Raw genomic sequence first — 288,358 nt, 5'->3', positions numbered from 1 at the left:
TAGATGAATATTACATAATTACTAAATTGAAACTATGTTCTACATCTTAAAATGACTGTAGGAATTTCTATTATGTGGAAGTAACCATGGGCCCTGCCTAAATTGATATCCAGGATCAAAGGAGAAACAACTGACCTTCACTAAATAAGCATCAAGGGATAAAAGATGGCTCGTGAGTCATACTTGTCTAACATGAGAGTTATACAAATGCATACAGGCATAGCTTAGGGGTATTGCCAATATGGGTCTAGACAATTGCAATAAAGCAAATACTGCAACAAAACAAGTCGCATAAGTTTTGGGCCCAGTGCATATAAAAGTTATGTTTACACTCTACTGTAGCCTATTATGTGTGCAATAGCACTATGTCTAAAAAAATGTAAATATCTTTATTGCTAAAAAGTGTCAAAGATCATCTGAGCTTTTGGCAAGTTGTAATATTTTTTGCTGGTGGAGGATCTTGCCTCAATTTTGATGGCTGCTGAGTTATCAAGGTGGTGGTTGCTGAAGATTGGGATGGCTGTAGCAATTTCTTAAAATAAGACAATGAAGTCCTTCACATCAACTGAGTCTTCCTTTCACTAAAGATTTATCCGTAACAGGCAGTGCTGTTCAATAGCATTTTACCCACAATACAATTTCTTTCAAATTGGAGTCAATCTTCTCAAACCATGTTCCTGTTTTATCAACTTGGTAGATGGGATACTCCATTTTTTTTTGTTGTGATTCCCACAATGTTCATAGTGTCATCACCAGGAGTAGATTCTATCTCAAGAAACCATTTTCTTTGCTCATCCATAAGAAGAAACTCCTTATCCATTCAAGTTTTATCATGAGATTGCAGCAATTCGGACCCATTTTTAGGTTCCACTTCTAATTCTAGTTCCATTGCTATTTCCACCCAATCTTCAGTTACTTCCTCCACTGAAAGCTTGAATGCCTCAAAGTCATCCATGAGGGTTGGAATCCACTTATTTCAAACCCTGTTAGTGTTGATATTTTGACCTCCTTCATGAATCACGAATGTTCTTAATGGCGTCTAGAACGGTGAATCCTTTTCAGATTTTCAATTTTCTTTGCCCAGATCTATCAGTGGAATAATTATGGCAGCTACAGCCTTATAAAATGTGTATATAGAATAATAAGACATGAAAGTTGAATTATTCCTTGATACATGAACTGCAGAATGGATGTTGTGTTAGCAGTCATGAAAACGACATTATTCTTTTTGTACACCTCAAGTAGAGCTCTTGAGTGAGTATGTGCATTATTGTCAATGAACATCTTGAAGGGAATCTCTTTTTTTTTTTCTCTGAGCAGTGGTTTTCAACAGTGGTCTTAAAATATTTGGTAAGCCATGCTGTAAACAGATATTCTGTCATCCAGGCTTTACTGTTTCATTTATGGAGCACAGATAGAGTAGAATTAGCATAATTTTAAGAGCTCCAGGATTTTTGGAACAGCAAATGAGCATTGGCTTCAACTTAAGGTCACCAGCTACATTAGCCCTTAACAAGAGGGTTGGTCTGTCCTTTGAAGCTTTGAAGCCAGGCGTTGACTTCTCTGTGGCTTTTAAAGTCCTAGATGACACCTTCTTTCAACAGAAGGTTGTTTCATCTACATTAAAAACTGTCGTTTATGTCCACCTTCATCAGTAATGTTAGCTAGATCTTCTGGATAACGTGCCATGGTGGCTCCATGAGTACTTGCCGCTTCACCTCGCACTTTGACGTTTCGAAGACGGCTTCTTTCCTTAAAGCTCATAAAGCAACCTCTACTAGCTTCAAACTTTTCTTGTGTACCTTCCTCACCTCTTCCAGCCTTCACAGAGTAGAAGAAAGTTAGGGCCTTGCTCTAGATTAGGCTTTGGCTTAAGGAAATGTTGTGGCTGCTTTGATCTGCTATCTGGACCACTAGAATCTTCTCCACACCAACAGTAATGCTGTTCTGCTTTCTTATCATTTATGTGTTCACTGGAGTAATCAATTTCCTTCAAGAACTTTTCCTTTGCATTCGCAGCTTGGATAACTGTTTGGCCTAAGAGGCCTAGCTTTTGGTCTATCCCAGCTTTCTCCATGCCTTCCTCACTGTGTAATCATTTCTACTTTTCAGTTTAAAGTGAGAGATGTGCGACTCTGCCTTTCACTTCAGCACTTAGAGATTTGTGTAGGGTTAAGTGACTTAATTTCAATATTACTGTGTCTCAGGGAATAGAGAGGCCCAAGGAGGACAGGGAGAGCGATGAGAATGGCAGGGCAGGTAAACAGAGACAACATTTATTGACTAAGTTTGGAATCTTTGTGGGCATGGTTCATGGTGCCCCCAAATAATTACAATAATAACATTAACTATCACTGATCACAGATCATCATAACAGATATAATAATAGTGAAAATGTTTGAAATACTATGAGAACTACCAAATGTGACACAGAGACATGAAAAATGGTGTTGGAGAAAGGGTGCCAATAGACTTGCTTGATGCAGGCCTGCTACAAATTTTCAATTTGTAAAAAGCACAGTATCTGTGAACTGCAATAAATCAAAGCACAATAAAGAGGTATGCCTGTGTATGAAAGCATAAACACACATACACACGTGGATTGAAATTACAGTTCTCAACACGTGCTCAGTAGATGCTCACTGGCATCTACTCTAAGAACAGCAGTAATCTTGACTGACTTTTCTAAGAGCCAGGATGACGTTACAAGGAACAAGTAAATTGACACCTAGATAATATTCAATAAATCTTCTTAGAATAGCATGTCATTATATTAATTGTGCTTATTTGGTCAGTTACTTCATTATTCAGAGTAATTAACAGATAAATCTTAACTGACAAAAGACATATCTTAAATCTCAGTAGCTTAACCAGTAAATGTTTATTTCCTATCACCTCTCTATCTGATTCTAGCGGAGAGGGCTCCTTCATCTGAAACCCATAGCCTCCATGAGACTGAGGCAAGATCCCCCTGGGCAGAGCCCAGCCATGTGGCCCCAACCAGGGGGCTGAGGAACTCAAAGGAGTGCACAGTGTTTGGAGAGCACTTGCTTTCTCTGCCACAGTGATTCACCATATGCTCATCAATATCGATCGACCAACTATTATGTAAATTGGATGCTTTTTGGTAGAAAAAATCACAAACATTAGAATCAGACATATCTAGTTATGATTCCCTACCACTTGCTAGATATTAATAATTAGCAAGTTTCTACAACTTTCTGAGTCTTATTTTTCACATCCATAAAATGAGAGTAGTTATATTAACCCCCATAGGATGATTATAAGTACAAAATGAGACACATATATAAAGTTCTTTGCACAATAGTGATATGAATAAATGCTGGGTTTCTTTTGCCATGTTCCTGCAGGGCGCTACCGGCAGTTATACAAGACAGAAAGATTTCTAAGTAATGGTCCTCATTCTCAAAGAGCATGCAACCTTGGAGATAGCAGTAATGCAAGTACACAAATACTTAAAATAAAAGGCATTATGAAAGAGCTAGAGAGCTGATAGAAATATGGGGTTCTAGTGAGAACACATGGACACACAGCGAAGCCTTTCAGGGGTGCAGTGAGAGGAGGGAGAGCATTAGGACAAATAGCTAATGCATGAGGGGCTTAAAACCTAGATAATGGGTTGATAGGTGCAGCAAACCACCATGGCACATGTATACCTATGTTACAAACCTGTGCATTCTGCACCTGTATCACAAGACTTAAAGTAAAAAAAAAAAATACGTATTTAAAACAAGGAAATAAGAAGTCCTATAAGAATTTAAAGAAAAAACTGTCACTACTGTCTATAGAAGCCTTTCTGGAGGAAGTAATATTTGAGAGTTGTTTTGGAGAATGGAGAGGTCTTTAAAGTAAGATGGGAGGATTTGGGAATTGTATGTTGCATTAGTCAGAGTTTTCCAGAGAAACAGAATCAATAGGATGGATGGATGGATGGATGGATGGATGGATGGATAGATAGATAAAGATATATGAGGGTATTTATTATAGAAATTGGCTCATGTGATTATGGAAGCCGAGAGTCCCATGATACACTGTCTGTAAGCTGGAGAACCCAGGGGAGCCAAGGGCGTGACTCTCAGTCTGAGGGTGGGTGGAGGTGCTGGTAAAAGTCATGTAGTCCAAAGGCTGGAGAACCTGGAGCTCTGATGCCCAAAGGCAGGAGGAGATGAGTGTTCTAGCTGCAGAAGGGCGAGAGGAACTTTGCCCTTCCTCCACCTTTTTGTTCTGTGTGGGTCCTCAGCAGATTGGATGATGCCTACCCACGTTGGTGAAGGCTGATTGTTTCTGCTCAGTCCACTGCTTCAAATGCTAATCTCTTCCAGAAACACGCGGAAATAATGTTTAACCAGCTATCTGGACATCCCTTAACCCAGTCAAGGTGATACCTAAAATTAACTACCATGCATGTAGAAAGAAGTATTTGAATAAAGGGGCAAAATTTAAAAAAATTTAAAGACTATTTAGTGAACCAGAAATAGATCAACTTTGATAGCAAGGGAAACTTAAGATAGGGGAATGGTGAGAAATAAGGCTGAAAAGGGCAAAGTGTAAATTGGGGGTGGGGTCTTGAATGTTTGCAGAAAGAGTTTGGACTTGATCCAACAGGTAATTGGGGGATAATTACAGATTTTCAGGTGTGGAGTAATAGTGTCAATGTGACGTAAGTAGAAAGATACAAGACTTGATGACAAGTAAATATTAATAAAAGTATTTTCCCTTTTCTCTATCAGGGAAGAGAACCAAGAGAAAAAGGATCTTAGAAAAGGTTTAATCTACCTTGATAACTTGTAGGTAAAAAAAATTGAGATCAGAGAAATTAAATGACCAGCCTGAGGTTACTTGATGAAGCAGAAATGGGTACAAGATGTTCTGATGTCATCATTTTGATGCAGTCACTTTAGTGAGTTCTCAATGCTTTGTTAACATTCTAATAGCCCAAAGCAACCCGGGATTCTCAGGCTGCCCCTGTGTTTCCTCTGAGGAGGAAACTAGCTCGAATGCCCTTGACATGCCAGTGACTTAGCTTTCTAGAAATCCCATACATGATTCTATTTTAATTCACTCAGTATCTGTTTGCTGACCACCTGGTGTATGCCAGGCACTGCACTGGTGCTGTGGATATGACAAAGTTGGCTTCATGAGATTCCTGCCCTTAGATAAAGCACGTGGAAATTCAGAGAAATAAGAGAATATTTTAGCTGAGCTTTTTGAAGAGGGAACGTGAGGAATGAATGGCCTGAAGATCAGGTTCACAAAGCAATAAATCTCTAAAGTTAGATAGCCACACCCTGGGAAAACCGGCAGCATGGATGTTTCTGAGACACCCTTCAGATTGCTCCAGTAAGAGCTTGTCTATTTCCCCTGCCTGCGTAAGCAGCCTTGGTTCCTAGTGGGTATATGTGTGGGAGATTGCAAGTGTACATAAAAAGCATTTGTGTACACACATGCTTCTCTCTCACACTTACAAACTCACCGCAGTGGAAATTTCTTCCTTCCCCTGCCCCCCGGTTGTCCATCATCCAATTCCCCCACTTCCTACTCTCAACTCCCACCTTTGGGACATCACTACATAGTTGTCTGACCTTAGAATGAGAACAATTTTTGTGGTCATGGATAAATTTCCAGGATATTAAGAAAATCAGGTAGGATTCCAATGTTGGTGTTTTTCTTGATATCCTGAAAATTTATTCATGACCACGTTAATTGTCCTCATCCTAAGATCAGACAACTGCCTGTCACTTGTTATCTGTGCTGTCCGAAAGGTGGGGAGGTGGGAGAGTCCACTCTGGGCTGCAGACAACAACGAGCCACAAGGTCTGTAGAAGAACACTTAAAAATAATAACAAAACTGGCTGGGCGGGGTGGCTCATGTCTATAATCCCAGCACTTCGGGAGGCCAAGGTGGGTGGATCACCTCAGGTCAGGAGTCTGAGACCAGGCTGACCAACATGGAGAAACCCTGTCTCTACTAAAATACAAAAATTAGCTGGGTGTCTTGGCAGGCACCTATAATCCCAGCTCCTTGGGAGGCTGAGGCAGGAGAATTGCTTGAACCTGGGAGGTGGAGGTTGCAGTGAGCCAAGATCACGCCATTACACTCCAGCCTGGGCAGCAAGATTAAAACTCCATCTCAAAATAATAATAATAATAGCAACAAAACCAACTGAAAGCCCATCTCCTTATTATTCCCATGTGACTCCCACCAACATCTCAATTCTAACGGTGGCTTGCACCAGAGCAAACTGCTTCCCTGCCTCACCCTGGAACCCCAGGGGTCAGGCTCAGCTTCCATGTTTCAGAGCCTGCTGAGAGGCATCAGTTCAGAGAACTCCCCGACCACTCCCATTCCCTCCCTATACCCTATCCAAGCTGATGGAAGGGGAGGACTGGGAGAAGGGAGGACCACCTTTGGGGGAAGTGCAGTGTTTGGGAGGGAGTTTCATTTGTTCCAGTCACCACCTAATTGGGAGAGAGGGACAGGCTTTCCAAAGCCAAGGGAGCACTCAGGCCTCCTCTCCCTCTCCCTCCAAGGCTGTCTGTGTTACTAGCTAGCTTTCTGCTCTGTCCCTAGTGACTAGAACCAAGGAAGAAACCATAACAAGGGAGAGGTGGCATGGCATGGCATTTCCAGGCAAAGTGAAGTTAGCAACTTCCCTTCCCTTGCAAATTTACCAGTTTCCAAGAGGCACAGTGCCTACAGTCTGAGAGGTGTCCACGGAGAGATTGCACAGGGGTTGCAATCTTGCCAGAACTATCTCTGAATGGTGGTCATGGTCAGGGGACGGGGGTGGGCAGTAAAAAGTGAGGAGGCAGGACAGCAGGGAGGGGGATAAGGGAGGCAAAGCTGCTTGTTTCTGGGTTAGTCAGAACACGTAGCCCAGTATTCAGGAGGGCTCCCCTCAACTGTGTGGCATGCTGGAGCCCACCACCTGACCACATATGTGGCACATGAACTCACACAAAGCCATAGTTACAGCTAGGTAGGTCCAGGACACACTTGCTCTCATCTCTGCCTGGACTGAGGGATGCAGGAATTACATTAATAGTTCTAATGTTTTAATGTTTAATAAAGTTTTAATGTTTAATAGTTTAAGTTTCTCTGCAACTGAGAATCCCAGATTCTGTGTTTCCCCATCTATGTGCACCCCTGAGTAGGCATGGGATTCAAGCTTAGGCAGGCAGGTGCCCCTCTGGGCACATTGACTTTCAGTGAGTGAGGGAGCACACAGGCTGGCTGGAGGCATATCCAGTGAGGGGACAGCAACAGGGTTCCTGCTAGAATATCTTTGCTGTGTCCAGCCCACTAGAGCTCCCTCGGCTTCTGCACATTTTCAAGCCTATTCTCTCCTGGTTAACCAAGGATAGCAGAAGTGTGTTTCCATGGCTGATGGCATGAGTCCTGTTAGACTCTTTAACTGCTGGACCTTGTCGTAGACATCCATATCTCTACAATAGCATTGGCCACAGAACATTCCGGGTACAATAGCCAGAGTGTAATAATTATTTCTTCTTGATAGAGTGCAAACACTCCAGGTAAAGTTCAACCATCTGTTAGCATTTCTGCCATCTTAAGTCCTTCAGTTTATGTGACCTGCACTGTCTCGCTTTTCCTTCTTGCTCTGTGGAAATGCCTTTTCTGTCTCCTTTGACAACGACTTCTCTGCCTGATTTTAAAATAATGGCATATTCTCTCCTGTCTCCTAAGGAGATTTCCTTCATCTCCTATATTTTAAAAATAATCTGTGACTGGCAGGACTTGTTCCAAAAACTCATTGTGCAAATATAAACCCATGTTCATATTTTGCAACTCAAATGAGATCTGGCTAGTTGTGAGCCCTACCTTCCACGTTAGCAAATATTCAAGTCTTTTCCCTTTGATGATCCGTTCTTCTGCTGGTAACTCAGGAAGCCCTGGGAATACTGTTTTGGCAGTCCAATATGGGGCTAGGGTGGTGTGAATCCATTTGTCACTAGAAAAATCTGCAATTCCATCATCTTTCTTACTGCTTTTGCCTCTTGCTACCACATGGCTATTGACAACACATCCAACCCAGGCAGGCAGATGTCAGTGTTAATCCAGAGCCTGAGTAGACTTCCTAGGTGGGCCTTTCCTCCCACAGGGCCAGGTGTGGGTGGGGGCATCTCTTGTTTGCTTGCCTCAGGTCTTAGGACCTGGCGCTCCCCAAAACTCCAACATCAGTCAGTGTTTCAACTTACCTTGCAAAGACCCAGCATGACTGTTCTCTTCTTCCCTGAATTCCACCTGCTCAGGCCAGCCAGTACCTTCTTCCAGGCTTTCAACACAAACGTGTCCTTAACCTCATTACCCCCACAGTGGTCTCTAATGTCCTCTCAGAATCCAAATGCAGCAACAAAGACATTCCCATAGCTCTCCTTCCCCAACATCACGTCCTGATCAGATCCAGAAGCCAACTGCACCATTTCAAGAAAGAGAATGTTCTTCTGTAGACCAAGGTGATACTTTAGACTCTAACTGCTCACTAGCCCAGTGACTGTCAGAAAAATTTTTACCCTGACCACAGTAAAAAAAAAAAAAAAAAAAATCCAACATATTCTATAAAAATAAAGATTCAGGAACTGCTCCAGATTAAAAGAGACTGAAGACACCCAGCAGATGAATGCAACATAGGATTTTGGATCTTCTTTTGCTGTAAAAGGCATTAATGGGACAATAACCAAAAATCCCAATACTGTTGGATTAGATAATAACAGTATTTCAATGTTAATTTCCTGGTTTTGATAACTACATTGTGGTTATATGAAATAATTCCCATTTTTAAGACATAAATACAGACTTGGGGTAAAGGGGCATTGTGTCTGCCGTTTTTGAATGATTCAGAAAAGTGTGTGTGTGTGTGTGTGTGTGTGTGTGTGTGTGTGTTTATACAAAGAGAATGCAGTAAAACATTAACCCATAAGGAATCTGGGTGAAGGATAAAGAGTATCAGAGGCCAGGCTCATGTTTGGAATCCTAGCACTTTGGGAGGCCAAGGTGGGCGGATCACCTGAGGTCAGAAGTTTGAGACCAGCCTGGCCAGCATGGTGGAACCCATCTCTACTAAACATACAAAAATTAGCTGGGCATGGTGGCATGTGCCTGTAATCTCAGCTACCTGGGAGGCTGAGGCAGGAGAATCACTGGAACTTGGGAGGTGGAGGCTGCAGTGAGCCAAGATGGCACCATTGCACTCCAGCCTGGGTGACAGAGCAAGACTCCATCTTATTAAAAAAAGAGTATCTGGGAATTCTTAGACTTTTCTTGAAATGTTTATTTAAGTCAGAATTTATGTCAATATTAATATAGCAAAAAATAGTTTTTATATTGCCACTCATTGAATGTACACATACGTATATGTTCACATATTTATTCATTCAATATGTTTAGTGACTGCCTACCTTACGCCATGTTAGGCAATGGATATACACCAATAACCAAAACAGGCAAAAACATTTGCCTATCAAGCCTATGTGCATATCTAGTCACCCATGATCACGTATGTATATATGTACATATGTGTATATACACGTGTTTATATTTATCTGCATAAAAATGGAAACAGGAGCTGGGCGCGGTGGCTCACGCCTGTAATCCAAGCACTTTGGGAAGCCGAGGCGGGTGGATCACGAGGTCAAGAGATTGAGACCCTCCTGGTCAACATGGTGAAACCCCGTCTCTACTAAAAATACAAAAATTAGCTGGGCATGGTGGCGCGTGCCTGTAATCGCAGCTACTCAGGAGGCTGAGGCAGGAGAATTGCCTGAACCCAGGAGGCGGAGGTTGCGGTGAGCCGAGATCGCGCCATTGCACTCCAGCCTGGGTAACAAGAGCGAAACTCCGTCTCCAAAAAAAAGAAAAAAAAAAAAAAAAAAAAATGGAAACAGAAGTTTTTAAGTTGTGCTTATTAGTGGAACATCATGATTTTTAAATTCTATCTCATTAATGAAGTAAAAAATACTGTTTTCCTGAGCCACTGAAGGATCATAATCTGCAGTTTACAAAGCATAGCACTAGAGCAGAGGAAGAAAAGCAACAGCAAAATCCCCCCAAATTTAAGTTTTCATCTGGAGCATTTCGTAACACTAATTTGTGAGTACAGCATAAACCTATCTTCTTTTTTACTTTTATTTTATTTTTGAGACAGAGTCAACCAGGTTGGAGTGCAGTGGCGAGATCAGAGTTCACTGCAGCCTCGAATTCCTGGCCTCAAGTGATCCTCCTGCCTCAGACTCCCAAAACGCTGGGACTACAGGTGTGAGCCACCATGCTCACACTAAACTATCTTCTGATCTTTATATCTTCATATCCAACTGTAAATCTGCCATAGCTGCAGCCCTTCAAACTCTCCCAGTCTAAAATTAAACTCTTGATCTTTCCCTTAAGACTGTTCTTCCTCCAGCATTTCCCATTTCAGGAAATAACACCTCAACCCACCAGTTGCTCATCTTAGAATGACTGGATTCATCCTTAACACCTCCCTTTTCTTCACTCCCCACAATGATCAGTAACCAAGTCCCGTTGATTCTGTATCCTAAATATATCTTGAATTCAGTTTTCCTTTTCTTTTTGTCTGACACTGCTTTAGTCTAAATTCACCAACATCTTTAACCTAAATTACTGTAATAGTTTCCCACTTGGTCTCTCTATATCCAATAATTCTCACTTTAATTAATTCTTCATATGACAGCCAAAAACATTTTTTAAAGCCTAAGGCAATTATGTCTTAACCTTTATGATCTTCCCTAGTACTTATAGGAGACACTAGCACATCCTTGAAAGTGTATTAATTATATTTCACTATGAAGAAAAGAAAACCTAAATAACTGTATTCACTGGATAGAAATTTCTTCTCTCTCACATAAAAGACGTAAGAGGTAGGCAGATTAGGGCTGATTCATCCAATATGGTTTCCAAGACCTGACTCTCTTGTCTTTTTCTGGCATTTGCAGCACGCAACTTTCAACCTGGTCAAGATATCCGCCTGATCTCCAGTCACTGCCTCCACCCTCCAGCTAACTGGAAGGAGAAAATAACTGGACAAGAACATTCTCTCCCTTGAGAGACCATTCAGCTGACCTTGAATTGTCCCAAGCTTTATCCATTTGGACAATATCCAGGTAAAAAGTTGCATTCATAATGAAGAGATTAAAAGTGGATGTCGAGATGCCACTGCTAATCTGCCTTTCAGGCTGATCAACTCCAGCTGCACCGGCCTCCCTGAAATGAACAAACATCCCTGCATCTCTGGGTCTTGGCCATGTTCCCACCTTCCCGAAATGCTCTTCTGTCTGCTTCCTTGGAAAAGTCTTCTTTGACCTAAAAGTCAGCCAGGGTTCTCAGATGTTTCTAGGGAATGCACAAACTCTGCACATATGTGTGGCTTTTCTTCTACAGCCTCAGAAATATGTCAGAGTTTTTTGGAACCCTGTATGGATAACCCATTCTCCAGATTTTCCTTTTAAGTTTTTGGTCAACCTCTTGTTTAGTCTTATTGATATCACAGCCTCAGGTGACTGTGATGCTGAACAATTTTCAAAGTTTTGTTTCCAACCAATTCTCTGGGGTAGAGCTTTTCTAGCAGAGTGAGCTCCAAGTCAGGTCAGATAGTGACTGCAAATACAGCTTTTCTGGCAGAGTGAGCTCTATGTCAAGTCAAATGGTGACAGTGATCTGAAGATGGAAACTTTTGAGAAGTTTCAAATTAAGTCTGTCCCATATAGTGGCTGCAAGGCCGCCGGTTTTTATAGCAACTGCGGCTGCAAGATGATTAGTATTCAAGGCTCCTATGGACACATTAAAAGATCACAAAGGTCCTGTTCTCATGTAGGTTCATCAGTTTCTCTTAAATAAATGCTTCTTAAATAATTGCCTGCCTTTTATTAACTTTCAGAGCTCTGAACAAATTGACTTTGATGGCTTTTGTCATTGTTTTTATTGCTTGTATAAAAGAGCAAATTTATTTCAGTTCCTCTCTGCCATTTCAGAACTCCTTCCCCCCACAAAATTCTCACTGATTATAAAAATTGATCCCTCTTCAGTGATTAGAAATAGAAATTATAAACCTAAACAAACAACTTGACTCAGGCTTGGATAAAATTAAAATAGATTATAAGTCACAGTGTTATACAATAAACCTTAAGAAAGAATCAGAGTTCACCATCAAGTATTTTCAATTTTAATTTCACTCTTCTTATAAAAAGAGTATTCACAATCTAGAGTCCAGATAAGAGCTCAGAGAACAATGAACATTCTTGAAAAAATATATAAAAAGGAAAAAAATACTTAGATATATTTATGGCAGTCCTGAAATTACCCCAGCTCTTCAGTAAGACTAGAACATCCTTCCTATTTGTTTGCCCAATATTAAATACAAAATTGTTGCTTAATTTTTCTGGTGCATAATCTTCTGATAATCAGGAAAACCACAGACCCTGGAATCAGCCTTTCTTTTCACATACTGCATAAAAGAAAATGTCAACTATTCGATTCAGATTCAAATGCAATAGGAAGCCTGATTTTTTTTTTGACAGATATTAGCCTTCTATTGACCTTTCTATTGAATGTATGTGAAAAATACAGGTAGGTGTATTGGTAGAGACATATTTAGCCTCACATAAGTTAATACTTAGTCTTTCAGCAATAGAAATAAAAGATGGCTGTTGCTATTTAAACTTAAGATAGTGCTACGGGGTGCAGAAGAACAAGGTTTTTTTTTGTTTGTTTGTTTGTTTTTTTTTTTTTTTTTTTTTTTGAGACGGAGTTTCGCTCTTGTTACCCAGGCTGGAGTGCAATGGCGCGATCTCGGCTCACCGCAACCTCCGCCTCCTGGGTTCAGGCAATTCTCCTGCCTCAGCCTCCCGAGTAGCTGGGACTACAGGCGCACGCCACCATGCCCAGCTAATTTTTGTATTTTTAGTAGAGACGGGGTTTCACCATGTTGACCAGGATGGTCTCGATCTCTTGACCTCGTGATCCACCCGCCTCGGCCTCACAAAGTGCTGGGATTATAGGCGTGAGCCACCGCGCCCGGCCTCAAGAAGAGCAATTTATAGAAAAACAAGTCTTTAAAGAATTTGAGAATGCCCTTATATTTTCACTTCCTATAGTATGTGTTTTGGATTGCTACCGACACCATCTTTTTAAAAAAATTGATGTTCATTCATCCTGAAAAAGAAACACCTGGTGATTTGATATTTTCTGAACCATTTCTTTTCTCCTAAACATTTTTGTTCAAAGCCTTTGGAATTAATACACATCAAGGAGTGAAGAAGACAAGCTCAACCGCCATTCTGTGAGCAGTTCAAGACACACTGAGTTGCGGAAGTTGTGTGGTCCGCTCTAACTGCAGGCACCCTTTCTTGAACCGAACAGAGTCAAGTGGAATCAAAGGTGACTCAGTGACTTGTCTTGGGCAAGAAACAGTTTATTGATGAATCAGCTGTAGCAACATGTCTTTCCTGCAGAGAGCTGAATCAGGGCAAACTTAAGGCAAGTATTCTGACAGCTTCTAGAGAAGAATTTGCAAGTTGTTCCCTCCAATCTGGCACAAACCCAGATCATTGAATAGAATTTAAGGTTTTGTGGTTTGTTTGTTTTTTTTTTTTCAGTTGTGCCTGGGTGGTTTTCTTTCTTTTAAAAAAATTGACTCAAAAGTTTCCACTGAGTTCCAATCAGTATGCCTGAGATAGGCCAAGACATCTGGCAGAGGAAAGCACCGAGATTGTATTTCTGAAGCATGCTCCAGGAGGTAGAGTTCTCCAAGGGAGGGTAGGGGAAATGCAGGAGCTCAAGAGATCTGGTGGCTGCGAAGCTAGATGGCTGCCATGGCCAGACTCGATGCCGTGGGGTGCCCACTGGTGAATGCTGGCAGGTGTCTTTGGCTAGTTTCCTTGCTTCAATGCTGTGTGACCAGAATAAGCCATTTGGCTGCATTAATACCCCCTTTTTCCAGCCCCCAAAACAAGAGCTATGGAAATGAAGGAGAGTATATCCTTTCCGTAAAAGTATGTTCTTGGATAGCTGGATATACATTAAGTAAATTTAAGCTAGTAGTTTCACTGTCGTAATATTTTTGAGATTTGTTTTTCTCCTCCTTCATTGATCTTTGCTGGCAATGGTACTGACATATTAGTTCAAGTGTCTTTGTCTTCAGCCTCTCTGGCAAGGAGTTAATAACTTTTAATGAAGAATTTAAGAAAAAGCTCTCCTTTTGGAGGTGAATGTATCTATAATCTTAAATCTGAAAACACCTGTAAGTTAGTGGGAGCTCAAAATGGGAAAAGCTATGCATTCTAAAATAAGCCGTTTCATTACAACAAATATTTGTGTGTATGCATTTTTAATGTGCATGAAATTAATCATTTGATTAATGACAACCTGTCAGCTGTAACAGCTGTAATTATTGTTTGGGTGCGAATAGAAAGTTTGAGATCTGCAGGGTAGTTTTCTTTAGAAGTGTAACTCTGTGTTTGTGTGTGTAAATGCACACATGCACATGTAGTAGAAATTATTGATAAATTGAACTCATCAAATTAAAAAATATCTGTTCTTCAGAAAGCTTTTGACACTGATTTAAAAAATGTAAACCCACAGATTAGGAGAAAACATTCACAATATAATAGCTGGCAAACAATCCAATAAAAATGAGCAAAGTCCTGAACAGACGCTTATTAAGAGATATATCAATGATTAGTAGCACATTAAAAAATGTTCCACATTGTTAGTTATCAGAAATGCAATTAAAATGACAATGTGTGTGACAATGAATTCACCATTCAGAATGACTAATATTAATAAGACTGAGAACACCAAGTGTTCATGAGGATGTAAGCCAATTGGAATTCTCACACAATGATAGTGGAGTGTAAACTTACACAACCACATTGGAAAATACTTTGAAAGTTTCCTTCAAAGTTTTTTAAAAATTGAAAATCTGTTATGTCACTCACGGATTACACTTCTAGGTATTTAGCTAAGAGAAATGTAAACATGCCTACAAAAAGTTTGTGGAAAAATGTTCACATAGTTTTATATATTAACCAGAACATGAAAAAATGGAAACGTTTGCTATTAAGAAACAGATAAGCAAATTGTGGGATATTATTCAGGGCTAAAAAGAAATGAGTTATTAATCCACAAAAAGACTTGGAAGCATCTTAAATGCATGTTACCAGTGAAAAAAGCCAATCTGAAAAAGCTGCATACTATATGATTCCAAGTTTATGGCATTCTGGAAAAGACAACAGTATGAAGTTATTCAAAAGATCAGTGATACCCAGGGGTTAAGAGGGAGGAAGGGCTGAACAGGCAGAGCACAGAGTATCATAATACTGTAATGATGGATACATGTCAGTCCACATTTGTCCATTACACAGTTGTTGAACGCAAAACTCCAAGAGTTAGCCCAAACGTAAACTATGGACTCTGGGTAATAGTGACGTGTCAACGCAGGTTCATCAGTTTTAACAAGTGTGCCATCCTGGTGGGGATCGTCGGTAATGGGGGAGGCTGTGCATGTGTGAGGGAAGGGGGTGTATGGAAAATCTTTGTACCTTCCACTCAATTTTGTTGTGAAGCTAAAGCTACTCTAAAAAATAAGGTCTATTTTATAAAAAGCCAAATAAAATATTTGAAAAATTTAAAAAAGGTGGTGAATTTTCATCTGTGACTTCTAAGGGGGAAAAAATCCCAAGCTTAGTGAAAGCAAATTCTCAGCAATGAGCCTTGTTTTTTAAAATTGCTTAATTCCATCTGTTGGCTATTTGAGGTCTTCAGGCGTACTCGGCCACTAACTTAATCAGGCCTTAACCTTCTGAAACACATTTATACAGATATCTGTGGTTCAGGTCTCTTCCACTAATAGGCTAGGTTAGAATCCTCTTAAAATGTTCTGTCTAAGAAATAGATCTAATTTTTAAGCAATAGTCTAAGTTTTAAAGTCCCTCAGAGGAGACATCATAATTAGCTTAATATAGGTTACAGATGGTTACATAAAGCAATAGTTATAGATATATGCATATAAAAAGGTTAGTATGCACACATATAAAGCCCTGCTTTGTCAGCTGAGAGGCCTCAAAGAAGGGCTGTGGTTATACCCCAGTGAAAATGAGCACACTTACTGCCCAAATTTTGCTTTCTAATACTAATAGTCTTCAATAAAAGACACCAGGGCTCCTTAGGGAAATGATAATTCTAGGACTGGGACCGGAAATATACAAGATGAGCTTGAAGTATCTTGTAGTTCTTGAAAGTGAGGGAAGTATTTTTTAATATCACAAGGGGCGAGGTGGGTGGGAGGAGGGTGTCAAGGAGACACAGGAGTGAATTAAAAGAGCTCCCAGTGACCAAAATTTTATTTTGAGCAACAAAATAAGGTAGCATGGATTATAAACTAAGGTATAAAGTAAATATTCATGAACGTATGCTTGTATAAATAAGTTATTTATTGAATAAACAAATGGAGGAAAACAGACACATGTCCCATGTGGAATTAATTTAGGTAGATACTCTCCCTTCAAGAAAGGTAAGCATAGCTCCCCACTCTTTAAGGGTGGGCTGCACATGGTAACTTCCTTCCAAAGAGCATGGTGTGCACTGGAGAAGCCTGACAAACACTACCTTGTCAGATGATGAAGGTCAATGTCAGCAGTGAAAAGTCACATTGATAGCATGTATCCTTATTATAGTTTGATGACAATGGCACTTTGCCTCTGCAGTCTTCCTCCCCCAAATCCACAATCCCAGCCTAATCACAAGAGAGATGTCAGACAAATCACTTGATTAGTGCCTCTCAAAACTGTCAAGGTCATCGAAAAGCAAGGAAAGTCTGAAAAACTGTCACAGCTAAGAGGAACCTAAAGAGATGAGAGGACGAAGTGTAATGGAGTATCCTGGATGGGATCCTGGTACAGAAAAGGACTTTAGGTAAAAACTAAGTATGGTCTTCAGTTCATAATAAGCTATCAATATTGGTTCATTAATTGTAACAAATGCGTTATACTAATGTAGGATAATAATAAGGGAGGGTCTGGTGCAGTTACTTGCACCTGTAATCCCAACACTTTCAGGGCCAAGGTGAGAAGAATGCTTGAGCTCAGGAGTTCAAGGCTGCACTGAGTCGTAATTGTGCCACTGTGCTCCAGCCTGGATGACAGAGGTAGACCCTGTCTTAAAACAAATAAATAATCATAAATATGTAAATAAATAGGGGAAAACGAATGTGTAGCATGTATAGGAGGTCTCTGAACTATTTTTTCATTTTTTTCTGTAAATATGAAACTATTTTAAAATTTTAAAAAAGTTTATTTAAAAAAATCTCTCCAGAGACGGTGAAGTCCCTGGAGTCCATAGTGGTGGTGGTGGGTGGGGCATCCCTATGCATTTCTAAGCAGTTCAAATGGTTGTGAGTGTAAGGCATTGTGAATGAATGGTGCACCTCCAGATGGAACAAAATGCTACACACGCATGTGCACAGGTGTGCAGGGTTCTGTGTGTCCAGCAATAGCTTCCATGCAGGAAAATGAGCAGGTTAGTCAAAGTCAGAATATTCTCTCTGCCTAATGAATTGAGAGAGGATGTGTTTTAGAAACACGTAGTGTGCACTCACACACAAACACACACACACATTAAAAATGACTCTGGGGCAGCCCCATCCCTAGAGCTTTTTCTTTAAACTGCCTTGTCACCATCACAGATGGGTGATCATACCAGCCTTTTTTTTCTCTACCAGAAAGTGACACTCCCTGGAGCCCACCCTCAGTCCTTCCCTGCCACACCACACCCCACTCTGCTTTGTTCTTATTTTCAAGGCTTTCTGGTATCACCTCAAAATAAACTAAAATCTCTTCTAGTTGGATCTTTGAATAATTCCAGAGGGGAGAGATTCTTTGTAAATTCTGTTTGCTTAGGGATTCCATACAGTGTTTGCAAATTCTACAGTGTGGGAAGCCTCCAGACATACTTAAATCCCTTTTCCAATTACCCAGCACCATCAAAGATGTCACTGACTTGAAGCAAAAATCCAAAAAGACTGTTTTCTCCAGAGCGTGTGTAAAACTCCAGAATTTTTAAAAAGCATGTTGCTTGCAGGGTAGCATCACCTGGACACCAAGATGCGTAGCTTCTGGCAGTCTGTCTTGTCCTATTGGCTACTGAAAATCAGAGCTGGAAGGGCTGAACCCTGCCTCTCGCAAGTGGTCCAGTTACCCAGCATGAGGAAGATTTCGAATAAATTGGAAAATAACATTTTAGAGCTGTGCCACCCACATTCAGTTTGGGTGCTCCTAGGAGCCACAGCTTAGCAAGAGCTACAAGGAATCTGTAACAGTTGTCCTTCCCACCTCCTGAAAGGCTCCTTAGTGTTAGAAATCTTCAAATCTGATTATCCTGTGACCAAGTTTTTTTCCTATTTGAGAAGAGCAAGGTGACAAATTTCTAAATGTTAGGCCTGGGAGACTTTGTTATCTTATTCCATAGCCCTTGGACTTTTGGGTTCTCACTTCAGAATGAAAATCTTGTGCTGCAGAAGTTCATAGTCAAAAGGGTCTTCTATTGCCTCTTGGAGCTGTCTAGCTTCTAAGAGGATGAAGCTCTAAATAGTTCTCCCCAGGAAATCCCACTTTCCCCTAGGGCAGAAATGATGGTCCCATGCCCTAACATGAAGTCTCTTTAGGAAAAAAATCCAGTCACACCATTCGATCTTCAGTGTATGTGCATTGATGTCCCTGCATCCCTGGCACAAGAGCTGCTCGCTTGGGACCTTCCTTCACTGAAGACTTCTCAGCCTGCCCTGGAGGCATTCTCTGCTGAAGCAGGTGGCACTGCTGCTGGTAGGGAGCCCACAGATTTTGGTGGCATGGTCCTCTCTGGGGTCACATGGGCTGGTTTTCAGGTCTCTCTGATCAGGAGATCTAGGGCCTCTTCCTACTATGTTCTCATCCATTTCCTGATTTGGAATTGTACACATAATGTCTTCCATGAACGTGGTTTCCTCTGAACGAGCTGGAGAAACCGTCTACTGCAAGGACCTCATTCTTCTGGAAGCCATGTTTGCAATTCAAGTGTTTCTCCTCCTTCTCCTGCTCACCCTGGCATGGTACAGACTCTTTGGCCTCTTGTATGCCTCTGTCCATTGAACAAGAATCAGTCCTTATCCCTAGGGTTCTTACTCTACCCTGGATGGCCTTGGTTTTAAATCCGAAAACCCTCATTTGGGGCACTTTTCAGTCCTGGACAGTTGGTCACTCTATCTGAGTGACCCCCTCAGATTCCCTCCTAGGTTTGGTAGCTGGTTCAATTTCCTAATTAAGATGTGCCAAGAGATGGTCCCAGCATCCAGAAGTTGCCAAAATGCCTGTTTTGTTTTATGGATAAATCCCACTTGCTTGTGAGTAGAGGCAGACAAATGAACTGGAATCCCACTGATGTGCACACAGAACTCCCAGGTCCCTGGAACCCTTTATCAATAAGGCTGAATTTCCTGAATGTTTCTTCATGTGCAGACACAAGTAATGGACCACATGCAGCCATGCTAGGTTGATAGGCTTCAGAGCCAGCTGCTCAGGATGCCTAGCTCAGCTTTCTAAGTGAATGGGATTGCAAATGTAGCCTATGCAGTCTTGTCTACTGGGCTCTGAAAAACAAAACAACAACATCCAGTGCTTCAAGAGTAGAAACCATCTCTTGCCACCACTGTTGTATTACAGTCTGTGAGTTAGATGGACACTAGGATTTCTGAGAAAGGAGGGCTTTCTCAGAAAGGTTTGAGAGACCCAGGAAGGCTTCTAGAAAGCTAGAAATTGAGCTGTGCTTTGAAAAGTGATCTTTTGTAAAGTGTCTGTTCATGTCCTGCATGTTCCTCACTTGTACCCTAAAACCTAAAATGCAAAAAAAAAAAAAAAAGTGATCTTTGAGGAAGAAGGGAAAGGGACTCCCAGGGTCATGTTCTGAAGCATAGAACCACACCATCAGTTCAGGAATACATGTATACTCACGCACTTGGCTAACTTCCTCTTCTACCATCCTGTTTCTGGAAATGGAAGAGCATCTCCAATGGTATTGATGCCAACTCAAAATTTAGTTGACTATACTATTTAAGCCTTCTAAGAAAATGAGCAATAGTGAGGGCCTTAGTAACCCACTTTAGCAATAAAACATCTTTCCAGTGAGTATATTCCTTTCTTACTTTTCTTCCATTGTTAGTGGTTTTGCTTCATTGTGATTATCATGTCTGTGGCTTTGCTTTTATTAATTAAACTGTGGAAGGAATCATGTCAGAGATATGTTTTCTCTAGTTTCTGAATCATACCCTGGGAACAAGTTTATATGTGTGAGTGTGAGTGTGCAGGGTGAGGGAATGTTGATGCAATGATGAGAAATTGGGGAAACAGTTGGAGAATAATGAGTGAAATGACTTCAAGTATGGCTGTACTCTAATTTTCTCCTAGTAAGTAAGATAGGTTCAGTCAAATGTGCGAGTTAAGTTTTCTCTGAGCTGTGCCTTCTTTCTGCAGCTTTTTCCTCCTTCTCTCTTCTAGACTCAGATTACCTTATTTCCCTGCCCTTCTCTCACATTAAAAAAATGTGTTTAAAATCTTTGTTCACTCTAAGAGGTAAATAATAGCTGGAGAGTCAAACGAAGACCACCTGTAATGCTCTTTTCTAATTATATTATTCTCAGCCTACAAGCATGGTGGCTACAATTACGGAATATTGCTTATAGGATTGTTGATAGGGAAGGGTTTTTAAGCAGAGGTCTTTTGAGGATCCTCCAGACCAGTTACAGCATATCAGATTCCACCTAAAGATTAGGCCAGCTTTGATAGAGAGGGATTTAATCAAAGAACATAGGGAAAATTTATACTTGAATATCATAGTTCAGCCCATTGGAAAAACCGGTTTCTGAATTAGATGAATATCTCCTCCAATTTTGTTTGCTGCCTAACTACACTTCTTTTAAAGTCTAAATCTCGTTCTAAAAATTTAATAGATTTGGACTCAGCCAACAGATGATCTATTCCAATCAGTCAATCTGTTAATGTTCTTTGAGGGTCTATATATGAAAGGAAATTCACTGCTTACTCAGTTTACAAAATGAATGCGTAGATAACTTCCTTACAAGGTGCTTTTTAATAATTATGTAAAGCTTTTAGTACTTAGTACAAAATAAGCACTCAATTAGTGGTTGCTGTTGCTGTTGTTTATCACCATGGTTTCAGCTCAAACACTCCCTGATTCTTGGTTTTGGACAAGTTAATCAACTTCTCTGGGCCTCAGTTTTCTCCTCGGGAAAGTGGAGATAATATGGTAGCTCCTGTTTTATAAACCTGCTATGAGTCTTAGCTAAGTTATAAAATTGCTTTGAAAACTATGAGACATAGAACAAAATACAGAGAATTATCCTTCATCTGTTTCTTCTTCCTTTCGTTTGGAACTGAGCTCTCTGAGAGTCAAGAATTCTTGTTATATCTACTGTTGTCTGCAGCAGGCTTGGGAGGAGGTCTTGGGCCCCATTTATTGTACTGTTCACTGCCAGAGGCATAAGGCTAGTTCTTTGGGTGTATAGGATATTAGAAAGTAGCTTTGAAATTAGTCTGAATTATCACCTGCTCTTTGCACCATCCATTTGTTCACTTATTCGGCATTTATTTCTTGATAGACTTCCATGAGAGAGAGACTATTTTCCTGACCTACTGATATTTCTGAGAACCTAACCAAGAGAATCTTCTCTTTATTGCAGAGCAAAGTGGGCTGATACACGTGGCTAAGAGGTGCCTGGGAGCTCCCGAAATAATCCAGGCCTCCAACTTCAGACTGTAGGTGCTGCCTTCGAAGGACTGTGTGGCTGGGATGCTGGAGGTTCACAGAAAACCTCTGAAAGAGACTTGGAAGGGTTAATGGTTTGTTGAGCTCCTGAGTCTGTGATAGTGGTTATGGAACACTGTTTAGAAGGTGTTGCATAATGAGCCTTTGGTTCACTAAGAGGCATACATTTTATAATCTATCTAAGGGAATTGAACTCCCTTATTAAAACAAAATGCTTACTCTCCAAAGTTTTAGTCCTCATAGGAGACTGCCCAGGTAAGACAAGGTATTGGGGCCAAGTGCATCTGCCTCTATTTCTCCTAGATTTTCTCTGTCCCATGGGTTTTCTCTTTTTAGATTACTGTGGCCACCATGACACTGACTTCCTTTTTAAAACTCTGTCCCAAAAGTAAACAAAAGCTCACTTTTCTGAGTTCTTGAATTTTGAGGAATAGAATATTCTAGAGGGCATTACTTAATGCCATAGAGAATAAAAGGAAAGAAAGCAAAGACAATGTAAAACACAGAGCACAGGTTTCTCATGCACAGCCAATGCCACTTCCTACTCATTCTCCTTGTAAGTGAGTCAAGAGGCATATAGTCTTAATTCCAAGGATGGAACCACATTTTGCCTGAGCTTCCAGCTTCGCAATCCCTTACATTTTCTGCAGTTTGTTCCTGGAGATCATGTCTTAGACACTTTGTACATTTTGATCCCAAGCCAAAGTCAATAAACAGCCTTGGAAGGCCCCTCATAGTTGTGATTTCTAGTCTGCAAACTTTTTCCCAGGTGAATTACAACATGCATAATAACACACATGTTGCATGACCGTGTGCTTCGCACATGGCAGCCTTGTCTCCATTGCCCGCCCTTCCATTAAAAAAAAAAGCAAATTCAGTGACGGCAGCATTTGTGCAAGGATGACAATGACCAGCATGGTTGCCATGAAAACGTACCACTCAGATCTGCTGAAGAAGCAAAAGCCGCTGTCCTCTGGATCTACCTCGCCCTCACTGGAAGCCATGCTCCCCATGGGCTGTGCTCAGTCAGACTAAGCTTGGCAATGGACCTAAGACAGGCCCAATCTGGTGAGACACAGGACTCCTCCTACCAGGTGACTGTGACTAGGGTACTCGCCAACAGTCTCACTGAAACTTGCCTAGAACTGGGCTGTGGTCCAAGTCTCCTCTTGTCCAATTCTCCTCCCTTTCCTTTTTCCTACCACAGTTGTCAGATCTTCCTTACAGTCTGTAAATGCTTCCTAACTCTCTGGATGCCTCCCCCATAAATCTCTTGTATATATAATCCCATTCTGGCATTTGCATCTCAGCAGACACAAACTAACATAGCCAGTAATCAAAAAGATGTTTGGTTTCCAACCGGAGCTGTATTTGACAGTGTAACCCACGTGAATTTGGAGGTTCATGTGTTTCAGGCCTGCAGATATCTGCTAGCCCTCTGGCTGCCCTGGTAGCTCAGAACACTAGGTGAGCTGGTGAAGTCAGAGTAGAGTGGAATCTAGTTTCTTCTCACTGAGATGTTTCCTCTATTTTCTGTGGCAGCTGCATCAGAGAAGGGGATATTGTCATTTAGCTCCTTCTAGACCAGAAGCCTGACCCTTCAGGGGTACAGCCAAAGAATCTCACCTGAGCCTGTTTGTGTTATGTGATCCAAATCATCTTGTTATTCTTTACAACCTAACTGGTCAGGAGCTTCTGACAGTTGCAAAAGAAACGAAAACAAAACTAATTCACTGCAAACATCTTGTTTGGGAAACCTTGAAAAAGGTGGAACTGTGGTCTTCAGCCCAGTAGAGAATAAACTGGTTGTTTGGGAAAGCAAAATAAAATTCCATCTGTATCCACAGCTGTGCTGGATTCTCCACACACAGACAAAGCCTGAGCCTGAAGCCCATCAACACACGAGCACCAAATAATTGTGAAGAGTTCTGTTCCCATAGCCTATTCAGAATTTTGCAATCAAAGTGATAAAAAAAGTCTTTAAATTATTCATATGCACGCTTTTTGCTTTATAATTTAGATGGTTTTATTTCGTGATATGTCTTCATCTGGTCTCTAGGCGTGGCCTCTGGGCAACCAGCTCTGCACAGTTTGAAAACTCACAAAAGGGTCTTGATCAGTTATGTGTTGGTAAATGTTTAACTACCGCATCTCTGAGGAAAGGGTGTCGCTGAACGTAATTTTGAAAAGAGAAGCACGCTGTTGGCACCCATGAGCAGTGGGGAGCAGGGCCAGCACCCCTCTGGTTTATTTCCCCCTTGCTTCCTGCTTTCAACCCCACACAGCAGGCAAGACATCTCTGGGGATGAGAAGATCACCTTTGCAAAATTTATCTCAGAGACCCCTTGTCAAATTAATGTCACTGCCTATGTACACCTAAAGCTCTGGTTTCTCTGGGATTTTAGTAAATGATATGCTTTCTTTCCTCGTGTAAGACATCTATAGACATCCCAAGAAAAGCATTATAGGAATAATGAGAAATTAACAAGAGGAACAATGCTTTTCTCCTTCTCAAAATTCCAATCTTGCTCCTCTGCCGTGAGGAGCTGTTTCAAGGTCCAAGGCATTTGGGGCAATCAAGTTTAGAGATTCGTTTTGTGGTTAACTCACCAGCCCAATAATAGCAAATAGATTTGAGAAGATTCTTGCTAGGGCTGTGAACTGCTTTGAGGATCTAATAAACGCTATCATTCTTGCTACAGAAAAATGCCCTAGCACTTAAAAGCGTGCCTACAATTTCATGGCGGGCATGGATTCCTCCTCCTCCCCGCCCCAGGTCATTCATAAACCCTAAATCAAAAACACCTACTTTAATGTGACTCTACAGAAACTCTGTTATTTATATCTAAAAGGTTCCAAATCTAGGCTAGTGGAACCCAAGAGAATTTTGTATAGGAAATGCACTTGCCTGTACATGATATTATTCTTTCTAAGATGTATTCTGACCAAGAACGTCAGATTCCAAAAAAAGGATTTTTTTTTTTTTTAAATATAAAATCCTAATATTAGACTTGGCAGAGGCATTTCTGCATGCAGAGGTCTCTGACTTCCCTCAGGATCCTGCGTAACTGTCCGAGTCATTAGCATGAACCGAGATTACAATATTTTGGAGCTGCGTATTTCACAAGGGCAAGTGCTGATTACGAGCCAGCGTAAGTGGAAGTGTCAGGAGTGGCGGTGGGCAAGGGAGAGAAGCTGGGAGTTGGGCTGGGAGACGAAGTCTTTGGGTGAAAAGGGCTATAAAGTACATAGTGGTCTCATTAAAAATGCATGCTGTTGAGCAAGAAACCTTTAAATGGCCTCTTTTTATTTTTTGCCTCCTCCTAAAAGATTTCCTAATCCAGCCAGCTTCTGATGAATGACTGAGGCTACACTTTCTTTTTTCTTCCAAACATCCCTTCTATTTCTTTTAAGTTCTGCTGAAACCGTCACTAACCATGGGTCAGGCAGGGGTGCTGGTGCTGCCGGTACCACCTTTTCAGACACAAACTTCCTAATCTGTAAATTAGGCCACAGAGAAAGAAAATTCACTCTGGAAGCTGCTTCGACGTGCCCAGTTTTCTTCAGTACTGTGGGACAAACTCCATCACACTGACCTTTGGGGATCTGTATGCATGTTTTTCATTGGCCGTTGCTGGAATTTGATTTTCACCTGGATTTTAAATTTTCATTTATTTATTTTGTTGGTTTTGTAATGTGTGGCCAGAGGGCTTTGACCTTAAAATTTTTATGAGAGCTTCCCAAAGAGCCTAACAACAAGGGAAGTCTTGTCCCTGTTGATTCAATCTGAATCAAATGCCTTCTAGATCCAAGGCACAGGGCTCAGTGCCGGGATAAAGTGCCTAGTGAATGAATACCCTGTTCTTGCCTTCAGGAGCAGTGCAGAGACATCCATTCATAGAGGAATCACACAAATGAATTACACAAATGAACACAAAACCAGATCTGAAATGCCCAGTGCAAAGGAGAGGGGCCGGGTGCATGAGAACTTGCAATACAGGAGCTGACCCAGTGAGGGTCCCAGGGTGCTTCTCAGAGAAGGTGATAATGAGATGTAGTTCTCACCTGAAAGAAAGCAGCAGGGAACTGCGGTGGGCAGGGCTGCAGAGCAGAGGAGGGGATTCGTGCTCAAGGAAACAGCAACAGTGCTGGGGAGGCGTGAAAGCATCCAGAATACGAATGCTCAAAACATGCCAAAAAACAGGGAGCAACAAAACAATGGAAATGGTAAACACAGAATCTGGGATTAGAGGTGTTGGTGGTGGTGAGGAATGGTGGAGGGGGTGCAATCCGGGAGGGGAACACAGAGGCTTCAGCCGCATTGTAGTAATTGTGTGTGTGTGTGTGTGTATGTGAGTGTGTTTTGAGACAGAGTCTCATTCTGTCACCCAGGCAACCAGGCTGGAGTGCAGTGGCACGATCTCGGCTCTCTGCAACTTCCACCTCCTGGGTTCAAGTGATTCTCTTGTCTCAGCCTTCTGAGTAGCTGGGACTACAGGTTCATGCTACCACACCGGGCTAATTTTTATATTTGTAGTAAAGACAGGGTTTCACCATGTTGGCCAGGATGGTCTCGATATCCTGACCTCATGATCTGCCTGCCTCAGCCTCCCAAAGTGTTGGGATTACAGGTGTGAGCCACGGTGCCCGGCAGTAATTGTTTTTTTTAAGCAGGGGAGTGTAGTAGGCATACTCTTTATATGTTGCCTATCTAGAATATTTAATATTAACTTTTTTTATTTTTTTAAAAAAGACCAGTGAGTCCCAAGAGAAAAGGAGAGTGAGTAGCAGAGAAATGAAGCTGGAGGGCTAGAATAGGTATCAATTAGAATATATAGTCATGCATCACTTAATGACAGGGATATGTTCTGGGAAATCCATCATTAGGTGATTCTATTATTGTGCGAACATCACAGAGTGCATTTACATACACCTAGACGGTGTAGTCTACTGCACACCTAGGCCGTATGGTAGAGCCCAGTGCTCCTCGGCTACAAACCTGTACAGCAGGTGACTGTACTGAATACTGTAGGTATTTGTAACACAATTGTAAGTAATTGTATCTCTAAACATGGAAAGAGTACAATGAAAATATGGTATTATAATCTTATGGGACCACTGTCATGTATGTAGCCTGTTACTGTTTGAAATATCGTGATGCGGCACTGTGGGTCACACCTGTAATCCCAGCACTTTAGTAGGCCAAGGCAGGCAGATCACCTGAGGTCAGGAGTTTGAGACCAGCCTGGCCAACATGGTGAAACACAGTATCTATTAAAAATACAAAAAATTAGCTGGGCATGGTGGCGGGCACCTATAGTCCCAGCTACTTGGGAGGCTGAGGCAGAATTGCTTGAACCTGGGAGGCGAAGGTTACAGGAAGCCAAGATCATACCACTGTACTCCAGGCCTGGGCAATAAGAGCAAAACTTTGTCAAAAAAAAAAAAAAAAAAGAAAAGAAAAGAAAAGAAAAAGATACTATGATGCAGCATGTGAGTGTATATATTCCTGCCTGACTAAATTAAAATCGTGCGATGGCTTTTTTCATGTATAGTTGAAGAGGCATAATTATTGTTTATATAATAGTTTTAAACAGGAGTTTTTAACGTGACTATCCTATCAAAGAGGGGTTGTGGTGTTATTTAATTGTTGAGCATAGACTGTCAGTCTCTGATTTGCAAGGTGTGTGGGACAATAAAAATGGTTCTGCCACCCTGCAAAACCATCTTAATCATCATTACAATTGCTTTGTGATTTTTCATTTTTTTTCCAAAATATGAAAAACTCTCTTACTATGGGTTATAGATATACAGAAAACCGAATAACATAGTGAAACTAATATTTCTTTAGTACACTCTAATTTAAATCATTAGGAACACTGAGAGTTCAGATTTATATTTTGTAAAAAACTTCTCAAGAGTAGTTTGAAGAGTGCTTGCCTTCTTTTTGTCATAGAACTTGCTCTATGGAGCCAACATCTTTTCTATACCTTGGCAGAATGTCACACTCCTTTCTAAGTTCGGATCAGCTTCCAACATGTTATCCTTTGAATCTTCAATGTCACGAAACATCTTTCAATTCTTTCAATATGATTTATTTTTTGTTGTCTCTTTCTCTCTGACATCTTAACTTTAATCCTTTTCCTTGTTCCTGCCTTCCTTACTTTTGTGTATAAATTCACCTTCCTTAAGATCCTTTGGCTGCTATCTAGAGTCTTTCCAATAGAGGCAGGGTTCACAACCCCACAGTCAGATATATTTCCTCTAACTCAATTTACTTTCAATGTGAATTTCACGTTTTGGTTTTTTTTTTTTTTTTTTTTTTGCTAGACTGTCATATTTATTAACTGATGCCCTCTTTTGAGTATTTATTTTTATAAAATGTCAGGTATGCTTACCACTGGAAGCCAAGGAGGCAACACAGCCGCATGCTTTTCTGTCTGTGCCTGGACGATAACAGATGCACGGTGACCAGTCACTGGGGGAATGTGAAGGAAGTGACGCGATTGGTCTCTGATCATGATGTACATCTGGTATCGTGTGGCAATCTGTGGACTGAAGAGCTAACAAGCCAAGTTTGTACTTTATGCAGTTACTCAGAGTTAATAACTGAAATTGAAACTAGGTCGTTGGGGGGACTGGTGGTAACTGTAGTAACTGAAATTCATGCATGAGAGAACTTTGCAAAGTGTGAACAGTTTGTATCTATGCATGAGCTAGAAAGAATCATTCCATTTGGAGAGAGCAGAGCAGAACAGAGCAAAGGTCTGAGGAAATGAAATGCAGGATGGTTTAGGTGAGAAGGATGGAAAAACTGGAATGTGAGGTTCCCAATAGTGTAATGCAACACTAGAAACAGTACAGCTCCATGTCTGGAGAACTTAGAAAATGGAGGATGAGAAGCAGAGATAAACAGATGTCCATTGAAGGAAGAGGACTCTCAAGGAAAAAGCAGATGATAACCAAGACCAGATGTTCTTGTTTTAATGTTCTGCTAGATGGGCCAAGTGGCCATCAATGCTTACATGGAGAATATCTGATTCATTTTGTGTTTTTCTCCCTTTCTACCCTACCCCCACACATGATGAATGTTTTCTCCTATGATGCAAAAGAAGAAAGTATTATAAAAAGCTTAACATCTTCAAACAAGTGTGTTTGAATGCCCGCTGTTAGGTATTTGTGCATATTTCAACATGAAGTTTATATGTGCAACTTGCCCACTGCAATGCAAGATTGCCAAACAGAGTCATTCCTACAATGCTGCCACTAGCTTGAGATTCACTGCAGGAGAGTAATGGCAAGTACCTGGATGAGAGTCAGTGAACAGGTTTGGAAGATGTTAGAGAGAATTGAGAGTCCATGTGAAGTACTTTGTCCTGCCAATGAAATGAGCTCTAAAGTAATCCTCTTTTTAAATTGATGGGGAACTTTGGTTTTTCCATTTTTTTTTCCTTTTTTACATTGTAGACCAGTCAAGATCTCTTAGCACTTCCTCTCACTTTGGAAAGAGCCTTGTCTGGAGGGATCTTTATATGTTTCTCTAACTGTTCGCAACAAATGATGATACAATGTTTTAGGAACAGATACAACAGTGTCATGAGAAATCAGAATGGAGCCAAAGCCAGAAACCTAAGCGTATTCAGGACATAGGAAAATAAGTGCTTGGATACAGGTGAAAGATACTGGTCTTTCAAACATGCTATCTTCAGCATTTCTTGGAAATGGCTGTTGCTTAGATACAAAGTCACCATAATATTTTGGCATGAAGAAAGTCTCTGCAGATCTCATGTTGGTATCCTTTATGGGGCAGCTGATTAATTTGGAGAAATGTCATTTAGTTTGGGTGAGGTACAAAACATGATTTGTAATTTTGTTATTTTGGCTGCTCAAATCTGCAGCCCAATTGTGCAATAAACTCAGCAAAATTGGGTATGTTTTTAGTCTTAAAAATAAATCAGATTCAGCTCTTACTTCATTCCTGGGCAGGCCTTGAGAATAAATGAAACCATTTTCAGAGTTTTGAGAATGGAACTTCTTTTCATGAACCCATCGCTTTTGAAGTAATTTTAGAATTTTTAACTTTGGATATTTCTGCTACTCTTAGGTTCCAGTGTATTTATTTTTAGTTTTGAGAAAAGTAAAATTAAGTGATGAAATTTGAGTCCATTTATAAACAGAATAAAAAATCATCCCTGTAATGTGGAGATTATATCTTTCAGTTTTCACTTGGAAGATTTTCTCCTCTATTCATATATTTATGATAGTAAGATTGAGCCCTTTTGTTAAGAAAATGTTCCCCACTATTTGAGAAGTCTAAAATAGAGCAAATCCTCAAAGCAAACAGAAAAGAAGATATTGACAATATTATCTTTGGTTTTTGTTGGTGACTTCATAGTGATTTTAATTTTGAGTTGGTTTCTGAAAAACAAGACTTAAATGCCACTATGGTGATAGAAATGACAGGAATGTATCTTCTGCAGAGAAATATGTATTTCAATCTTTATCCTTCTTAGCATTCACCGAAAAAGAGTAGGTTGGTCTTATTATTGTCACCATTATTGCTATTTTACTGATAAGATCAACACTGAAATTTGAGACATAAAATATACTTTTCAGTGGGGTTTGTCTGCTTTCAGTAGTGATGAGCAAGACAATTTGAATAAACCCTATTGTTGAGAACAAGTAAAGTTAGATGAAATAGAAATAATAATAATTTTAAAAACCTTTAAAATTTTTGCTGTGGCTGGGCATGGCGAATCACACCTATAATCCCAGCACTTTGGAAGGCCGAGGAGGGCAGAGCATCTGAGGTTGGGAGTTTGAGACCAGTCTGGCCAACATGGATAAACCTGATCTCTACTAAAAATACAAAATTAGTTGGGTGTGGTGGTGCACATCTGTAGTCTCAGCAATTCGGGAGACTGAGGCAGGAGAATCACTTGAACCCAGGAGGTGGAGATTGTGATGAGCTGAGATTGCACCATTGCACTCCAGCCTGGGCAACAAGGGCAACACTCTGTCTCAAAAAAAACCCAAAAAGCAAAGAAACAAACACTTTTGCTATGAGAGCATTTGCTGATCCAGAGAAAACAGCAGAAAAGCAATGAGATTTTAGCAGAATCCCAGGACAAGGGTAACAAAAGTCACAGTCCACCCAACGTGAAAAATCTGATCCACCCCCACTCATATTTCAAGGTAGGACCCCAGTCTTAGGATGAGAGTAAACCACAAGTAAACCAACACTCAGGCTGACTCAGAGATCAGCTTCTCTTCTCCTGACATCTGAGGAACCTCAAGATTCAACTTGTATTAAGGTGGCCTTGCACTAATGGGCCCCCACACAACCAGTAGAAGCAAATAAACATTCTCTTTGAAGGAAGGTAAACCATCTTAGGACTCAGATTATGTCAACAACTTAAAAAATAAATACTGTGGTCAAAGATAGGAGGACACCTAAAGAAATAATATGGCATGATCAATTATCAGCAGAAACAACAGAAAACAGAGTCCACAGTGACTTCTGGTGTTAGAATTATCAGACACATTATAAAGTAACTAGGCTTAATACATTTGAAAAAGTAAAAACTGAGCTTAAAATATATAAGCATCTAAAGAAAACTGTAAAAAGTGACATTATTGAAATAAATAAAATCTTGAAATTACAGAATTTTAGACTGTTCAATTAAACTATAAACCATTTTATTAAAAAACTGAAGCATATATACTCTTTTCAAGCACATACTGAACATTGACAAAATTTGTTTACATATATTGGACCATAAAGTCTCAAACTATTGTACAGTCACAGGGAGTATATCCCAACAATTATGTTAGAAGGCAATTTCAAAGAAATAAAGACTAGGAAATCTCTCTCTGTTTTAAAATAAAGAAATGTATTTCCACATAACCAATGAGTCAAAGAAGAAGGCATAATGGATACTTGAAAATATTTTAAACAGAATGTTAATAAAAATACTGCATAATCAAACTCATGGGACTCAGTTAAGGGCAGGATTAGAGAAAAACTTATATCCTCAAGGTGAATATGTAAGATAAAAGAAAGTCACAAAAGTAATGAACTAAGCATCTTTCCAGGAAATTAGAAAAAGAACAGCAAAATAAACCCAAAGAAGCAAAAGAAAATATATTTGATACTGATTTTTTTGTAGATTCCCCTCAGCAAATTAAGAAAGTTACATCTTATTCTACTTTACGATAGTACTTCATCATGAATGGATGTTGAAATGCATCAAACATTTTTCTGCATCTATTAACATTGTTTATAAGGACTTTTTCCTTTGATATGTGAATGTGGCTAATCACAGCAACAGATTTTTTTTCTTTAATGTTGAAACAACCCTGCATTCCTCAGATGAATTCAATTTGGTCATCACGTCTTCCTTTTGAAAATGGCTAGATTACATTTGCCAATGTTTTATTTATACTTTTTGCATTTATGTTTATAGATATGCTCAGTCTGTTGTATCTTTCCTCTTGTTTTACTATCCACATTGAATTTTGGCATCAAGGTGTTGCTAGAATCATAAGATGAATTGAGGACTCTCGCTCTTTTCCTTATCTAAAGAGTTTGATAAAACTATAAGCATTTTTTCCTTGAATATTTTGTGAAATTGTTTAGTGAAGGAAGTTAAATGGCCTTCCTTGGATTATTATTGTGGAGAGAGTTTGGATTACTAATTCAAGTTCATTGATGGTTATATTACTGTTTATTTCTCTTATTTCTTCTTAAATCAGTTTTAAGAAGGTGTACTTTCTAAAAATTTGTCTCTTTCATCTAAATTGTCAAATGTATTGACAGAAGGTTGCTGACAATATTCTTCTATGTTTAATATCTGCAGGATATCAAATGATGTTTATTTATTCATTTTTATATTATCTCACTTAATCTTTACAAATAAAGCTATGATAAATACTACGATTACTTCCACTCTGTAGTTGAGGGAACTGAGTGAGGTAGAGAAAGTTAAGCCATCTCTCTATTAAATGAGTAGATCACAGATTTGAATCCAGGCAGCTAGGCTTCCTTTCCTTGACTCTTAACTAACCATTATGTCATACTTTTCCCATCATAGTAATGATGACAATGACACTTCAAAGACCAAGGAATCTACAGTTTTGGTAACACATGGGCTTTATATAATTTTATGTTTTTGTTACTGTTTTACAAAATGTTCACTGAACTAGTTGGACCTGGTTCTATAGAGTCAACGTTTAATCCATCCCTGGATGGGCAAGTTTTTTTTTTTTTCCTCACTAATTGCTTTAATCCAAGCTTGTAACAAGGCAGTCTTTGTTGACAAAAGGACTCTATAAAACCCAGACTCACTCTTGGAATTAACAAGTAATACATCTCCACTGCTAAGACTCTAGGCCAAGCCACCACAGTTTCTTGTCTAAGATACTTACAGTTGGTCTCCCTTTGATCAATTTTCTACAGAAAAGTCATCATTTTGTTTTAAAAACATACATTAGACCATGCTATATAATTTCCTTTATTATAGACCTTCCTTTGGGGATACTATTTTCAGATTTATTATAATGCTTTCTTTTTTCTTTTATTACCAAGGAAACAACCTTGCTGTGGCCTGCTGCAGACACCCAACCCTTGAGGAGTTATTAGGACTTATTACAGGAGAAACCAGCTGGGCTGAGGAAGTGAGACAAGGAAGGGAAGGAGGCCATTGTGGGCTTCATTAATGAGCTGTTACTATGTGGACAGCTGGGGCTCCATCCCACTGGAGGGCTTGCTTCTGGGACACTGCATGTAATCTGCTTCAGAGTTGTCCTACTCAAGTGGGATTGGATTGGTTATTTATCCACCCACTCTTAACTGACATACTGAGATCTTCTTGTGAAGGAATGAACTTCCTGGTACTTCAGTCCTGTCATGAACACAGACCAAGCAGTCCTCTGTGATTAGAGAATGCTCTCTGCAAGAAGGTCACAGGTGCTTGCAGCAAAAAGCCATCTGCCTGTAAGGGAACAGCAGATGTCAAGAAAATACAGGTGAAGCATCAACACTTGCATTGCTGTGGTCAAATTCTGTCCCATCTCAAGTTCACTCTGTCTGATAACTGATTCTTCACAGTGGAGTTCAGCCATAATTTCTTTAAAACACAACAAAACAAATTTCAGTAGGAGGATTAATTGGACCAGCTACAGCCCCTGCTGCTTCAATTGATCCCAAGGACATAATAGACATTTTTACTGCCCTCTTCTACTGTCCACTCTAGATGCCCCTCATGCTCATTCAGCACTTCCGCTTATGTTTCTTGGGCAATTGGTGGCCCAGACATTGATACTGGAGCTTCTGAGCCACTGGTTACTGTGCCCTGGTTGTGCCATGATTGCTGACTGCCCATTCGTGGTTACTACTGGACACAGAAGGAAAAAACTGTCCCTGAGTCCTTGATATACTCCTCTATGCCACCTTTAACCAGTAGCAACCATAGATCCTAATGATAATCAAGGTTGATTATGCCCATAGATCCTAATGATACTCAAGGTTGATTATGCCCATAGATCCTAATGATAAGGTCGATTATGCCCACCAACATGACCATTCATTTCTCTGCCTGTGCATATATTGGTATGCGAGCCCAAAATGACCAGATGACACTCACTAATTTGCGGTTAAAGGGTTTAATGGAATTTTTAATGTGAAGTCTTAGTCTTTGGAATCAGAACTTTTTATCAAGATGATTCTAAAATCAAAGGGATAGAAAAGACAAATTTCTCCAAGTGTACCATTGACAGTGATTACAGGAAAGGCCCCTCTAACCTAACCTCTTTGTTCCTGGACCCACGTAGTCTAGCCAGCTATCATGAATAATGCATCATCAATTGGTCATACAATACTTTAAAACTCATATTGTATCTCAAACGAGCATCTTTCATTCCAATCATCTGGAGTGTCTCAACTATTCCAAGCTCATGCCCCAGCTGTTCCTTGAGAGGCCATCCAACTTTCTGTCAGCCTGGTGGTATCTGAGTGATGTGGTGTAGAGTAAGGATGGTCAATCTCATGGTCATGTGCCCATCATCACATTGACTTTGCTGCCTTTGAGTGACTGAGTGGTTGGGCTGCTGGCATTGACATTGACTCATACTTTATGCTCATTCTCACAGGATTTTCTAATATGTTGTTTGCCAAACTTCTATGTCTCTGTTCTTTATTCTTGTACTTGATCTCTAACCCAATCAAGTTATTCATCAATGTTCAAGAGACTTTTCCTTGGACCACTTCTTCCACACAAATGTGATGGTCAGAATGTCCCTGTCCACTGAGAGGATTTCCCCTCTTCACTGTATATCAGGGAAACTCTTGAGTAAAGCTGTAGTTTGTAAGCAGTCCGCCTTTTAAACCCACACAGCTGTGAAGTGAGGGAAAGATCCTAGTACAGTGGAGATCACGTATCTCCACATGCATGGGTTTTCAGCCTACCTGTGCTTTCCAGACCTGCTTAATCCCAAACATACAATTTTCATTGAATGACAGATTGCTGCTGAGCCTTGCAAAGCCTATAGCTTGTTGGCAGTGATGATACCCTATTCATGATGTACAGCATCTGTCACATAATCTAATGTTCCATACTAGGCACTCAATCTCTATTAAGCATATACCGGTAACAGTTCAGGAGCTACTTTTTGAATAGCAAATCGTTCTCTGATGCAGATGGCATTATCTTGCTCCAGAAACCTTGGGTTCCGACTGAGCTTCTACTCTAAGATTTGCCTGAGGCTCTACATGGTGTCCTTTTCAACTATTGATATTTGTAGCACTATTGGATCTGCTGGATCATATGGCCCAAGTAGTAGGGATGCTTATACTGCAGAGCTATTTCTTGCTCTGGGCTCACTCAAAGCTTGCAGCTGTCTGAATCATCCAATAAATGGGTTAGAGAAGGAGTTCCAAGTTTAATATATAATATCTCCAAATTCCAAAAATGTTTACCAAACATTGTGCCTCTTTCTTAGTGGTAGGAGGTGCAATGTACAATAGCTTGTCTTTACCTTAAAGGGGATGTCCTGGCATGCTCCACACCTCACAGTTCCTAGAAACTTTACTAAATCTTTGTGTTTTTTTTTTTTTAATCTCCTTCCTGCTAGCATGCATGGGTCTTTCCAGAGCATAGGAAAGAATGACCATTTCCTGGTCCACAGGTCTGATTAACATGATATCAATATACTTGACCAGCATGATTTTCTGTAAACTGTCCAGATGATTAAAGTACCTTGGGACCATATTGCGACAAAGATCAGAAGTAGAGATGGTGAATATGTAAAATTATCTGTCCTAGGTTATTGTGAACTGCCTTTGACCCCCCTTCTCAATCGGCATAGGAAAGAATGCATTTGCTAAATCACTATCCACATACCAACTGAAAGAGCCTATTTGATATAGTTCTAAATCTAGTAGAGATACCACATCCAGCACAACAGCTGTAATTGGGACTATCATTTAGCTAAGTTTGTGCTATCCCCTCATCAGCTACCATGATCCATCTGGTTTTTTCAAGAACCATATGGTTGAATTAAATGGAGATACGATGAGAACTACCATGTCTGCATGTTTTAAATCTTTGAGAGTGGTGCTATTCTCAGGTATAATCCCTCTGATGCAGCATCACTTTGGATTTATTATCTTTGGTGAGAGAGAGAGACAGTTTCAGGGACTCCCACTTGGCCTTGCCTACCTTTATGACTCTTACTTCATAGGTCAGGAAACCAATATGAAGCTATGGCCAGATGCTGTGCATATCTGTCCCTATTATGCAATCTAGGACCAAGGAAATAGACTCAAGGTGGACTCATGTGACATGGACTTTGACCAGAACCCCATTTATCTCCTGACATCTGCAAATTTCAACAACAAGGTGTCATGATGGTATTAGGGCCTTAATGGCATCCTAAGAGTAGCTATTGATCAGTATCCATATCCTTAATCAAAAGCTGTTAAAAGATCTAGACTTGTCCCTTTCCATAGTTTATATTTACTCTGAAAAACAGCTATCGATTCTTTGGGGAAAATATTGGAGCAAGGGCTACGGATAATCCTTCTGTTATGTTGCAGGATCTTACCTCCAGGACACCACCCCACCCAACAACTCCTCAAATCTATGGATCTCAGTCTATTACCCTCAGTATGTACCTCAAGCAGGAACACTGACTTTCTTTGGAAATAAAAATATTATTCACCAAAAGAGCTGTAGGGTCTAGAAAATATGGAACAGCAGGAACCTTCTGGTTCCTGGTGAGTAACATCTTTCTTCCCAGAGAAGGGTCAATACTTCTCACTTGTGACATGCAGAAGCTTGAGCCTGGTCACTGGTCTAGAATCAGAGAGGGGAAGTGGGGCCATATCCTCAGGAGGAAAAATATTATATTGTAAGACATTTGTAAGGATAAGCAGGTCCATAGTCTCCAGATAATGAGAGGTTACTCTCCTCTAACAAGAAGGAGGAAGTAGGCTTTTATGCAAATTCAAGTAAATCTGGGAGATTTAATGTTCTCGAGTGTATCTACCCAAAGCTCCCCATTCCAGGTCTCAATGTCCCACCTCTTCTTCTTTTTTTTTTTTTAAAAAAAAAAACGGGGTTTCACCGTGTTGGTCAGGCTGGTCTTGAACTCCCAACCTCAGGTGATCCACCCGCCTTGGCCTCCAAAGTGCTTGGATTACAGGCGTGAGCCACCACGCTCAGCCATCCCACCTCTTCTATATCAGATCTCACACTTTAGTGTAGGCGATTTATATCTCTACCACCGTTATAACCAAATGTTGTGTCTGATTATTCATTACAGTTTGTCTTCAGGCCACAGGAGATGTGGGTCCTTTGTGTAGACTTCTGTCTTTCACACTACAGCTTGGAGTGATAGCTGTCATTTTATTCCTTCAGGGCTTCTGTGATCATTAACAAAGATAAGCAATGCAATTATCCTTATAATAATAATAATAATTTTTTGAGACAGAGTCTTGTTCTGTTGCCCAGGCTGGAGTGCAGTGGCGCAATCGCAGCTCGCTGCAACCTCCACCTCTCAGGTTCAAACGATTCTCATGCCTCAGTCTCACGAGTAGCTGGGATTACAGGCATGCATCATCGTCCCTGGCTAATTTTTGTAATTTTAATAGAGACAGGATTTAGCCATGTTGTCTAGGCTGGCCTTGAACTCCTGGCCTCAACTGATTGGCCCACCTCAGCCTCCCAAAATGCTGGGATTACAGGTGTGAGCCACCGTGCCCAGCCATCGTTATAATTATCATTGCCTACATAAACCTCAAGAGCTAGAACTATTACAGAAGACGATGTATCCCCTTTAATCTCTGCCCATCTCAATCCACCAAAGGTAGGAGTCTCACTATTTGTGATACTGTATGCCATCAGAAATGGGGAACTTGCTGCCATCCGCTTGGTAAGAAAATGAATTCCAGAATCTCATTATGAAGATCTTCTTAGGACCACTTCTGAGACCAACTATTTTAGGTAAATGTAACAATTAACTTTTGCTGCATTATGAATCATCCCAATACTTAGTGGCTTTGAAAAGCAACTTTTTCTTTTTTAGCTCTCAGGATTATATAGGTTGACAATTTAGGCAGGGCTTACTGGGCTGGTTCTTCTGGTTTTGGCTGGGTTATCTATATGTCTATGGTTGGCAATGAGTCAGTTGCAGATTAGCTTTGCTGATCTTGGCTAAGTCTTCTCACAGTCAGGAACTGAAATGCCTTGCACTGGCCCACGTATTATCTCATTATTCTGCAGGTTAGTCTAGGCTTTTTAACATACAGAGGCTGAGTCCCACGAGAGCAAGCAGAATCATGTAACAATCATTTAGGCCTCAGCTCATATCACTTGCCACTGTCACTTCTATTGCTTTCTCTGAAGTAAAACAACTCACAAGATCAGCACAGATTCCAGGAGTGGAGAAATGATGTTCATCTCTTTATGGGAGGAGCTGCAAATTCACATTGCGAATACAGTGAGGGGAAAATTGCAGCCACTTTTGCTACCAGTTTATCAGAGTTGTATCCCCCTAGAAGCAGAACCAGACAAAGAATTGATTGTAAGTAGTCAATAGGGGAGGTGATTCTAAGGCCACCAGTAAAGGTTCAGGTTGTAAGACAGGGCATGGAGGGGAGGGGAGTCTGCACAGGGCATGTTCATAAAAAGATTATCACTGTGGGAAAGTGAACTCAATGCCACTGGAGGCCTCTGGGAACCTATACAGAGCCTGTGTGAGAACCGCCCATAGGAGGGAAAGGAAACTGAGGTATTGATACGCCAGTTCCTCTCTGCCATCAGTTGAGGGCTGACCCTGCAGGCTTTGACTCCCTAGGACTTTCAGCCTATCCCTAGCTGTCCATGCTTGCTTCGTGAGTCCCAGATTGCTACAGTATGGACCTCTGTGTGTAAGGGAGTGGTGAGTGCCAGGGGATAGGGCCTGAGCACTAATGACAAGGTGAGAACAGAAAAATGACCACAGGATTTGGCCACCTGATGGTCAGTGAGGAACTTGGCCAGAGCAGTTTCATTAGAGTGGTAGAAACAGGTATGTTTAAAGCAGGTTCAAGAAAGAAAGGGAGGAGAGGTGGAAAAATAAAAAATAAAAATCTTGTTAGTGGACTTCTGCAGTGAAGGAGAGTAGAGAAATGACATGGGGTGGAATCTGGAAGGGGAGGGAAGGCAAAAGGAGGGTACTCTTTAAAAACTGAGAGATACTATAGGCAAATTGCATGCAGATAGGAATGATTCGGCAGAGATGGAAAATGTACTGCTTTAAAAGGAGAACGGGCAACTCAGGGAGTGTTGCCACTGGGGTGTGGGCAGGTGGTAGTTTAGACAGCGCATGCAGAAGTCCTTCATGTAACTTAAATATCACATCCTCAAGGAGGCCTTTCCTGATATGCACCATAAGGTAGCTCTTATTCACGTTACCATGTCCCATGTTGCTCTTTGTGCTTATCTCTATCTGAAATTATGTTGTTCATTTATTTTTTTATTGGCTTACTATAATATGAGCTCCACAAGAGCAAGGATCTTATTCAAATGCTTAGTCACATCCCCATTGCTTAGAACTAGACTGGATATTTTGGACACAAATATTTGTTGCATGAATTAATGAACTGATGAATGAATGAAAGAAAATAGCTTACTGGTGTCTTCTTCATATGATGGGACAGTTTTTCTGTAACAGGGTCAATTCTATCAGCTTTGGTCCCTAAGTGTAAGAGATGTCAGTCACCCTATATACCTGAATGATGATGGATCACATCTTTATGCATACTGCAGGGTCAACCACTTCCTTTAATTAGGAAATTTCACTTTCCAAATTGGGATCTTGGCAAAAGCAGTTTCAGTGGCGTGATGGTGACAGAAGCCTGTTTGAAGTGGGAGAAAAAAAATGATCAGAAGTCCTTTGCCAATAAATAGAGAAAGTCACTCCACTAATCCCACCCAGTTTGCCTTCCCTCTAAAATTCACCTGTTTCTCCATCTAATCCCTAACTCTCCCCAGCATTGTCTTCAAATTCTGGCCTAAGTGAAAATCAATCCATTAATGATTGATTGCCTTGGGTTCTTTTTTTTCTGGTTACTATGTTTATTAGCCTTCCTGAGCAGCAGCAATTTCAATGCTTGTCTCTGAAGGGCAGTGGTACAAAAGGGAGAACCAGTCTCTCCTCCAGCTACGTGCCTGTGAACTTTCTGTGGGCGTGTGACATTACAAAAATAGAAGTGGCAGAGCAGTACTCTCAGCTACTTAGGATTGCAACAGAGCGAAACGTAAAATTTGCTTTTGCAGCTGTTCTTTACAAAATGGTTCCCATTTGAATCATGAATGTTTTTCACTGTTTTTTCTTTCTTTTTAAAATCCATATTGGTTACTGAATAACAAGGTCAATTTTGTTAACTCTGGTGGAATTGGCTGCGAGGTTGGCCAGTCCTTACCACTGTGTGAGCAGGTGCCCATCCTCCTGTTGAGAGCCTGCTCAATTACAAGGGCTAAAATGAATAGAATGTTGGGATGATTGACACTTAATTGTGGACATTATTTTGATTTTCAAGTCCAATATTTTCCAATTTAATTCATGTTCAAAGCAGTTCACTGGTGGTTCCATGGAATTTAGCTTCTGATTATGGTATATGAATCAGTATTTGCTATCAGTTCAAGATTTGGCACAGTGTTGCTTTTTAATTTGATTAGGGTTTATAGTTTAAATCTAAACATTAGTATTGAAATGGAGTTTGCCTAACTAACGTAATAGCCAAATAGCTACTAGCCACATATAAAAGCTTGATCTAATGTTTATTCCATTCTGGAGATTAATGCTATTAATTCTTGATTATATAGATGTGGAATATAAATATCAAATCCTCTCTTTTCAGATTGTTGTCAGTAAATTATATTATAAAAACAAAGTTCACAGAAGATGAGTTACCAGGTATACATAAAGTCTTGGTTTCCAGTGTACATTTTTGGAATATTCATTATGGTTCACAAGTGCTTGAATATTGCTTGGTCTAAATAAAGGATAAAGGAGGTAGCCTTGTATGAGTAGAGAATATGACCTCGAATTCAAGGTCCAATCCCCTCACTGATTAGCTCTGTGCTCTTGGACAAGCAATATTTGTAATCTTCCATTTTGAGAAAGCTCTAGTTTGCTCGTCATAAAACAAGGCATAATCTAAATATGTGACCTTTATACTTTTCAGGAGTATTGTGAATTGATGGTAGAAACTGTCCTGTTCAATTCATAGCCAATTGTTACAATGTTATACAGTTGTTTAATAAAAATATATTATGTTAAATGAACCTGAAGACACATTGAAAACTGTAAAGCAATATACATATATAAATGGAATTGCAAAACATGTTTAATTGTCTAAGTTGTTTCTATTTTTTCCTTCTCCTGTTTATCTGCTTTTTCCTTTTCCTACTCTGACCACTTTTACTCTTTCTCCTCCTCTTCTTCCCCTTCTTCTTCTTGTTATAATAGAGAATGAAAGAAAGAGTATTTTTTCCAGAGAAGCCTAAGAGTTTGCTCCCTGATATCCAGCGCAAGTGTAATTCATGGCTAATGCAACTCATCCTCCTGGCTTTCTTAATTGTTTACTCATTCACCCAATCATTTTCACTCACCAAACATTTTTGAACAACTCTAGAATATGGGTCTTGCTCTCTCATTGATGTTAAGAGATCAAGATATGGCCCACATCTGCAAACAGATTTGCTTTGGAGACAGGTCAGGAGAGCTGCTTACCTTTGGTCATGCACCACAGCCTGGCTATTTAATCATAGAAAGAAAAAAGTGAAATAGAAATTACTTTCCCTGACCCACATGTCCACAGTATTAGGAAACCAGGAGAAGAGAGTGTATTTTTCTCTTTCCATGGCAATGGGCCCAATCAGAAAGGCAGGAGATATACATAGAAAATCTAGAGAGCAGAATGCTGACCTCCTGCAGGGGACATGTGGCTATGGAGGGAAAGAATAAATATTTGAGTCGGGGGTGGGAAGGATAAATATTTGAAATTGTTTTGTTGATAAGACACTGAGATGTCACTGAATACATATTGAAACATTATTGGTTTGCTGAGGGTAGAGTTTTGACTCTTTTTTTTTTTTTTTTTTTTTTTCAAATATCTCCATCCACAAACACACAAATCCACAAATGCTTAGAACTGGGAGGGATGTGCCAGGGAATGCCACCAAAAGGAAGGAAGAGACCACTTTCTAATGGTGAAAATAATAACAATCATGAAAAAAAGAACTGGTAGATGTGGTAGATATTGAATAATTCCCATGCGCCAGGGACTGTCCTAACTGCTTAATATGTATTATTTTCATTAATTCTCAGAACAAGTATGTGAGGAGCACAAAGCTTATAAAGATGAGAAAAATGAGGCAACAAAGTTAAGGAAATTGCCTAAGATCACATGGTTTATGAACTGAGATTTGAGCATGTCTATTGGACTCCAAAGCCTGGACATTTAATAATTACATTACATTACATCCAGGGAGGTCTTAGACACTCCAGCTGGTGAAAAATTCATTCTTTTGGTTACCATGTTACCTGTATACTTATGAGATTTGGTTCTGCCATGTGACTGTGTCTCTAAACACAAAACCCAAGCGTGTAATAAAGGAGTACTGTAACAGCAAAGTATGTGAGGGAAGCCAATGGTGCCTGCAAGTCCCTCCCTGCATCTTGTGATACAGTAGACATTGCCAGGACAGCCGCTACCATCAGGATGTGCAATTCCACCGAGAAAATAGAGTTATGTGATCATACTGTGTTGACAGACTACTCAAAGAAAGCAGAGCAGGCACATTTTACAGATGAGTGAGAATTTCATTCATTCATTCATTTGTTCAAGAAACATTTATTGAGGGCCTACCATGTGAAAAGTATCTTTCACCTAGCAGTGAAAGATGTGGTCTCAACCATGACAGGATTTGGAGAGGAAAACAGATCAGAAAATCTGTGCCACGCCTGTGCTTGAATAGGGCATGCTCTGGGTGCCATTAGCAAGCCAAGAGGAGCATCAGACACCGGTTTGAATCTAGGAGAAAGGAGAGAGAAAAATAAGTAGGAGTTACCCGGAAAAACTCAAGGGATGTCTGCGGGAAACCCCGTGGATGTCTCGCACAGGCAATAGGAGTTTGCCAGTTTTAAAAACATCTCAGTCGTTGGGTGACTTGCAGAACTGAAACAAGATGCTGCAAAGGTGTGCGCTTCAGTCTCCAAAGGGCTTAGGTGAGACCCTCACATTTAGGTAAGGCTTGTGGTGGCTTACACACTATTTTTGCACTATCATCTTATGCGATCCTCTTTGAGACAAATATCATCAGTTTACTGATGAGGATGTTGCGTGACTTGCCCACGTTCCCATGGTTCTGATAGGTGAGGCTACAGTTCAAACCCTCATCCTTCACTCCAAGGCCCCTTCTCTGTACCACATGACCTCCCTCCAACTGGAGCAAAAATTTGTCAAGAAGCTCAAGGTTTCTGAAGAGTTCCCTGAGGAAAAAGTATGCTATACTGAGTCTGGGTGGCTGCTAGGCCATCAGGAGCTGGGACAGTTGGTGGGAGGCAAGCGTGGAGGGCTTGGTGAGGAGGACAGCAGTGGCAGGAACAGGAAGGCAGGGATGGATTCAGCATCTAAGAGGTCAGAGGGTCAGGTCAAAGTTGCAGTGATAGGGTTGTGTGGCTTTCATCCTCATTGGAAAAGTTTGAGTTCGTTGCTTCTGTTGGTCCCACAGGTGTTGACAGATCCTCCAGGGCTTATCAACTGTCCCACTGCCCCCACCAGCTAGGTTGGAGTCTCTTCTGACCAACCAAAATGAGCCTGAGCTATGAACAGCTAAACTACCTCTGATGGTGCCAAGGTGCTGATTTGAGTCTTGTCCATACCATCCCTGACACTGTACACATTTACAGTATTACAGTTGCCTGTTGTCTTCACTCCTCAAGTTCTCCAAGTGCAGTAGCTGGCATGCTGTGGGCATTGCTGAATTTTATCCCTGATTAAAACAGGACTAGAGGAGCCCAGCCTCATGAATTAATTCTTCTTAATTTCAAAAACATGTATTGGTGAATTCTGGGTGTTGAGGACATCAGGAGAGCTGCATCCAATATGGATCCTGGATTAGACTGTAGACAGTCTATGCCAAGGGGAATGATTTGCAAACAACTGGCCTTTGGGTGTTGCAATTATTCTTAGGCAATTGAAAAATTTGGAAATATGTACAGTCATTTGTACACACCAGGAGTAGATCATTGTCTTATATGTAGCCTGACACAGATGCAGTATCACTGAGCTGAGTGATAATTGAGGGTGCACTGGCAATGGCTTACAGTCTGATTATGTTAACATATATATATTATATTATATCATATTTTATATGTGTGTGTATATATATACACATATACATATATTACATCTCTCTCTCTTTAAGATCCTCAAAAGACTTTTAAAAAATGCCTTTAGGAGTTGAAGAATGAAGCTATGAGGGTGTAACTATGAAAACATATTTGGTCTTTTAGGTGGGAAATACCTTTTGAAGTCATTCTGCCAAGAGAGACCACCCAGCTAACAGTGTGTGGGGCCAGAGGACCTTGATGACTAAAAGGAAACCTAATCTCTTTCTGGAGCCTCATGGAATCTGGGTTCTAGAGAGGGTGATTTCATGTCCTTGCTTGGCACGACCAGAATGGCATGACCAGCAAGGCAGAATGGCATGATCAGCCAAGGAGAGTCTTCAGATGGAACCCACTCTGCAGGGAGAGGGTGCCAAGGACTCCCCACTCTAAGAAAAGCGTTGGCGCTCCGCTGACTTCTTTATTCAGGGCTCAGCAATAAATCCCAGACCTGGTTTCCCCTCTGTTTTGTGACATGATGCTTGTTTTACATTCTCTGAAGCCTCAGTATATCTCTTTCTCTCATGGACAGCACATTTTCTCTGCAGTGAAGTAGGAGCCAGCCTCCCCGGAGCCCTCACTCTCCAAGTGCGGGAGGGGCCATGGAGACATGGTAGCAGGGAGTGGCATCTGCCCTCTTGGGAGCTGCAAAAGCGGCCTCCCCCTCAAACTGGCTCCAGTGAGATAGTTTATGATGATGCTGTGAAGGGATGATTTGCAAAGCTCTCAGAGGTGCTGAGGAGCTGAGAAAAGCTGGCAGAAGCTAAGAAGAGATCTGAGGGCTGCCTGAAAGGATTTGGAGGGTTGTCGGGTGGAAGACGGAGGAGGAGGGCAGGAATTGAGGATTCCTGGATGGCTGAACAGGGAGAGAGCCTCAAGGTCACCTAGTGTAGCTGCCTCATTTGACGGATGAAATTACAAGGTGGGGGTGGGGCATTTGCCTGGGATCAAAGTATGGAAATGATAGAAAAACTAATTTCACTTAATATTCTTTCAATTAGGCTGTTTTCATAAGAAGGAATGGGCACCCCCTAGAACAAAGAACTCCTCTTCATTGCCAAAATATAAATAGGAGTTCAGTATCATCCACAGAAAGGTCTGCAACAACATTGTCCAATAGAAATATCATATAAGCTGGGTATATAATTTTAAAATCTCCACAAGTCACATTTAAAAAGTAAAAAGAAACAGGTGAAGTTAACTTTAATAATGTATTTTATTTAACTCAATACACTCAAAATATGATTGTTTCAACATATAACCAATATTCAATATAAAATTATTAATAAAATATTTTACATCCTAGGACTGAAATCCAATGCTGCTTTTATACTTAGAGCACATCTCAGTTCAGACTAGCCACATTTCAAGTGCTTAATAGCTTTCTGTGCCAGAAAAGAGAAATAGGATTAGATTTCTGATGTTGTTTTATTTCCTGAAAATAGATTTATCTCTATTCATTCAACAAATATGTATTAAGCGTCTCCTCTTTTTAGGCAACAAGCTAAAGTCTTCACCAAGGATGGCTAAGCTGGGGTTTAAGAATGTCTTAATGGCTGGGTGCAGTGGCTCATGCCTGTAATCCCAGCACTATGGGAGGCCGAGGTAGGCAAATCATGAGGTCAGGAGTTTGAGACCAGCCTGACCAATATGGTGAAACCCCATCTCTACTGAAAATACAAAAATTAGCCGGGCTTGGTGGTGTGTGCCTGTAATCCCAGCTACTCGAGAGGCTGAGGCAGGAGAATCACTTAAACCCAAGAGGTGGAGGTTGTAGTGAGCCGAGATCATGTCACTGTATTCCAACCTGGGAAACAGAGTGAAACTCCGTCTCAAAAAAAAAAAAAATACTGGAGGAAGCATGCCCACATTGAATAGAACTATCTTGCATTCTTTTATTTCTTTGTTGTTGGTTAGGAAAAGGTGATAATTATGAATTTACTTATTAATTGGACATAGAAATTTATATTTGACCAAAATGAGCCTCTCCCTCACTTGTGATGGCTGCTACCCCAGGCCCATGCCTCAGTAATCAGCTTTTGTCAGTCTTATTTTGACCAATCACAAACTCTGCTTTGCATGCCTTCTTCAGAACCTTGAGCGTTTGCTGATGTGCTGACGTTGAGAAATGGATGGCTGCCGAAATGTGTGTATTAGTACTGAAGCAGAGAAATGAGAGGGAAGGCTTGTCTTGTGGGTACCATGAGGATTTGAGCTTAGCAATTCTGCAAATAACAGACAATATAATTTCCAGTTGAAAACAATTCAGGAGGGATTTAGGAAATAAGGGTCTAGGAAGAAGCATGGGCTCAGGACCCAGGGGTCCCTTCTCCATAGAGAAGTAAGGGTTGAAATCAGGGGAGTGAATGAGATATCAGAGAGAAGACAGGGAGAGAGATGCTCAAATGGGCCAGTGCTCAGCCAGGGGAACACACTACCTTTACGGAGAGAAAGAAACTTCAATTCAACTCCACATATCATTATTTGAGTGCCAGGTGCATTGTTAGATATAGGAATTAGGGGTGCAAAAGACAGTCATACTTCCTACCCTCATGGAACGTATAGTCAAAATTTACTGAAAAATTCAGGACATCTGAGGCATGGAGAAAATCTACTGATTTCCACCTTAATATTACAGTGCAGTGGTAGCTCAGCTCCAGGATGGCCCCCTCCAGGGTGGACAACAGCGTTTCCCGTTCTGGGGAGGCACTAAATCAGAATGCCCTGTGACAACCACTGGTGATGTGAGGACTGACACCATGCGCCACCCCTGCCCTTAATTAACTGCATCCACACACAGCACAACGTGGATATCCATCTCCTCGGATGAGCCATTTCCCTCCCGGAGCAGTCTGTGCCAATGCCCATCTTAAAGTACGCACTCCAGAAGATTCAACAAGCTCTGACTCTGGTCTGGCCATCAAAGAAAGAAAGATGACTGCCTGGCATTGCTCACATAGCATGTGCCTCCATACACTCCACCGGATGCTATACAGCCATTAAATCGATCATTACTCTTTAATCAATGAGAAGAGTTGGACTCCTTTGTTTTACAGTCCAAATTCCTCTTAACATGCCCCAACTTCATTGACATAATTTTCCTTATTAAACTTATAACATCTTACATTGTTCTCTTTTATTGTGATAAGAACACTTAACATGAAATCTACCCTCTTACATTTTTAAGTGTGCAACATGTTATTTTGTTGGCTATAGGTACAATGCCGTACTGTAAGTTTTCTAGAACTTATTCATCTTGCTTGACTGAAATTTTATGCCCATTGATTAGTAACTCTACTTCTGCTTTCCCTTGGCCCCTGGCAACCACCATTTCACTCTTTGATTCTGTGACCATTGTTTTTTGAGATGAAGCTTTGCTTTTGTTGCCCAGGCTAGAGTGCAGTAGCACGATCTCAGCTCATTGCAATCTCTGCTTCTCAGTTTGAAGTGATTCTCCTGCCTCAGCCTCCCAAGTAGCTGGGAATACAGGTGCCACCATGCCCAGCTTATTTTTTGTACTTTTAGTAGAGACAGGGTTCACCATGTTGGCCAGGCTGCTCTTGAACCCCTGACCTCATGATGTGCCAGCCTCAGCCTCCCAAAGTGCTGAGATTATAGGCGTGAGTCACCTTGCCCGACCTCTGTGACCAGTTTTAAATATCTTACGTAAGTGAGATCATGCAATATTTGTCATTCTGTGTTTGACTTATTTCACTTAGCAAAATATCCTCAAGTTTCATCCATGTTTGCACATTGCAGAATTTCCTTCTTTTGAAAAGCAATAGTATTCCACTGTACGTAAATATCACATTTTCTTTATCTATTCATCTCCTGGTGGGCATTTAGGTTGTTTCCACATCTGGGCTATTGTGAATAGTGCTGCAATGCTATTATCTCTTCAAGATCCTGAGTTCAATTTTTTTTTTAGATAAATACCCAGAAGTGGGATTGCTGGATCATATGGTGGCTCTATTTTTAATTTTTTGAGGAACCTTCATACTGTTTTCTATAGCAGCTGCACCATTTTGCATTCTCGCTAGCAGTGTGCAAGGATTCCAATTTTTTCACATCCTCACCAACACTTGTCTTTTGTCTCTTCAACAAATGGTGTTGGGAAAACTGAATATCTACATTTGAAAGAAAGAAATTGGACCCTTATGCCATACACAAAAATCAACTTAAAATGGGTCAATGACTTAAATGTATGACCCCAAACTGTAAAACTCCTAGGAAAAAAAAAAAAAAAAAAAACAGGAGAAAAGCTTTATGACATTGATCTTGGCATTGATTTCGTGGATATAACACCAAAATTACAGGCAACAGAAATGAAAATAAGTAAGTGGGACTACATCAAACTAAAAACTTTTGCACAGCAAAGAAAACAATCAAGAGTGAAAAAGCAACCTATAGCATGTAAGAAAATATTTGCAAGTCACATGTCTGAAAAGTAGTTAATATCCAAAATACATAAGGAACTCCTACAACACAATGGTAAAAAAAGAAAAACGAACCATTTGATTAAAAAACGGGCCAATGACTTGAATAGGCATTTCTCCAAAGAAGACATAGGAATGCCAACAGCTATATGAAAAAATGCTTGGTAGGGCACAGTGGCTCATGCATATAATCCCAGCACTTTGCGGGGTTGAAGCCGGTGGATCACCTGAGGTCAGGAGTTTGAGACTAGCCTGGCCAAATTTGCAAAACTCCATCTCTACTAAAAATACAAAAATTAGCTGGGTGTGGTGGCAGACACCTATAATCCTAGCTACTCAGGAGCTAAGGCAGGAGAATTGCTTAAACCTGGGAAGCAGAGGTTGTAGTGAGCTAAGATACTGCGCTCCAGCCTAGGCAACAAAGCAAGACTCTGCCTCAAAAACAAAAAAAAAAACAAAAAAAAAAACTTAATTCGGTAATCAACTAATTATCAGAGAAATGTCAATCAAAACCATAAGATATCACCTCATGCCTATCAGGGTGGCTATTATCAAAAAAACAAAGGACATCTTACATTGCTTGTAACCTAGTTCTTTTTTCCCCGTCCTCAATCTGGATATGTTTTAGAGACACCAAAGATGAAGATTTTACAATTTATCCATTGTTCCAATCTGCTGATTTCTTATTTCTTTTTATTGTGTAAGTTATCACTGTAGGTAACTTTCTCAGCTTCACAGTATCCAAAAACGCAAATATCATGCTATCAAGGTCTTTTTCTGAGACACTATTAAATTTCAATAGGAAATCCTCTTCAATGCAGATACTTCTAACAGCCAGGCCCAGAAACAAAGCAGTGAATATTGGAAATAAATTTTCAAGAAAGATTAAGGGGGTTAGCAGTGCTAAACAGGGCTAATGAACAGTGAGCTTCCTGGGAAAGTCACAGAAAGAGTCATTTCACCAAGACAGGTGGAGCAGAAGCCAGACTGTAGAAGTGAAGGTAACCTTGATGCACCAAAGCATTTCCTAAATGTAAACTCATTCTGTTCACACTGACTTCCTGCCATAGGTGATATAGGCTCCAGAAATAATCTAATTCTTTAAGTGCTAGGAATTCTTTCAATTTCTACTAAATTAAAAGTGTTCGGAGGGGACAGAGATGGTGTTATTTTTCATTATGGATTTTATTCTTGCTCCAATGAAGTCACTCAGAAAAGATGTGAATGAGATAGTGGGGGCCAGGTAGACTCAATCATCTTCATGCTGGGTGGGTATTCTAGAAAAGGCTTTGTTCTTTAAAAAACAAACAAACAAAAAACAAAAAAAACAACAAAAAAAAAACCCCAGCTTTGCTTCAGGAACTAAAAACAGACTCTGTTCTTCTGTAAAAGAAGAACAAGCATTTTCAGAATCTAATTTCTTATTTGCTTGCTTGCTACTACTATTCAGCTTACTCATAGTTTTTATCCACGGAGAGAAAGCAGCAAAACAAAGAACAGGAAATTTCACCACGCTGCAGGAACTGTTGAAATGATTGTTCTGGCAAGAAGCTACGAATTCACACTAACCGCAATTCCCGTCCTGGATCCTCATTTCTTTTGTAGAATGATTGGCCAGAAAAGAATTGGACTTAAAATATCACCCTGTATCAACAATAATGAAACTGATCAGGCTGATTATTAAAATAACATGTTAGACTATCTAGTAGACAACAGCTTCTGTGTAAGAACTGTGCGTGTTTTAGCTCATTTAATCTTCATAACCTCGAGAGCTCCCTATGTGATTATCTTTATTTTCCAGATGAGAAAATGAGGGACAGAGATAGAAAGTGATAGAGCCGCATAGTGGACACCAGAGCCCCAGCTGTGAAATATAATGTTACAGTCTCTGTACTTCACATGACAATATAGGGACTGTGTCCCACAGGTGCGTTCACAAATGTCACCACCAACTAAGCGCAGGGAACACACCCTCCAGAAGCATCTAGGGAATGCATGAAGAATCAATGAATCAATGTCAGGGACGGGGAAGCTGTTGGAGAAGCAGGGTAACCTTGGAAATTCCATAAATGCTATTAATTCACACTAGCAAATTATATCCGTGAAATAATAAGGAAAGAAATCAGTTAAAAACCTGGCAGATAGTCTATAATTATAAATCATCATGATAACAGCAATGTAACAGTAATGAACATTAGATGTATTCTGCCACCAGTGATCTGTTGTTATCAGACAACAGATCCACGTGTTTGGTATAAGGGTCATAGGACCAAGAAGCAGTGCATTTCATAGTCAAAGGTCAGAAATGGAATTGTGGGATCAGTGCTGTTTAATAGAACTTTCTGTGAAGATGAAAATGTTCTACGTCTGCTTGTTCAGCATGGTGGCTGCTAGCCACATGTGGCCGTTGAGTACTTGAAATGTGGCCAGTATGACTGAAGAATTGAATTTCAATTTTATGTAATTTTAATTCAAATTTAAATTACCACATGAGGCTAATTGCGACTGTATTGGACACAGCAGAGATTGAGAATGCAATGATCTTTTTTTCCAGAATCATGCTATCCATAAAAAAAGCAAAAACTTGATGAATTAATTCAGCATCAAATCTGAGTTTGACAGCCCTAGGATTTTCTCATTCTAACTAATAGGGGTCGGGCTGTCTACTCATAAATGCCTCACCCAAACCTGAACAGAAAGGGGGAAAGCAATGATTCCAGGCTGCTGGAACATTATTTGAAATCAGCAAAAGGGACTGAGACCCTGAGCTGGCTGGCTAGGGGGAGCATCCTGAAAGCCCAGTGGCCAATGATCACCCAAAATTCAGCGGGCAGTTGGTATCATTTCACTGCGAACAACCCACAGCTGAAAAGAAATGAGCTCGCAAGTTCAGATCCTCAGCCAGCAGGTCAGACCGCAAGTGATAAAAGAAGCCGTCACTCCCACTGGCTGTGGGGTGAAGAATGTCAGAAATGCAGTTTGTGAGAGAAAAAGCAAGAGGTGCAGGGCTATCTCTGTCTCCTTCTTCATAGTCCTCAGGGTTGCGTCTGGGTTGCCCTGTGCACCTGAGGGGTGCATAACGCCTTTTCCTTCCAGGGACTGAAGGCCAAAGAGGCCCTGGGCAGCAACAATCAATTATACCGAGTCTCCCTTTGCTGACTCAGGCCTTGTTCTCTTCTACTGTTTCTTTTCTCCCTCCCTCTCTGTGTCTCTCTGCCCAAGTTCGGAGCTAGTGCCTGCATAGGGACAACAGATCTCGAGCAAGCCCATCCCTTGGGGGCACCCACAGGACAATACAGGTGACTGTGTCCCACAGGTGCATCCACAAATGCCACCACCTATATTCTCAGGCAGGATGAGAATGATGAGAAAACTCAAAGAAGCTGCAGGCTGGCCTTCCTGCTGCAATGACAGATCCCAGAATTGGGGGCAGCCAAGGGACTGATCCGTGCCACATTATCCAAAGGAAATAGAGCCCAGAAAAGATGCCTGGGAAACACAGAATTTGTATTTGGGTGAGAACGTATATATTTCTTCACCAAAGACCAGGGCTTGGCATGCTTGAAACGGAAAGGTATTCATTTCCTTATGGAGCTGTAGTGCCACCTGAAATTTGACAGACATTGACCCACACTTAATTCTGTAAGAAAACCATTCTAGAGAAATCTTCAGCTGCAAACAGAAAGAGAACTCAGATTAAATGTTGTTAGAGGCACGGTTGCATTGATGATCTTTTCCCAGGGCACAGGGCTGCTTGGCAATCTACTGCTTCAGGAACATGAAGTTGACAAGTATGAACCAAACCCATTTGACACATATAAATCCATGGTATGCTTTCTTCACTTTCAAATACAAACCTGAAGGTTTAAGGCCTTTTTCTCAGAAGCAGCCAAAAGCAGATGGTCAAAGTCTGATTTCTGGGTTCAGAATCCTCTGAGAAGGCTGAGAGGCATTGCGTGATTTCAGGAGCGGCAGGAAAAGGCACCGACTGTGAAAATGCTTCCCAGCCACGGACTGAGATTCCTCTCTTACCCCTGACACTGCCTGAAAGGCACCAGGCTTTCCTTTGGGAGATATCATTCTCTCTTCCTTCTCCATGACTCAGAACCTATGGACCTCGACAGAGTGCAGGGACATTTGCATTCAGGAGGAGGAGGGGGTGCAATTTGGGATCACGTGGGCCTAGGACCCAAGGATTGCAGAGAGAACATGACAGGAGGTGGAAAGACATCAGGGACAAATTTTCCTACTCAAAAGCTTCCTTAGGCCAGCCTGTTGTTTAAAATAAGGCTCTTGGTGATGCCCAAGCTCTGGACCCACATTTCCAGCTGCTTTTGTGATCACTCCAACCTAGTGCCATATGCACATCTTATAAGCATGGTCATGCTCTGAACTGAGCTTGGCCTCCTCCACTTCACGCTATGTGAGTGAATGCTGCCCCTGCCCACTCCATTGCCTGGCCTCGAGAACCCAGGATTGCCTCCAGCTCCTCCCTCACCTGCACCTTTATATCAAATTAGTCAGCAAATCCTGGTTATTCTACCCCCACAGCGTCTCTTGAATTTATCTCCTACTCCATTTCCTATTTGCATTTCTATTGCTACTGTCCTAATTCAGATCATCATTTGCCTCCACTAAAGCAATGGTTACCCTTGGGTTTTCGTGCTGCTAATGCATCCTACGCAATGGGAACAAAGGACGAGCCTGCTAAAAAATAATCACTCTAATAATGTTTCTCCCTCCTCAAAACGTCTGATGTCTTCCTCTTGCATACAGAACAAAACGCAAACTCCTTGGCCTAGATTTTAAGATTCTCTCTGTCACAGGTTGAATTCTAACCATGTCTTGCCCTCCAACCCCAAGATTCCTATGTTGAAGGCCTAACCCTAATGCCTCAGAATGCAACCATATTTGAAGACAGGACTTTTAGAGAGGTGGTTAAGTTACACTGAGGCCATTAGGGTGGACCCTGATCCAATGTCACTGGTATCCTTATAAGAAGAGGAAACTTGGACGTGCAGAGGGATGTGTGCACACAGAGGAATGACCATGTGAGGACACGGTGATGACAGCCTTGTGCAAGCCAAGGGAGAGGCCTCAGGAGAAAGCAACCCTGCTGACACATTGACTTTTGACTTCTAACCTGCAGAACTGTGAGGAGATAAATGTGGTATTTAAGCCACCCAGGCTGTGGTTTTCATTATGGCAGCCCTAGAAAACTGGTAAACTCACCAGTTAGCCCCCATCTGCATGTTCTAACTGATCTTCTGGTACTTTCTCTCACTGCCCATACGTGCTAGGCCCTAGCGTCGGTGGTTCTTATGTTATCTGCGGTCTTGAACCTTCTGTCTTTGTGGTGATGATGCCTCTGCATAGACTGCTCTTTCCACGCTGTCTGCCCGTGGATCCAGCTCACACCCCACATCCTCTAACAACACGGAATGGGCCATGGCAGGTGAACGCACCTCTCCTTGCTCTTTGTTTGTACTGCCTGTCCCAAGTGTATTCTCCCTCTACTTCTCCTTCTTACTCTTGTTGGAAGGTTAAGCAGCAAAGTGCCTAGGTGAAAAAAATGCATTTCTCAGCCTCTCTCTAGGCCCAGAGGTCATGGAGCACTGTTCTGGCCAGTGAGATAGTAATGGAAGTGGGTGGGTGGGATTCAAGGAGAAAGTCTCTGAAATGGGCTGCAGATGCAGCTGGCATTGGTCTGCCTTTTGCTCTTTTTCGCTTTCCTTTATTTTTTTTTTAATCTCCCTAATAGACACAGTGGCCAGAGTAGCCACTTTGAAACCACAAGGAACCATCAAGATCGTTGCAGATCTTAAATATTCTCATCACATAAAAATAAGTATGGAGGTGATGGAGATGTTAATCACCTTGATTTAATCATTTCACTATGTACGCGTATGTGGAGATGTCACATTGTATACTGTCAGTTTATACCATTTTTATTTGTCAGTTACATCTTAATCAGGCTTGGGGAAAACAGTTGTTGCAAAGACCTTGACCCTAACATCTTTGAAGCCTTGAAGCAACACCAGTAACCATGAACTTCTGGAATTCTAGTTATGGAAGAAAAATAAAGTCCTTACTTGTTTAGTCACTTTTCCCTAGGACTCCTTTTATTTGTAACAAAATATAATTCCTCACAGATACAACTTGCATAGCATTTAGTTTCTTGAGCAAAACACCATCTGGCTTACAGTGGAGCTGCTTATACGTGTCCATCATCCTTCACTTGTAAGTTCTCTAGGGGCAGGAGGCCCCAGCTTTATTTATCTTGTGTCTTGCGTCAGTCCCAGTACATGATGAGTGCTCAGTAAATACTTGTAGAACTTTCTATATCTTCATGGATCTTAGCTAAGGGGAGAAGTCAAAGTTAGCCATGCCTTCTCCATCATGAGCCTTGTTCTACTGCAGGTTTCAAGAAAATAAAGACATGCCATGTGGTTGTAGTTAAAGGACAGCCCTAGGCGACATCGATATGGATTATTTTGGTATCTGAAGGAAGTTATTTCAACTGCACCATTTGGATCCAAGTCTGGGTCTTCTAGACAGACCTTCAGTTTCTGCCATGTTGCACACACAGTCGGGATCAGAGCATCAGTGCAGATCTTCCTTGATAGAGATGAACATATTTGCAACACACAAAAATACTAGACTGCACAGCTTAAATAACATAAATGTATTTCTCATAGTTTTGGAAGCTGGGAGACCAAGGTCAAGGTGTTGTCTGGATGGGTTCCTTCCAAGGCCTCTCTCCTTGACTTGCAGATGGTGTCCTCTCTGTGTCCTAACATGCCCTTCTCTCTCATCACATGCACTCCGATGTCTCTTCCTCCTCTTAAAAAGACACTAAGTCATATTCCATTAGAGTCCTACTCTAATGGTCTCATTTTAACTTAATCACCCATTTACGGCCCTATCTCCAAATAAAGTCACATTCTGAGGTACTGGGGGTTGGAACTTCAACAAACAAGTGTTTTGGGGAATGAGGGACACAATTTCGCTCATACCTTTATATGTGGTTACATTGGAGTAAGCATGTATGCACATGTGTGTGTGTACCAATTAATGTAGAACGTGATTCAAACTGAAGGGACATTGAAGAATATCTCATTCCAAACTCCCATTGTAGAGTTGAAGAGATGAGACCCAGCACTGATTTAGTGACCAAGCTGGGCCTGGAACCGATGCACTTCCCCCATGCAGCTCTCCATTAAGAAGTAAAGGTGAGAACATAGGTCCAGAACATTCTTCTGAAATGAGGAGGACACAGTAGATCATTAATCTCCATTCGGTTAATGATCTGTTCACAGCAGTACCTCTTGAGCTGTTTTCTAAGGAACGTTAGTCTGGCAGACTGTTGATTAGCATTTATGTTATAAGTTTTTTCTGCAGGCTCATGAGTTTGGGAGATTGAAAGAAAGGAAGAAAAGAAAAAGAAGGAAGGAAGGTTGGGAGGAGAGGGGGAGGGAGGAAGGAAAATAAAACTTTGACCCATTCTAACTTAAACTTGGTTTAAACCACAGAAAAGCATATCCCATGGATAAGATACTCTCTTTTTGGTGGGGTGGCCCCTGGAATGAAATAGCTATGTAGGTGGCATTTACACCTGTGATTCCTGTTTTATAAGGGAAATAAATTTGCCTGCTTTGTGAGAAGCAGTGGAAAATGAGCAGTTTTTACTGTGTGTTGAGATCTCACCTTGAAGTCAAGAAGGATAATGACTAATAAAGCTTCGAGTGGGAGAGACTGTGCCTGATGTGCTGGGCTGGGAAGTGTGTCTGCAGGAAGAATCGTCTCTGGACCTGTGATGACTTATTAAGCCTGAGGTCATGCAACAGGGACTGCCTTAACTGTGAAGCACAAATGAAGTTGTTTGGGTTCCTTTGCCTGTGAGTCGGTGGCGTTCCATGTACAGCGTGGCTCTTGTTGGTCATTTACAGAGGGAGGAAGTGAGATCAGCAACATTTATTCACGCCTCATTACTTCTGCCTTGCAGAAAGCCATAATCCCAGGTTTATGACTGCCCTGAAGCCATCAGATTTTTTTAAAATCTAGTTTTCAAAATCTATTTTCAAAAATCTATTTGCTCACCCCACCTACATTTGGCAGAATGAAAGTTACAGAGTATAACAAGAATAAATACTCTGACATTTTTCACTAAGAATACTAAAATAAACATATTGCATACTGACTGAGTTTATATGTGGATTTTAAATATTTCAATGTTCAAACTTAAAACATCTGATTTTTAATGGTTATAATTGGAAATAGCCTTGTGCATGAAAGTCTCTTGTTTTCTGTTTTTACGTGAGAAAACATCTTAGAGAAAATTGAATCAATGAAGTGTGTGGATGAGTATTGAATATTTGTATGAGGCTATTTCCTTATTCATATAGAAAATGTGTATGAAGAATCTGCTAGGTACTATTGCGTTAGAGGAAGAGTGACTAACTGTCTTGGCTTCCAGGAGATTGAGGAGTTAGTGTTAAAACCGGGATGAGTTGGTCACCCTGGTTAGACCTGGAGAGTCAATGATGAATAAAATATGATCAAATAGTGGTATGGCAGTGTACTGGGAAGAAGTACTTTCTGTTTGCTTACAGGAACACAAAGTAGCCTACCAATTTAACAAATTCCAATTTTTTTTTACTTCATTTTAAAGACTCTTGAGGCCAGGAACAGTGGCTCACTCCTGCAATCCCAGCACTTTGGAAGACCGAGACGGGTGGACCACCTGAGGTCAGGAGTCCAAGACCAGCCTGGCCAACATGGCAAAACCCCGTCTCTACTAAAAACAGAAAAATTAGCCGGGTGTGGTGGCAGACATCTATAATCCCAGCTACTCGGAAAGCTGAGGCAGGAGAATTGCTTGAACCCGGGAGGCAGAGGTTGCAGTGAGCTGAGATCGCGCCACTGCACTCCAGCCTGGACAAAAAGAGCAAAACTCCATCTCAAGAGATAAATAAATAAATAAATAAATAACCCTTGGGTGTTTTTGTTTTGTTTTGCTTTGTCAAAGGTTATACTCCAGAACAGAACCAGTATAACAGTTTAGGTGTGATTGGGGGAAAAAAAAGAAAGAGGGTGGGTAAGAGAAAAAAGAGAGGAAAAGAGAGAGGAAAAGGAAGGGAGGAAGGATGACAGGGAAGGAGGGAGGGAGGAAAGGAGGAAGGAGAGAAAGAGGGAAGGAGGGAGGGAAAAAGAGAGACATGCCAAGCTTTGGCAGGCAGAGTCTGTGAGACATAGCCTAGGATTTTACTCCATATATCTGTTCTTAGGAAAAACCAGCATTTTCACTGAAGTTCTGCAAAGGGCAATTCAGTCTTTCTAAACTCCAAAAATCTGTGATGTGGTAGAAAGGCAGCCAGAGTGTAATTTGCCTGATCTTCAGCTATTTCCATTCCACAAGGGCCCAGGTCTTGCCTGTTTTGTTCAGCATCTAGATTAGCTCCTGGCATATTAGAGGAGTTCAGTAAATGTTAGTTAAGTAAATGAGTAAATAAGAATGAATCCTGGCTGGGTGCCGTGGCTCACACTTGTAATCTGAGAACTTTGGGAGGCTGAGGCAAGTGGATCACTTGAGATCAGGAATTCGAGACCAGCCTGGCCAACTTGGCAAAACCCCGTCTCTGCTAAAAATACAAAAATTAGCTGGGCATGGTGACGCACGCCTATAATCCCAGCTACTCCAGGGGCTGAGGCCAGAGAATTGCCTAAGCCCAGTAGGTGGAGGTTGCAGGGACCTGAGATTGCACTACTGCACTCCAGACTGGATGACAGAGTGAGACTCTGTCTCGAAAAAAACAAACAAACAAAAAAGAATGAATCCTGTGATTGTATAATTCATGCCTATTGCATGTTAAAAACCTCAGACTTCACAGAATTTCTCATTTATTAAATTAGCTACTCCTTACTTGCCCAAGTTAAACAATGTATTTGTTTGAGTTGTACACATTACAAAGTTGCTTTCTGTTGCATCTGACTTTCTCAGAAATATGCAGGCTTATGACTTAATCTGAGTGATCACCTGAAAGTGGATGTAGTCTTTAGAATAACAATGTTCGTGGTTTTAGTAAAAGGCGAAAGATTTATACCATCTGAAGAGGAACCAGAGTATATGCTTATGGTTTTAGTATAGTCTGTGTCACATTTGGGTCTGCAAAGGAAAGATTGTTTACTTTCCCAGACACATAAATCTATTTTGGGTGCTTGCTTGTCCACAGAAAACATAGTTACATGCTTTGCAGTTCAGAGCCTGCTGAAGTGATGCAGTATGCAAAGGTGACGTCCTATACAGATTCTGTTTGGAAACTGAAGGGGAGAAATAGCACCGCTCTGCGGATCACAGTTGTGACATAGCGTTTGGCATCCCTTCTACCAACTCAGTCTACTCCACTTCCATCTTCGTCTCCACTCCTGGCTGCACGGTGCTTCCAGGTGTTCTGGCTCCTTCCCCCAAGAGAGTGTCTTCAAGATGTGTCTGGGGGGCGGGGTCTGCAAAAGTATTTTTTGAGGATTTATCTTTTGTGTTTTGTTTGTTTGTTTCAATTTCATTTAGTTCTGCTCTGATCTTGGTTATTTCGTCTTCTGGGTTTGGGTCTGGTTTGTTCTTGTTTCTCTAGCTCCTTGAGGCGTGACCTTAGATGACCTATTTGTGCTCTTTCAGGCTTTTTGATGTAGCATTTGATGCTGTGAAGTTTCCTCTTAACGCTGCTTTTGCTGTATTCCAGAGGCTTTGGTAGGTTGTGTCATTATTATTGTTCAGTTCGAAGAATTTTTACATTTCCATCTTGATTTCATTGTTGACCCAATGATTATTCGGGAGCAGCTTATTTTATTTCCATGTACTTGCATGGTTTTGAGGGTTCCTTTTGCAGTTGATTTTCAGTTTCATTCCCCTGGGGTCTGAGAGAGTGTTTGACGTAATTTCAGTTTTCTTAAATTTGTTGAGACTTGTTTTGTGACTTATCATATGGTCTATTTTGGAGAATTTCCGTGTGCTGATGAATAGAATGCACATGCTGCAGTTGTTGAGTAGAATGTTCTATAAATATCTGTTAAGTGTATTTGTTTTAGGATATAGTTTGAGTCCACTGTTTCTTTGTTGACTTTCTGTCTTGACGACCTATCTAGTGCTGTCAGTGGAGTATTGAAGTCCCCCACTATTATCGTGTTGCTATCTCATTCCTTGGATCTAGTAGTGATTATTTTTATAAATTAAGAGCTCCAGTGTTAGCTGCATATATATTTAGGACTGTGATATGTTCCTGTTGGACTAGTCCCTTTATCATTATATAATGTCCCTCTTTGTCATTTTTAACTGCTGTTGCTTTAAAGTTTGTTTTGTCTAATATAAGAGTAGCTACTCCTGCTCATTTTTGGTGTCCATTTGCATAGAATATCTTTTCCTACCCCTTTGCCTTAAGTTTATGTGAGTCCTTACGTGTCAGGTGACTCTCAAAGACAGCAGATACTTGGTTGGCAAATTATTATTCATTCTGCTTTTCCGTATCTTTTAAGTGGAGCATCTAGGTCATTAATGTTCAGCATTAGTATTGAGATGTGAGGTACTATTCTGTTCATCATGCCAGTGGTTGTCTGAATACCTTGCTTTTTTTCCTCATTGTGTTATTGTTTTATAGGACCCATGATATTATGTCTTACGGAGATTCTATTTCAAGGATTTGTTTCAAGATTTAGAGCTCCTTTTAGCAGCTGTTCCAATGGTGGCTTCCTAGTGGTGAATTCTCTCAGCATTTGATTGTCTGAAAAAGACTGTATCTTTCCTTTATTTATGATGCTTAGTTTCACTGAATACAAAATTCCTGGCTGATAATTGTTTTGTTTAAGGAGGCTAAAGATAGGAGCCCCACAGCTTCTAGCTTGTAGAATTTTTGCTAAGAAATCTGCCATTAAGCTGATAGGTTTTCCTTTGTAGGTTACTGATGCTTTTGCATCACAGCTTTTAAGATTCTTTCCTTCATCTTGACTTTAGATAACCCGAGGACTATGTGCCACAGTGATGATCTTTTTGTGATGAATTTCTTGGGTATTCATTGAGCTTTTTGTATTTGGATGTCTAGATGTCTAGCAAGGCTGAGGAAATTTTCTTCAATTATTTTCTCAAATATGTTTTCCAAACTTTTAGATTTTTCCTCTTCCTCAAGAACACCAAGTATTCTTAGATTTGGTCATTTTACAAAATTCGAAACTTCCTGGATGCTTTGTTGATTTCTGACAATTCTTTTTTCTTTGTCTTTATTGGATTGAGTAAATTCAAAAGGCTTGTCTTCAAGCTCTGAATTTCTTTCTCCTACTTGTTCAATTCTATTGCTGAGACTTTCCAGTGCCTTTTGCATTTCTGTTAGTGTATCCTTCATTTCCAAAAATTGTGATTGTTTTTTATTTATGCTATGTATTTTACTGGAGATTTTTCCATTCACATCGTGTATCATTTTTTTTTAAATTTCTTTAAGTTGAACTTCACCTTTCTCTGGTACCTTCTTAACATATGCCTGTTGAATTGGACTATCTGACAGCAGACCCCAGGAACATGCTTTTTTTTTCTTTTTCAGTATTGTTTTTTATTGTGGTAAAACACACCTAACATTTATCATCTTGATCATTTTTAAGTGTACCGTTCAGAGGCATTAAGCAGGTTCACACGGTGGTGCAGCCATCACTGCATCTCCAGGACTTTTCCATTTTCCCAAACGGAAATGCTATACCCATTAAACAGCAACCCCGCATTCCTCTCTCCCCAGGCCCTGGCACCCACCATTCTACTTTTTGTCTTTATGAATTTGACTACTCAGTACTTCCTGTAAGTAGAATCATATAGCATTTGTCCTTTCATGGTTAGCTTATATCACTGAGCATCATGTCCTCAAGTTTTATCCATGTTGTAGTATCTGACAAGATTTTCTTCCTTTTTAAGATGGAATAATATTCCATTTTACGGATAGACCACATTTTGCTTATCCATTCATCTATCAATAGATATTTGGGTTGTTTTTACCTTCTGACGATTGTGAATAATGCTGCTATGTATATGGATGTATAAATATCCAAACCCAATTTTTAAATAGCCTACCCAGGTAATTTCTTTGCCCTTTAATGTTTAAGAATCATTGCCTTTGGGAAACTAGAGCTCTAACATCACCATTTATATTCTTTGGTGTAGAAAGACATGAACTCTCCAGAGGCATTTTGTTTCTAACTATAGGAAGGCATATTGGTGATCTCAGTTAATTACAGGCAATACTGAATAGGCAGGGAGATGTCTTGGAAAGTTCAGGGGACTTTCTCCTTGCTCTGATATCATGTTGTCCAAAAGGCATGTCTAAGAACAAACCACTTAAGCCAGTTGCTGATATTTGGAACGTGTTGTGTCAGAAGGGATGTGATGTCCTCTGAGAGGTTTCTTGACATTCTCTGTTCCTCATACTTCTACATGGGACACTTTCCCTCCACCTCACTTCGCTTGGACCACTCATCTTTAAATTTTGACTTAGATGTTTTTTTCCCTGTGAAGGTCTCTCTTTGGTGAGGGCAATCACCAAGATGGGATTAGCAGCCTTCCCTGGGGGTTCCTGCCCACTTTTTACTGTGTATCGTTATTACTGATTTACCTGCCTATGGTCCTCACCAGACTGTAAGATCCTTGAGGATGGGACTTATCCTTTCCCACAGCCCAGCCCTCCTGTAGCATCCGCCCAAGACCTGTAAGCCCAGAGGTGTAAGTGCGATGGTCAACGGAATGTGTGGATGGGGTGAAGCACAGGAAACCTCATTCTCAGCAGGGCATGGAAGTGGGACAAGGGAAATCTAGGTACCTACTTTTGAAAAACGGTGTGTAAACATCTGTGTGCCAGTGGTGGTGAAAATTTCTCCATGGTATCTGAGAAGTTATCATCACCAACACTGAAAATAGAATTTGCTAAGTCAAAAGAAAAAAAAAAATTTGCTATTTATTTGACAGTGCAATTAAAGTCATCTATGAGAACTGATTATTCTGAAATTCTATGCAGTATCATTATTTATATAAAATTATTTTAAAATGTTGTTGTAAATTTGGAGTAATTACAGCAGGATACCCTGTGCGTGTTTCACTGTTTGCTCCTGGAGAGTGTCTAATTGCAACTCAGGAAAATAGACTGTGCTAAGGACAATCGATGTGTTATGATCAGGACCTAGTCTGAGACCATTTATATCCAACTTAGATAGAATCGGAGATTTTTGCAAATAACTGACCTGTGTTTTAGAGGATAAGAAGAGGTAATTTCAAGCCCAAGGATAGTATCTGAAATCTCTAGTTCCCACAGAGTAATGAGACCTGGTTCTACAAGTCTTAAGTGAAAATCCATTGCATTACTTGATAGTCACGTCTTATATCCCAAAATGTCCTGAATAAATACCCTGTGTGCCATTTCTATGTCACCACATTTGCACACTCAACAATCTTCCTTCCTCCCTCCTCTCTTCCTCCCTCACTCCTTCTTTCCCTCTTTCTTTCTTTTTCTTTTTTCTCTTTCTTTCTTTCTCTCTTTTCTTTCTCTTTCTTTCTTTCTTTCTTTCTTTCTTTCTTTCTTTCTTTCTTTCTTTCTTTCTTTCTTTCTTTCTTTCTTTCTTCTCTTTCTCTGTCTCTTTCTTTCTGTCTCTCTTTCTCTGTCTCTTTCTTTCTCTCTCTCTCTCTCTTTCCTTTTTTTCAGGACATTACCTGTTGATTCCTGGGCAAGGTCAAGAATTTGGTAGACATACTTAAAGAAGAAAGGAATCTTCAGCTAAAGTGTCTACGATTCATTCAGATTTGGAGGGCATGGATCTTCTGACAGTAGGGGCCATTCTAGGACTTTTTGGTTGAAGGTGAGTGAGAATTTGGTACATGCAAGGGGATGGATGACTCCAAGGGCAGAGAAAGGAAAATCAAGTGAGCTGAAGAAGGAAGTACAGTGGTAGAGACCAACTGACTTCACTCATGACCATTCAACAATGTGTTGGCTTGTGTAAGGCTGTGGAGCTCATTAGAGGATTTGAAGATGTTCAACCTTACAACATACTCAGTGATCGTGTGTCCTAGATATAGCACAGCTTCTCCAGGGACTAGAGGGAACACAAAAGTGGGGCTGAGGAGAAGGAGGTAAAAAAATTGATAGAGGGCTATTTTGCCTAAATCAGGATGACATCAGAGGAGCTTGGATTACACCTATAATATTGGGTTGGTGCAAAAGTAATTGCGATTTTTGCCGTTTCTTTTAATTTGCCAAACATTCTATTGACTATTCCAGAACTACAGCTTACCTAACTTACTGGGGTGGTGAAAAAGTAATTGCAGTTTTAACTCTCTAAATCTAGGTCTAACCCGTTTAGATTCAGTGGGCTTTCTTCAAATAGACTGTGCTGATCAGGTAGATGATAATAGAATTTGTTTTTCATTCCTTTTCTTTTCTTTTTTTCTTTCTTTTTTTTTTTATTTATTATTTTTTTTTGCTATTCATAAGACTTAGATATGGTAGTCAGGGAGTAGTCATAGGGTTTCTAATGATAGATGTACCACTCAACTGTGTTACCTAAAACAAGGCACCACATTTCTCTGGCTTCAGTGCCTTCATCTATAAAATGGATGATTGCGTAAATGATCACTGAGCCCTCTAGAGCTCCTAATTCAAACAAGCAATGTAGTTCAGTTACTATGCCTTTTGTAAGGCGGTGGTTCTCAACCAGAGGTGATTTTACTCCTAGGAGACAGTTGGCAATCCTTGGAGACATTACTGGGGGTGAGGTGGGGAGGTGGAGGTTGCTACTGGCATCTGGCAGACGGAGGCCAGGGATGCTGCTAAACATTCCTTCAATGCACAAGACAGCCACCCTGCCCCATTGAAAATTTATTCAGCTCCAATATCAATAGTGCCAAGGTCGAGATACCCTGCTTAAGCGGGAGAAGCTGACACTCAAAAGAGGACATGACCCTGTCTTGTTCTCTAAGTGTGACTGGGAGAGTTATGGCAGGTTCTATGCCGTGAGATATGGAAGAGTAACAGCATATTAGAAATCACATGTTGATATGATGTTGATATGCTTTTTCCCTTTGTTGAGTGTAGAATATCATTTCTCAATAATTTTCATTTAAGATGTTGAAGTCTAATTGAATATGCCATCTGGGAACATTGAACTGCACAGAGACAGCAGTGGGCTCAATTCACATTATTCTCCACACCCCCGCTGGGTAGGCCTGAGTGTGAAGGGACTACTCAACTGCTGTCATACCATGCATTTTAAACACCTTTCCGTGGAAAGCTCAGAGTTCTACATCGAACATGGTAACACGTGTCCTCTGCTTACCTCAATGTTGTCAATTGTGTTTTAAGGGAAACTGAGGCACAAATGATCTTGTGGTGGATCTGGGATCACGACTTGGCTCTGCTGGTTCTTTCCTCTAGGTTCAATCCATTAGCAGATTTTTCCCATCCCAGTGTTTCTACCATATACACATAACACGTGTTCCGTGTGAACCGTGCCTCTGCAAGAGAGGCTGCTATATAAATCTCACTTGAGAGGATTAAGTGAGATGATGTATAAAAAATGTAGATGTCCAGGACATGCTGTGTTCTTTGAAAGCACCCGGCTAATGTTGAGCAACAGCAGTGGGTAGATCTTGAGATTAAATGTCACCTCCATGCTGTTCCTGCTTCTCAGTCTACTTTTTAATCTGAAGCGGGTGGTGATTGAAAGTTAAGAAGGTTTTTTTCTGTCCCAATCTGGATGTGTTTCATGTTGAGAACACAGGAAAACAAGACAAGTGGGCCAAACTGCCTTGTTTCAATGCTCCAGTGATCACGAGGACTAATTGCTGTGCTAACAAGAACAAGAGTTTATTTAGGCTTAGCGGATCAATGGACACGTTCCATTTTCTACATGCACAGCTCAGTCCTGTTCCTGCCTCTGCATGTGCATTCCCAAGACGCACTGATCTACAGTAACCTCCAGATGGCTGCAAGTCCCCAGTCCTCAGCGTGGGATAACCTCCAGCAGGGGAGAGCCCCATAGGCCGGCTACAGCCACTGCTGTCTTTTTCTATTCACCTCTAGCCTCTCTTCTATGTCCCTAACACCTACAGAATTTTAGTCACTTTTCCATTCAAAATAGATGTAGAATAAATCCTGAGAGGTTGTATGAAGATCTAGTTCTGTTCTTGTCAGATGACTAAAGGAAGCAAGAACTTGATGGGTGGCTAGAAGGTAACAGAAAAGAAAGGAACTGGCATGCAATTTACAGATATTTTCTTTTCCTTTATAGAGATGAACTGCGATTTGGTTCCAGATGGGTGGTCCAGCTATTCTTCTGGCAACAGTTTTCAGGGCAAGGCTTTTGCTATTGGAATGATTTAAGGAAGATCCCTCAATGTTTCAGAGTAAAGATATTTCTAAAGAAGTACCTGTGTCATTGCCCATCTTGAAGATTGACTTTTATGGGTTGCTCCAATACTGATATCAGCTCGATGTCGATATATACTCTTACGTATAAAACCCATCTAAGATGCTAGTGCAAGTTAAAGTTCTTAAAGGAGATGACCCGAACAGCCTTCTTAGTGTACCAGGGAGACCAGATTGGGTTTAAACTATGTTTACCCTGCACTCAGACATGCCAAGTGTATCTGGGAGATTAATAGATTGCATTCAATAAGAATCTACTTAAATAAGGGAGACATTAATTTGAATTCCTTTGGTTGTAAATTAAAAAAAAATCTAACTTAAAATTTTTAAAGGGAGTTGGGGGAGAATGTGATGACTCTTACAGTTAATGTGAGCTTTAGTTTGACTGGATACGGGTACTAAAACGGTGTTATTAGATAATAAATCTAATTAAATCTAATCTAAATTTCCATCTCGACTCTGCTTAACCCTATGTTGGCTTTATTCTTGGACTCCAAGTTAATGGCAAAATGAGCATCCATCATATTCTCCATTCTACCAGCTTCAGGTCTCGTGGAAAGAAATGAGAAATAAGCTCATTTTTAAATTGAGTGATTGAGCAATAGAACTGGGCTTGGATTTCATTGATGTGGTTCTTATCTCTGTCACTACACTCCCTTGAAACTATTCTACCCAAAGTCACCAAAGATTAGGGTGACCATGCACCTCAGTTTGCCTGAGATGGTCCCAGCGTTTATGTGCTTCCTGAGCATAAATATGGATAACACCCTGCTGTAGTCATCCTTGAAGATGGCCCTCAATTAATTATCCTAGCCTCCAATTGCTCACACTCTTCTGGGACCCCTTCCAGACTGAGTAAGGCTGACCCGAGTAACCACTTCAGCCTTGCTTTCTCGGTTGCCTGACCTGGGGGAAGACAGTTGCCATGTTGTTAGAATACTCAAGCTGTCTGTGGGAGGCCCATGTGGGGAGGCACTGAAGCCCTTGCCAACAGCTAGCACAAACTTTCCAACCATGCGACTCAGTCGCCTTGGAAACAGATCTCACAGCCCCAGTGAAGCCTTTAGACGACTGCAGTCCCAGCCAATATCTGACTGCTGTCTCATGAGAGGTGCTGAGCCAGAACGGTTCCGCAAAGCCACTTCCAAATTCTAGACCCACCTACACCGTAGGAGATAATAAATGTTCGCTGTGTTGGCACAGCACTGAGCTTTTGGGGTAATTCGTTATACAGAAATAGATTAGTAATATATATCCTCTTTCACTCTTAAAAGTGTCCCAGTTTAGAAAATAAACTAATTGTTCACCAATCAATAACCTCCACATTGACAATGCTAGTCTTCAATTCTTAGTCAACCCCTACATTCAATTTCCTCGATGTGTCAAAAGCATTAGGCACAGCTGACCACTCTTTCCTCTTTGACACACTTTCTTCATCGTGCTTTCAGGATAGTACTCTCACAGGCTGCTCCTACTCGGGTTCTTTTTATTTATTTATTTATTTTAAAACACGCTCTCTTTCTTTAACTCTTGATACTTCAAGTCTCCAGGATCCTTCAGAAGAAGTCCTCAGAATTTCTCTCTTATCTATTTAATATTAATGCTCAGTGCCTCATTGATTTCACTTAGTCCAACGAACTTATAAGATGAACACTCCCAATGTTAAATCCCTGGTCCAGATGTCTTCCTATGTTCCAAACCTGCATGCTCAGCTGCCTAGTCAGTATCTCCACTGGATGTTTAATATGCATCTGAAATCAGCATGTCCATAACTGAAGTTCTGATCTTGCTCCATAAGCCTTCTTCCCCTTAGAGTTTCACATTCTAATTAAAGACAGCTAGCATTATTTCTAGAGTTTTTCAGGCTAAAAATCCTGGAATCGTCCTTAACTGCTTTTTCCTCCCACCTCATGTCCAACACAAAGCAAATTCTGAGTCCAAGCATGCTCTCCAACCCCACTACTACTGCTAACTTTACCCAAGTTACCATCACCTTTCACCTACCCCCAAATATCTCCCTCTCGGCACCCTTCAGTCTATTTGAGACACCCCAGCCAGTCTGTAATGATTCTACAACCGAGATCAGATTATGCTGTCCCTCTGTGCAAATCCCTACAATGGCTTTGTACCTTACTCAGAAGTAAACCCCAAGCCCTTCTCAAGGTTTGCAAGACCCTATGAAATCCAGCTCCTTCATTGCCTGACCTCATTTCCTCCTCGTTCATGTTGATCGCACACACTCACTTCCTAGGGGTGGCCTGAAGATGTCAGGTGCAATCCTACCACAGGGCCTTTGCACTATAGGTCCCTCTGCTGGGATACTTTTCCCCCAGGTATCCATTTGGCCACCTCACTTTATTCAGTCTCAGCTCAAAGGCCATCTTGTCAGAGTGGCCCCTGCCGATCACTATATAAAAGCAATCTCATCTCTACCATCACTTTCTGTCTGCTTATTGTACTTTGTTTTTCTTCTTAATAATGGTCACCACTAGCTGATGGGAGTTGATTATATATATATGATACATATATATATCACATATATATGATACATATATATCACATATGTATATGTATGATATATGATATATATATGTCTTTCCCCAATTTTTTCCCTCTAGAATGTGAACTTTTTTTTTTTTTTTTTTTTTTTTTGAGACGGAATTTCACTCTTGGTACCCAGGCTGGAGTGCAATGGCACGATCTCGGCTCACCGCAACTTCCGCCTCCTGGGTTCAGGCAATTCTCCTGCCTCAGCCTCCTGAGTAGCTGGGATTACAGGCACGTGCCACCGTGCTCAGCTAATTTTTTTTATTTTTAGTAGAGATGGGGTTTCACTATGTTGACCGGGATGGTCTCAATCTCTTGACCTCGTGATCCACCCGCCTCGGCCTCCCAAAGTGCTGGGATTACAGGCGTGAGCCACCGCACCCAGCCAGAATGTGAACTTTTTTTTTGAGGTGGAGTCTTGCTTTGTCACCCAGGCTGGAGTGTAGTGGTGCCATCTCGGCTCATTGCAACTTCCACCTCCTGGGTTCAAGCAATTCTCCTGCCTCAGCCTCCTGACTAGCTAGGATTACAGGTGCCTGCCACTGCACCCAGCTAATTTTTTGTATTTTTAGTAGAGACGGAGTTTCACCATCTTGGCCAGGCTTGTATTGAACTCCTGACCTCATGATCCACCCTCCTCGGCCTCCCAAAGATCTGGGATTACAGGCATAAGCCACCATGCCTGGCCTTGAATGTGAACTTCTTGAGAGAAGGACTGTTGCTCATTGCAAAGACTGTTGACAAAAGTCTTCATGGGCCACAGAGAGGATAAGATGCCACCAACATGGGTGCTGGCATCTTCTGCCACCATGGGAAATGCCCCCGATGGCTTTGACTTCCTCAGCCAATGGCAGCTGGAGCATGGTCCTCCATATTTTCAGCCCACTTCCTAGTTCCCATTTAAAACAAGTGCAGCTTGCCAGCAGTGCTCATTTAATTTACATAAACACTCTCTTCGAGGCTGAAGCAAATATGACTGATTTTCAATGTGAAAATAAAATATAAAAACCTCTATAGAGTTATTTCTAAACAGAACTTGTCTCTACTCCTAATGTAACACAAATGTATATGATGTTTCATTAAGATTAGAGACAAGAGTATTCTCAGACAAACAAAGAAATAGATTAACAGGTGTACAACCAGCCTTGGAGCAGTTTGATGGGCACCATCAGAGGAGCTGTGTGACTCCTGGGCACTGATGGCAGCAGACAGCTTAGGGTAGGGGCCATCCCCAAGGAAAATGGGACAAGGAAGGAAGAGCAGTGGATGCCTCTTAGAGCCAATAGCACTGGCACTCAGAATACAAATGAGACAAGCTCTGGGAGAGCCCAGAACCCTTCACCACGTTATCAGCTCCTCACAGAAGGGCTTATGACTATCCTGCCCACAGCTGTATTCCTCATACCGTGACTGGCACATATTAGTGGTGGCTCATAGATGCTTGTTGAGTGTATCAGTGGCTCTGCATGAAGAGTTTGAGGAAGGCCAGAAGTTTAACAGAGAATGGAGGAATGGAGACCCAGGAGTACTGACCTATGATTGTGGAAATACTATTTTTATCATCAGATAGATTTGGTCAGGGGCCTACAGATACACTAGGAAGATACTTACAAAATATTCTTTTTAAACATCTCTCCCTTTGTGGAGCCATTAATCACAGAATTCACAGCCTGATGCTCCACTTTGTGGGTCTGCCTTCACAACTAGGATTTCTAGCTCATTGCTCCAGTTGTTCTTAACCTCTAAATTATGTTTTATACCTTTCTCTGCTGCTGCCATCCCTGGGTGTTGCAGGCAGTAGAAACAAGATTGCCCTACTGCCTTTCTTAAAATGATGTGAAATTTTCTGTTGCTCACTGGGTTAGTAGCCGACTCATGCTGCAAGAAATCTGGGAATTGAAGATATGACAGATAATTAAGCCCCAATTCTCTCAAACAAACTTCTTCCCCTTCTTCATTATTCCTTCCTTAACTGTTTATTGTCAATGACATGCCAAGCCATATGTAAAACATTAGGATTGTAGTAATAAAAGGTATTCAATTTGTTTTTAAAATATTTTTGAGGAGTAAAAACACAAGGCTGAACCATGATGCTGGAAGAAACAAATTGGGATTTAGCTTAGACTCTGAAACTTTTCTCTGCTTTTAGCCTGTGTGTGTCTGAGGGTGGATATTGTTATGCAAGGAAGAGATGTGACTATATGGGAAATGAGATCCTTAAAGAGGTTGCCCTCCAGATGTTACATCAAAGAGATTATGATTCAGTCAACCAAGTCGCTGTACTTTTGAAAGCTTATCCAAGTCGTGGTGCCTTTGAGGTTTTGCCTGTTACTATTCAAAACTTGGTATGTGTTATTCCATGCAAATGTTATGCAATGATTCAGAAATGAATACCAGGTTGAAAGATGTTACAACAGTCCCTTGTTCCACTGAACTCTACCTTTGTGAGCAGAGGTTACCAAAAAGACCACACTGCATGACCAGCAGCCCACACACCAGACTGGGCTAAGTTCTGCTTCTATTTCTAGAGCTTGCTGCTATTCAAAGCACTCCTTGGGTCCAGCCAGATTGCTATACTTTCTCCCATGGCTGCTTCATTTATTGTTCTTTTCTCTTAGTGCTTACAGTAGGTTATTGCTTGAGGTGGCATATCTGGCATCCTAATAAAATACTTTTGGGTCCACATTTTCCACTCAAAATCACAGTAGCCATGATAAACAACCGGCATCCTTCAGACAGCTTTCCATAACAACATAATAATGAGTCAGTTTTAATCATTCATATTAGATATGACTAGAGTGACTATTTTCTGAACCAAAATTATGCTGAGCATTTGTCAAGTATCAGATGAACTTAAAGCCCTAGAGGTATCTAAGAAAGTCCAAAGGGGGTGTCATTGTTCTAGATTTAGTTCAAAAGATGCTAGACAACAGTGTACATGTTCAGCCTTTGTAGACATAGAGAGTGAACATCACCCTAGCTGTTATAGGTTTCATTCTCTGCCGAGGGCCTCAGAGCCTTACCGCTGGTGTGTCCCCTGACACAACAGAGTTCCTACTCCTTTGTCAATCAGGGATGCCTCTTGGGTAAACACATTACTTTCATCAGTGTAACTTAACTATAAAATATTTTTAGAGGATCAGATTATTTGAGTATGACTGTGATAAGTCTCTCTTTAAATGGACCTTAACAAAGTAGAAAGGAAATGTTAGCAGACATTTCAGACTAATGGTGTTTTCTTTTTTTTCAAATGGGTTATTCAGAGTTGAATTGCAATTACTTGAAGCTAGTAACATAGGAACATTTTCTGTAATAATGTTTATTTGTGTTTTTTCATTCTATAGCATTCAGCATGTGACAAAGGAATGAGAGAAAAGACGAATCAAATTTGGAGTCATGCAATTAATGAAATCCATAGGTTTGAAGAATCACTTTATGTAACTCCCATCATTTTTGTATTTCCTAGAACATCTTAGATTGAGGTCATTGTGTGTCATTAACAGAGTCCTGGTTAATAACGAACAATGCCCTCAATTCAACATGTTTTCGGTGAATGGCTGACCTTCATGCTTATACCATCCAGACTATGCTTACAAACATTTCTCTAAATTGCTGGTCTATTTGCAGATACATTATCAGTGACATGCAAAAAATAAGATTATGCCTCATTTAGGATTCTCTTTCTTATAAAGTCCCATCACTGCTGCATGAAAAGATAGATATGGCAAGGTATAGGCAAAGTCGTATATAGAGACACATTGGCTAAAAAATACAAACTTCAGCAACATGATTCTTTCACTGAAAAACATAATGTGGCTCTCCTTTATATCTTTTGTTAATGATTTGCATGGCTTTCTATTGTATGTATGTGCTATAATTTATTTTAATAACCTCCCACTAATTGACAGTTGGATTGTTTCTCAATTTGTAATTTATAAACCGTGGTACAATTAACATCCGGGAAACATATCTTTCTGTACTTGACAAATATTTCTTGGAGAACAAGTTCCTAGAAGGGAAATTTCGGGTTCAAAGGAAATATACACTTAAGCTTTGATTGGTGTTGCTCAAAAATTACTTGTTTCAAATTCTCGCCAACTCTGGGAATCGGCATTTTCAATTTTTGCCAATTTGATGTGTAAAAACCATATTGCTGTTTTGATTTGCATTTATTTGGTTAATAAAGAGTCTATCTTTTCGTATATCTACTAGCCATTTTTATTTCTTCATTTGAAAACTGCCTATTCTTGAGCTTTGTTCATGGTCATGTTGGATTGTCTTTTTCCTCATTAAGTTATACAAGCTCCTTGTGTACTACGGGAAAAAAAAACCCTCCATTTTGTTACATATGTTGCAACCATTTCCATACTGATTATATATTAATTACAGTGAAGTATTTTTCTACTGTACACTATTATTAAAGTTGCCCTCACCTTGATTCTCTGGCAAGTCCTATAAATTTTATGAGTAATTTTATTAAAGACATTTGTTTTAATGTCATTATCAAAAAAGAGTGAGAAACATTGCCTAAATATAGAAAAAATGAAGAAACGTAAAGAACTTTTTTACTAAGCATACAAGGTTTAATGTCTATAAAGATAAAGCCTTTTATTTTTCCAGAAGATTCTTGAAGTCAGAAATTCTTGGAGACCAAAAGTCTTGCATCGCTCATGGAGACACTTCAGGCATGAGAGAGAGAGAGATCTATCTGTGTCCTCTTAGAAAACACCATTATCAACTCCAGCAGGGGTGGGGTGTATTGTAGAAAGAACATTGGTCATTTAGACACTCAGGTTTATTCATCATCATGTGCCCTGGTTTAGCAGAGTGTCCACTTCCTTGTCTGTGAAGTGCATGCAATTATACCTGACATGAATGTAGAGTTACTGTGGTCATTAAATGAGGTAAGCTATGTAAAATGTCTATACATAGTAGATGCTCAGTAAATACTCCTATTCCCAATCTCTCAAGTTAGCTCATGAAAAAATTGTACCTATAGCTACTCAACTGTGACAGGAACATTTACAATGTAAAATCACCACATCAGTAAATATAAAGGTTCAGCTCTTTCTTGAAATACTCAATTGCTGAAGTTTCTCACAAGTAAATCAAGATGCCCTTGATTTTCTAGAATGAGGTGGAAACTATATTCTCTTCAAGATAGTTCATAGTCCCTGTACATTTTAAATATCTAACGTTAATGCTGAAAATGACGTTTACTAGGAAAGCAGGTGCTGCATGACAAATATTAGGGTCCATAAGCCATATGAGTAAACTTTAATTTAGCTGGTCAAAGTCCAAGAAGTGGATCAGGTATATGAATTGTATATGACTGATTCCTTATACATCTATTTTGGCAGGGAACATCTCAAAATACTTTTAGACAATAATCCTCTTGGGAAGAAAAGTATGTCACCTGTGACTGGTCACGTTGCTAGTACGCACTGCTGATATAACGTGATGAAAAGGGCACTGCAGCTCTGTGGTCTTTCTCCCCCCAAAACCATCACCACCATCTGCTCATGAGGAAAACTTTAGACAAGTCCCAACTGAGGGGCATTCTACACAATATCTGACCAGTGTTTCTTGAAACTGTCATGGTCATGAAAACTAGGAAAGTCTAAGAAACTGTCCCCAGAGGAGCCTGAGGAGATACAATGGCTAAATGTAATGTGGAAGCCTGGATGGGGTTCTGGGACGGGAAAATGACAATAGGCAGAAACTAAGAAAGTCTGAATAAAGTATGACTTTGGTTAGTACTAACATATTATTATTGGTTTGTTAATTATAACAAAAGTACTAGACTAATGTAAGATGTTACTAATAAGGAAACTGGATGTGTGGGCATATGGGAACTCTCTGTTCTGCCTTCACAATTTTCCTATAAATTGAAAACTCCTGAAACGAAAAGTTTATTTTTTAAAAATGGCTCCTTGCCTCACCATCCATTCCACTCTCATTCGGTACATCAAAAAAGCAAAGAATAAAATTTCCCCAACACTTCTGGAAAAATAGAAAGCTTTCAAGGAGGTTAAAGTCTCGGTGTCACATATCAGCATTTAATTTCCTCCAAATGTGTCCCCGATATTGGTCTCTTCTCGTCTGGGTTGTCCACTGTTTGAGGGGGTCTATGCCAATCTGAGGCACTAGTGGACACGCAATAAGTAATTAAGAATTGGTAGAGTGATGCGATAATTAGGGCTTTGGTAAGTAAATTGAGAATTCTGGCCAAACCAGAGTCCATGTCACTAAGTGGCTCTATTCAATAAAAAGTCAGCCTGCAGACCACTTGTGGGGCAACACCCAAGGTTGGCTTGCATGTGTGTGCACAGCCACTCTCCTCACATGCAGTTCTCACATGGCAGCACATCAGTACTGGACAGGGTACAAGATTGAAAAATGAGAATTGATCTTCACACAGTGTCCATGGCAGGCCCCGTCTCCTGGCCTGTAAATTGTGGTTGGGTACTACAAGGTCTTAAATACGAGTTCAGGCAGAATTCACTGATTCAACATTTAAAAAACAAACAAACAAAAACACAACATTTCTTAGCCAATTAGGGTGTTAGGAGTTTCCCAGCATTTTATTTAAATTAATGAACCAAAGCATTTTATCAGACTGAGTAATTGACTAACGCACATTTGCATGTTCAAATGGATGCATATTCCAAGTCAATTTGGCATGTTCATCTATACACTCCAGAGTGCTGTACCATTTGCAGAGAATGTGGAATACAGAGAAATCTCAAGTTCATTTCTCATGTGTGTGTGTGTGCTGATGTGTGCATGTGTTGGTGTAATGTTGGTTACTAATAAATTTGAACCAGAGGAAGGAGTAAAATATCTTATATTTAGCAGCCTTTCCAAATCAATTTTAAATGAAATTGTTGCTTGGTGTTTTCTTTATGTCAATAATAAAAAATGATGGGGGTGATGAATGAGTTTTGACTTTCCAGGTCCCAAGGATGGTAACAGAAAGCACTCAGCAGGTCTGCCCACTCCTGTTGTTAATTAAAGTATTTTCACGTTCTCCAGGGTGTAATGCACTCTGGGCACTGAGCCCCAGAGAGACTTCTGCATTCTAATAATCACACATTCGAATAAGTGCAGTAGGGGTCCACCGGGGAACAGATCACTTCTCCCTCCTCATTAATGCCCAAGCAACATTCTGCAAACATCTGAAATGCACTGGCTCAATTTCTTATGAATAATAAACATTAGTCAGGCTCCTAGTTGCTCAGTGGTTCAAGGAAGGCAGACATCCACCTGCTCAACTGAGACCAGCCCAGGGCAGGGAGTGACATTTGCAGCTCAAAGCTTTCTTTATTGCATTCACCAAGTGGTTCTTGCCAAAGCAGATTTCCTTGGATTTGTTACAGCCTTTGTCTGGATTGCACTATGATTCTCATTTGTTGGCACTGTTAATGTGTTTGTCTGTGTCTGAAATATGAAGAGTTTTACAAAGCTGATTCTGAGCTGTCAGAGGGTATATCTGCACACCCCCAAATCATCTTGAGGACCTCGTAACCTCAGAAAAACAGGACACATTTTCAATATTCAACATCATTCCAAACTGCTACTAAACTAAATTGAACGTAAATCTCCTGAATACTTCAAATTTTAGTTGAAAGAAAGTTGGGACAATTTTACTTCAGAGAAGTATGTAAGTCCAAAAAATCAGGATAGGAGCTAGCTTATGGAAATAACGCTAGGATTTTGACACTTGTGAGTGTCTGTAGAAGATCGAGACTCCTATCTCAGTTGTAATAACACAAACACAACATAGCTGAATGAGAATAACAGGTTACATTTTATCGTATATTTCACAAAAGGCTGTGTGTGTGTGTGTGTGTGTGTGTGTGTATCACATTTAATCCTCACAACAGTCTATATAAAATATAAGGTTATTTTTAAAAAAATAACAAAATTGAAGTTCAGAGAGGTTAAAGGATTAGCCCAGACCACACAGTACATGGCAGAGTTTGTCCTCAAACCCAGGTCTTCTGACTCCAAGGATGTTCACTGTTAAAACAGTGCTTTATATTGGATGGCGATTTACGTATTTCAGCCCTTTGCCTCAGGGAATATTGACCCTCCGTCTTTGTTTTATAAAGAAATCTGTATTATATCTGTGGCACAGAGAGACTTAAACATTCTTTGATGTGTATTTGGTTTACTGCAAAAAAGCCTGGCTGCTCTAAGCTAAAAAGGAAGTTAGCAGAATATCGAAATCTGCTGTCATTCATTTAGCAGTAAGCTCGAATTGAATTAACTAGCAGTAGCTGAGGTGGTCATAAAGATATGATATTCCTTAATACATGAAAGACCATCAGCTCAGAATCAAGCAGATAGATACAGAAAAAGAGGAGGAGAAAGAGGGTCCTACTCCTTTTCCTCCCTTTCTTCCTTCCAAAACAGGTATAGTTGGGAAATGTGATCCTAACAATTTGTGTAATCTTTTGTACTCTATAAAGCAGTTTTGTGGTTGGTGGTATTATTTAAGTCTCTCAAAAGCCATCATCACTAGGTAGATATCATCACAATTCATGGGCAAAGCTAAACCACTTGAAAAAGTCTTACTTCCTTTCTCCCTTCCCTGCAAGTCTACTGACTTGTCTGAGGGCAAATGCCTAGTATTCAAGGCATGCTTTGAAATCCGCACTTCTGTTCCAGTCTCTCCAATTTTCTACAAACATTTCCTTCTTCTTTATTAACACTACCTTCTCACTCATGGCTGGGCAGAGACTGCCGAAAATATACTCATATCTTGATTGCACAAAAACATGAGTTTATAATGCTCATCGGGGAAACACAGATGCAAAGAATATTGGACTCATCTGTCAGTAGAGCAAAGTGGCCTCCATGTACCTGTCCCATCCCTGCCTTCTTGCCAGACAAAATACCAGATGCCCAGTTAAATTTGATTTTTCTTTTAGTATAAATATGTCCCATGGCATATGTGTGACACACATACATCGGACAATGATTTATTGCTTGTCTGAAATGTAAAGCATTGGATCCTGTAGTACAATGGTGAGCACTCTAGACTCTGAAATTTAACTTTAGCTTCCTGTATTTCTATTTGCTAACTTGGGCAGCCCCATGGGGGTCTGGGCTCTGCCTACCTCTGGGCTACTCTAGACAGCAGTGGCATTTCTCTTTACCTCTTTCTGGGAGATCATGGGCATCGTCAGGACAACGGCTCTTTTTGAGATATGCCAAGAGACACTGTGGAGGAAAGAATTTACAAACTGTGAAATCCTTCTCAGCGCTGCGTGCCACTTCATTTCCACGGTAGCGTTTTTGCTCCATGAGGCTCATTCAGAGAAGGAGGGTGATGAGGGCACCGGCTCTAAACTCATCTTCAATTTCAAAATCTCATTCTCACTCATCTCAAAGTGTCCTTAAGATACTCCACAAGCAAATGCTATTGCTATGAGAAAATAGATCCTTGAATCCTTGACTATCTTTGACTATATTCTATATTCAAACGATGTTAAGTAAGAAGCAGTGTTAATGGAGAACTTAACTTTAGATGAGCAAAACTTCCTCAAAAAGAGCAAAATAAATTAAAGCAGGTGAAAATAGCCCAAAAGGTCAGTGATGGTCAGTAATAACTAGTTGATAATGGGCTTAAAAAGGTGACATCTAGATTTTTATGCCAAATAAATAATGAGACATTTATATCCATAAGATACACACACACATACACATATACATACACACACATATTTTTTCTTTGTGTTATTAGGTAGCATGTTTTTTTTAAAAAATCTGAATTTAGATTATTTCTATTTTCATCTCTTGTAAATAAATGCATAGCTTAAGCAATATCTTGTGAAAGCAGATTTCTTCTGACTTTTCACACTCTTTAGTATGAAATTACACCACAATTAACATTTCTTTGCAGTGTTAACACATTCGTTATCCACAACTCTCTTCGTTCAAAGTCTGAGGCTTTGCAAAGCTGAATGTGAATGGTCAGAGGTGCAGATGCACATCCCTCAAATCCTCTTAGAGAGTTTGTGGCCTGGAAAAATGCCCAGGGAAAATTCTTATATATTACCAAACTGCCCAATGAAGCCTGACTAAATTCTTCCTCGCAGGTCCCCGCTCAGGTGAGAGTGAGCATGGACAGCGTGCTGGAGTAGAACACGACTACAAGACTCAGGAGCCGGAGGGGCGGTTTAAACCCCGCTTCATCACATGCTAGTTGTGCACCCTGGAGCATGTTACCCAACCTGCCCAGGCGCGGTTTCCCCATCTGTACAGTGGAGGTGGGGGTGGGAGGCAGCCGTAGCATTGGGTTGCTTTGAAGGTTAAATTAATGAGTTGTCATTTATAAAGGGCTTGGGACAGTGTACATAGAAATTGGTATGTAAGTGTTTGTTAATTAAATAAAAGGCATGCATATATGTACATATAAGCACATACCATATATATGTGTTATATATTAAAATATGTTATAGATAATATTTATTATACCATAAATATATGTAATACACCTAAAATATATTGAACATACTATAAATTACATCTTACATTACGTCTGACGTTTTCATTATAGTATATGTTACAGGTATACATACATATATATATGTACTTTTTTTATTCCTTTAATGAAGCACAGAACCCAGTGTAACAAGGGAGTCCTGCATTCCTCAGGCATTTTGGCTCAGTGAGCACCTTCACGGAAGTCCTTCCCAGTACCTGGAGGACAGAGTGAGAGACAAGACAAAGCGTGCCTGGAGGTGAAGCCTGGATGCCCCACACTTTGGAAGGATGTGTGCATTCACACCAACGGGGCACTGTGCCTCCCTACAGGCTGGTGCACCCCGACAGGTCTCAGGACACCCCACTCAGCATGAACACAGACTGTGTGCTGGCGCTCCTTCTCCTTTCCTGGCAAATGAACAGGTTCCACAGCTTATGCCAAGGGATCTGCTCGCATCAGGGGCTGCAGGCAACCCCTTTGATGCTGAAAATTCTGGAGACTCCCACAGTTTCCAGCCTGCAGGTCCTTCTGTCACTGACAGGGAGACTCCATCCACTGCCCAGACACCTGTGCAGAAATGAATTCACAGGGTCACTTATATGTGAGAAAGAAGTAGCCATGGACTGCCACTGCTGCCTGAGGTGCATGGTGTGTGTGTGTGTGTGTGTGTGTGCAATTTGTGCATGGTATGTGTGTGCAGGTGGTGTGTAGTGCGTGTGGTGTAGTGTTTGGTGGATATGTATGTGGTATACGTGGTGTGACATGTGCGTGTGGTGTGTATGTGTGGTGTGATGTATACGTGTGGTGTGTGTGTAGTGTGTGTGGTGTGCATTGTGTGATGTGTATGTGTGGTGTGTGTGTAGTGTGTGTGTTGTGCATCGTGTGATGTATACATGTGCTGTGTGTGTGTAGTGTGTGTGGCGTGCATGTTTTTCCTTTGCAGGTTATTTCTCTGTTTTTGTTTTGGTTTTTTTTTGAGATGGGGTCTCTCTCTGTTGTCGCCCAGGATGGAGTGCAGTGCTGCGATCTTGGTTCACTGCAACCTCCGCCTCCCAGGTTCAAGCGCTTCTCCCACCTCGGCATCCCGAGTAGCTGGGACTACAGGTGCCTGCCACCATGCCCGGATAATTTTTTTTTTTTTTGTATATTCTGGTAGAGACAGGGTTTCACCATGTTGGCCAGGCTGTTCTTGAGCTCCGGACTTCATGTGATCCACCTACCTTGGCCTCTCAAAGTGCTGGGATTATAGGTGTCAGCCACCACACCCAACCTCTGCAGGTTATTTCTGTGCTTTTCATATCTGTATGCATCTGGCCTTTGCCTAGATGAGGTTTTAGGTTTTAGAGGCATCTCCCACATTCCTCTCAAATATCTAGTGGAATCAGGAGGCTATTGCTGCATTCTCCATCAGTTTTGGGGAGCCCCCAACAGCACGGATAAGTAGGCTTTAAAGTATTCATCAGCTTGTCTGCCGTTTTCCTAATACCTGCGCAGCACGATGGCCAAGGGCTTAGTTTAAAAAGCATTCAGAGCCTGGTGTGGTGGCTGACGCCTGTAATTCCAGTGACTCAGAGGCTGAAGCAGGAAGATTTCTTGAGGCCAGGAGTTACAGACCAGCCTGGGTAACAAAGTGATACCCCCATCTCCCAAAAAATAAAAATTGAAAAAAACCTTAGGTAGTGCAGGTGTGTGCCAGTAGTCCTAGCTCCCCAGCTACTTGGGAGGCTGAGAAGGGAGGATTGCTTGACCCCAGGTGATGGAGGCTGCAGTGAACCATGACCATAGCACTGCACTCCAGCCTGGATGACAAAAAGGCGTCCCAATTCCACTGCAAGCACTGGCCAAATATTTTCCTACCCACTGAAAGAACCAGTAGCAGGAAGTTATCTTAAAGGTAGGTGAATGGCTTTCTTTGCAAGTTGGAGAAAACCTCCTGCTACCGATGACGGAAGACCGAGGTTAAAATGGTTTCCTCTCAAATGCTTGGATAATGTCCTTAAACAGAGTTGATGAGAACAGCTTTCAATTTGCTCAGTTCACAAAGACCGAGCAATTCCATTATTTACATTACTCAGGTTAGAAGTGTACTCTCAGCTGGTAGACTAAAAGTTGCAGGCAATTCTGACTAGCCCGTGTATTTAACCAGATATGGATGGATTCTCAAAAGGCAAACTCCACACCTGCTTTATATAATTCACGTGTCTCTCTCTCTTCTCCCCTGCCTCCCCTGGAGTCGAGTGTGAGCTGTCCTAAGTTGTACTCCTCCTCATCTTCCTTTTCTTTCATGGTGGGCAGCCCCTGCCCCAAACTTACAACGGGACTGTGCACCCATTCCTCTTTTGAGCACAGCTTCAGAGATTCTCTTTGTAGGATTTTCACTTTCTTGTCAGGGACTTGATTAGACCAAAAATATATGCCGACAGCATTTGGGAAAATCCCCTGGGTCACGGCCACCTCTGCACCCATTTTCTTAGGACAGATGGTATTTTATGACAGCTGCCAGATTTACCACAACCTAAGTTTAGGAAAAGATTCAAGTAAAGGCAGAAAGCTTACTAGGGAGAGGGATAATGTCACAGGCTTCAGTTCTCTTTTAATTTCACTGCAGATTGCTTTGATTTGCTGCCGATTTGCCCCTCCTGTGCCCCATCTATTTCTATACATATGCTCTTGGGGAAAAGTCTTTGAAAAAATTCCATCGATGGATTTTTTACTGGGGGTAATTTTCTTCGTCATGTTTACTGTACATTTCCACTTTACTCGATTTGCTGTTCTTAAGATCAATCCTAGCAGTTTTTTACTTCTGAAAGTGAATAGATCATTTCATCTTAATTTTGGCTTTTTTTTCCAAATGAAAAGTATTCTGAAATATCCTTCAGGCATCACAATCATTTCTTGTCCTGACCATTTATTCTTCTGGGAGAATCTCTAATCATAATCATAATCCTCTAATCTCAAATCATAACCATGTGACATTGGCTCCTTAAAGCCACATAGGATTAGCCCGGGATGGACAACTGTTCCGAAGCACTTCTAGACATGTTGTGGTCGCTGAAGTCCTTTTATGAAAGTGTGTGTGGAATCAGTTCAATAGAAACTGAGATATAATGAGCACCGGCAGTTGATAGTGAGGACTGGGCCTGCCATGCCATTTAGACTTGAAAACTGAGAACGCTATTTGGATTCATATGTCCACATGGCAGGTGGGGAGAAGAAACCGGTGGGCATGAGATAAAGGAAAGTAGAGGTGCAGGAGATGGTCTCGCCCCTGAGACAACATATGAGCGAGGCACTCAGTCCTCCATGTTTTCATTCTAGTCCAAATGAGACTGTGGAATGTATAATCTCATTCTCATCTGTGAGATTGCCCTTGATAGCCTTAAAATAGGTGTTCCTCTCCTAGGACTTCATCTTTTTACAACTGCATTTCCCAAGAACACATACTTCCTGTCTAAGACCACTAGTTTTATTCTAGTATAATAGATTCTCTCCTTTATCATGGGTAGTAGAACTCTGATTCTTAACCAGCTCACTAGGTTTGGTGTATAGATTGAATTTCCCATTTTTCCCTTGTAGCTAGGAGTGGTGAGGGGACTGAATTGATAAAACAAGAATTTTTTTCAAAATAGAAAACCATAGTACAAATAGTAAATTCCAGGAAATTAACACTGTTACAGTTCTATTATCTAATCCATAGACCTTATTTGGATTTTGCCAGTTGTCCCAGTAATATGCTTTACGACCAAAGAAAATCCTGAAAGATATATTAGGTTGTCTGTCTTTTTAGTCTCCTTAAGTCTGAAACAGTTGTTCCTCAGTCTTTCCTTGATTTTTATGACTTGACATTTTTGGAGGACAGGCTGATATTTTGTAGAATGTCCTTCAATTTGGGTTTGCTTGAGGCATCCCCACAATGAGAATCAGGTTGGGGCAGCAATAGCATAAAACAGGTGTTGCATTCTCCCCAGTGCATCACATAAGGAGGCAGAGGATTTCATTTGTTCCATTACTGGACTTCGACCACTTGGTGAAGGAGGTGTCTGCCAGATTTCTCCACTACATAGTTACTATTTTCCCACTTTTATTGTTTTAGAGCTACTGTTATTAGGGATTGTCTGTGCAGCTGTTCCTTGTTTGATGACCAACAGATAATAAAGACAGGATCATGCAAAGATAGTTTGCTCTTTCTTTTCCATCATTTTGACGAGCTGGCTAAGTGATGATTTCAAGGTCTTGACAACTTTATTAAATAGTCATTTTCTAACTCTGTGTTGACAGTAATGAAACAAGCAAGGGGCCAAAAGACCTTTGCTAAACAGCTCTTTCTTTATACAAAATCAACTCGAAGCTAATGGTGTATTCGGGGAAGGCAATATAAATGCATAGAAACAGAAGAGAAGCAATGATGAAAGGAAGCTCCAGTAACCCAGATGAACCAAATTACTAATACAGACTGTATCTTTTTTTAAATCATATTTTAAGTTCTGGGGTCCATGTGCAGAACGTGCAGGTTTGTTACGTAGGTATAGTGGTTTGCTGCATCCGTCACCCTGTCATCTACATTAGATATTTCTCCTAATGTTATCCCTTCCCTAGCCCCCAACCCCCTACCACAGGCCCCAGTGTGTAATGTTCTCCTCCCTGTGTCAATGTGTTCCCATTGTTCAACACCTGCTTATGAGTGAGAACATGCGCTGTTTGGTTTTTTGTTCTTGTTTCAGTTTGCTGAGAATGATGGTTTCCAGCTTCATTGATGCCCCCGCAAAGGACATTAATTCATCCTTTTTAATGGCTGCATAGTATTCCATGGTGTATATGTGCCACATTTTCTTTTTTTTTTTTTTAATTATACTTTAAGTTCTCGGGTACATGTGCAGATTGTGTAGGATTATTACATAGGTATACACATACACATGCCATGGTAGTTTGCTGCATCCATTCTCCCATCATCTACATTAGGTATTTCTCTTAATGTTATCCCTCCCCAATCCCCCCACCTTCTGCTATCCCTCCCCTAGCTCTTCCACCCCCCCGTCAGGCCCCAGTGTGTGATGTTCCCCTCCCTGTGTCCATGTGTTCTCATTGTTCAACACCCACTTATGAGTGAGAACATGTAGTGTTTGGTTTTCTGTTGTTGTGTCAGTTTGCTGAGAGCAATGGTTTCCAGATTCTTCCATGTACCTGTAAAAGACATGAAAGCTTATTTATGGCTGCATAGTATTCCATGGTATATATGTGCCACATTTTCTTTATCCAGTCTATCACTGATAGGCATTTGGGTTGGTTCCAAGTCTTTGCTATTGTAAACAGTGCCGCAATGAACATATGTGTGCATGTGTCTTTATAATAGAACTGTTTATCATCCTTTGGGTATATACCCAGTAATGGGATTGCTGGGTCAAATGGAATTTTTATTTCTAAGTCCTTGAGGAATCACCATGCTGCCTTCCACAATGGTTGAACTAATTTACACTCCCACCAACAGTGTAAAAGCATTTCTATTTCTCCACATCCTCTCCAGCATCTGTTGTCTCCAGATTTTTTAATGATCGCCATTCTAACTGGCATGAGACGGTATCTCAATGGTGTCACATTTTCTTTATCCAGTCTATCATTGATGGCCACTTGGGTTGATTCCATGTCTTTGCTATTGTGAACAGTGCCACAATGAACATATGTGCGTATGCCACTTCTTTACCTTACAGTGTCTTTTAACCATCAATGAGGTTCTCGATGGGAGTTTCCCTGAAGTACAAGTAGCTGTGGAAATAGTTGAGGACTAATATCATGCCCAGTAATGAATTATTATATTTTAAACTCTGTCTCTTTCAGGTTTAAGGCCATGAGGTGTGAGGTCTTTTGAGGGTGAAAGAATTCATATTAATCCACCTCTTGACTCCTAAAAAAATAAGTAACTCTTGTGATTAAAATGGGGAGAGTCCACGTAAGAAGCAGTACCAAGAAGATAATTTTGTGTTTAAAGTCTTTATCTAAGTTGTAATTGAGATAGAAGCAAATGAGAATTATCACCCTATTTGTAATTTAGCAGCTGTAACTCTTGTGGTGAAGCTTGAGGTAAAATGATGAAATCCATGCAGTGGGTCTGTTTAACAGACTTCCTCTAGCATTGAGGTTCAGAGCCTTTCACAGTCTGTAGCATGTTTAGCCTATTCGATAGTTTGAAGATGATGAAAGATTAAAAGTTAAGTAAAAATTCCCAGTTCACAAATTTTATAAACCTAATGGAAGTAACTTCAAAGAATGAATACCTCAGAAGCAATAGGGTGATGCAAACCATGTGTCACAATAAGTAGACAAGAACTGTGATTGCAAAGTCTACTTTGTGTTAGAATAAGGTGGTTTTGGAGTGATTTTGAGGCTGTATCTCAAAATGATGACATTTTCTTTATCCAGTCTATCATTGATGGGCATTTGAGTTGGTTCCACGCCTTTGCTATTGTGAACAGTGCCACAATAAACATACATGTGCATGACACTTCTTTACCTTACAGTGTCTTTTAACCATCAGTGGTGTGTCTCAAAATGATGAGATACATTCTCAAACGGTGAGATTGCGGTGGATGTATACACCATAATCACACACTTATTTCCATGGAATGAGCTTGCAAGATCAATATAGAATTTTGAATGGTATCTTTCAAAAGGTATGCTAAGTCGGCCAATGTGTACTTCATTTTTTTACAGTCTTTTTAACATCAGAACCATGTTAAAGAATGATTACAATCACTTCTTACAATTACTTGACACAAAACACACCAAAGAATAAATGGGCAAGGATAACTATAATCATTTTTAAAGATAAGAACAATGAGAGATAACTGCTCTGATATAGATAGACATACATATATCTATACATATTCATTCTACAGTAATTGAACATAGATGGTGCCATGGGAATATGCCAATAGATCAATGGAAAAGAATATCAGATAGCGCCATAGCCATGTGTCTGTATGGAAATTTGGTGTATGAGAATTTTGACATTTAAAATCAGCAGAGAAAAAATAAATACTCAACAAACTATGTTGGGAGTTGACAATACATCTGAAGGAAAATATGAAATTTTATCTTTATTTTATTGTAACATAAATTTCAGATGCAAAATCGAGAAGCTGAACAAAATTTCTAAAATATAAGGGGAATTTTTGTAATTGAGGAAGGTGTTTAGAAGGGGGGTGGGGAGGTGGGGAAAGATAGCATGGGGAGAAATGCCACATATAGGTGAAGGGGAGGAAGGCAGCAAATCACACTGCCACGTATGCACCTATGCAACAATCTTGCATGTTCTTCACATGTACCCCAAAACCTAAAATGCAATAAAAAAAAAAATACAAGAGACTTACAGATTTTGAGCTCATAAAGTTATTGTTTTCTCTATTAAAAAGACACTGAAAAATTAAATGACCAAATGTAATTATATGAAAGTATTTGCAGCACCGGGCCATGCGGAGGGCAGCAGTGTGACCAGGAAACATGCTGAGCTGGGGCAGGAACTGCACAAGGATGAGGAGACGCCGCTGCTGTTGAAGGCAGCCCTGCGTGACCAGCTGAACCGCGTCAAGGTTGAAGCATTGGCCCTTCAATCAATGAGTGATTCTAGAAGAGGGGATGAGATGCTGTCTTCTCCAACTGCGCTTGAACAATCATATGTCATGTAGATGCATGTAAACAATGAAGCATCTGTCAACCCAACTACACTGAGTGAAGCACAGAGTCCTGGGACAGAAGAAGAGGAGGAAGAGGAAGAAGAATCAGATTCCTAAAGGAGGGGAAAAGCCAGGGTTCATTAAACACATTAAATTTCTAAGTCTCGGGCTTTTTTTCCTCAAGGAAATCATCTTGCCATGGGCCCTAGGGCCTGCTTGAACAGAGAGGAAGAATTATAGGAGGATGTGTAGCTGCAAAAATGGCTCCATCAATAACTCAATCTTCAGAATGTTATGACATACAGAAAATCAAAGATGCTGGGTTTTAGCATTGAGCAATATGGGTGGTGCTACGTCTGTAATCTGGTCAGATTCAGTAACTGTGTTCAAAACAAAATTTCCTCTGGAATACTATTGAGTAAGTCTCGCATTTGCAAAAAGGGCAGAGTTTAAAAATGAGCCAGTCTTTCCAGTCAACAACACCTCTTATAAGAAAGCCAACTAGCGGCTGTTTGCATGCTGTTTAATCCACATAAGCAGTTAGGCCACAGTCTAGGACAGAAAGATGACAAGGGGAAGGACTGAGGGCTATCCGAGAGCAAAAGCTGTTGCTCCTTCTCAGAGGCATTGAGCCACACTGCATGCTATAGACTGCTTTGTGGGCTGTTATCTCGCTTAAGACATCACTGGTAAAATGTTCTTAGAAATAAATTACAGATAAATAGCCATCATGGAGTTTGATGGTTTCTAGAGAGTGACAGAGAAAAGAAGCAGCTCTGCTCGGGCATGGTGGCTCAGGTCTATAATCCCAGCACTTTGGGAGGCTGAGGCAGGTGGATCACTTGAGGTCAGGAGCTCAAACCAGCCTGGGCAACATGGTGAAACCCCATCTCTACTAAAAATACAAAAATTAGTTAGGTGTGGTGGCATGTGCCTGTAATCCCAGCTACTCAGAAGGCTGAGATAGGAGAATTGCTTGAACTCAAGAGGTGGATGTAGCAGTGAACTGAGATTGTACCAATGCACTCCATCCTGGACAACAGAGCAAGACTCCATCTCGAACAAAAAAAAAAAAGAAGAAGAAGCAGTTTCTTCCCTGATTAAAAGATACAATAGGATGGTTTGAAATTCTTTTCTGTCCCTTAGAGAAGAAGTGTGCCATGCTTGGAATACTAGATTTTTAAAACAGAGATGACAGCTACAGTATAAGAGTTGCTGATACTTGGGATCTCTGGATCTGAAGTAGAGATTCATGTCTGCGTTCTGTCCCTTTTCCACTGACTATACAGTGAAATAAGTAGTCACCTAATTTTATAAAATTGATTTTCCTTGCCCAAGCAACAGTGAAAGCCGAACAAAATACAAAGAACCTTCTGAAGCGGAACTTATGTAATGGTTCCCACAGAAACATGGATACCCTTTTCTGTTAATCAACATTTCATTAAAGTTATGTTGAGCTACTCTTAGAGAAAACAGCCAAAAAAAAAATTGCAGCATATGTAACAGTTAAGGAATTAATAACTGCAATATATAAAGAGTAACAGAATAACACCAGTTAATTAGTAAAAACAAATGACCAATAATACATGGACAAAGAATAAGAAATTCACGGCCAGGCACTGTGGTTCATGCCTGTAATCCCAGCACTTCTGGAGGCTAAGGCAGGCAGATCACCTGAGGTCAGGAGTTTGAGACCAGCATGACCAACATGGAGAAACCCCATCTCTACTAAAAATACAAAATTTGCTGGGTATGGTGGCGCATGCCTGTAATTTCAGCTATTCAGGAGGCTGAGGCAGGAGAATTGCTTGAACCCGGAAGGCAGATGTTGCAGTGAGCCGAGATCGTGCCACTGCACTCCAGCCTGGGCAACAAGAATGAAACTCCATCTCAAAAAGAAAGAAAAAAAGAGAGAAAGAGAGAGGAAAGAAAGAGAAATAAAGAAAGAAACAAAGAAAAAGAGAGAAAGAAAGAAAGAGAAAGAAAGAAAAAGAAAGAAAGAGAAAGAAAGAAAGAGAAATTATTAGAAGAAATACAGTTATCAGCTGGGAGGGGTGGCTCACAACTGTAATCCTAGCACTTTGGGAGGCTGAGGCAGGCAGATCATCTGAGGTCAGGAGTTCAAGACCAGTGTGGCCAACATGGTAAAACCCTGTCTCTACTAAAAAATACAAAAATTAGCTAGCTGTGGTGGTGAATGCCTGTAATCCCAGCTACTCAGGAGGCCGAGGCAGGAGAATCACTTGAACCAGGGACGCGGAGGTTGCAGTGAGCCGAGATCGAGCCACTGCATTCCAGCCTAGGCAACAGAGTGGGACTCTATTTCAAAAAAACAGACAAAAAAGAAATACAGTTATCTAATTAAACACATTAACATTTGCTTAGCTTCACTAGTGGTAAGGGGAATTATAACAATGAGATACGATTTTTACAAAAATGGATATGATTTAAAATCAATTTTGTCTGATAGTATGTTCTGATGAAACTGGGAAAACCAGCATTCTCAAACATGTTTATTGGTATATAAACCAATGTGACTGTCTTCATGGGCATTTTGGCAATATCTGTTAAGGTGAGAAATATGCATTCTCTGTGACCTTGCACTTCGTCTTTTTGGTATCTGTCTCAGAAAAAAAATAGCTTTCTGAGGTAATTTTAAGGACATAGTGGAGCCGCTAGCACATAGTTAGACACGGAAGCCAACCTCTGCTTTGGGCCTTAGTGTCTATGCCTGCAAATAAAAGGGGTTTGGTTATGTGATCTGTAAAGTTTTCTTTAGTTCTAAATATTGTGCCTCTTTTACATGAAATTCAGTAATGGGTGGATGAAAACGTTTTAAGTAATCTCCTATTGCAAGTCCAGTGGTTTAATTTTTGTCATTTTCTAGCGTTAAATTCCTTTCTGTGGCGATTCTGCATTCTTCCTTGCATTAATGAATAGAAACTTCTCTAAAAAAAAGCAAAACAACTTCCAGCCAATTTATGGGTCAATTACAATTCTTGAAACCAACCAAAAAAAACGCTTATAAACTGACTTGTGAGCAGCTGTTGTCCAAAGTAACATTACTGCTTATTGAAACCATGCAACAGGAGAAAACCTGATCCTAACATCTAGTTATGTGTATCTATCTTAGAGACCAACTGTAAACATTGATTTGGCTTGAACATCTTGCTGTGGGCTCTTAAAATATGTTACCCCAGACCTTTAAGTACTATGAATAATGAAAACTTCAGAGTCCTATCTCAAGATGATCCTTCTCTTGGAAAATTACTTTGTCCTGAAACTTCCCAGCAGAGCACTAGTGTAACTGTCTAGAGCTCAAGCTGGAGTTGGACGTGTCTGAGCTGTTCTGCAGCCAACCCAGAATGTAGATTTCTTTTTTTGTCTGCTGGATCTACTCCCTATAGTCCTTCACCCTGTGTTACAGAGACCAACTTTGTTAAAAGCTACTCTTCTGTGTTCTATGATTTATGTAATAATAAACAATGTAGTTTCATTGATCAAAGACTTTGCTTGGAGATCAAATTTGGTTCAGCCAAGAAGTATAAGTCATTTAAGTGCAATGTCATATGAAATCCCCTAAATAATTATCAGGCTTATAGAGTTTCAATAACTAGCCAAAGACTGATAAAATTGTAGATACGTATGCTTTCATAATCTCACAAGTTCATTAACTCCCTTAGTTTTGGAAAGCAGAAGAGCTATGAGAGATTTTTATTTTTTATTTACTTTTTTTTTTTAAAAGAAATCTCTATAAACTAAAGATCCCTGAGGGAATGTGTTCTCTTTCCAGGTCCACGAGGGAGTGTAGTTTCTAGGGCAAGATCTTCCCAGCACCATATTTTCTCCCCCTCCTATCTCTCTCCATCCGGGAGATTTAACAGTTTATGTTTGAATTTCGCAGGCACAGGAAGAAACTAAGAGTCAATCCCTCCAGCGGAAGTTCAAAGGAGCTCCTTTCATGGGCTCAGGGTCTTAGAGAAGGTGAGGGTTCCTCCCAGGTTAAAAGTCCCCTTCTTCCACACCCCTTTGGACTCCATGTTTGGGTCCCCTTCCACTAACACTCCCTTCGTGGAAGCCGTCTTTCTCTCTCCTGGATTTTCCCTCTGGAGTCCCCTTCCACACTCTCTCTTGGAAGCCGATCTTCTCCTCCTCAACGCCATCTCTCTCTATTCCCTTCCACACTTTCCTCTCCTGGATTCCATCTTTCTGGATTCTCTCACTCAGTGTGAGAGTTAGCGGTTTCTTTCTCTCTCCTTCTCCTGTTTCTCTCTCTCTTTAAATAAATCACTTTCTACAAACACTTTTGAGTCCGGCATTTACTGCACACTGTGTCATCGTCTTCTCTCTCATTCTTGAGAGGGCAGGAGACCAAGAACCTGGAGAAACATCCTGTCAGCAGAGCTGAGGGTACCCTGAACCCCTGAACCCCAATATAACATAAACATCTGCTCAGGTCCCTCTATTTGGTTTGCTTTAAGATTAAATAATATTTTTTTCAGGTAATAAGTTCAAAAGAAGTGACTGATTATCAGATTTTTCATGTGCTCCAAAGAAGCCATTTTGAATGAAGTGTTTAGGAATTTCACTTCTTGTAATGGGAGTAAACTTAGTTAAGTGAACTAACTGCTAAAACAAGCAAACACGCAAATCAACACTATTTGGAGGAACATAACAAAATTCATGGTGCCTACGAAATATTATTCGTGATGTGCAGGAGGCAATGCAGGATTACCACACATACAAAGAAACAGTCAAACACGGCCCATGCTCCAGAGAAAAGAAATTAATGGTGACCAACTCTGTGATGACTTGGATATTAAAGTTACTAGAGAAGTATTTTTAAGCAGTTATTATAAACATGCTCAATATGATAAAGACTGTTTTAGTCATAATGAAAGAATACGTAGGAAATCTAATATAGGAACATATGGAAAATCTTAATAGGGAAAATGAAGTATAAAAATGAAATTAATGGAAATTCTAGGACAAAAATAAATAAATAAAATAAAATTTCAAATAATAAATTCACTGGTGGGCCTAACAGCAGATTAGAGGTAACATAAGAAAAAGAAAAACAGGAACAGATTAATAGAAATTATTCAATCTGAAGAACAGAAACAAAAAGATTAGGAGGAGAATGAACAGACTTTAGTGGAACAATATCCAGAATCATAACATATATTTAATTAAGATCCTAACATGAAAGGAAATAGAGAATGGGGCAGAAAAAATATTTAGAGAACCAGAGGCTGCAAATTTTCCAAGTTTGGCACAAAACAGAAAGTGTTTAACTATGTTTCCTACTGAAGACCATATTCACTTACTTGCTAAGATAACTAAAACCGGGATGATAACTCCAACTTGCCAGGCCAGCCTTCTTTATAAAAAGAAAAGATGTTTTTCTGATTGCCTAATGGTATGTTATTTAGATGGCAAGGCAATAGGCAAAATATGAGTAGTCTTTCAAAATGCATGATTTGGTGAAATAAAGGATATCTAAATTAGATATTAGTAAACAATTAGAAAAACCTAAAGCCAAAAAGAGAACAAATGAAACTGAAACCTTAACAACTGCAGTAACAGCAGGAAATGAATGCTACTGAACCATAATCTGTAAGATACCTCACAATTGACTAGTGTAAATTTCAAATTATCAAAGAACCACATTACAGGGGAATGAAGCCAACTGGGAGAGTTTGATTTGTTAGTGAACTATAGTGGTATTAGTCTGTTGTCCTGCTCCTATGAAGAAATACCCAAGACTAGGTAATTTATAAAGAAAAGAGATTTAATTGACTCACAGTTCTGCATGGCTGGGGAGGCCTCAGGAAACTTACAATCATGGTGGAAGGCACCTCTTCATGGGGTGACAGGAAAGAGAATGAGAAACAGCAGGGGAAACATTAGACACTTATAAAACCATCAGACCTCGTGAGGGCTCACTCACCATCACAGGAACAGCATGGGGGAACTGCCCCCATAATTCAGTCAGCTCTCACCAGGTCCCTCCTACAACATGTGGGTACTATGGGGATTGCAATTCAAGATGGGACTTGGGTGGGGACAAAGCCAAACCAAATCAGGGGTACTAAAGTCAACTCAGAATTGTAGAGATGGAAGAGACTGTTAGAAATCAACAAAGTCAGTGAGGACACAGAGGCCAGGGAGAGCTTCAAAGCCAAATATGCCAATTCTCTTTCCCATTTATGTAGATCTGGGAAAGTTAGTGAATCTTTCCTCACTTGGGAAACAAGCTTTTAAGAAAATTATATGAGGAATTTGGGCACCTCACACAGTATTTGGCCCAAATGTCCTCAAAGTTAGTGCCTGTCCCTAGTGATTTAACCAAGGCCACATATTTCTCTGAAAGTAGCTCTACCTTCACCTCGTGTTGACCCTGTCATTCAGTGCTCTTCCTCTCCACATGCCTGCCATTAAAATTTCCTTCATTTCTTTGTTCCTGGGGTCAGTGAACATACTGTTCCCAGAGAACTCAAATCAGGTACCACTTCTTTTTCTTTGTAACCCGGAAGTGGATCCCTGAAGAAGCTATTCATTCCAACCTGAGGCTCCATCCTAATTGTAATATTAATCTAAATATAGTATGCATTACAGTGTCTCCTCTAATTATTTGAAAAGGAGGTTGTGAGGGTAACAGGAGGCATAAAATGGGAGTTAGATCAGATAGGTGGAAAGAGCACTGGAGAACCTCTGGTGTTACACTTACTAGCTGTGTGACCCATCAGAGCCCTTCATCTTTCTAAGCCTAGGGTTTTTTCATCTAAAAAAAATTTTGGGTATGGCTATTTCTCTCACAGAATTCTTATAGAAGACAGATGAAATCATGCATATAAAAGGGATCCGTAGATGATAAAATGTTATATAAATGTGATTTTGCCTTGTTTATAGAATTTCTTGGAAGAGTTAATAGCACAAATCAAATTGTGATCGCTGTTGAAACTCAATTTCTTTTCAGTGCACTGCTTTCATTTGAGTGCCCTCCACGTCTTTGGTTTATGTAATGATAAATTTTATATGTGGTGCCAGATGTTCCTTTGTCCCCAAGTTCTGGAAAGCATGTCAGAAAATGTCAAAGGTGGCCATTGGAAGGCACTCAGGGTAACCTCGAAAAGTTCTCGGTATCTAAGAATTATGGCAAAGAGGGCAGATGGTTTTAACTGTTTGGTGCTTCGTGTATAAGTGAATTGATGTTTAAGCAAATGTGCTTGTTTACAAAAATCTATCTAAAAGCTTGAAAAGCTTTTAGAGATAATCTATTCTAATTCCTCAGTTTATATATAAGACTTTCCAAATGAATATTAAAAATTCTTAAATAAAAATGATTTAAACTCACATCTACAAGAATAACATGTGATTTTTAATTCAATTAAGATTTGTTCTCTACTGTCTTCCTTTTCTCTTAAAAAGTACAGTTGAATGGAGAACAAGCTAAATTTCTTATTTGTTTGCAAAGTAGAGATGAGGGTCTGTCTTATTATATTTTTATAAGTGGTCTAGTTTCCAAAGGAGAAGCGAAAAAAAAAGTTGAAGGCTAAGAATAGACATATGGCATTGCTCCCACCATTATTGAGAAATTAAAAGAAGCATCTTTTAATCTGTGGGAAAAAAACTCATTTCTGGCAGAACTCAAATTATATCATGACAGAAAGAGATAAATTCCAAATTGACATTTATTATCTCCCTCAGCTTTATTTTGTTTTAAGTTATATGTGCTCTTCACTTATTTTGCCATTTTCAGATGAATTTCATATCTGTCACTTTCCTTTACTGATGCACGTAAAATGAGCCCTCTGAGATTCTAAATCAAGTGGACACGTTGAAGGTGAATCACTCTTAGGACTTCTACCACGACATGCAGAGTGGGTGCAGAGGAAAGATAAGCAGAAACAAATATTTCAAGTACAATGAAACAGAAATTTCATATTTCTACTTGGTTATATAAAACATCAACTCCAAGTGGCTGGAGCAATAGAGAATGTGTTGGCTCACGCAGCTGGAGGGTTGGCTTCCATGCTGACTTAATCCTGTGGTTCTGGATGTGTGGTTCTAGATGTGGGTCTTTGGGCTCAGCAGTTCTCCACACATTGGCTTCACCTCTAGAGTGGTAGAGAGATCATACTAACATTTCATAGTTTGCATTTTGCACTCAGCCAGGTTCAAAGAAACAGAAAAATCAGAATGAACTTTCACAGAACCCCTGATCTTAGAGTCCCTAACTTGAGTCTCATGCCCATTTATGAACTGCTAACCAGCAAAGGAAATTGATTACCTCTAGGCATGTGGCTGTCATTAGAAAGATTCTAAGGCAGAAAGCAATAGTGTCCCCAGTAGGTGTTACGAAGAAATGACAGCAAAGCCCTTCAGGAATTCCTAAAGGAAACAATAGCTGCTCATCGCTATACTAATGTCAGATCTTCAAAAGCTTTTAGAGATAATCTGTTCTAATTCCTCAATTTATAGAAAATGAACTCAAGACAACAAATAAATTAAGTTTCCCAAGTTGCACAGCTGAAGGTGGCACAGCTATGACTCTGACTTAAGTATTATTTTAAATCCATTGTGCTTTCAACACCAGGCTATTTTTTCTTCATCCTGACTAATAAAAACAAAACCAAGCCACACAATTCTAATTGTTTTTTCATTGCTTTGGGATTCCAACAGCTGGTGGGTACTGTAACTTGTAAAGGAGAAAGGCAAATGCAGTTTATGTGATATAAATTGTTTACAATACCCTTTAGTTTATTTTGAGGATATAGATTACCTTTCCACATCCTGGTCTTGTGTAGTTGTTTTGTTCCTTATCAATAAAATTTTAAAAGGGCATCCAACGTTCTGAAAAAGAACTATAGTACTTGGGGAGCAAAACTGTATTAATTTGTGATGACCGTTTTTTCCTAGCGTAACTTTCTGTATCTTATCGAACCAGTTTTTATTGTGGGTGGATTATTTGGTTTTCATTATTTAGTTGTGCAAAACTACACAATGATTAGAAAGAAGTTTCTGTTTTGAAACTTGTGCTTCGTGGGCTATTTAATTGTATTATGTTTGTAGTGGAGCCCAGGACAACACTTATTTTAATGACCAATCTACATTTAGAAGGGCTTGTACTTAATTATTCCCAAAACAGCTGCATACAGTTTAGTGTTCCTTTTTTGGGTCCATGTCCCTGAAACAATTTTCTGGGATGAAGAGATTCCAGTAGTAAGCCTCACTGGTATTCTGTTTCAGGCCAGCAACTCAGTCTTTAAGGTTAAATCTTTAAAGTCCAATCCTTAATGTAAAAAATCAGTCACTGGGCTGGCAGACCAAGCATTTTCATCTGGCCTGTGACCGCAGGTCTCTTTCATTGTGATCTGTGTACATGAGATTTTAGTGTTTTCATAATAAGACATATGTAAAGCTTTCAGTATCTTTTGGAGACACAGTCCCTTTGATTCTGTTTCTCAAATTCCCACTAAGAGGCTTTTGTTTCCTTAGGAAAACAATCCTAACATTTTAATAAAGTGTCCAGCTTGTGCATGTATTAAACCATAGGACCTAAACATTCCTTTCTTATCTCCTTAGTGGTTTTCCAATGAGTAATGTACCATTTCTAAATATTTGATGAAGGCGATAAAGTGGATTAGTCCTCTACACTTCAGTGACTTGTGGATTTACTCCCAGTTGGAAGCATTTCTGTCCTAGGAATATCAAAATCAGTGACCTTTTGGATGTCAATTTGTTTCTCCATCTGTCCCACAGTGGAGATGTGAGAAATTGGGCTGATGCTACCGAGCTACGCTCTGTCTCCTTTCAGGTGTCGATATGTTGATTCCCATAAATTGAGCTTCTTTGATAAATGTTTTTATATGCTATCTCTTCACTAGCGTGAAGATAGCTCACAAGTGAAGGATGTAATAATAAACCTTAAGATTTGTGGCTCATTTTCTGCCCCCCTTTTCTAGTATATAGTTTCTCATAGTATCTTCAATATTCCCATTCTTTTCCCAACCCAAATGAAATTATCTATGTTTTTCTAGCTAAGTAATGTTAATTCAGGTACAATGCTGCACACTGGAAAAAGAATAATGTTATAGGAAAACGCGTTTCATTTTCTGAATTCTTGTCAGCTTTGTCAGCTCTGTCAGTTTACCAGTATAGCCCATTTTAAAATCAATCTATGAAATAATGTTTTATACTTGTCAGTAATCAAATTAGAGCTTGAGGGGAACAGATGTAGTCTTAATAACTTTCAGAATCATGTCACCTGTTTAAATTAAAGGGAGCCTTAACCAAGTAGGTGGGTTATTAACTCGAGGCATCGCTATAAATCCTGATTTTATGTAATTGTTTTTGAGCCTTTTATTTTTGTGTGGGTAGTTGGGAAGAATGGCTGTTAGTCTATCTGCATATGGTCTATGTTGTCTGCATATTATCATTTCTTAACTTTAATTTAATTTAATTATATATATATATTTTATTGCATTTTAGGTTCTGGGGTACATGTGAAGAATATGCAGGATTGTTGCATAGGTACATACATGGCAATGTGGCTTGCTGCCTCCATCCCTATCACCTATATCTGACGTTTCTCCCCATGTTATCCCTCCCCAGCTCCCTACCCTCCACTGTTCCTCCCCATGCCCCCCTGACAGACCTCAGTGTGTGATGCTCCCCTCCCTGTGTCCATGTGTTCTCATTGTTCAACACCCGCCTATGAGTGAGAACATGTGGTGGTTGATTTTCTGTTCTTGTGTCAGTTTGCTGAGAATGATAGTTTCCAGGTTCATCCATGTCCCTACAAAGGACACGAACTCATCGTTTTTTATGGCTGCATAGTATTCCATGGTGTATATGTGCCACAATTTCCCTGTCCAGTCTATCATTGATGGGCATTTGAGTTGATTCCAAGTCTTTACTATTGTAAACAGTGCTGCAATGAACATACACATGCATGTGCCCTTATAATAGAATGATTTATAATCCTTTGGATATATACCCAGTAATGGGATTGCTGTGTCAAATGGAATTTCTATTTCTAGGTCCTTGAGGAATCGCCACACTGTCTTCCACAATGGTTGAACTAATTTACATTCCCACCAACAGTGTAAAAGTGTTCCTATTTCTCCACATCCTCTCCAGCATCTGTAGTCTCCAGATTTTTCAATGATCACCATTCTAACTTGTGTGAGATGGTATCTCAACATGGTTTTGATTTGCATTTCTCTAATGACCAGTGATGATGAGCATTTTTTCATATCTTTGTTGGCCTCACTTAAATCCAATTTTATATACAACATACAAGCGATCAAGTTTATTTTGTTTAATTAAATTATTTTAAAAATTTTTACTTCTGTTCAGGTTATTTCTTATCACGTGCTTCAGAGACTGATGGCTTACTACCTGTATTTGAACCCCTAGTTCTCTTGGTCTCAACTCTGGATGTCCACTTCCTTCCTTTGTCTGTCTAGTATTTAGGTTTCTAATATGGATCATTCTCTTGGCCTCCATACTTCATGCCAAGCTCAAAGATAACCATCCCAGATTATAACCCTTGAGCCTAGCGAGGCATTTCCAGTTCTAAAAGTCACATGTACCGACCCATCTTGTCTTTGCCTTAATTATAAAGGAAGCCTGAGATCATGTCTTGCCCCAACAATGAAGTCTACTATAATCCAATGCAAATGTTGATAAAAACTTACTGGGAGCACGCACTGGTGACCTGGGCTTAGGATCCGCTCACAGACAAGTTTTATTTAGCCAAACATGTGTTTTAGAAAAATCTGAGTGTGTTCAGGCAGAACAAGGACTCTCAGGTTTGAGTATGTGTTCCTGACACACAGGTGTCCTAAATCACACTACATTAACCTTACCTGTTTGTTCCTAAACGTATTTTACATTGTGATAGTGAAGACTGGCTTTGACCATTGAACTATTTTAGGTTAACCCTATTCTGATTTTATTTTATTTTATTTATTTATTTATTTATTTTTAAGCAAGTATTTAACTTTTCTTTATATATATGTATATATATATATGTTTAATTGCACTTTAGGTTCTGGGGTACATGTGCAGAACATATAGCATTGTTGCATAGATACATACATGGCAATGTGGTTTCCTGTCTTCATCCCCCTGTCATCTGTATCTGGCATTTCTCCCCATATTATCCCTCCCCAACCTCCCTACCCCCTGCTGTCCCTCCCCTACTCCCCGCTAACTGACCCCAGTGTGTGATGCTCCCTTCCCTGTGTCCATGTGTTCTCATTGTTCAATACCCGCCTATGAGTGAGAACATGCTGTGTTTGTTGTTCTATCTTGTGTCAGTTTGCTGAGAATGATGGTTTCCAGGTTCATCCATGTCCTTACAAAGGACATAACTCATCATTTTTTATGGCTGCATAGTATTCCATGGTGTATATGTGCCACATTTTCCCTGTCCAGTCCATCATCGATGGGCATTTGAGTTGATTCCAAGTCTTTACTATTGTAAACAGTGCTGCAATGAACATACATATGCATGTGTCCTTATAATAGAATGATTTATAATCCTTTGGATATATACCCAGTAATGGGATTGCTGTGTCAAATGGAATTTCTATTTCTAGGTCCTTGAGGAATCTCCACACTGTCGTCCACAATGGTTGAACTAATTTACACTCCCACCAACAGTGTAAAACTGTTTTTATTTCTCCACATCCACTCCAGCATCTGTAGTCTCCAGATTTTTCAATGATCGCCATTCTAACTTGCATGAGATGGTATCTCAATGTGGTTTTGATTTGCATTTCTCTAATGACCAGTGATGATGAGAATTTTTTCATGTTTGTTGGCCTCATAAATTTCTTCTTTTGAAAAGTGTCTGTTCATGTCCTTTGCCCACTTTTGAATGGGTTTGTTTGTTTTTTCTTGTAAATCTGTTTTAGTTCTTTGTAGATTCTGGATATTAACCCTTTGTGAGATGGGTAGATTGCAAAAAAATTTTTCCCATTCTGTTGATTGCCAGTTCACTCTAATGATTGTTTCTTTTGCTGTACAGAAGCTCTGGAGTTTAATTAGATCCCATTTGTCTATTTTGGCTTTTGTTGCCAATGCTTTTGGTGTTTTAGTCATTTTAAGAAAATGTACCTTTCTATCATTTCTAAACTGAGATTTTTCTGGGTGCTATGATGTCTTATCTGCTTAACATACTTGACATTGTTTTATTCTTGGTGATGACACAAAGGGAAACATGAGTGACTGGAAATAAGACCTCTGCACTATCCTGCATGTATGAGCAGCTCTAACTCAATAAAGACTGTGACCATGATGAGCGACTATTTGAGGCTCTGGTGAATAAGCTGCTGCATGGATTTAGGCATCCTATATGGCATGAATGCTCCTTCATCTTTTTAAAGGACAATGCCAAATTTATTCCTTGATATTTGATTGTTTTGGTGTTTTATTAGTTACAAGTAGGTTTGCTTACAAGTGATTAAAAAACAAGAATAACAATGCTTCTTAAAAACTGATCAAATGTTTATTTAACTCTCACTTAAGAGGCTGAGGAGGTGATCTAGACCTGGAATGAACTCAGGCTCCTTCTGATTAGCTGCATCATACACCATCCTTAAGGCTTTTCCGGTGTGATCCATGTGGCTGCTTTAACCCCAGCTATCATGTTCACTCACGTTCTAGCCAGCAGAAAGGAAAATAAGGCAAGAAAGGGCACACCTCCACCTTTTAAGCCCTCATGCCAGAAATTTCACCACACGCATATCTCAATTTATGCCCCTTTGTCTACAGTTTAGTCATCTGGCCATAACCAGATACAAGAAAAGTTGGAAAGTAGGATTCTTCTTGCAGACAAGTACATAGCTAAATACTGGAGGTTCAATTACTATAGATGAGAAAGAAAATGGATTATTGAGGAGCAGCTAACAATCTCTAATTTCTTTCTCTTTTTATTTTGGCTTTTTTTTTTTAGATGGAATTTTGTTCTTGTCACCCAGGATGGAGCGCAGTGGCAAGATCTCGAGTCACTGCAACCTCCACCTCCTGGGTTCAGGTGATTCTCCTGCCTCAGCCTCCTGAGTAGCTGGGATTACAAACACGTGCCCCCCCCCCCACCCAGCTAATTTTTGTATTTTTTAGTAGAGACAGGGTTTCACCATGTTGGCCAGGCTGGTCTCAAACTCTTGACCTCAGGTAATCCACCCGCCTCAGCCTCCCGAAGTGCTGGGATGACAGGTGTGAGCCACCGCACCTGGCAACAATCTCTAACTTCAATATACATTACAGAATCATTATTTCAATAACTTCATGTTTCATTGTTTGTACAACCATCACAAAGATATTTGTTTTCTGCCCAGAAAAAATAAATGCCTATGCCCAAACACACTCAACATATCTGAATTCAAAGGTAAAAAAGGCCTAGCTTCCAAGATGTATTATTTACCTTAATAATATCTATGATTATTATAAATGAAAAATCTTTGCTATGGATTTTTTCAAATGCTAAAATATTTTACTTTTAGTGCCTATGGCCATTTTAGTTTACTCGATTAATCTAATATATGATGGATTTACATGTTAAATTTTTCCATAAGAAATGACCATAAGTGCAGCAAATAAGCAATTCTGAAAAAAAAAAAAAAAAATGAGAAGGGATTGCCCAATGCGTGAGCTTCACATGGAGAATTAATTAGGTGCTCACAGCTCACTAGACCTCCTGGGAGCCACCCCAAGAGGAGTTTCAGAAAGCAAAAGAAATGGGATAAATAAACAGTGGTGAGCCACCTGCAGAATTTGGGAGGTGGCTAAAAGGTTATATACCATCAAAGAGCTGGTCAAGAAGCCTGAAGGAAGGCCATCTCTGATGGAAGATAGAAGTTGGCAGCTCACTGCTGTGGCCAAAGCAGCTGCTGACAGATGGTGAGAACAGAGAGTCGTCCTGCAAAGCTTCAACGTGGTGTCTGGGGAGCACTGATACAGAGCCTTTTTAAGCACTTGCCAGGAAAAGAGGTGACCCTGCTCAGCTGTTTGGGGCCCACGAGCCTGTAGGATGTTAGCTTTGGCAGCAAAGTCCCCATCTGTAGAATTCCATTTCCTCAGAGAGCACTTAATTGTCATTCCATAGTAGGTCAAGGGGAAAACTGTGACCCCTGGTCCTTCATGTCTCCCATGCTGCTTTGGTATCTCCATACAAGGGAGAGCTGTCACCCTGTGAACAGCAAGGCAACCTGAGGATTGGGCTTCACTCAGGAGCAACTGAACCAGTATCCGCTCCTCCAAGAGAAGCTTCCTCATCGTCAATCTGAGGGATGAGAGACTAAGTAGAACACAGAAGGGCTCCTGAGTGCTCAGAAAATAAGGAGGAAACGCAAAAGTCAGCAGCAAAGTGGACTGAGGCTACAAGCCCATATTCTCAAAAAACGAAGAGGAAAAAATATGAAAAGATAGATGACATCAGGGTGAACTCCAAAAATCCATAAACAAGAGAATGAATGTACAAACATCAATGGCCAGACCATATACAAAAACAGAAAATTACGACCCACAGCCTGCAGCAATCTACTCTGGAAACTATCCCACCTCAACGTAGCCAGTCAGGAGCCAGTGTGATACGTATACGTCAGACTTGCAGAAAGTAGGTTTTTATCTCTCATAACAACTCAGGAAGCCAAGCAATAACTTCTGTAATAATTGCCCAAAATGGCCAGGACTCGATAAATAAATTACAGCTTCCTTAATTTTTGTTCATCCTTCCAATTTAGGAGCAACCAGAGAAAGCAAACTATGCCCCCTAACCAATCAAATGGGATTCCCACTTCTAGTGAGCCACCTCCAGCTTGCGCATGCCAGCAGCCTCCAATCAGTGGACGCTGGAACCTTCCCTTTCCTCCACTCTAAAACTTTCCCACTCCTCTGCCTGCCTTTGGATTTCTGCCAAAATGCAAGTGATGGTGACTGACTGTCTTGCAAGCTCTGATAAATAGACTTTACTGGTTCTCATTTGGTTGGTGTTCATTTATTTCTGTAGAAACTATACATCAGCTCTCAGTACAAACATATAATTATTTGTTACCTTATTCTCGCGTCCCGTGAAGCCTTCCTCTCTCTTCCCCATCTATCCACATCAAACCCTTTCTTCCAAATCCCACTGCCTCCAAAACCCTACCCCAAATAGTGGCAACCAGTCTGACACCTTTGGTCCACAGTGGTTGGTGATCCTTATCACCTCCTGAAGGCCACTGGCATTCTATATCTCTAGAGTGCATTTTGGGGCTTGAAGTATTTGTGTTACTGGTTGTCTTACTGTCAAATTCAGATGTGTTTCAATGCCTTCCCACAACACCCTGCATTTACTAAGGTGTTTCTCTCAGCGTGTTACTCAAGGGGGGCTACACCAAGGCAGTGTTAGCACCCCATTGGGGTGTTTCAGAAATGCTTATGAATTGGACCCTGCTCCCAACTCTCCCAACTTACCTAATCAGAAAGCCTCTAGAGGATTGTGGTGCACACTACTTTTTTTTTTTTTTTTTTTGAGAGGCACTGCCCTGCAGCCTCTGGCAGGGATCAGTTCATAGGTCCTAGGAAGTATTCAATGATTCAATGAACACTCACAGAACAGAACCGATGACTTTCTTTAAATGAATCAAAGCTTCACATAGAAGCACTGCCTTTTGTTTTCAAGGACTAAACACATGAAACTGAATGAATTTTTTTTGGCCCGAGAACACAGGTAAAAAACATATTGAAACGCAGCTCCTTCCAACACATTCAGCCATCACACACTTAGACACTTCAAAGAATAGAGATTTTTATGGCCTGTGAAGAGTGAGTTAAGTACTAGCAAATTCTCAGACTAACAATAGTGCCAAAGAAGCTGCCTACTAGATGGTAGTTTTGCAGAAAAAAGGAAGCTAATGACTGTGGAGAGGGCTGGTTCCTAACCAGGAGCTGCATCAAAAGCCAGACACTCTTTTTTATGGCTGCATAGTATTCCATGGTGTATATGTGCCACATTTTCTTTATTTAGTGTATCTCTGATGGGCATCTGGGTTGATTCCAAGTCTTTGCTATTGTAAACAGTGCTGCAATGAACATACGTATGCATGTGAACACATGGGCACAGGGAGGGGAACATCACACACCGGGGCTTGTTGGGAGGTCAGGGGGCTAGGGGAGGGATAGCAGTGTGTGGGGAGATTGGGGAGGGATAACATTAGGAGAAATACCTAATGTAGATGATGGGGGGATGGATGCAGCAAACCACTATGGTATGTGTATACCTATGTTAACAATCCTGCACAATCTGCCCATGTACCCCAGAACTTAAAGTATAATTTAAAAAATTAAATTTAATTTAAAAAAAAGCCAGACACTCAAGTGCATGAAGAAGCTTCAGGTAACTGGGAGGGAAGGGGGTGTGACGCAGTCAGGAAATGGAGTAGTGCCAAGTAGCAAGGCAGAACTGCCTACAACAAAGTCTTTTTCTTTCTCCCCAGATATGGCTAAGTATGCACCACCTGGGCTCTGTGAACAGTTGAAACCAACTGGAGAAGTGAAGAATGTAAAATTACGTTGAGGGGGAGTCTTGCATGCGGTTTGTGCAGGGTGTGTAGCTATTATCACTACTGAAAGAAAATTAGCTGCCCTAGTCAGATCCTGGATACTTCTAATAGCTTCAGTTTAAGGAAGTAAGGCCAGATGACTGGGCTTTTTTTTTTCTTACTATTTTTTAGAAAACACACGAAGTTGGCAAGAGAAAGGACATCTGAAATAAACTAAAATGATGGCAGCACTGGCCTGGCATGCAGAACCCTGGCAACCCGCAACTCTGCAAGCACTGTCACTTTCCCATCCCTGCGTTTTCTAAGTCACCTATGGGGCTCTTCGGTAATGGGGGCTGCAAAGAGGATTTGGGGACAGACAGTGAATCACTTGCAGGCTTTGCTAAAGCATCCAGAGGTGATCTGAAACAAAGTCCAGGCTGCTGTTGCTAAATGTGAGGAAAGACAGCCTTTGGGGCCAGCAGGCCCCATATCACACACTACTAAATAAGCATATTTCATACAAACAACAGGCTTCATTTTAAACAGGCCTTACTCAGCTGCACAGACTCCATATGCTTCCTAAGAATCAAATTTAAACTAAAAGATAAAGTCTGAGGTTTGAGTGTGTATGCTATTTCACTGATGTGAAATACTGATAATAAACCCAAAGAAAAGCAAGTATATTTAGTCCGAGAATATCTCCATCTCCCTTCTAAAGACAAAACATGATTAAAATCCCACACAAAGAGGTGAGCCTGACTGTAGGTGGGAAGGCTGGTAAATATATTAACGCCACCTTAAAATCTGAGTCTTATCATTCCTTGGCAATTAGACCGGACAGTATAGAATGAAGAGCTAAAAGCCAATTATGGACCTCTGGGGCATAGACTTCATTAAAAATTAATTCAGAGTAAAATAGAAATCTGAACTACAGCTGGTAAACATGTGCAGGGCTTTGATCGCCAAAGCCCAGCCACAGAGAGCGTTTTCTGTTACTGCTTATTTGACTGGGACTTTCTTCTTCTTCTTCTTTTAATTTATTTATTTATTATACTTTAAGTTCTGGGGTACATGCTGGGACTTTCCTCTGTCATATTTCTTGATGATGCTGGAAGGCATTTTGAGACCAGAGAAGTGATGGGAAGTGAGGGTTGAAATAAAGATGATAGTTGGCTGTTGTATTTAGAGTAAATGTGAAGTTCTAACCTGCTGTGGGTAACCAAGGTGGTCCAGAGAACATGAACGAGAGTCCACAGGGCAGAGCCACTGGGAAGCACTCGTAGGATAGAAGAACCAAGGGGCGAGTTGTCCAGAACAGATGTTTCGATGTCACTCTTCACTTCACTGAGAATCTTTTGGGTTGACTGTAAGTCTTTTGTGGGAAAGGACAACCTCTCTCTTGCTCCCAGCTGAATCATCTGTAGCACCTAACAGAGTCCCTAACCCATATGAGGGTCCGATAAAAACTATTCTATTGCCCGACCCCAGTGGTAGAGTCACCTCACCTGCTGGGGAGGTCTCCAATAGGTACCGGCTAGCTGCCACATTCTAATGTCCTCACCCCCTGCACCGGAAGACGTGGGCCTACATCACTGCTTAGAGGGTGCGGAGAAATCCAATCATGTCTTCCAGGAGCACCATGCACCCAGCTCTAAGAGAGATCTTGGAATGCGTAGACTTGAAGGGAAATTTTGAGAAAGAGAAAGATGGGGGTTGGTGAAGGTGTACTTTAGCCGAGACAATGGACTTGGTTTTAAAAAAATGTCAGTTTGAGTCTGAAACCTGTAATGTACCAACTGTGTGACTATGAGCAATTCCGTTTGCCTCTCCAAGCTTGAGGCCCCTTGTATGAAGAAAGCATTTGGGGGAGTATAAATCATTCTTTACATCTGCATTTATTTGGTGCTCCCTTTTATGTGTCTCTCAACCTCAGAAGCCAAAGTTTAAAGTGAGTGGCTGACTGTTTAAGGGAAGAGATGAAATAAAAACCAGCAGTGCATATATAATTCACTAAAAACCTTTACCTTCTTTTTTTTTGGTCAGCAACCATATTGCTTTCATTGACATAAGAGATTCCACTGACTTTATTTTCTTAATTAATTTGTATTTTTGTACATATGTTATATGCCAGATTAGGTCCATAATGATGGTATTTGTTATAGGAACATAAAATAGAATATGTTGAAGTCTATTACATCATGGAAACAAACTTGTTGATGAAATTCCAAAATACTAGCTTTTAATCTAGTTTCCTTCTTGACTGCAGGCCTTAAAGATAGATATAATTTCTTATTCATCACAAAGTCTCCCAATAGTAGATGGATAAATATTACTGTATTTATTATATTACTATATATTATAGTATATTCAATATTAGTGTGGTATTATTATAAACAGTAGGTTAAATATTTATTAGATTAGTGTGTCTCAGTTATCTGCTGCTGTGTAACACACTATCCCAAAGATTAGTGGATTAAAATAACAGCCACTTTGTTTTATTGCTCATAATTTTATGATTTTGGCAGGGCTCAGGAGGGTAGTTTCTCTCTGCTCCTTGCACCATCGGCTGCAGCTTCTTGACTGGGGTCAGAGGATCCACTTGCAAGGTGGCACACTCACGTCCTCACTTGTGCTGCAGGTTGGCACGGATGCCTGACGCCTGGCTCTGGTACGATTATGAGGCAGCTGGACTCCTCTCCCTTCCTGCACACTCCCACGTCCTCCACTGCTCCTTGTGGTCTCTCCGTATGGTTCCTCCAGGTTAGCTGGACTCCAGGAGTGTAGCTAGTCTTCTTAATGTTGGTTAAGAGTTCTGAAAGCATGAGAAAGCAGCTGTTGGGACATCCTGTGGCTTAGATGGAGAACTGGCATAGGGTCACTTCCACTGCACCGTGTTGGTTGAAGCTAGATTCACTGTGGGAAGCGACTACACATGGGTGGGAATACCAAGTGACATGGTTGGTTGATCCATCTTTGGAAACTAGCTAATCTCAAATGAATAAATGAACACAATCATTAAAGAATCCTTCAGGTTTGAGAGAGAATGTTTAAGAAAGTACTGCATATAGCCATATCTAGCTATACATTATGTGCGTGTGTGTGTGTGTATATATATATATGGCCAAATGTATAGCCACTATATATATATAAAATCATACCACAGGAGGTTGCATACAAGGTGAACATATAGTAGAGAAATATATGGACATAGGCCATGTCCAATTCCATGAAACACAATGTCACATGATACCACACAGTTAAGCTTATAAAACATTATTGATTCTTTTTACCAAAACAAAAAGTTTTCATGGCTTTAGGATCATGAAATCAGATGGAACAATCAGAAGGAGTTTGAATAATAAAGGACAATGGACTTTATAAAGTCATGGCTGTTAGAAGACTTCCTTTTGCCTTTTTGAAGACATCTAGATCATTATCATGCATAAAAGCCAGGAGGAGAATCTTGGATCACTCAAAGCCCCTAATAAAGTTTCTTATATTCTTGGGCATCTGTGCTGTCATCTTCAGAACACAGGCATAAGGAACTCTTCTGGGTAAGTTATACTGTCTATATTTATTAATACACACACACACATACACACATACACACATATATATAAACAACATTTGTTTAAGTTAAAAATGCATTGTGAGAAATATTTTCAGTGAATCATGCTATATGTTGATATGATAGAGTTAGTATTCCTGATGCTACTTTAACCACTTATAGTTACCGTCACGAGAGGAGAAATGCATTAACAGAAAACACTTTCACAGGAAGGGCTCTGGCACAGTTATCTGAAACTTCACTGCAGAAATTGCTGAGAAAACATCAAAGAAAGGAGAACTTGACCCTTTCTTTGACTGTTTTAGCACCCACGCATGTGATTATGCAATGGCCTTTGGCTTGTTTTAGAGACCCATAGATCATTATCTAGAAGTTCTGCTGTTAGGAAGACCCTGCCCGACGACATCATGTCCCTTCCATTTCTGGCCTAATACTAGGGCTTCACCTCATCAGCAAGAAAGTGCGTTTGTGCAGCTACAACGGGGCAGCAGCACTCTTGGGCAAGGGACTGGCGCAGACAAGGGCACCCTTCTGGCTCATATCCACAGGCCTCATTAGAAGAGTTTGGTGAGATGCCCATAGATCTGCCCAGGAAGCCTACCTACCTGGATGTGGGCTTCCAGAAAGAACTGGCAACCATGTGGAAGCTGGTCCATTCGCTTGGCATATTTCAGATAAAATCATTCTCTGACCCACTCCCCAGACACCTTTCTTATGTAGCTTAAAAATGAAAGGCCTTTTACTTGCTTCAGTTAAAAATAGACCCTTAATATGCATATCCTCACATATACAACCACAACCAGTCAGTTATAACTCTCACCCCTTGGCAAGCATGAATTGCACATGAAACTCTCGAAGAGCTTCCAGACTGAAAATACTGCAATAAATGCTGATAATGACCTCTTCAAATTATTCCAAATTATTAGCAACTTAAATATTCACTTCCCTGATATGAGAACAATAATGAGAAAATATAGATAATAACTATTATAAAGAGTTCAAATATTCATCATGGATTAGTGAAGGTTGTCCAGTGCACACATACCATTATTGGTAATATTTATTTAGAGCTAGCTTCTTGCCAGGAACTGCACAAACCGTTTTATAGGTATTCTCTTCTTTGATCTTTATAATTTTGTGAGGTCTGCATTATTATGACATCATTTTAGAGGTAAAGTTAAGTAATGTGCTCAAGGTTACACAGATAGTAGGTGGGGAAGACTAGATTCTAACTCCAGCTGCCATATTACCCTTGGGAACACTCCAAAGCTCTTACTGTACACACACACACACACACACACACACACACACACACACATGTGCATACACCTCTAGTCAACATTCTGATAGCTTTACTGAAGCGAGTATTGTTTGTATAGCATCCCCATTACCCAGTGTTGGTTGTGGTTTTCAATTCCCAACACTCTTAATTAACAGCTTTGTAATAAATTTGTGGAATTACTGTTAGGTTTCACTTTCATTGATCATTTTGTTCATACACATTGCTGTGTTATTATTTTCATTGTTAATTTTTTCATGATGTTTAGTTATCATTGAATTTTTCCTCCTGCAAAGTGAGATACTTGGGATAGGTGGATGTGGGTTCTCTTGATTTATTTAAGGAAAAGTATTGATTTAAATCATGCACGCATCTGTGTCATATGCAGTGAGGCTGGGGTGACTGGTGTCTCTCCCCGCTGGGGGTGTTTTTAACAATTTTTATGAAAATTTCTTGTTTTATTGCTCATAATTTTATGATTTTATGATTTTGTTGCCGGCGTGGTAAGCACAGCCCCTGTGCCTTGATCAGGAGAGGACCCTTGGAAGCTTCCGCCTGGTTTCCTCCAGACTTCGCCCAAGTGACTTTTCTCCTCTGATTTGGATTTGCATCTTTTCGTCATGATTTATCATGTAGTATATATAATATATGTACATTTATATCTGATCATAGCCAGTTCTAGTTGACCCTTGGTCAAGTTTTATAAAATCTTTTCAAGTTTAAAAATCTCTTGGAGTCTCCTTAAACTCCATCAGGACTCTGGAGGAGTTAGGAAGCCAGTGGAGAAAGTGTCCTCAAGCTAAACCCTCAGTGCTTCCTCAGTCCTTCCCTTCCACCTGCATACTCACTCATATGTATGCACACAAATGTGCACACGCTCACAAAGACACACACACTCACATAGACACAGAGGCATACATACTCAGAAATACCCACACACACAGATACTCAGACACACTAGGTCCCTCACACAGATGTGTGCAAAGTCACGTACAGACAGACATATACACTCACAAATATAGCCAGACACACACACTCACAGAGAGTTGTTTAAAGGGAACAGAATTTCAGTTTTACCAGACAGAAACTCTCCAGAGATTGGTCATACAATACCATGAATATCCTCAACACTACCGAATTGTATACTGAAAAATGGTTAAGATTACAAATTTTTGGTGTATTTTACCACAATTAAGGATAATTTTTAAAAGACAGAGATATTCACTGTAAGTAGGTGAGTGCATTAGTTAAATCTTTCATTCCTAAGGAGAGAACAGCTTTCTTCCATTTGCCTGCCATGAGATGAGGCAGATCCCAGCGATCCACCACTGCTCCTTGGGAAGGTAGATTACAGGTGATTGTAGATCCCTGGCAAGAGCGGGCCATACCCAGGGAAGCCAAACAAAAGTCCTGCCATCTGGAGCTGTACCTGGTGTGGATTTACAGCTCTCCTGAAAGAAAAAGGAAAAGAGGCTATTGGAGGCATCATCCTCTCTTAGATCCCACATCCTAGTGTGGTGGCAACCGTGATGGTGCTTTATAAATTCGTTTTTAAATGTCATTGTTAGACTTTGTGAAAATTCTCATGAGGCTTCAAAAAATATGTGAATGGATACAGAGGGCCACTTGCCTTCCCCCACTGCTCACTACTGTGGCTAGAACGTGACCACAAACTGCCCACCCAGCCTCCCTTTCATCCTCTGCCCCAGGACACCTCCTTCTGGAGTGGAAAGTTTTCCCTGGCTCCTATGGGATCAAGGGCAGTGAAGGAGAAAGGTCTCTCAAGAGATGGACTTGGGTCATTCATGTCAGAGGGGCTGACATCTTTGTAAAAGCCCAGTTGTTATTTACATCTTCTCATCTCCCTCCGGAATTACATCTATAACCAACAAAATCCAGGTCTTGCTCAGCTGGAAAAAACCAGCAGCATCCAGACATGACTGGTTTTTTGTTTGTTTGTTTGTTTGAGATGTGAAGTTTTGCATATAAATCAAATAGAGTTTGCCAGAAAATTCATTGCCTGAGCAAATACGGTCTGCTCCTTGGGTGTTGCCAAGTAGGAGAAAGATGGTTTGTCTGGAGAGACTCCAGAGAAAACTGTCAACACCATAGAAATGAAAACTCAGAATTAAAGGATCAAGGTAAGGGGATCTGAAATCCCCCCTCCCATGCATTTTCTGTCTACCCACAACTCCCAAAGTTTGCTTCATATTTCTGACAGATGCTGGGACCCCAAAGTGATGCACCTAGGCATTCTTACCCTGCTTCTTGGTGAGGCAATGGGGTGACCCCTTCAGCTGCAGAATAGTGAGAAGGTATGCCCAGGCCCGTGCAGCCAGAGGGAATCACGTCTCTTTGTCTCCTCGGAGGTCTCATGCTGAGCTGGTGAGGCCACCAAGTAGGGGCAGAACTGGATGACCCTTGTGACATTCCCGCCGGAGTCTCCTCGTGCTCCAGGCCTGTTAACGTCTCATGTGAGAGACCGGCCATGCCACGATGAAAGAGCACAGTGTGTTGCAGCAACCCTGAAACTGTTTGCCCAGAGAACCTTTCCTCACCCTTTCCCTGTATGGGTGCAGAAGAGAGTTAACATGGCAAACCTGAGACTGGCCTTAGAAAGCCTTACTTGCAAGATTGGCCCTTGCTTGGCATCTGAGAACTTGAACTTTCTTCCCACTGTTCCCTAACGGACAAGCTAACTATTCAAAAACTGTGGCTCATGCAGAACACCTGTTTCCTTCGGGGAGTCTGGAATTTGGGTATGAGCTAGGCAGAGGGTACCTATGTGACCAGCCCCCCATAAACACCCGGAGCTCTGAGCCTCTAGGGAGCATCCCTGGCAGACGACATTACATGAGTGTTGTCACAACTCATTGCCGGCATGGTAAGCACAGCCCCTGTGCCTTGATCAGGAGAGGACCCTTGGAAGCTTCCGCCTGGTTTCCTCCAGACTTCGCCCAAGTGACTTTTCTCCTCTGATTTGGATTTGCATCTTTTCGTCATGATTTATCATGTAGTATATATAATATATGTACATTTATATCTGATCATAGCCATGTGGGCGGCTGTCTGGTGAGTCCTCCTAATGAACCCATAGAAGCTGGGAATAGTCTTGGGGCCCCCAACACAGGAGTGGTGGGGCTAACTTTGCAGGCGGTGTTTTCCAGAGTCCTTTGTCAACTGATTCTAGTCGAGTTCAGCAAACGGCAGACAAAAGAGGGAGTGTGGGTGGGAAGAAAGGGACAAGCTAGGGTAGTTCTTCCCTCCCTCTTGACCCCAGACAGTGTTTCTTGCAATGATTGGATCTCAAGCTCCCACCAGACAGGACCACAGGGTTCCAGTGCCTGACATTCCCTCAGCCCTCCCACTGTGATGACACCAACTCCTCCCTGCTGTTGCTAATTCTGGAGTTGACTCACCTTCTCCTGTTTGGTTTCTTGTCTCTTCTCTCACCTGTGTAACCAATTCCCTGCCTTAAATTCCTTCTTTCAGAAAGACTTAAAGTGGTCTTTGTTTTCCTGAATGAAAACCCCACCTGTTACATTTCTTAAATATTTACATGGTTCCACCTCCATGCCAGGCAAGAGCATTCAAAAATAAAAGGAACAATCCCATCTTTAAGGACCTCAGAGCCTATACACCTGTGGAAATTCCATCCCTAGCACAGTTCAAGATTCACTGTGTGACCAGAAACCTTTGCTCTGATGTCTCAGCCATATAACCACGAGGAAATGCTCTGTAAAATGAATGGGCTTTCACCATATACTAGGGCTTGGTGCCTTGGACACATTTTTATTGACTTTGTTAAGCACAAGGAAAGCCATTGCACTTACGATGCTATGAGGTTGGTGGCTTGGGGGAGTCAGAAAGCCAACCACTGTGTGTGCATGTTCACACAGCCAATAATTAGTCTCAGGCCAAAAGTGACACTGTGGAGGTGATTGTGAGGGTGACAAGTCTGTCCTGAATGCATAACTCAACCCCAAGTCCTGGGGGTATCTGGCATCTGCGTAACCTCATCTGAAGGGTACAAGGGTGGCTGCTCATCCTCAAACCCCACATGGGCAAGGGTATCTAGGAATTCTGGACACTCAGATTTAATGTTTGCCAGGAGAACTACCAGAATATGATAGTTAGAGATTGGGGGCGGGTTTTAAAAAATACTGAGGAGACCTGAAATTGTATGAATGCTGAGCAGAAGCAGTACTAGACATCTTCTTTAGGGTCTTACTCTAGCACTCCACAAGGAATGTGGCAAAGATGGCCTTTGGATAGTTTTTTTTTTTTTTTTAATTGCATTCTAGGTTTTGGGGTACATGTGAAAAACATGCAAAGTTGTTGCATAGGTGCATATGTGGCAGTGTGATTTGCTGCCTCCCTCCCTCTCACCCATATCTGGCATTTCTCCCCATGCTATCCCTCCCCAACTCCCCCCCCGCTGTCCCCCCCACTCCCCCGCAACAGACCCCCGTGTATAGTGCTCCCCTCCCTGTGTCCATGTGTTCTCCTTGTTCAACACCCTCCTATGAGTGAGAACATGTGGTATTTGGTTTTGTGATCTTGTGTCAGTTTGCTGAGAATGATGGTTTCCAGGTTCATCCATGTCCCTACAAAGGACGCGAACTCCTCCTTTTTAATGGCTGCATAATATTCCATGGTGTATATGTGCCACATTTTTCCTGTCCAGTCTATCATCGATGGGCATTTGGGTTGGTTCCAGGTCTTTGCTATTGTAAACTGTGCTGCAATGAACATTCGTGTGCATGTGTCCTTATAGTAGAACGATTTATAATCCTTTGGATATATGCCCAGTAATGGGATTGCTGGGTCAAATGGAATTTCTATTTCTAGGTCCTTGAGGAATCGCCACACTGTTTTCCACAGTGGTTGAACTAATTTACACTCCCACCAACAGTGTAAAAGTGGATAGTGAAGTGATCAGCAGCCTCTCTCCAGGGAACTCTGGCTGGAGTCCCTACCCTTTTGTAGCCAAGTAAGAGTACAACCGAGGAAACAGAAAGTGATCCTGCAGTGTGAGAGCTACAACAAGGCAAACTCCCTGCAAGGTATCTAGGGAGTCAATGGAGGGCGGCTGGGCAGGGAAGAAAGATGGAAGCCAGACGGCGGAAGCTTAGTGACGGAGAGGAGGAGAGGAGAAGCAAAAGTGGAAGGCGGGAGGGGAGACTGGTGTTGGGGGAAGGTTTTCCAAAATACTAGAGACCTTAAATTGTATGAATGCTCAGGGAAAGAGCAGTGCTAGAGACAGGGTCTAGCTTGTACAGGGCCTTGTCAGTTTAAGTTTGGAATTTATCCAAAAAGCAAAGAGAAGTAGTCATACAAAGGCTTTGTGCAAATAATTTGATTTCAGATTTGAGCCCTGCAATGCTCATTCTGACTGCACTGTAGAGAATGGATGGGAAAAGGATACATGGGTGCATTCAAGGGCTGCTTAAGAGGCAGGGTAGAAAAGATTTCCTCAAGGATTGGATTTGATGATTGAGGGAGAGAAAGAAAGAATGATGCCCATGTGACTGGTGTGCCACCTGCGTGCAAGATGGTGGGATTCGTGGAGGTAGAGAACTGAGATGTGCCAGGTTTTCAGGGCAAGTGATATGTCTCAGGTTAGACATGATGAGCACGGGTTGTCACTGGGCTATGACAAGTGAGGGTAGCCGGTAGGCACTTTAGATAAGGGAATCTGCAGTTCTGGAAAAGATCCTAGCTAGAGACCCAGATTTGGGAGGTGTCAGGGTATTAATGAAACTTTAAAACAATGAGAGTTGCTGAGACAATCAAGGGATATTGCGCTGCACTGGAGGAAATCGCAGAGTGTTCAATGTCAAGGAGGCCTAGGAAAATGCCTTCAAAGAGAGAGTTCAATGCTTCCAAAAGTTTAGGTGAATAGGAACTGAATCCTGTCTTTTGGCCTGAGCACAGGCCTTGGAGACCTTGACCTCCAGTTTCAGTAGAATGATGAGGTGAAAGCCAGATGACAGAAATTTAGTGATGAAGGGGAGGAGTGACAGCAGGGTTGGGGACATGGGGAGCGGGGACATAGGTTGGGGGAGGGTTTTTAAAAAAAAAAAACTACTCAAGAGACCTGAAATGGCATGAATGCTGAGAAGAAGCAGGGCTGGCAAGCAGGAGCTTGAAGCTACAAGAGGAAGAGTGGTAAGAGGCACAGCAAAGCCCTGGAGAACGAGGCAACATAGAAGCCTGGCTTGGAGACATGGGGAGGAGGAACCTTTCCAACTTTAGTAACAGGAAAAAAGAGGAAAAGATAGATAAGGTTGCGGGCAAGTCCATAGATTTTGTAGCAGAAAGTTGAGAGAATTTCTAACCAATGGCATCTTTTTTTTTTTCTTCTCTATAACATTAGAAGATGGAGTGGCAGGGTCAGAAATCTGAAGACAGTAAAGAAGGTTAGAAATAGCCACGACTGGGTGCTGTGGCTCACACCTCTAATCCCAACACTTTGGGAAGCCAGGGAGGGTGGATCACCTGAGGTCAGGTAATTCGAGATCAGCCTGGCCAACACGGTAAAGCCCCATCTCCACTAAAGACACAAAAATTAGCCAGGCATGGTGGTGTACACCTGTAGTCCCAGCTACTTGGGAGGCTGAGGCAGGAGAATTGCTTGAATTTGGGAGGTGGAGGTTGCACTCCAGCCTGGGCAACAGAGTAAAACTCTGAGAAAGAAAGAAAAAGACCTGTAATCCCAGCACTTTGGGAGGCCGAGGCGGGTGGATCACGAGGTCAAGAGATCGAGACCATCCTGGTCAACATAGTGAAACCCCGTCTCTACTAATACAAAAAAAAAAAATTAGCTGGGCATGGTGGCGCGTGCCTGTAATCCCAGCTACTCAGGAGGCTGAGGCAGGAGAATTGCCTGAACCCAGGAGGCGGAGGTTGCGGTGAGCCGAGATCGCGCCATTGCACTCCAGACTGGGTATCAAGAGCGAAACTCCGTCTCAAAAAAAAAAAAAAAAAAAAAAAAAAAAAAAGAAAGAAAAAGAAAAAGAAAAAAGAAAGAAAGGAAGGAAGGAAGAAAAGAGAGAAAGAAAGAAAGGAAAGAAGGAAAGAAAGAAGAGAGAAAGAAAAGAGAAAGAAAGAAAGAAGAGAGAAAGAAAGAAAAGAAAGAGAGAAAGAAAGAAAGAAAAGAAAGGGAGAGAGAGGGAGAGAGAGAAAGTAAAAGAAGAAAAGGAAAATTTTAGGAGGAAAATATTCTTTTCTCTCTAACTTTTGAACGTGCACTGAAATGATTTTCAGAGAAAAACAAAGTGTTATTTTCTGATCTGCGTGGCACTATAAAAATGTTTACTCATCTTCCTTGGGGCTAGGCATCCCATTCCTGCAGGAAGTCTTGTGGTGAGGCAGTGGCTGTGCCTCTGGGATGATTCAAGAATGGAGACCATGCCTTATTTGCACAGGAGGGACACGTTGCTCTCACTGGATGCATGGTCACAACTGTCTGTGTGACCTGTTTGTGGGAGGGCAGACCCCCTCCTGCCAAGCCCCAGTAGCAGCCAACCTGCCAGGCAAAAGCGTTCCTTTGTAAAGAAGACCCTCCCAGGCCCTCTGACCTAAAGGGAGGGGAGGGGACTTCCTGGCACTGCAGGGACTTGGCTGGTACTCCCAGCAAACGAGAGGTGTGTGTGTGTGTGCAGAACTAGGGTGGAGATGGGGAGGAGAAGCAGGAATGGGAAACTGGGAGTAAGAGGGATAGGTGGGAGGGGAGGGGGCACCTGCCGGGGTAACAGGCCAGGATGAAGTAAATGGAAAGTCCTCAGAGCTCTGCTGCTGACTCCAGCTGTCGAGAAGGGGGAGGAGAAAACCCCGTGGGACAGGGGAGGAGGGTAAGGGCTCCTCTTAGGAAGTTATTTAAGAGCCAACTTTCTTGCCTTTCCTGAGTCCTTTTGAGGAAGTCCCCTGGGCGTACAGAGCAAGCCCACGCGAGGGCACCTCTGGAGGGGATCGCCCGCAGGTAAGCCGCGGCCCCCCCGCACCCTAAGATCCAGGAATCCGCTGCGTCCACCTCCACCGCGAACCCGCAGGCGGCTGCTCCGGACCTGTGGCGCGGGGCACAGGCAGCCCCACCTGCCCAATCCTGGCTTTCTGCCCCCAACTCCGCACCTGCCCAGCCCTGCTTCTGAGTTAGACTTCTCTCAGCTAGATTCCACGCAGCTCTCCTGAAGGCGTTGCTTGCTAAGAAGGCCACCAAATGGGGATGGGGGAGTTCGGGGTGCTTCCCCGAGGGACAAACCCCCTTTCCTCAGGGGAGCAGATTATGGAGCTGGAACACAAAAGGTGGGGGGAGTGGAGCCAAGGGAGAACGGCCTGCTCCGTGACTGGAACCCCACCGGCTTGGCTCCCTACTCCTGCGCAAAGCCTTCCCCCATCCCAATTTGGAGCTGAATTTGAGCCACTTCTCCTGCCTAGACCCGCCCAGAAGCGAGGGCTCCAGCCCGCCGCACTCCCCTAGCCAGGCGTGTACCTGCGGCTCTGGGGCTCCCTAGTTCTCCCCCTGAGCAGTGCGTCTCCCGACAGTAAGCCGCACTGTTCTGCACCCCAGCAGTGCCACAGCCTACCTTCGCTATTTCCCACCAGAGGGCTTTCTCTGGCCTCTGTCATTAACCCTTTTTCTCGCTTCTCCCTCCGTTCCCAGTTCAGCTCACCAGTGACGGTATATATGTGTGTCGATATTCATGGATACCTATTCACACCATATGCGTGCAAACACTCTCGTCTCCTTCCCAGACCACACACCTTAGGCGTGCTTGTCTTTTCTCTAGAACGTTGCTAGTGCTCCACATGTCTCTGGAACCCTCTCTCTCCTCTGGTGGCCTCTCTAATGGGGACTCTTCATCTTTTGGGAGTGTGCCTGGTTTTTGAAAATAGCCAAGTCGCCGGGAGTCATGACTGGGTAATACAGGGGATCAAGGGGGAACCCTCATTGGGCCCAGAAACAAAGTCTCCCTTTATTTGGTCAGCTGATCAACAAGTACTTACTGGGCTCTGACCGTCAGGTGTGTGCTGTGTAAACTGGCTCAGTGCCTGCACAAACTCCAAGGGAAACGGAGGCAGGCTTGGGGCATGGGAAATGTCAGCAACCCTGACTTCTTAAGCCTACTGATAGCCCTATTTAAAACTGCATCCCCAACCTCGCCACCTCCTTATCCTCCTCCACGTGGTTCTGTTTTCAAAGCAGTTCCTACCTCCTCATCCCTAACTGGATTTACTTATGGCTCTTGTTGGGCTCCACCCTAACCCTACCAGACTGTAATCTATCAGAGCAAAAAAATCTGTTTTGTTCTCTGATGCATCCCATGTTCCTAGATCACAGCCTGGCACGCCAAAGGCCCTCAATAAATATTGGTTAAATTAAATTGCAAATGTGAACGCTTTAGAAGACAACATTTATCTGAACATGCTTGTGCGAGTTTATTCTTAAAAGTGACTTATGATCTCATAAATCTCTGTGAAATGAACACAGACAGGGCACATGCATATAACAGAGACATTTCTTGCAAAGATGTTGCTGTTCGGATTATGGAGAGTGGGTCTCCAAAATCTTTTAATTTTTTTTTATTTCTTTAGATAAACCCATTTTCTTCTGCTTCCTATATCTTTCGGCATACACAAAATCTCCCCGAGATCCTTGGGGAGCTGTATGCCATTATTAGATTAATCCTTGCTGCCACTTATCAGTTTTTATTTTTGCAAACCTCAAAATGTGTTGCTCAAGTGCTATCACACACAGATATGTCTGTTTTTCGATTTTGGAATCCTTGTCTCAAATGTTACTCATTTTACATGCCTTTTCTGTTGTCCTTCTTTCTCTCTCTCTTTCTTTCTCTCTCTTTCCTTCCTTCCTTCTTTCCTTCCTTTTTTTTTTTTTTTTTTTTTTTTTGCTGAAGGACCTTGTAAAGCCAAGAATGTCAGAAACCTCCAGGATCTCCTCCTTTGGAGGCAGGAGAGCAGTTCCACCCAATAACTCCAATGCAGAGGAGGTTGACCTGCCCACAGAGGAGATTCACAGTCTGGTGCCCCGGGGCGTCAACATGGAAGGTAGGAGCATACCCCCTCTCCCCACCACTCTGGGTCCAGGCACAGCTGGCCCTGGCCCCTCTTCCCTGCAGGTAAACATCCTCTGTCTGCACTGGGGTTCCCACAAAAGGAAGCCCCCTGCCTGTAAGGGTTCTTGGGTTCTTGCCGAGTTTAAAATGAAGAAACTGAGGCCAGCACAAGAAAATCCAATGCAAATTTATTCTGCTCCCAGGCAACGTTCTGCGGTCCGACAGGAGGGGCCGGAGAAGTTGCACGGACTCCTCTCAGACGTGGGGTTTTATAGGGAGTGGAGGCGTTTGATTGGTTGTGGGAGAGCAGGGCATGGGCAAGGCAAGCTTGCTATTGGCAGGTAGGCAGGGTTTTAATGCTATTGGGTAGATTTACAAGACTCAACTGCTATTGGGTAGAGTTACAAGATTCGACTGCTATTGGGTAGCTAAGACTCAAATGCTATTGGGTAGATTTATAAGACTTCTTTTGCATTTTCGCGGGGTTCTTTAAGGGAGGGCTAGGTGCTGTGGGGAGGGTAGGGTGGGCGTGTCCGAGCTCCCGGAGAGGGAGCGGGGTGTGTCTGAGCTCCTGGCGAGGCTACCGGCCTTACACTGCCAGTCTCTGGTTTTATAAAGGAAGGAAGCAAAAGCTTTCTTTTAAGTGGTTAAAGCACCAGAGACCCAGATCCTTGTCCCAGTTCTGCCACTTACTGACCTTGTAACCTCAGGGAAGTTGCTTTGTCTTTCTGCCTCTCAACTATTTCCTCCTCAAAACCAGGGTGCTGGATTAGCTAGGGTCTCTTCCAGCCCTACTGCTCAATGCGTTAGATAATTTTCTCTAGCTGGAATATTCCACTTCCAAAATATTGTGGCTGTTTTGATTGTCTGGCTTGCACCTCCTTTCTTCTCCCTCCTCCATCCATTGCTGTGAATTTCAGAGCCGGGGAGAAGTGCCAGACTCTGACAGTAATAGAGATGGAAGCCCTCTATTTCTCTCCAGAGCAGCCTGGTGAGCTGGCAAGGCAAGCTGCTTCCCCAGCCTCTTGCCTCTGCCTGATCCCTAGAAACCTGCCCGGGGTACAGCAGCCAGCAGCTGACCTCCTCTCAGCCCCATCAGCGGTGACAAGGCCCAGGTGCCAGCACTGGTTTATTGATACAGATATCATTCCCCTGGGCCATGGCAGGGACATTCAGACTCATGTCCCCAAATGGCATTGAGCAGGGAGCCTTTTTTGTCAATAGCATTCATGCACTAAAATCTTATTTTACTCCTAAGGGTGTTTTGTGCTGAGTTTGACTGGGGATAAACACCCATTTGCTGGGATAGGTGAGCACAGGCATGTTAGAGCTGTGTGATTGATCGGTTAGAAGGAGACCAATGCGTGAAAGCCCAGTCTGATGCAGCTCTCTAGATAGCAAAGGGAAAGGGGCAATGTAGTTTATCCAGCCAGCCAGACACCTGCCCAGGTGTTGTGTACTGGTGTTATTGCGTTACTCTCATGTCTAGATGATTTGATATCAAATAGTGAAATCGGAGAGGTATCCAGTACCATCCAAGTTTGGGAAAAGAGGTTCACAGAACAGAAGAGCGTCTTCAGTCAGGTGGTAGAGTTTGAGGAGCTAAGACAAACTTGTAGTTCTGCAGTCTCTCTCCCAGATGGGTGCCACTCTCTAAAACCCCACAGTGACAACCATAGAACTGAGACTAAGAGGACTTGCTAATCAACGAATCCCCATCCCCATGTTATAGGTTAGGAAATAGGGGCCCAAGGTAAGCAGCTGATATTCACTCCTTGCCCAATCTACTAGTCTTTTTCTTTAAGAATGCAAATAAAATTGGAAAACCTGCAGACATCAAATTATTAAGCAGGTTACCTTTGTGTATTCCATCTTCTAGCAAAATTTCCCTGTGGCAGGAAAGACTCTGGGCCTCTGGAAAGGGGGTGCAGGCAATGGAAGAAGTGGGCAGTAAGAACACAAGAAGTAATGACACAGCCACCCTTGCCACGTAAAGAGTCAAGACACAGCCACCTTTGTCAGGATCGGTGGGGAAAACCGTGACTCTCTACAAAGGCAGTGCAGGGGAGCAGAGAGCGGAGGCAGAAGACCTGGCTTCCTGTCCCACATCCACCACTTCTTGCTCATTCGGGGAAAGTCATATAGGTGCCCAAACCTCAGTTTCCCCATAAGCAAAATGGAAGCAATGCCTACTCCACAGATTGTCATGAGCATCTAGTGAGCAGTGTCTGTGATCATGTCTGACCCATAGCACATGACCAATAAGTGTCCATTGATTTGGAATGTACAACTTATCATACCCCAGGAAGGTCAGGAAAACACTCCAGGGAATACTTGTTCCTATGGGAAATATGCATGACCTGTAGCCCCCGTAAATCTGACATGTGAACAAAATGTTGCTAGTAAGACATTAAAACTGCCAGAGAACTTGTGCAGGTAGGTCAATTGTTTAAAAAAATCTGGGATTACTGCTTTTGTTTATTTCTGGAGGCAGAGGTGGGAAGCAGCATGACTGAATTACTGTGAAAAATCAGTCATTATTTACTTGGCAGTCATATGTGTCCACAACCCAAGTGACACTCTGGGATATTCATTGGAGGCACCGGCATAGGATTGTGAATGTCCAGTGACTATAGAATGAATGAAACAGTCAATCACTTGTGAAATGAATGACTCATAGCTCTAGTGGCATTATAATTTATTATTAATAATGCGCTCCAGATTTCATACATATGCATTTATTTAATATTTTTCACACAGACAAGATAAGTGTTACATGCTCTGGGGATAGGGTTTCTGAAGCCCAGAATCATGACAGCAAGTCCCAGATGAGGTAGGACAGGAAAAAACTATATATATACATATATCAGCACACAAACCATCTGAACAAGGAGGTCTTTCTCCTGATTACCCTTTGCATTTCACATTTTATGTTTAATTGTTCTAAAAGCAGATTTTTCTGGCAGTATGTCAAGTTTTCCCCAAGTCACTAAGGTACGAAATTTGCTAAGCAACTAAACCTTGGAAGGCATAATTACTCATTTTTGAAATGCCAACTTCATGCAGTTCACTCAGTGGCCACTAGTGGCCTCTAAGAGGCCTTGGATCTGTGATCACCAATATGCAGAGATGACTTTGGCTCCACAAACACCAGCCCCAAGCTAAACTCTTGTCTCCATTTTTTTCAGTGGCCACTCTTCCCTTTAGCAATCTGCTCTTGTAATACTGACTGACAAATGCAGAGAGGCAAGAAGAGGAAAAGGGTGGAAATGGCAGGTTTTTCATTTCTAGTAGTTCTGTAGCAGTGAGTCCTGCCCATCACTGTGTGTGATATATACAATGTTATGTAGGTATACTGAGTGTGTATAATACCCTTAAGTCATGGCTTTGGTAACATTTGGTTAAGAATTATTTTGGTAAAATCTATATTTTAAAATGTATAAACTCATGTAAGTTTCCTCCCATACACACCATGATATTCAAGAAAAAAATGAACTATTTCAGGTGGACACCAAAATCCCAGAGGTGGGACCAGACAGTCACTGGTAGCATTTGATGTCTTGGCATGATTTTAGGCATCATTAATGTCACCTTTTGAATTCAGTTGTAGCCAGGAAAGGTACTGAGACGATCTCCTCAGATTTGGATTTGTATCAATTTCTAATAGCCTGTTCTTCAGGCTTAGTTGGTGTTTCTGAAAAATCTCTCCACTGCCTTCCTGGTGTGAAAGGTTATGTGTAGCTGGAAATGTAACATTCCAGAAGATAATCTTACGTTGTTGGTCTAGTTTGGCTCTATCTTGTTAACAAGAGGTGACCATTTGTAGCAGCAATTGGAATCATTATTTGACAGTTCTAATGTATTGAATTAAAACTGGAAAGCAAGGCTGACTCTATCAAAAAATCAAATGTAGTTGGGTTCTAGTAGTTTTCAGGCTAATGGGGTCTTACACCTTTCCGAGAATCTCTTCCTTCCCACCAGTTCTTGTTAGAATTAAATCAACCAATTAATGATCAGTCTCCTCTTTGTGCAGAGTAAACCTCTCTGGATTGAAGCTCGGTGAGAGGTTAAGAGGCATTCAGTATATGACTGGGAAATGCAATTGTCCAGCAGCAATTCATCCTTTCATTCAGTTCCAGGAAAAATATACACTGGTTTTCACATATGTGTCAGGAGCTCCTCCAGGCTTTCCCTTGGGACATAAAGTTGAGTAAGTCAGTCTCTGGACTCAAGAAACTCTCAGTCTAGAAGACAAAATAAATAAAAGATTATTGCAATTCAGTGTAATAAAGACTGTGACTACAACTTATGCAAATTGTAGTGAAATAATAAAAATCAATGTGTAGTGGTGCGGTGGAGTCGGGAGGGCTTCCTGATGCAAGGATATGGAAGCTGGAACTTAGAGGATGAGGGAGTGTTCCTGACAGGCGAGCACATGGAAGAGCATTTGCAGTAGAGGGAACAGTATGTGCCAAGCAAGGGATGACCAAAAGACAAAAGAGAAGATACAAGCCTGGGAAAAGATGGCAGGCGTCATAGCACAACAGGCCTTGGGGATCTTTTTTTTCATCCTGCAGACAACTGGGGACTTGAGAAGTATTCTAATTAGCAGAAATGCATAATCAGAATTATGGTTTACAAAGTGGTAAGGAGAACAGGGAGAACAGTAGATATGTTTAGAAGCTGTGGAGATACTCCAGGCTACAAGAGGAATAGACCAGTGGGATTTTAGCCCCTGGAGGTATGGGTCTCATTTCTCTTGCTCCAGCTTCCTCTGAGCAACTGAGCAATCCTTCAACATTACAGGGTCCAGGACATATTAATAGCAACGCTTTATCAATTAAGCCACTTAAGAAAATGTTTCTAATCATTCTAATTAAGGATATGTTAAAATTCTGGATGTCCAAAAGAAATGTGAGAAATTTATTTATTTATTTAAAAACAATAGGAAACATTTATTTATTTATTTTAAAACAACAGGAAAATAATTATTTATTTATTGAAAAACGACAGGAAAAATGTTGTTTTTAAATAAATAAACAAACCAGTTTCTCATGGATAGCATTTATGCTTACAGTTTAGTAATAATATTACCAAAAATTGCAGGGAAAATTCAGTTTGCTAGGGAATTCCTAGAATATAAACCTAAACATTTAACTTATTTCAAGATCCCATCTGTGACAGGTATAATCACTCTCTGAAGAATATTTTACAACCTAGGGAGACAATAATCTACATTTTTTTCATATTAGGGGAAGAGTAGGAGGACAGGGAGGCAGCTGCTCATCCGGAGATGTTTTTTCTTTTCTTTAGCAGTCCGTTTTCCGGTGTTTGGAATTAGGCTAAATTGTGTTAGGTAGACATTTTGAAAGCTGTCACTTTGAAATTACGAGCTGCCAAGTTTCTAGCTACAGTATCTCAAAAAACAAAAAAAAAGAAAGAAAAAAAAAGGCGGCTTAGAAATGAACTGTTCCATTTTGCCAGGAACTTGGCTTAGACAGAGAAAGCAAATTCATTTCCTGTTTGTGGCAAATGGAGCCTGGATGATGATAAAGCTTTTTCCATCTAAACTGTCTTGTTAAGCCAATAAACAAAGCAAAAATCGATATGCTAGTTTAATCAATGCTTGCTAGAGCACACTCCATGGGAAGGGACATTTCCTAGGCAAAATGGACAATGGAATGAACTACGATATTTTTGTGTCTATGTCCATATTTTATGACAATCATCTTCAGAGTCCTTGATATTATCAACTGTTGTAAGAACCAAATACTTGGCTGACCTGTGGGTGGCTGACTCATGGGTAATGAAATAAATTTTGTTTAATCAGTGGTATTGGGGACCTCACCTCCATCCCCAATACTTGGGACAATCCCATAAGGTTCTTCATGTCTTTTCCATTTAACTATGGTCCAGAACAATATTTCTTTAAAATCTCAACCTCTCTGTGTAGCTTTTAATCTTCCATTTCTGAGCCAAGTTTTATTTTATTTTTTATGAAATGTCTTTCTTTTTTAAAATCATTTTAAGATGAACTGGTAAGATATTATACAGGAAAGTTTTACTTATTACTGCCTTAGTTTTTCCCCACTTAGAGGACCACTGTGATTTTGTGTTTCTCCTGAGGCATTGGCCTGTTAAAGTGATACTGCAACAGAGAATGAAAAGGTCACTTAGAAAAAACAACATGTTAAAAACATCATGCTTAGGATCAAATGTCAAAAGTATATCACTATAAGATGATATAATTTAAAACAATTTATATCATCAGCTGTTGTAAGAACCAAATACTTGATTGACCTGTGGGTGGCCGACTCACGGGCAATGAAATAAATTTTGCTTTATATATGTAACTTTATATAAATATATATATGTATACACACACATAACTTTATATATATATAGTTTGCTTATATATAATCTATAAACAAGTATGTAAATAATATATATAAATTATATTTTATATATAAACAATATATTTTTAAAAACCAAACTCATGGGTTTATAGTTTTTTATAGTGAAAACAAATATATATAAACAAATATCTATATTTGTTTGTTTATATTTATTATATGTAAACAATTATAACATAAAGATATAATTAATATATAATATATAATCAATATATGTATATAATATATGTAATATATATCTATTACATATTTGTTTATATAATATATAAACAATATATATTTATATATAATAAACAATCTGTATGTTTTTATATAGCATATATAAACAAGCATACGTATTTGTTTTCATTATGAAAAAACTATAAACCCATGAGTTGGGGTTTTGTCTTTTTTTTGGCTTAGGTTTTCTATTCTCAAAGGCATTAATCAGCATCCTTTTTCTCACCCTTTGTGATCATAGTATAAGCAGGCTAGAAAGACAGTGTATTTTATTCCAATGTGAAACAAAACTGCTGATCTGGAGGTCTTATGCTATAAATTCCCAAATCATACCTTCAACTATATATATATCCTGAAACTAGCATATTTTGAGAATAAAACGGTCTGATAAATGACATTTGAAGGACACTATGGTTAATCCTATGGTGAATGAGATAATTTATTTTGAAATGAATCATCAACTCCAAGCTCCGAATTTTCAAGTAAAAGGTGTTCAAGTGAAAGGAGGCACATTCGCTGTGGCACTTTTGCACATTGCCACAGGCACTACAGCAAGATAATTAAGACATGGTCCAGTCTTGAGTGGGATTGTAATCTCATGGCTAAAAAAGTCATCTATATAAAGATAATATGAAGAGATTAATAATAATACTTTTTAAAGAAAGACGTATTTGCTGAGAATTAAGAGGAGAAAAGCTCTCTATTCACCTGTGGAAATCCAGGAAAGAAAAAGCAAGTATCTCTGCTCAGAAGACAAGGAGTATAAAAGGGCATGCTTCCCTGGGAAGGTTGGAAGGCCACTGCTAAAAAGCTTCCCAGGGACCTTCTTTACCTCGTGACCTCCATTGCTCAGGTTCCAGCCTCCTACCATGCCTTCTCAGATACCTAACTTCTTCATGTTTGATCCTAAGGGCCCATCGAAACGCTCAGTGCTATTATGATTATTATTGTCATCAATTTCTGAGCATTTACCATGTACCAGGCCCTGTGATAGAGTACTCAGTGCATTTTCTCATTGTACCTCACACCAACTTCATTTTGCAGATGAGGAAACTGAGGCACAGGACATTTATGCAACTTGCTTAAGGTCACAAAGACAGAAGTGAGAGTTGGGATTTGAATCCAGGCAGCCTGGCTCCACAGTCTATGCTCTTACTATGCTATTGTACTTCTCATAATAATAGTAATAATAATAATAAGTATTTATTGAGAATATACTAGGTATCAGTCACTTGTAAGATAGGTACTTCATTCCCATATTAAAGTTAAGAAAACTGAAGTGAAGCATTTCCAAAAACATAGTCTGAAAAATGCAGATCTCCAACAAACAAAGTTCCCATAGTCATTTACATTTGGAAACCAGTGCTCCTCTAGGATATCTGTGGTGCACATCAGCATATTAAAGTCTCACATGAAATCTTAAGAAAAGAATCCCAATCATCTTTGGTTAGGGCAGAAATTTTCCATACTGGTTTAACCATGGAGCTCTGATTCTTCCAATACCTGTCAATCTTCCCTAAGACTAGCACTATGCCATGATGGACTGACTCTAACCAGTCTCATTAGACTTTAACCAGGTACAGTAGGCTAGGATGTAAAGGTGGAAAGCCAGGTTTTCATTTGCAATGACAACTAGGGTGCATGAGAAATACCAATGATATCAAAGAAATACTTGACTATTTCTCCCTCTCCAGCTTTATTTTGCCTTATAGGTAGAGCTGCTTGGGAAGCCAATCAGAACTCATTTCAGGGGTACTTTATCATGCAGAGAGGGAGGGTAGAAATAGAGAAGGCAAATCTAGGAGTGCCAGAGGAGCAGTGCCTTCATCTCCTGCATACAGATTAAACTCACGTGGACCCTCACCCAGAACACTGCAACAGCTTCCTAACTGACTTCAGCTTCCAGCATCGCCCCATCCAACCCCTTTTCCACTCTGCCACCAGAAGCAGTTTAAATATATATATATATTTTTAATTGCACCATGCAATTAAAACCCAAACTCCTTCACATGATCTCCAAGCCTCACATGATGAGCAGGCTCCTCCTTACTCTTCTACCATGGCTCCCAGTAGTACATTTCAGCCAACCATCATCTTTCAGTTTCTTAAGCAACTATGCACTCTCTTGCCTCAGTCTTCACGTATCCTTCTCACTTGCCTGAAGCATTTCTCTTCACCTCCTTTTCCACGTGGACAACTGACTCCTCTCTTGACCACTGCTTATGTCTCACTTCCTTCAGAGAACCTCCTTATTTTCCACCCACTAAATGTGGGTTAGGGGCTCCTCCCTGAAACTCCCCTCAGTACTCTTTACTTCCTTTGTCAGAGATGGCTGACACTGTGTCATAATCATCTGCTCACCTTTCAGCATCTGCTGCTCTGTGTTTACTTGACTCGTGGTTATTAGACAATTGCCTAATCAACATTTGTACCCATGTCTTGAGTGGCAACATAAAATAGCACACTTACAACATTCCCAGAGGACAAGAAGCTAGGGAGACTATTAAATATATTAAATGCATACTAAGGGATTAAAATTATCTGAGGAGCATGGAGCAGTGAACCAAACTCAATAAGAAGAAATTTAATACATGCAAAGTCTTAATATCGAACTAAACAGAAGAAAATCACACAAATAGATACAGCCAAATAGCAACGTGAGTGGGTGACTTGTAGGGGCCTCAACTGAATTTTGATGCACTGTTGCTAGAAATAACGTTAGAATGTGTTTTATGGGAGGCCAAGACAGGTAGATTACTCGAGGTCAAAAGTTCGAGACCAGCCTGACCAATGGTGAAACCCTGTATCTACTAAAGAAAAAAAAATTAGCCTGCTGTAGTGTCATGAGCCTATAGTCCCAGCAACTCAGGAGGCTGAGACAGGAGAACTGCTTGAACAATGGGGTTCAAAGGGACCGGGCATCCTGCACAGGATTTCTGTGTGAAGGTAAGGAAAGCCATTCGAGTATGGCAGGGTTGCAGTAAGCCGAGATTGCTCCACTGTACTGCAGCCTCGGGAACAGAGCGAGACTCCAGCTCAAAAAAAAAAAAAAAGAATATGTGTTTTAAGGGTTTCGCTTTATCAGATGCATAATATAAATCAACAGTAAGTTAAGAGTATCTAAGACACTAATAATATCTTGAGCTGAAATATTAGAAATATGTTATTTATTTTAAAAGATGTAATGTCGTTTTTTTTCTGGAAAAACCACAACTAGAGTAATGTACTTAATTCCAAAATAACACTTCAAAAGAGAAATTGACAAAATGGAATATATTCCAAAACAGAGAGATGGATAAAAGTTCTGGAAATAACTTCTTTTTTTTTGTATTTTTAGTAGAGATGGGGTTTCACTATATTGGCCAGGCTGGTCTCAAACTCCTGACCTCAGGTGATCAGCCAGCTGAGATTACAGGTGTGAGCCACTGCACCTGGCTTGGAAATAATTTCTTAAAAACAGTTAAATAGGCCAGATGCGATGGCTCACGCCTGTAATCCCAGCGCTTTGGGAGGCTGAGGCGGGCAGATCTCCTGAGGTCGGGAGTTCAAGGCCAGCCTGGCCAACATGGTGAAACCCCATTTCTACTAAAAAATAAAATAAAATAAAAATAATACAAAAATTAGCCAGGCATGATGGCAAATGCCTGCAATCCCAGCTACTCAGGAGGCTGAGGCAGGAAGAATCGCTTGAACCCAGGAGGCAGAGGTTGTAGTGAGCCAAGATCTCACAACTGCACTCCAGTCTGGGCAACGGAGCAAGACTCTGTCTAAAAAACAAAAACAAAAAGCTAAATAAATGGAGAATGTTTTACTGAGAAAAAATAAAGCAAAACCCTAAGAACGATCTTTAAATACCTAGAGAGTGCCAGATAAAATGAATAAGAGGACTTATTCTATATTTATCCGGAAGTCAGAACGAGGACCCCTGGTTAGAAAAATTACAAGGAAACAGATGTCAGTTTATCTTGAGATAAATTTTCAAATAAGTAGAGTTGTTTAAAAATGGACTCTTTGCCCTCTGAAATAATGAGTTCCCTGTTCGAATGGAGGTTAGAAGACCAAGTAGTAGGGCTCTCATGAAAATGTTTCGTAGTTCTACCAGATAGCTGAGAAAATGCTATTGCTGTCATGTGAGATTCTGTAAGGTTGTAATATCATTATATTCCTTCCATTGGTGCTGGTAACTGGAGCACTGATGAAATCCATTCCTAAGGGCCTAGGTTTTTAGCTATTCTTAAAAAAATTATTAAAAGGCCCTGTGCTAAGAAAGAGGACCAGAGGAGTTTATTGCTAAGGTCCTTTTCAATGGGGACGTTTGTGCTTCTCCAGCTCACTCTTGGGCTGGTTTATCACTGGGGATTGTGGCCTTAATAAGACCGGAGAACTCAGGAGAAAGACAGCTGGAATAGAGAGGTCTAAGGAATTAAACATCTTTAGCTCACAGCATAATGGAAAGAAAGTGCCCTTCAGGGGGACATGTAGTCAACAGGGTTCTGAGATGAGGTAAAAAGAAAACTGCATCCTGCACTTTCTGCTTGCTGTAATGCTGTAGTCAGAGGAACCTGCGGAGCACCATGCCACGTGAAGTGTCTGTCACAGCTTAGGGGCAGTGAGCCACAGTGAGCCTATGACCCACTATGTGCCAACCATAGTGCCAGACCCACTGCATCGTTATCTCATTGAGCCTTCGTAGACGTTCTCAGGGTATTAGTATCCTCATTTGGAATAAGAAAAATCAGATTCTGAAAGGTAAATCACCTTAATGAAGTAATATTGAGACCTGAGATTCAAACTCAGATTGCCTGAACTATGAATTGTTCAGCAGTGTTTCAGGGACTCCTGGACTTTAGGACCAAGGAGGATATGAAAGAGTCCAGCTCCTTGGTTTTGATTATGGAACACAATGGGGTCCAAAGGCACCAGGCATCCTGCACAGGATTTCTGTGTGAAGGTAAAGGAAGTCATTCGAGTGCGGCAGGGAGATGTCCCAGCATGGGTACAAGCTCAGCAGCTGTGCTTTCTGCACACATGGTGCTTATAGCAAATCATGCATCAGACAAGGGCAGGGAGGGGTAGGGCAAGGGGCCAGGGCACCCCTGCCCACCCTCCTACCCTCCCACCCAACCTTCTCCCCAATAGCCCTTTAAAACACCAAGTGCACATGCAGAAATCAGTCGCTAGACTAGATCTTCTGAAGTACAGTGAGGATAGGGAGTTAGGATGACCCTCCCATTCAGTGATCATTCATAGAGCGGAAGGGGAAAAGGGCAGGAGGAGAGGTGACTTTCCTGTGTCAGACCCTTTGCTAAATGCCTGCATACGTGTCATCTCACGCCATCTCCTGTCACATTCCTGTAAGAGGTTGAACATGTTAGGCTATGAAATGAATGTTAGCGTCCCCATTCTATGATGAAGAAATCAATTTAAGTAACATATACAAAGTTAGACAACTAATAAACATGTAATTGACATTTACACTCCTGAAAAACCTGTACATCAAAATCAAAAGAAAAACCTGTAAATGTCGGCGTCAGACAGTCCAGGTTGTGACTTTTGAATTGGCTCATCAGAAGCTAAGGAAAGCTGAGGACAGTTTCTGTGTAACTGAAAACAATCACACTTATCTCACAGAAATGTTAGTGTTGTTTCTCCAGACCTGCTCACTCTCTTTCCTACCTTTGAGAGATGAGATCTACTTTTAGAATTACAGAGGGTGGGGGTGTTTGACCCTTCTTGAGATAAGAGGAGAATTTTGGATTAATGGCTAACTTTGTCCTTCAAACGTCCCCCTGAGGCTTTGTCAGATTTGATTCTCCCCTTTTGAAAGACAAGAAAATTGAAGTGGCTATTCCCTGCTTCTGCCTGGTTAGTCACAGAGTGAGGCAGGGACATGATGGGAAGCTCCTAACATAACGAAAACCAGCATGAGACTGAGAACCCGGAGACTTCAACTCTGGCCCTAGCTTCTCTGTATCTGGATCTCGCAGACAGGCGTCCGTCTATCCCACAGTGAGTGCCGTGTGGACTGAAACGAGATCAAAGGTGGAAAAAGCTTTAAAAAGCTCTCTTCAAAAACAAGAATGTCACAAGAGGCTGACTCTTGAGACTGTGTTCCCCCACCCCCGCCTCGTGCAGAGTTTCATTCAGCAGACCTTGCTACCTGCCTTCTTCAGGAAAAATAGTCTTGTTGTTGAGTTTGGGTTTAAACTAAAGTTAGTTTATTATTTTCTTCAATCGTTTTTCTTGTTCATAGACTTTCTTAATGTCACGAACGTTCACCTGTTCAAGGAGAGATGGGACACCAACAAGGTGGATCACCACACTGACAAGTATGACAACAATAAGCTGATTGTCCGCAGAGGGCAGTCCTTCTACATGCAGATCGACTTCAATCGTCCATATGACCCCAGCCGGGACCTCTTCAGGGTGGAATATGTCATTGGTGAGTGCCATGTGCAAGCCCCAGTCTTGACATCATGGGTACAGGCGCAATTGTGTGACTTTTTAGTGTCATACATCAACAGTGGTGGAAGCTGGAATGACATCCAGCCCCTGAATCACCCTGTGCTCTAAGACTGGTCTGTATAATGCCAGACATTAATAACTTGGGCCCACCCAAGGGAAAATCTCATATAAATAAAAGTAAGTACAATTGGTACAAAGTGTTGCTTACCTAAATTATTCTTCCTCAAACAATGGTTTTGGTGTCCTATAGTTGTGACTTTTATCTCCATGATTTAATTGGTCTCGTGCTGAAAACATTTGCACATCTTCGTATTGTAAAAGATTTACGTATTTTTACAATACAAAGGTATCTTTGTATACATGTACATACATGTACAAACCATGTATGCATTCCCAAAGTTAGTTCTGCTCTGATCTAGTCCCATGGGATGGCCCATGAGAAATGGATGGTCCAATAAACTTCACTAAACACTAGGTACTTTAATCTCTCTCTCTCTTTTTTTTTTTTTTTTTTTTTGAGATAGAGTCTTGCTCTGTCACCTAGGCTGGAAAAGTGGTACGATCTCAGCTCACTGCAACCTCCACCTCCCAGGTTCAACTGATTCTGGGCCTCTGGAGTAGCTGGGACCACAGGTGCACACCACCACACCCAGTAGTTGTATGTATTTGTGGTAGAGGCGGAGCTTCGCCATCTTGTCCAGGCTGGTCTGGCACTCCTGACCTCAAGTGATGCGCCTGACTTGGACTCCCACAGTGCTAGGATTACAAGCGTGAGACACCATGCCCAACCTTTAATCTCTTCTTGAAGATTAACAATGCCATTAGCTTTAAAGTATTGGGGAAGGGCCATTTAACTTTGGTCTGGTGCTTCTTAAATTAATTTGATCATGGAACTCTTTTATTAAGTTATCGCTATTAACATTTGATGCATTTCGGTAAACATTTCTATAGGAATTTATGAGATTATCAAGGAAATACATGCACACAGAAGCAACAGTGGCACAACATAGGAAATCTGCCCATATAATCCTATGCACACATTAAAGAAAAAAAAATAGGAAATCAAATTAGTAGTCATGAAAAGTACATGATAGAATTCAGCACCCAGTTTTAGAAAATGAGTTGAAGGGAAAAAATTTGGAAGAAAACACCTTAATGATGATAAAGATTGTTTACATCAAAACAACAACTTTTGATATCCTAAGTGAAAAACATTAACAAATTTCATCATAATCAGAAATTAGAAAGAAATGCCTGTTATCATCATTTCCTTTTTAAAAAGAATTCCTTTAAAGGTTTTAGCCAGTGAACAATATAAGAGGTATATCTGAGAAATGGTATGTGAAGGGATGCATATGTTAATTAGCTTGCATTAATCAATCCACAATGTATGTTTTGATCAAAACATCACATATTGATCAAAAAGGCACATCACAAAACCCCATAAACATATACAATTATTATTGTCAATTTTTAAAAGCCTCCCAAAATTAATATGTACGTTTAATGCATTTCCAATTAGAATGCCAATGGAGTTTTGAGTTGTTAGGGTTAGGGTTTTGGTTTTTGGACTTGTATAAAATAATCTTAAAGTTCATTTGAAATAATAATTATCAGGTGATAATCACAGAAATCATACAAAGAAATAAGTAAGAATATTTTCTATGGAAGCAGCTATCAGAAAATACTATGAAGAATATTTAGTACGACACAATAGAGAAGATGGATTTCAGTGTATGAGATAATGTGATTGTTGGTTTCATGAAGTAAGAAAAGCATATGAGATTTTGTTTGTCTGCTTGTTTGTTTTTAAACTAATGATGCTGGAACAACTGGCTCTCCAACTGGAAGAAAATTTAAAAATTGACCCTCATCCCTTATAAAGTAGTAATTTTCAGATGGAATGAGTATTAATGTAAAAAATAAATATCTCACAAGGCAATTTTGTGAGGAAATTTAACAGACTTAACTAAAGACTGGAAACTCTGACACTGTAGAAGAAAACAAAACCCATGTACAGTCATGTGCTACATAACAACATTTCAGTCAATGACAGAGCATGCATAAGTGATCTTATGAGATTAAAATGGAGCTGAAAAATTCCTATCACCTAGTGATGTCATAGCTGTTACAATGTAATAGTGTGATCACTTGTTCTTTAAACATGTTGTGTAGCCTAAGTTTATAGTGTTTATAAAGTCTACAGTAGCACGCAGTAATGCCCTAGGCCTTCACGCTCACTTACCACTCACCCAGAACAACTTCCAGTCCTATAGGCTCCATTCATGGTAAGTGTCCTATGCAGGTGTACCATTTTTTACTTTTAAACTGTATTTTTGCTCTACTTTTCCTGTGTTTATATAGAAATGTTTCTATGTTTATATGTAAATACTTACCATTGTGTTACAATTGCTTGCAGTGCTATATTCAGTACAGTCAAACATGCTGCGAGTTTGTAGCCTAACGGTAACAGGCTCTGCTCTGCCAAATAGCATAGGTGTGTGGTAGGCTGTACCATCTTTGTTTCTATGATGTCCACACAATGACAAAATCGCCTGCCTAGCAACATATTGTATCCCATGCATGAAAACAAATACACGTTTGAAGCTCTGAACCACAGTTCTGCTGCAATTATGAGGGAATTCTTATCACCATCTTTATAGTCAAATATTTAGGGTGGGGTGAAGAGTAGAGGGAAGCTTCAGCTCTGGACTGGACTTGTCTGAGGTCTGAGACACTTTCATAGGCCATTCAGAAAATAATTGTGATAATGGAAGTCTTAGAAAAAATGGTGAGATGAATGCCTTAGATTGGGTTACTAGGAAACAAACTCTGAGAAGAGGACTTGCGTGCAGAAAGTTTACTGGGGAGATCTCTCAGGATCAACATCTCCAAGGGAGTGGAGGAATCAGTGTTGGGCAGAGGGAGGAGTTGAACCAAAGTGCAGACATGGCCCCGGTGGATCTCAATGCGAGCTCTAGCTATGGGATGGATCTTCAGAGTTGTCTTGAGTTGAGCCAAGGGCATGGGCCTTTTATATCTTTTATACCTTGACTGGGGTTTTTTCCTTGGTGTGCTTGGTTCCCTATGGCTGACTCCCGAAAGCAACTAAATGAACAAGAGCTGTCAGCCACCAACACTGCCAACAATGGGAAAGGTCCAGGCAGCACACCACAGCATCCGCTACAGTCAACATTTTAAGCCTCCTTTTCTTTTTTACGTAAGAAATAGTATTACTTTTGTTCCCTCAATAAAAGAGGAGGAAAAGCCTAGCTAATTTAACTTTGAGATAAAATCTGCATATTTTTTAAACCAACATGTATTCTAAACCTTTCAGAGCCCATGATGTGTACGTTCAGAGTTAAGCTGTATTCCAATATGTGTGGCCCATTATACGCCACATGTATTTGGCCTATAGTGACTAAAATTCCACACTCTACTGTTCAGTATAGAAAAGCACACTTCAAAGCGCCCTTGAAAGACCCATGATAGAGGATTTATCTTGATCAGAGTCCTTTCTGCATCTCATGTAATTCAGGAAATTGAATGACAGCCTCAACTTCCTTGCTGCCATAGTTCTAAGACTGGAAAAAAAAAAAAGAACATTGCTGGGGAAATAATTCTCTTAAAATGCAGTGCCTGTTTCAATAGGACTGAATAAAGCCAAGGAAATTAGATTTTAAGGGTAATTGCTGTAATGAGAAGAGACAAGTATAGAATGTGAACTAGAAATGAAATTAAGTGCAAAGGTTTCTATATGCAGGTGCACCTCAATTTCCAGAAACTCAGAATGTAAAAATGATGGTTTAAAAAACAGAAAAAGAATATAACTTCTATTCATTTTTAAAAATCTGGCAATACTGTTTCAAGAGAAGATTCATTTTAGCTAGTGTTTTACAATCAACTAAATGTCTAAACATTTGAGATGTCATGTACTATTAAAAGTGAACCAAACTTTAACATAAATTTAAAAAAAGAAAACAGAAAAGAGAATAAATACTTTATTAAAAATAAAGGGCACATAAAGGACTCTCTACCAGGACATCTTTAAGAGTGTTTATAACCAGAGACTTACCAACAATGATTGACTTACCCTTCCTTACTCACTATATTAATCAGGGTTCTGTTGAGGGACAGAACCAATAAAGATATGTGTGTGTGTGTGTGTGTGTGTGTGTGTGTATAAAGGGGAGTTTATTTAAGTATTAACTTACATGATCACAAGGTCCTACAATAGGCTGTCTGCAAGCTGAGGGGCAAGGAGAGCCAGTCCAAGTCCCCAAACTGAAGAACTTGGAGTCTGAAGTTCGAGGGTAGGAAGCATCTAGCATGGGAGAAAGATGTAGGCTGGGAGGTTAGACCTGTCTCTCCTTTTCACGTTGTTCTGCCTGCTTTATATTTGCTGGAAGCTGATTAGCTTGTACCCACCAGATTAAGGGTGGATCTGCCTTCCCCAGCCCAGTGACTCAAATGTTAATCTCCTTTGGCAACACCCAGGATTAATACTTTTATCCTTCAATCCAATCAAGTTGAGTCCAGTATTAACCATCACACTCACTATATGCTTTGTTTTTAACTTTTATTTTAGGTTCTGGGGTACATGTGAAGATTTATTACATAGATAAAAAACATAGCTGTTTCATAAAGTAAACTATTACTATATTAAAATACGGAAAGATAGCTTTACATTTAACTGCTTCCGATTTGTATTCAGTTCTTTGTTTCAGTTGCTTTCTCATTCCCTGTGCCTGTATAGGAGATGAGCTGAGACGTGTTAGTACACCGGAGTTTCCCTATGTTGCTGTTCTCAGAACCTGGGTCATGGGATTTATTCATGTCATTCTGCCTTCTAACCAATTTCCTTCCTTCCCTCCCTTCCGCCCTCTTTCCCTCCCTTCTTGCCCTTCTTCCTTCCCTCCCTCCTTTCCTCCCTTCCTCCCTTCCTACTTTCCTTCTTTCCTTCTTCCCTCTGTCTTTTAAAAAATTTAAATAAATAGGGTGTCCTGGATGATGTGCTGGGCTCTGAGTAGAGAAGGTGAACTCAAGAGCTAGTGCCTTACCTGGCCAGGGCTTGATGCGCTGTGCTGCGGGGGGGTCTTTGTGCTTTGATAACTGCATTCATTAGTTGCTGGCAGAGCAACAGCTATCTCTGTGAGTTAGGTGGGAGGTGTTAATGAATCTGAGGAGATGGGTGTGGCTGAAAAATGTCCTGGGAGTCTGCAGGACCTTCTCTCCCTCTCACTTCTGAGCCTATAGTCATGCAAATCATGAAAGGCAGGGAGCAGAGCACTAATCACCGGTTTTACTAACCTGTGGCTGAGGCTGTGAAAGCTTGGGAATGGCTTGTGGTGTTAATTTGCTGTTACTTTGACATGGACTCCTGTTTCTTTGTATCCAGTTGGGGGAGAAATCCCAAGCTGTATTTCTTATCAGCTCACCCCCTCCAAACAGCAGAGGTTTCACTACCTGAGGAGCCTTCCGAAGTGATAATAGGTCCCTGAGCAAATTTCCTTCTCCCTGCAGTTCAACCACAGGAACCTGGGGGTGTCGAGCGCTTTGGAGATTCTCCTGACCTTTCCTTCAATTCTATGATGGCAGATTCAAGCTTCACATTCCTGGTTACAGCAGAAAGACGAAGAGAAGGATGGCATTAGCAAGACCTACCCCTCTTATCAGCAAAACAAAAGCTTTCTCTGGTGCTTCCAGTAACCATTTATGTCTCATTTACTACCCTTAGCTGTAAGGGAAGCTGTGAAAGTATTCCCTTTTTCCAGTCTCTTCAGAGGACAGGGAAAGGAGAGGGATGAACGTGGGTGCTGGTGGACCCGCAGTGATGTGTGCTGGGCATCCCTCCCAGCTGGGCCATCCTGTGAGTATTAAAGTGTTATCCTAATGCCGGCAGCATTGAGGCAGGTTGTTCATCATGTGCTCAAGCATTTCCAGGACTGGATCAATTGCACATGTTCTGCATCATGAACCCCATAAAACATGGAAGTGTCATCAGTAACACTTCGATATTTCTATTTCACTTATTTCTTGAGTAGCATTTATCTGAAGACAGCTGGGGTGGTGGATGCTGATGTGTTTTCAGGGTGGGAGTGACATGGACGATTCTCATTTAAGATAGTTTGCTCTGGCCCACTTCAGGGAACCAGGGCAATTCAAGACTGGAGAGGAGATGATCAGAGAAGAGAAGATGAGAGCCTGGGTTGTGGCTGCAATTGTAGACATGGATAGGAGCGATGGGATTTGAGAAATATTTAGGAGACAAAATCTGCAGGACTTGTGTTTGGTAGTCTGTGAGGGGTGAAAGGGAAGAGGGTCAAGGTCAACTTCCAGGTAGCTGGCTTATGTGACTATCATGACAGATGCTAGCACTTCCAAATGAGATATGCAGCAGGGATTCCAGAGAGAAAAAATCAGGTATGGAAAATGATAATGGTAGTAGCGGCTTCATTGATAACTCACTGGCACTGCTGCTGTGCGGAGGTGCTGTGTGCCTCCCATTTAATTGTTCAAGCAACCCTCTGGGCATTGGACTATGGCCATCTCTGATTTTCACATGAGATAAGGGTTCAAAGGATTAATTAATTTACCCCAGGTCACACCTGGAAAGTGCTGGGACCTCAATTCAAAACCAGGCAGCCTCTTCTAATCACAATACTTACTACCTCCACCAAGGAGACGGTGGAAATATGAATGTGATTCTGTTTGAACTGGTGAGTGTGAATTACTTGAGGGCCTTTCAGGTAAACCTGTCCGATAGTCGATATGAGTCTGAAGCTTAGGGGAGGAAGGTTGGGTTGGACAGATTAAAATTTGGATATCATATACACGTGGGCAAGCTCACTCAGAAAAGGGTAAATCATGTCAGCAGTGGGCTGAGGTTTAAGCCCTGGGGAAAATAACTCCTAAAGGGTCAGTCCAGAAACTAGAGCCCCTGGAGGAAACATAGACCAAATGACCAGATAAACAGAATGAAAACAAGGGGCGTGCAGTGTCACTAAATCCAGGACAGTTGTGTGTTTAAAGAGGAAAGAATGACCAATGTTATCAAATATAACTAGGAGACGCAGTGAGGTAAGAACTTCCCACTGGAGTCAACAGTTAGGGGGACACTGGTTGAACTGGGGAGATTCCAAATTTTAATGGTCTGAAAGCCAAGGAGATATGAGGAAATGGGTGTAGTCAATTTTGATGAATCTTTAAAGAAATTTGAAGGAGAGGAAAAGAAAATTTGGGTGGTAGCTAGAGATGAATGTGGATGAGAGGAGGGGTGTTTTGATTTGGGTATTTGTTTCAGGATTGGAGGAACTGGAATGTGTAGCAGGCAGAGAGGAAAGAACCAGTAGAGGAAGAATTCTGAAGATTCAGGAGGTACTGGAGGAGAATCCTGGACCAGGTGGAAGCATAGAGGACAGGGGCACAGGTGAGGGGCTGAGTAGGAAGAAAAAGCCCTCATCTTCCAAGGGTGTCGACAAACAGGTGAGGGAGAGTGTGAATGCCGTAGGTGGAGATGTATGAACTAAAGCCTCGTGCCTGACAACGTCAAGTTATTCAAAGATGTAGGTGGTGAGCAGGTGCTGCAGGGTCTTGGGGTGCAGAGGAATACCCTTATATCTGAAAACGTCACCCATATCCTTTAAGACTATGTCTTCCCATGGATTTTTGTTTCAGAAAGTCCGGGTAAAACCATCATGCTGATGTGTGATTTTCACCTACATGACAGAGTTTCTCTATTGAGAAATGTCTTGCCCCAAATTATGCAACTTGTAAAGTGTAGAGAACCATTTCTTAGCCTATACTTTTTCAACTATTTTATGCTGCATTTTGGTGAAAATAGACAGCCTATTTCATCATTTTGAAGGAACATTTATATAGAATGTCATTTCAGATTTTTGCTCCTATGGGCTTCTGCATTGATGATCAACGTGTTTATTTTTAAGCGTCTCTGTGAAGTGACTAATAATGGCATCTAAGAAAGTAGGACAATGTTTCCCAGAGTGTGTTCTCTATGAACACCTGTCATGTGAGATGCTCCTTATGGGGAAAAAAAGGTTCCGTCGTCAAATACATTTGGATCATGCTGTGTTTTGTGTCTCTTCTCATAGGGGCCCAACACACATTAATATATAAAAGGCTGTGAGTAGACACGCAGTCAAAAAATGAATCTTGTTTAGCCCAATGATTCCCAAAATTGTTCTACTATAAACACTACCCTACAACATTTTTATTTTTATAATACCATCTAATAAAGTGGAGAACTCATTCTAGGAAATGCTGAACTATAGACACATATTACCTCCATTCCACAGAACACTGAGGCAGGTGGACAATAGAACTTCAGCAGATCTGTAGTCTATGTGTTGTGACAACTTTATATCCATTTTTTTTTTGATGTTTAAGATTTTATGCAAACATTGAAATAGCTATCGATTTGGCATTCATATTCAGTAACTTTTCAAAAATAATTGTTAATAAATCCTTTTGTATGTTTTTCTATATTTTTTTAGATATTTATTTGACTTCTTTTAACCATAAAGCCTTTTTTTTTCTTGAATGTGTTTATTGAACTCTTATCGAATACTTTGTATTCACAAAGCACTGTATTGGGATTAGAATAGTAAGATATGTTCATCCCTTGCCTCCAGAGGATTTCTTGTCCAGAAGGGACAGTCTGAGCAGAAAAGGCTGCATTCAATGCCAGCCTCTTGAACAAAATGCTTAGAAGGCACTTTGGAGGGAGTGAGGGATGGCAAGAATAGTTGAAAGAATCCCCCAGAAAGAGCTATTTGAGGTGGGTGTCAAAAAATGAATAGGGATTGACCCAGAGGAATGGAAAACGTATACATTCTAGAAAAAGAAAATAGAAAAGTTCAGTGGAGCATGACATTTTGGAAGCATACTGATGACTTTGGATGACTTGATAAGAAGTTTTGATGTAATTCTATAAACAGGCAGAAGCCTCTATAGAAGCGTTTTAGGTAGAGTATTAAGATCTGATTTTTTCTTACTTTTTAGATTACTATAGAAGAAGTGTGGAAGATAAATTGGAGGACCGAGATTTTTTCAGGACATTAGTGAGAGACTCAAGGGGAAAACATTCTCACTAATAAATGATTGGATAAATGGATGCTGCATGAGTTTATATGATTTTCCCCTCTTTTTTTCCTCCAAAGGAACTTATGTTTACCTTTATAACTAGAAGTAGTAAAATGTATGTGTGTGTGTGTGTGTGTGTGTGTATTTGCATAGTAACATGAGACTCATCTGTAGTGAAGTAACACACTCTGGTCTGAGGACTAACAATGTGCCCCAGTGGCTGGCCCTCTGCCATTTGTAGGTCATCTCAGGGATGACAGCTCATGTGATGAAAGGGCAAAATAAAGCCCTTTTTGGTGGGGAAGGAGGGCATTTTTGACGCTTGGACTTGGGCAGTGCCCAGTCAGAACCCAAGCTCCACCATGAATAGCAATGACAGAATCGCTTCACCCACCCCACCCACCCCCACTGCATTACTGTTTCCTCAACTGAAAATAGGGGCTACAATATTTATTTTAAACAGCCATTCATGGGTTAAAGGAGATAATGTATAGGAGAGCACTTTTTTAATTCTCACAGTAAACTGGGAGGCAGGGAAGGTAGAAATAAATCTCATTAAACACACGGAAACCAATGTTCGCAGTGATTGATTTGTCCCAGGTTGTCGGCAAATGACCTGAATAGATATTTCTCAAAAGAAGACACCAATAGGCTTATGGAAAAATGCTCAACACCTCTAATCATCAGAGAAATGAAAAGTAAAACCACAATGAGGTGCCACCTCATACCTGTTAGAGTAGTTATTACCAAAGAGAATGATAATGAGCCTTGGCAAGAATGCGAGGAATAGAGAACCCTGTACGCTGTTGGTGGGAGTGTAAATTAATGCAGCTATTTTGGAAAGTAGTGTGGAGGTTCCTCACAAAACTAGCAATAGAGTTACCATATGATCCAGCAACCCCACTTCTGGGTATATATCTAAAGAAAATTGAAATCAGTATGTTGAAAAGGTGTATGTAGTCCCATGTTCATTTCAGCATTACTCACAATAGCCAAGATATGAAAGAAACCTAACAAATGGATAAAGAAAATGTGGTGTATAGATGCAATGGAGTACTCCACAGCCCTTAATAGAAGGAACATTCTGCCATTCACAACAAGGATAGAACTGGAGAGAATTATGCTAACTGAAATAAGCGAGGCACAGAAAGACGAATACTATATGATCTCACTTATATGTGGAATCTGAAAAAATCAATCTCATAAAACAGAGTAGAAAGGTGGTTACCAGAGGCTGGGGCTTGGGGTTAAGGAATGAGGAAAGAGGAGATGTTGATCAGTGGGTATAAAGTCTCAGTCAGACTGGAAGAATAAGTTTTAGTGATCTATCACACAGATTGGCGACCAGAGTTTAAAATAATGTATTGTATATTTCAAAATTGCTAAAATAATAGGTTTTTAATGTCTTCACCATAGTTACCTTCCTTTTTTCAATGTACAGAGGAAAGAAAGGTAACTATGTAAGGCGACAAACATGTTAATTAGCTGATTGAATCTTTCTACGATGTGTACATAAATCAAAACTTCACTTTGTATCCCAATAAATTCCCCATAAATGATTGTCAGTTTAAAAAATAAATCTACACACACACAAAGAAAATGTTTCCAAAAGCAAATAGGAGGGCACTGCCCTCATGTCTTTCATCTCCTGGTGGCAAAGACAACCATCACTGGGCCTCCCAGCAATACCCAGTGCCCTTGCGGCATCCATTCTGTCAACTTCATTAGTCAAATAGGGGCCCTGACAACCCACAGGCCAAGTTCTGCCTGGAATTATTTGCCCACAAGTTCTAGCTGAAGTGACAGAAACAGTTTAATCTCAAAGTAGGTGGGATTGCCGTCCGTATTCTGGTGCTAGAGACTTTACCATGCCTCAGCCCTGCCCTGTCACTCAAATCACGTCTGTAGAGCTGAAATTTCCGAGCAAACCTTAGGGTCCTTAGGGTAATAGAGTCACTGACGTCTTTGTCACATCAAGGGTGCTGCACAGAGCACTCATGGAGGTTCTGGAATGAGAACACTCAGAACTCTTGCAAACACTTCCTCCCCAACTGCATCCTCTGCTTTCTCCCCTCTCTTTCCTATTCCCCTAATTTGCCTTTGCTCCTATGCCTTTTCTCTCTGTCTTCACACTTGTATCTTACAGTGACCGCTTTCACTTACAAGAATTCATAGATGTGGCTCATTTGCACCCACATAATTGAAACTGTACTCCAACAGAAAGCTCTGGTCTGAACTCAGGGAGGATGGACTGTGGTCTTTCCCTGGCTTTTCCACATAAATTCTAAGACATTCTCGCAGCATGTGAAACAAGGGGTGAAAAAGGTGGGGAAAAAGTATTTAATGAAAACAGATGTGTCCACTGTAATACCTTGCTCTTGAGTCTCCAATCTAAAAAGAGAGCATGCATGTGAAATTAAACCCACTGAAGAAAAGATCCAAGTGGACTAAATATTCTTCATCTGTGCCCTCCAGTTACTCGAGCAGAATGTTGTAAGGATTGATGAGGGAATAACTGCAAGCTCTTTGAACTGCTTTGTGATGGTTGCTTCCTAATAAGATGACCCAATTACCAGCCTTATTTTCGATATTGCAACTATATAGGAAAGCTAAATTCTTACGGTATTCCTTAAGGAAGGATAACCTTCATAAAATGCTACTATAATAGCAGCCAGAGTCAGACAGGTATTACACAACCATAAGACAGGCTATAAATAGCTCTACCTCCCTGTTGCTACCCTCTTCACCTTCTCTTTCTTCTCAGTATCTCAGCCTCTTTTCTATCTTTTCTCTTGTTTCTTATGATTTCTATTACTTTCCATCTCGGTCTGTCTGTTTCTGTCTTGCTCTTGCTCTCTGTCTCTCATGCACACATACCCAACTGTCCTGTGGATGGATGCATGTCCAGGTGTCAGTGGCAGCAAATGTATTGGAGTCCCACGGCACCAAAGTGTGTTAGCAGCAGTGAATCCTTCCATACAGGTCTATAGCAGCCTCAATTCTTATCTCCTCATAAAGCAGAAGGAGAGATGGGCCAGAATTCAGAGCAGGAGTGAAAGTTTATTCAAAAGCTTTAGAAAAGGAATGAAAGGAAGGAAAGTACACTTGACAAAGGGCCAAGTGGGTAACTTGAAAGACAAGTGCACAGTCCGACTTTGACTTAGGGTTTTTGTTTGTTTGTTGAGACAGCGTCTTGCTCTATCACCCAGGCTGGAGTGGAGTGGTGCAATCTCGGCTCACTGCAACCTCCACTTCCTAGGTTCAAGTGATTCTCCTGCCTCAGCCTACTGAGTAGTTGGGATTACAGGCACTTGCTGCAACACTCGACTAGTTTTTTTATTTTTAGTAGAGACAAGGTTTCACCATGTTGACCGGGCTGGACTCAAACTCCTCACCTCAAGCCTCCCAAAATGCTGGGATTACAGGCATGAGCCACCGCACCTGGGTGACTTAGGGTTTTATCTGTTTGTATACTTCTGGGGTCTCGCGTCCCTTCTCCTGTGATTCTTCACTTAGGTGGGCTATCTGTGTGTGCAGTGGTCTGCTAGTGCTTAGAAGGGGAGCATGCACAGTGTGTTTACTGGTGTTGTACTCGTGGTCACTTGAGGCATTTTTTCCTTATCAGTTAAGTGTTCCTAGAGGAAGCTCATATACTGGTTAATTTCCGCCATTTTGTCTCTTAGTGCGCATGCTTGAGCTCACTCGCTCAACTCTTTAGGTCTTATTGGGAAGCTGCTGATCACCAGTTTCAGGTATTCCTGTTTATTGCAAGACTGCCCATCCCTGGCACTAGCTGGGACCAATTACTATTTTAGAGAGACAGTCTAACAATTGCCTGACCATCAGCTGATGGTTACCTGACATTCCTGTTGTGGGTATAGCAGGGGAAGCCCTCTCCTCCCCTGCTGACTCCTGACTAGGTACCTACTGTAGCATAGGTATTTACTCATTTGTTAGAGGAGTAAAGGGAGTTACCCTTGGGAAGTAGGTCTGACAGTTTCTGTGTCTGTTCATGAGTATTTCTTTAGCCTTCAAGAAGTTGGGGCTGGATGTTCTAAATGTGCTGCCCATCTCTGGCTAAAGCCTAGCTTAGCCATTGGGATGCTCCTTCTCTGCACTGTTGGAGGTTTTGCACTTCTTTCACTTCCCTATTTCCTTTCCATTTCTGTTTACAAACCATTTTAACATCTTGTCCCATGTCTGGTTCCATGAATTTCTGATGCAGAAACCTCTGCTGTGTCCAGCACTTTGTGACACCCCGTAGGGGATTTAAGAAGAATGAAAGACCCCATCTCTGTTTTTTTTGTTTGTTTTTTGTTTTTTGTTTCTTTGAGATGGACTCCTGCCCTGTTGCCTAGGCTGGAGTGCAGTGGTGCCATCTCAGCTCACTGCAACCTCTGCCTCCCAGGTTCAAGTGATTCTCGCGCCTCAGCCTTCAGAGTAGCTGGGATTACAGGAGCCTGCCACCATGCCCAGCTAATTTTTTTGTTGTAAGGAACAGGGTTTTAGTAAGAAACAGGGTTTCAAACCGTTGACCGTCTCTGTCTTTAAAGCACTGACTGTAGTTGGAGTGACAAGAATTCCACAAACAACGAACATAGTCATAGAGTATCTCATCAAGGGCTGTACGGACACAGTGGCCTTCCAGAAACGTGTGACACGGCTGGCAGAAGTGACTCTGGGCAGCCGAGAGCAAGATGATCAGCTAGAATTGAAGGGTAAAGTCTCAGAAAAGGACGGGTAGGTCTTGAGATGGCTCTTGAGGAACTGAAAGCATTCCAATAGGGTAGGAAGTGTGTACCCTCCAGGCAAGGAGGATGGCGTTCTTGGTAGTCCGGGAGCTTATTGCTCTTCTGATGCATACAAGCTTCTAGTGAGAAAGAAATCTTTCCCTGAATCATGTTTCTGGCCGTATTTGGAGCTTGGGCACCACTCAGTTTCAAGGCTCTGGAGTTGTACGGGGCTTGCAATGGCAGGAAAAGCCCATCGGGCAGGCCCATGAACAGTGTGCTCCCCTTATGGAATCAGCTCGCTGTTATTGCTTGGTTAGTGCTTAGGGTGGACAGGAACCTTTTGTATTAAAGCAATTACTTTTACAAAAAGAGGAAGAAAACCTTATGTTTCTGTGACTAAAATGACGGAAATGAAGTAGTGGAGACAGCTGCAGTGGCATTTTCCATCAAACAGCTTTTCTATTTGTGCAATATATTTCTAAGTGATAGAAAATGACACACTGTCTCCATGACTTCATTTCCAGCATTCCATCCTTTTCTAACTTTCATATTTGTGAAACAAATTGCTTTAAACATGTCAAAGACACTTGAGTGGAGTGTTAGCCAAATTTTAAAAATAAAGATGATTCATAAAGACACTACTTGTGTTTGTAGCCATCATGACAACATTTCAGGAAAAAAAAATCACAGTCCTGATTACTGAAAGCACAAGCGTAAGGTAATCATCTTCGGAAGTTAGAAGCAAATCTTTTTACTCTCTGCCTTTTTCCCTTAGATTTATGTGGGATGGTAAACCTGGCCTTGTGGTGCTCAATTATCCTTGCTTCAATGACTCACTAAGTAATCCCTTGCAAGTTGATTTCTCCAGCCTCTGGATTTATTTGCATTGTTACACAACGGGTGGAACACTTCACTGCTGTTCTGCTCCACACCAGTTAGTTCTATCTTTTCTTACAGCTGATGCTTCTTGAGGGGAAAGGCCACCTTGTATCTTTTATTAGACATAGGATGTCACCGAGGGTAGGGCAACCAGGAAGGTAGGAGGGTATCCCTTAGCATGTACTTCTGAAGAACTGATATTGGCACTCCAAAGAAAGAAAGTTCAAAAAGTTCCTCTTAAAATACTTAAAAACCTACATCACTAAGGGGGAAAAAAAAAAAGGCCAAGTGCAGTGGCTCACTCCTGTCATCCCAGCACTTTGGGAGGCTGAGGCGGGTGGATCATGAGGTCAAGAGATCGAGACCATCCTGGCCAACATGGTGAAACCCTGTCTCTACTAAAAATACAGTAATTAGCTGGGTGTAATGGCATGAGCTTGTAGTCCCAGCCTCTCGGGAGGCTGAGGCAGGAGGATCACTTGAACCCAGGAACTGGAACTCAGGACCTGGACAGGTTGCAGTGAGCCAAGATCATGCTTCAGCCTAGTGACAGAGACTCTGTCTTAAAAAAAAAAAGGAAGGACATGTATGCACAGGATAATTGTACAAAAATTGGGTAGTACATGTATCATTGTGGTTTAAAAGGCTTTTTGAATTTTGAAACAAACTCCTCTTTACAGAAAATTTACAAAACAAACCATACAAAGAACTTTTGCCCAGAACCATTACAGCTGTCAATCTGATGTCTCATCATCCCCAAATACTTTAGTGTGTGTTTCCTATGAGCAAAGACATTATTCTATACAACCATCAAAATAAGGAAATTAACACATATTTTATGGTAGTCTCATCTTTAGAGCACATTTGAGTTTTTCCAGTTGTTCAATAATGTCCCTTATAGCAAGAGGAGCTTATCCAAGATCACATGTTATATTTAGATGTCATGTCTCATGTCTTTAGTTTTCTTTAATTTGGAACAGATACATAATCTTGCTTTGACTTTCATGATTTGACACGTTTGAACATCACAAGGCAGTGATTTTTAGAAGGTCCCTCCATTTGGGTTTGACTGATGTTTCTTCATGGTTAAAATCAAGTCACACATCTTTCACAGGAAGATTGCAGAAATGATTCTACGTTCTTCTCAGTGCCTCCTACCTGGTTGCGCATAACTTTTACAGATCCCGTTACTGATGATGTTAACTTAACCACTGGATTAAGTTGGTGCCAAAGGTTGAGTACCCAGGAAGTAGACTGTGAAATTAGCATGCAAGCAGTTGATTGGGGAGTGCTCTTGGGATCAACTCCTATGGAAGGTAGCAGTATTGGCCAGTGAGGGAGTCAGGCTGTAATGCAGTCACACCAAAGGCCTCAGCTGACACTGTGTGAAACTCTTGAGCTGAGATGGCTCTTCAGAATTCTCGGGAGATGGGAACAAAGGGACGAGGCTTTGTTCCTCCATAGTGATCAGTCACTAGATGTGAGCCACCCCTGGAATGAGGTGTGGCCCTGGATGAGCCAGTTTTCTTCTTGTAAGGCAACGCCCAAGGAGGGCTGACCGACCGAGGACTCTTTGTCATCACTCCCAGCAGCTGAGTATAAGCCTGTCTATCATTTTCGAAGGTGCCTTGGGCAGAACATCACAGAGCCCAACACAGAGGTGACTGTTGGGGTTGCCCCTGCAAAGTTACTCTTTGTTCCTTTTATAGTTAATAAGTACTTTATGGGAAATTATCTTGAGACTATAAAATCCCATTTATCACCAAAATTATTATTGATAGAATGACTGATTAATACCAGGATGAATCCTGATTTTCTCTTTTAATTAAATAGGTTACTTAAATCTTTTATTACCATTAAATAATTTAATGTTCAAACAGCCTTGATTTTGCCCGTTGGAAACTGTACCAACTGGTTTCGGTATGCTTACTTCCTCAGTCTCTGGCACAGTACAATGTTTCAGACTCATTTTGAATTTTCCCTGCACCTACCCTGAAAACAGCCATTTCTCTAAGGAGAACAATTTCTCCAAAGAACTCTGCTTCATTTTAATAGAAAGTCATATTTAGAAACCAAGATCTAGGTTCTAGGTGTGCTCGTTACTATTTTACCTCCTGTCAGTGTTTCCCTAGTCAACCTAGGTATATCTCACTCACCGTTCTTGTCACCTCTCCGTCATACCTATGGTGACCCCGATTTATGACCCTTATCCTCCATACGTTTTTAATCCTTGAGCCTGTCATTTACTGAGTCTTTGCAATGTGCCAACAGTGTGCCTTGTGTTTGCGTTATCTTTATGTTGCCGTTGTAACAAAATATCATAATCTTAGAGGCTTAAAACAACAAAAATGTATTATTTTGATATCAAGTATAATGATACATGAAAGGTATAATGACACCTTCACTGAGCTCCTCCTACCTAGTGTCCTCCCTTAGGGAGGAATCAGCGGAATTTAGATGCTGATTATTCTGGATCTGAATGATCCAGAATAATAAAGATCTGATGGCTGGTCCTTCCTGGTATACCTGGTCTGACACTGGAACTGAGATCTGTAAAGGTCTTAGAAGAAATTACATTGAGACTGTAAAATCCCTGAGCAGGAAGACAAGGTCTTCAGAATGTGAAGTAAAGAATATGCCCTCTCCCAATTTTATGCAATGAATGGAATTCTACTATGGCAATTGATTCATTTAAGATGGGAAGGTATTATTTCCTATAAAGTATAAATATGGAGGTAGGAAGTATCAGTACTCTTCTTAGACATTTTAGCAAAATGAATTTGTTAGACTCTTGCCATTAACTGTTAGTTGAGACCAGTTCCCTGAGAATGAGTTGCCAAATGCCTGTTTTCGTGGGGAGCCATGTGATGTTCAGTGACCAGGTGCTGCCAGGGAAGGCTGGCCCAGATGAGTTCCAAAGTGAGGATTCTCCAGCCACTCCACAAACAGTATGAAACTCCAGGGTACATGCTTAAAGCACTCTGGAATTTGACTAGTGGCAGATGTTTTAGATGAAATTCTTTCACATTGCCATTTTCCAAAGCACTGGAATTAGGTGTTATTTATGGAAGGTAATATTGTACCCCTTCAAGCCCACAAATGCCCACAAGTACTCAGCAATGACCTTTATTAAAGGCAAATCAGTAGGGAAGACATGACCAGAGGAAATGAGAGAAGATTGGAATATATTTTAAGGCCTTAAGAAGACATTGAGAACAATTGTTCTCCCACAAGGTATCTTTAGGCAAGACTCCTCTGGTCCAACCTCCATATTATTTCTTTACCTCCCTGTGTTTCAACTGCATCCATGGTCTCTCATGTTGTTTCTCTATGACACTTGCAAAAACTAGGCTTGAATACAGTTTTTTTAAAGTGATGCTTTTAAATGTAAGCAGTAATCAACTTATGAAGTAACAATGAACACCTATAGTAAGTAAACACCTACACATAAATATAAATATGAGTAAATAAAATGCAACTGTGTCTCTTTCTTTCTGCCAGTCCTTTGAGTTCCATATCTGTTGTTATGTAGTTAATAAAGTCGGTGACTTCCCCCACAGTCTACTACTCTTACTCTGTTATTCTCACGTAGCATTAGTATAACCTATTAAATTACAGTCTAAACTTGGATATTTTATTATAAACCTACGGAGCACAGGAAATGTATCATGTCTCAGCACATTCACCACCCTCTCTCCTCCAGTTTCAGTGGTATTACTCTGCTCATCATAACCACTAGTAAACATCTGTTTAAATAAATGTTTATTAAGTATGTGTTGTAAATATCCACTTGTAGGTTAATATAAGATGGACTGCACCATAATCCTTAGAATGTTTTCTATATTGATTTTTGTTCTTCCAATAATTGGTTTAATTTCTGGCAATGCAAATTCACTTAACGCTTGCTTTTATATATTGCATTCACGTAGACCCCAAAGACAAACAAATACTTTATCAGAATTACCAGTGATTTATTCTTATTTTCATTATTGTTGCCATTAACTTATTAACAAGAATTGACTGTTTTAGCAAAAATATCATCAATTGGCCTATTTTGCTTGGAAGACATTCAGCTCTACTTTTTATCTTCGTTGGCTAATGACACTTTATTTTTTAAGTCAGTCGCCGTGACTTTAACGAAACGAGCCTTTCTTGTAAAACCTAGAAGTCTCGTTCTGTTCATATAATGGATGGAACACAAGCAAATGAGCAAATGGTGCTTTGGCTCCACAGACTTGCCATTTGCTGGGAGAAATTCAGTTGCTGTAGGAGAGAATTCCTTATGGCATGTGTTCTCAGCTGATTGAGAACATGGAAGAGATGCCTCTCAAAGCCTCTAAGTGCAATGCTTCTGGTCAGTGACCTTCATGTTCAGTGCAAAGTGTGTCTCCCCACCAAGTCCCTCTCCAACCCTTGGGCTTCCAGACCCCAGTACAAGGGGTCAGAAACCCAAGAAATATGAAAACATTCTTTGTCAGTAAGAAATATAAAAACATTCTTTGCCAGTTGAAAGAATTGCATAACAGTTGGGGTCAGACAGGGCAAAAAGCTGGGTATGCAGTTTGGTTTGTTACCATGAAATCCAGCAAGCTACAATAAATTAGACTTTGTAACACAAACAACCTATTTCTCTCCCTCACATCTCTAGATCTTGAAGAGTTTAACCTCCATGGATTGGTAGAATAACAAAAGTCTTGTTTAAACTCATGCCAAAGAAGGACTGGAAATTGCCCTAGAAACAGTGGTCATGTAGATGAACTTTGTACTTCCAGTGGCCACATTTTTTATACCATGTCCCCTGAGCAAGTTTCCCTATTTCTAACCCCCTCTTCCCTCCTATTTCCAACATCCAGCTCCAGCTTTTAGGAAAGGTATATAGTGCAACAAATTTAAGCAAACACATTGCCTTTCCCAGGGATATAAACATTTCAGTATCATTTCTAATTTCTCTTCTGTTGGCAGAATTTTCATTACCAACAAGCAAAGGGGGAATATTGAGAGGTCAAGAGATCTTCATAGGAATACTGATTGCTCTCCTGCAGCCTTCACAGAACAACCAAAGTGATTTTTGAAAAGAACTTAAAGCAGATCATGCCTCTTTTGTAGTGACTGCTTTTCTCAATCAGAATAAAATCCAAAGTCCTACAAGGCCCTGCTTGATCTGGCTCTCTCTGACCTCGTCTTCTGTGGTTCCCTCTGCTCCTGGCATTTTCCCATCTCCCATAATTCCCCTACTCAGGCACTGCCACCTCCCACAGTTCCCTCTGCTCCAGGCATCTTATCTCTCACAATTCCCTCTGCTCAGGCACCTCATCTCCCACAATTCCCTCTGCCCCAGGCATCTTATCTACCACAATTCCCTCTGCCCCAGGCACCTATCTCCCACAATTCCCTTTGCCCCAGGTATCTTATCTCCCCCAGTCCCCCAATTGTCCTGCTTAGGCATCTCACCTCCCACAGGTCCTCTGCTCCAGGCACGCTGGCCTCCTCAAACATGCCAAGTACCACCTCCCACAGGGCCTTTGCACTGACAACACCCATCCTCTGATATTTGCACTGCTCATTCCCTCACTTTTCTCAAGTCTCTTCTCAAATGTCTTCTCTAGCCACTATCTCCAAATTAGCACCCCCAACTCCCTCTCTGTCCCCTTAAGCTGCTCTAGTCATTTTTTCCTAGCACTTGTCTCCATTTGCCATAGCATATATTTATTTGTTTATTATCCGTCTACTCCCACTAGACTATACACTCCATGACTCTTCTATGTGTTGACACTGCTGTATTCTCAGTACCTAGAACAGGGCCTGGCACTTAAATGGTGCTTAATAAATAACCCATTGATGAAATAAATCCCTGAATTGTGCCACATCAGCAGGTACCTGTAAATTGAAAAATCACAAATCTACAAATTTGGAAAGGAGTCTTTATTTCTTATGAAAGGTTACAGCCTGCAGAGTGACCATCCAGACAGGCTGAGAAGCGCAGCCTCTGGCAGAGGCTGAAAGGTGGGCAGTTCAAGGGAAGAGAAGATGGAACGGGTATTTATGTTGAACTGGTTGGCCAAATGTACATATTCAGCAGGTTACAGGAGGAGCTGTGCACATTTATGAAGGGGGTCTTAATGTATGCGTGGGTCAAATAGATGTGACCCATGTTCACTTTGGGGTGAGACTTAATATTTATATGTACTGCAGTTAGGTCCTATACATCAAAAGGTGAAGCAGGGACAGAAATGCATTGAAGTGTGCAGCCTCAGTAAATCGGCCAGAACCAGTCCATGGTTGATAGTCTCTTACCAGGAGAAAGTTGCTGAAATCAATCTCTAATCCAATCAAAGCTGTAGTTGTGACTGGTGGCATGTGGGTCAGTTAGTCAGCATCTGGTGGTGGGTGAACTGCAGTTGTTTCAGCATTGCTCCAGCATTGCTCATCTTGAGACCAGGACTTGTTTAGCTGCCACAGACAAAAAAAAAAAAAAAACTACACGCAAAAAACCTGTGGCAGTGAGAACATAGTTTATTCTTTAAAAGCAGGGGTTCATGACTTAACCCTTGGGTCTTGTTTATAATTAGGTATTTTATTGTCACAGTGTCAGTCTTATGATCTCTATTTTAACATTGATTCTGTTCGATTGTGTCTAAACAGCAAAACGAAAGGGAATATAAAGAAATGTGTCTCACCTCTCATCCCGTCACAGCTGAGACTCAGTTTTTAAGGTTTCTCTGGGGTCCTCTTAGCCAAGAGAGAGTCTGTGCAGTTGATTGGAAGCAGGGATGGGGATAAGATTTTACTTTTAGTTCTCACATCTTATTATCTATCTGTGTGGTTATGCTCAGGAATAAAAATAAAATAAGTTTAGTAAGATTTCTTTGCCGTTGTAGCCATCAGACACCATATAATAAGGAGAATAGTAATAATTTGTTCTGTTCATGAAGTGCCTTTCACACACACTATTGTTTAATCCTCGTCTTCTGTAATGCCATTTTACAGATGAAAGATGCACTGAGAGTATTCATTAGCCTCCCCAGTCACAGCTCTGGACCAAGCAGACCTGTGGTCAAATGATCGTTCTGCATCCTGATAGCTGTGTAGCCTAGATCTATTTACTTAACTTACCTGAGTCTCAGTCTTCCCATATATAAAATGGACATAACCATCAAAGCGGATAGAAGAGCATGAACACAACGTCTGACACATTGCAGGGCGTGGTCCAGGGTGTGGAATGGAAACTGCTCTAGATTTGTACGCAGTGGGAGTTTAATGGAGGCGATTGGGTACCCAGGCGAGGGAATAACTAAGAAGCCAAGCAAGCCACATGGTGAGGCAACTCAGGAATTAGGAACAGTAGAAAACTGCCACCACACCAGAAGCTGGAGGCACACAGAGGAGGAGGTCCTATTAGATCCCATAAGCAGGTGCTGGAGCATAGCAGGCTCATCGAGTGGGAGCTGGAGCCATGGAGGAGACTCAGACTCTCACCTCAAAAAAGAGAGAGCAGGGGAGACACACCCTGATATCTCCCTTCCTCCTGTCTCCAAGCCTCTCTTTAGTCAAACCTACCTAGAAGTCAGAGAGCAGAGGAGCGTGGGAACATGGCTTCCTGTGGAACCTGGCAGAGCGTTCTGGGGGTGCAGGCCATAGGTCTGAGAGCGGCCAGTCAGTCAACAGGCAGAGTCGCTGACACAAACAGTGGTTATTATTCCTGAATGGACAACAGGAAACACAAGTCCAAATTCTCTGACTCCTGTTCCTCCAGGTCCTTAGGAATTGAATCGGCAACGTGAGGAAATCTGCAGCGTAATGTTATGCTCTGTAACCAACTTTGTCTACATTGTAGAACATTTTCTGCTGGTTATTTTTTCTTAAAGACTAAAAATATCCCGTCTTCTTTTAAATGAGGCAGCACACATGTGGGTTAGGGATTTCCAGAAAACTAGCTTCCTGGAGTAAATTTGTATCACAGTTAACAACACCAGGTCCTAACTTTTGGAGCAAACTCCTCACAAAGCAGCATGTTCGCCCATGCTTGAAGCTTAGTCTGGAATCTTTGGGTTAGAGGGAATGACTGTTTTGTTCATGGCTATATCTCACTTAAAACAGCACCTGGAGCCAGGCACAGTGGCTCATGCCTGTAATCCCAACACTTTGGGAGGCTGAGGCGGGTGGCTCACTTGAGGTCAGGAGTTTGAGACCAGCCTGGCCAACGTGGCGAAACCCTGTATCTACTAAAAATAACAAAAATTAGCCAGATGTGGTGGCGCACACCGTAGTCCCAGCTACCCCGGAGGCTGAGGCAGGAGAATCACTTGAATCCAGGAGGTGGAGGTTGCAGTGAGCCAAGATTGCACCACTGCACTTCAGCCTAGGTGACAGAGCAAGACTCCGTCTTAAAAACAAACAAACAAACAACAGCAAACAGTGCCCGGCACCTAGTAGGCACTTAATAACTCTGAAGAATGAACAAAACCTGGGGTTGCCTGTGGCTCTGCTCCCTTACTCAATACCAATGTCAAAAACCTATTGCCTCTACTTCCTGCTTCCGCTGGCACCTTTACACTTACCTTCCCTTGAGTCAGTCAAGACACCATCATGCCCCCAACCCCGAGCACTTCAGCGCCCTCTGACTGGTTTCCTTGCTCCCCTCTTGTCCCTCTAAAGACCATTTTCCATCTTGCAGACAGACTTATCTTTCTAAAATGCAATCTCATCAAACCACTAAAGTTTTTCAGCGGCACCTGCCCCATCTGCAGCCCCTCCCTAGGACACACTCTAAATACATTTGCACAGCATTGGAGGTCTCTGTGCTTCTTACCCTGAGTAGGTCAGCTGCTTCCTCTGCCACAGTATCCTGAGTTTCCTGCCATTCCCTTTATGCACCATCCTTTCCGTATTCCCCCTGTTGGTTATTCCCCCAGCTGGGAAGACTCTTCCCCACCTTGTCCACTTTTACGATTATATTCCAAAACCACATTCTCTGAGGAATCTTCTTCGACTTCCACAGACACTGTCAGCCACTTCCTCCTCTAGGTTTCCACACCGTGTTCCTCGTGGCCACTAATCCCAAGAAGAGCCTGGCATGCTGTAGGAATGTTTAAAATGCATGCACATTTCTTTGAAGGGGCTTCACAATCCTCTTTCACAGAAATAAGACATTCTTAGGGAGAAATTCTCCTATCTCAACGCTGTCCATATTTTCTCTGAATTTCATGTTGTGTTCCTTACTTCCTCTGAATGCCACTGGCATCATCTTGAGACAGGATGTCCTCATGTTCAGATTCCTGTCTTGGTTAACCATCTAAGTGGTACACTTCCTAAAGCCAGGGACCAGGTGGTCAGCATCAGGTGACAGCCTTATGGTTTATTCTGAATCACTCAAACGGCCTAGCACAATGCTGGTTTCATGTATATCTCACAAAATTACACCTTACCCTTACTCCAAACAAGGGTTTAAATGCTGTAGGAACCACTGAAAGAAAAGTGAAATGAAGTCAAAGTAGAAAAGACACCTTAGCAAGTACCTAGCTTCCATTTGCCAAATATTTATTGAGCACCTACTATATTCCAAATATCATGCAAGCTGCTGGGTATACAAAGTTAAACAAAACTCAATCCCTGTTTTCACGAAGCTTCCCCCCAACCCTTCCTGTTTGCTTGAGCCAGAATAAACATGGCCAGGAAGTTCTCTTTCTTTAGGAAACATCTGAAATATGTATGTAATCTAGGAATGGAAAGGGCAGATGTCTACAGTCCTCAAAGAGATGACTTGCTTTTGGACATGTGTTTCTCTCCTCTTAGTTGCCATGATCCGTGATTTCTGTGCCTTTTTGATTGTTTCTTTTTTGGTGGTGGGATTTCATTTTTGCAGTTGGTAACCTGGTATTTCTAAGAGTTATTCAGGCACTCATTCCCTCTTGGTTTCAGCACACTCCCTTTCCATCCTAAGACTGTTAGCACAAGTTTTGCTTCCTTTTCCAAAGCAACTGTATTCATGCTTCCAGCACTGCCACATACATCATGCTGTCACCATCATACTTCCAGGGCCCATTTGGAAATAGATTGATTATTTTGAACGTGAAAGGTGTGCCTTGGGAAAAACAAATGAATCAAATGGAAAAATGAATTAGCATCATGAAATTTACCTTCTCAGCTGAAGACATGATATATTCCTGTGTTCCTTAGAGACAATCCTCTTATAAGAATGAACTCTTAAAGGAAGTCTGCAGGTAGATGGAGTCAGAGCTCAGCTCAAATATGTTTATAGAGGAATGAAAATCACCCTCTGAAGGAAAAAGTTTATAAATAAAAATGTTTGGTTTTTTGTGAAGAGTGCTTGGATCGAACACCCAGATTGCTGGGGACATCTCATTCCAGAGCTTCTAACATCTCCATGATGATCTTAGTGACATTTGCAAAGAGCTCAGTTGAGCCCCACTGACATTTATTGGGTACCGAGTGGATGTAAAACATTGTGACATTCTTTGGGGGCTATACAGACATATTAGACAATGTCTTCAGTTCAGTCTAACAAGCAGAATAGATATCTAAGTGAATAACTAAGGAGAAAAATGTTTGTTTGGGCTTTTTTGGCAAATAATTGTTATAGGAAAAGGGGTCTTGATCCAGACCCCAAGAGAGTGTTCTTGGATCTCACAGAAGGAATTCAAAGTGATTCACAAAGTGCAGTGAGAAGGGCCACTTTATTAAAAGCTACTTTATTACAAAGTAGGGTGTCCTTGGAAAGCAAGCAGAGGCATGTGATTTCCTTCTTTTAAGTTTTTCTTATATAGGGGTCTTGTCTATGTAAAGACTAAACTGAGCTGTGGTTATGTGTGGGTAGGCTGACAGCATGACAAAATTTATTATTCTACTGATTTAAAGAAAACTATCCTTGACATTTTAGTGTGTAGGTACATCAAAGCATAACTGTCATTATTTTGAAAGTATACATAGTTATGGATATTGGGACATCCAGACTTTCTGATGTTGTAGGAGTTTGTCCTTGAAGGCATTACCAAGTTGCTTCCTTAGTTGTCAATATTTTAGGACTGTGGGTTGTGACTGGCAAGGAAAGTGCCTTGCTAGTTTTAAGATGAAGTTGATTTTAAAATGTTGTGACCCTGGTTCGCCTAGGTTCCTGTTTCCCTAATAATATGGCCAGAGTTATTCTTATTACTAAGTATAGCATATGAGGGCAATAGACTGCAGCCACTGGGCTTACAATCACATACCCAAAAGAGGAGAGAAGTGAGAGTGCCCTGAGTTACCAGCTTCTTTTTTTTGGAGCATGGAGGGACCAGTGATTGACAGATGTGTCTTCTCAGTCACTGATACCAACCCTCCTTGATGCCAAGTATGTTCTCCCAGGTCCTAGGCATGAGACAGGTGGAGTCAGAACAGTTCTATTAGCAACAATATGCAACCATACGGACCATAACGTATGCTACTTAATGTCCCTTCTAGACTACCTGGGAACCTAATCACCACCTAGGACACTGTATTTTTAATGTAAAAATATTTCAAAGCCATCAACTAACCCAAAAGATTAATTTTTTTAAAGGCAATGCATTTTTCTAGTTGGCACTACCTATGCAAGGTTTTGAGTGCAGTGGGCTGTCTGGTTCGTGAAATACACTGAATGGCTGAGAGGGCATTTTCCCCAGGGTCACATGGCACTGAATCTGAGCTGCAGCTGGATTTCTCTTGCCTAGCTTGTGAAGAACACCAATATGAAGAAACTGTGCACAAAGCTCAAGCCTAGGTAGCCAAGGTTGGAAAAGAGTAACATCATAATGAAGTTAAATATTTTCATCATCTTCTTCCTTCTTCCCAGCTGGGGGGATTAAGGTAGGTGTATCTCTCCATCTTCACACATGTATGTGTAAGGAGGGTGAGATTCTCAGTAAAGGGATGATGAGGTGTGCAAATATAGGCATATGGTCCAAGCAGCTTTTGCCTTGAAACCAGTAGTTTTGTGGTCTCAATAATAATTTGCAAATGAAAGCGAGCACTTAAACCAAGGGCATATGTTAATTTCTAGATCACTTGGGAAGATGGCCCTAGTTTGTGGAAAGATGCAGTCAGTAATTATAATATTTCCTCATGTTTAGCAGTCCAGTTTCAAAGACTGCAATTATTAAAAACAAAATGGGATTCCTTTCTAGGATGTTGCCTTTCCCGATTCTCTTTTTCTCACTCTAATGTTTTTAACACAAAGTTGCATGATTTGGGGGAGAAAAACACATCTATCCAGGCATTATATACTTTCAGCAAACACATGCATGGAGGTTCCCTGTGTGGAGTCATGTTTCCCATCCAGATTGGGCCAAGGATAGCTAATGGGCAGTTGTGGATATTGATGGATGGGTGTTCCAAGGATAGCTGGATTGTGGTCTCATAACCATGCTGACTCCTGGGGCTGAGAGGGGCTATTTAGTGAAATGAAATACTACTCTGTCACAACGTCCTCACTCACAATTCAATCATGGAAAATACTTCCCCAGTGCTGTCACTGAAATCATTACATTCAGAATTAAACATGGTGTAACAGAGCAGTGAACAAGACACCTGAGGTGCTATTGACACATCAGGTCTCACTTTCCCAACCAACTTTCCCATACAGGAATATGAAAAACCTGCCAATCAGGATTCTTTTTCCTTCCTTTGGAATTCATCTCATCACTCCCTGCCCCTGATGAGCTTCCAGACCCTGTTCCCGGGCCACGTAGCATCAGCATGTCAGCAGGGTTGTTCAGCTTTCACCTTTTGGTGTCTGATATCACTTTGGAAGCCTTCCCTACACAAATCCGAGTTGGCCAGAGAGACCCTCGTGCAGCTTCCCCTCCACCTGGTCTACCTTCTCTTCTCTCAGTATTTACCTCCTTTGATCCACACTTCTGGCTCACACATCTCTTATCCACCACAGCATATTTTCTGTCTCCTTTCCTCATATTCCTTCAGACTTTCCAGTTTTATTCTTCTCTTGCCTCCTTTCATCTCCCTAGATTCCTTTCACCATCCTCTACCTTCCTCCACAGAGGCGGCGTGACATGGGGCAAAGAGAACAGGCCTCTCTGTCCCCAGCCCCATTTCTGCCTCCGCTTAGCTACGTAATGTTGCTCACCTCACACCTTCACCAAGCCTCAGTTTCCCATCTGTAAATATTTCCTCACAGAGGTTTTGTTGAGGACCCCAAGAAAACTTCATTCCTGTTACTTTATTTTCATCACTATGTGAATTGCCTTGGCAACTCTAAACAACTTTTGCAGTTTTAAAATTGAACATTTTAGCTGTGATTCATAAAATCAAGAAAAGACTACAAACTTCCTATGTTTTCAACACCCCTGAGACTGTGGGAATTTAACTAGGAGACTTACAGGAAACTAAAGGTTGACCTACTAGGAGTATGAATGTTTGTGAATAGTTTAGAAACATATTTCTTCTTGGAAAGAGAAACTAGGTGATGGTATTTTCCTCTTAGGCTCAAGTGTTAGATACCAAGAGCCTGTAATAAATCACGCCTTAAATAAATAAAATGTGAAATGCTCTAAGGCAGATGTTGGCAATTGTTTACTGTAAGGGACAAGTGCTAACTATGTTAGGCATTGCAGACCACATGGACTCTGTCACATCTACTCAGCTCTGCTCTTGCAGCACAATAATACACAAGCAAATCAACATCACTATGTTCCAATAAAACTTTATATAAACAACAGGCAAGTTACATTTGGCCCACAGACTGTAGTTTTCTAATCATTGCTCTAAGAGATGAATGGAGATTACAGTGATCATTAATGACTCAGAAAATCAGAAATTATGATTGAATGGCAGGTTTCAGGTGACTTCATGATGATTCTGGAATCATTAAGGCTTTTTGGTTACTAGGGAATGACGTCACTTTTTTTGTTGTTTTTGTTTTTGTTTTTGGCTTGTACAAGTCCTCCTAAAGGAAAAATCAGTCAGATCAAGGTTTTTTAAATCTGGGATAAACTGCTCTTTGAAATAGATTTGGGCTTCTCTAGGTTTGTTGGCAGTTGGTAAACCCACCCTAATTTCCCACAGATGGAGCAGAGAAGGATCCCTTAGAGGAATCAGAAACCCCAGGACAACAGGGAAGTAACAGTAACTGCCACTTATTGAGCTGTCCTCCCTATCACAAACTATGACCACCACGATCTCCATTTTATAGACTGTGAGAAGTTTTAGTTGACGGGATGAGTTCTTTGCCCGAGATCACACAGAAGTATTAGAGTCAGATGAATTGCTTTCCCCCTGGCCACAATATCTCAATCAACACAAATAACCTACTTTCCCTGGGACATCCACCTTTCTTCAGATTCAAAACCAGAGAGAGAGAAAAAGAATCACCCCTTCTTCCATCTGCCTTTACTTTCTAGTAAAAGTTATACTTAAAAAAACAATCAACCAGGCGAAGTGGCTCACACCTGTAATCCTAGCACTTTGGGATCCCAAGGCAGGTGGATCATCTGAGGTCAGGAGTTAGAGACCAGTCTGCCCAACATGGCGAAACTCTGTCTCTACGAAAAATACAAAATATTAGCCGGGCATAGTGACAGGCCCTGCAATCCCAGCTACTTGGGTGGCTGAGGCAGGAGAATAGTTTAAACCTGGGAGGCAGAGGTTGCAGTGAGCTGAGATTGCTCCACTGCACTTCTGCCTGAGTGACAAGAGTGAAACTCCATCTCAAAAAAAAAAAAAAAAAATCAGTGCTCCCTTAGCCAGCCCCTACTGTGTGCTAAGCACAAAGCTTTCATTACATAATAAAAGCTATTGTCTTTTTATTTCCCACACTAAAATGCAAAGTCAAGAAAATGGAAGCTAAGGCAATTAAGTGATTTGCCTGAAGTTGTACCAGTAGTTAATTGTGGAGTCAGAATTTGACATAGTTCTCATCAACTCCAAAGCATTTTCAGCTCATACAGCTGCCATAGAGCTTAGTGTTAAAAACTGTGACTCTTGAGCCAGATGGTCTGTGTTCAAATCTTAACTCCACTATTTGCTAGTTACATCACCCTGGGTACGTTGTTTAATGACTCTATGTCTTAGTTTCCTGATTTGTCAAATTAGGATGATGATAATGGTTTCCTTCTCATTGTTTGTTATAGGGAATAAAGGGGTAATAAGAACATGGTAAACCGCTGGCTTTAGGGTTTTTTTGTGGATTATAAGCTCTATGAGTACAGAAGTTATTGTCCATTTTATTCACTGTTGTATCCCTAGCACTTAGGATGATGTCTAGCACATATTAGGTAATATCAATATATAAATAAAAAATGTCCACAGTAGTCTTTAAATTAGGTTATTACTGGGTTCAAAGTCAGCATGAAAAAACATAGCTTTCCTTTTGCTTTACTATTTTTGTATAACTTGGATTTCATATGTGAAACTTAACATGAGTCTTTGAAGTCTTAATTTAAAGTGTAATAGTGTACACTAGTGATCGTCTTCATTCTTTCAGTGTTCCCAACAAAAGTAGAAGTTAGTACAAAAGTGAAGCTTTCAAAACAAACATGGAAGTTAGCACAGAGTTGAAGCTGAGGTTGAGCACACAGCAGGTACAGAGTGCTTTCAGATGTGCTCCTCTAGTTCTTTGCTATTCCCCAAAGTGCATCCTTACATAATTAGCTTTAAAATTCCTTTCATCCCTTATTTTTTAAAAAAATCTGTAATTAACATGTAAATTTTTATCCTGTAAGTTTATTTTTACTGAACTTGCATGTTTTTAAATACTGTGTATTCTAAATCTAAATCAGTAGTTAGTGGCAACAGCTGCTGGGAACCACTGTAATAAATGGATTATGGGTTCCATTTACCTGGCAAGATTGCCTTTGATGTCTGCACGTCAGCAGTGAAAGGGGTTCCAGAGAACAACAAAGCCTCTGGGGGAAAGGGCAAGCTCATCCCGAGACTGAGTATGTACAAAGAGGGAGCAGAAACAGGAGATGGGTGTAGAGTTGCCTCTGGAACAAACATGCTTATGTGGGAGGGTTTACGAAGGGGTTCCTGAGTGGCTGAGTCCCGTGTGTCTGCAAGAGCACTACTTAGATGCTGTGCCACCTAGGCAGAAAACAATGTTTAAATCTGTGCCAGATTTATGATGATGAGTATATGTGGTATTCATTCTGAGTGGTATAACTGATACCCCCAATAGCAATGTGTTGAAGTTCTAATCTTTCTCAGTGGTTTGCACTATGTAAATTATTATTTTCATTCAGATTAAGCATCCTCACAGAATTGCATAGCAGTAACTTATGTAACCACCTCCTTAGAATGTTCTCTCTCTGACAATATGCCTACCAAAGACTCTTTTAAAGATCTTTGAAATTAGTAATTAGGGAGGCTAAAAATGAAGCATTCATGTGGAGTCCTCTACATGCTTTATAGAAAGCAACTGAAGTAAATAAGTTTTGCTCTTGAAGGTTCTTTTGCTTGCAATAAATATAATTTGCAGATTTGCCTGGCTTGTATGTTTCTTCAAGTCAAGAATAATTCATCTGTTACATTTTGGAAAAGTTTATAAATAAATGATTTGTTTCAGTTTAAAATATCTCTAAGTTTGATTATCCTGTATATGAAATTATTAAGAAAACTGTCTATAAACTTGATTATCCTGTAAACTAAACTGTAAACTTTTACTCTGTGCACCAACGAGTTAAAGAATTCCATGAGGTTGAATTTTTGCACCTAGTTCCAGAACCTAATGGTAAAACTTAGTTTTGAGTTTATGACTATGAAATAGGAATTTGGCACAAATGACAACAATAAAGAAAAATAAGATTAACCTTGAGACAGCGTATATATAAAGTATAATGAGCATGAAAATATGGTAAAATGCCCTGATGTTTAAACTTCCATTAAAATAACAGCTAAAAATGTCCAAGTATTTGTTATGCATGAGAAATTATGTGCAGAGCATCTTACATATATTATTTTATTCTCTTTTTCTATGGGATAAGTAGTAGTAGTATTCTCATTTACTGATGAAGAAAAATGGAAGGAAATAAGGATTTGTAAAGGTCAAATAATTTGCCAAAGGTTGCCAGGGTTAGAAGTAGTGGAGTCAAGTTTCAAACCCAGATCCTTTGCCAATGGAACCTCAACTCTTAACCATTGTCCATGACAAAAGCCTAAATCACTAATGAGATTGGCAACAAACACATTTTTAGGTTGAATAAGGAAATGGTTACATAAGGCAACCTATAAGTATAATCATATTCTAGATAATATCATAAAAAGTAAAGAAATTATATTCAGAATAAATACAAACCATTTGTGTTATGGCCCTAAAAATAGGGTTGGATAACTAATATTACTTCCACTTGATATAGCAATTCTAACTTTTTAGAAGGCTGAAATTCAGGGAATAACCTTACGGTGCCCTATAAACTTTGTTTTTACATTGAAATTAGTGTTTTTACATCTTATTTGAATTCATTGTCTAACCAACGAAGTTCTCTAGAAATCTTTTTATTTGGGGTTTTTGGAGACATGACAAATTCAAGCCTCACAGAAGTTAAGAAAATCAGCTACTATGATGCAGCTAATTGGTAGCAGAAATATACTTCAAACCTAAGTGTTATGATTTCCAGTCTAATGATTACTCCTGTCCCTTCAGCTATAAGATAACAGAGTGAGAACAGAAGCGGCTTGTGACATCAATCTAACCCAGGATTTCTTCTTTCTTCTCATAGGTCGCTACCCGCAGGAGAACAAGGGAACCTACATCCCAGTGCCTATAGTTTCAGAGTTACAAAGTGGAAAGTGGGGGGCCAAGGTTGTCACGCGAGAGGACAATTCTGTGCGGCTGTCCGTCCAGTCTTCCCCCGAATGTATCGTGGGGAAATTCCGCATGTATGTTGCTGTCTGGACCCCCTATGGTATACTTCGAACCCGTCGAAACCCAGAAACAGACACATACGTTCTCTTCAATCCTTGGTGTGAAGGTAAGAGGCAGGCATTTAGTGTTCTCATTTAAAACTTCACCTGTTTGGCAGGGTAACATGGCACATGCCTATAGTCCCAGTTCTTTGGGATGCCAAGATGAAAGGATCACTTAAGGCCAGGAGTTTGATACCTAGTCTCTAAGAAATAAAAATTAAAAATTAGTTGGGTGTGGTGGTGCCCACCTGTACTCCCAGCTACTTGGGAGGCTGAAGTGGGAGGATTGCTTGAGTTCAGGAGTTAGAGATTACAGTGAGCAATGATCGTGCCACTGCACTCCAGCCTGGGCAACAGAGCAAGACCCTGTCTTGGAAAAAAAAATTCATGTATTTGCAATACATCTCTTTTTTGGGAGGTAGCAAGATTGTTCTAAAGACATGTGCTTCTCCTGCATATACTATTTTAATGATTGAACGAAGCAAGATAGAAAATTCATCCTCGGTGTGTATGAGGATAAAACCTCTATGTGAAGTCAATGCTGCTATGCATTTATTTTGGATTAATTGAAGATCATGTAAAATCGCACAGTTATTTATGGAACTATTTAACTGCAGTTTTGTAATTAAAAGTAATTGCAAAAACCGCAATTACTTTTGCACCAACCGAATACATGTTGACGGTATAACCTTTGAATGTTTTTGTTCTATAAACAGACTGGGCTTATTAAACTTGAGTATCAAAATTATTAGCATCTATAACTCTGACTTCAGAAAAATAAAATAAAGTCAACACCGTTCATAGTGAAACTAACCTCTCTATTCCCCTACTTTAAGAACAGAAAGTCTATACATCTAAAGGATTCCACAAACTTGTTTATGTGCATAGTGGGTGCAAATTTTGCAAACCATAACTCTGGATGTGCAAAGATGTAACTGTACTTTAATACAATACAACTTGATCTCTAGTGCTATTTTCAGTCTTTCTGTCTGCGGCAGAAGCTTTATCTAGTTATATTCAAATCAACTCAGTCAAGTTCAATGATTTCTCTATCAGTTCTCTTTTGGGCCTCAGTCACACACAGAATTTTCTTCTCATCTTCGTCTCTGCTCTTTCCTACCTCTCCTCTGCTCCCATACTTGGTATAGGACTGTTTTAAATTCCAGAGGCAGATACTGATGTTGCAGCAGCATCGATGCGGGAGAGACCACTTGTAGGTCCCAGGAAATAAGGCAGTGAAAGCTATAAAAGCTGAGATAGGGGCAGGAGACTTCCCATGACATCCTACCCCATATGCATCTCTCTAACATGTTTCAAAATGAGCTTACATTATTGCTGATTTTGAATGACCCTTGTATGTGAAAGTTGCATTTGAATCAGGGTTAATCTGTCCTAGGTATAGAAAAGTGGACAATATTTGCTACTTATCTAGAACATACATCTTGGTCCTACTGACCTTTTCTTTGATTAATATTTATATTTATTTACTTTTTGTAGAGACGTGGTCTCACTATGTTGCCCAGGCTGGTCTCAAACTCCTGGCTCAAGCAGTGCTCCTGCCTCAACCTCCCAAAATGTGAGGATTACAGTCATGAACCACCATGCCCAGTGTGGCTTAGAAATTACCTGTTCTACTAGTGTTGACAAATGACACCAAGCTATTCCTACACTCCCTATATATCCATCCTCATCATCTTGTACCCAACACTCCTATCTATGAGGCAGAAATTCAAGGTAAATGGTAACAGGAGATGTTAACTGGGCACATGCAGTTCAAAAATGAACTCCTGTTGGTAGTAATCTTATCAACCAGATATAAGACATTTTGCAACTGGTTGATGAGATGACATTACAAAAATGAAAAAGACTGAGAGAATCAGAGTTACTGATATATAAATTAAGATTTTGAATATGTTAATTTGGAGATAACTGTAGACAGACAAGCAGAAATGACAAGTAGGTATGTGAATCTGAAGAGGAAAATCAGAGATGTATATTTGGGAGTTGTCTGCACCTAAGGAGAAAATATAGATAAAGAAGGAAATGAGATATAGTATCCACCCTTCAGGAACACCAACATTTAGGAGTCCAGTAGAGAAGAAGTAAGCAAAAGAGAATGAGGTGGAGAGTATGTAGGAAGCAGCCTATTCTGGGAAAATTGTATTTAAAAATCTATACTTATAAATCAATCAGGAGTTTGTTATTTACTTTCTTTGTATTAATAAAGAAAATCATAGACTTCATATAACTGTTCAGAACTCTAGAAAATTTCAGGAATGCTATAATTTACCCAGACCTTGGTTTGTTTGCAGCTTTTCTGGATTGTATAATGTGTGTAAAATGGGATGTGTGTCTGCATGCATTTCAACTTACGTGGCCACTCTTCTTGAGGGGAAAAGGGTTAGTCATGTTGCCTGAAATGTTAACTTAAGGATAACTGTTCAGGAGGAGAACAATATAATAACCTAATTGCTGCCTTGATCTTCAGTTGTATCCATGAGGAGCAGCTTCCAGATACCTCTGTTCCAAAAGAGTCGCTTAGGTCTAGAGGTGCTTTTGTCCTAGAGTCTATAAAGGGACCTCCGCTAGGTTTTCAGTGCATAGAAACGATTAGAGAAAGGTGGGACAAAAACCAGAGACCAATTTGGAAGCTGTGGTCTCGGACAAAGATGGTGATAGACTGAACTATGGTGGTACAAGTGGAGATGAGAAGGGATTAGATCAGAGATCTATTTTGTATTTAGAACAGAAATTGCACAGGGATCAAAGATGAGAAGTAAAGAAATGGGAGGACTCAAGAATAATTCTAGATTTCTTGTTTGGCCAATTGGGCTGATGGTGGTGTCATTTTCAGAGCTGGGAAGACTATGGGAAGTGGAGGGGAAGCACTAGGGGTGAAGCTAAGAGTTACTTTCAGAAATGTTAATTTGGTGATGTCTATGAGACATCCAAGTGAAAATGTCAAGTAAGCACCTGAATAAAGTGAATCTAGAACTGAAAGGAGACGGCTGAGCTAGACATGTAAACAAGGGCACGGTCAGGAGCAATAATGAACAAAAACGATTCAGGGTCATTAACAAGTAAGAGTCAAGACAAAGGAGAAGTCAGCGAAGGACACTGAGCAGGAGCAGTCAGTGGGGCACAAGAAGATCAAAAGAGCCTAGAGCAGTTAACGCCGTTGAATGCTACGATTAGTGGAATAGGATAAGGTAGGAAAGTGGCCATATAGCGTGGAGATTGGATGTCTTCAATGCTCTTGAAAAGGACTATTTCGCTAAAGTAATGGGGACAGAGGCCAGGGAGATGGTCATAGGCTGCGCTGTAAACAGGAGGCGAGACCGCAGGAAATGGCACCTTTCTCAAGACTTTCTGCAGCACCTAGATGTTGATGTGAAGGTCAGAGGAGAATTTTTTTAAAGACAAGAGAGAGTGGGTGTTATTTTATGGTGATGGAGAGGAAGCAGGAAGGAGAGTTTGCAGTCCGAAGAGAGGACGGTGGTTCACAGTCTTGGCTGCACATCGTAATCATCTGGGGAGCTTTGAAACTACAGATACCTCAGTCCCCAACACAGGCATTCTGATGTAATTGCTCTGGAGTGCAGCCTGGGCTTCAGGGCTTTTAAAAGCTCTGCAGGCGATTCTGGGAACCAAGGTGGAGAAGTTTTAGGATTGAAATCTTTGAGTGGTTGGAATCCAGGAAACAGGTGAAGGGCCTGTGATGGGTAAGGCTATTTACCCTCCCCAGAGACAGGAGTACAATAGAAGAGGGGTGCAGATTTTCTAGTTTAATGGAAGGAGAACAGGTTGTTACCATTTTGTGACTCTTTTTTTTTTTTTTTTTTTGTCAGTGAAGCATAAGGCAAAGTCATGTGTTGAGAAGCAGCAGCAAAGAAGGGCTTGAGAGGCTTGATAGGGAAGATGTGAGCTAGTCATCTGGAAGGTGGAAGGTGAGCTTATTACAAATACGTGCCGGGAGGATCTTCCCTGCTTCCAGAACACAGGGTAAACTAGCACAGTCCTCCTCATTCCTTGGCCTGTGGAGGCCCAGACATCTCTGCAAATTCCTTAGGGATTTCTGACCTCATGGCTGCCTCTGCCTCTGCCTCTAGGAATCCTACTTCCCCTTGTGCTGCTGCAAGTAACAAACTCGACCTTCACCTTCAATTTCGATGTCGGCAATAACAGCAAAAACAGTCACATACAACATCTGTGAATGCCCAGACCTTAACTGCAGCTTGGGATGGAGGGTGAGAAGAGGAAGGATGCTCTCTGTGGTCACCAAGCTTAGAGCACATCAGAATCACCTGGAGGGCTTGTTCAGACATTTCTGTGCATCGCCCTCAGGTTGAGTAGGTCTGAGGTCTGGCCTGAGAATTTGCATTTCTAACCAGTTCCTGGGAGATGCTCTTGCTGCTGGTTGGGGTCAACACTTAGAGGACCCCTGGTTTCCTAATAATCACAAAACAATAGAGCTGGGCATGGCCCCTAGAGTAGCCTGCAGTCCCAGCTACTTGGGAACCTGAGGCAGGAGGATTGTTTGAGCCCAGGAGTTCAAGGCAGCCGGCCAGCCTGTCTCTAACAAGAAAGAAAAACAATAAGCAATAATTTTAAAACTCAGGAGAGTATAATTTACTCTTCTTAAAATTTCAGTGGCTGTATCCTGAACCTAATTCCAGTCTTTCTCCTGCTTACCGCCCCTTCTCTCTCTCTCCTATTGCTCTCCTTTATTCCCCAGACTCTTCTCTTCCATTCTGTCTCAGGAGCAAATTCTCCTTCCTCAATGCAGAGGGATCCTGTGCATTATTTTGTTACTTAGTCTTCTCCAACAACCATGCTTTTGGGCACTGCACACCTTTTTTTTTAAATGAAATGAGAGTAAGAGGTCATCTCATTTACTCGTGTGGTTTTCCCAGTCTAGTACTCAAAGCATAACCTAAAAAGGGAACAAGATGATGAACCCCCTACACATAAGCACGTACACTGTAGACCAGCAATCACCTGCAGTTTCATGCTTTTGTGTGTTAATGCATAACAAAGGACTCAGTGGTATAGCCTGGTAATTGGAAAGTAGGTCAAAAGAGAGGGGTGAGACTGTTGCCCATATGAAAAAGATAGCAGAAGACAAGAAAGAAAACTGCTTCCAGAAATTGTCAAAAGAGAGCCAGATGAACAAGATTTTCATCTGAGGTGGCACAGGGCCCTGGGCTGAAAATTATGGCAGCATGCACAGCACCTATTGATAGGAGAATGCTCAGCTGTGCTCCTGAGGGCCCTTCAGCCTGCTTTGCATTCATAGGCAATTTATCCTCCTTAATCACTAAATCATTAATGGGGATCAATAGCAATGCCACACCAGTGAAGGCAGGGGTGCATGCAGGGAGAATAATTGCTTAGTTTTTAGTTTAGTGGTGCTAACCAGGCTTCGGGTCCATTCTGGGAGGAAACCCTTCTGCGAGGTGTTAGACAGAACTGTACTCACAAAGGCAGCAGAAGTGAGACGGGAAGTTATTATGAATTCATCATGTTTTTCTAGCTACTCTGGAACTCTGAATTATTGAATGTATTTCACTATTTAAATATAGAATGTTCTGGTTTGGTAGTCTAGCACTTGTGCCAGATAGCAGGTTCTGAAAGATTCAGATTTCTGATATCTGCGCCTAGTATTCTGGGGAAGTACTGAGTTGTATTTTTAATTGGGCATCAGTTGCCTTTAAGGGATCTTCCTCCTCCTGATAAGTTGCTCCCCCATTCCATTCCCCCTCACCTCATTCAGCCTTGTATCCACAGCCTCTGGCACACCTGAGGTTTAATAAATGTTTGCTGTGTGGATTTAATAATCCCAGGTAAACACTCTTTAGGTTAGTTGCACCCTATCATTACACATAAATTATAAATGTAGTCTCAGACCTTACCATCCTGAGAAAAGTCAAAAACATATCCCATGTGCTGAGTAGAGTGTGTCTGTGGGGGATGCGTGCGTGCATTTCTTTCTCTCTTACCATTTGACACCAAATTAGCATCTAATATTTCCTTTTTATTCAGGGTTTTTTTTTCATTTTTCTTTTTTTTTTTTTTTGAGACAGAGTTTCGCTCTTGTTACCCAGGCTGGAGTGCAATGGCGCGATCTCAGCTCACCGCAACCTCCACCTCCTGGGTTCAGGCAATTCTCCTGCCTCAGCCTCCTGAGTAGCTGGGATTACAGGCATGCGCCACCATGCCCAGCTAATTTTTTGTATTTTTAGTAGAGACAGGGTTTCACCATGTTGACCAGGATGGTCTCGATCTCTTGATCTCGTGATTCACCCGCCTCAGCCTCCCAAAGTGCTGGGATTACAGGTGTGAGCCACCGCGCCCGGCTTTCATTTTTCTTTAAACAAAGAAATCAGTTTAATTTAATATGAAGAAAGCAGTATGTTTCCAATATCTTGGATGCTTTTCATAACAAATAAATAAATATGACCCGCTTGTATTTTATTATTAAATTTATCCTTAGTCTATTTGCTTTTGTCATTATCTATGGTCTTTTTAGCCCCTTTTGTACAGAATAGAGTAAGTCACCAGGACTGATGTCCGCAGAGTAAAAATGACCACCATCCCTTCTCTTGGAGATTGTTGAGCCCAGACCAGAATTTACACCCTCAGGCTGGAGCCATTCATCCATCAATCCACAAATATTGATAGTATGTCTCATCCCACGCCCATAACAACACAATTACCTGTGCATAGTACAACAGTATTATGTATTCATTCATAAAAATTCAGAGTCAATACTGAATTAGGCACTGGGAATATGGCAGTGAAAAAGGCAGACACAATCTTCGTATAGCTTCTAGCAAGGATTTTACAAATGAGCTCCTAATAAAAAACTAATTACAATTGTAAAAAATACTAAAATATGTCAGTGCACAACAAGAACATAAAACAGGGGACTCCAACCTATTTGGGGAATGAGGAGAGACTAGCCAGTGACTTAGCTTTGCACCCTGCCTAGTGCCCAGAACAGTGTTTGCATAAGGACATGGATGAAGCTGGAAACCATCATTCTCAGCAAACTAACACAGGAGCAGAAAACCAAACACCCCATGTTCTCACTCATAAGTGGGAGTTGAACAATGAGAACACATGGACTCAGAGAGGGGAACATCACACACTGGTGCCTGTCTAGGGGTGGGGGGCTGAGGGGAGGGAGAGCATTAGGAAAAATACCTAATGTAGATGACGGATTGATGGGTGCAGCAAACCATCATGGCACGTGTATACCTATGTAACAAACCTGCACGTCTGCACATGTACCCCAGAACTTAAAGAATAATTAAAAAATAAAAAAGAATAATAGTCAAATAGTTGGTTAATTGAATTTTTATGGTTTTAATCAAGTGTATGCAAAACTTTTAGCCCTTATTTACTCAATACTCCTCTTAAATAAAATAGTACGTATCATTCTTCTCAGTGTCTGAATCACTTAGAGGCTTATTGTGCTTTTTATGCCAAGCAAGGATCATTTGGTGTGGCTCTGTAATCAGAAGGGATCCCAGAGAGCTCGAAGTAAACCTTCTTTTCAATTGCGTGTAGGTGACCCCAGGAGCAAGGTGGGAAGGTCTTTACAAGTTGTTTCTAGAAAGAGCATGGCTGGAAGTGTCTAATGCAAGGTCACATTCATCCACCAATTCATGTGGTTTACAATTTCTTTCTTGTAGAGTCTCTCATACTCTTCAAAGAGTGGTCGTAGCCAGCATCCCGCTAGATAGTGTGTTTGGAAGACATAATCCTTATCTCATTCATCCTTTCACGGTGCCTGCAATTGAGTCGATGTTTAGTAAATGTTTGCTGAACTGAATTGATCATCACCACTCTGAGAGACAAGGAGATGATTATTAGACTCAGATTTCAAGAGAGAAAGCAGGTTCTGTGATGTTATGTGCACTTCTCAAAGTCCTATAGAAAGTTAAGAAACAAACTGGGGCTAACACTTGGGCATCCTGACTCAGTCAGGGTAAGTGCTTATATTTTTAAAACAAAAGCCATCAGTATCTGGCCTAGTGTAGCAAAAGAAAAAACAGTACATGGCCAGCCAGGAAGATTCTCTGATGACCTAATCAATGTGGAAAGTTCTGCCATAATAAATAAATACATACATACATTCAAGTTGATATTTACAAGATCAAATTAAAGCTTTCTCTGGGAAGAAAATTAAAGCATGCCAACAAGGGCACAGGCTCCCTTAGAGGGTATGTGCTAAGCAAAGAAGCTCTGACATTTTCTTTGTAGAATTGCTTCATGAATAATAGTCTATCTTCTGAAGATATCTCAGTATTCTAAAAAGTCCTTAACCAGCAAAACAGTCAAGTTAGCACAAATCCAATAACCTTCTAAAGCTGGTGTGAGATGTAATGTGGTGTGTTTATAAGGAATGCAAACTTTGTCATACTGCGCATGGGTAATTGTGTTGTTGTGAGCATGGCTGGAGATATGCTATCAATATATCTGTAGTTGTTGGATGAATGGTGGTAGCCTGAGGGTACAAATTCTGGTCCAGGCTCAAGGGTCTCCAACAGAAGGGGTGTTAGTCATTGTTATTCCGAGGATACCATTCCTGGCAAACTACTCCACTTTATACCGAAGGGGCTAAAAGGGAACAGGCAAACTCAACTGACTGTGGAGGAACCACTTGCTGTGCTTCATAGATTGATTCCATTCCAGTGTTGACAGGTAGGCAAGCAAGGTCTCTGGAGTGGCTGTACTGAACCATTTTAGGAAGGCAGCGAGTTTGGATCCTTCCAGAATAAAAATCTCAGACTCTAGAAATGCCATTCCTTAACATGCTCACAACTCCCACTGACAGGAAGTTACTCCTGGTATGCCACAGCGCACACAGTCTATCAGGATTTGTCACCCCTTTGATGTACTTTGTGATGGAAAAACATATCATGGTGACACTAGTCCTGAGTCACATTTACTCTGCAGGCCAAGACACTCCCTCTGAGAATGATTACACACTCCCAGCATGAATCTTGCCTCTTTTTAGTGGTGCTCAGCTTTTATATAAAGGGGGAAGCAAGTGGAAGTGATTCCTAATCCCCTTACTGTAAATTCCTTCCTTCCCTAAATAGTGACACATTTTGCCTTTTTGAGAGGCCAAACCATTATTCCTTCTAAAGATTTAGAAACAACACCAGACTCTGGTTTAAACTGTTTAAAGGGACCTGGTAGGATAGCTGTCCTGGCACCGTAGTTTTGTTTAATTCCTGGACTCCCTTTGCTGATCTTGAGCCTGATGACCAAGGAAATGGAACTTGCTCTGACTTCAAAATGGCATGTAAATAAGCAGAAGGAATGTATCAGCCCAGGCAATGATGAATGATCCTCCTTCTGGCAAAGAGGTTATACAGATACTAAAGTCAATAGGCTCAGCATTTGTTTTTACATGTATGTTATAAATCCCTATCTTCTCTGGGTGGGGAGGACAGTGGGAATGTCAGAGGGTGACTGAAATCCACCCTAAAATTTCTTGGCCCGCTCTTTTCTTTCTTAACTACCCTACTATTCCCACCAGATGAACAGCAAAATAAATGAGGTCATTATTCTTCACTACTTACCTCTTGTAAATTGTTAGTCAGCCTACAAGGGTGGTTATTTACGAGGCATTTTGAAGGTCTGTTCTGGTGACGGGGCTGCTCTGGGCAGCAGATGGAGGTGCTGTGTCACACTTACCAATGGTGCCATGTGTAATCTGTTTTTCTCTGGAGTTTTATTGTAATGGTGCTTGTCTGCCAGAGGTCACCTACACTCAGAGAGTTGTCAGTTGGTCCATGCTGCAGCCACTGCTACTCTGGGAGCTGTCTAGATCTTATTTCTCCCTTCAGACTTCACTTAGTTATGTGTAGCTCCCAGCTCCCACATTCCACACAAGCCTCACACACACACATCTACCTTCTACCAGTCCAAATCGTTGGGTTTCTACAATAGTGGGTTGTTTGCTGGTTTGTTTTTGCTATTAGTCGAGTCTTCCATTTTACTAAGTGAAGAACTAGCTTCCCCTGAAACTTAGTAAAACCCCACCCCATTGAAGCTAACCAAAAATTTAAAAACAAACAAAAACACTAACAAAAAGCCAACAGCAAAAATCTCCAGGAGCAGACAATTACATTTTTCTATTTTTGTTAGCCTTCCAAGCATAGGGAGTATTTTGGAGTTTCCATCATGATATATTTTTTTTAACCTTGCTTTGGACATCTGTATTTTAAAGTGACAGATCTGAATAAAAACAGGGGAAATAAAGCACTGCTTTCCACCCTCAATCTTCTTTTTAAAATCATAAATAAATGTAAAATTAAAATCAAGACTTGCTATTTGACTTCCTTGCTGTATTGTGGATTCATGATGTCTGGCTGTTTGAGGTGAGATTTAATTCAAGCATTGGAAGGGAAAGGGTGGCCCAGTCTGAAGCTCCAGAACTCTTCTCTGTTCATGCTTTGCCACCTAAATTTATCACATCCCATCAATACTAACCCAAAGCCCAAAGGTAAATCCTTCATTTTCTTGGACTTCTCCCTTACTCTCTAAGCTCCAGACATCGTCCCCATCTCTCATTCTTTCAGTAGACATTGATTGATTTCCCACCGTGTTCCAAGGCATGGTGCTGGGGGCTGGGGACACAGTCATTCAATCTCTTGGACCCAAGAGCCACAGACTACTTGGAAGGCAGCTTATTCAAATCCTAGCTTCACAACTCAATAGCTATATGACCTTGGAAAAGTTGTGTTTCTCTTTGCCTCAGTTTCCTCTTCAATGAAATGGGGCTACCTTTCTCACAAGGTCGTTATGAGTGTTGATGAGTTCATGGGTCTTGTTATAAAGCACTTAAAAAGTTCCTGGCAGTAAATAATCAGTGTAACAATGCTTATTTACATGCTGCTACTTAAAAAAATTTAAATAGTAGATACTTAAACACATGCTTGTTCAATACATATAATAATTAAACAGTAATGTCCGTACAGTGGGATAAATGTTACCCCAGCCTCCATAGGGCACTAAGGGAGCAAGATTCAGTCTCTGCTGGAAAGAAAATGGTTCAGGGAGACTTAAAGAAGGAGAAAAGAGTTGTGTTTAAGGACATGGATAATAAAAAAGAGCACAACCTTATTGCTCTTAAAGAAAAACTAATGCGTAAAAGTTGAACTTGCTAATCTCTTATTAAATGAGTAGCTTCACTTAAACGGAAACACATTTAAAAATAACTTTTATTGATGGAAAAAGTCTCCTTATAGAAATAAAAAATAATAAAAGCATAAAAAGAGCTCAAAGATCTACAAATCAGAGACACCAACGATTAACACTTTGTTGTAATGTCATTCATTTAAATTATTTTCAGTGCTTTTCATTTTTAAACAACTATTTGAATATATTGTTCTTTTCAAATAAATGCACATGTACACATGTATGACTAAAAGTAAACTTTTCTTTTCACCGATCTTCCAATCTTAGAGAATCCCCAGAGAAAATCAACATTGTGTATATCATTACAGATACTTTGCTATCATTTTATATATTGATATGCATATATACTAGGTTTCTTTAAACTACAGATGAGATTGTGTCAACCTTTTGCTCTGTACCGCATTTTCTCACGCAGTATATCTTGGAGCATTTTCTATGGCAGTACATGCATCTGCTTTTGAATGGCTGCTTGGTATGGTTATATCATCATTGTTTTGGTCTTTTGTTTACAGCTCTGTGATTGTTTCCCATTTTCACTATAGCATGTTTTGCCATTTTGAATGTATCACAGACATTTTGTACAAATGATGTCTGTAGAATAGACATCTAGAAATAGCATTGCTTGGGCAAAGTGAATTCACATTTTAAATTTGCATAGATATTGCCTAATTACCCTTTTAAAAGGCGGCACTATTTTACACTACGGCCACAATAGATAAAGAGTATCCATCTCTTCATACCCTCATTGGCACTGATGGTTAACCATTTGTTTTAATATTTGCCAATATGGTACGAGAATTATGATATCTCATTGGGATTTCATGGTTAATTTGGTTTTTATGTCTCTGATTATTAGTGGAGTCGAGCATTTTATCATATATTTATTGAATGTTACGTTTCTCTATCTGCTTACATCTGGAACGTGTGAGGCGAAATAAAGATTGTCAGGAAGGGACACACATGCACCTCTTAAATCCATGGATCGAGCTTGTATATGGTGGGAGAAAGAGAGAGATCTTACTGACATATTTTTTTTCTCACATGGATAGCCAGCTGTCAAAACACCATATATTGATCAGATCTATTATTATCTATTGATTTTAAGTGCTACTTTTATTATTTAGTATATATCTTAGTATGATTTAATACACATCTGGCTCCTTCTGTATATTTGTCCATTACTGCGCTAATGTCAGTTTTAAGTGTAGCTTTGTTGCAGTTAGCTATAATCACAGTAATGCTACATAAGAAAGAACTATAAAATCTCAGTGGCATACAACGATAAGCACTTATTCATGGATCTAGGGCTTGGCTAGGGTTCGGCTCATCTATACTGGGCTTGATTGGCCACCTCTGCTTCAGGTGGGAACAGCTGGAGAGGATCTGTTTCTCCCTGAGAGCTCCAGAGACCCTCTGCTCTGGTGCCTCTCATCCTTCTTTGACCAGTGGGCTTGATGGGGCATATTTTCCTCAGGGTAATAGCAGATGTGTATGAGCACACACTCAGCTGTGCAGTCACGTTTTATACCCCTACGTGCTTCTGCTAACACCCCATTAGCCAAAATAAGCCCAAAGTCAAGAGAGGATATTCCACATTTAGAGGGAAGAACTACTAGACACATGGCAAAGGGCATAGATGCAGGAAACTATAAATTGGGGTCCAAAGTTTAATTTACCTTTGGGCAAGTCCTTCAGTCTTTCTTCATTTTCAACATACTAGCTTTTAGCTATTTTCTCTTCTTTTTTTTTTTTTTTTTTTTTTCAGAGAGAGTCTAGCTCTGTCACCCATGCTGGAGTGCAATGGCACTATCTCAGCTCACTGCAACCTCCACCTCCTGGGATCAAGTGATTCTCCTGACTCAGCCTCCTGAGGAGCTGGGATTACAGGCATGCACCACCACACTGGCTACTTTTTGTATTTTTAGTAGAGATGGGGTTTCACCATATTGGCCAAGCTGGTCTCAAACTCCTGACCTCAACTGGTCCACCCACCTTGGCCTCCCAAAGTGTTGGAATTACAGGAATCAGCCACCAAGCCCTGCCTGACTATTTTCTTTCATGTTGTTTTTTCCAGATAAACTGTTGAATGAGCATGCAAAGTTCCAAAAATCCTGAGTAGAAGTTTGGCTGGGTTCACATTGGTCATATAGACTAATTTGGGTAGAATTTGTATCTTTACATTACTGAATTTTCACATCAAATTGGAAAGATTTTGTATTTGAGTTTTATATCTTTTGATAAACTTAATTTTTCTTATAAATATTTTCAGACAAACTCAAAAACAGAAAGAATAGCATGATGAATATCTACTTATATGTCTCTCAGGCTGAACAGTTATCAAGATTTTGCCAAATTTGCTTTATTTATCCTTTTTTCCCTTATTTTTTGACTTAGCATCTTCAAGCAAATTCTAGTAATCATATTAATTTACCCATACATATTTTAGCATGCAGTTTGTAAAAAATAGACATTTACACAGTATACATAGATACATATGTACCTATATATGTGTGTATGTATGTGCTTGTGTGTGTGTATGTATGTGCTTGTGTGTGTGTAATCATTGTACAAATCAACAAGAGCTTCTAGGTATTATCTGATGAACCATCTTTAATTTTCCCGACGTCTAAAAATTATCTTTTTAGTTAGTTTATTTGGATTAAGGTATGTAGATTAAATCTGGTTGGTATGTCACTTAAATTTTTTCCTCCAGAGTAATCCTCTTCATCTGTTTCTTCATGCCACAAACTTATTGCTGAAACGGAGTCATTTTTTATGTAGAACTTTCCATATTCTGAATTTTGCTGAGTCCGTCCCCTGGTGTCATGAAATATGTTTCTCTAGCCACTGTGGGATTTTTTTTAAATCACTGTGGCATTTTCTGTTAAGCAGCTAGTTAGATCCAGAGACTCTATCAGATTCAGTTTCAAGTGGCATGTTTTTCTGGAGGAAGGGGGAAAAATACTTCATAAGTCATGCCATTGCTTCCCAGGACATTCATCCTAGCAGGAGATACATATGTTTAGGCTTATCAATATTATCCCATTCACATTTTTTCAGTCTTATCCATCCATTATGAAGTTCCCTTCTTAATGAATTATTTCTGTCTCAATTCATTATTTCATTAGGAATTGCAACATTCTAATTCTACCATTCCTTTTGCATTTATTATCATCAATTATTTTGTCACCTTAAGGTAGAATTCGTATAAAAACATTTAGATGCCTGTTCCAAATACACACATTTTCCTGAGTGCAATTTACACTTGTAGGGTCCTGTCTGTGTTAAAGATGCTTTGCTGCTCTCCCACCACGCCTGAGAATAAGCACCCGATTGATGACCAAGTGGATAGATGGAGAGCATGACCCTCCTGAGATTCTAGCCACAGGGAAGAGAAGTCGTTGCAGTGAAAGGCATCGGCCAGGGAAGATGGTTGGACACACATACATACTGGCACATCCACAAGTATCTTTCATTAAAAGGAGATGACCTACTGCTTTCCTCCTGCCAGTGATGGGCCACAAAACAGACATGACATGACAAATTAGGCTGTTGCCTTGTCCTGTGTCCCAGATTTGTTTTAAAAACCATTTTCAATTCATCTAGTTTTCTATTAATGTTAAAAGGTTGGAAACTGTATTTTAATTTGTGTTAGAGATTTACATCAGCATCATAGAATTCTGAAACTACTGATGCACCAGAATCATAAAATGTTTAATGAGACATATCAATTTAATTCTGCTGCTTGGAACTTAAAGAGCCAAAGTTTGTCAGCATTTTGCTAACAAATGTCATCATTTATAGACTGAACTCTGGTGCTGATTATCTTCACTGTTACTAAAATATTGGAAAATGAGCTATGCTTAATGAAACAAAGAACATTTTAAAAAATTTGGTTGATTAAATGCAGTTTGGAAACAAAATAAACTTGCAAGTGTTTGGAAACAGTCTGGTTTGGTAATGGTCACTATGTTTAAATTCTGATGCAGATGATGCTGTGTATCTGGATGATGAGAAAGAAAGAGAAGAATATGTCCTGAACGACATCGGAGTAATTTTTTATGGAGAGGTCAATGACATCAAGACTAGGAGCTGGAGCTATGGTCAGGTGAGCCATTTTAAAATTTGTTATTGACAAGGACATTTTTACTTCATACTTTTTGTCACATGTATCCCTGCAGGGTGCCATATATCGATATTAGACAAGCACAATTTCCTGCTTTTTAGGAGCGGAGACTCCAAGGCAGAGAGTATAGGAGTAGGGACTCATAAAGACAACTGCATAATTTATCAGCTGAAACCACATATCTCTGGGTATTACAGTGTTACAGAAATGAGAGATTCCATGAATAATGTGACATTCTATTGAGAAATGCTTTGGCCACTTAGAACAGTGAAATCTCATTAGCTCAACCTGGAATGGACTGAAGTTTTCCTTTTCTTAGAAAGAAAGTTATTTTGATAGTGATGCAAAGAATACTGCAAGGAGTGTGTCCAATTCAAAGAAATAAGTTTTTTTTTTTTTTTTCCAAAAAAAGTGTTAGCCTAGGGTACTGCTAATTAGAAAAGAGTGTTATTTCATCAAAGAATAGCCCACTGGGCTTTTACATAGAAACATTTTATCAGCTGCAAACTCAAGTTACTGTCTAGACATAAAGTAGCAAATGGCATTTCTTTAAGATGTTCAGTCATTCAAACTATTTCAGCTTGGTATCTTTAACAATGGAGCAAATGAATGATATTTTACCAGTTTTCCATAAATGAATGCATATCTTGTGATTTCAAAATGATTTTTAATTGGCAACACAAGAGGGGGTGAATGTCATTTCTCAGGGAGTTTTGGCTGGAATGGCTGGAATTGTGCATCATTGCTCTGGGCATCCAGTGGGGAGGTTTCGCGGAATCTGGCTGCACCAGGTCACAGGATACTTTCTTGGCTCTGGATGCCTTGCTTTGACTTCCATATGGGATCTCCCTGTGTTCCTCACCCACTGCTCCTGTACCTGTGTCATCCTGCCTGCCTGGATTTGTGACCAGCTTCTTCACCCTGACTCCAGAGAATTACACGCCCAGTGCTCAGGCTTGCCCGCCTGCATTTCTGATGTCCTGCCAAGCTTGAGCTATGTTGGCACCCCTTGTTTTTGGATTCCTGCCTGGCTCCCTCGTATCAAGCCATCCCCTCCTCAGTGACATGCAACCCTTGACTATTGCCTACTGCCTAATTCCCTTACCTTGGGTCCTCAATTTCTAGCCTTTAGCCTGGTGATTCTATTTATGGCCCAAATGTGACAATCTATAGATAGCTAACAAGAAGAAAAGTCATCAAGGTGGCAGCAAGGAGGTCTGGAAAGGTGTCCCAAGCCCAGTCAGGGCACTCCTCCGCCAGTTTGACTTTGAGTAGACACCCTGGAGCACAGTCACTGACTGTATTTTCTGTTACTCAAAGAGGCTATTGGTTTGTGCCCTTTGGCCAAAATAACCAGCCAAGCCTTTTTGCAGTGATACAGGGAATCAATCAGTTCTATGACTATTTCTTTAACTCTCCAGTTAGTTGCTATCATGCCCAGCAAAAACAGCAGAGAGAAGCTGCTTAATAAGAACCAAAATACTGAGCTATTGGCATACCTGAAGAACTAGTGCAATTACCCATTACTGCATCCATCCCATCAGTTTGGGATACACCCAGAGTGTGTATTCTAACTGGGCTGAATAAAGAATTGCATGGTAATTAGCCATTATGATTGTGGTTTCTGTCACAAGTACTTGAGTGGATAGCAGGCAAGATTTCTGTATTCAGGGAAATCTCTTACTGCAGTGAGGTATAGGTAAAATCTTCCTGTCTTGCTATGTAATCTTTATTCCTTTTTTTAAAGAAGTCTGGTATTGCCTGTGGCTAGCAGTTCTTTCTAAGGAAATTGAACTGGTATGAGACCCTTCCCTTGATAGTGTAATCTACTTTCTGCAGGTCATCTGGCCTCTCCTTGATTCTGGGGTCTACCTTGTCTCAGAAGAGGGGAAAGCTCAGAGGAACAGTCGCTATATGAGGTCTCCTACTAGTTTGGATGCAAACTAAGTAGTGTGAAGTGCCTTCTTGTGATACACCTGAGAGCTCTTTATTTTCAAAATGCACGAAGACTTACATTACTTTCGAGGTCCTAAGACTGTGGCCTGACTTTAGTAAATCATTCATTCCTTCTTCTTGGGTACAGGAGCCAATATGTTGAAAAGACCTTCTAAATTAACTTGAACCATTTTCTGAAGAACTTCAACTCAGCTCATGATCCCTGAGTATATCAACCCTCTAGTAGTTCTGTTTGTGTTTCTGGCTTGCTTTTATGTTCTTACTCACTTTAATGGAAAATAAAAGAAGATGTCTTCTTCCTTCTACTTTAATATTTCATACTAAAGATTATGGGAGATCACTATATAGGAAACACACATTTTTAAACATTAAGTTGTGGTTTCCTTTTATTTTTCATCAGAGAATAATTTATTTGCAGAGTGAACACTAAGTGGTTACTCTTTTTTTTTTCCTCCAAATAGTTTGAAGATGGCATCCTGGACATTTGCCTGTATGTGATGGACAGAGCACAAATGGACCTCTCTGGAAGGGGAAATCCCATCAAAGTCAGCCGTGTGGGGTCTGCAATGGTAAGCAGCAACTACTGATTCCTAAAATCTATTACATCCATCATTTGCCTCAGAATAGATGCCAGTTCATTAAGAGCTGCTGAAATGACGACTAACACTTAATAAACTTTCATTTGTAAGATGCTAGTTTCTGACACCCAGTATAGCTTCTTGAATTCTCTGAGCTTATCATGTGCTATCAAAGAAAATTATCATCTCAATACCGTTTGTTTCATTGGCTTCAGACAAATGATGATAGGTATCATGATACTATAGACCAGTTATTCTTAAGAACCTCTTGCCTAGGGACTGAGGAGTGATCATGACAAAAATGTCAATGACTGTAATCAAACAGTCGATCAACCAAACATCAAGGCGCACAGAAGATGTGCAAGGCACAGCTTTTCTCCGTTTTCACACTGATAGTAAGAGTGAAGAAATGAATGGTTCCGTCTCATCCTAAGTCCTGCTACAAGGCTGTGTCACTGTAGGGCTTTCTAACTTATGAAGTGGTATGGATTCTTCACAGGATCCTGTGAGGTAAGTAGGGCAGGTATTACTCATGCCCTTTTGCAAGTTAGGACACAGGGAAAGGACAGCTTTCAGTGACAAAGCTGCAGCCGGATTCCAGTCTGCTGACTTCAAATCTAGACATTTTCTACCTTCGATGCTGCTCTCTGCAGGAGATCTTGAAACACCTTTGAGAATGCAGAGAAAGGAGATAGAACTCCCATGGGTAGGAAGGGTGGGACCAGGCGTGGGATGTTGATCAAATGGGATGTCCAGGACCTGTGCAGTCCTGGATTATACCAATGTACTCAGCATGGAGAGCCAGACTTTGGTACAGAGAAGCAAGCATATCCAATCTGGCTAAAGAGTAGATTATTTCTGAAGAAATGTCAAGCTGGGTGGTATTTCAAACAACCAAAGACTGAGGAAAAGAAATACTTATATTACCGATTTCCTTAAGTTATCTAAGAAATTCTCTCTTTGAAAGAATTTTGTGTTTGAGTTTGGTTTGTATATTCTTTTCAGTTAAATGAAATCAATATTGTTAATACAGAAAAATTAGACTGAGAATGATATGAAATATAATTTCTGGTTATCTTTTAAGAACAGTTGCTTTTATTAATAACTAAGCTACATGTAAACTTAAGAAACAGTGGAGCTTAAAAAGTGAAAGTAGAAACCAACATATAAAGGCAGTTTGCTTTCTGTGCATTTACATTCCATAATGATAAGACAATGAATTCCAAAGATTTGGAGGAATGTAGGATTGGGGAAATGTTTACAAACGTGACATGACTATGTATAACCAACATATTTTAGACCTGCGGCTGATCACTATTTTTACTGTTTTGCTGACAAGATTTCTCTTTTTCTTCTTTGAAGTTACTATAACAATTTTGCAGTGAGAAGGGAAGCAACAGCTAGCAGCGGTTACATTTAAACGAGCAATTACATTTAAATCCTTCTTAAGCATTCTAAAATGATACTCTCGCTCATCAGCATAAGCTTACTCACACATTGTGTGTAGTTTTACACACCCAGAAGTCAGAAATCACTGCCTAACATAAGCCAGTGCAAGAGGGAAGCAGACAGGGAGCAGTAACCTAATGCTGCCTGTGGTGGCGGCTGGCCAAGCAGAAGCTGTTAAGTATTGAATGAGCACACATACTCTTAATGCAAATTGCCTTAAGATTTTATTAATCATATAAAGCCTATGAAGTTCTAAGTTTGAAATGTATGTCCCAATTAAAAGGTTTAAAATTAGACAGATAATCTATTTGGAAAATGGTTTGGTTTTATTTTTGGAGGGGGAGGACTTGGGTGTTAAGGGATAGAGGTCCTGATCCTAGCCATTTTGAGCAATATCTCCATCTCCATCACACCCTTGTTTACATACACGGAATAGTCTATGGTTTTCAAAAACACTTTCACCTCTGTTAGCTCCTTTAAGCCTTAGAATACCTCTGTGAATCCTTCCAAAATCTGCTCAGTTTTAAGAATTTTAAAAGCTAAAATGCAGAGCCTCCAAAAATCAATTTTAAAAATGACACAGAAAAAACATCAACTGTTTTTTGGTCAATCAGGCAATTAACTCTCCCTTTCACAAATCCTGGAAATCTATCATGAAACTTCTGAATGCAGTTAAACAAAGAACAAAGAAAAAAATCTTTTAATTTCTCAATTAATAATTTGACTTTATTAATATGGAAAGATGTGCTTAGAGAGCCCAAAAGAAAATGTTTTGAAGTTGTGGAATCCTAGCCAGAACCCTGTCACAGGATGACGGGGTTGTGCGTGTTTTCTCAGGGTTTCAACTCAGGCCTCAGGTAAAACAGAGGCTGATGCATAGTTGTTCTGAATTCCTCTCAGACTCCTCCCAGCCTGATCATAGAGGCTGGAAATCCCTTTTGCAGGATGCAAATGTCAGAACAGAGGTAGAGGTGACATGCGGACTCTCCAGAAGGAATAGCATGGGAATCTCAATTCATGTCCAGGTGAGAGTGAAGGAAGACAGAACTTTCCTGAGGGCGCTCATTGCTGAGAAACAGTGAGGATGAGCAGCCCAGTCCTTGCTGGGTATCTGAAGAGAGTGGAGCTGGGTGGGGACAAGACACAGAGCACATGACTAGGGACCCAAAGACAAATTTGCCTACTTTGGTCAAGACCAAGTCTAGCACTGAAGGTTAGCAGGGAGTTTTCAGGAAACAGGTGGGTGTACATTGAAAAAAAAAAAAAGCACAGATAACCCAAATTGTGCAAACTTTCAATGATAATAAAGATCTGAATCTGATTTTAAGCACACAATCCCAGATAAAAAACTTTATTGTTCAGTGTATTTATATTTATTGTACATGACCTTAGATAATTGTTAGTTGTAGAGGGCTGTCTCGTGTAGAACGTTTAACAGCATCCTTATCTTCTACTCGGGATACAAGCTGTCATAACTGTTCCCTTACCAGTTGTGACAACCTAAAATGATTACAGATATTGCCAAACATCCACTGGGGATAAAAATCACCCTTAGTGAGGACCACAGCACTAATCCTCTCTGTGACTCAGTTCGCCTGCCTGTGGAATGTAAGTAACACTCTCTTTTCACCTTTATAGAGAATCTGTCTTCCTAACTCTTTCAAAACTTGCTGGTTTTCATCCTTTACTGAACAGAAAGTGAAGACAACATCATTTGGGAAGCGACTCAGCTCATGTCGAGAGATTGGACCTTGATTCTGGTTGTGCTATTAACTTAGTGTGACCCAGGGTAAATAATTAACCTCTGCTGGCTTCACATCTTTGTCTTTAAAGTGAAATTTTGTCTCTGTACTCAAACCACATTGGCAGCAAGAATATTCTTTTATTCTTCAAAATAGTGTCCTCTCTTCTTTTTTTGTCTTTATAAATTCAGTATCTTCCCTTGTTCTTATTTTGAGTTGCTGTTATTTCACTTGGATGTAAAAGTAGGAAAAGTTATGACAATCTGGACAGCCTGGGGCTATTGGAGTTTCCCAGGAGAAAGCAAGTCCAAAATCCTTTATTCTCATTGTCTGGGGATTAGGCCTGAGATGTTATAACCTTACATAAGCTAAGTTTTGCTTAAGCTTCTTTAAATACTGAGTGGTGCATTCTACCAAGCCATACTGCAGATTGATTTAAGAGAGAAAAGAAAAAAAGAGAAGCAATTAGGAAAAATGAAGAAACTTGACCAAAGTTGTACTTCTTCCTTTAAATTGCATTGCTTGATTGCTGCTTTCCCTCCAATGCATTTCTGATGTGACAGTCCCCACCAGGAAAATTGCCAGGGAAAGCTAAGAAGAATGCTTAACTTTGTGCCATCTGAACACTTACTTTACTCACATGGCAATAATAAAGGATTCTATTGCTAGCTCCTAAAGTTGGTGTGAATAAGCCAGACATGGACTCTGAGCCCCGAGTCAGACTATCAAAGCAGGCGGGCCATGACATGTGACAAGGACAGCATGGTTCTGGGGAAAAGGGAAGGCTGTGCAACCACCTGTCATTACTGTGGGGTGGTTACCTGTCCATGCCTGTTCCTGACTCCTGACTGATTGGATCTGGCAGCAACTATGGGCAGAGAACTTCCCCCAAGGAGATGCAGCTGCTTCTGCAAAGGCTGCTGCTACTGCAGATAATGGCTCGTTATTCACTGTGAAACCCCCACATATACCACCTCCATCCATACTTGCTCCAGTGGGCTAAGGCATTACCAGTGGAGGATCTGTGTTGAAATGCACACAGAACCAGCATGTGCAATGAGGAGGACTCTCCAAGAGTCTTCTCGGTGAGGAAGCAGAAGCCCTTGGAAGTGATGTCACTCAAAGTCACACAGCGAATAAGTGGCTGAGCTGAAACCAGATATTGTCCTTATTCTCAGATCATATTACCTTAGAGGGCCACTACCGACACCTTATTGCCAATAACACAATTACTATATCAAATTGATTAGTTTTCTCCTAGAAAAGAACAGAGCCCCAAGGGAATGGAGCCCAGATGAGGTGAATTTTGAAATTGGGGAATAAGTGAAGAAAGGTCTAAATCAGAGGATTCTAAATAGCCATAGGCACTGGGACCCTGGAGAATGAGTTTCCAAAGAAGATCAGGTACTAAATATATGATAATGGTAGTGGTGTTTGGTGGTCGTGGTGATAGAGGTAGTGATGATGGTAGTGGTGATGGTGATGATGGTGATAACGGTGGTTATGGTAGTGGTGATTATGGTGGTGATAGTAATGGTGATGACAGTAGTGGTGGTGGAGATGGTGACGGCGATGGTGGAGGTGATGGTAGGAGTGATGGTGGTGGTGATTATGATGGTGATGATGGTGGGGGTGGGGGTGGTGATGATGGTAAAACACTTATTAACTCATTTATTCAACAAGTGTTTATTGAGAATCTACCAGTCTAAGCACAGGAGTACAATTGTGAACAAAATTAAGTTTCTGCCTTCACAGAGCTTACAGTCTAACAGGGAACACAGAGTAGTAAATAGCAAATTTTAGCTCAACATGGCAAATTCTCTGATGGAAATAAGCATAGGATTATATGGGAAAGAAAATCTCTCAAATTTAGCTCAAAGGTTTCCCAGGACTAAACATTAACTTAACCAGTGTGGGGATATTGGATCAAAAGATAGAGGATGTCTGAGGTCCCACAGCAATAACTAACCACGCTATTATTTGAAGAAACCCTTTCTCCATGGTGGAAATTGTATACAAACAGCTAGTCCCCATAAGCACTGGAGAAAAATGTAGTAGCGGGTTATTTGCTCTTCTGGGGGCTCGTTTGTTTTGCAATTCGGAAAACGAAGGTTGACACAAGTGAAGTTTGTTCCATAGGATCTCGACATTTACACTTACTTGATTCCATGGTATTCTGATTCAGTTGTAGTAAGAAAAAAGGTAATATTATTGAGGAAATTAGGAAGATAGGAGGGGAGGAAAAAAATGTCAATATAGTTACATATTTTTAAATTTCAGTGTTGGTACTGTTGCCATCCTGGACTTTCCAGCTTCCCTTGAGATGTATGCATTTATTTTTAACCCTGGCCTTTTGCTAATATCGAACCAGAATGCCATCATTAATCCCCATTAATACTTTGCTCTGACTATGCCTTTTGGGAACTAACTCATGACTAAACTTTTTTAACCAATCGATGTTCAATGTACTCTTTAGCATTTAAAAAAACATCTTGAACTTCAGCTAGTAAATCAAATTGACCACAATTGGGAGTAGGCCCTGGATTTTCCTAGGACCCAGTACAAGATGAATGACTGTAGACCTCTGAGATGAAATGGACTTCAGTGCTTCTGATCCTCCTGCGTCTGTGATCCTATAGATAAACAGAAAATAAAGTTATTTTCCCTTTGTCCACCTTTTCCTCCCCTTCTTTTTGTCCCAGTGTTTAGAAAGGTTTTTTTCTTTCCATGCATGGAAAAAGACGGTAATGACATAACTACTTTGATAACTTGCCAAGCAATGCCATAGGGGGCTTACTATAAAACCATGTTTTGTTCATTTTCTTTCAATTGTTTACTTGGTCATCTTATGGGAGCCTCATATTGAGCAAACCTCTTCATGCAACAAACCTTAACTATAAATATTCAGATTACATTTAAAAGTTCACTTTAATTAGAAATTTCACACCTGAGTCATCCCAAATGAACTGTAAAGTCAGAAATAAATACATAAAGTTTATTTCTTGATCATACAGACCAGTCACACTGTACTTTCATAACAGTTTTGTTTAAAATTTTTTAAATTACAAAGCAATATCTAACCCATCCTTTGGTTTATAAAGCAACTAAAACATCCTTTTTTGGAGTGAATGGTTATAGACACATCTAAGGACCCAGGTGCTCAGCGGCCATTGTCCTTTACCTTTTTGAATTACCAAGAAACTGTTTCACATTTACGCATATGGGTCTTATTTTTTGAAAAATTTTACCTATCAAACAAACCATGATTATGTAATAATAACTTGTTTCCCCATTCTTGTGCCGGATTTATATAACTGCCAATGAGAACTTCTAATGATGGTGGGGGTAGTTATAATCTCTACCAGTTAATGAGTATGACCACACTGAATATGACTCAGTGTCACCTTTGTAGGGGTAAAGATACAACTTCTATCTAGTCTTTAATAAAAGTGACAACAGCACACCTGCATCACTAACCCACAGATACCTAGAGGTCAAAATTCCCCAGCTGCCAGACGTAGGTGACCACTGCCAGATGTAGGATCCATGACGGATTTGAGTCTCCATCCAGAGTTTCTGGGTCTCCAACTCTATCAGCGTTTATTCAAAAGCATTATTGTCTCTTTCCATGATTCACATCAGGAATGAAATTCCTCACTTTGGAAAGGCAGGAAAAGGCATACATCTCTGGTGTTCCTTGCAACCTTTCTAATTGTAACACATATCAATTAGTAAAAGCTCTCACGGTGACAGCTTTTGGAGAATCCACTGATTGGTATTAATGAAGGATGTTTCTGTAGTTCAACAGAGTAAAGTACTAATTCTAAAAAGCTTTTTTAAAAACCGTTAAAGTTACAGTCAACGTATTTCTAAGAATGAAAGTCATTTCTATAAATTCTAAAATGACCCAGGGAATTCAATGATGAATTGGAGGTACAGACTCAAGGCAATTCTGTAATATATTCAAAGTAAACAATATCATAAGGTCACCTTATTCACCAGGGATTTTCATTTCTGTTTGTTGAAGATTTTTTAAAAATTGACAAATCTATTGGAAGCCAGAGGAAAAATGGAACTTATCTAGTAGAAAGTATTTTCAAAGCCACTTTTGAGAAATTGCATAAGTCCATTCCAGAAATAACCAATATGCAGGTGGAGAGACTGAGGTATCAGGAAGTTAAATAACTTTATCCAAGGTTGCTGATAGCACTGAAGGTGGGTCATGAGTTGTCTGGCCCCACTGATTCACACAAAATGTTGTATTTCCCCTGGATTTGTCCTCTGCCTGTCCTCTCTCCAGGTCTCATGAGCTCCTTGGGCACAAATATAATGCCTTTTACAAGCCCTGTCTGATTCAATCCTTCTCTTTCAGGTGGGGGCAGTGGGAGACAATGAACTGCTCAGACATTATCTTTTTTCTCTTAGGGTAAAAGCCAGCAACGTAATGAAGTTTCCATTTGTGGCCAAACAGCTTGGTTTCCCAATTATTAAGCTTACATTTCTTATGCCTCTTCTCCCCATATTTTTGGAGAAAAACAGACATTTATTACAAGCCATCTCTCGAATGTGATAATCATAGGCAATCTAAATGTCTGCTTTCCTTGAATTGCTTCCTGGAATGAGGTTTCAATGCTGCAGCTGTTTTGTAATCACACAGGCTACTTTCTGAAACACGGGGATGCTTTATAGCTGTGCAGTTGGTGCTGCTCTGGTCTCCTGGGGCCAGCATCCCCAGGACAGATGGATAACAAAGGAGCGAAGCCAGCTCAGCCCTTTAGGATATGCACAGCTTCATGTACCTTGGGTTTCCTTCATCCCCTCTTTTCTTCCCCTCTCTCTTATGTGATGTTTTCTGTTTCCTTCTCCTGCTCTGCCTTTTTCCCTCTCCCATCCGTCCATTCCTTTCATTCAGACATTTTTGAAGGCCTGTTCTATACTAGCTCTACATCATGCAGCAGTGGTCTGGCAATGAAAAGGGCAGGCCACACTTGGAGACCTTGAAATCTCAGTTTCTCTCTCTCAGTCCACATTTGGTTATTTCTATCATTATTGTCAATTAGTAAAATATGTTTTGACGAAATGAGCATCCTCAGTTACTAAGGGAGACAAGGTTAATAATTTCTTGTTGTAATAGTTACCATAAAAAATGAGTCTAATTACCCACCCCTGTCAGAGGTTTGGTCATATATATACCAAAGGATATTCATATATCAGTAGTTATATGCTTCATACTATTCATTAGGGTTAGCTCCTATATTTTTAATTGAAGTACAATTTACATAGAGTAAAAAATCATGGATATTAAATGCACAATTCAATGAGTTTTCATTGGGGTAATTACCACTGTAAGGTTTGTTCTTGCCGAGTTTAAAAAGAAGAAACTGAGGCCAACACAAGAAGATCCAATATGAAGGGTTTATTCAGGCTCCCAGGCAAGGTTCTGCGGTCCGACAGGAGGGGCCGGAAAAGTCGCACGGACTCCTCTCAGACGTGGGGTTTTATAGGGAGTGAAGGGCCTCAATTGGTTGTGGGAGAGCAGGACTACTATTGGATAAGGTTACAAGCCTTTGTTTGCATACAGGACTTGGCTGCTATTGGTTAGAATTACTCGGCTGCTATTGGCTAGAAAGACTTGGCTGCTATTGGCTAGAAAGACTCGGCTGCTATTGGCTAGAAAGACTCGGCTGCTATTGGCTAGAAAGACTTGGCTGCTATTGGCTAGAATCACAAGACCCCGCTTGCATACTGGGTTCTTTAAGGGAAGGACAGGCTGTGAGAGAAAGGGAGAAGGAAACATGCCCAAGCATGTCCGAGCTTTCGGAAAAAAGGGTGGGGGGGTGTGCATCCGAGCTCCCTGTGAGGCAACCGGCCTTACAACCACCCTAATCAAAATATAGATATTTCTGTGAGTCTGAAAGTTTCCCTCGTGCTCCTTCAGTCAATTCCCACCTCACTGGGCAGCTGCTATTCTGATTTCTTGCAACGGGTTGGATTTGTCTATGCTTAAACTTCACATAAATGGATTCAGACAGTAGAGATGGGACTGGCTTCTCTTACTCCATCAGTTGTTGCATGTGTTTTCAATTTTTTCCTTACCATTACTCAGAGGTATTTTATTGTATTGTATATCACAATTTGTCTATCCATTCACCTATTGATGGATGTTTGAGATGTCTCCAATTTGGAGCTATTATGAATACAGTTACTATAAACATTCTTGTACAGTGTTTTCATGTACATGTTTTCATATGTCTGGAATAAATAGCTAAAGAGAGCATGCCTAGATCTGAAGATATGTATATATTTAACTTTATAAGAACCTGCTAGTTTTTCAAACTGGCTGTACTGTTTTACATTCCTGCCAGCAATGTGTGAGTTCCAGTTTCTCCACAACTTCACCAATTCTTGATGTCTTGAACCTTTTTAATTTTAACCATTTGAATGGGTATATACTGGCATTTCATTGTAGTTTTTTTATTTCTCTGATGGCTAATGGTATTGAGAACATTTTAATACATTTATTGGACAAATATATATACACACACATATGCAGCATATTTTCAAGTCTACTGATTTTCTTTATATTCTGAATACCTCTCATTTGTCAGACACGGATAGAATATATTTTCCCCAAACTGGCTTATAGTTATATTGTATAAATGGCATATTTTAAATAACAAAAGTTTTTAAAGTTTACAAAGTCATTTTTTTTCATTTTTTTAATAGTCCTCCCCAGTAAATATTATTTTCACACGAAGAGATTGTCCTATGTTTTATTTTTGAAGCTTTATAATTTGAACTTTTACATTTTGGTCTATGATCCATCTTGAATCATCTTTTTGTGTTGTGTGAGGTGGGGATCAAATAATTTTTTTTTTCCAAATTTATCCATTTGCTCCAGCAGCATTTGTTGAAAAGACCCTTGGAAAGGCTTTCAAAGGACTTTCTTTTGTTGAAAAGACTATCATTTTCTTCATTGAATTGCTTTGGTGACTTTGTCGGAAATCAAATGTCTGTATATTTCTATACTCCCTATTCCATTCCATTGGTTTATATAGTCTGTCCTTATACGACAATACCATACTGCCTTGATTACTGCTTTCCTCTATTAAATCTTCAAATCAGGTAGTCATTCATTTTTGTTCTTCTTTTTCAATATTGTATTTAGTTATTCTAGATTCTTTGCATTGCTATGTAAATTTTGGAAACAACTTGTCAACTTTAACCAAATGTCTATTGGCATTCTAAGTATCCTATTGTCTTGATCTAGTAAAGAAATATTAAAAGGTAGCCTATACCCATCTTCCAGTGACAGCACATCCATTTATTCAACGGAACTTAGTGAGTTTTCACTCTGTGCTAGCCCTGGGAGTACAAAGTCAAAACAGCATGGTGCCTTCTTTCCTTCTGGGAACATACAGTCTGGGAAAAGAACAAAGTTTAACCAATGACACAATGCAATGTGATAAGTGGATAGTACTATGCAAAGAGTACTATGTGATCAAAGAGTAAGGACATCCAAATCAGAGTGATAGGTAAAGATTCCCAGAGTGAAACCAGCTGAATTTTAAAGGATCAATAGGCCACTAGGCAAAGAAGAGGTTTGAGTGTGGAAGGACATTCCAGAGGGAGAGAATAAATTTTCCAGCAGCATCAAGGCAGAAAACAGCTTGCTGTTAAGCAAACCAGTATGAAAACAATTAAGGATGAGGAGCCAGGCAAGGCAAGAAACAGAATTGCTGCTATACTATTTCTTTCTTCTTGTGCATTTTCTGGGATGCCTGCCTATGGAATAACCTGAGTACTTGACCTTCAACTCATCTCCTTTTCCTTCCTTACAACATAACTTGGTAAATGGCGGAGCAGGTACAAAAACAGATCTCTACATTCCCAGACCAGTGACCTTTTAAATTTTATTTTTTGGAACTATTTTTTTCAAATAGCAATTGAATCCAAATACATAAAAGAGAAAAAGCAGAGCACCTATTATTAAAGAAAGGTGATGACTGCAGTCTCAACTACCGACATTAAGTTCTCTTCTGCCCCACCCCACAACACCATAACTACAGCTAAGCATGCCATGAAGCATAATTTGACATCTACCACGCCACTTCCACCTGTGATTGAGTCTGGTCACCACCAGACTGTAGCTGGGGACTTGTGGTTCACAAAACCTGGAAACAATTTTCTACAGGAAATAATTCTTCTCCTTGCCAAATTTAATGCTAGGACTTTGATGTCAATTCATGTTAACCCAACATCAAAATTCATTTTCCAATGGTCTTTGAGAAACTATTATGAACAAAATTAGGTATAAGACAATTTTCTAAAAGAGTTATAGAGATCCTACCCTTTACGAGGACATAATTTTGAACAATGAAATTTAATGGAATATAATAGGTTTATAACAGAGAAAAGTCATTTTATCATAGCCATATAAAATGTGCGCACAGGAGAAAAATACCTTTGCATATTTTTTTAAAAAGCAGAAAAAAATAGTAACTATACAAAATGTTAAGGTCTGTGCTACAGGAAATTGAAGCTCAAGAAATGTCACATTTCTTTTTTTTTAGTATCAAGTTAGAATATGCTCATATTCCAATGACCAAAATTAGACAGAGTCAGTATGGGCCGTATTTTAAGACTCTTTCTATTCTTTGAATTATACAGGAGAAATAGTTTTTAAATCAAAAGTAATATTGTACTATAGATGCTGGTTTAATTTAAAAGTCTTCATTGATTTTTATAGCTTTATTGAGATATAGTTGACAATAAAATGTGCATACAAGTAGATAATGTTGACATGTGTATGTTCCCATGAAACGATCACTAACATTCAAATAATGAATATATCCATCGCTCCCAGAAGTTTCCCTATTGTAATTTCTTCCTTAAACCACTCCCTGCTTTGTGTATCATCCCCCACCACTGCTTGGCCTTCTATCATTACACATTGATTTGTATTTTCTAGACTCTAACACAAATATAATCATGCAGTATGTGCTCTTTGTCAGGCTTTTATGTTTCCTTACTGTATTCCGAGCTTCATCCATGCTGCTGTTTGTTTCAGTAATTCATCCCTCTTTATTGCTGAGTAGTAGTGTTTCATTGCGTGGATGAATTACTATTTGCCCATGCGTTTACTTGCGGATGGACATTTGGGCCATTTTCAGTTTTTGCCTCTTATAAATAAAGCCAGAGACTGTAGCTTAAAATACTTTAGTAAAAGTCTTTGTATAGACATAAGCTTTTATTTCTCTTAGGTAAATACCTGGAGTGAGATGGCTGAGTCATAAGCTAAACATAGGTTTACTTTTTAAGAAACTACCAAACTGTTTCCTAAAGTGGATGGGCATTTTACATCCCCACCAGCAGCATATGAGAGTCTCAAGTGTTTCATATTTTTTCTGACACTTGATATGATCAGTCTTTTTAATCTTAGGCTTCTTAATAGATGTGCAATGTTATTTTGCTGTGGTTTCGATTTGTATTTCCTCAATGGCTGATGGTACTGAGCATCTTTTGTTGTGATTGGCCACCCATGTACTTTCTTTGATGGAATATCTGTTCAAATATTTTTCTCTTGTTTTAAAACTGTGCTTGTTTTCTTACTGCTGAGTTTCAAGTGTTCTTTACATATTCTGGATACAAGTCTTTTTATCAGATAAAGGATTTACGAATTTATTCTTCCACTCTGTTTTTTTTTTTTTTTTTTTTTTCATTTTCTTCACAGGGTCTTTCAAAGAACAAAAGCTCTTAATTTTTATGAAGTCCAATTTATAATTTTTTTTATGGATCATGCTTTTCATATTCTATCTAAGGAACCTGCCTAACCTAAGATCACACAGTTTTTTCCTCTGCTTCCTTTTAGAAGTTTTAGAACCCTAGGTTTTATATTTAGGTCTAAGATTCATTTTAAGTTTTACATATGGTACAAGGTATGAATCAAAGCTCATATTTTTGCATATGAATATCCAATTGATGCCTCCCCATTTGTTGAAACGATTTTCCTTTATCCATAAAATTTCCTTTGCAACTTTATCACAAATTAATTGTATTTGTGTGAGTCTATTTCTGTGCTGTTTATTGTGTTCCATTAATCTGTTTGTATTTATACCAAATGATGTCATGCTACTTAATTTAAAAGTATTACATATAATTGTACCCAAATTCTATTTAATTTTAAGTTTTATTCCATTTTACTTCAATAGGAAAGAAACTAAATTGCAACAGAAGAAACTGTTAAACTTCAAATAAATATTTCTTCACTACAAGAGATATCATTTTTAACAAGTCTCCCCAAAGTTATTAAAAATTATAAAGTCTATTAAAAGAATAAAATAATTACATACTTTTAAATTATACTTTAACATTACATGGTATCAATTAACTGAAAGACCAACACACTAAATCATTAACATTTTCACTGTTCCTCTCCTCTTTCTCCTATCATGTCTAATTTTATTCTTAGGATGATTACTGTTTTTACATTATCAAGTTTTAAAATTCATCTGTAACTATAAATCTCAAAGATGCTTAACCTGTATATATTTTTCTCACCACTGAATCTTTTATCACAGAGTCTCTGTTCCTGGGTTCTTTGTTTGATTCAGCCCCTAATTGTTTTGATATCACTTTTCAACTATTAATAGTTTGGTTATGACAGGTACTATATTCCCTGAGGTCCTTCATGTTTGAAAATGTGTACTGGTCCCCTTTCTACTTGCACACCATCTTAGCTGTGCATAATGTTCTTGGGTCTACCTTTCTCCTTCTCAGGGCTATGTAAATAACAATTAACAGTGTTCTGCCACTGAATAGTACTGTGGCGAAGTCTAAAGGCATTCTCATTCCTTTACTTGTTAATGCTAATGCTAATTTGCATCTTAGGTCTAGATAACTGAACAATTATTTCTTTGCCTTAATGTTCAAATTAATTAAAATTCCTAGGCAATGGGCATTCTTCATCAAATTACCCTAAAGCACAGATTATTCTTTCAATGTATATATTCAATTTTTCCTCAATTAAGTAAAATGTTCTACCATCATAAATATATTTCCTGTTTCATTTGTTGGGTTCCCTATTTTTTATTTATTTATTTTATATTTTTCCATAAGTTACCGGGGTACAGGTGTGTTTGGTTACATGAGTAAGTTCTTTAGTGGTAATTCATGAGATCTTGGTACATCCATCACCTGAGCCGTATACACCCCACCCTATTTGTAGTCTTTTCTCCCTCACCTCCCTTCCGCTCTTCCCCACCAGTCCCCAAAGTCCATTGTATCATTCTTATGCCTTTGTGTCCTCAGAGCTTAGATTCCACATATCAGTGAGAACATACAATGCTTGGTTTTCCATTCTTGAGCAACTTCACTTAGGATAATAGTCTCCAATCTCATCCAGGTCACTACAAATGCTGTTAATTTACTCCTTTTTATGGCTGCATAGTATTCCATCACATATATGTATATCACAGTTTCTTTATCCACTCATTGATTGATGAACATTTGGCTTGGTTCTATGTTTTTGCTACTGTGAATTGTGTTGCAGTAAACATGCATGTGTAATTACCTTTTTCAAATAATGATTTATTTTCCTCTGGGTAGATACTGAGTAGTGGGATTGCTGGATCAAATGATAGTTATACTTTTAGTTATTTAAGGAATCTCCACACTGTTTTCCAAATAAGCTGTACTAGTTTACATTCCCACCAGCAATGTAGAAGTGTCCCTTGATCACTGCATCCATGCCAACATCTATTGTTGCTGTTTTGTTTTTTATTTTTTGATTACAGCGATTCTTGCAGGAATCAGTGGTGTCACATTGTGGTTTAGATTTGCCTTTCCCTTATCACTAGTGATGTTGAGCATTTTTTCATATGTTTGTTAACCATTTGTATATCTCCTTTTGAGAATTGTCTATTGATGTCCTTTAGCCTACTTTTTGATGGAATTGTTTGTCTTTTTCTTACTGATTTGTTTGAGTTTGTTGTAGATTCTGGATATTAGTCCTTTGTCAGATGTATAGATTGTAAGGATTTTTTTCCCACTCTGTGCATTGTCTGTTTACTCTGCTAACTGTTCCTTTTGCCTGGCAAAACTCTTTAGTTTAACTAAGTCCAAGCCATTTATCTTTGTTTTATTGCATTTGCTTTTGGGTTCTTGGTCATGAAACCCTTGCCTAAGCCAACGTCTAGAAGGGTTTTTCCAATTTTATCTTCTAGAATTTTTGTAGTTTCAGGTCTTATGTTTAAGTCCTTAATTTATCTTGAGTTGATTTTTGTACAAAGTGAGAGATGAGGATCCAGTTTCATTCTTATATATGTGGCTAGCCAATGATCCCAGAGCCATTTGTTGAAAAGGGTGTCCTTTCCCCACCTTATGTTTTTATTTGCTTTGTCAAAGATCAGTTGGCTATAAGTATTTGAGTTTAGTTCTGGCTTATCTCTTCTGTTCCAGTGGTCTATGTGCCTATTTTTATACCAGTACCATGCTGTTTTGGTTACTATGACCTTATAGTATAGTTTGAAATCAAGTAGTGTGACGCCTCCAGATTTGTTCTTTTTGTTTAGTCTTGCTTTGACTATGCAGGCTCTTTTTTGGTTCCATATGAATTTTAGAATTATTTTTTCTAATTCTGTGAAGAATGATGGTGATATTTTGATGGGAATTACATTGAATTTGTAGATTGCTTTTGGAAGTATGGTTATTTTCACAATATTGAGTCTACCCATCCATGAGCATGGGATGTGTTTCCATTTGTTTGTGTCATCTATGATTTCTTCCAGCAGTGTTTTGTAATTTTCCTTGTAGAGGTCTTTCACCTCTTTGGTTAGGTATATTCCTAAGTTTTTCTCTCTCTCTCTTTTTTTTTAATAGCTATTGTAAAAGGTTGAGTGCTTGATTTGATTCTCTACTTGGTCACTGTTGGTGTATAGAAGAGCTAACAATTTGTGTACATTAATCTTGTATCTGGGAATTTTGCTGGATTCTTTTTATCAGTTCTAGGAGCTTTCTGGAGGAGTCCTTGGGGTTTTCAAGGCAAACAATCATATTGTCAGCAAAAAGTGACAGTTTGACTTCTTCTTTCCCAATTTAGATGCCTTTTATTTCTTTCTCTTGTCTTATTGCTCTGGCTAGGACTTCCAGTACTATGTTGAAGAGGAGTGGTGAGAGTGGGAAACCATGTCTTGTTCCAGTTCTCAGAGAGAATGCTTTCAATATTTCCTTATTCAGCATCATGTTGGCTTTGGGTTTGTCATAGATGGCTTTTATTACATTAAGGTATGTCCTTTGTATGCTGATTTTGCTGAGAGTTTTAATCATAAGCAATGTTGGAATTTGTTGAATGCTTTTTCTGAATCTATTGAGATGATCATGTGATTTTTGGTTTTAATTCTGTTGATGTGGTGTATGACATTTATTGAATTGTGTACGTTAAACCTTGTCCACATCCCTGGTGTGAAACTGACTTGATTATGGTGGATTATCTTTTTGCTATGTTGCTGGATTTTGTTAGCTAGTATTTTGTTAAAGATTTTAGCATCTATGTTCATCAAGGTTATCAGTCTGTAGTTTTCTTTTTCGGTTATGTTCTTTCCTGGTTTTGGTATTAGGGTGATGCTGGCTTCATAGAATGAATTTGGGAAGTTTCCTCCTTTCTCTATTTTGTGAAATAGTGTCAAAAGGATTGGTACCAATTCTTCCTTGATAGTCTGGTAAAATTCTTCTCTGAGTCTGTCTGGTCCTGGACCTTGGTAATTTTTTAATTACCAATTTAATGCTGCTGATTGTTATTGGTCTGTTCAAGATATCTAATTCTTCCTGATTTAAGCTAGGAGGGTTGTATTTTTCTGGGAATTTATCCATCTCTTCTAGGTTTTCTAGTTTATGTGTGTATAGGTGGTCATAGTAGCCTGAATGATCTTTTGTATTTCAGTGGTGTCAGTTGTAATATCTCTATTTCATTTTTTAATGAGGTTATTTGGATTTTCTCTCTTCTTTTCTTGGTTAATCTTTGCTAATGGTCTATAAATTCAATTCATCTTTTCAAAGAACCAGCTTTTTGTTTCATTTATCTTTTGTATTTTGTTTCAATTTCATTTCGTTCTGCTCTGATCTTGGTTATTTCTTTTCTTCTGCTGAGTTAGGGTTTGGTATGTCTTTGTTTCTCTTGAGGTATAAACTTTCAATGTCAGTTTGTGCTCTTTCAGTCTTTTTGATGTAGGCCTTTAGGGCTTTGAACTTTCCTCTTAGCACCACCTTTGCTGTATCCCAGAGGTTTTTACAGGTTGTGTCATTATTGTCATTCAGTTCAAATAGTTTTTAAATTTCCATCTTGATTTTCGCTTGATGCTCATTCAGAAGAAGGTTACTTAATTTCTATGTATTTGTGTGGTTTTGAAGGTTCCTTTTAGAGTTGATTTCCAGTTTTATTTCACTGTGGTCTGAGAGAGTACTTGATATAATTTCAATTTTCTTAAATTTATTGAGGCTCGTTTGTGGTCTATCATATGGTCTATCTTGGAGAAAGTTTCATGCACTGTTGAATAGAATTTGTATTCTGCAGTTGTTGGACGAAACGTTCTTTATATATCTGTTAAGTCCATTTGCTCCAAGGTATTGTTTAAATCCACTGTATCTTTATTGACTTTCTGTCTTGATGAACTGTCTAGTGCTGTCAGTGGAATATTGAAGTCCCTAACTATTACTGTGTTACTGTCTATCTTATTTCTTAGGTCTATTAGTAATTGTTTTATAAACTTGGGAGCTCCAGTGTTTGGTGCATATTTGTTTAGGATTTTGATAGTTTCTTGTTGGACAAGGCCTTTTACCATTATATAATGTCCCTCTTTGTCTCTTTTAACTGCTGTTGCTTTAAAGTTCATTTTGTCTGATATAAGATAGCTACCCCTGCTTGCTTTTGGTGTCCATTTGCATGAAATGCCTTTTCTACACATTTACTTTAAGTTCACGTGAGTTCTTATGTGTTAGGTGAGTCTCCTGAAGGCAGCAGATAGTTAGTTGGTTGGCAAGTTCTTATCCATCCTTGAGTTCCGTATCTTTTAAGTGGAGTATTTAGGCCATTTACATTCAATGTTAGTATTGAAATGTGAGGTACCATTGCATTCATCATGCTCTTTGTTGCCTATGTACTTTGTTTTTCTTGTTTTCTGTTTTTGCTTTTTAACCGTATTTTTGTTTTCTAGGTCCTGTGTTATTTATGCTTTAAAGAGGTTCTGTTTTGATGTGTTTCCAGGATTTGTTTCAAGATTTAGAGCTCCTTTTGGCACTTCTTGTAGTGGTGGCTTGGTAATGGGGAATTCTCTCAGCATTTGTCTGAAAAAGACTTTCTGGAGCCTCAGGGTCAACAGAGGTGTAGGTGCGATAAGCGTCTTGTAGATGGTCAAGGAAGGCAGCCGGCGACTCCTGCGGACCCTGAGTTACAGTCTCTGCCATGGAGAGGTTAGTGGGCTTGTGGGCCACTCCCCTAACCCCTTCTAAAAGATACTGGTGAAAAGTGTTCAGAGCCGGTGACCCCCCAAGGTGTTGGGGCCCCATTGGGGTTGGGTAGAGGGAAAAACCTTTTTAATTTGGTCCCCCATTTTTTTCCTACTGTTCCTCACCCTGGACCTATGATGACTTTCAGGGCTTCTTGTCTAATTTTGCCTCTTTCCTCTGTGGTGAACAGAATCAGTAATAATCTTTGGCAGTTGTCCCAGGTGGGGCGATGAGTCTGGAGTACAGATTCTAAGAGCTCTGTCAAAGCCTGGGGCTTCTCAGAGAACGGGGAATGTTGAGCCTTCTGACAGAACTTACTCCATTGTAAAACCCCGCCACCGCCTTACGTTCCCCAGCCTCCCAGCACGACCCCCTCCTGGGGAGCTTTCCATCTCAGCAGGTTCCTAACCCTCCCCCTCTCACCATCTTAGCAGTTCCCCACCATGACCCCCTCCCTGGAACTAACAAACTCAGCAGTTCAGCACCTCCCCTCCTGCACAGCCCCTCACACTGGATGTGTCTGCTGACTTGCAGGCCATAAAAATCCCCTTTGCCACGCCACGGGTGCTGTGCGCCAATTTTGGGTGCAGCCCGGCAGCTTTTCCCTTGCTCTTAATAAAGCTTGTGCCAGCACTTGGTGTTTTGGCCCTCTCTTTAATTTCTATAACCTTCCAGTTATATAAGTCACTTGGCAAGAAGGGGATGTGAACAAAGAATGGGCGACCCCGATTGTCTTCTCCTGTTGGGGGCGCTTCTTAGAGAGGAAGGACCGCAGGTGGGTGTGGGGCCCCACTGCGGGTGTGCAGGGGGGACAAGATTTGGTTACTAGTACTGCTGAGGGGGCTGCTGAGGCCCTGGTTCAGAGGGCCTTGAGTAGGGTGGAGGTAATTCCTGATCCTCCGCTGGGGTGGGGAGAATGGCTGGCCCAGAAGGGGCTTTCTTTGGGCTGCTAACATGCCCTGACGTCTAGCCTGTTCTATGCAGCGTTTTAGCCACAGAGGGGGTTGTTGGACTAAATCCAACCATCGGTTAACATATGGACACTGGTCAGGGTATCCAGGAGTTCCTGCGACCATTTTCCATACAGCCTGCGTAATTTTTTTTTGAGTCGTAGGTCCCAGTGTTAGGCCACCCAACTCTAAAAGATGGCCATTCTAGTCCACATAAAGAGCAGAGTTTTCCAGGGGTTAATTTCATCCCATATTGGCCTGAAAACCTAGCCCTAAAGTTGGCCATCATGCATTGGAGGGGGGTACAAGGCCAGGAGCTAGATTACAACCCCACTTGGTTTTTCCTTCAGCTTTTGAATTTCCCCCAAGAGATTTCACTACTTTACGACTGGCTTCACTGAGGGTTTGAACCAACAACCTTGCAGTTGCAGGCCCTATACCTTAACTACTGCGCTAACAGGTCACTTGCATTACAAAGAGTTAGGAAGCTTTGTTTAAAACCATATTTTGGATGCAAATACTGCACCCTGAGGCAGTGTGTCCTGCCTGAAAGCCGGGCAGGGCTGGCGGCCCACAGAGAAAGGAAAAAAAAACCGCTTTTTGTGTCAGTTTAAAACTGAACTCGCAGATGCTGGGCCGGCTGCAAGTTCCCCGCTCCTGCAGCTTTTGGTCGCCTTGACACAGGGTCCCTAAAAAGCATTAAATTCCTCTTTCCCTATCTCTCTCTCTTCTCTTCTCGCTCTGTCTCTTTTCTATTTCTTTTCTCTTTATCTCTGTCTCCTCTCTCCTCTCTTCTCTGTCTACTCTCTCTTCTGTCTACTCTCTCTCTCTTCTGTCTCCTCTCTCTTCTTCCCCTTCTTCCTTTCTTGTCCTCTTCCTCTTTTCCTCCCTGTCTCTGTTTCTTTTGACAGAAGAGACAATTACTCCTTTTTTACCCTAAATGGGCAAAGAGGGGTGGTAGTTTCTTATTCAAAGTTTGATTTCCTAAAACAGAGAGAAAAAACTACACCCAAGTCGTCAGGGGCAGAATTTTCTCTTAGACATGAAAAAAAGGAAGAATGAGGCCTCAATGATAGAAGAAGAAGAAAAGGAAAGAGAACAGAATTATTTCCAGGGCTGTAAACTCAATTAGAGTTCCTTGAAGTCAATGGTCACTTAGCCAATGGAGAATATTATCCACCTCAAGAGTAACAGGTCTAAACCACTGTATATCAGCCAACAGGAGTCTAAAAAAACTGGTGAATTTACAATAAAGACAGAACCACATATAGGATTGACAGACAAAGGATGGGTGCCCCCCAGATGGGAGACCAGTCTGATGCCTGCCCAGCCACGTCCCCGGAGGGATGTTTCAGAGCGTCTTGGCTAAGGTGTACCCGTATAAACCTGGGCCTGGTCACCTCAAAATTTTCAGTTCCGAGATGAATCACCGTTATGCCTTATGACGCCCCCGTGGAACCGTGGGTGAGGCCCACACAAGCCCCATAGCCTTCCAGCCATGGGACTACATATATACACACTCACTCTCACTCACACCGAGGTTATGGAAAACAACCAAAAACTAAATTACCCGAGCCTCTCGTGAGGTAACCCGAGCCTCCAGTGACGTCTCACGGTAGGCTTGCCTGGTCAGAGTTGCAATGACCATGTCCGGTCCCCCGACTCAGGCCCCCCGATGGACCAGTCCCCAGACCTGACTTACCTCCGGAGGTTTCTGGGACCCTGAGGAATTTCGGGTGAATGTCTGCCAGGGAGTCGCTCATCCTCCATGGGGCCGGAACTCTGGGGCCCTGGAACATCTCAGGGGGCACCTCCACTAGAGGTCCCCGAGGTGGGAGCGGCTGCCCGGGTGAGACTCTGAGATGGCTTTTGTCTGGTGATGGACAAAGATAAATCTCGGTGGGCCCTCCAAAATGTTGTACTGGCCTGAGCATAGAAAGTCAACACCAAAACAAAAGTTTGCCAAATTGCAGGGTCTTTATTGCCGGTGGCCACGGAGGACTCGTGTCTCTCCAATGTGTGGCCCCAAAAGTAGGGTGTCAAGACCTCTTATACTCGTAAAACCGCCACAGGAGTGAGGGTGAGGGGCAGGGATGGGGGTGAAGGGCTTCAGACGTTCTGAGGGCTAGTGGATTCTGTAAATCACCTCTTGGGCAGAGATGAGGGTGAGGGGCTCCGGACATCCCAGTGGATTCCTGGGCGAAGATGAGGGTAAGGGGCTCTGGACACTCTGAGGGCCAGGGTACTTTTGACATTCTGATTGTTACTTAAGTGGTTCACAAAAGTCAAGATTAGCATTTGTTTACACATTGTCTGGGTAGGGTGGAAATTACAGTCCTTAATTACTTATTCACATTTGGGTTATAGAGAGCAGTTTCAACAGAAAGCTGAGGTATGGTTGAGGTATGCAATTTTATGGGGCTTTTACCATGTCGCAGTCTGTCTTCTGGGTCTAGACACCCAGCGCATCTACCCAGCTCTGGGCTGGTACTGGGGGTTGTCTGCACAGAGTCCTGTGATGTGAAGCAGGTTGTCAGGGATGGGTACCAGTGCCTGTTCCAATGGAGATGGCTGGACTCCAGTGGGGTGCAATGGACTCCGTTAGGGTTTTTAGCTTTGATGGTTTAATGCTCTATTTTTGTGCTGGTTGGCCTCCTGCCAGGAGGTGGCATTTTCCAGAGAGCATCAGCCGTGATAGTATGGGGAGGAACCAGTGGCGGGTGGGGCCCCAGAACTCCCAAGATTGTATGCCCTTTGTCTTCCACTACCAGGGTAAGTAGGAAGGATCATCCGTTGGGGGCAGGGCTAGGCATGTCTGAGCTCAGACTCTCCTTGGGAGGGTCTTGCTGCAGTTGCTGTGTGGGATGGGGGTGAGATTTCCAGGTCACTGGAGTTGTGTACCTAGGAGAATTATGGCTGCCTCTGCTGAGTCATGCAGGTTGTCAGGGTAGTCGGGGAAAGGTGGCAATCACAGGCCTCACCCAACTTTCATGCAAACCAAAGGGCTTGTCTCACTCCCACTGTGTCCCCCTCAACAGCCCTGAGACCATTTCCAGGCAGAGGGCAAGATAGGCTTGAAAATCTGCCCCAGGCTACCCGTCTCCCAGCTGTAAAAGAAAAGGGCTTGGTTCTTGCACTACCTGTGGAGTCTGCACAGTGGATTTGCACCCTCCCCCAAGTTCCAGCCAGGAGGCTTCTCACCCCATTCAAATTGTTACAAAGTTCAGCTAGAGGTTTCCTTCTCCATGTGGAGTTTTACCCTCTGCTCCTCTGTCCACCCTTCTGATGGATCTCTATGGCGCCAGACAGGAATGGCCTGCCAGGGGACCCAGCAAGTTCCCAGGGCCTTTCTGCTGCTTCCTCTACCCTCGTATTTCCCTCAGCTCTCCAAACTGACTCAGCTCCAGGTGAAGTTGAAAACTTCTCCCGCAAACAGAACTTCAGCTTCTCCAGTGGGGATGTGTGTTCAGGAGAGGAGCATCTACCTTTCCCACTTCCATAGTGGGGCACTCACTGCATTTTGGGGTGTTCTCCTGGGTCCTGCTGGGTCTTGCAGGAGGAGTCTGCTTCCTTCAGAGGTCTGTGGGTCCTCTCAGGATTGCTAGTTTGTTCTTGTAGTCGACCTGGAGCTAAAATTCACAGTGTGAGCCTCCACATGCTGCTCTGTCCAGAGCTGCAATCTAGTCCTTCTTCCCATCCACCGTAAGATCCAAATCCTTGGGTTCTCTATTTTAAGGACACTAATTATCCTTACGTTGCATCATCTTTGTTTTCCATAACTATGGAACTATTAGCATCTCTCTAAATAATTCATCACTTTGTTTTTTTATTAGTATTTTATTTGATTATCTCGTTTTTTTTCTATGTCATTTTTATTTTTAATAGTATCTATTCTGTTTCTTGCAGTTTATAATTTACTATTAGTTCTGTAATGGTATGATTTGGTCTTCAATTTGTTGCCTTTGGTCTGGGATCTAAAAGGTTGTGAGGAAATGACTTATGCTTCTTAATTTTCTTTTCTTCTATGTATATTTTTTCATGATATCTCTCTCTCTGTCTCTTCCTCTGCATGCAGTTTCTTTTCCCTTTATTTATGCTCACACTTGCATCACTCTTGTCTCTAGATGTTATGTTTGCTGTAATAAATGAAATTCTCTCTTCTCAATCTAAGAGTACTTTGATCTCTCCTCTGAACTACAATTTGAGACTAATGTACCACATTCTATCTAATCTTCAATGCTGTAGAAGAGATTGGAGTAAGGAATACAGTTTAAGGAAATGAACAATCTTTATTAGCATACTTAGGCTCTGCTCTTTCTCTTAGGATTTTGCTAAATCTGTCATTCCAGAACTCACTTTGCCTACCTAACGGTATATCTCAGTTCCATTGGGGGATACTCTCAGCTTGTATTATTTCCCAGTTGTGTTCCAGAATCTCTATCTCTTTTAAGATGCAGACCCTTTTTCCTCATTTCTCCACAGCAAATGTTTCCACCACTCTGCTCAGAACAATAAAAAGATCATATTTTGTTTGTTTGTTTGTTTTTGAGTCAGGATCTTGCTCTGTTGCCCAGGCTGGAGTGCAGTGCAGTAGTGCAATCTCAGCTCACTACAACCTCTGCCTCCGGGGTCCAAACAATTCTCCTGTCTCACCTACAGAGTAGCTGGGACTACAGGCATGTGCCACCATGCCAGCTAGTTTTTGTATGTTTAGTAGAGATGGGGTTTCACCATGTTGGCCAAGCTGGCCTCAAACTCCCGAACTCAAGTGATTCACCCGCATCATCCTCCCAAAGTACTGGGATTACAGGCATGAGCTATCATGCCCAGCCAAAAAGATCAGCATTTTAATTCCATTTGTCACTTTCTAGATTTTGAAATATAAATTAGAAATCTCAGGTTTTTGTTGACTAGCCAGTAGGATGGTTAGTGTTAGGAGCTGAGCCGTGTTGCTTTTCTGCTTCACTCCACAATCCTCATCTTTTCTTGGAATCATGTTTTGAAGTTTATTGCATTATATTATGCCTCTGAGGTTACTGATAGTGACTTTTAAGGGTTTTTAAAATTCTTTCCAATTTTGTAGGTATTATGGGAGGGCAATTTAGTGCAGCCTTAACGAAGTTGAATAATGCCTCCTGTCCACAGTCCTGGACTTGTATTGCCTACTTGACCACCAGCGACCCAAGACCAAGACACTTTATTCTGCCACTGGTCAAACCCTGAATTCATGATAGGGTGTTGAAACAGCCCACCGTGGCATGAAAAAGGACAAACGTATCCTTGAAGTGTCCCCCAAACGTATCTTGTTGTTTAGGAGGGGAGATACTTTTTAACCCTTTACATCTTTCACTAAAAACTGATCTCTTTCAGGGTCTGAGCGCCACAGAAATCACTGTTCTAATTAGAAAATAGTAGCTAATCTGGCCAAATGCTAATAAATGAGAGTTGTGATTTATCCAGCAACAGGGAAACAGCTCAGCATTAACAATTAAAAGGTCTGTAGAGGACAGAGCTTTTTTTTCCTTACTCTTCCCCTTAGCTGATTGAGTTCAGCCCTATGCTATAAATAGCCCTTCTAATTAATGGCTATCTGTTTGAAAATCAGTTATCAGGACCACAGTTTAGGAACCTTTGAAATTCATAGAGACTATTTTGTGTCTCAGTGATAAGGGAATGATAATGTGAGTTCAAAGCTAAACCTACCTACCCACAAATACCAACCCACATCATAGCCTACCAACACATTCTTCAATCTTCCTGATAATGGATACAGATTTTTAAATAATCAATCCAACTGCAAAGAGAAGTACTGAACTTTAATATAGGCAGAATGTTTGGCTAAAGCCTGTTGCACTCCAGTCATTTCATGAATCTATAAGCTAAAATCAAAATTTATATCAAAGGCATGAGTTTGCAATTAACTGAACAAGGTCTTTTAGAGACCCCCAAAGAGTTCATTTTTTTCCTACACTGAACAAATTAACTGTGTGGTTACTAAAGTTCTTCTTCACTTTAACCTGATTGGACACAGAATCAAAGGGGGAAAATAGCATGTTTAAACCAAATTGAAGAGCTATCTTCTAGACAACACTCCCCAGAAGGACCCTCCTTGGGAAATGCCACTCAATGCTAGAGTAAATCTCACATTTTGGTGAAGGGCTTGTCATTCGCAGTAAAAGATACTTGCACATCTTGAATGTTTTCTTCTAGTATTTTTTATTTCATCCTACTTACATAATACCCATGCAGAGCTTGTAGCAGGTCCCAGAGCCTGCCATATTGTTTCATGACACTAAGCATTTATTAAAACTGTTTCCACTATGTAGATGACCTTTTCTGGCCAGGTTGCATGTCATCTCCTCTATTAGGCCCCCAACATCACCACCACCCAGCCTCCAACCTCCCTTCAGGTTCTCACTCTACCTGTACATTTTTCTGTCTTATACCAGTAATCTTTACTTCTACTTCATTGATTTCTTATCCGTCTCTCTCCAGCCAGAAGGTCTTATTCTTACTCAAATGTACAATTCCTGTATGCTTATTGACTATGCAAGTGATATTGAACAACTGCTAAGCACCTAGTCTTTGCTAATGCTTGGTTAAATTCAGAAAGACAGAGTTTTTTTAATATGTTCTCAATTGTCTTTTATTTGTTCTGATAAACCGGTGGGGAAGACAGACTTCTCTACAACTAGACACAGCAAGTCAAAAAGAGGGGTCTAGGCAGGTGATGAGGCTGAGCTGTTAGTTGGTGAGGCAGCAAACACATAAAAGCTCACCATGATTTAAAGTCTCTTCTATGATTTTCATAATCAAAACACACATGCTTCAATGTTTTACACTGCTTACTAATGTCTTTGCATTATAACTCAGACCTGTGCTTCTAAACTAATGTGCACACAAATCACCCAGTGATCTTGTTAAAATGCAAATTCTTGTTCAGGAGTTCTGGGAGGGGCTTGAGAGTCTGCATTTCTAACAAGCTCCCAGGAAATGCTGATACTGCTGATCCATGAGTGCCTCAAGTAGCAAGGCTGTACACCATTGTAATGTCAATGTAAACACTGTTGAAGTGGCACCAGTTTTGGGAAAAGCTTCTGGTCTCCCTACCTAGACTCTTCTGACTGTGATTAAACATGATCAATGTTACACCAAGAGAGGTAGATTCAGCAGTGCCCAGAAAAAAACTGGCAAGATGTCTCCGCGTTATTACCTCTTGGCCTTTGTTTTATTATCTAAACACCAAAGGGCTTTGCTCCTGCACTTTAGGTCTGCTGCTACCAGATGAGTGTAGTCTGAAGATGTAGGAAGTTTTTCCCAGATATTCAAGATTGCCTTTTTCTGCTTAAGTCTCTTCCCATATATAAACCATAATATCCCAGGCTCTTTATTGAAATAGAAATACCTTCTAACAAAACTATAAGACTTTAATCAGTTTAAACAATCATAAAGAGAATATTTAAGTGAATTTTGCAAAAGAAAAAAAAAAAACTCTGGGCCAGGCATGGTGACTCATACCTGTAATTTCAACTTTTTGGGAGGCCAAGGCAGGAGAATCACTTGAGCCCAAAAGTTCAAGACCAGCCTGGGCAACATAGGGAGACCCTAGCTCTATGAAAACAATTTTTTTTTTAATTAGTTGAGCATGCATCTGTAGTCCTTGTTACTCCGGAGAATGAAGTGGGAGGATTGCTTGAACCTGAGAGTTAAAGGCTTCAGTGAGCCATGATCATGCTACTGTATTCCAGCCTGCATGACAGATTGAGATCGTATCTCAAAAAAAAAAAAAGAAAGAAACAAAAACAGAAAACCTCTGTAAGCATCCCATGGGAATCTATTTTCTTAACTCTTAATAATTCCATGAAATCTGTTAACTTTTCAATTCATTAGAGTCTACCATTCAAAATGAAAGTCAAAATCCATTAGACCATTAATTTCTCATTTGTGAGTTTTGAATTCTCCTTCCACGAAGACAAGATCCCTACTTGAGCTTTTATCTTTTGTATTTCTTCCTCTCTTCTCCCTATCATTCTTGAGCACTATTCTAGCCCAAGCCAAGTGTTCTATGTATGTCTTCTTCCAATCAGGTAGCTGTCAGAACTCCTCCTATCTGCTGTTCAACTTTGCCTCGCTATAATAATATGCTATTAAACAGGCAGTCTTGGTTATGTGGTCTCCTCTTGTACACTTAGTTTTTGCATCATTTTCCCTGACAATATAATGGTAAGTAGAACAGAAGAGGAACCCTTTTCACTGGGCGGAATGTATAGAAGGCACTGGAAGCCATAGCTTGTGCCGTGCGTAGTCTGGAGTGGACAAACTTAAATGAACTTTCTTCCTTCTCACTTCTCATGGACTCATTTAGGTGAACGCCAAAGATGACGAAGGTGTCGTCGTTGGATCCTGGGACAATGTCTATGCCTATGGCGTCCCCCCATCAGCCTGGACCGGAAGTGTTGACATTCTATTGGAGTACCGGAGCTCTGAGAATCCAGTCCGATATGGCCAATGCTGGGTTTTTGCTGGTGTCTTTAACACATGTAAGTATCCCACTGAGTAATTTCTTTTTAATGTAAAGGAAATTTCACTTTAAGACATTTTATCTATAACCTAAGAGAGACATAGCAGGCTCTGTTGGCACTATGGAATTCATGTGTGAGTGTTCTGGGATGTAGGCAATACGTAATTAAATTGTAGTGGGCCAAATATGCTCCTGGTTTCTCTTTGACTGCAGAATCTTTTTAGAAAGAATGATAGACTATTTCCTGTGTAATCCATCATTTAATACCTGAAGAAATAGAGGGTTACAGTAAGAATATAGGGAAAAAAGCTGTTTTCTTTTCAGCCAACACATTTAAAAAAAACTAAAACAGTAAAAACTAAAATAATAAATAAGGAAAGATATAAACTGCTTATTTGTTACTGAGAAGTTGTATAAATATGCGTATATGTTTATTATTGAGAATTTCATAAATATATGCACTAAATTTTTATCCCAGTTATGGAAGGTATTATAGCAGGTGGTCTCGTATTCATTTTTACACGTGTCTCAATGCCCTGAGCAATTAGAGATCAGAACGTAATGAACAGTCCTTCCCTCTCCAGTTTCCCCTCTGGCTTTTAATCCCCCCCAACATCCAATCTGTAGAGGAAAGCATATGAGAACAGAATTATTCTCTCCAGTGTCATGCATCATTTTTCAAAGTGGCATTTGCCTCTCTAGACCCAGACAATATCACAATTAATTCAGTGCTTATTTTTAAAAATACATTTGTTTCGGTATGTCTTCATCATTGGTAATGATTTTCATTCACAAGCCATTTCTATAGCCTTGGAAAAACATTAAGCTCAAGTTGGGGTGTCCTTTCTGCCTGCTCATTAATAAAGAATGTTTTACCTGGTTAACATTTTTTAAATCAAAAACAAAGGGAGGGGCTGGCGGCTGGAGGGAAGCCATTTTAAAAAATGATTACAAAACCTAGTTGTTTTACCTCAAAATCACAACAGTCTAAGTAAAAAAACTGAGTCGTGAGATTTTTGTTTGTTTGTGTGTTTTCCCATAGCATCAAACTGGATAAGATTATTTTCTTAGCCATTTTAATATAGCCCAGGGCAGAAGGAATATATATTTCTTGGGAGCAATAAAAATCAAAAGTGTAATCCCCCAGAAGCACTGGTCTCTGAAGTTCCAGATAGAAGCCTGTACTTCATAGTAGGTTAAAGGTTGGAGGTCGTCCCGCTCCCTCAAGACTCCCAAATCAAGACTAGGTAGAAGATGCCCAACAGAGGCAGCAACCACTCTTGTGAAATTATTTTAGGAAGACAGAAAGGACCCAAGTCCTCCCTATGCCTACAATTTCACTATCCAGTGTAATTCCTTCATGCTCACAGTCAGATAAAACAGTGAACACTGGCCAGGTGCAGTGGCTCATGCCGGTAATCCCAGCACTTTGGGAGGCCGAGGTGGGTGGATAATCTCATGTCTGGAGTTCGAGACTAGCCTGACCAACATAGTGAAACCCTGTCTCTACTAAAAAAAAAAAAAAAAATTAGCTGGATGTGGTGGCTGCCACCTGTAATCCCAGCTACTCGGGAGACTGAGGCAGGAGAATCACTTGAACCCAGGAGATGGAAGTTGCAGTGAGCCGAGATCACACCTTTGCACTCCAGCCTGGGCAACAAGAGTGAAAACCTTACATCCATTCCTGTCTTTGGCATAAAAAGGTTATCCAATCTATGCTAGAAAGCAAACTTTGGTGGAAATTAAGAAAAAGGCAGAAACACACTGTGGGGAAACAGTGAGAGTAAACCTGAAGATGGAAATGGGGAGGGAGGAACAGGTGCCGTAATGTCAAGCCTCACTTTCTTGAAATTACGAGTAAGGCAGACTCTTGACCAAGATGTGTTCTGGATAATGTGAATTAATGTTCAGTCAGAAACAGAATGAAAGTGGCAATCGTTTTATTGGTAAGACCCCAGGTGAATAGGGCTGCAAATCAAGAGAGGAAGATGGGAATGGGAGACCCGTGGCAGCTGCCCCTGTTGTTTGGGGCATTAAGATCAAGTCCTTTAAGGAGGGGGACCCTTGAGTCTCTACCAGACTCCAGTTTGGACTTCCAAGGTTGTTCTGTTGAAGGAGGTGGGTAGTCTTTGGTTAAAAATGCTAAACCATTCTGAAGGAGAAAATAAAAAGGCAAGCCAAGTCATTAATCTTAAAATTGTCAGCCGAATTATTTTCAATGAGCCCTGATGTCTGGCGTCCTGGGAGCCAGGGAGGGCATTTGGATTAAATTTAATCAATGGGTACATATGGCAAGAAAGGTATCCAAGTAATTTATTACCTAACAATTAAAATGAATCTGTGGTGTCACCCTCCAATGCATGTCACAAGAGCAAATTCTGGCCAGGAGAGCAAACTCCATCAAGGACCTGCTCTGTAAATTCCTAACTTCCTATTAGTGGGTTCGTGAAATTGTATTTTCAGAAACATAGTCCCATTCACCGGACTAAAATAACACTACATTGATGATCATATGCTTAGCAACAAAACAATTAGAACCCTGTTGGGTTTCTACTCTAGCTGGCTTCATTTGACGCCAGCTACAGTTCTGAAGGATCACACAGCAAGATTTCTCTCCACCACCCCCTTTTCCAGCATGGAACATTTGAGGACAACATGTTCAAAGGGCTTTTCACGTTGGTCATGAAGAAAGTCCCCTATGAGAATGGGTTTAATCACTCTGTGTTTATTAAATGCTGGTGATGTGTTTAGCTATGGTCTGTCCTTTCCTGTAGTTTTACGATGTCTTGGAATACCAGCAAGAGTTGTTACCAATTATTTCTCCGCCCACGATAATGATGCCAATTTGCAAATGGACATCTTCCTGGAAGAAGATGGGAATGTGAATTCCACACTCACCAAGGATTCCGTGTGGTAAGTTTGATTGACAGCGACATTGGCTGATATCACATTATAGTAATGTTACACATTTACCACAAGATAGACTCGATCTGATGTTTCTCTCTGTTCTATTCTGAGGACCTTTCAATAGCATAGGCAGAAAAGTCTGATTGCCAAAGAATGTTTTAATAAATGAATTAGAAATGTTACTGAAGAGGCAGTTTGGGTTCCTAGTGATAAAAATCAATCATTCCTTATAATAGCAACCATCAGAAAAAGGTCATGATTTTAGCTACTGCATATGCCTTTACTAGTTCCTCTCTATCTTGATATATTAATATTACAGTTAATAGCAGAAGTATTGGAGCGAATCGTTCTCTGGGTCAGTGCCCTAGGAGTAACATAGCTAACATTTATTAAGCACTTACTATGCACCAGTCTTTGTGTGTGCATGATCTTATCCAATCCTTTTTAGTTGGATGTTATTAATATCCCCATTTACAGATGAGGAAACTGAGGCCCAAAAAGGGTTGCTCAAGGTCATACATCTGGTGAACTAGGAATAAACCCAAGTGCTTCTGACCCTTAACCACAGTCTTTTAAATAACTTCATCGGAATAGGATTGCTTTTTGAATGTAAAGATGAGATTCTCCTTGATTATATTGTCCCCTTTCATTGAGATACAGAAATGAGAGTAAAGCTGAAATTGTTTCCAAATACCAACCGTGGGGTTCTCTCACTGCTCTGAGCAGCTTTATCACAAGCTGGCTAGAGGAAGCTTAAGATCCTAGAGAAATTCCACTGGTCCTTGAGACCCCCCAAGTCAAATCAATACACTAAAAAGAAAGGAAAAAAAAATCCTAAGTTTAAATACAATTTTTATCAAGGTCTGTGTGAGAGGAAATTCGGGCATAATTTCCTCTGTGGTCAGGCATTGAGCTAGGTAGAATTTCCAAGCCCAAAATGAGTCTCACACACAAATAATAAAGCTAAAACATCTATTATAAAAGCATCCAAATGTGGATGGTAGGAAGTTATAAGTTCATTTTAAGCAAAATGAAAAGTTAGAAGTGCCTGAACTTCCTCATGTTACAGGAATGGGTCACAGCTGTAGGAGCAGTATTAACTCACTAGTAGGGGCAAACATTCATTGGGGAATGTTAAAAGGAAATTGCTAAATGAGTAGTAAAGTGCTACCATGAATTAAAAATAGTACAGTTCATTGGAAGGGAATGAGCTGAGCCACAGTAAGCTGAAGGGTACGTGTAAGACAAAACCTTGTCTCTGTAAACTGAACAGAAATGCAAAGCATTCTTTAAGCCTGCAGCATTATAATATAGCAGCCATACATGTACATGGGATGACAAAAACAGACCAAAATAGGCACCCCGAAAACTCATTGTGATTGTTAAAAATGGCAAAAGGATAGTTATTTGGCATTCTCCATATCTCTTCCTTACACACACACACACATACACACACGCACGCACGCGGGTACACAATGCCTTTAGCAGCTAAATGCAGTTCAAAGTTATCCTTCCCAGCTCCTTGATTCAAATACCTCCCATCATCAAATAAATTCCCATGGGGCACTCCAACAAATAACCCCCAAGGCCCTAAACAGAATTAATATGAGATCGTGAAGCTGCTAGATCTTGCTCTGGGTAATCCTGTCCTCTTTCAGGTTCCTTCTCCAAATTCCTTCCCCTTTCCCTTGCACCATTTGTTCCTTTGTTGCCTTACTCAAATATCCTATCACCCTGGGGCTGTGCTTCCTGGCCTGGGACCCTGAGCCACCCTCCACTGTAGACCACTGCCCAAGACTCCTATTCCCTCCCTTTGCCTGGCTTGTAGTAGGTTTTCAATGAATGATGCCTGATCAAATGCTCTGACTGACTGCAGGGCTGAGGCCAGCACAACTCAGGACATGCGCCGACCATGGAGCACAGGGATTAAAGGTCTCAGTGAGATCCAAGGCCAAGGCTTGGCTCTGCTACTCCCCAAGCTGTGTGACCTTGGGCAAGGCACAACCTCTCTGTGCCTCTTTTCTCCTCTAAAGCAGAGAGAACAATATTCCCTGCCTCACTCAGCGCAGAGCCGAGCATAACAGGTGCCTAATGAATGTTAGCTGCTATTATTGCCTTCATTATTAGTCACACAGCTGGAATTTCTTGGAGGCAATATGTTGCCATCGACCTGAGTACATCGAAGCTATCAGAAAAAGAGGGATGCCCAGTGTCCTAAGATGACTGCGCTATTTCTGTTACTTTAGGGTATTTCTTTTTAAAAAAAAAAAAAGCAGAACTTGACCTCACCAGTGCAAACACCCATGAAGTGCAAATACTTTGAAAGTTATAGGTGGTCCAGGAAAACAAAAGTATGACTGAGACCCTCCTGGGTTAAGGAGGCTGGTGCAGGCTGTTCCAGACATGTCAGCCAGTGCATGATCACAACAGCCACATCCCTACGTCAGGCTCTGGCTTGGGCAGCTACCTGCTGTGTGGCTTTGAGAAAATGACTTCACCTCTCTGAGCTTCAGTTTCCTCATCAGTAGAATGAAAATAATCTTAGTAGTTACCATTTCCGGATGGGGTGGCTATCATGATTAAATTGGGTCATCCAGGGAGAGTGCTTACCATAGAGGTAGGCCTGAGGCTGATTCAGTTAGTATTGGTCACTGGTAAGAAGTGGGGGCTGTCTGAGCAGTGGGGCTGGTTTAGAAGTGTGAGGGTGGGGCATGGAGGTGAAACAGAGGCTGAGGTGGGGGTGGGAATGATTTGCTAGGCATCAACTGACGTCTGTGAGGTCAGTACAGTGTAGGCTGGCAACATGTGGCCTGATGGATTTCCTAGCAAGGGTCTCACGAGCCATTGGCCTCACACTTACCTCCCTCCGCAGGCCTGGTCAAACACACCCACCCCAGACTGTCTTCCCTGCTCCTGGTTGGTGTGGCTGGGGCCCCTCTCCTCTCCAAGTAAAGGAGATCTGAGAACGATCTCTCGTCCTTCACCATCTATTTCCTCTTCAACACTCAGGTCCCAAGGATCCACAGTTTGTGATCAATCAATTTGTCCAGTTAGGTCTCAATGACTCAAGGTGTCCTCTTCTCCATGACTCAGCCAAATACCAGTCTGCCAAAACCAGAATCAGCCAGTAGGGAGGCTCAGAGGAAGAGCTCAAGAGTGTGTGAGAGGTGTATTCCGCTCGCCGCACTCCAGAGCCAGAAGTGACAAGTTTGGCTCTGTCTCTTGCTGTGACCCTTCTCCCCTTATTTCTGCAGACCCTCAAGGACAGACTGCTTCCTGGTTTGTCACCTTAGGTCCCCTGAATGATGGATGTTCCCCTCCAAGAGAGAGCCTCACCTCAGAGGGGCTGCAGTTTTGCATAGGGCGGCCCCACTGTTGATGCCAACAGAAGCCATGGTCCAGGCTCCTTAGCTGTTCACAAGAGGGCTGGGGACTCAGGATCCTCAGAAGGGCACAGCAGGCCAGAGTCATTAGATCCCAGGGTAGCAAATGAAACCCCAAGTGGGAAAATGCCAAGTAGTAGATCGTGGAAGGAGCAATTTCGGCCGCCTGTCCCCAGCGTGCTGATGAGTTCTGAATTATGTGTAACCTCTTGGGGATAGACAGCTATGAATCACTGTGGACAGTTTAATGAAGACGCTTGCTCAATGTTTAGCTGCAGTTCAACAGCAAATAGAAATATGAGGGCTCAGTGAGGCGGGAGTCAGGGCTACTCAGAGGGGCAGGGGGACAGCAACGGTTTGGCCTCGCCTTAGAAGAGCTCAGTTTGATCACCTCGTTATACAAAGGTCACAGTCAAAATGGAAACAATTTTAAAAGACAGAGATGGTGGCACTTATTAGGATCATGAAAGGTTTTTCAATGAAAGGCTTTGCTCCTTCTAAATGAAGATGCCTCCCTGTGTTCTTTTGCTGGAGTCAGTGTGGTCTGACTGGATGATTCTGGGTGAGGGTCAGTGTCCTCCTCTTGGTTTTTCCCCACCAGAATGCACCCACACACAGGGGAGCAGTGTTTGATCTATTATGTTTTTGTTGTTTTGTCAGCATGTAACAGTGTGCAGGGCATAGAGCAAGCACTGAATAAACGGAATTGGCTGGAAAAAAATTTTAATGCATAAAAACTCCATGCGGCAATGGGTGGTCTTAATCTATAAACAAAGCTTTTTCAAAGCACATTTTTCCAGCAGAAATTAACCAGTTTTCACACCTGGGACTGCCCTAACCTAATTCTCATTTTGTCCTCAGTACTCATATGGTGTTTTATACATTGTAGGTGCATTTTTGAAATTGAGACTATTCTTCCTTTACATTATTTTAGATGTTCTCTATCACTCATCTAGTTGGACTTTTATATTGTGAAATTATCTTCAATTTTAATCACTGTCTGCAAAACAGAATGATCTAAAAATGAATTCCAAATAAAATAGTGTAGAAGAAAAATTCTGAATATAGATCACATTGCTTAAGATGCTTAAGCATTTGTAAAATTATCCTACGATGCATCACAGTTGCCAGTTCTGTACAGTTATTGAAGATGTTTGTTTTCAAACATTTTCCTGTTAACCATATTTCTGGCCATTCAAAATTGGTTTTAGGCAAATCACGTGGAGTTAGACCATGAGCTTTATCATTAGAGGACTAAGAATATACACTGAAGGCACACAATAGTCTTGGAAAAAAAAGTTATTTGCCACCTTCAAAGAGTAAAGTAACTCACGTTTACAAAATACTTTTTTTTGCATTAGGTCCTGACTTAAGTGCTGACATGTATTAATTTAGTTCAACCTCTTAACAGCATGTTAAGGTAATTGGCATAGTAACTTAATCAAGGTCCCAGCCAATAAACGGCAGAACCTGAATTACAAACCCAAGGAGGCTGACCCCAGAGCCCACTCTTTTTAAAATAACATTCTTATTGGCCAAGCATGGTGGCTCACATTTGGAATCCCAACATTTTGGGAGGCCAGTGCAGGAGGATCACTTGAGATCAGGAGTTTGAGACCAGCCTGGCCAACATGGTGATACCTTATCTCTACTAAAAATACAGCAACAACAAAAAATAGCTGGATGTGGTGGTGCATGCCTGTAATGCCAGCTACTTGGGAGGCTGAGGCAGGAGAATCACTTGAACATGGGAGACAGAGGTTGCAGTGAGCCGAGATCATACCACTGCCCTCCTCCAGCTTGGGTAACAGAATGAGACTTGGTCTCAAAAATAAACAAATAAAAATAAACATCTTTATTAAAGTATAATTCACATACTATAAAATTCCCTCTCTTAAAGTACATAATTCAGTAACTTTCAGTATATTTTTATGTATGTATTACTATTATTTTGAGACAGCGTGTCTGTCACCTAAGCTGGATTGCAATGGCAAGATCATGACTCACTGCAGTCTCGACCTCTCAGGCTCACGCAATCTGCCCACCTTAGCTTCCCTAGCAGCTGGGACTACAGGCACATACTACCACAGCTGGCTAATTTTTAATTTCTTTTTTGGGGTGGTAAAAGACAAGAGTTCTCTATGTTGCCCAGACTGTTCTTGAACTCCTGGCCTCAGGAGATTCTCCCATCTCAGCCTCCCAAAGTGCATAGGAGGCTTTCTTTTTTTGGTAAGAGACAAGAGCTCACTATGTTGCCCAGGCTGGTCTTGAACTCTTGGCCTCAGAAGATTCCCCTGCCTCAGCCTCCCAGGCATGAGCCATGGCACTAGATCATTTTTAGTATATTTGTGGTCTTGTGCAACCATCATTATCATCAGATTCCCAAACATTTTCCCTCTTCTCTGCCATACCCATTGGCAGTCACTCCCCATTTTTACAACTCTGGCAAACACTAATCTACTTTCTCTCTCTATGGATTTGCCTGTTCTGATCATTTCCTATAAATGGAATCATGTAATATGTGACCTTTTGTGTCCGGCTTCCTTCACTTAGTGTAATATGTTCAGGGTTCATCCATGTTGTAGCATGTATTAGTACTTCATTCCCTTTTACTGATGAATAATATTTCATTGTGTGGATAAACCAGATTTTATTTATCCATTCATCATTTGTACATTTGGGTTGTTTCCACTTTTGGCTTTCACGAATAATGTTGTTATGAACATTCAGGTAAAAGATTTTATGTGAACATATGTTTTTATTTCTCATGGGTATATATTTAGAGTGGAATTTCTGGGTTGTGTGATAACTGTATGTTTAAGGTTTTTTTTGGATGAACTGCCAAACTGTCTTCCAAAGTAGCTACTCCATTTTATATTTCCATCAGCAATACACAAAAGTTCCAACTTCATATCCTTGCCAAAAACTTTTCTGTTTTTTAAAATTATTATTATAGCCATCCTAGTGGGTATGAAGTGGTATTTTATTGTGGGTTTAATTTTCATTTCTCTAATGACCAATGACGTTGAACATCTTTTTATGTTTTTCTTGGCCATTTGTGTCTCTTCTTTGGCAAATGGTTATTCAAATTTTTGTTCCATTTTTAAAGTGACCTGCTTTTGTATTGTTGAATTGTGACTATTCTTTATATGTTCTGCATATAAGCGCTTTATCATATATGTGATTTGTAAATATTTTCTATCATCTTTGGGCTCTCTTTTCATTTTCTTAATGGTGTCCTTTGAAGCACTAAAGACATTAATTTTTATAAAATTCAACTTTTCTATTATTTATTTGGTTTCTTATACATTTGGTGTTATATCTAAGAAACCATAACCTGATCCAAGGTCATAAAGATTTGCTTCCCTGTTTTGCTCTAAGAGTTTTACAGTCTTAGATCTTACATATAGGTCTGGGATTCATTTTGAGTTAACTTTTTATATATGTATGAAGTATAAATAGAAATGGAGAAGAGAGAAAAAATAAGAGAGCTAATAAGAGAGAAAACTTAATTCACTTTGCTGATGATCTCTTGCACATGGTAAATCATTTTGTTCATGCTGTCTTAGAGATTTTTTGTCTCACACAGGTGTGAGATTTGAAAAAGATAAAAAGCAAAAAAGAGATTCTCTATTTGTCTTCAGCTTTTGACAGTTTGGATATGATGTGTCTAAGTGTAGCTATCTTCAAGTTTATCCTACTTGGAGTTTTTGAACTTTTTCAATGTATATAATGATATCTTTCATTGAATTTGGGAAATGTTTGGCTATTGTTTCTTCAAGTATTCTTTCTGCTGCTTGCTCTCGTTCCTCTTCTTCTGGGACTCCTATTAGGAAAATGTTAATATACTTCATCAACTGTATCAGAAACATCTCACCTTTTTCCGGGGCTTTGGTTGTTTTTGTTTTCTTCTGTTATTCAAATTGGATGATTGCAATTTGTCTGCCTTCAAGTTCATTGATTCTTCTTTCTGCCTGCTTAAGTCTACTGTTGAAACTAGTGAATTTTGCATTTTGGTTCTTGTACTTTTCAGTGCCAGATTTTCTATTTAGCTCCTTTTCGTAATATCTGTCTTTTCATCATATTTTCTATTTGATGAGACATAATTCTCATGGTTTCCCTTCAGTTCTTTAAACATATTTCTAATGGCTAATTTAAGATCTTTGTCTTGTAAGTCTAGTGTCTTTACTTTCTTAATAACAATTTCTCTTGGCTGCTTTTTTTTCTGTGTATGAGCTATACTTTTCTGTTTCTTTCTGTGTCTTGTGGTTTTTGTTGAAAACTGGACATTTAAAATAATATAACGTGGCAACTCTTAAAATCAGATTTCCTGTTCTCTAGCATCTACTGTTGATGTTTGCTGCTGCTGCTGCTGGTGGTTTACTCGGTGACCTTCTTGGACTAATTCTGTAAAGTTTATTTTCCTTGTCATGTATGGCCACTGAAGTGAGCTGAGTTAGCTCAGGGGTCATATAACAATTGAACAGAGATTTCCTTAAGTACCTTGAGCCCAAAACTTCCCAGGTTTAGCCAAGTAGCTTTGTGTGTTTGTTGGGGAAAGTCTTTAATTCGCAAGCGCGCAGTTTACAATTCTTCTTTAGCCTTCACTTCCTGTGTGGACAAAGCCTCGAGATCAACCAGAGATGAGAGATTAGGACCTTCCTGGGGCTTTTGTTTTGGGCATGCTCACAGCCCTGCACATGTTTGTGGTCATCTATGTCAAGAGTTTTTCCAAGCCTCCTATGGGCATCTTATTCCCTGGTTTTTCTTTCTAAGTCTTTTGGGTAGCCCTTTTTTAGTCTCAAATGGTATTGCCCCTTCAGACACTGTGATGTTAAACATTTGCTTCTATTTATTTATTTATTTATTTATTTTGAGAGGGAGTCTCACTCTGTCTCCAGGCTGGAGTGCAGTGGCATGATCTCAGCTCACTACTACCTCCGCCTCCCGGGTTCAAGCGGTTCTCCTGCCTCAGCTTCCTGAGTAGCTGGGACTACAGGCATGTGCCACCACGCCTGGCTAATTTTTTATATTTTTAGTAGAGATAGGGTTTCACCGTGTTAGCTAGAATGGTCTCGATCTCCTGACCTTGTGATCCACCCGAGTCGGCCTCCCAAAGTGCTGACATTACAGGAATGAGCCACCGCGTCTGGCCCTTTTATTTTAATGCATCACAGGAATAGGGCTGATTCAGAATGAGCTGTGAATCAGATAAAATAAAAAAAAGCCCTGAGAATGGAGTTTTTCAGAGAGCCACCAGGCAAGTTAAACAGTGGCAATTTGGGGAAAAAAAAAAAGGAGCTTTTGGAGTATTCATTTTCTCCCCTTCATTGGTTTCTAGGCTGCAAGTTTGTAAAGCTACTGAGGCTACTGGTTTTTGAGACTGCTGTGGAGGAGGAGTGAGAACAAGGCAAATTAAAACTTCACAAAGTCACTCTTCTTACTTCACTCTTCTGATTGAGATTTATCTGCTTTTTTTTTTTCTGGAATAAATGCCCCTCAGATTGTTGCTTCACTTCCAGAGTTCTGGAAAAGTCGGCTGTGATCATATTTACAAGTGTTCTCATTGCTCTATGGAGGAGCAGATTTCCAGTGGTCCTTACTCTGCCATTCTGGAAATGTTTCCCAGAGCCCACTCTTAACCTACACAAGTGCTTCCAAATGGAGGCTTACCATACCCTTCAGGTGCTTTACATTTTGTAAGAATATTTTTGGCATCTAGTATAGTCTTCCTGATGTATATCTACTGAAACACATATTATCGTACGTATATCCTTTTATTTCTCCATGTCTTCCATACGTTATAGGGCATGATATTGATCTTTTAGAAACTATGTATGTAGAAAGCCATCTATGGATTTTGTTTCAGCATAATGAAGGGATGTTAAAAATATTTGTTCAAAAAGTAACGGGGGCATTGCTCTTTGAAGGTTAGAAATCAGTGCCTTAGATTCTCCTCCCATTCCTCTCAGGCACTCATCCATTCCTGCTGCTGGAAAGTCTCCAAAGAGTGCCTAAAGCCCTCATTCCACTCAAGTCTTACTTGAGAGTAAACAAAGGGGAGTTTGGGGGTACAACATCAGAGATCATTGTAATTACTTCTAGGGAAATTAGGCAGAAAGGGGGGGAAAAAGTGGGACCCATTTAATAAACCACATAGAAAACACTCCAAATCGCAATGGAGTCATGCTCTGGTTAATCATAATTTTTGCCTAAAAGAGTCATCATATATACCATTTGAAGGTTACTAGTTTTCAAATAATTAGAAACTAATAAAGTAGGCACCACCTAAGCAATACTGAATGTAATTTAATTCCTTTTGTAATGTAATTAATAATACCTCTAGGAACACGTTATAAAAATAAGAGCCATCAACTGTAGAATATCATATTCGTAAATAGCTTTATAATGCAAAACAGTAACTTTGGTACCTACTGGGCCTATTGGTTGGAATTTTTTTAACCTTCTTCAGTAGTTATGGAGACACTTGTCCGGAATTTATGGTAAAAACTTTTTTATACATTAGAGTTATACAAACAAATTCTCACAAAATTCAGTGCCTTCTTCATTTTCAGTCAGGATATTAATTTCTAGCTTGCTATGCCAGAGTGGTGAAATGGAGTAGGGTTTCATTTTCAAAATGAACCCAGCAGAGGGAACCCAGCAGCGCTCAGAGAGGGCTTTCTGCTAACCAATGATGGCAAATGTGGTGTATATGACGGGGTGCTATCTACTTTCCGAACACTTTTTACTTTAATTTTTGTTGTTTTATTTGTGTTTTATAATTTTTGTTTTATTTTTGCCAAATTTGGTTTCATTCTCTTCCTGTTCCATTTGGGGATACTTCACTGAAAAATAAAATAAAACACATAATCACACCACGGGGAAAAATGAAAGGAGGGAAAAACAGAAACCTGGATAACCAGCCTCTAATATTCTAAAAATTGTTGTTAACAAAGCTACTGTAAAATTCTCTTGATAAATATCCAAGAAATCTGTTCTTGGAAGCTTAGGAAGAGAGTGGGAAGGTTGTACTCTTAGGACTAAGAAAGGACACACTCCCAGAAGACTCTGTGGCTGGAAACTCGTTCAGTACTCCTGCAGTGTGTATGTGAGAGGGGATATCTGGACTGGTATTCAGCCAGCATGCCCGGTAGAACCACATTTAGAGTTGGTGTCCTTCCCTATTGGTTGCAACATCCATTTGGTTCATGCCTGTGTCTGAGCACTTATTAATGGTTTTGACTATCATGCCTACTATACATACACCTCATAGTTTCATGGTGTGAGTTACAGCACCTCTCCAAGTGCACCCACATCGCAACCCCCTCCATCAAGCTCTCTTGTGCTATGGCAGATTGTACTTAAACCTCGACTTCTCAGTGAGACTTGTAAAAGCCCTTGCCTTGATAGGAAAAGCAGGAATAAACACATTCATTTCTTCTTTTTTCTGGGTGGTCAATTGATTCCTATAACAGCATCCTTTACTGAGCTGGGATGCTCATGGCACCCTCCATTTATCTCCAGTATAGCATTGCTATGCAAATAAGGCCATTCATGACTGCCTGCCCAGGGCTTCTTCAGGTAACTCCCCACCAGAGGGAACTGAAGCAGCCCAGCCTCAGAGAGGACAGGGACACTGTCCTGGTCTCAACCTGACTTGGACTGCTGGCCTTTGACATGATGCCAGTGAATATCCAAAAAAATGCCCTTGCTAGTTTCAGCACTCCAGCAGCCTCAAACAATCAACAGCTGCATTCTGAAATAGTGTCATGCTCCCAGCTCCATCAAAGATTCCTGCAGCATGCCTCCTTTCCTCTGAATAATTCCTTTCTGTCATCTTCCTTCATTATATTTCCTAACTGACAAGTTTTTTTTTCTCAGCCCAGGCTTTCATTTCCACTTTGAAATGTCTTGTTAGACAAGCCTCAGAGTCCACCAAATTATTCCCATTTCTTTCCAACAACTCCAATCCCATCCTATCCCCACTGCCCCTGAAATGGCCAGAGTTTCATAATCCCAGGATGTGCTGTCATTATTGTCAACAATATTGTTGCCTGTATTCAGAATACATTAGCAGAACCAGAGAAGAAGGGCTACACCCATCTGCTACAAATACACAGATGATTTGCAGGATAGACAGTGCCTTTCTTTCACTCCCTGCCACTTTTGCTATAAAAGAATTCAAACACTTGGTTTACACTTGAAGTTGGTCCAAGACATCTCCTCTGGGGCTTTCTCTTGATCTTGTTTGTGCTCTCCCCTGAGCCCTAATAAAGCTGCACAAACAAAATTACAAGCCCATATCTCTTTCTTTCCTTTTAAGTACTACTTTTCTCTGAAACTTTCTGGGCAGACTGTAAGTGAAATGACTCTGTGGAGTGTTTAAGCAGTTAGCCAAGTTAAGGGCAGTAAAGGACTCCTTGTTTAAATTAACCACTTTATTTTCTTCAAACACATAGCACCCTGAAGCCCATGTTGGTCTCAGCTGTGTTCTCTGTCTAGCTCTTCACCAGCCCATGGGCTCCTATACCTCTGGATATGACCTTAGCCAGAACCAAGGCAGATTTTGAACTACTGTGCTCTACTGGTTTTTGGTAAAACTAAGTAAGTAAATAAATAAATAAATAGTCCTTGGTGTTTTGGAGAGAACCTAATACCTATTTATTATACAATATTTCAAATATTGCAAAAAAAATACCAAAGTAAGAAGTATCTGTTTTCTAACTACTCAGAAACTTTGTAACATTTCCTTAACCCTTTTGTGATATGTCTGTTTGTATATCCTATGCATGTTTTTGTTGCTGCATAGCTAAGTACCACAAACGTAACAGCTTAAAGCAACACAACTTATCATCAGTTTCTGTGTGTCACGAGTTTGAGCACAGGTTAACTGGGTTCTCTGCTCAGGATCTCAGATAACTGCAATCAGTGTTGGCTGGGACTGTTGTTCCATCTAATCTCAGATTCCTCTTCCAAACTCATTCAGGTTCTTGAAAGAATTCAGTTCCTTGCAGCTGTAGAATTCATACACACTTCTATCTTCTTTGAAGCCAGCAGGAGAATGTCTCTGCTGCTTTGAATCCCTGACTTGTTCTGTCTCTGACATCCAGACCGAGATTTAAAGGGCTCATCTGATATGGTCAGACCTACGTGATAATCTCCCTTTTAATTAACTCAAAGTCAACAGATTAGTAAACTTAATTACATCTGCAAAATCCTCCTTGACACATAAAGTAACATAGTCACAGGAGTACTATCTCATTCTGCTTATAGATTTCACCTACACTCAGGGGAGGGAATAATACAAAAGGAAGGGTAGTGGGAGTCATTTAAAATTCTGTTCCATTGTATGATTTTGAAACACTAATATACCATGGACATCTTTCCTGTCTGGTTAATATAGACCTGGATTTTTATGACTGAGTAGCATTCTATTCTGTTTCAAAATACTTGCTCACACATTGGACAGTTAGGCTGCTTCCAATTTCCCCTTCTTGTACTATGATGAACATTCTTACATAACACACTTGCCTTTGCATGTGTGTGATTATTTCCTGTGCACAAATTCAAAGCACATAGATATACTGAATCACAAGATAAACTAAACCAATGCTATGACGTCCCATGTAGGGTCCTCCAGCAGGGGAGGGTGCTGCTATTCTAGTGAATCACTGTCTTTGGAGAAGATTCTGTGGTCCTTTGTACCAATACTGCTGAATTATTAGCATCCTTGAGAGGAGTTCTAAAAATTACTAGCTGTCACTGCACAGAACATACAGGAAGAAACATAAAGAGAGATGTGTTCTTCACTTGTCATCTCCATCGTTATCTTCCCAAAAGGTTGTTCTCTTCTTGTTTAAACAACTCTCAATGAAATGAGGCCTTTATTTTAATTTCTATACTGCTTCTATAGAAAGAGGCAATAAGAAAACTAGATCACTTTGGAGATTTAGAATTTTTTACTTTAAAGGACACCGTACATTTTGACTGTATAGTGAGAACTCAAGTTTCAAATGAAGACTCTGAGAAAACAGAAAAGCATGAATCTTAAAGAGGAACAAATAAGCAAAGGTTTAATAAGTCCTTCCTTGCTAGATGTCCTCACGATTTATTTAGCCAACACTTAGTGAACACCTCCTAATGGCTGGGCCCTCTCTAGTGCTGGAGATGTGGAGAAGAATGAGACAAACAGAGCCCCCAAAGTGGATTCAAGCCCTCTACAAATGCATGATGAAATTGCAAGGTCAAGAGGGAAAAACTATCATGGATCTAGACAAATAAGCTTTAGAATAAAAAGTAGCATTTCAGGAATCAGTGGATATTTTCCAACCTGGAGAGTCAGTAGAAGAAATTAGGAAAAGTCTGTACAGAAGGAGTAAGTGTTTGAGATCAAATATACCACATAGTGACTATAGTTAATTATAATGTACTGTATATTTCAAACTTGCCAGGAGAGTAAATTTCAAACATTCTCACCACAAAAAAAAATATGGGAGGTAGTTGATATGGTATTAGCTTAATTTAATTATCCCACAATGTGATTTATATATAAATTTGATTTTTATATATATATAAAATCATCATATATGCATAAGTATATATATATATACACACATATATGTATATATATGAAATCATCACTTTGTACCCCATAATATATACAATTACTATGTATTCATTTAAAAAAATTGAAGACATGCTAAAGGAAGTTTTCCTACCCAAAGGGAAATGACACCACTGTATATCAAAATTTAGATCCTCTGACACGTGTGAATTGCATCACAAATGCTAAGTATCTTTGTAAAATGTTCACACCTGTAATCCCAGCACTTTGGAAGACTGGGGCAGGAGGATGACTTGAGGCCAGGAGTTCGAGACCAGCCTGGGCAACATAATGAGACCCTGTCTCAAGAAAAAAAAAAGAAAAACAAGAAATGTCTGTAAACATTAGCCCCGTTCATGGAGGAACTTGGGGTATAAAACTGAGCATGCTTAAATAGAATTGTGTAACGTCAGCCAAAGGGAACCTCGAGAGGCATGGGTGACTGAGGATACAATTCTCCTAGCCATTCCTGAGTAGAGAGGATTGCACAGTGAAAGAGATCCCTAAGGCTGTGGAGGTAGCGCCCTCTCGCTCTGCTCATGGCCTGCTAGGAGCTGAGCCATTGCCATTAGCTTTCCACCTACTGATGGAGGCCCAGCCCCACTGGAAACATTTGCTTCCTCCCCACCTCACCCACTGCCTGCAAGTTCCTGACCCTGTTATGAAACTATCCCACCCTAAATACACAGATAACATCTCAGCCATGAGTGAAACTAGGAGAGATCACGTGTATCTAATTGGATGTCAGAGTGAGAGAAAAGAAACTTTTCCCCAGATCCTGGTCATTTGAAAAGAAATATTATCCTCAAAGAAAAGTCTTTACTTGAGATCTGAAGTGCAAAGCATATTTATCTTGTTCCAGGCTAACCTTGCCAAGGAGATTTGAATTTAAATAAGGCTATTCTGGAGCCTATTAATCTAGGGTGGTGGTGTAGCAGTGAAAGCCAGGGTCGCTAAACACCTCAGGTTGTATAGGAAGCAGGACAGGATCCAGGGTTGCAAATGTTTTATTGCTGTTTTTCCCTGGGTCCCTCTGCCTGATGGGGCAGCCTTCACTGTTCTGAAGAGAGGCTAACAGTCATTGTCTATCATGCACAGTGACCTTCCTTCCAGCTTTTAAGCAAAGATGGAAGCTTTCAGGTGGGAACTGATCCCATGTTCCTGCTCCGAGACCTCCACATCTTCACCCTGATCCACATCTGTACCCCTCTCTCCCTGCAGACCCTGCCTTGCTTCCTACACCTGTCTAGGGTGTTGCTCTCAGTCTCATCCTCTTGTTTTTGTTTTTGTTTTTGAGGCAAGAGTCTCACTCTGTCACCAGGCGCCAGGCTGGAGTGCAGTGGCGCTATCTCAGCTCACTGCAACCTCCGCCTCCTGGGTTCAAGCAATTCTCCTGCCTCAGCCTCTCAACTAGCTGGGACTACAGGCGCTTGCCACCATGCCAGGCTAATTTTTTGTATTTAAGTAGAGACAGGGTTTCACCATGTTGTCCAGGATGGTCTCGATCTCTTGACCTCATGATCCACCCGCCTTGGCCTCCCAAAGGGCTGAGATTACAGGCGTGAGCCACCGCACCTGGCCTTGCAGCCTTGATATTTGAGTTCCCTTTTACTCCCACTTTCTCTACCAGTTCTTCCTCCATGAACATGCCTCAGCCTCTTCTAATTTAAAAATAATCAAAACAGCCTTCCATGCATTGAATTACATGCTAGCCACTGTCCTATCTTTTCTTCTCTCTTACAACCTAGATCATTTTTTTTTTCTTTTTTAGACAGGGTCTCACTCTGGCTTCCAGGCTGGAGTGCAGTGGTACAATCATGGCTCACTGCAGCCTCGACCTCCCGGGCTTAAGTGATCCTTCCACCTCAGCCCCTCAAGTAGCTGAGACTACAGGTCAACCAACTTTTGTTATTGTTAGTTGAGACGGGCTTTCACCATGTTTCCCAGGATGGTCTCAAATTCCTGGGCTCAAGCAATTCTCCTGCCTCAGCCTCCTAAAATGCTGGAATTACTGGTGTGAGCCACTGTGCCCAGCCTCTAGGTCACTCTTAAGGAAGAACCTACCTCTTTTCCCCCTCCTCATTCATTCGTCAGCTGGTTTTGCCCAACCCTCCTCCACCACCCACCAATCCTCCCGCAACCTCCTCTTCATCCAATCCAGAGCATCACAAGTGTAGACAAAAATGCCTCTTAGACCTCACCTCCTGGATTTCTCACAGGCACTCAAGCTCATCCTGTCCAGAACTGGGCTGGTCACCCACCCATCACCACCAGCCTCAACACAGACTTTCTTTTCTTCCTTTATTATTCACAGTCTTGGTAAACAAAACCATCATACTCCTTGGAAAGGCAAAAGTCTTCCCCAACTCATCCAAGTCCCTCACATCTCCCTAAACCTGTGGGTTGTACCTCCCAATAGCTCCTCTCCCTCTTCATGGTGATGGTTACCTGGATGCCTTTCACTGCAGTCTTCAGGGGTGGGGGGCAGCAAGGGAGGACTCAGTTGAACCTCCAGCCTTGTCTCTCCATCCATCTTCATGAACAGAGATTTACAAGTTTACCTCTTCTTCTTAAATTATTCCAATGGCTTTTTATGGCCTAAGAATAAAGCCCAAATGTTTAATTTGACATCAAAGGATTTCGCAATCTTCTCTTCACCTATATCATAGCTCAGTGTTGAAGAGCATGGATTTCAGAGCTCTATCACTAACTAGCTGTGTGACCTCAGCAAGGTTCTTAACCTTCCCCGGTTTCAACTTCCTCCCCTATAAACTGGGGATAATTATGATAGAATGGTTTTGTCTTTTCTTAACTATGGTTTAATACTCTTCTCCATTTCCGTACATCACAACACCAAGATTTTGCTGTTTAGAATCTGTCTGTAGAGGCTATAGAGATTGCAAAGGCAGTTTTCACCCCCTCTTATCTGCATTTTTATGTGTAAGTGTAATAAATATTAATATATTTAATACACACCTCAGTACATTCTGCAATATATATCACTGAAGAGAACACATTGATTAAAGAAATACAAAAATTCGGCACCATTTCCAAACTTAAATAGTAAAAATAAAAACTACAAAAGGAGCTATATACCTTAAATGTGTCATGTGAAACAACAAGCATATTCAAAAATGTAAATTTACATCCGATTTCTCTGGTCTTGTCATATCACATTGGACTAATTTACAGTGGCAAAACCCTAAGGTACTGATGTGAAGAGAGCATGTTTGCTTGTTCTGGGGTGTTCTGCAAACAAATAGCAGAGCCCAAAGCAAAAAAGCCTGTTCTGGTGAAGTCTCCCACGTTGATGAACACCAAAGAATCGACTCTTCTCACCAGGGGTTGAGACATCAGGTTACATGTTGACAGACAGTATTTGGACCTCAGAGTACAGTGTGAGAACCAGAAACTTTACATTTAAGACATACTCCCTTCATTCAAGTGAAACAGGATTATTGGAGCAATAGGCAGGTCTGTAACCTGGGATCAAGGAGCTGGTTCAGACCAATAAAGCTACGAGTGACTGAATCAAGTCAGTAAAGAACTGCAGTCAGGCACTAAAGTGTTATAAGTAATCACTTTGAAAACCAAATGCACCCCACTACCCTAGTCAGTGTGGAGGTGATACCAACTGACTTTTAAAACTTTTGGTCCTTCAAAGTCCATTTGGTATACTTTCTTCCATTGCTACCACTGGGCACATACTATACACTTTGTTCACTGTCACCACCTTGGGCACGCCATGACCTTGCATGTCAGCTGGGTTCAAGTCTGACTTACAGGCCAGCTGTGAAGCATAAGTTTCAGGGTTTCAGGCCAACTTTTGGATCCATCATGGTCTTAAGTCCATGGTGCCAGAAGCTGTGTCCCATCTCTTCCAACCCATCCCTAATTTCTCATGTGAGAGGTTCTTGTAAGTCCCACATTTGAAACGGATGGTCCAACCCCACCAGGCAGTCAGTAGTTTATAATTACATGCAGTCATACACGTCTGTTGTTCCTGTGAAAAACCTTGCAGTTTATTTTAATAAATCAAAACATTCACATGATCTCATGCCATCCAACACAAGGAAAACACGTCCACCTCCCTTTTAACAAGGATTGACCCAAGCAAAATAAAACCCTCTTTAAATTTCTTCACTTCCACTTAAATTGCATGGTTTATTTCTCCCGATCCCAGCAAGGGCAAAGAAGCCCCATCATATCCATCCCAAACTGATTTCAAGTGGGTTAAGGTTATAGGGACCTTTGTCAGAACATCGATACAAAGGGTTCCCAAACGCTGGGTACAAATGTGTCTGCAAACAGATGGAAGTAAACAGTATACCGGCCCAAATGCTTCGTGAGTCAGCTTGATTTTGCAATGCAATTTGCATCCTTTAAACTGCCAGTCTGGGGCGGAGGGTGGGTAGCATGAGGGAGTGAAGTTGAAATTGCCTCCTATCAGCTCACCCTTTCAACATTAAACAGAGACCAAGGAGAGAAATGATTCCAACTTTTCACCACATGTATTTCTTCTTACGCAGTCTAAGCTGAGAATGCCATGTAAATGGGTCACTGCGAAATGCAGCAATTTAATTTTTCTCCAATCAAAATAAGAAACAAACCAGTATGATCTCATTTCTATTAACTTTTAAAGGTTTACAGCAGTTAAAGTATTTTTGCTTCTATGTATGAAGGTGAAAAACATCATTTTGTTTTTCATAAAACACAAGAGCAACCAATTTCACCATCGAGTCAAAGTAAAAACTGGGATTCTTTTTTAAAATTAGTCCAAAGTGGCATTAGGAACTTAGTCTTAAACTCCCATTTATCTTTTGAGCCTCACCTCAAATACCTGGACACTTTACTCCACAGAGGCTGCTGCACCAACACCATGACAAACAGAAGTGTAGGGTTGGGTCTGGTTTTGTTTCGGTTCTCTTTTCAGTATCCAATGCTCATGGATTCAGTTTAGGAAATGTGCCAATTGTAAGGAAGGGATCTGTTTGCATTCCACCATGGGTATGTTCCTTGGGTTGGATGCTGGAGGGTGAGGCCCGTTTTGCCGGACTCCTGTCGATTACCTAGTAGTCATCAAGGTCAAAAAATTCATCATCTCCTTGGTATTCCATTCCCTGGAAATCTACTCGTAAGGCAGGATACCTCCAATTCCGTCAAATCCCTTCACAAACTGAGAGCCTTCTTGAGATTTTCTGTGACAATTTCCAACGTAGCTCCAAATTTTTCATAGTTGTTAGCAAACCATTCCAACAGGGGCATGCTCTCAATAAGCTCACATTCCTGTCTTGTCTCTTTGTCTGTGAAATGAGATTTATCCTTTTCTTGCTCTGGAGTTAGATAGAGAATTTTCTCCTTTTCTGTGCCTTGGCAATGAAGAACATATATCATTATATCCAGATTTTTATAGATTATCAGAATTTCTGCAGCTCCAATTTCCAAAGCCTTTAGTGTATCTTCAAAGAAAAGACTGTTCTCATAGGGTACTAGGACATCAGATGTGTTAACATGCACGAGGATTTTTGAACAGCACTTGGCACTAAGGAAGTGTTATGTGTATTTGTTGGTTCTATGCATTGCCTGCCACCACTGTTCTCCTCCTATGCACATGAATATTCAAATGTGCTATGCTTCAGCCACAACACACAGCAGACAGTTCCCAAAACACACCACGGTGGCTATTTCACGCCACTGCAACTTTGTTCTTCCTCCTTTTGTTGACCTCCTAAACTCCCATTTATCTTTTGAGCCTCAGCTCAAATACCACTTCCCAAATACACTGACAGTTTGCTCCACTGAGATTCCATGGCACCCCAAATGAATTTCCATTTTACCATGGATCATTTAAATTAATTACTTTTCGAAGTCTGAGCATTACCATTTTTGAGCACTTAACACATGCTAGTTCCTGTTTGAAATGCATGTATTAACTTATTTAAGTCTCACAGCAAACCTATGACAGTTTTGATAATTGGTTTACAGGTTTGTAATTTCTCCTAGATTGTGAGGGACTTTATGGGTAAGAATCTATGCTTCAATCATCTTTGAATCTCCGGCACCTAGCAAGGTGCTTGGTGCATAGTGGGTACATAGTGAAATTAGTATCTCTTGAGCTAATCAGAAATGGGCTGCACTCAGAGAAAGATGGAAGCATGGGCAAACAACTGACATTGAAGGGCGTCTAGGGAAAGGACCCACGGTAGTTGAACCTGAAATTCATCAGTGCCATAAACAAAGACTGCAGTAACTACCTCACTGCATTATTAAATCTTTATTACTATATGAACATTTTCTATAGTGCTGAGGGGTTAATGTGCTCTCATTTGATTCTGTGCTGTCATGTAATTTCAGGTCTTTCCAAGGACTTAATAATACAATTCATGATGACATTTTATTCAGTGCTCTTGCTTCCAGGGTCATATTCAAAGTTCTAAGAAGTTTTCCATGGCCCTTGGCTCCTGAGTTTCCCACCTTTAATAAAGGGTAAAGAGATATTCACCCTGACAGCCTATTCTTCCTGTTGGACACAAGATGGAAATTATAGAAAATTATAATCAGTGATAATTGTTATAGTTTCTATGGCAATGGTCTAAGACCATAAACACAAGTATTTATTGCTTAATTGCCACAAAGGAAAATGCTTTTTCTAAATGGGAATTACATTAAAAAGTTCAAAATAAATATTTCAGTGTTGGTTAACTTTTCTTCCCTACCCCTTCGGTATATAGTAAGTTCTGTTTCATTAGCCAGCAGAGATTAAGATTAAAATTGTTTAATGCATTGATTCAGACATCTTTGGGTGGCCTTGAAGCTGCTCTTAGCAGGGGGAGAGAGATATCAAGCCATGTGAGTGCCCCCAGAGATACCAACAAGAATGAATCTGCCCAGATAACTCAAGTCTAGAGCCCCAGAATATTTCCAGGAACCCCCAGATTTGGCTTAATCCATTCCAATTATCTGTAGATGACGTATGCACAGGATTTAGCAACACTTCTTGATCTCTCAGCGCACTGGTTGTGAGGGAAGTTTAACCTCTCTGGGCTTGTGTTTCTAAGGAACTACCATTGCTGGAATGAAGCATGGATGACAAGGCCTGACCTTCCCGTTGGATTTGGAGGCTGGCAAGCTGTGGACAGCACCCCCCAGGAAAATAGCGATGGTAAAACCGTGTCCTCCCTCAGGGAAATTGCTTCATTGCTGATCTTTATTTTGCTTTTTGCTTGCATTTGATGTGCGGGAACCATGCCTGTTGGGAGCCAACATCTGAAGCGTACTGCCTGGGCACATGCACAGTGTTAGCTACCTTCCAATCAGGTTTAATTTCATTTCAATAGTCAGCTTTCCCCTGATTATTTTACACATTTTAGAAAAAGAATATAAAACAACATAATTCATCCATTCTTGCTTTGCTAAGCAGTTTTGAAGACAGGAGAGAAAATACCTGTAAGCATTTTTACTAGGCTATAAAATACACTTCAGCCCTTCATGGTATGCACTGATAAGATATAAGGCAGTAGAGAAAATCGAGAACTCGAAACATAATTATAGATCATCCTTTAAATTGTTGTTTTTCCAGAACCTGGCCTCCTTTTATATCGTGTGATTTCCTTCAAAGCTTGAGTATGTGGGTATTTGTCTTCTAACTTGCCAACTATGCTAAACAGCTGCAGCTCTGACCTCCTCCAGATTTTTATAAAATCCCATCATAAACCTCCATCTCTCTTTAATTTGATAATATAAAGAATCAGTAGACTGTGGTTATTATGTTTATTTCCTCAGGTGTTGATGTATTGATGGGTACACACAGACACATGCATAAACATTCAGTGCATATTCATATAATGTAAAATCATACTATAATCCTAGGTTTTAAGGAAGAAAGTTTAGCACTTTCTGGTGTTCTGGTATATATATTATGGGAACACTTTAGAGGGGACTAATGGCAGCTAATCTCTTATTAACCATGGATAGGTGGTTAAAATCTGAAATATTTTAGAAGAGTAGCATGGGCCTTCTGACTTCCTAAATGCATGGTGGGCATCGCCAATGCATAGGTAGTGTCCAAATTCTCCTATTAAACTTGACATATGTTCATAATATCCAAAAACAAAAGACAAAACGCAAAACAAACAGCAACAGCAACACAACCACAGAGGACACGTCAACATTTCCAACATTTCAGATACCACCTGAACAAGAGATAAATACTTGTGTAAGACACCCGCTTGGCAGGAACGTATCTGGGTATGTGTCTGTAGGTGGCAGAGTAGATGCAGAAATAGTGTTGCCTTGTATTTATTTCCATGGCTTCAATTTTTGGCTTGAGGAGGCCAACGAAATCCTCTTGAGCCTTGGAAAGCATTTGGACTAAGTCAGCGAAGAAGTTGGGAACACTGGTCTCTATAGAGTCACCCTCAGTGCCATGAATCTTGCAGTATCTGGACAGAATTGGCGATGACAAACTCACGCCGCCCTTCCTCTGTGTGATGCAGGCATGTTTCGGTGTGGCCCCGCCTCGGTTCAAGCTATCAAGCACGGCCACGTCTGCTTCCAATTTGATGCACCCTTTGTTTTTGCAGAGGTAAGCGGAAAGCTGGAGGAAAGTGCTGTTTTCCTCCCCAACCTCTTAACACGTGAAATAATAAGCTAAAAGTTATTACTTCTAAGTTTTCCAGGTACATAGTGTATGCTTCATGTCGACAAAGGTAACTAGGCATCATTCCAGCTTCCAGGCTCTTAATGCTAAATGCAGTTCCTGTTTAACATTTTTCTTTCCTTGATGTTTTGGGATTCCCTACCCCCAAAAGTAAATGCTTTACTAACATTAGCTTAGTTCTAGACACCCACGAAGTAGGTATCAACTATTCCAGAGAAATTATGTGACTAATGGATCACTCAACTAACCATTGGTAGAGACGGGTCATGAATTGCAATTTGAGGACATGCTACTTCCCTCTGGGACTAGCCCAGCAATCCATGTAGGACAAAATCCATATATGCACACTGAATCATGGTCTTATCCTGGGCTTGGAAATCTATGTCCTGCCATCCCACACCATTGCCTGTGGCCAGGAAGGGAGGTTGAGTTGCCAAAGGAGGAAGAGGAGCCTGGAGGCTGCTCTAAGGGAGGAATGCAGCCCACCTACAGGGTTGATGAGAATGCCTGGGCAAAGGCTCTGCAATTTCAGAGGAACTAGGCAGGGGATGGAAGCAGAAGAGGTTATTAAAGGATACTTAAGGAGAGCTCTGAAGATCAAATTAAATGTAAAAGATGTCGGGTAAAGGAGAAGGCTGGGCTGCCAGCCTCGGAAGACTTGAAAGACAGAGAGGCAGGACTTCCCCAGGGTATTTTTGCACCAATAAACACACTGAAATAATCTTGCTCACTTTGCCTTAGCAACCCTCTAAAACTGATAATATAATTGTCCCCATTTTACAGAAAAGAAAATTGAGGCAAACAGTGGTTAAGTGACTCTCACAATCATCTAGCTAATAAATAGCAGTGCTAAGACTTGAAGCCAGGCAGATAACTGAATGCGTACGGGTAACCACTGCACTCTATACTTCAGGAGGAATAAATAGTTATTGTTAATGTACACCAGGCACTGTACTGGGGGGAATTCTGAGGTTCAAGTCTTTAAGAAACATTTCTAATACACACATATTTGGTGTGACGGCATGAACACACCAAACATGAAGTGACAGCAATACTAGTGATGCTATGGAATTAGTTGTTAGGTGGGTGGTTTAGAGAACACAGATCTGCATTCATACGGATTCGTGAGTTGAGAAGTAGAGGCCAAGAACTGAAGCAGAATGGCAAAGACCACAAGACACTGTCTAGGAAGGAAGGGTGACCTGGAAACAGACAGTGAGGATGCCTGTGGAAGTATCCCCAGGCAGCAGGAGCAGAGAACTGTGGGACCACATGGGAAGGAGGGATGATTAGGCAAAGGGTTAGAAACAAGCTACAGGAAGGGAGGAGTGCTACACAGGGGGATGAGCTGAGCATCTGAATGCTGTGTGGGGACAGCGGAAAGAGCTGTGCAGATTCGCTAGAACACCAAGGATTCGTCAGGGTGTTGGAAGGTGGAGGCTGAAGGAACTCAGTGTGGGGTACCTCACACCGTAAGAAACTCGCTCCTTGTCCCTCCTGTATGTGAAGGATACTGGGTGGGGACTTGGGTGGGGTGCTGGCAGCCTTGTGGAACATGGATTGGAAGGGTTGTCACGAAGTTGTGGGGAACATCTAGAGGGCTGATCATCCCTCCAAGCCAGAGATGGAAAGGGCATGAGCTAGACAAATGTCCATAACGAGGAAAAGAGGAGGCAGGACTGAGAAATATTAATATTTAGAAGGCAAAATAAGCATCAAAATTCGGACATCAAGATCAGGAATTTGAAACACACAAAAGGACCAGTGTTCCTCTCATTGTACCTGCCATAGTGGCTTATAGAAGCCTTGGGAGGCTGAGCTTACTGGACTTGGAATTTTATCCCCTCAATTTCACTTTGGGATTTGAAGATTTCCACAAACCTCCCCAGCTGCCATTTGATAGTTTATGATGCTACGAGAACCTCTTACAAGGAGATCATTTTTAAACCCACAAAGCCTTGTTTTCATCTTTTTATTATGCTTTATTGCTGCGAAGAAGGAGAGAAGGACCTCCCCCCACAAGTGAGCTGCCTAATAGCTGTAAATGCAAACGCTTTTTGCTATTATTAAATATAGATCGGGGTGTTATGAATGTCATCAGGATTTGCAGATTATAATTACTCCTTTCTCACCCACTGCAGAGGCGTGTCTGACAGAGGGTACAATTTGTTGCTTTGGCAAGGGCTGCACTCCAGGGCTGAGCCATTTTTAAGAGATGTTTGAGCTGATGAAAAGTGTATGAGGAATCTTTTCTCAAGGGTGCCTGCAGTGGGACCCCGTGGAGACTGTCGTACGAGTCGACGTGACTCAGGTTGGAGTCTGCGGCTCTCTCTGCTCTCTCTCCTCCTTGCTGCGTCAGCTCGCCTTCTCTTGCCTCCAAGCATGCTGACTTTCTTGGTCATTCCTTACTCATTTCCGGGCTCAATTAAGCATCATGTTCATTGACTATTTTTTAGTTTTCCTAGGGCCTTAGTCTCTGTGAGTGAAAACAGAGCCTAAAAAGAAGAGGGGTATGCCTGGAAAATGTCTTACCTTCTGTTCATTTTTTGTCTCCTCCTCCCCTTTGGAAGTTCACCCTCCATATTTCTGGATTTCTGCCAGGGCTTGAAGCTTATTTCTCTTACCCCTCCCTTCCCAGGCCCTCACTGCTGCAGTGGGTTCCTGTAGTTCTGAAGGCCCATCTGCCTTTTATCTCCCCAACCCATGGTGGCCTAGGGCTTCCAAAGAGGTGAGAGGAGAGTAGAGCTGCTCTAAGTGTCTGGAGTCGTATTCCAAGATCCCATGTTCACTAAGCCCTCAGAGGTTCTTAGAGAAGAACTGTCTCCTTCTTGGCGAAGATAAGTCTCTTCTGTCCCTGGTTCTCATTAACTTCTCATTAACTCTGCTGCCCTCATCATACCGCTCCACCCCAAACTCACACACATACACACATACCTGTACGCACACACACATGCATGCATGCACCCATATGCACCCACACATGCACATAATCCTGCCTGCTGGCACCTCCCTGGCATTGAGATGATTTTCACAGCAGCAATAACTGGCTCCCTGGGATTCCAGCAACCACCTCATTGCTCCAGAAGCTAAGCCTTCCTCAGCTGTGGGCCAGAAGTTCTCTGTATACAACATGTACAGATGTTTTCTAATACATTATTCATTCTCAATTCAAACGTGTTTATTTTGCTATTATCTTATCAGACACAGCCCATTTGTGTCATCTTTAACTTGACTGTAAAAAATCCAGTCACTTATTCAAATAGCCTATAAAACTTTGGGATTCTTTTAGCTTTTCTTCTTAACCTACCTTATGCATCTTGCCAAAAATGCCTTCCAAAAATTATCATAAATCCAGCCATTTCTACAATCCCTGTCGTTACCCTCTGAGCTCTGAACAGCACTGAGATCCATGAAGTCATCTCCTAACTCATCTCCCAGATCTTGCTTTTACTCCCTTTCTGTCTATTCTCTATGAATCACCAGAATTATTCTTTAAATGTCAATAAAAACATCACACTCCTGCCCCAAACCTTCTGGTGGAGTTCCACCACCCTTATAATAAAATTGAACATAAATTCTTACAAGATTCCATGGCTTCCCATCCACTTCATCCCTCGCTTATTTCCCTCCAACCATACTGAGATTTTTGCTCTTCTGAAAGCATCCACACGTGCTCTTGTTTCAGCGCTTTTAGACATACTGTTTTTTTGCTAGGAAAACTCCCCTCACTATCTTTCACTTTATGGAGGAAGAACACTTTGCATGCTTTGTTCCCTCTCTGCCCTCAAGTCTCTGCTCTGGTCACCTCTTCAAAGAGGCCTTCACTCACCCGACCTCCCTCCACCTAAAATACTACCATCTGCCCTGTTGTTTCATCCTCCTACCTTAGTGGGTATTCCTTTTCTCCCTTCTAGAATGCGAACTCCATGAAGGTAGGGGCTATTGTATTCTCATTGCTGAGAGCAGGGTCCAGAGTCTGGCACCAGGAAGGCCTTCTGGCCCAAGAGAGCATTCACTGCCTCCATATGCCCTCTGAGAAGCAGCCTTTTCTCTGCAGAGGATGCAGATGAGGTTATCTCTACTTGGGAACAAATGAACAAGCCAAAGCAAACTCTGTCCAGGGTCCTGAAAGCAAGAGCACACCTCTATCCTCAGTGGTGAAGAGCATATCTTCTGCCACCTGTGGACAAATATGCACACTCTATGGGCCCAAGCAGACATTTGCTGAGAGCAGACCCCAAGCCTGCTGCCCATCCTACCTTTGCTGAGAACCTATGGCCCTGACCGATGGTAGAGGCTACTACATAGGAAGTGCCTGTACTAGAGAGGCGAGAGTGTGGTGTTGTGAAAAGAATAAGAGAATACCCAATTTCATGCACCAATGCCCAGGTTTGGTGTGACAATAGCCCCTTCAAGTGTAGGGATAGGAATAGGTGATCACTAACATTACATTACATTCAAAAGAAGAAAGAGAAATTAGCCTTAAATGTAGGCTTTTCACAAGTGCTGCCAATCCACCAGCCCTGCAAGGAAGGTAGACTCAGAGAGATTCAGTAACTCATCCAAAGCCACATAGCCTAAGTCCAATATTCCTTGCCATACACTCTGAACTTAGCTACTGTTCTACCGTACAGAGTCGATTGATTTTGGGTGGAGCCAATCATTTGATGATTTCTTAAGCCCCTAGATGATTCTCTAGTGCAGCCAGAATAGAGAACCATTACACTACAGGCTGAAACCAAAGTGAAAGCTTGCTAATGTCACTTGGAAAGAATAGTTTCCCTCCACACTCCACCCCAACACACATGTACAAAATCCATCCCACACAGGTGTTTCTCATCTCCTCTCTCCACAAAGGACAATGCTATTGATCTGTCCTGAGATTTAGCCTACATAAATTTCTTAAGCCATTTTCAAAAGGAGCCCAGGATTTAGCCACTTTAATATTTAGCTTATCTCCCTGGAAAACCATAAGCTGTTGTAAGGATTGTTATTAAGAAGATAGTTTTCATTATTGTTGCTACAATTTGAAAGTGGAGAGGTCACTGTGCTGGCATAGCTTCCTCCAGAGGGAATGCCAGAATTCTCAGGCAGTTCATTTAAAGTTTCTAAAATGACAAATATTCCACAGGTATCTGCTGTGTCCTCTCCTGTCCTGATTCCTGACTTTACATTTCAGCCTCTTACAACATGTAGCTAGCACCGCTGAGTTCTGGTTACTCTGCTGAGGAGGAGGACCACCATATATCACCCTAAGAAAGCTAAGCCACAAGCATAGAACCATCTCACCACTCAAGCTGGTGCTCATGCTCCTGCAGGGTGGTGTGGGAGAGTCAGTGTGCTGTGAAGGCCAAGGGCCGGGCTATGGGCTGGCCTAGGGCTTGCGTTTCTTCTCCACCAGCTCCCAACCAAGAAATCAAACACTTTGCTTCCCCATTCTAAGTCTTGGTGCCCTCATATATAATACGGTTACAGTACATACTTCCCAGGCTTGTTGTTGTGAGGTTCAAACTAAATTCTTTATACGATGTCTCTGAAACATTGAGGGTATGCCATAAATGTTGGCTGTCTCCTCCTTAGTAGAAATCTGACTTCATGTGCACTCAGAACATTTTGTGAGAAAGTAAAATTGCTCTCTTTAATCTCAACCTCAAAATTTAGAGATACATCTTCAAATTTCCCCATTAATTACCTAATGATGTCTATTATATTTTTACCCAAATTTGAAATTTACAAGTCATGTTCACATAGATCTTATCTCACTCCAACCTAAAATGCTCCCATAAAATTGGCAGAACAAGTTTAATCATTTTTATATTATAGAATCAGGAACTGAAGTTCATAGAGATTAACATGCCCTTTCTACAGGGACATACCCACTATCAGAACCCAGGTTTCTTGCAGTGAATCCAGCATTCCTCTCAAATGCCATCTAGGTTTCACATTGGCTGTTGCTTTCTAGCCAAATCCTGACCCCAATGAGCCACGTGCTCCCAAAGTATCTTGTACTTACTCTTTCAAGGTACTTACTGTACTGTATCACAGGGCTTCTCAAGCCTGAATGTCCAACAGAATTATCTGAGACCTTTTGTAAAATATAATGGATTTAGGGTCCCATGTGATTTAGGTCCCACCTCCTTAATCAGGCATCTATTTTTTAAAAAGTCTACCAGGTGATTCTGATGCACAGAATCATGCTTACTAGAGCATAAACTCTATAATGGAAGTGACCAAATCTATTTTGCTCATCATTAGGATTCTGAATCTTGGAACAATATCTGGCAATACTATTAAATAATATATTATTTTTGATAACATTTATTGAACATTTACTCTATGCCAGATACTGTGATAAGTAATATACATGCATTTGTTTCTGTTAATTCTATCAATCATCCCATGAAGAAGGAGCTCTTATCACCCTATTTAAACACTAGGTCACTGAGGAGCTTGGGAAACATTCAGTAAATACATCAATGACTATTAGCAGCACAATTCATGCTTCCTACCTGCTTCCATGCTAATAAACGGAACCCTCAAGAAAGTGGATTGTAAAATATGTAATAAAGGACTCTGGTACAGTCAGCTTGCAGGCACACATTAGTCATTGTCTCTAGAAAGTAGAATGCTAAAGTAGACTCTTGGGAGAGCTTGGGGGCAGCCAGCATGGCCCCATGACACTACTTCCAAGTCCCACAAATAGCACGTTCTCGTTGCTGAACCACTAGAAAATAGCCTGAATTCCTCCTAGATCATCTAATATTATTGTTCAATTTAAATACTTTTGGCTTCAAGTAGCAGAACTAATGTGGCTGAAACAGATAGGGACTCATTTTTCTCATATAAGAAATCCTGAAGTAGGTGGTCCTGAGGGTGGTTTAGCGTCATTAAGTCCCCCAATCTCCAAACACCTCTCAGCTTTCTACTCTGCCACCTTCTCATTGTCGGCAGTGTTTTGGTTCACTGTCTCGTGATAACCACAGCAGCTTCAAGCATCCCTTCGCTTCACCAGAAAACACCTGAAAGCTGAAAGGGAAGGACAAAACTCATCCATGTACCTCTCTCCTTTTTCAAAGGGGAAAAGTGTTTCCCAGAAGCCACCTCACAGACTTCCTCTTCCTCCTGGCAGTAGGTCATACAGCCACTGTTAGCCCAAAAATGTCCGGGGAAGCAAGCAATGGGCACGGTGGCATGGTGTTGTCTTCTCTCCCATGAGAGGTAGGATTTATCAGGAAGACAGCAGAGAGAAAAAAATGTTGCTGCTTAGACAACTTATTGTCTCAGCCTCAAATAACCTTTTTTTTTTTTTTTTTGAGACGGAGTTTTGCTCTTGTTACCCAGGCTGGGGTGCGATGGCGCGATCTCGGCTCACCACAACCTCCGCCTCCTGGGTTCAGGCAATTCTCCTGCCTCAGCCTCCCAAATAGCTGGGACTACAGGCACATGCCACCATGCCCAGCTAATTTTTGTAGTTTTTAGTAGAGACGGGGTTTCACCATGTTGACCAGGATGGTCTTGATCTCTTGACCTCATGATCCACCTGCCTCGGCCTCCCAAAGTGCTGGGATTATAGGCATGAGCCACTGTGCCCGGCCTCAAATAACCTTTATTTAAAGTACTATTAAATAAACTAGATATTCCCCTTTAGAATATTTTCAAAACCCACTTGTCCCTATGATACGAACCCAATGTTGTCTAAGAAGAGGGCATGTCAGCTCCAGAGATCTCTAGATGACTGTGCTATGGACGGTTAAAGACTTTAGCAACAACAGACAGTGGTCATGGCTAATGCTCTCCTCTCCTGTTTCCAGGTCAACAGCGACCTCATTTACATTACAGCTAAGAAAGATGGCACTCATGTGGTGGAAGCCGTGGATCCCACCCACATTGGGAAATTAATTGTGACAAAACAAATTGGAGGAGATGGCATGAAGGATATCACTGATAGTTACAAATTCCAAGAAGGTAATTTACTATCACTGAATGAAGATTTATTTGCCCAAGTCCATTTAGTACTTATTCATTGTCACTCAGAGATGAGTTCCAGAGAATGCGCTGGCATCTGCAGCATTTGGTAGCAACAGCAGAAGTATAAACTCTCATGCGTGAAAGACACATAACATATGCAGTTTTTCCTTGTGGCTTTCTTTGCTAGCTTGCTTTGGGCAGAATTCTCATCCATGTGGCTTGTGAAATGATTTGGTTTAAAGTCATATCTATTTTAACAGAATATAGAATATGTTCTTGCTTACAAGAACCTTAATTTTAAATAGTCCTATTTAAAAAACACTGTACAACGAATGTAATTTTAGTTAAATAATAGAAATTTAAATAAAATAACCACTTCATATTTGTTTAGTACTTTACCGATTATTTTCACATACGTTGTTCTGTTACACTATCATAGAAAACTGTAAAGTAGATGATACAATATTAATAGGACAATACAATCTCTGTAACTCAGGACAATTAGGTCAAAGGCCAGTTTCATTCATAAAATAATGTCATGGTGGAGTTTTGTTAACTTTTATTGTGTAGAATGCTTCAAATGGCACTGCTGAGCTTAATTCTATCTCAATCAGTGCTGAGTGTCCACTCTATGCCTGCAACTGGTTTGGTGCTGGGGATCCCAGCAGTGAGCAGGACCCAGTTCCTGTCCTGGTCCGAGTGAAAGGGTTATCATGCAAGGGGTTTTTGGAAACAAAAAAATAGGGACATTTAGTCCAACCGATTCAGAAAAAGAAAGACTTGAGAAGTCATGGAGCTCAGATAAAGAAAGCTGGGCGGAAGTTTCCAGGCAGTGGGAACACGACCAAAGTTCCGAAGTGTGAAGCAGCCAGGTATGTTTAGAGTCCTGCAGGCTCAGAATGCCCGGTGACTGGAGACAAAGCTGCCCGAGGCCAGCAGTGGCCAGGAGGTGGAGGACCTCGGGTGCCTTGATGGGCAACATGGAATTGTTTGCAAATGATTCACTGCCAGAGGTTCTTAGGAGTATTTATTTTAGTGAATGGATAAAAATGACAAGTAATTAGCATATGCCTAAATATTCATTGGAATCCATGAAGTGCTAAGGAGTGCAGAATTTGTTTTAAATATTTTAGACAGTCTCCCTGCTCTTATTTACAAAAGTAATTTGCACTATAAAGAAGAAGCTTGCTGAATTGAGAACACTTGTGCATAGTCTCAGAAAGTGAGAATTTTTGTTATCTGAACTAGTGAATTTTCACTGTATTTTTGAAATGCTTCATTTTCCTCTTCTGTTTATTATCATCCATTGCACAACACAGATACAAAGGTGGTATTTCTTTTTTGTCATTTGCCTTTTTGCTTAAAGGAAAATTTAAAACAATGTAAGTGCAAATAAAACAAAACAAACAAGCAATGCCCTCTTACTATAGAGTTATAAGCAAAAAACAAAAAAGAAAGTTCATAGAAAAGCAACATTCACTCATCCATACATTCGTCCACACAACAGCTGGCTCTTACCACCTACCATCTTCCAGTGCTGTGTAGAGCTGGACACATGCACAGCCCTGCCTTCACATGCAGCTGGGGAGAGAAGCAGAAGGCAGCCCTTGCTGTGCTGGGTGAGAATTGCTCTAGCACAGGGTGGACAGGTGCTGCCAAACACAGAGAAGGGCTCCCAGCTGAGAATCGGCAGTTGGGGAAGGCCTTATGGAGGAAGTTAGTGATGGGCTCACTAAGCCCAAAGGACACACAAGAATTGGCAGATGAAGCTGGGGAAAGAGATCCCCAAGAAAAGGCAGCAAGGCAGGGATTGTGGTGTGAACTCTCCTATCTGGAAGAAGTCCTGACCAGACAGAGTAGTGAACAAAAGGTGTACCGACAGGCAGCGAGCGGCAGCAGGAAGCGAGCTGTCTACATGACAGATGTGTCGTGGAAACCACGGAGCTGAGCACAGCTGCCTTAGCTATCAGCATGGAGGTGACAGTGACGGCCAACTCAGGAATGGGACAGAATCAGATGCCACAAGAGGAAAGACCAAAACTCCACGAAAGAGGACTCAGGGGCTTGGCTGGGGGTGAATACCAAATTAAAACAAAATGTGTGCATACTGCATGAGGAAGACATCTGAGGTGCAGGTCTTTAGAGTTTAGCAAAGAGGCAAGACTGATGGAGAGGGACAGCGTGGGGATCTGGTTCAACTGGAAGAATCCCTAAATCCACATAGATGGTTGTAAGAGACAATTCATCCTGCTTCTGGGCTGGAGTTTGACCCCAAGTGGATAATTAGTTTCTTAATCAAGGGTGTCACACACATTTCAAACTGGAACTTTGGAAATGACCGAGTAGAGTGTTGTTTTGAGAAGAACACCAATACTGCATCTGAATATAGTGGGAGAGAGGGATTGATTGCCACTGTTGGCCACTGGCTTGCAGTGAGGGCTCGTCGTGCCCGTGGCTCGGTGCTTACCACCCTGATTCTCACCGTTGAATCTCTCATAATTTTCCTGATCCACAAATGGTGAGTGTAGACACCAAAATATGGAAATGAGTAGAATCACATGAAACAAATCATTTCTAGATTTAGGAATTAACCATTTTAATGAATTAAATAGTGGAAAGATCATTTTTCACTTCAACTTATTAAAGCTTATTATTAATTTTATAACTTTTTTCAAAATATCCAATTAAGAAACAATAAGACTTTGAAAACCAGAATTCCAGAGACTTCTCCTGTGGCAATATATCATCTTTGATTAAGGTGTCTTGATCCCATTCCCTCTCTGCTCCATCAGTCACTCCCAGGGTCACTGGTATTTCCATCTCTCCTTCTCTATTTTCTCCTTCCAATCAGCATCTAGGCAAGCTCAAATGTCTGCCGTGTTAAAAAAAAATTTTACAAAAATCTTTCTCGCCACTCTTTCTTCCTCCTCGCCTCCTTGCCATCCTGGAGCGCTGCCTGGACTTGCGTCCTGCTGTGTTCCTTTTCCGCTCCTGCACACACTCCGTCCTGATTTCTGCTACCAGCATACCCTTGAAGTTGTTCTCAAGGTTGCCAAGACCACCCAGTTGTCACAGGGAAGAACGTTTTGCAGACTTGGGCTTACTTGACCTTCCTACACTTCCTGGTGCTGTTGTTCACTCCCTTTCCTTGCAATTTTCTCTTCTCTTTGTTTCTACGATGGTACTTTCTCCTGGTTCCATCCCCACCTACCTGACGCTCTCTTCCTATCTCTTTCTGTGACTCTAAGCTTTTCACCTTTCTTCACCCCCTTCGAATGCCACTTAATTCTAGGCATCTATCCTTGGGCTTCATTCCCACCCACTTTATGTTCTTCTCACATAGCTGGTGTTAATGTTCACATATATACTGATCACCTCATGTCTGTCTCCACCAGGACTTTACCTAATTGTCCTAGAGGAACCTGCCACGGAACTTCCCACATATCACCTCTCCCTCTCTCCTTCACCTCAGGTCTCTTTCTCTTACTCCCTCTACTCTGGTGAAGAGAGCCACCATCCACAAATTCAGCTACTTAATAATGAGTCAGGCATTTAGACATCCTCTAAATGTCCCCTCTGAAATCATTCTGAAATGCATGCCCTCCCCTACAGCTAGGTAGCCTAAAAATTAAACATTATCTGATGTGTAAAACTCTTAATATAGTGCCTGACACATAATAAGTGTCCAATAAAAGTTTCCCTTATTACTATTAAATTTATTATTCCTGCCATGATACATCTATTAGTTTGGCTATGATTAGTTTTCTCCTGGAAAAATACTTGCTCTAGCTTCCCAATTCCACCTTACCTCCTCAGGCCCTCCCTCCCTCAGTGTAGCCCCTGCCTTGCTGCTAAAGTAATATCTGAAATATAAACCTGAGCCTGTTCCAGCGCTGCTTAAAAGCCTCCCTCTCTCTGTGGCCTCCAGGGCATCCAATCCTAACTCACAAAGCCTCTTGCTAAGTGTTTTTTTGGCACCTGGTCGGTGCACCTCCTGAGCATGCCCCACAGGTATTGTATGCAGAGGCCAGGGACCTGCTGGCAGTTCCTCCAGCTAGCCAACCCCTCAGCTACCTCCCTGGCCTTGCCCTCACTTCCAAAACCTCCGAAAAGCCTCCCCTGCCCCACCATGTCCCCAGGCACTGCAGGCCAACCTCCATCCCAGCATCTGTGGTGAGCACATCTGTGCTGCGATTGTTCTTCACTTGTTCCTTCTGCACCTGTGGGGGAAAGACTGTGTCTCCCCTGTATGCCTAGTGCCTAGCATGGTGTTTGGAACACTATGGGGTCTCCAAAGCATGAGATGACTTGAATGAATGGTTACCGGAGAGGCACTTTCTCAGCTGAGCTGAGAATATAAAATGTCCTATACTGGACTATTTAGTTGAACATAAAATGTCCTATACTGGACTATTTAGTTGAACATAAAATGTCCTATACTGGACTATTTAGTACCTATTATGAAGAGGAAAGTTTTGTCTCTGGCTGAAAGCAATGTGCTTCTCCAAACCTCAATCCTTCAGATCCTCTGTGCCAGGGTAGCTTTCAGGGCTTGAGGATGCAGAGGTGCACAAGTCATACCACGTCTCTGTTCTCATGGAGCTTGCGTTCCAGCAGGGAAGATAATGTCACACAATAACTAGTACTGTGACAAGGAAGAGGAAATAAAGCCAGCTACATGTTAGGGAGAGCCAAGAGGACTAGGATTTGGGGTCACATTACACAAGGTAAGAGGGGAAGGACAGGGGAGGTGACAGTGGAGCTAAAGCTAGAACAATGAGAAGATGCTTCACCAACATAAAAGGGCTCTTTTGCTATATCCTACTTAATGGAAAGGTACTTTTGACTTTGCACTCAGAAGCTGCAGAAGAATCTCAGAAAATATAATCTGGCTTTGGATAAATCTCTCATAGCACTAAAATGTTGCCTGTGGCCCTGAATTATGTAAGACTCCAGAGCACGGAGCAGAACTGTAGAGAAACAGGAATTACTCTGCCAGGCTCTGGGAAAGCCCTGAAATTGTTTTCTCCTCTCTGAGCCTGCGCTTCCTGGAACAGCCCCAGCCTGTCTCCGCCTGGCAGTCCCTGCTCACAAAGACCAGCACTTCCCCAGAAGGAAGCTCCAGGTTCCTCCACCCATGGCAGGCTGTCAAGGTGCTCATAGCTGGCCTCATTCTTCTCCCATTCCCCTCACCTTGGCCAGCTCAGCTCCTCTCTGATATGTTCCTGCTGCTAGAATTTGCCTCCTGCATTTTGCCTCAATGCTAATTGGCTCCCATCCAAATTGATCATCATTAATGCTCTCTTTCTCATGGATCTATAGGTCAGATGATTTCTGCTGAAATATTTCACTGTGCTTCCCTTGTCCTCACCCCTCCTTCCCTTTTTGTTATCTCTAGTGCTCTAGCCGATGCTTGTCCTAGACCAACTGTTCCTGGCACATTCTTGCAGTCTTGACAATCAGGGAAATCGTTAATACACACACACATACACAAACACGTACAAATACACGTTCACATTTGTATACAATGCCTTCCGGCATTTTCTCTGTCTTTGCAGAGTGGTTTCCATTTATTACGTATCTACTACTCTAATTCACCTAACGAAACCTAGGACGTAGACACCCTTATTTTACAAACAAGGAAAGTGACGGTGATAATAGTGCCTGTCTTGTAGAATTGTTACGAGGATTAAATGACACAATGCGTAATAAGCACTTATCCCAGTGCTTGGCACATAGCTAGCACTTATTATGATTCATTGACCTCTCAGTCGCCAGTGAATTTTGTGATTAACTGGCTAAAGTAGAAGACAATACCTTCAAATTAGCATAATTATAAAAGCTAGCATTCTTATTTTAAAGTGATTTTTTTTCACTAGCCATTCTCAAGCCTAGTTTTTAGGAGCCAAGGAATTTGCCTTCATCTTTTCATTTCTATACTTAGGGATGCAAGAAGATAAACCCAAAGGTATTTAGGATGGAAAGAGGATGGCAACCACCAACCGTCCCTCATATCTGCACGAGCCCTGTTTCCAAAGCCAAGCATTTTGTCCAAGGCTCTGTAAGGACCATCCTCCCAGCTCCTCAGTGTCTAAGGCACAAGCTCCCTCTGAGGCCTGGCTTGTGTCTGTATTTTCTGCCTCCTCACCTAGACAAAGCTATGTTTTTCTTCTTCCAGAGCTTACCTTCCTCTTCCTCCCTTCATCTCTGTCACAGCCACTTTGGAAAACCTGCACGAAACATTTTCCTGAAAAACAGCACATACACCTCAAACTTCATTAGAACTTCAGTGCACCACCGCATGTCAACAGATGTCCCTCACAAAACTGCACTCAGTGTCAGATGAGTTTGGGAGGCCTTGTGTAAAGAAAAGCAAAGACACGTCTTTGCTCCTGGGCGGCTTCACTTAGAATCTCTAATCCCCTAATGAAGGTGGAGAACATCCCCAGGAGACGCTGAACCACTGGTGCCCCTCCAAGGGATCTGACCTGAGCACCTTGGGCAGGGTTGGCTTTTTAATGTCTTGCCAGAGCCCAGTGTCCCTGGGGACTGGGGGATGCAAGGCTTGGTAAAAAGTGATTTCTGCCTTCTGCCATGGCATGGGCATTGGGGGCAATGGCAATTGAGGAAAGTAGGGAAGAATGAAGCAGGAGCCCTCCAGGGTCAGCTCAGCAAAGAGCAAGTGGAACAGGCCCACGTGGAAGGAAAGATAAGCAAGACAGGTCTTACTGGACAGGATTTACAAATCAGAGAGAAAAGTTACATTTCAGGAGGCAGAACGGCAAGACGTAATAATTTCCAGTTATTAGAGGTCCCCAGATTCTAGCCACATGACTGGACTAAGGAAGGCAAGCAAACCAACACCACAGTTTAAGAAGAGACAGACATGACCAATTTTATCTGCCAGTCCCTCTCCGGAGAAGCCCCTTTCTAAATAGATCCCAACACTGTCGCCATCTAACTCGCAGCCTAGGCTGGTCACTGACTCTCTGGGAATCTGACTTTGCAGAATTTATATCATAGGAATAATGAGGGGAGGTCTGAAGCTTGTATGATAGAAACACCCCAACAAGTGTGGTATACAATGCATCCTTTAATGTGACTTTCTCTCTGGTGGATTGTATTTTTCCCTGTCATTATCTCTGGATCTCCCCCAGGTCAAAAAGAAGAGAGACTGGCCCTAGAAACTGCCCTGATGTACGGAGTTAAAAAGCCCTTCAACACAGAAGGTGTCATCAAATCGAGGTCCAATGTTGACATGGACTTTGAAGTGGAAAATGCCGTGCTGGGACAAGACTTGAAGCTTACCATCACCTTCCAGAACAAAAGCCACAGGCGTTACACCACCACAGCTTATCTCTCAGCCAACATTATCTTCTATACCGGGGTCTCGAAGGCAGAATTCAAGAAGGAGACGTTCAGCGTGATGCTGGAGCCCTTGTCCTGTAAGCTAACAGCAGTGTGGTTCTCTCTTAGACTTGCTGTCTGGCCCCTGTCTTGCTATGTGTTCATGCCCATTACAGTTTTATGTCAAAGTTAAAGTTCTCCCCAAGACCTCAGAAGTGTGAGCCTCACAGGGAGAACTCACTTATTCTGCAAAAGCCTCCACTTTCTTCTCCTCCTCCTCTTCCTCCTCCTCCTCTTCCTCCTCCTCCTCTTCCTCCTCCCCTCCTCCTTCTCCTTTTCCTTCTCCTTCTTCTTCTTGAGATGGAATCATGCTCTGACACCCAGGCTGGAGTGCAGTGGCACAATCTCGCTCACTGCAACCTCTGCCTCCTGGGTTCAATTAATTCTCCTGCTTCAGACTCCCAAGTAGCTGGGATTATAGGCACGTGCCACCATGCCCAGCTAATTTTTGTATTTTTGGTACAGACGGGGTTTCACCATCTTGGCCAGGCTGATCTCAAACTCCTGACCTCAGGTAATCTGCCCACTTCGGCCTCCCAAAGTGCTGAGATTACAGGCATGAGCCCCTACCTCCAGCCCAAAAGCCTCTACTTTCATCTTCACCTCTCATGCACAGAAGTGAACACTGAAATTTTAAAAGCCTAGAGCCCCACGAATTATGATAATTAAAAGTAACTTCTTGCTACTCAAAGTGTGGTCCATGAGCCAACTGCACTAGCATCCCCCAGGAGCTTGTTGAAAATGCAGACTCTCATGTCCCACCCCACACCTTCTGAATCAAAACCCATGTTTTGACAAGATCCCAAGGGGGTCTGGAGTGTACAGGAGAGTTTGAGGAGCATGATTCTAAATGACCTATCTCAGAAACAGGCCCTCTGCTGGTGCCTCTCTCCCAAGTTAGGAGTCTTTTGGGGCTGTCCAGAACGAAAGGTATGCTTTGCTTTCCTATTCAGAAGGCAGGGAGATCTAGGCACTGCACGTAGGCCACTTCTAAAAATGCTGCGTCTGACTGGGCGTGGTGGCTAACACCTGTAATCCCAGAGCTTTGGGAGTCCAAGGTGGGTGGACCACCTAAGGTCAGGAGTTTGAGACCAGCCTGGCCAACATGGTAAAACCCCTTCTCTACTAAAATTACAAAAATTAGCCGGGCGTGGTGGCGGGCACCTGTAGTCCCAGCTACTCAGGAGGCTGAGGCAGGAGAATCACTTGAACCTAGGAGATGGAGGTTGCAGTGAGCCGAGACCACGCCACTGCACTCCAGCCTGAGTGACAGAGCGAGACTCCATCTCAAAAACAAAAGGAGACTGGAGACAAAGACGTGCCATCTAGAAGAGGCCTGTGAAGGGGTTTTCTGCCTCTGCCGTCTCTCGTGGGGCCTCTTTCTTGTCCTCGCATAGACATCCTTCCCAGCCTTTTCATCACTATAAAAACTCAGAATATTTTAAGCAGATCGGGGTCCACGTGCTGCAGCTTGCCTTGGGGATTGCAATGGCCAACAGTCACATTTCCTGGGGTGTTCATATTTGGTGGGCGCAACAGTTGACCACATGACAGGCAACACCAATCAATTGGAAGAAACTGGTCTCCAGGCAGAGCATGAGTTAGAGCAGGTTGCAAAGGACCTCAATACTTTGGGGCACAAATTTCTGTTGGCCTGGCATGTGGCACTGAAAAGAAAAGTGTACAAATAACAATTTTGGCAAAGCAAAGGCAAGGAAAATTAATATAGTCCCCTGGGATGGTCAAGCCACAAGTCTCAATTTGGTGACTGTCACAGATCCTGGTACCCTTGCTGAGGTTTCAGAAAATGTTCCCAGAAAAATGCGAAACTATGTTTAAAAATCCTAATTCCAAGGAACTTACTCAAATTTGAAAGAAGCAAATCTCCCTAGCTTCAGTAATGGAGCTAATAATTAAGAAATCACTATAGTGGGGCTGGGCATGGTGGCTCACACCTATAATCCCAGCACTTTGGGAGGCTGAGGTGGGTGGATCATCTGAGGTCAGGAGCTTGAGACCAGCCTGATCAACATGGTGAAACCTCATCTCTACTAAAAATACAAAAAATTAACCAGGGGTGCCATGGTGTATGCCTGTAATCTCAGCTACTCAGGAGGCTGAGACAGGAGAATTGCCTGAACCCAGGAAGCGGAGGTTGCAGTAAGCTGATCGCACCACTGCACTCCAGCCTGGGGGATAGAGTAAGACTTCATCTCAAATAAATAAATAAATAAGAAATCACTATAGTGTTTTCTTTGAAAACTAAAAGATTTGACACTTTTCCTATTCCTAGGGTGGTAAAGGTAATTTTCGTAGAAAAGAATAGTCAGTATAAAGGACTGAGGAAGACAACGGTCATCACGATTGTTTAAAACAGGCAGCCACATTTGATTTCAGAGAGTTTTGCAAATAGAGAGCTCTGGGTGTAAGCAATGACTATGTCACCTACCTCTGTGTCTCCTGAGCAGGTTACTTAAGCGCTCTGATTACTTTCTCCTCATCTGCAAAGGGGTACAATACCACGCACACCAGAGGGCTCTTGATTCATTTCCCAGCCCTTTATTTAGTGCTTGCAAGTACAGGTTCTGTTTTATGCTGGAGACACAGCAATGCCTATCCTTACTGAATTTATGATCTCAGGGGGGATCCAGACCTAAGCAAACAAACAAGTGACTCTATAGTATAGTCATATGGGTAATAGAAAAATGTAAAGCAGGTTAAGGAGAACAGGGAATTCTTGTGGAGGTGGTCAGAAAACAGCACCTCTCTAATAGGGAGACATTTAACAGAGACCTGCATGAAGATCAAAAGTGAGCATTCCAGCCAGAAGAAACTGTATGTGCAAAGGCCCTGGGGCCAGAGCATGTCTGATGTGTTCAATGAGCAGCAAGTAGCCAGAATCAGGAACAAAGATGGCAAGGGGGCAGTGCTGGGTACAGGCCATATAAAGAATTGTAGGCCTTTATAAGGCCTTTGGTTTTTACTTTGAGTGAGCAGAGGAGCCTTTAGGGAGTTTTGAGCAGAAATGTGGCATAATCTAACTTAGGTTTTGAAAAGATCACTGGCTGCTCTATTGAGAAGAGATGAAAGATGAAGCAGGGCTGAAGCTTAGAGACTGTAGGATGCTTCTGCAATCACTCCACTCAGAGGTGCTAATAGTAGTGATGGAAGCAGCGAGAACTAGCCCGATCTGGGCATGTGCTGAAGGTCGAGCCCACCTGATTGGCTGATAGATTGGACATGTGGTGTGAGAGGAGGAAGGTGTGGAGGAAACCAAATGAGTGATACACGTGAAGTGTTTGGCACATGGGAAACTCTCATTAAATGGTGACTTTCAGCATGTTTGCATTTGGGGAAACTGAAGCTAGAAAGATGAGTCGATGTGTTCAAGACCTGACACAGCAATGAGAGGCGATCTGTGTGCTCAATGAGGTAACAGATAATAGCAGTGACAGAGAGCCAGTTCAGTGTAAACTTGGCCCCAAATGGGCCAGTTCCCTTCCTTGTGCCCCCATTACCTGGAGTCCAGCACAGATCCTTAGACAGAGAACCAAATGCCAGCCCTTTTCCCACCTCATGAGTCCTGTCTCATAATCTCCTTCCCCTTCCCACTCTAATCCAATTAAAGAATGAGCTTGTATGGGTGAGTAGAATGATATCATTCTCTCGGTCCCTGATCTAGGGACAGCTGACCGAACCTACGCCTGAGTCAATAGGAACACATCTCCCACTCACTTGGCCAGCCCCAGCTTGTCCTGAATAACTTGAAGGGAACTGGAGACTCTTTGTTCCTTTGCCCTGCAGGCAGGTGGCATTCACTGCATGCGATAAATTGAAATTTGAAATCTAAAATGAATTGTGGTATATTGCAAAAAGCCACATAAATTTAGGACTTGATCAAGCATTCTTAGACACCTCTGTTGCAAAGAAAGTTTTCCAAGAAGAATGGGAGGCATACTTTCCAGATTGATGATTAAAGGGAATGCGTGTGCTAGAATCAGCTTGGGAGATCTGAATAACTTAAACCTCTCAGTACCTTCAAAGGTGCTATCATTTCCACTTGGCTATATTTAGTTTTCTTTGCTTTTTGGAAAAGAGATGAGGCAGCTCCAGTCTGTGTCTCCCTTGGCTTTCCCCAGACACCGTAAATGATATTGGCAGCATCCCAGCCCCACCACTCACAGAGTGAAAATCTATTCCTCCTTCTCTTGCCACGTTTAATAAACTTTATCTAGAACAATTTCTTGTGCAGTGGCAAAACACAGCACTTACATAACATACTATTTCAGAAGCACTGTTCTCTTGGGCTCTGAAGCACAGCCTGGTTTCTTTGGTGCTGTGATTTAGGGAGTGTTCTACCTCAGAGAAGAAAGGGGTCCTGATACCGAGATTATAAAGGTAGCAAGAGCCTCTGTAAAGAAGTCATATCCCAGTAGCCAAAATAAATCCAGTGGTCAAACACAGTCCTCTACAAATAGTCACAGGAGGCTGGTTTTTTAAATTATTATTAGAGGCGGCTAGAGGCAAAATACATGTTCTTCGAGGCTTTCCACTTCGCCACTTCATCCATCCTACCTGGAGACATGACAAACTGATCATTTGTGCTCATCTGAGGCCGTCACCAATACAGGGCCAGAACCTCACTCATCTGGACAATTAGTTGCAAGGGGAGCCATGGAGGAAGCAAGGTCCAGGCCTAGGTCCAAAAAGGCAACATGAGTGGGTCACTCTAGAAGGCAAGACCTGGGGGCCAAGGTCAAGGCAAAGTCATAGCTTTAAAGAGCCAAATCTAAATGGAATAGTGCTGCCCCAGGAATCAAGCCAACAAAGCTAGCTCTTTAATACTTGACTAAAATAGACCAATACATTCTAATAATCCACCTGCCCTAGTGCAGGGTTTCTTGGTTTTAGCACCACTGACATTGTAGGCTGGATACTTTGTTGTGGTACTATCCTGTGCATCATGGGATATTTAGCAGCATTTTTGGCCCCTATCCACCAGATCCCAGTAGTAACCCACCCTCCACCTCAGTTGTAACAATCAAAAAGGTCTCCAGACATTGCCAAATGTACCCTGGGGGTAACAGTGCCCCCTATTAACAACTACTAGTCTAGGATGACCAACCTTTTGAGTTTTCCAGGGACTGATGGGGTTCCCAGGATACAGGCCTTTCAATTTAAAACCCAGGCAGTCCTCAATCCACCCTAATTCTGCACTAACTTACCCCTTTTGCTGTTAGAACCTTCTGTCTCTCAGAGCATCTCGAACTTGAATAGGCATTGTCTGGAATCTTATTCAAAAGCAGTTCCTGACTTCAGTGGTGCAGTGAGGAGTCAGAGAACCTGCATCTGTAATAAGCTCCCAGGTGATGGTGGTGCTGCTGGTCTTCAGACTACAGGAGGAACGACAAGGACCTAGCCTGGGAAGCCATCCCTCCCACTGGAACCCAGGTTTTCTGCAGGGCTAATTCTGCAGGGGTGACCCTGTTTGTCAGAGTGGGCCTTCTCAACCCTGGCTGCACATCAGAGTCAGCTGCAGAGCTTTTAAAAATACAGATGTCTGGATCCTCCAAGGCTCTCATTTAATTGGCCTGGAATGAGATCCAGCATGGCAGGTTTCTAAAGGTCCCCAGGTGATTGTGATATGGACCCAAGACTGAGAAGTCTTCAGTCAGAAGGCTTGGAAGCAGGCATAGCATTTATATATCTGTAAGGAGACTTCCAAGTAGAAGTACTGCCAAGGCAGAGGCTTTCTGAGACCGTTGGTCTCTGAGGCCCAGGGCATATTGCTGCAGATCCAGCACAGGTGTGAGAGTTCCTCCCACAGATGATGGGCATGGCTTAATGAACCCACACCTTTGAGCAGTGGGGAGTGAGGGGCCCTGGCCTCTGCTCTGGTGCATGCACATCCACAGGCACTCCACCCTCCTACAAAACTGCTGTTCGGTACAGCAGGCTAACATGAATTACCCTCTGCACTCAAACTGTTGGCCATGAAGCTGTTTTCTTCAGTAACTTCTACAGGAAGGAGAAGTCTCTGGCAAAAGCCAGACATTGAGAAGGAAAGCAGTACAGATATTCAGTTCTGTGAAGGTTCATAGAGTCTGTTCCCTGTGGCTGGGGATGGAGGAATGAGTCGCCCATTCATCTGCTGGGTCTGCCAGCTGTCAGCACATGCAGGCATCTGGCTCCGATCAGGTAGCAGCAGGTACACACCTGGGCTCAGCATACAGAAAAACTGTCTATTGCTCTCTAGAATCCTGGACAGTGGGAAATGGGAGTTGAGAGAAAGTGAGCCGGAACCATGAGATAGAACTCACCATCTTCAGCCCAGATGGTAATTGGAGGAAAGCCAGGGCCACTCCCCATCCTCCAAATGCCATTCTCATTGGCTTGTCCCCAGGACCTAGAAATCTGACATCAGTGACTGGTTTCCATTAAGAAAACAATTGTTTGGGACAGAGGTCTTCTAAATCACAAACAGAGGTTTGGAGATAGTTGAATGCCTTTGGTAGAAACTGGTTTCAACAGCTTCTTTCCCTTAAATAGAAAAATTATGATATCAGTTAGAGAGAAAATGTGGAATGCTATAGAAACAATGTTTAGGGAGTTAACAGTTTTGTCTTAGTGTGGCCCATGGTCTGGGTGAGACACTTCTTATTCAACAAGGGGATTGTGTGTGGAATTGTGGCCTTGGATTTCATGTTCCATTTGCACCCCACATGTTCTGTTTGGGGATTACCCCAGCCCAAATCAAAGCCAACATTAAAAATCCCTTAGTGTTTCTTTGCCACGAAAATCACATCTTTTCCATGGCATTTCTTTTACAACAGCAAAAGAACTGTTTAGTAAGTTTGACATTTTCTCCAGTAAGACTTCAGTGAATATTAAATTTCCAGCACATTCTTTACCAAAGAAGCAGGACAGCTTATCCCCAGTTGACTCTTTGTTCCACTTGCCCCTTACCTTTGCTGTGTTCCTGGTGGCTTCTAGGCTAATGTGGGAAGGATGGGGAAACTTGGGGAAAAGTAAAGCAGATCCCGTCTCAAGTCTTGATGCCAGGTCTGTGTGTGTTTCCTCCTGCCAGTCAAGAAAGAGGAGGTGCTGATCCGTGCTGGCGAGTACATGGGTCAGCTGCTGGAACAGGCGTCCCTGCACTTCTTTGTCACAGCTCGCGTCAATGAGACCAAAGATGTTCTGGTCAAGCAGAAGTCCACTGTGCTAATAATCCCTGAGGTCATCATCAAGGTCAGTCTTAACGTCTCAACTTAGAAAAGAGAGAAAGGCATGCAGACTTAGTGGTCACATGTGCGTGTGTGTGCTTGTATGTGTGTGTGTGCATGCGTGAATAAATGTGCATATGTGTGCTTATATGTGTGTGCGTGCATGTATGTGTGTGTGAATGAACATCCTGCTAAAAACAAAAAAAACCGTGCTAGGATCCTCCTGCTCTTTGAAAGAAGTAAACTGCCCTATATATAGACACATACATGTAACACTTTTCTCTCCTCTCCAGATTTAAATATATAGATGTGGCTGCAGATATAAATATAAGCTGTGGGTATAAACACAGTTGTGGAGGAAGATAAAGACGAGTAATGGCTACAGATACTTAGAACTTTCAGTGTCTCAAGAATAAAGTGGGTCAGGCATGCCATAAGAGACAGATGAACTGCCTGCAACATTTTGGACAGTAATTTGTTCATGGAGGTATAATTGTGGACAGTAGGTTGTACAGATCAAAATGTATATATTTTGTATGTGTGTATACTTTGCAACCACAAGCCAGATGAAGAAATGAAGAACTTCCAACACCCCAGAAAGTTCCCTTATGCCTTTTCCAGCCAATAACCCCCTGGACCATCACCAAGATAATAACTTTTCTGATTTCTATCACCATAGGTTTGTTTTGCCTGTTTGATCAGTAGTTTTCATGGTGTCTCTCCAGTGATCACCAGAAATCTCTGCCCAAATGGCTCAAGAGACTTGGCAGAGGAGGGTCGAGGATGAGAGTTGGAGACAAATATGGAAGCCCGTATTCTCTTACTTCTCAGACCCACAGCTGTAACTTCTGGGGCATCTGTGGCTGCATCCATGAGACACCTTCCTGCCCTGGAAGCAGGAAACCAGGCCTCCAGCAGGGACCCTGAGAAGTGACATCTCATGCAGCCCTTATCCAGGGCTTAGAGCCCTTCCCTAGTATCTGGAGAACAATCTTCTTGAAGTGATTAAGAGTGATTAGCACAGATCCTGCTAAACTACATTGCTTTAAAGTGGTAGATAAATCGAAGTTTATAAAGCCGATCATATTTTAATGGTCCTAGAGGTGGCCAGGGTGAGGGCAGGCCTTGCTTCTCATGAATCCTTTGCTGAGAGTCATTTGGAAAGCTAATCACTGCTGTGTAGCATTCAGAATGGCAGTGTTCCTTGGGTACCTACTGGGCTCCACTGTTCTTAAAGCATTTTCAACCACCAACAATCCCACAAGGTAAACAGTACCAGCATCACTTTACAGATGAGAAAACTGCAGCACAGAAATGTTCTAGCTCCTCCAAGGCCATACAGCCAGCAAACAGTGGAGCTGGGCTTCCAGCCCCAGCAGGCTGGCTGCAAAGGCAGGGCTGGGAACCAGCTCCTTCAGCTGTTGTTATGGTGTGGTCCTGTGTGACTAACACAGTGAACTATCCGAAGGCAAGGTTCACCCAAACTCACAGGCATGTAGTACCCATCAGGGAGAACGCCAGGCTCTTCTTTTCTATGAAGGCCTACAATGTCATGTCTCTTTGGTTCCTTTGCCCCTGTCATGGCCCACAGGCCCACCATGGCATTATCTGCACAGGATGCCTTAGAAGAAAGAATGAAAATGAGGATGTGCAGGGTTTTCAGGCAAAGTCAGAAACAAATTCAAAATGGAGGAGTGGGAATTGAGGTTGCTGCAGAGACACCATCATCCATGAGAACATGAAGTCAATAGCATAAGGTACAGGATGCCATAACCCAGAAGCTGTCCTTCACAGCTGGCTCTTCCTACAGACATGTGGCAGCCCCTGCTGCGGGCCTGTCCCAGCTGCTCACTGGAAGCAGTGTTTGCTACCTTTGTGGGCCATTGAGCAGGTTTCATTTATGAGCTCAAGCCGGAACCTTCCCTACCAGCAGCAAGGCCTGCATGCTTACCTAATTATGAAGTGATGGCCTGCCCCCGCAAAGGCCTCAGGAGAGAGCCTTCCCAAGCTGTGAAGTGCTCAAACCACAGCAGAAAATAGAATTTAATTGCACCACTGATAATAAACTGGATGTATGAAGGAAACTTTCATCTTTTAGGCATTACTAATTTGAAAGATTATTTGTTAGTTATCTTCTGGGTTTACTTAAAGAACAGTTTAATTCCCCAGGGGCGGAATCAGAATACCTTATTCCACAAGTTAGCAGGCGTAGGCATGGAGAGAGTACTTTAAATGGAGAGTTATTTTGTTCTGTGTTTCCTTCCACAAAGAAACCAGAGATGCTGTTCCTGGAGAAAACTTATGTAGAGGTAGGGACATTTGATGGGGAAGAGAATATGAGAGAGATGGACATTCTGGCTTCTCTCCATGCCAACTTTGTTCAAAAAGGTGGAATCAGAGATCATCCCATAAACTGTTCCTTAACCATTAGCCCCATTAACTCCAAGGGTAACCTAAATCCAAATGGGGTAGAAGTGCTCCTGGGTAAAGGACTTACACCCTAAGGACCACCCAGGAGCCATGAATGAGAGACTGGGTGAGAGGCTCTGGATGCAGAAGCTCCGGCCTGTGGACTGGGGACCTGGGATGACACCCAGCCTCCTGGAGACGTGAAATGCAGAGCCACAGCAGGGGAGGGGAGGAGAGAGAGGAGGAGAGGGAGAGGACAGAGGGGCAGAGGGGAGAGGAGAGAACAGAAGAGAGGAGGAAGGGACAGGAGGAACAAAGGAGAAAGAATGTGGAGGAGAACAGGAAAAAGGGGACAGGAGAGTAATAAGAAAAATTCAAGTTGAAATATTCCAAAGGAGACCTGGGAAGAGGAGTCAGATACATCGTATAAAACAGAACTCGGTGTGAGTTTGCTTTTTTTTTCTTCCTTCCTTCCTTTGCACTTTTACTTTAGGTTTGAGGGTACATGTGAAGGTTTGTTACATAGATAAGCACATGTCACAGGGTTTGTTGTATATATCATTACACCACCCGGTACTAAGTCCAGTAACCAATAGTTACCTTTTCTGCTGCTCTCCCTCCCCTTACTCTCCCCGACTCAAGTAGACCCCAGCGTCTGTTGTTTCCTTCTGTGTGTTCATAAGTTATTATCATTTGGCTTCCACTTAAAAGTGAGAACATGTGGAATTATGTTTTCTGCTCCTGTGCTAGTTTGTTAAGAATTATAGCCTCCATGCTCCATGAGCTTTTTTTTTATTATATGCTTGTTGGCCATATATATGTTCATGTCCCTTGCCTACTTTTTAATGGTTTTTTTTCTTGTAAACATGTTCAAGTTCTTTATAAATGCTGGATACTGGCAACATCACTAATCATCAGAGAAATGCAAATCAAAGCCACCATGAGATACCATCTCATACCAGTCAGAATGGCTATAATTAAAAAGTCAAAAAATAACAGGTGCTGGTGAAGTTGTGGAGAAAAAGGAACACTTATACACTGTTGGTGGGAGTGAAAATTAGTTGAACCATTGTAGAAAACAGTGTGATGATTCTTGAAAGAGCTAGAAACAGAACTACCATTTGACCCAGCAATCCCATTACTGGGTATATACCCAAAGGAATATAAATCATTCTATCATAAAGTCACATGCACACGTATGTTTATTGCAGCACTATTCACAATAGCAAACACATGGAATGAACCTAAATGCCCATCAATGGTAGACTGGATACAATGCAGCCATAGCCATAAAAAAAGGATGAGATCATGTCCTTTGCGGGAACATGAATGGAGCCAGAGGGCATTATCTTCGCAAACTAACATAGGAAAAGAAAAGTGAATACTGCGTGTTCTCACTATAAGTGGGAGCTAAAAGATGGGAACCCATGGATATATAGAGGGAAACAACACATACAGGGACCTATTGGAGGGTGGAGGGTGGGAGGAGGGAGAGGATCAGGAAAAATAACTCATGGGTACTAGGCCTAATGCCTTTGTGACGAAATAATCTGTACAACTTCCATGACATGAGTTTACCTATATAACAAACCAGCACATGAACCCCTGAACTCAAAATAAAAGTTAAAAAAAATCTAGGACTTGGAAAGGAAGCTAAATGCAGTAAAAGTACCAAACCACAATGGCCCAGAGGTCCAGAATTACCTATGACATGTGTCTCTAAATTCTAGGAAAATGCTATATCCTTTTTCAATCTCTTTGAGCCTGGGTGGGCATGCTGCTGACTGAGCCTCAAGGTTGCTGTGGGCAAATGTGCCAGGCACAGGGGGGAATTATGTGAGAGACAGAGAGGAGACAACAACCCTTCCTGCTCAGCTCAGTCAAAAGAAAGGTTGGGATCAGCCCCTGGTGATTATGATGACAGCAGTTATGATTTATTAAGCACTGCATTATTAAACACCTCTCTTCTATTATCTTATTTAACCCTCTATAGCATCCTACAAGGAGGACGTTACTATAATCCCTGTTTTACAGACTAGAAAACTGAGGGGACCAGAGAAGGTAGTGTCTTGTAGCACAGTGGTCAGAGCATGGGCTCTGGAACCAAACTATCTGAGTTTGAAGCCTGTTTTCTGAACATCGTAACTGTGTAAGCCTGGACAGATCATTTCACCACTCTAGGCTTCTGCGTTCTCATCTGTGAGTCAAAGGCCATGGTAACTCACCTCCTGGGGTTCTTGTGAGTATTTTATCAGTCAGTGGATGCCTGAGTCACAGTGCACACCTAGGATATGTTAGTTGGTGCTATTATTGCCATTATTGTTGCTTATTAATAACTTGCCCATGATCAAATGCCTAGTGAAGGAAGGAGAGACACTTCTGGCACAGGTCTTCCTGACTCGAAAGTCTGTGCTGGCAGCTGCTAGGCTACAGTGGAACTATCACAGAAAAAAGAGGTGGTCATTGACTTCACAGAGGGTTTTGTGTTCAAAAGAAAAGAGATCTCACACGCTTGAGTGGTGTGGGACATTAAGAATTAAGGCTATAGGAAGATACATGGTCCCCAATAAACAGATAATGTTTGACCAGTAGAGTTGGATGGAGAGACCACTCCAGATACTAGGAACAAATGTTAGCAAGGGCTAGCAGGGAGGTGGATGGTGGTAGGTAGAGCAACAAGAAGTGTAGTTTAGCTGGAGTGGAGGCTGGGAGCTGGGATGAGTAAGGGTAACCTGGGAAAGATAGCTTGGGGCTATGTTGAAGGGAATCTGCAATTTGGGATGAGAGCTTTATCATCGACTCTGTGGACAAAGAGGCTTCAAGGAAGTTTCTAGAGTAGTAATAGAACATGATTGTCAACTCTTTTTTCCCACAAGTCGGAGCTGCTTTTTCTTCCTCCCTGCTCTTCAAAGGCTTTGCCCAAAGCACTGTCTTCTCCAGGCAGTACCCAGCTCAGCCCAGAAACTGAAGTTTCCAAGCTAGTTTCCAGCTGTTCTTACCTGATTTCCTTTTAGAGCAAATCTGGGCCAATCTGGAAGAATACTTGTCTCACTTGTCTGAATCCAAGTCACTGTCAACCAAAGCTGGCCAGTGGCTTCCTGTTCTTGCATCCCAATGGACCCAGTCGTGGATTTCACTGGTCCCTGTGGTGATAAAGATGGAGATTGGGCTCAGTTGTGCTCCCAATCAACCATTCCCAACACCCACTATATGCAAGTCAGAGTGTGTGAGCCTCACATGGAAACAGGCAGAAAGAGGCAGTCATTAAACTTTAATGAGCACACGTCTCTTTCCCCATGCTATCAAAATATTTTGACAAGAAAAGAAAATTTTATTACAATCAGACACAGAATTTCTCTCTGCCTCCCCATGTGTTGCTTATTCTCGCTCTTTCTCTCTCTGTCTCTCTCTCACACACACACACCCTCTCTCTGAACTTCAGTATCCCCTTTGCAAAATGAATACACGATGATTATATTGCTCCTCCTATTATGTACAGTCACGTATAAAGCACAGCATTGTGGGGATTCACATCTGTAGCAATATTTGTGAGAATGTGTGGCCCATGTCCAGACCTTGTGGCTGTTGGTAAATGCTCCCTTTCTCCTCCATAGTCCCATCAATGCCTGGGGGTTACTTAGGGCAGAGTGTGACCCTCACCAGGTGGCATGGGATCTCTTGAAACTCTGGTCGCCAGGTGTTGAGTGTATGCAGCATTCCCTGTGGAACGGGATCTTCCTCATGCCAGGAGGAACCATCTTGGAGAGCCTGGTTTAAGGCTTGGGGGAGAGAGGAGGCACTCACATCTTCCTTTAGTGCCCGCCATTCTAAAGCAGCTCAGGAGCCAGCACTTCTGTGGGATATCACGTGGAAAAAGTCCTGCAGCCTTTGCAGAATGTCAGCAAGCCCTGACAGAACTAATTTTCTCATATGAACTAGGAACAATTTTGCTAGAAAAAAAAAAACCATTTTATGTACATGATTTTTAAAGTTACGACCATAAGCAAACAGGTATGTCTCCAAATTTTTCAAGAAAAAAAAACTTACAAAATGAGGGCAATTGACTGTTTCCAAGAGTTTTCAAAGTAAGCATTTGCTCCGTACTTTTTTTGTCCGTTAGCTGAAAGACTTTCTAGTATTTATTTATCTCTTTGTTTAGTCACTCTTGCATTCATCCATTCTTCAGATAGTTATTTGGTGCCCACTCTGTAAATAAACTGTAGCAAATGCCTAGAACTTTAAAAACCATTATCAGAGAGGCCGGGCACAGCAGCTTATGCATGTAATCCCAGCACTTTGAGAGACCAAGGTGGGTGGATCACTTGAGGTCAGGAGTTTGAGACGAACGTGGCCAACTTGGTGAAACCCCGTTTCTACTAAAAATACAAAAATTAGCCAGGCTGTGGTGGCATGCACCTGCAATCCCAGCTACTCGGGAAGCTGAGGCAGGAGAATCACTTGAACCCGGAAATCAGAGGCTGCAGTGAGCCAAGATCCTGCCATTGCACTCCAGCCTGGGTGACAGAGCCAGACTCAAAAAACAAAACAAAACATTATCAGAGAAAACTTCAACAGTGAGAACATTTTCGTTGCCTTTTTCTGAAATGGGGAGAGGTTGCTGCTACTTTCTGAAAGAAAACACAGCGTTGTGTAAAACACAGCACTGGCCCAGCTGTTTAAGGTGGGCAGTTGCTGTGTTTTAACCTGAGCTAACCAGCACTTACACAGAGAGCCTGGGGTGCTCCTCTTGCAGGGACAGTGTACATGGGGCCTGTGAAAGACGCTTCATCCATAGAAATTGACTTCAACAAGCAGAATAGCTACATGACCAGCGCTGACTGATCGGGCATTGTATAGGTAACACAGGACCCATGGGAAGTGTCACTGTTGACCCCAGAGGGGGGGCAGGGACCTTCCTCTGGGCGGCTTCCCTCTAGCCCCGCATTTACCCCTGTGCAGATTGTACCCATTTACCCCTGTGCAGCTTGGCATGGATGCCTCATCACCTCAGAAAAGGGGGGTCCCTTTTCCACTTTGCACAGTTACACCCTGGCTCCAGCCCCATGTCCAGATCTCTTTAAACTTGGGACACTAGCCTGTTTTTTCTTAACAACCATCCTAATGCTGTGTTCTAACCGGAGCTTTTCATGAGATGCCCACAATTTTTACCGAGGCTGACAGTAGAATCCTCTTCAGTCTCCTACAGCTCACACCCTGGAAGCCTACCAGTATGGAGTAAGGAAGGGTGGGCGGCTGTGGCGGCTCTGGCCCCACTCCTCCCACATCCCATTCATACAACTGTATCCCAGAGGACAAGTTAAAATTGGGGAAACCACTTGAGATGTAATGACAGTGTACTTGACAGTGACTGGCTACACTGTGAGACCTAATTATAGTTTCATTTAGTTCTGTAAATATCACAAACTTTTCATCAAGGCAGAAAATGGGAACAAAGGCTATGTGTTTAATTATCCCTGAACGCTGACCATTTTCCCCTCCACGTCCACAACCGAGCACATTCTGTCTCCAACCTCCTGTGCTTTCTGTGGCTCCATCGCACTCCCGTCACCAGGAATCCCCCCTGCCCACCCCCATACCCTTCAGGGGAGGCTGGGGACGGGAACCAGGAGGTGGGCTTCTTCACTTCTCCCTTTTGTGGTTCTCTTTGCTAGTCCCTGAGAAATCGAATTCATGTCATTCCCCATAGAAGACCCTATAAGTGAGGAGGTTCTCATGGTCACCCTGGCAACCTGTCCTCCCTTTAAATCGCATATTTCATCAATGCTAGTATGTGTCAGATGCTCTGTTGTGTGATATTATATTGAGTCAGCCCACTGACTGCATAAGAAGCTGAGGCCCAGAGAGGTCAAGCAACTTGACTAAGCACTGACTGTGGCAGCCCCTGGTCTTCAGCCCCTGCATCCAGCTTGCGCTCGCTCCCTTCAGCTTGGCCTGGCATAGCATCACTGTGTGCATCCCAGTCACCTCAGTTATGTCCCTGAAACTGTTTCAGGTTATTTGTGGAGAAAATCAGAGGTATCTATCTGTGAGACATAAGGGACTCTAACCAAGGAAAGCCTGCTTACCCCAGGGGACGCCGGGAGGAGACACCTTCGGCCCTGCTCTCATAGCTGACTCTCCATCCATCTCTGTGGCTGCTTTCACAGAGGACTGTGGCCATGGGACCAGACCATGGGTGTCCTTAGTCAGCCAGGATAGATGATCCCAGACTATGTCTATGAGTGAGCCCTGCTCATCAAAGATGTTCATTTCCATCTCTCCCTTCAGGACAGCTATAGAACAGTGCACATTTTAGAATGAAAATGAGGAGTCACTGGTAACTGTGGAACCTAAAACATAATTTGCTCTGTGCATTTCATGTTTGCTATTTTTTTAATCTTAAAAAGAGACACACATGAGAATAACCATTCTCACATTCAAGTCATGTAATCCCAGTATGTTTGGGCTACTAGTTCTCTTTTTAAAAGTGGCATCTCTGTTATTTTTAAAATAGGGCATCCTGGTTAGTGATTCCTATTATCATCAAGTCATATATATCAAGGCCCCAAGGCTACCTTGTCACATTTTTCTCTGGCATAGAAATCTAATTCCTTCTCTATAAAGTCAAAAAGAAAGAGGTGAGTTATAGATGTTTTCTAATTTAGTTCAGGGTCAACTTACAATCATCATCCTCAACTGATAGTTTAGTGATAACTGAAAAGGTGATGCTGCAAATGATTCTTTGGTGGATTTCAGAAAATAAAGAAGCTATTCCAGCAAAAAAAAAAAAAAAAAAGTTTCTATTTTTACCTCTCTTCTGTCAGAGATCACAGTGTATGTAGGTTTAAAGATAAATGTTTTAGAGTCAGAAAGACACGGATTTATATCCAAGTTCTGCCAGATTCCTAACTCTGTAAGCTTTTTATCTTCTAGATTTCAATTTCATTTAAACAGAATGGGATTAATAATCATGTCCAACCCCGAGACCACTGGGCTGTAGAGAAGACTAAATAAAGTAGTGTAAGTTAGATGATGAACAGAATGCCTGCATGACTACGTAAACACTACTACGTAAATGTAAGTCATGTGTTACTATTGTCATTAATCAGAGTCGGGATCATGTGTGGCTGAGCAAAGGCTATGGCCCCAGACTGTCTACATTTGGGTCTCTCCTACCCTACTTACTAACGGTGTGAGCTTGAGAAAGTTATTTAACATCTTTGTGCCTCAGTTTCCTCATCTATAAAATGAAGACTCCTAACATTTACCTTGTAGTGTTGGGAGGATTAAGTGAGTTGATAGAACTTTCTAGGGTAATGGGAACATTCTAAATCTGCTCCATCCAGTACAGTAGCCACCAGTCACATGAGGCTGTTGAGTCCTTGAAATGTGGCTAGTGCAACTGAGGAACTGAATTTTTTATATTTCACTTAATTTTAATCAATTTAAATGTAAATAGCCACCAGGCGACTAGTGGCTACTATATTGAAAAATATAGACTGAGAACACTTCCTCATCGTCCTAGAACCATTAGCATTAGTTAGTAAATACTCATCTAAGTGTCAGCTAAAAGCAAGGGTAGTGCCTGTGGTGATGAGCAGAGTTTACAAACAAGCAATTGCTTATTATCAACAGTGATCATAGGCCAAGGGGGAGGGAAAAAATTCAGTTTCCAGTAATATGTGCAATACGTGATTGAAAGAATTTGAAATAAGGGCTGATAGGTGCACTAATAAATCCTGTATACCAAATTGACAACTTCATTTATTGTTACTCTTTCTCAAACGTTTTCCTTCATTTCAGTTTTGATTTTGAATACAGTTATGTATTTGTGTGTGTGTGTGTGTGTGTGTGAGAGAGAGAGAGAAAGAGAGTGAGAGAGAAAGAGAGATGGAGTCTCGCTCTGTGGTCCAGGTTGGAGTGCAGTGACGCAATCTTGGCTCACTGCAACCTCTGCCACCCGGGTTCAAGCAATTCTTCTACCTCAGCCCCCCGAGTAGCTGGGACTACAGGTGCACGCCACCACACCCAGCTGATTTTTATATTTTTAGTAGAGACGGGGTTTCACCATATTGGTCAGGCTGGTCTCAAACTCCTGACCTCGTGATCCGCCTACCTAGGCCTCCCAAAGTGCTGGGATTACAGGCGTGAGCCACCGCACCCAGCCACAGTTATGTATTTTTAAAGCATATGCTTAGTGGAAGATATCTTGTGATTTCTAAAAAAGTAATTTCTTCCCAAAAAGTTTATATAAGGGAAAGAGAGTATGTGCATGTTAGTAATTTTCCTGTTTACCAAAGAATCAGAGTCATAAAATAGCATAAAGGACAGAAATGCAGTGTGTCAATATCAGTAAGTGATACATAGCTTGGAAAAGCATCTTATTACAGGTTGATTTTTTTAAAACAGAGATATTTAAAATGGAATATTGAGGAAAACTTAAGGCCATCAAGTATATGCAAAAGCATTCGATGTCACCAAGTAAGACATATGCTTTATTCTTTTCTCTGGCCCAAGTAATGAATACTCTTCTCTAAAGTGAATACACATAAAAGTTTCTTCTTGAACTAACCTTCTGTAAATTGCCTGAAGGCTCCCTTTATTTAAGGTTTTATGAGAGCAAGAAAATGAAAAATATGACTATGCAGATATGGAATTATGTTTTCAGCAATAAAGAAAAGGGAGCTTTGCAGATTCCTAAAATAATGAGATGGAAGCAGACATTTTCTCCCCAAATAGTCATTGTTCTCAGCATTTTATAGGTACCATAGCATGGTGCATCACTGAAATCAACACATAACATGAAAACACTATGTGTTGGCAGCAGTTTCCTCAAACGAAGCAAGGAGAGGGAGACACCTCCAGTTACATTTCCCAAGCAGAACACAGTGATGTTGAGCGTTGGGCAGCCTTTTATATTTAGTGGGTTTGAGTGTCTAAGGTTCATTATCATCAGTAGTCAGGGATAGGAAGTTCACATTCTCAGTGCAGGAGACAAATGTTGGTAAAGGGACACCAATCTTTGTTAATTGCAAAAGAAACACACTACAACCAGAGGAGGGCTTCTCCTCTCACCACTCCCCAGGGTTCTCCCCGTTCCCCGCTCCAGCTTCAGGGAAATCTAGGCAGAATTGATACACCCATGCCAGCATCTAATTACAGAGGCGATACTGGAAGCAAACTGATTAGGCATGACATATTAAATTACCTGAGAAGGTTTAATCCTCTGATCATATTCAGACCTGAAGCCTATCTATGAAGGCCCAATGCATGGGCCAGCTTCTCAAACACTAAACATTCCCTATCACTGTCACCAGTGACCTGGAAGGGTGTATTTCACTTTCCACAGCATAGGAGGCTTCATGTAAAGCCAGCCTACTGACATGGAAAGGGTTCTTAATCTAGGTTTCATGGGCCCCTAGAAAACCATGTATAGACTTTGTAGGTCCATAGTTCATCCCCTAAAAATACATCTCTATGTTGTATATATCTTGTATTTGTCACTGTGTATGGCTGTGTGGAGGAAGGGTCAGTAGCTTCTATCAGATTTACTTTTTAAGGGGCTTATGCCCATCCTTATGTAGAATACTATGGAGAAGACAGATGGCTCCAAAATATTTTTTCCAGAAAGAATAAAGTGATCATAGCAAACACTTTTGCCAATAATGTCTCTGTAGCAGCTCCATCTTCTCCAAAGTAGAGAACTTTTGTAAGTGGTATCTTCATTTTGTATTTTTTTAATCCAAAGATTTTTCTTAATACAGGACATTTTTCTTAATGCAGAAAAAAATATATCAAACACCCTCGAGAATTAAATCAAAGACACCATGTAAAGTATTCTGATGTATTTCTACACCCTCAATATCTGAATTGATTGAGGCAGGGCATCTGAGAAGAAAGTAAAAAATTCAGTTTGTCTTCCACATGTTTTCTCTGTACCAGTTGTCTCCAGCTGGAGGGCAATTTTGTTTCCTTAGGAATATTTGGCAATTGCTGGAGACACTTTTGGCTGTTGATGGCTGGGGTGCAGGGCTGCTCTTAGCAGGCAGTGGGCAGAGACCAGGGATGTTGCTAAACATCCTACGTTGCACAGGACAGTCCTGCAACAAAGATGCATCCAGCCCAAAATGTCAGTAGTGCTGAGGCTGAGAAGCCCTGATCTAGAGCATGACTACTGTTTTTGCCACAGTCTTCAAACTAGGCTAATCCCTCTGCACCCTACTTGCCAGCCAGCCATAAAAGTAACTTCCAGTTCATGTTCCAGTTTGTCAAATTGTTTAACCAGTCTCCTCCCCATGGGAAGACTTCAAATCCAATACTGCTCCCACCGGTTTGAAAATCTCCCTTACTTCCTGTCTGGCATTTTGGACATCAGTACAAAACAGTTTTGGTTGTTTCGTTATTGCTGAGTTGTTGGTTTTTTCCAGCTCCTCTGACCTCAGAGTGGGACTATATCTTAGAGCCCAAGATCTCCAGTTAGACAGACTTGAACTTGAATCTCAGCTTGGTCATTTAGCAGCTTCAAATCCTCATGCAATGCCTGGCACCAATCCTGCCCCAGAAAAATCTTCTTCTTCTTAACGGAATAACTAATATTATAGTATGATCGAGCTAATACAAATATAGCTCTTGTGTTGTGGGGCTAATGTGAGAATGTATGTGAATTATGGTTGTCAGCTGGGGCTGGTTCTTTGTAATCAACAGGGGTACTTCAAATGAGTGAATTATAGGATCTACTTGTTACCAGATTGAGAACTGCTGGTTAAAGTGCTGGACTCCTTGCCTGGCACACGATCCATGCTGTCGAGGTGCACCTGCTGCTGTTGCTGCCATGACCATTGTCTGCCCCTCTCCTAGTTCCCCTGGACCCAGCTCTCCACCACTGCCCTCCAGGATATGAGGATTTAAATGTAACAAACTTGGGGAATTGGCTGAAAGTTTCATTTCTCTTATAGACTTAAGAAATCCCATAGCCATAACTTTAGTCACAAAGCATGGCTTGATGAGTAGAGCCATAAGATTGTATTCTTCTTTTAATTGATATATAATAATAATACATTTGTATGGGGTATATGTGATTTTTCTATGCATGCATACAGTGTATAATGATCAGATCAAAAAGATTTTATTCTTGACTGTAGAGTCAGTAATTGAGGGTCCTCTCCTCTGAGCAATGTCCTTCCTCTTTACATCCATTCTTAAAAAGGGCTCATTTCCATATGTTTCCTCTTATATAATATAGTGGCTAAAGAAACATGGTATAGTAATGGCTGGGTTGTTAAATAGAAAATCCAGACATCCAGTAAATTCCATTTTTGAGCCACTGACTTAATTTAATAAATATTTATTGGACATTGGTATTGAAGTACTAGGTATTGGAGTTAAAGTGAGCTAAAACATAAGGTGAATAAGACAAACCAATCAGAGCTTCACTACTCTAAAAAGCATCAACTACTCTAAAAAGCATCACATGCATTGAGTCTTTGGCATGTGCCTTGCAATGTGTTAGGTGTCTTATGAGCATATCTCATTCCAAACCTTTCTTGCAAGGGAAGAACTATTATTCTTATCTTATTCCCAAGTTACTTAGGGCTTATACAGATCCATTCATTTGGCATACATAGCTCTTAACAAAACAAATAAGTCTTATAGCCACCTGGCATTTTGCAGCACTTTGCGTTTATGTTGGAAAAGCATACGGTTCTAAAATATGTGGCATACGGTAAACACAGCTTAAGGTATAGTAGTAATAAGAGCATTCTGCATAGATCACCCCATAAAAGTGTCAATCCATTTTAAAGACAAGAAAAACTGAGTCTCAGAAAACCTAAGTCACCTGAGGCCTCACTGTTAGTAAGTGTTGAAGCTGGCACTGAACTCTGACTGTCTCCCGTGGTGTTCTTCCAAATACCTGATACTTCTGAGAGTCATTATAGATAAACTCACTGACAAATAACCTTCTATTCTCCTGGACTCAAGATACTGTGGTTGCAGAAGAAAAATCTCCTTTTCCTTATTTTACCATCCAGGCTCCTCTTCTTTATGTTCAACAGTAAGGACTCCATGCTTGGCATATTTCTTCCTAATGTATCTAAAAGTGAGAAGAAAGAAGTGCCCTGGGGCATTTTCTACCTCTTGATCTCAGGAATCCCCTATGTCCTGGCAGGAAACTTGATGCCTATCCAGAAGCAAAGTTCACTTGGCCGCCCTCACCGTGGAAACCTGTTGCCACACCAAATGCACTTCCCCCTCCTGCTGACTAAGAGCAGCCAGTGGCCACCGCTATTGACCTGAGCTCTAATTAAGCTCGTTTTATAATGAGGAAAAGAGTACGATTCTAATTAGTAAATTTCCATCTTTTCTCGCTAGGTATCCCCCAGTCAAAGCAATAAGCTATCCTCATCACACTGGTTCCATTGCCAAAAAAATAACTGTATTGTAAAACTGTAGCAAAACTGAAGATGTTTCAGGCAACAAGAGAGCAGAATGAGGTTTTATTTGCTGCTAATGAGCTGCATTCTCTCTCTTAGGTCCGTGGCGCTCAGGTAGTTGGTTCTGACATGATTGTGACAGTTGAGTTTACCAATCCTTTAAAAACAACCCTGAAAAATGTCTGGATACACCTGGATGGTCCTGGAATAACAAGACCAATGAGGAAGATGTTCCGGTAAGCCCTGGGTTGGGGAGAGCGGGCAGGCAGTGTAGAGCTGTGGGAAGCTTTCTCTGTGTGTGTCTTTTCCAAGCATAGATCTGCTCCCCAGTGAAAATGTCTGAGAAGCTACCTCCTCCTTGCTGACCATTTCTATGGGGCATGCAGTAAAACTAGGACCGGTTTGACCTGCACTTCCATTATTCAATCCTTAAAGCCCCCCTAATGATTATAGATACTGCTATTATCTCCCTTCTGTAGCTGAGGAATTTGAGGCTTTAAGAGCACACTGGTTGGCGCTTAAGTTACAGAGTTTATGAAAGCAGAGCCAAGATTCAGACTCAGGCTGGTGAATTCCACAACCCAAGTTTGAACCATCTTGCCATACCACCTACTCATGTATGGATTATTCTCATCTTTATTGAGGTCCTAACATGTGTCAGATACTATATTGAGAGATGCCCCTTTTCATGGGTCCTTTGTCTCCAGCCTCACCTCACACATTTTACCAACCCAATCAGTGTCTACAGCTGTTGAATTCAGTTGTTTTTTTGTTTTAGTTTTTTTTTTTTTTTTTTTTTTTTTTAGTTGAACCTAAAGAGTTCTAGATGGTTCCTCATTCAGGGGACCAAAGATGACCCCAGGCTTGGTAATGATATGAATGAAGCTCAGCCTCTTCCACAAACAAACCCCTTCAAATTGTGCTTGACAGGTCTCAGTTTCTGTGACATCTACTAACAAACAGTGTGACCCAACAAGATAACCCCATTCCATGATCAGGTAGCTCTAATGGTAAGGAAACGTTTTTCTACCGTTTGATCCTACTAATGATCCTAATTCTGCCATCTGCACTGACACAAATTAAGGCCCATCTCTCTTCCGTCTTAGGGTTTGCAAATGTTTACAAATAGCTGTCCCATCTTCCTTGAATCTTTTCTACCTGGGACTAGATATCTGCCGTGACTTTATTTCTCTCTCCTCTAACATGGTTTCAGCTCTCTCTCTCTTCCACACACATTCCAATTTGTCACTACTCCTCTTAAAGTGTGACACCAGAATGGATCCCAATCTTTGAGGTTTATTACTTTCATTTCTACCACAAATAAGTCCTTGTCAGCATCAATCAATCTAGCACATTTCCTGTGGGGTGACCTTCTAAGGCATAGAAAGGGAGGTAGAGGACTCTGGAAACTGCCTCATGACGAGATATGTTAAGAATTTTCCTGACACCCTTTTTGGAAGCTACCCCACTCTGGAATGTGTGGAATAAATGCAAGGCCTCGCTTGTCCCCTCTGGGACACCTTTATTACCCATGAAGCGCTCTCTGCCTTTCTTTCAAATTACAATGCTCATAGCTTCTGCATCTCATCATTTAAGAGATGCCTTATTGTGGATGCAATAAACAACAGAGAAAATAATCTGAGTGCTTTTGAAACAATGCAAGCACAAAACATAACAACCTTCCTGTGCTAATAGGAAAGTTGCAGGAAAAAAAAAGGAAGTAAATTAATAATCAACCCCAGCTAGATGGAGAGGTCAGCAGCCATACTCCTGCTTTCGTCAGAAACGACAGTCTTGCTCACCCATTCTCACACCTTCCCACTCGAATCAGATGCAAGAATCGTTCAGGCAAAGTGAAACACATTTCCTCTTCCAAACAGCCCCCTGCTGTATCCAATTTTTCCCTTCTGAGACAGTAACCCCACAAGCTTCATCTGAGTGTACTGGAACTTCCTCTATCTTTACACCTTGGCTGTCCCCAGACTCTCACCTCAGTCAAGGCCAACACATGAAAAAGGACACTCCGTGTCTTAGACAAAAGATGAATTATCACACAGTGCTATGACCCACCATGTGGGAGGCCTCAGGCTCAAAGTAGGTTAAATCTCCAGATGCTTTGTTTATTCTTTATATCTGACATTGGGGTGGAGCAAAGTGGAGTGAATCGGGAGAAAGGCTGAACAAGGCCAGTCCCTACATAGACATAGGTGTCCTGCCCACACACTGGCTTAAGGTACTATTAACAGTTACTACAACAACACCTAAGTCTAGGCAGACAAGTAGACAGACAGACAGTTAGCTGGTCTTAGTCAGTGTGAGCTGCTGTAACAGAAATACCGTAGACTGGGTGGCTCATACAACAGACATTTATATCTCACACTTCTGGAGCCTGGGAAGTCCAAGAACAAGGTGTCAACCAATTTGGTTCCTGATGAGGGCTCTCTTCCTAGCTTGCAGACCGCTGTCTTCTCACTGTGTCCTCACATGGGGACGGAGAGGGGGAAGGCAAGCTCTCTGGCACCTCTTCTTAGAAGGGCACTAATCCCATCATGAGCCCCATCCACATGACTAACCTAATTTAATTACTCCACAAAGCTCCATCTCTAAATGGTATCACACTGGGGTTTGGGTGTCAACAAATGAATTTGTGAGGAGCACAAGCATTCAGTCCATAAAAGTTGTTAATCTCTCTTTTCAAATTTTTTTAATTGACACATTGGAATTGTACATATTTATTTGGTAAAATTTGATGTTTCAGTACATAATGTATGTTGTATAATGATTAAATCAAGCATTTAGTGTATTCATCACCTCATGCATTTATCCTTTCTTTGTGGTGAGAACTTCCAAAAGCCTGTCGTCTAGCTTTTTGTAATATACAATACCTACTGTTAACCATAGCTACTTTATCATGCAAGAGAACCCCAAAACCTATTCCTCCTGTTTAATTGTCATGTCATTCCCATTGGCCAACCTCTTCCCATCTTTTCCTCCATGTTCCCCTCCCCAGTCTCTGGTAACCACTATTCTACTCTGCTTCTATGATATCAACTTTAAAAAAATTTTTTAGTATCTACATGTGGGTGAAATCATGCATTATTTGTCTTTCCATGTCTGGTTTATTTTACTTACCATGATGCCCTTCCTCCAGGTCTAATTCCTGTTGTTACAAATGGCATGATTTCGTTCTTTTTTATAGCTGAATAGTTACAGAAACCCAGATTCAGGGTAGAATGTCTCCCAGGCAAGAGAAGCTTTATTTCTCAGAGACTGTCAAAAATTGGGCTAAAAATCATGACATAGAAAACATTTGTTATCTAGGCTGGGCTTACAACTTGGAGCAAGAGCTACTTTCTGTGTTTACTCCTCACTCCAGCACACACCTTCACAACCAAGACCTGAGCCAGTCAGTGCCCACTTCCATATGGTCAGATAATTAGAAACACTCCACGGTGCCCTATGTTGCCAAGATCTGATCTAGGAGTGCCAGATCCAAGTAACAACTTGGATGCCTAGAAAGTGAAATTCCACAGAACCAAAATCTTTTACAAGACTGTCTCTTTCTAGCATACAGCTCCTAAATAGTCGGGGAATCACCACCCCCACTCATTCACCCACCCCCTGACAGATGTGGTATCTAGATGGCAGGGGTTCTTGAGCCCAAAGCAGAGGGCCTGGAAGGTGGGGAGCTGACAAGCAGGGAATTGGAGCCAGAGAAAAAGAAGGCGGTGCTGTATCTCACCCCTCACTCACTGTGAACCAACTCTACTCTGAAATGGTTTACCTTCCCGCTCTTCCTGCACCACCTCCTGCCTATCTCAGATGTGCAGAGGTTTCACCTCCACAGACTCAGCTTTCTGCACTTGATGCCTCCAGAGCATCAAATAATTTGTCTTCCAGATATATTTTGCTCTTTAGAAAATAATCCAGTTCAATAAGTTATTTCAAGAGAAAACTTCCCCCACTTTGTGATTTGGGCTTAAATTATAAGTTTCTCAAATAAGACAGAAGCTGAGGGCTAGACACACAGAGGACAAACCATGGGTAGCTGCAGTTTATTGTAATAATAATCCCATTTGCCTTCGTGCATTCAAGATGATAAATGGCCGGTATCTCCTGATGGCTCAGCACATTACTGAGAATCATTTATCACAACATCCATTCCCAGAAAATAGGATTACTCCAACACTGCTCCACTTACCAAAATGACTTTCTTTCTGTTATGAATTTATCTGTGTGTAAAATAGCATGCATATGTATCTTCATGTATGAGTTTTTCACATGTACACATCATTATGCCAAATGGTTTTATGAATAAGAGCAAATGATAAGGGGGAGCTGAAGATTTAGTTTCTATTTGAGGTGGTTATGTACAGCACCTGGTCTCAGGTCAGGTCCTTAGCCAGGGCCACTGTTTCACAAAGTGCTTCTGATTGATCACTTGGGGAAACCAGAGGAGAGAGTATGAGTGGATACAGGTAACAATAGCACAGCTTTGAGAAATAAATATCCCAAACCTATATTGGTATTGAATTGAGGATTGTAAATTAAGGACAGAGAATTTTCTCTCTGCATACAGGCAGGAGAAACTTTTCTAAATTATTTTGCAAAGAGTTCAAGCAGAGTAAAAAGAAGAAGGATGAAGAGGATGAAGAGGAGGAGAAAATTTCCAACACTACTTGGCACTTACCATATCTTACCTTGTTTCTAAGTATGGTACAAATATTAACACACTCTATCCTCTCCTCGCTCTATTCAATATTCCGTAGTGTCTACCATTTACAGTTGAGGAAAACGATGATGAGGTCAATGTTTTCCAAATCTTGAATCATAAAATCAATTCACTGGGTTGGACAAAATATTCACATATATAGGTCATATACATATGCATTTTTTACATAGTTGGGCTTTCACATAACTGATTAAAATAATTTTTTTTCTTTTTTTTTGAGATGGAGTTTCACCCTTGTTACCCAGGCTGGAGTGCAATGGCGCGATCTCGGCTCACCGCAACCTCTGCCTTCTGGGTTCAGGCAGTTCTCCTGCCTCAGCCTCCTGAGTAGCTGGGATTACAGGCACGCGCCACCATGCCCAGCCAATTTTTTGTATTTTTAGTAGAGACGGGGTTTCACCATGTTGACCAGGATGGTCTCGATCTCTTGACCTCATGATCCACCCGCCTCGGCCTCCCAAAGTGCTGGGATTACAGGCGTGAGCCACCGCGCCCGGCCTGATTAAAATAATTTTATAGCCACATTTATAAAGAACAAAAATTAAGAAAAGCATTAGCAAATACTAAATTAATTAGACAGTTTAGATTATCAGTGTCAAAGTCAGTGCTTGAAACAGCATCATAGATAGAGCTCCCCAAGGCCATAGATGCCTTTTCCAATTCACTAACCACAGATACGACAGAAGGAGACTTCTTATTTAGTGTCTGAATTTCTGAGATTTGAAGCCTTTTCCCTTTTTATCCCGAAGGACATACACTCACACTAACCACAGATACGATAGAGAAGGGGACTTCTTATTTAGTGTCTGAATTTCTGAGATTTGAGGTCTTTTCCCTTTTTACCCCAAAGGACATACACCCACAGCCAGCTGGAATACACATTGTTTTACCAATGTTTGAGGAAATCTTGGGGTTCTAACTTTACATAGGGCAGTTCACATACAGGTTTATGGCCCCATATCTCCCCCTTCACTTGAGGTCTGTTTGAAGTGAGGCTATTTGGCCCCAGACCCCCAAGTGCGAATGCAGGCTCACGTAGCCAAAGCCCTTGAGCCCCTCTTGGCGTCCCTTGACAGTTCCCCTTCCTTGCAACTCCTCACACAGCCACACTAGTCCAAAGCTCAGAGTCGCCCAAACTCCCTTGGCGCCCCAGATGACCCCATGGTGCCTGGTAGGAAGTGCCTTGCTCCAGCCCTTGAGCACTCTCTCAGGGAACTCTCTCAGGGTCTGTGGATCCGGCCACAGAATTTCTTTGCACAACACGTGCCTCTTTTCTGAACATAAGCATTGTCTTCAGGCCTCCGACATGTTTCTTTCCTTGACGTTCCATCATCCTTTTCTGACCTCAGTTGCTCCCACAGCCCCAGTTCCCTTCATAAGCTTCCATGTTGTGGGTGCTGGCATGAACAGTGGGACTCTTGTCTGGCTTGGCCGTTTATCAGTTGTGCAATCTGCGAGAAACCACTTGATGTCTTTGAAATGTACTTTCCTTATCAATAATCTAGGGGATAAAAATGCCTTTCTTATTGGGTGGATTAGAAATTCAGCCCAGTACCTTGCACTGCTAATTCCCTTTTCCTCCTCAGTGTTTCTCTGTACCATTTCATTCCTCTGGATACAGGCCCTCCAGGGAGAACGGAGAACCACAGATCTCTTGTGTGCTCAGACAAGCATCACTGAAACTCAGCAATAGTTTGTGGTGCAGACCCCACCCATCCTTTGAGTCCACACATCATTGTGGGGCAAAGCGTTTGGCACAGATTTCAGCCTACTCACTAAGGTCGGAAACACTGCTTTAAGGCTGCAGTTACCAGATTTGCTCATCAAGGCAACTGAGTAAACCAGCCACCTGGGTAACGTTCCCTTCACTTTCTACTTAGCCTAAAATTTGGATATAGCACAGGGATTGCCTTCACCTAGATGTCACCACAACCTATTGATCTGGCAAAATTTTGTCACATGATAAATTCACTTGGTGAGGATTAGAGATGGAGGAACAGCGGAACCACTCCTTTGTCATGTAAACCAAGAAAGAAACTGGTACAATAAGATGACAACAGCTAATATTTTACCAGATCCTGCCCTGGGCTCTTTGCTTGGATTATTTAATTATCATGGCAGTTCTATGGAGTAAGCATTGAATAATTCCTATTATGCAGATGAGAAACTGAGGCTTAAGGAAGGATAATAAATTGGCTAAGATTACACAATAAGTGGGAGAATCAAATTTGTTTTTTTTTCCCTAAGCCCAAGTATTCTGATTCCAGAGTCTATGGAGCTTGTAATCAGTAGACAATATTTCATTATACAGACACTAGTCATTACACATCATTTAGATAGCAATGTCTGATTTTTTAAATGATTTTTTAAAATACATTTATTCCAATTTCTCTCCATAACTCTTTCTCTCTCTATAGCTTTTCTTCTCTATAGCTCTGACAGGCCAATGTAACAATGAAATAAACCTCACATGTCACAGTGTTTATTATGCAGCTATACTATAAAATACTATAAACAAGAACCTTTTTTCTTGGTATTCTTCATTGCATATATATCAACATTTCCAATTTCATAACTCCCGAGCACCCAAAACTGCTAAGTATTTACAGATTCTATAGGTCCCCAAACCCGTTGTAATTTAAATTCCGTGCATGCCAATTTTAGTTACCATAAAGTATCTTTGAGAATCAACTGGGTTTACATCTGAACAAGTCATATATGGAGCAAGTCATGCACTACATTGTTCAAAGCACACGGAGCAGATTGTGCCATGTCATCTCCAGGGGGAAGCAGCCAATATTTTGCTATGTGGTGGGTCTTCTTATTGTCCTTTACTTTGCTTCCTGATGTTCAGGTTTTCATGAAATTTAAAATAGCATAAACTCTATTCTGCTAGCAGGAATCTAGAGAAAGAATATGCAGCTGGCTCTAACTCTAGCTTTTCTATGACCTGAGCCATTAGGTTCTGGGATCTTAGAAATGGTGTAGGCTTCTTCAGACCTCAGTTTTCTCGACCTTAAAATTAGACAAACTAAGTGATTTCTAAATTCCTTTCAGATTCTGACATTCTGTGCCTCAACAATCCCAGGAAAACAGTCACTTCTGTTTTATTCCCTTTTCAAGACACTCATGGTGGTCAGTTCATCTCCCACTCTCTCTGAAAAGGGCTGGCCCAGAACTCCGTGCCAAGCCACCCAGCACCTGCTCTTCCTGAGGCTCAGAGAGCAGAGATCAAGAATCCTCCATAAACACTTGCAGGACATTCTTAATACTAAATCAAAAGGCATCTGTCCTGCTTGAGAAATAAAACCTATGAAAAAGTAAGCACAGTGGTCAGAAAAAGTCTTCTCTTTTTTTATTTTCACAGGTGTCTGGGGAACAGGTGGTGTTTGGTTACATGAATAAGTTCTTTAGTGGTGATTTCTAAAATTTTGGTGCACCCATCACTTGAGCAGTATACACTGTACCCAATTTATAGTCTTTTATCCCTCACCCACCTCCCACCTTTCCCCTGAGTCCCCAAAGACCATTGTATCATTCTTATGCCTTTCCATCCTCATGGCTCAGCTCCCAGTTATGAGTGAGAACATAGGATGTTTGGTTTTCCATTGAGTTACTTCACTTAGAATAATGGTCTCCAGTTTTATCCAGGTCACTGTGAATTCCATTATTTCATTCCTTTTTATGGCTGAGTAGTATTCTATGGTATACATACCACAATTTATTTATCTACTTGTTGATTGATAGCATTTGGGCTGGTTCCATATTTTTGCAGTTGCACATTGTGCTGCTATAGATATGTGTGTGCAAATATCTTAGAAAAAGCCTTTTCTTATAGAATATATGGTGCACACTTGTATAAAATGCAATGAATAGTAGCAGAAAGAGTTGGAATATGGGACTTAGGAAAACCTGGGCTCAAATTTTATCTCTGCCCATTTACCAACTATAATGTTGAAAAAGGGACTTCACTGGTTAACCTTCCATTTTTCTTAATCAAAAAATGTACTGAATAATATCTGTCTTAAGGAACTGTCATACATACAAAACCTGAATATAATATCCTCCCAAGGTTTATGGGGGAGGCTATATGTGAAGCACCCCAGAGAACCCTAAATCTCCCCAACCCTGATTATCCTCAGTCTGCACTGAAGTGGACTTGTTCATGACACTCAGGAAGACTTCGGGGCAGAAGCTGGCAGGAAGAGAACACTAGAATCATTAAAGGCTATATCATTAGCGAGATATATTAGGGCATTGGCAACAAACGATTAGCAGAAAGTTGCATAGGTGGAGGGCCCCAATTTGGTGGTTGAAATAGGAATGTGAATTACAGCACATGAAGATTCTCAAAGTCACATGGCAGCAGGCAGGGCTACGTTTCAGATGCTGAGCCTGGGAACAAGGTCTAGCCCAAGGGAGTTGGCAAAAGCTAATTCGAGTGTCAGGGCCTCAGCAACGGCAGCTGGGGGATTTAGACAGGACTCTAATCCCAGGAGGAAACCAGTGGCAAAAACTGAGCTGAGGCTCAGATCAGTCACATATGTAAAGCTACTGTGGAGGACTCGGGGACAAGCTACAATTCAGTTGATTAATGGTTGGGTGGGGCTCAGCCCGGCTCCTGATAGCCACTGGGAGGCTGGTGGATGCATCCCAGTGGAAGCAACCATGACCCTTCCACTGGAAAGGTCAGTGACAGGTTCTGCAGAGCCTCATGTGGGGTCCTCATTTGGGGCATAACTTGTTGAATCGGCCAGAGTCTTCAGTCCCCTAAGCGCCAACTGAGAGGAAGAAAGCAAGTGACTCAGACTAGAGTTTTCGTTGCTTCCTGATCCAGGTGGGAAGCTGGATCTGCCAACCTTTGCTCTCTTTTCCATCCTTTCAGTGAAATCCTGCCCAACTCCACCGTGCAATGGGAGGAAGTGTGCCGGCCCTGGGTCTCTGGGCCTCGGAAGCTGATAGCCAGCATGAGCAGTGACTCCCTGAGACATGTGTATGGCGAGCTGGATGTGCAGATTCAAAGACAACCTTCCATGTGAATGCACAGGACGCTGAGATGAACCCAGGAATGTGGTCTCTTGTAGTCTTGGCTAAGGAAACGCGAACACAAAAATAGTCAGCTCTTGCTTTGGCTTAGGTGTAAGACCCAGACAGGAATGGAAGGGCCCCAGAGTGGGGATCTCATGTATTTCAAAGACATACTTTTCAAAACCCAGGCTATTTGGCATGGCAGTTAGTTTTTAATCACTCCACCTTCCAAAGAATGCTGAGCATTAGCTTTAATTAAGCTCTAATTAAGCTCTCATAGCTCATAAGAGTAACAGTCATCATTTATCATCACAAATGGCTACAGATCCAAATATCAGTGGGCTCTCTTACCAGGGAGATTTGCTCAATAGCTGGCCTCATTTAAAACAAGGCTTCAGATTCCCCACTCAGCCTTTTGGGAATAATAGCACATGAATTGGGCTCTGGAATTCTATTCCCCTTTCTTGGAGTCAGGTTCTACTCCATGTCAGAATATTTTTCCCAGGACTGGAGCACAACATAATTTTTGTTTTTGGCAAAGCCAGGAAAAGGTCTTTCATCTTGCACCTGCGGCCGAGCAAATGCCTGCCAAATTTCACAGATTTACCTTGTGAGAAGATGTGGTCCCATATTAACAAATTGCATTTATGAGAAACTTAATCACCTACAAGGAGATAAGAAAGCAGGTGAAATGCTCGGGTCTGTTGAATAATGTAGTTTTATGGTGCATTTTATAGAAGGTGTCACGCTGTGGCCTGATCAGCAGGAACCGATATCCCTTACTTTAACCCTTTCTGGGGTGCAATTCTAGGAAGTAAAGTGAGGAATGTATCTCTTTAGTTAGTGATTATATTTCACCTATCTCAGGAATCATCTTTGCAGAATGACACAGCTTCAGGTTCCTTTTCAGAGATATCATAAGCCCAATAAGTTGGAAACGCTGGCAGATCTAGTGGCCAGATGTGTAGAAGGACAGCAGCCACTGATTATCTGTTGTCCTTCACATCAACCGTGTTGAGACCTCAGCTTGGCACTCAGGTGCTGAAGGGTAACATGGACTCAGCCTTGCAAATAGCCAGTGCTAGTTCTGATCCAACCTAAGAGGATGTTGACATCATTTGTATTATGCTCCAAGGCTACTACAGACAAGGCTACATGCTATTTATTTGCAAGGCTGATTTATAGTCAGAATTTCCCACTGACATGTCTAGAGTGTGAGTTAGGTCAGCAGACTGTGATTCTTAGCAAAAAAATGAACAGTGGTAAGACACTAGGAGCAAAATCAGAATAGAATGCTCTGGTCTATATAACTACATTTCCAAGCCTTTGAGACTATTTCTGAGCCTGCAGCACTAACCTATGAGGGTGAGCTGGTCTCCTCTACAGATACATCGTACTTAACTTTACTAAGTAATCTCACAGCATTTGCCAAGTCTCCCAATACCCAATTTTAAAATGAAATGCATTTTGCTAGATAAACTGGCTTAACTTAGTATATTATTACTAATTAGAATGTCATAGAAGCTTAAAATAAAGTTAATCTGATTATATTTGCATCTACACAGAAGTGAATGCTCTTAATTTTCAATATAATATACTACTAACCACAACTTCTTGAGAAACCATCCTTCCTCCACAGTAGACAACCCACCCTGGATAGGAAAACAAGCATTTATCCTCTGAAGAAAAGTACTCTAACAGGTGTTAATGTCACAGTTAGTTTTCTTCACCTCTCTCTTCTACATTTTATTACCTACATTCACTGAAGGATCAAGTTGCATATTTAGTTCAAAAACAAGCTTCCAAAAACTGTAAAACCTCTGTAGATACCTTCTCCTGAACAATGTCATGAACCATTGTGGTGAACCAGTGGATAGCCAGCATGGAGGCCTAGCATAACGAACAACTGTTACGGTCTTACAATAGGGATGAAAAATATATGACAATCGTGTAAGAGATCCTATATTCGTGGCAGACATTGCTGAACAATTGTAGCTCAGATAAGACCTCAGAATCTTTCCCAAATCCAGGTAGCAATTAGCAACTGATTTGAAACTAGCACCCAAGACAGAACGTGTTTGTCATGCTTACCCTTAAAAGCAGCCCAGGGCCGGGTGCGGTGGCTCACGCCTGTAATCCCAGCACTTTGGGAGGCCGAGGCGGGTGGATCACGAGGTCAAGAGATCGAGACCATCCTGGTCAACATGGTGAAACCCCGCCTCTACCAAAAATACAAAAAATTTGCTGGGCATGGTGGCGCGTGCCTGTAATCCCAGCTACTTGGGAGGCTGAGGCAGGAGAATTGCCTGAACCCAGGAGGCGGAGGTTGCGGTGAGCCGAGATCGCGCCATTGCACTCCAGCCTGGGTAACAAGAGCGAAACTCCGTCTCAAAAAAAAAAAAAAAAAAACCAGCCCATCCCCTCTGATAGCTGGTATTTCACACATGTATTAATGCTATGGCTCTAAGAATGATAGTTTAGCAGTGGTAACAAGCAATGTGTCTCAGATAGCAGCAGAGACTATGAGTTCTAACTCTCCCTGAGTCTCTGCCTGTGCTAGTCCTTAATGCTTTTAAACAAATCCTTATTGATGTTTAGAACTTCAATGACAAAAGAGGGAAAACATAAGAAACAGAAATATTTTCATTTCTTTTGTTTCTCCTGAGGGATATCTCAAACAAACCTTGACAACAACACATATAAGATATAGATAGATAGACAGATAGATAGATAGACAGATAGACAGATGTTAGATAGTTTTTCCAAATAATTTCGCCTCATCAGCTTTGTGAGACAGAAGTAAATATCGTTATCCCCATAATTAAGAACCTAATTGAGCCTAGGAAGTGATGCATCACGGCCAATCAAGCTAGGGGTGGCAGTGGGCAGTGAGACGACTCTGGTTTCAGAGTCACTGCTTGCTGTGTGCTGTTTAAATCTTTTGTTGCTTTGTCAGAGTTTTAACAATGCTAACTTAAGACCAACTTCAGGATTCTTTGAAGAGCTGCAGTATAACAACAAATAAAAATATGTATAAATTTATATTAGAAATGTCATGAGAAATGGAGTTTGTGCTAGACACATTGGCAATCCAAAGTCACAGAATCCCAGTGGGAAAGTCATTGTTTATGAACATTTGTCCAGTGTTGTTAAAAAGTTAATAGTCAACCAACCCAACCATCCATTCATTCACCTTTTCTATAATCCAGCCATCCCCCTACATCCAGGCAACCATCTAGACCTCCAGCCATCTATCCATCCTTTTTTCCAGTTACCCACCTGAGCATACATCAGGTATCATTTCAGAGCACAGGGATACAAAGATGAAAATTCCATGGTTCCTGCCAAGAAAGAGTTCATAAAGCAGAGGAGTAGCATGATATTTAAACAGATAATCCACAACCAGATAATAGAGCTATGCTCGGAGTACCATAGGAATAAAGACAAAAAGATGCCTGCAGAAGTCTTCTATGATGTTCCCAGGAATAAAGGAGGAAAGGTTTGGATTGACTCTTGAATAAGTAATAGGTAAGTTTGAGACCACTTAACAACCTAGAGAGAAGAACACGAACACAGCCTTCAATGGGCTTAGAGAGAAGAGGCGAGGCCGGAATCGCAGGAATGTGTCCGAGTTGGAGCATTTCCCGAAATGAGAATTTGTTTCTTCTGGTATGTATTGTAGAGTAGAACTAATGGAGGCTGCTGGAAACAAACTGGGTACAAAATTAAAAGTTACTGGTGGCTCAAGGAGTGACAGGGCCAAGATAGTAGGGGGCGGAATGCCCTAATTCAGGTCGGTGAAAAGGGTGTCAGAATGGGGGTGTGGCCACGGTGGGTTCAAGGATGGGAAATGAGACATTCAAGAGCTCAAGTGGCTAAAGTGGTAGAGACAGCATGGCTGTCCATGTCAGAAACTACAGAAGTTTGGACAGACAAGTTCCTAGATGCTAAACTTTGGGCAGCCAAGTAATCACCATGAGCAGGGCCCCACTGAAGACCCAGGATCTTGCCCA

General features: G+C 41.2%; 1 protein-coding gene and 1 pseudogene across 2 annotated transcripts; both read left to right on the top strand.

Moving 5' to 3' along the window:
- Positions 1 to 87,140: 87,140 nt before the first annotated feature.
- LOC105708663 (snRNA-activating protein complex subunit 5-like) lies at positions 87,141 to 87,503 on the top strand (annotated as a pseudogene).
- Positions 87,504 to 117,686: 30,183 nt separating this feature from the next.
- On the top strand, positions 117,687 to 285,901 carry F13A1 (coagulation factor XIII A chain). 2 transcript variants are annotated; one of them, XM_064362958.1, is made up of 15 exons: positions 117,687 to 117,757; positions 119,691 to 119,841; positions 132,735 to 132,923; positions 165,366 to 165,617; positions 180,759 to 180,877; positions 183,313 to 183,420; positions 211,437 to 211,611; positions 214,367 to 214,505; positions 235,547 to 235,650; positions 236,984 to 237,072; positions 244,959 to 245,112; positions 252,273 to 252,560; positions 259,610 to 259,770; positions 274,685 to 274,821; positions 284,203 to 285,901. In XM_064362958.1, exons 2-15 carry the CDS (start codon positions 119,709 to 119,711, stop codon positions 284,354 to 284,356), a joined length of 2,202 nt encoding a protein of 733 aa, XP_064219028.1. In that variant the 5' UTR covers positions 117,687 to 117,757; positions 119,691 to 119,708; the 3' UTR covers positions 284,357 to 285,901. The 2 variants fall into 2 exon arrangements, with proteins under 2 accessions (XP_064219028.1, XP_064219027.1); XM_064362957.1 differs by lacking the exon at positions 132,735 to 132,923.
- The last annotated feature ends 2,457 nt before the right edge of the window (positions 285,902 to 288,358 follow it).

Source organism: Aotus nancymaae, unplaced genomic scaffold (assembly GCF_030222135.1).
Source record: "Aotus nancymaae isolate 86718 unplaced genomic scaffold, 86718_ANA_hifiasm-v0.15.2.pri h1tg000051l, whole genome shotgun sequence".
NCBI classification, from domain to species: Eukaryota; Metazoa; Chordata; class Mammalia; order Primates; family Aotidae; genus Aotus; species Aotus nancymaae.
Note: the sequence above shows the minus strand (reverse complement) of the source record. Positions and strands in the feature narration are given on the sequence as shown.

What these genes read in the sequence shown, in the direction of transcription:
- F13A1 (XM_064362958.1), top strand. Translation starts at nt 119,709, where the DNA reads ATGTCAGAAACCTCCAGGATCTCCTCCTTTGGAGGCAGGAGAGCAGTT. An exon ending in CTTCAATCCTTGGTGTGAAG is followed by an intron (nt 165,618 to 180,758) that starts GTAAGAGGCAGG and finishes ATTCTGATGCAG; the next exon opens with ATGATGCTGTGTATCTGGAT. An exon ending in CTCACCAAGGATTCCGTGTG is followed by an intron (nt 214,506 to 235,546) that starts GTAAGTTTGATT and finishes TGTGTTTCTAAG; the next exon opens with GAACTACCATTGCTGGAATG.